Genomic DNA, 288,358 nt, shown 5'->3' with positions numbered 1-288,358 from the left:
ACTCATTTGTCACTAATACTAGATAGCCCTATTTCAATCTAAATAAATCAAAGGTAGTTACAAAGCAACCCTCAAATACAAGACAGTTTAAAAAAAAAGTAAGCATTTGTGTCAATAATTTTATAAAGATTACAGTGATTGTTGGCATAATTTAGCAATGGTCTGGTTAGGCAAGAATAATGAAGAGCACTAAACATTTGCACTTAATCTGAGCAGTGATGCATTTGAATTAGAGAATCAGATTCAAGCATTTTCTTCTCACCACAAAACTTTTCCTCCCAATCCTTCAAAAATAAATTTTCCAAATACAATTCTCATTGAAAATTTGTTAAACTTCTGGTCTTCCTTTTCACCACAGATTAGCAATGAATCTCACTCATATGCCTGCAAAATGGATCCTGCAGCAATCCTTATGGGCTGAAGTGCTAAGGGAAATAGCACAGCATGTTTATTAAGAATGAGCCTGAACGAATTCTTTCAATCCTGGCGTAAGCTAAACAACCCCCAAATAAATATAAATACTAAACAAAAAGGATATCCAAGGTAGTTTAAGGAAACAGTGAATACCAGTCTCTTAAAATGGCATATGCTTCAGCTCCTATATCTAGAAGTTATCCAGTAATAGATTTTAAATTGATTAGCTCAATGTGTGAAAAAAAACAACTACTTTTTTTGGAAGAAGGGCTTTGAACTCGTAATTCATCACCTGATTAAGGCAGCCATGTTTGTTATCTGCTCTTTTAAAAAATGGCAGAAGTTGTTCAGGTCAGAAACACCACAACAGATATCAACTGAAATGCCACCGAATCAGCTACAAGACAGCCATGCAGCCAAGGCTGTGAAAGTGGGAGAAGGGTTCTCCCCAGCCTGTTCCATTTTCAAGTTAACCTGAGAGCCAAACTTCTGTCAACTTATCTACAAGAACCCTCACAACTGAGAATCCTCTGCTTTACAAGACCTCCACTCCAGCCGAAGTATTGATTCATCTAAGAAACTACAGGCCTCTATGAAAGAGACTGAAATATTTACTACTTATAATCATATTGCTTTTTTTCTTCATCTGTATCTAATCTTTGTGTGTGCAGTAGTGTGTGTGAGATGTCGAGTTTAAACCTCCAAGGCAAGTGTGTGATAATAAATAATTGTCTGTATTTTAAAATTCACAAATCTTGCTGCTGTAAATTATTTAAATTGGTACAAACCACTCTGAGGATAAGAAAACACACTGACCTCACACATAAAAATACGTTGATAATAACGCACATAACACTTGTCTGAGACAGCTGAATAATGGCAACTGAATAGGGAAATAAAAAATTCAAAAGCGACAACTTAGGGTGATGAAGCCAAGTGTAGACTAGGAAATTATTAGGTAATAACTACAGTCCCTGCACATTCATAAAGCTGATTGGGTAACTTGACTTGAAAAAACAGAACTTCACTGAAAAACACAACCATCACCATTGTGCTTATAAATCTTTCAGGACTGTTAAAGCTGATTGCTTTCACTGATGTAGTTTGCCAAAACTGGGCACAAGAACAATTTTTCATTCAAATACACCTATTCATCAGAATGGGCAATGTTTCTACAAGAGGCTGGAAGACATGCGTGATATTGCCTGCGTTTCCTGTCTGCAAACAATTACGGACATGTGTCTGTACTGAAAGACAGGGGACTTTGCTCTACTTTGCTCTTCACTTCACTTGGTCTTTATATCCAAAGCCATGAAAAAGTGCCAGAAAGACATGTCACTAAAAAATAAGTTGCCAAAATTTATATCCTTTAAGGCCAGATGATAATGGCCAGTAGTAACATGTGTGCAATGGAAGATTATCTATCTGTATCTCAGCTGAGATAGAGAGAAAAAAAAAACTGTAGAAACTAGAACACCTCTCCAACCACTTGAGGCAATCAAAAACGAGTCTAAGAAACTAATTTGGCCATGATTAACATTACCAGGTACCTAACTCTTGTACAAGGAGAGCTTGACCCCAGCCAGGAAGAAGGTCAGAACTTCTTTGAATGAATGAATTAAGTAATTACACTGTTCATCCCAACGATGTATGAACAAACATATTAGCAAATTGACTCACAGAACCGACATGTGTCTGTACGTGTATAGCCATGTGTTGGTGGTAGCCTTTTGTTCCTGTGCCCTCAGCCTAAAGGAATCTCTCAATAGTAGGTTTTGCAAATCAGCATGTGACAACAATGACATACATCAACAGTAAAATCTACTTCTGCCCATAAAGAATATACAGACAAATCCAGCAAAAATGGAATACAATATGAAATGTAATGAAAGTTACATAACAATATAAAAAGTAAATATTAAAAAGCATTTGAGACATGTGATTGTGTCAAACTGAAATTGAGCTACTTGTGCTTACTTGATACAGTGTTGAGAAATAGTTAATTACACCCTCTGAGTCAAATGGGGCAGAATTTTTCGTTTTTGAAAATAAATGTGGTGGTGGGCAGGTTCTGCGGTACATATTCCTCTGTTCGGAATGGTGGGAATTCGTGCCCAATTCTGTGCTTGGAAGTTCATTAATTATGCACAGGCGAATATCCCTCCAAATCACCTGGGGGGGTTGGGAATTGATTTGTCCATCCCACCATTACCTGCTGGGGTCAAAGGTTGGAAGTTAAACACCAGCCAAGCACACGCATCTCACTCTCTCCAGCCCATCTGTCTCCAGGAGACCATTAGAGACATCCACGAAACAAAAGGAGAGGCAGCACCCAGCTTCAGCCTTAACATCCTCCAGGCCTTGATAAGAGGAGTGTGGGTGCACGAGGATGTGCTTTACCCCAGGGATGAGTTCAGAAAGCACACCAACCTCACCCCTACGGCCTGGGAGGCCATCACTAGGATGTCAGCGCGGCTGGCCACAGCAACCAAAACGCCATCCTGCGTGGGAAGAGGATGAACGATCTGCAGACTGCAAGGTGCTGCATAGGTCCCCACTGGATCCCTGGGACCACCGCAGGCAAAGAAACTGAGTGCAGCAGTCACCTTTAAAGCCACTGGCAGGGGATGGAATCCCATTCCATGGGGCATTAGATCTTCACGAAGAATGTGGCAGATGTGATCTACCAGAGCTTGGTACAGGCGTATACGGCATTGTCTCTCACTCATCTGTAAATAGGAGAGTCTTCTTCAGCAAACCCTAGGGCTGACAAGTCATCTCCATTGTCTGGGACTATCATCCTGATCCTCATGTTCTTTCTGTGGCTCCCCATGACCTTGGGCATCAGGTGGGTCCTCCTCCTGAAGCTGTGCTCAGCATCGTCTCTGCCTCCTTCTCTTCCTCCATTGAATTAGAACCCTTAAAAAGGCAACATTGAGCCCTGGATCCAAAATTGCTTTAGCCTTTGTTCTGAAATGAAATATTAAACAGATTAATGATTAACGGGTGAACATTGTGAAGCTCACAATCTGTAACCATTAACAACCGTAATGGCCTATGGTGGTTTTTGCCCTGCTTGCCATGTTGCTGATGCAGCCTTGTATCTGAGGTGCTAACAGCCACATTGAGGTGACCAAGATGCCACCCCTGAGACTTCACATTTCACTCCCACAGTAATTGGAGAAGGCTTGAATAACATGCGCAGCCTGACCTAGCTCAGTGCTCCAACTTCTGATCTAACATACTAATCAACAATAAGTTGCTCACTGGATGCCCTTTGGCCCATTATGAATGCCAATTCTGGAAAGCACATGACAGTCTTCCACTGATGGGATGCCATACAGGCTACACTTGTGCCTCCTTAACAGTTGCCTGCATACCCAAATTTCACATTCCTCTGTGTTAATGTTGAGATGCAGTGACTGTGATATTAATCCATAGAGTCCTACATATCCCTGTTACTGTGCTGAAAAAAAGCATGGGTTCCAATGGCTCGCTTCTCAAGGAGATCTTCCTCCCTTCTCTCAACTTGGGCTCCAGCTTACTCTTGTGGCACCAACAAGTTAGAGGACACCCCGATAAAGGGCCCCTCAGTCCAACAGTGTGCTCCTCCCACACTGCTTCAGATTCCTCCCATTCAGATTCACTTCCACTTTTGATTTATAATTGCACCATAACTGGCTAAAGCAAGATGGTGGTTCTCTGCTATTACTTCGTGACCAGCTTCAATGCTCCATCTCTCACTGTCCGCATCCCAGGAATCTACCTGGAACCAGGAGGCTCACTCCTGTTATTCTCCAGCCTCCCCCAGTAATACTGGATCCCATTGTTGTTGTCAACAATCTTACCATCCCCTGAGCCCACCACTACTGTTGTGCCGATGCCACATATGGACATCTACCTCCCAACCCCCCCACATCTGGAGGCTGTGTGCAAGGTCACCTACCAAGGAGAACACCCACCACCCCCACCTTCCAGCAAAGCTTCACACCGTCCTCCCCACTTATTATGCTTTCCCCAAATACAGGCTACAGATGCCTCCCATAACCATTACCATCCCATCTGCAGACCAGGACAGAGACAGACAAGCCTATGGACATCAACTGTGAAAATGCCCTGCATACCAAGCTGTGCATTATTCCAATTCAGCACACAGCCCTTGCCCCTCCCTGGAGCTTGGGTACACCGTGCTCGCCATGAATAGCCCTGCAGCATAGCCCGCTGCACCCTATGGCATTTCCACCTTCTCACTCTCGACTGTGAGGCCCACAGAGCACAGAACTGTCTCTGCTCTCTGACTCCTGACTGCAAGCCCCAGACCAAGGACTTTGACTTTCACATTTCTCTCACGGCTGAAGACTACGCTGCTCCCCTTCCCAACCACGCCCTCCCTTATAAGTCTCCATGCGACCCATCCCTCTTGTGCAACATTAACGTACCCCCCTTTTCTATTCTACAGTCTACATGCATCCCCTCCCATTCATACATGTGGTATCCCATTCACCCCCTTGTTCGTCAGTGTTCCAGTTTCCCTTGTTGGGCTCCAGCTTCCCACACCTCGACCTCCCCTCTGCCTGCCATCGTTCCCATTCCTCTTCTACCCCTTTGCAAAGCCTTTCTATCCTTCTGCCTTCCATTGTGACCCTTCCCCCAATCCCTTGCAGAGCCTTCTTGCCCTTTCCCCCCTTGTGCTTGTTATCCATCCTCCCACCCCACCAACCCCAGTTGAAATGCTGCTATCTGAGAGTTCAGCCCTGTCTGAGTACCGCTGCACAGTGGTGTCATAGAGGCAGCCACCGGGACCAGACCAACAATACAGCCCCAGCATTGTGGCATTCCACTGGCATCGCAATGAGACCAGCGCAACACTGTGGCAGGTAAATTATGAATGTTGCGCTCACCTCAAAGTCGCAAGTGATGTGAGGTCCGACCAGTGCATGGCACTCTTTTTCAAATGCGATTCAGACCGAAGTGATTTCTCACTGGCATATGCAAGATTGGAAGGCAGCCTGTGATTCTGGCGAGTTGTTAATTTAATGAACATCCATGAGATGGTAATGAATGTAAATAGCATTCATGCCACTAGTAAGCAAGATGCCTGATTCGCCATTAACACTCCATCAGGAGAATTGCAAACTATCTTGACGCCAGCGGGTTTCCGATTTTTTGGTTTCCGCTGAATTCTCCTCTCCCACCTGCCACGAGATCCGCTGCAAACAGGATGGGAAAATTCCGCTCATGGTCAAAGGATCAAATGGAGTTCAGAACTTCTGAATATGTAAATGTCACGAAAATGCCTCTTCATTTTTGTAAAATGATTTTTAACAGAACTTTCAACTGGCTGGAAATTCGGTACTTTAAAAAATGAGACAGTAAAATGCTTTAAAATGATAGGCCACCTTCCAAGGTGAAAATGAGAAAAGAAAACAAGAACCCCCTCCGAAATGAAGCGTGAAGAGGGAGACATTTCAAAGGAAACTTACAGACATCAAAACGCAAAACTCTAACTAAGGAAGAGATGAAAATGCAAGGCGTTGAATTTCAATCAACAGTAAAGGCAATGGGAACTACTAACCAACCAGATACACCCAACAGACACTCAAACCCCCCTGTGGATGATGAAATAACCCCATCTCCTGTTGGTTTCTACTACCTTGAAATGTGTCAAAAGTTTCTGAGATGAAAGATCAAAATGTGATTACTTGTTCTATAACAATGACTGCAAGACGTGTTAATCAAATTCCTTTTGAAGGGAAGATTTAAGAACTTGTTTTGCCATGCGAGACAACTCCAGGGTAGAATTTTGGCAGGCCCAACCAAATGTAAAATGACGTGCAATGACATCAGAGAGTGTCCTGACATCATTGCACACTCACACGATATTTCGGTCGGCGGGCAGCGCACCCACCGACAATTAAAAAGCCTACTAAGGCTATTAAAAAGACAATTGAAACAAATTTTTCACTGCCCATTCAACCTTATGGCTGGCGGGCAGGCGAAAAGGCCAAGCGGCCTTTGCATTTTTTTAGGAAATCTCATCCACAGGTGGGATGAGGCTGCAAATTAAAATAAAATAAAAACGCTTAAATTTCATTTTGAAAATATCCCTGCGCATGTGACATAGTCACATGAGGGGACATGCATCTCCGTGCCTCAGGGAGAGTTACAAGCATGCACACACATGCATGTGCAAAGTTTGTGCTCGCCCTCCTCCCTTGCCCCAAACAGGCAGCACTGAGCACTGCCACTCACGTTTTACCCTTGGCAGGCCTTAATTGGCCCGCCAGCGTGAAATCATGGTCCGGCCCCGACTGCTGGCGGTGGTTGGCTTCCTGACCATCCTGCCCACCCCCGGCTGAGCCCACCCGATGAGGGAAACATCCTTCCCCAGGTTTTACAGGGAACCAGCTAACTTCGAACAGTCATTTTATCTATTTAATTTTATTTATTTTTATTTTTATATTTATTCATTATTTTATCCCCTTTTTATCTCCCCTTCTTTATCCCTTTTTCTATCTTTTTTTCCCAATCATTGCCTGCCCCCCCACCACCACCCCACCCCACCCCACCCTTAATAGGGCCGTCTGTTACTTGTTCCATGTTGTTCTTTCACACAATGCTGACCCTTATTCTGCTTTCAGCACATTCTGCTTTCTTACCTTTATGCCACTATCAGCACCTTCTTCAGCCCTTACCACTATCATTAACACTCCCCTTGTGTTTTTGCCCATGACATCTCTTTCAATCTCTCCTTAGCCCCGACCTATTGCTGGCCTTCTACCCAGCGTCACCTGCTCCACACCCCTTAAACAGTATAAATTTCATCACATTTCTATTTCTCTTTAGCTCTGAAGAAGGGTCATATGGACTCAAAATGTTAACTCTGTTTCTCTCTCCACAGATGCTGTCAGACCTGCTGAGTTTTTCCAGCATTTTCTGTTTTTATTTCATTGAGAAAAATGTTGATTTCAACCAATAATATTCATCTCATGGTGAAAGAAGTAGTGATCAACATCTGCACAGACCTAGTTCTGTATACTTTAAAAAATGTAATATACAAGATAGTCACTTGTGCTGATTAGTTGTTGATTTAAAGTTATACTTTCTTTCTCTGCCACATCACCAAAAGAAAATGGCATATTGTAAAAGAAAAATCAGTCATAAATAGTAGGATTGTCTTTGACATTTCTCTGCCAGCTTTTACAATGTTTTTCTGTAATAGTTAAATGGTATTTAATGAACACCAATGTTGGTCAAGCATAGCAAAATACAATCACTACACTGAAAAAGCCTGTGAATTAATAGTTCCATAATACCTCCTTCCTTTCAGAGTGTGCCATGGTCACACTTAAGATGAGACTGCAATTAAAACACAAAAAAGGGAAACAGTTTGATTGTATTTTCAACAAAATATAGTGGAGTTGATAGATTAGTTATCCTGACAAGCTATGGTGTTCTTGCTTTGAATTCACCTACAAGATTTACTTGTGAGCCTAAAAGTCCAATTAACATCATTCACCACCAGACCTCCGTTTCTGCAATTTTTGGCCAGGATAAGTTCTTGAGCAAGGAAGTTAGGTGTACTACTTAAATGGAAGAATCTTAAGGTGGTGGTCATTGAGATCTGGCTTAGATAAATTTCAGCTCATCCAGGTGAGTACCAAGTCCTTTCCAAATCTTAGCTAGTGACATGCACCCTCAGCCAATGAAGCAGATGGCTTATGCTATGGACATAACTAAGTCAATAACTACAAAGGGCAGTTAGCAAATAGGTAAACATGCTGGTTGCCCAAACAACCCAATCAGTCATCTAAGAGTTAACCAGGATCCTGATTACAACGGTCCTTTATGGGTCTGATACCACTGTCATATCTGCAATATCTACTGCCAGATTAAAACTTTGATTAAAGTATGTTGAGTTGCAATATCATTCATAAACAAGCAATTACTGAAAGATTTCTGTTCAGCAATCACTACTGTTCCTTATCATCCTTACGGATTCCAGTCAGGGTTCTTTTGCACCCAGTTAAAAAGCTGTCTTGTATTTTTCCATTCCATTAAACAGTAGCAAAAAAAGACACATTTCTGATAATTGATGAATTTGCTTGAACTCTACATTTAGGTTTTCTTTATTTTCATCCAGAATGGAATCTGGTTTCAGAATCATGGGCAATACAGGATTAGGTTATTGCTTTGAGTTCAAATTTTCACTATCTTTCTGTTCAAACTGACAGATAGTAACTTCTCAGGAAAAATGAACTTTCCAGTTACAATATTTATTTTGGTTTTGCAACAACAACTATTAAAAAAAAGTACACTGCTTGTCCCTTCACCATACCTTGGAAAAGAGCGTTTAACAATGTAGCACATCTGAGAGAAACCAAAGGCAGGCAAACCCAACAGTAATTAATGAGAGCTGTCATCATTACTGTTTAAAAATAACAGGAAACATGACAGAACTTTTCAATTTTACATTGACAGCAGACAGTGCTGACTTTTGACCAATTATTTTGCCTCTGTTGATTTTTACCAAAGGATAGATTCAAGTAACCAGAGCTACTTCAGGAACAGAAACTATGGAGGGTAATTTATCTGTTCCAATTCTACCCTGAGTATATCCAGAAATTATATAGAAATTTATCAAACCAAAATTAATGCACTACTATCCACATATATAAAACACTGTTGCTTACAGCTCAGGCCACCAAGCTAAAATTGCACTCATGCCCAATAGTGTCATTGGAACCTGATGTACGTACTTCAAAATGGACCCTGGAGTGGGTGCTCTTGCAGGTGGCTTGGGAGAACAAGTTAAATTCCAAGGTGGGTAAGTAATCCAGGTAATCTAAACTGTCCATCCAGCCTGGTTTCCATCAAATGAATGGGACAAAACCCTTACCCAAAAATGTAGACGTTTACATGGTGTTGATTTCAAAGGCATGGTTAATCATTGCTTGTTAATCTGTTTGGACAGTTAAAGTGAGGGTTGCACTGTGATAGGTTTTTCAATGACCTAGTTCAGTGTCTGAAGGTCAACTGAAAAGGAATGCAAAACCACATTTTATCAATAAACATTGCTTTAAAGAAGAAGCACATCCCTGTTTACTTTGAAAATCATGCATAACAAGTTAGATGGTTTTAATTGACTTCTTTCTAAATTTTTAAAAGTTTATCAGTAGATTCATTCCAGTGTTACATCTCATAATGCAGTTATTTATGGACATCTTTTTGCAAAATGTTGATGATGGAGACAGGATGTGAGCTAAAGGGGCCAGCTTTGAGATAATCCTCCCATTTTATTTTCAGAATTAGTGTGTTCTTTTGACTGCCCTTGGCAGAGTTCTATAGCTGCAGTCTCAAATGGACAGTAAGAAAAACTGGAATAACTCAGTGGTGGAGCATACAAGCTAGGATTGCTGTTTGTTCCATAGCAAGTTATTGCCTATTATTTTTGATTTGGAAAATTTTCACTAAGTTGCTTGACAGGAAACCTACAGAATCAGGTGTAATATTGGATTTAATCTCCAACTGATATTGACTTCAATGGAGGGTAAAATTGTACAGGATGTAAAACCTGCAATGCACCTGATTCCATTGGTTTCTCATTAGATGAGTTAGATTAAAATAGCCCCCAGTGTCTCTGGCACAACCATTGCTTCCAAGGGTTCAAGTAGTTTGTTTTTCTCTGCTAATTGAGAATATGTATTCCTTGATAATTGAATCTGTTTATCCAGTGAACAACTAATTAACCAGGAAGACTCCTGGTTTGGACCCCAATTGTGCTGTATTATCTGGTCTCAGCTGAAGTGCTGCAATTAACCCAAGGATACTGGACATAAAACTGAACCGTGTTTGCATTTCTGATTGTAGTCAAGCACTTTTTAACACTTTCTCAGCTGGAAGTGCCTATGTATGTGAATGTTGATTGAAGGCAGCATTGAGCTTGGCTGTGATGCTCTGCACAGCTTTACCACAAAGGCTTGCAAATGGTTCATGGCTACTTGGGCAAGTTACTGCAAGAGACAGAAACTTGTGAAAGTATACCCCTGCAAAAAATCAGCATTGACAAGCGAGAAGCGGAGGAAGAAATACTGGTGATGGAGAAAAAAGTATATATCACAGATCTTATATTTTATGTTAAACTCCTGATTAGGAACGGTCCCGAAACACATGATTCCAAAGAAGGGACAACTGATTTGAGCTCCAAAGCTACCTATTGGATAACAGCCTCATTTTCTTGGCTTGGTAAGGATTGCTTGTTCCTACCAGGTGTACTTAAACAGATACTTGGAACTCTGGTCTTAGCATTGAAATTCCGGTCACTTTTCAATTTCCAAGAGAGTGAATGAGATAGTCAACTCTTTACTACTATAAGAATTTCCAGCGGCAACTCACAACTTCCATGAAATTTTTTCTAGTCATGTTAAATTTGGAAAACTATCGGTATGCTCGGTGCGGATGAGGTAAAGCCACACTGAGGCAAGAATTTCCTTTTAAGACTTTCATTTAAATAGCATTTTTCGTGACCACCAGATATCTCAAATCACATAACAGCCAATGCTGCACTTTTGAAATGTAGTCACTCCTGTAATGCAGGAAGCACAGCAGCCAATTTTGCACACAGTAAACTCCCCCAAATAACAATGTGATATCAAGGATAGCTCCCTTTCTCTTCTTCGAAATAATGGCATGGGATCTTATACATCCACCTGAGGAGGCAGATGGGGTCCTCAACCTAGCATTTCATCTAAAAGATGGCACCTAGGACAATGCAGGATTCCCTCAGTATTTCACTGAAGCGTCAGCCTTGATTTTTGTGTGCAGGCCCTGGAGTGGGAATTGGACCTGGAACTTTGAGACTCAAGAGGCGAGAGCATTACCAACTGAGCCACTAAAAATCTAGAGAGGTGTAAAACAGGTTGACAACCTGCCTTGCACTATTGCACAACACCAGGATTACCCCAATCAATCATTCTTAGGACATGGTGGGGAGCTGAACATATCTTAGCCCAAGCCAGCTACAGCAGCATAAATAAAACTCTCTGCTGCAAAAGTAGGGAAGATTCCTTCTGTGCACTGTGTATAATACTCTTGGAAACTTATTTAGAAAAGAGCACATTTACAATCTGTTTTGCATACAACACATGGGTGCTTCTCTCATATGTCTGAAACCCAAGTCATTCAAAGCCCACAATCTCTCTCAGATGGGATCTCTAAGCGAGACTCACAATTGGCTTTTTTAATTTTATTCCACACTTGAAGTATGCACAGAATACTTGATGGGAAGTAGCTGAATATTGAATGTGTTATACTCATGAGGGGGAACCTTGATAATTCACTTAATTCTGTTGCACTTACAAATTATGAATTCCTTCCACTTTTAAGATTATTTCTGTTTTAATTGGTTAGTTATTGGATATATAGAATAACGGGCAACTTTGGGTTGAATAACGAGGCTATACTTCATTGGATATAGCTATTGTTAGCAACAGTGAGAGTGATTTGGTGAACAAACATCAGTGAAACAATACATTAGTTTACAACCTAAGTCCCTGGTCTTTTAAGATAATACACGTTTTCAAACTGGGATCCCTGGACTCTATGAATTTCTGGTGATCCCAAGGGTTCCACAAAGTCGTTAAATTCCAGGGGGCCTTTGGCAGAGAAGGTGGGGTTTGGGAGGTGGGTTCGTGAACCCACCTCCATAGGGAAGCAAATGAAACTTCTAGATTTGGTGGAGGCAAGGGTTTAATTGGTGAGGGGTGGAGAGTGGCAGCCAACTAATGGCAGGGAGGGGCAGGAATGGTGATGGGACACCAGGGAAATGGGTCACGTTCTAGGACCAACTTGGCAGCTTTTGCTGTCTGTTCTCTGCTTAAAAAAAAACCAAAGCATTCAAATTGGCCAGGGCAGATGGAGAGCTGAAATCTGAGATAGGCTAGGGGAATGTTAAATGTTATCAAAATTTAATTGCTGTGGAGTAGATTTCTTCAAAACTTTAATTTTCTTTTCTTATGCTGCTAATCCTGTTCCCAACAGGCTGGAGATCTTCAACTTTTCACAGCTGCCAGTGGCAGCACACCCACACGGAAATTTCAAGATCTTAGAAGACAAGCTCTTAAGGGCCTGTCTAATTATATTGATGTGCCCAATTAGCAATGTGGGCAACTTTACTTTCCCTCCCTCTCTGCGCTCTCCTTCTGTCCTCGTGAAAATTGGCACTGTGAGAGCGAAAAGGGTGAAGTTCTCATCTGAACAACTGATCACATTGATTCCTGGGCCTGTCGGAGCGGAGGTGGTTTTGGACTGAGGTGGAGTGGGGTCCACTGTGCAGCCTGTGGGGGAGTATGGAGCAGCGCACAACAGACCAAACTTCACAGATAAAAGCAAAATACTGTGGATGCTGGAAATCTGAAATGAAAACAGAAAATGCTGGTAAAACACAGCAGGTCTGACAGCATCTGTGGAGAGAGAAACAGAGTTAACCGACTAACAGCTAAAGAGGCTTTGAAGAAGAGTCATATGGACTCGAAACGTTAACTCTGTTTCTCCCTCCACAGATGCTGCCAGACCTGCTGAGTTTTACCAGCATTTTCTGATTTTATTTCAAACTTCACAGATTCTGTGTTGGTCTGCACTTGCACTAAATCCCAATGTTGCAAACAAATCGCTACCAAAAGCCTCTCAAATTCCGAGCCAATATGTCTTTTGTGCTGCTAATCAGTGCTGTGATTACACTGTTTTCTTTACCTAGCTGCCACTTTCTTTTAGAAGTTAGAATAGGGTTCCCCAGTAATGTATCAATACTGGGAACAGGAGACCTTTGCTGAAATATTTGAAAGGCACTTCTATACACTGACTGCCAGTTCAACTCGAAGAAAGCATTGAATGTTCTACAAATAATATCAAAGAAAGTTTTACAAATCATAGAAATATATAGCACAGAGGGGAGTCATTTGGCCCATTCCATCTTATATCAACTCTTTTGAAGGGCTGTCCATTACTCGCATTTCTCTGCTCTCTACTGCTACAATTTTTTACTTTTCAAGTATATATCCAATTTCCTTTGAAAATTTAAATCTGCTTCCATCACCTTTTCAAGTAGTTCCAGATCATAACAGCTAGCTGCGTTTAAAAATAATATTCTCCTCAACCTCCCCACCCCCTTGATTTTTCACCAGTTTTTCCCTTTGCCATTGAAGGTGGGTGGAGGTAATGGTTTTTCCCCTCTTTGTTAGTCTGTTTGTCTGTACACAATATATATCAAAAACTAATGGACAGATTTCAGCAAAACCTGGTGCATAAACAGGGTATGGTCCAAGGAAGAACTGATTAGTTTTGGGCGAGGAAGCAGATCCGGATCCTACAATTTATTAAATGATCCGTTAACATTGGGAGATAGGGCAAATTAATTTTTTTTAATGTCGTGCTGTTTCATTTAGAATATATTTTTTAAAATATTGTGGGTTGACTTAGCTGCTGTTGTGTAATTTGTCACAGCTGTCAAAATGTGAGTAGAGTTTTCAGAACAGGTTGTTGGATGTGGATTGGCCTGAAGCCTCCTCAGTGAGATGGAAGGGCTCTTAATAAAAATATTTTGCTTTCCCACTTTGTATCTACAGAGAATCTACAGTGTCTACAGGAGAAAGTATCAATGAAGAATTGCATAATTGTAATAACATCGAGCTAACACAGCATGGGGCAGGTATGCATACAACTGAGTGCCCTCTTCACTTGCATTAAATCTATGTCTTCTGGTACCAAGTCCACCTGTTAACCAAAAAGGTGTCTCCCCATTTATTCTATCCCTCATGGATGGTATCTGAAATTGTGACAGCAAAATCAGGAGAGTGCCCACACTTGGTGCTCTGCTATCCTCGAGTGAGGCTTCAGCAGTTTTGTAATGTCACCTCAACTTGCAGTTTAAGTTAATTACTTTTTTGTTTTCCTTTGCAATTTACTCTTGCTAGCTGGACTACTTTCCACCATCAGCCCAGTGGAATCAAAAATTACTTTTGTGCCATGTGATGTAGATCGCAGTGATTTTCAAAATTAGTTTGCTGAATGTTACAGGGGAATATCACAGTCGATTTACATTAAATTGTGATCAGAATAAAATTAGAAGACTTAAGAACCGTAGTTACTGTGAATAAATGATGTGAATTGGAATAATGCCATGTGCTTCTTGGGGACCGTTTATTAGTTTTATAGCAAGGTTAAAGAAATCATGCTTCAATTCTGGAAGAAAGTTGTTGGGGACATAACAGGGTTGCATTTATAGTGCGGTGAATAGGAATAGCGATTGTAATACATGCAAGTCAGCAAACTCACCATGGGCTTTACATTGTGCTGTCATAAACTGAGTGAATGAGAGTGAAGATCAGATAGTTCATAACTTCAAAAGATGTAAAGCTCAGCAAACTTCCTACATTAATTTGTGATTCACCGGGAGATGAGTTGAATATTGCAACCTACATTATTCATCTCTGGGAAGGTGCGTTCTAAATGTCTTTCTAGTCTCCAGAGTATCAAAATATTGCATGCATTATTCAATTATCTCCTATTAAGTTTTCTTAATCTTCAATTTCATTCTTCATTATAAATTTATTCAGGCCTTTGGGGTTGATCAATATTGTACTTAATACCTTTACTTAAATTCTATTTCTATCTATAAGAACATAACAGAAGAAACAGAAGCAGGAGTAGACCATATGGCCCCTTATGCCTGCTCCACAATTCAATACAATTATGGCTGATCATCATCCTTAACTCCACTTTCCCGCTTGCTCTCCCGAAGACCAAAAATCCGTCTACACCAGCCTTAAATATATTCAACGATGGAGTATCTACAACCCTCTGGGGTAGAGAATTCCAATGATTCCCAACCTCTGAGTGAAGAAATTTCTCCTTGCCTCAGTCCTAAATGAACGGCCTTTTACCCTGAGACTGTGTTCCCCAGCCAGGGGGAGGAACCGCTCAGTGTCTACCCTGTCAAGCCCCTTTTTGTGCTTGTGGATGATATAAAGCTTGGGAGCGTTGTCAAATATGAGGAGGATGGTGTGGAACTTCAAAAAGACATAGATAAGTTGGTGGAGTGGGCAGATAGGTGGCAGATGAAGTTCAATGCGGAGAAGTGTGAGGTGATACATGGACAGACAATACAAAATAAGGGGTGAAATTTTGAAGGGGTTGCAGGAGCAGAAAGACTTGGGTGTATATGTCCATAGATCATTGAAGGTTGGCAGGACAGGTGGAGAGAGCAGTTAATAAATCATATAGTATCCTGGGCTTTATTAATAGGGGCATAGAGTACAAGAGCAGGGAGGTTATGCTGAATTTATATAAGGCATTCTTTAGACCTCAGTTGGAATATTGTGTACAGTTCTGGGCACCATATTTTAGGAAGGATGTGAACACATTGGAGAGAGTGCAGAAAAGGTTTATAAGAATGGTTCCAGGGATGAGAAACTTTAGCTATGAGAATAGATTGGAGAGGTTGGGACTGTTCTCCTTGGAGGGAAGAAAGCTGAGAGGAGATTTGGTAGAGATGTTCAAAATCATGAGGGGGCTGGACAGAGTAGAAAGGGAGAAACTGTTCCCACTCTTAAAAGGATCAAGAACGAGAGGGCACAGATTTAAAGTGACTTGCAAAAGAAGCAAGTGCGATGTGAGAAAAATCTTTTTCACACAACGAATGGTTTGAGTCTGGAATGTACAGCCTGGAAAGTGTGGTGGAGGCAGGTTCAATCGATGCATTCAAGAGGAAATTAGATGATTATTTGAATTGAAACAATGTGCAAGTGTATGGGGAAAAGGCAGGCAATGGCACTTGGTCTTAATGCTCATTTGGAGAGCCGGTGCAGGCATGATGGACCAAATGGCCTCCTTCTGTGCCATTAAGATTCTGTGATTCTGATTCAAAAATTTGCATGTTTTGATGAGATTACCTCTCATTCTTCTAAACCTCAAGAATATAGGTCCAATTTACTCAGCCTCTCATCATGGGACAACCCTCTCATCTCAGATACCAATTTAGTGAAATTTCACTGCTTAGCTAACAATGCAAGCAAATCACGACTGCACACAGTACTCCAGGGCCAGGATTTCCCAGTCGGCGAGCAGAGGGCGGGGCCCGCTCGTTGACACATGAAGTGACACACGGTGACATCAGGCGGAACTCCCGACGTCACCCCGCCCCATTTGAATTTTCAGGAAGGCGAGGGCTCAGCAGAATGAGGTATGCGCCCGCTGACCTGTCAATGACAGAGTCATTGAAGTAATTAGTAGACCTGCCCATTCAACCTTAAGGTTGGCGGGCAGGTCAGGAGTTCTGGTGGGCATTAGAAAAAGCATGAACTTCATCCATGGGCAGGATGAGGTTTCACGTAGGTTTTAAAAAATGTAATTAAACTGAATTTAAAAATGATGGACATGTCCCAACTCATGTGATAGTGTGTGCATGCACGAAAGAGATCCCCCCCCCACCTCACCCGCAAAGGGAGCGCATGGCGCTTCCATGCAGACATCACGCTGGGCGAGCCTTAATTGCCCCTGCTCTTCAACTTCCCCCTAACAGGGGGGGAAATTCTGCCCCAGGTGTTGTGTTACCAATGCCCTGTACAATTGTAGCAAGATTTCCTAGTCATGTACTCCAATCCCCAATGCAGTAAAAGCCAAAATGTCACTTGCTAATTCCTAATTGCATGCTAACTTTCTGTGTTCCTTTTATGAGTACACCAAGTCCCTCTGAATATCAACATTTATAAGTTTAAGGTATTTTTAAAAATATTCTGCTTTCCTATTCCTACAAGCAAAGTGAATAAACTCACACTTCCCACAATGTACTCCATCTGCCAACATTTTGCCCACTCGTTTAACCTGCTATAAATCTTTGCAGCCGCTTTGTGCCCTCCTCACAGCTTACATTCACACCTATTTTGTATTGTCAGCAAACGTGCATACACTGTTCTCAGTCTCGTTATCTATTGGTCTTCAGAAAAATGCATCTTCTTAGCTGAGTCTTGTTAATTTTGTGTTTATATCCCCTTGTCCTATGATCGCTGTTTCATTTCACAGTTACATCTACGTTATCTGTACAATTTAAAAATTGGGATCATGATTCTTCTCAATCATTGTTCTTTCTCCAATTGAAAAAAACTACATTTGTTGAGCTTTTTTTCATAACTTATATTTTTAAACTCTGGAATTACCCTAGTTACTCTTCCCTGATTCACAGCGTGAGACATCAGTATATCATTGCTGAGCGGGGCGGGGGGCGGTGGGGGGTGGGGAGGTGATAATTTGATTCAGCCAGGAACTGGATATGAGGATTGTGTTGTGTGATTGACTCACACCCATTTGGACAGCACGCAAACTTCACGCTGCCAACTAATTTAAATAATACCTGTTATGTCTTCTGGTTCCCAGAAGTTTGAAATAATCACACTTTTAGACTCAAAAGTGTTGGAGCTTCATCAAGTGTATTTCTTGCAGTTATGTGGCTAGTGGACTCATACATTGTTGCTCGGCAGCTGACTGCAGTGCATTAGTAAATGAGGCACCTTGAATGTACATTCTCATGACAATTAGTTCCTATTTCTTTAAGAATAATAATAATGTAGCATCCCTCTTTCTTTAGAAAAAAATGCCTCTTTATCAATATAACTGTTCCAATCGTTAACTTTTTTTATAAGGCTGTAACTTCCGAGCTCTCCAGCATCAAATTGGGAGGGTACCCCAAAGATGCGCTGGGTAATCCCTCTCGGAACTTCACACACAAGCATTTGCACAGCAATTGCCTAGAAGTGCAAACTTCCTCTGGGCAATTGCCCTGCGCTGTGAACCATCCAAAAATGCGTTCTAAAATGCAAACTTCAGATGGTTTCGCCAGGGCTACACCAATAGTTACTCAGAAAAAGTCAGAAGAATAAAATCTTCTTCTAACTTCTGGGTAACTATTGTAAAGATCCAGACCAATCCCTCCACAGGACTCCCCCAATACCCCGATGTCCAACTCCTCCCGATGTCCGACCCCCTCACCCTCCCTAATGTCCAACCCCCCCTCCCCTTCCCGACGTCTAACCTCCCCAGCCCCCAACCCCCCCCAAATGCCTAGCCCAGCCCACCCCCTCTCGATGTCCAAGCCCCCCCAAATGTCCAAGCACCCTCTACACCAACCCACTCCCCCAATGTCCGATTCCCCCACCCCCTGATGTCCGACTTCCCCCACAGCCCCCCGATGTCCAACTCCCCAATGTTTGACACCCTCCCCCCATCGTCCCAAATCCTATCTGCGTACCTTGGGCACTTACATTCTCCCTGGCCTGTCAATTTCAATCGGACCTTTAAGCTTACCTGACTTACGGCAGCTAGTGCTATAAAAAAGGGGCATGTCGTCCCTCAATTCAACTCTGCTGGACTGCGACACTGGGCCTCAAAGCTGCGCTGCCTGGATCTCGCCCGTCCTGAGCCGGAAGATTGGGCGAGACAGGTACAGAATAAATTTGGTGTAGATAAGTGGCCACGGAATGGCTATCCGATGCCAATTGCCACTCCGAGGAAGTTACAGCCCTATATCTAACTAAAGAAGATTAACAATTTGCTTTTATAATTAAACTGAGCACCTTTAGAGTCTGTTATAGGTTGTTTTGTTTTTTCAAAACATTTTTCACAATTTCGCTTAGGTGGCAGGATGTTGTGCCTCCATCTTGTAGATTTGGTATTCATTGCTCTCAGTGGTCAGTTGGCACAATGCAGGGGCAATGTTGTGTATGTTGTTCCTGGAGCCATGCTTGAATTCGCTAATGTTGTGTCAATTGCTGCTGATGTTGTTGGTGCTGCATCACATGTTGGTGATGCTTTGATGTTGTCTTGCTGGTTGGTGATGTTTCTGGTGTTGTTGATGATCTTTTTTGTTTTACCAGCTCAGGTCGAATATTGTCTCAGTTCCTTCTCATTTGCTTACTGGTTTCAGTCCTAATGATGTCTGACCTTGGAGCTTCAGCTTCACCTCAACAACTATTGCTGGGTTCCAGACTTTCATGACTGGATCATATACAGTTTGTCCTCTCAACATCTCAGTCAGGGATTTGGAATGCTTGTTGAAATGGTGATCTCCTTCTACCAGTGGATTAGTGAGTTGTTGTCATGACTCCTCCTGGTCACTTGGAGCAAGTATCTTGCTTGGCAGAGTTACCTTGTGCTTTGTCCAATTCGGCAGCCATGCAGACGATTACCTGTCTGCCTTGAGAGGTGTGATCAGAGTGACGATATGGCAAGGTTTAGGTCTTCCTTTGTCTCTTAATATTTCATGAGGGTTCTTTTGACTGTCTGGATGTCTCTCTCTATAAACCTGTGTCCCCGTGGGTAATGTGGTGATGAGGTGATGATGTTGAACCCATACTGTTCAGCGAATTCTTTAAGTTCTCTGGGGGTGAATTGGGTTCCATTGTCACACTATTCTTTCAGGAATCCCTTGTTCAGCAAACAGACCTTGTACTTTTGGGATAATTGTTGTAGCTCTCAAGTCTTCTATCTTTCAGATGAAATGGAATGTTGAATAATAGTCTGCAACCATGAGATACCATTATTGATTACATGCGAATAAGTTGGCTCCAACAGTATGCTATGGTCTGGGTGGTGCTTCAGTAGCTTTCATCTCCTCTTTCTCCTGTGAATTCCAATATTTCTGACATACATTACAAATAGAGATCATTCTTTCAATGTCTTTGTAGATGCCTAGCCAGTACACAACTGATCTGGCTCTGAGCTGACTCTTCTCCACTCCCATGTGGCCCTCATGAATCCTCTGGAAACGTTCTTTCTGCATCGCTTTGGATATGAACTATTCTGGATCCAGCATGCAGAATACCATCTCCCAGTGAGATGTCATCTCTGATAGACCAGTATTCCATATTTCTGGCTGTATTTACTCTATGTAGCAGGCCATCTCTGGATCACTTGCTGAGAGCATCTGTAACTCTTCATTTCTGCTGGTCTCATTTCTAATTTGACTCTGTTTCTGCGGTGCTACATTCAATACATGATGGATCTTTATACTTGTCTTTAATCTGACATTTCTCCTATAATGACAACTGAGGCAGAGCATCTGTTAGCACCATTTCTCTTCCTAAATTGTATTTCTGAGTGAAATCACTGATGTGTCATGATAACAATATTCACTATGTGGCCCGCTCCCCAACCAGCCCACTCCCTGACTCTCATAACCCTCCAACTTGCTGTGCCTCTCCTTGCCAAACCTCCTGCTCGCCACTTCCATCCCTGAACCTTCCACTCGCAGCTCCTCTCGCTCCTTCCTTCTCACTGCACCTTTCCCGAGCCCTCACTCACACCAGGGGTTTGGGAGAGGGAGGCTCAGAGAGTGGGAGAGGCTGCAAGTGGGAGGGATGGAGAGAGAGAGAAGGTGAGCAGGAGAGAAGGTGAGTGGGAAGATTGAAGAGAGGGATGGTCAGTGAGCGGTATGGGCATCAAGGGGAAGGGTCAGGAGGCGGGATGATTTGAGAGGAGAAAGGTCAGAGAGCAAAAGAAGCGGCAAACAGGAGGGTCAGAGAGTGGGACGGACAGCACGTGGGTGAGCCAGCAAGCATAAGGATTGGAGAGCTGGAGAATCAGCAAGCAGGAGGGTCAGTGAGTAGGAGGATTGGCGAGCGAAAGAGGCAGTGAATAGGAGGGTCGGAGAGTGACCGAGGTGGCAAGCAGGAGGGGAGGCAAACTGGAGGGTTGGAGAGCGGGAGAGGCAGTGAATGGGAGGGTTGGAAGGCAAGAGAGGCAGCCAGCAGGAAGGTTGGGAGATGTAGCAAGCAGGAGGGTCAGGAGAGGCATCAAGCAAGCTAGAAAGACAGCAAGAGGATGGGTCAGCAAGTGGAAGGCTCAGTGAGTGGGAGGGTCAGTGAGTGGGAGGGTTAGCAAGTGGGAGGGTAAGCAAGTGAAAGAGGCAGAAAGGGGATGGGTTAGCAAGCCGGAGGGTTGGCAAGCAGGAGAGGTGGCCAGGGGATGGGTCGGCAATGGGAGGGCCATTGAGTAGGAGGGTTGATGAGCCAGAGGTGAGTGAGCAGAACTAGGCAGGCAGGAGGGTCAATGAGCAGTAGGTCAGTGAGCAGAGCTAGGAAGGCAGGAAGGTCGATGAGCAGGAGGGTCATTGAGCAGGAAGTCATTGAGCAGGAGGTAGACAAGCAGGACATAGGTGAGCAGGAGGGTTATTGAGCAGGAAGTAGGCGAGCTGGAGGGTGGGTGAGCAGGAGGGTGGGTGAGCAGGAGGGTGGGTGAGCAAGAGGGTGGGTTAGCAGGACGGTTGGTAATTAGGAGGTCAACAAGCAGAAGGGTCATTGAGCATGAGGTAGCCAAACGGGAGGGTCAGTGAGCGGGAGGGCCGGTAAGCGGGAGGCCCGGTGAGCGGGAGGGTCGGTGAGTGGGAGGGTTGGTGAGTGGGAGGGTCGGTGAGCTGGGTGATGATCACTCTCCACCATGAACTTTCTCCCACAGAGATATGTATGGAATCTCTCACTTTGATATAGAACTGCTAAAAGCTCTTTCGATATTGGTGTACCTCGTCTCAGATGGGGTTAGAGCTTTAGAATTGATTGCTATCAGTTTTCCCTCTTGTACCAGGGATGCTCCCAATCCTTTTGTAGAAGTATCTACTTGCAGAGTGACAGGTTTCTCTATGTTGTAGTATGACATAGCCTATTGCTTTGACTTTGTTGAAACTCCACTCATGAGACTCGGACCACTGGTTCTTAGCATCCTCTCAAATTAGAAAAATTCAAGGCATGGCCACATTCACAGCCACTGACAATGTTATGCTTGTCCTGCTGAAGCTGCAAGAGGGGCCAGAGTTCTGTAAGCACCTCCTTTATAAAGTGCAGATAACACAGGCACAGCTCCTGCTTAGGTAGGGGTGAAAGAGATGATCCTGGATCTTCAAGACCCATTTCTCTTACCTCTACGGTAAGCAGTCTGTCCTCAGCTTTTCTGCCTCTGCTCTATCTCTCTCTCATACTGCAGTTGAAAGTTCATGGTAACTATTGCACCAATGTCTGGGAGCAAGCAGCCTAACCAGAACCTTTGATGTCATGACCAAGGCCTTCTCTGTTCCATGTGGTGTGTAAAAATGACTTCTGCCCAAAGCCTTTGTTTTACCCATGATGACTTCAGTGGTCACATTACTATGGCAAGCCACAGGACACAAGAGGCAGCTGAGCATAAAGGCATTATCCAAACATCTACCTTTTCATAAAAAGAAAAAAACACATTGCCTGCACTATCATCTTAAGTTGCTTCTTATTGAATCTGGAAGATTTCACACACTGTACTAGCATCATCAGCTTACTTCAAAAGAAGCGTGCAGCTCTTGACAGCATGTTGGCAATGTACCTCTGCTTCCCCTGCTGGTACTTCACTTTCAAATGATTTCCCTTCATATATCCTTTGCAGGTGCTTCAGAGCAGATAGAAGTGGTTTGTGAAAGATATTTTGAAGCAGTTTGTAGTCAGACTCTACAATCACTTTTCCTCTCCCAAACAGGTACTGATGAAAATGCTCACAAGCAAAGACAGTAGCCACACATTCTTTCTCAGTCTGGGCATAGCGTCATTCAGTTTGTGTTAATGCTCTGGATGCAAATGTAACTTGTTGTCCTTGCTGTATGAGAGTTACTCCAAGTCCTGTTTCCCTGGCATCTCAGTGCACAATGACTTCATCATTGACATTATAGTACCTCAGCACTGGCGCTGTCATCACTAGTTGTTTGATGTGAGTGAAAGCTGCTCCTTATTCTGTGCCCCAATATCATTGAACATCCTTTGCAGTGAGCTTGTGTAGAGTTTCATATTCCAAAGACAAATTGGGCAAAAACTTCGCTAGATAGTTCATAAATCCGACAAATTGTTGAACTGTCTTCACATCTATAGGTTACTGCATCTGTGCTACTGCTCTCACCTTATCAGGATTAGGATAAAGTCAGTTCGTTGTCAGGGTATGACCTATGTACTTGGCTTCAGCCACCTTCAGTTACAGCTTTTTCTTGCTCAGCTTCGGGTGCATCTGGCGAGCTCCCTCTAGCAGACTCATTGGCTTTTTTCATTGTATCTCCACCTCCGTAGACTAGCAGAACATCCATGCTCACTTCCACTCCTGGAAGATCATTGACTATCTCATGCTGTCTGCACTGATACTCTTCTGGAGCAGTAGAAACAGCATGCACAGCCATCTGTACCTCCCAAATGGCACCCAGAACGCAGTCAGGAAAATGCTGCTTTCATCCAACTTCTCTTGCCATTATTCATCCTTCACTAAAGACTTGGCAAGTTGCAGCAAATTTTCTTCAATAACTGGCATGAGGTAGTGAGTTCTCTTCAAAGCTTTATTGAGGTCCTCTGGTTCTAAACCCATTCATAGCTTTCCAGGTTATTTCACTGCTATCATGCTGCTAATCCAGTTTGTAGGAGTTATCACTTTCTTGATTACTCCCATCTTTTCAAGCTCCTCTATCTTGTCTTTCAGGCTGGACTTGAGGGCAGCTGGAAGTCTCCTTGAAAGATGCTTAGTTGGCCTCACACTCTCACCTACCTCAAGATGATATTTGCCAGGAAGACAACCAAGACCTATAATCTTTGCATCTTGTCAGGATCTGTGCAGCAGTCAATGGCTTGGTGCCATAGGATGTGGGTGTAGCTGGCTAGGTCAGTTTTTATTGCCCATCCCTAATTGCCCTTGTTCAGAGTTAACCACATTGCTGTGGGTCTGGAGTCACATGTAGGCCAGACCAGATAATGTTAGTGAACCAGGTTTTTACGACAATCGACAACAGTTTCATGGTTAATTCCAGATTTTTATTGAATTCAAATTTCACCATCTGCCATCGTGGGATTCGAACCCTGGTCCCCAGAGCATTACCCTGGGTCTCTGGAATACCAGTCCAGTGACAGTACCACTATGCCACTGCCTCTCCACATGGAGAGCTAGTCTGGTACCAGTCCAAGCTTTTGACTTGTTTCAACTGAGATGAGGAGGTTTTGCTTAGTGTCTTTTATCTAGAACTACAGATCTTCTTTCTTCCAAGTGCATTGGGCTCTCAGCTAAGTTTGCCCTCTTGGGGTGAGCAACACTCCATTATATAATCTCAACTTTACTTTCGCTGGCTTCATTTCTGGGCCACCATCTTGAGCAACTTCACACAGGTCTGTGAAACTCATGATGCTGCATGTAGCCCCAATATCTATCTGACACTTCACATTAACTTGCTGTTCTCCTTCTACAGTCATCATTCCAATAGTCACAAACCATCTTTCACCTTGAGACTCGATGGTGCCAACCTGTTCTAGGGTGTAGAGTGAGTTGTCAGAATCATCATCCAAAATCACTCCAATAACCGTCTTTATAGACTTGCTTTTCTTCTTTCCAGCACACTTGCATATAAAGTAATTCAGCTTCTTGAAGTTAGAGCACTGCTTTCTCCACACTGGACATGCTTCCTTTTCTTTTGTGTGATGGCCTTGATCTTTCTGCTGGCCCTTTTGTAAATAGTTCTCCATTATCTTATGCTTGGAAGGCCTGAACTGCCTCTCAGCACAGTGCAATGCCTCATCAGTTCTCCCGTCAATTCTCTTCAACTGATGATTAAGCACCTCAGAGCTTCTGCATATGTCAATAGCTTTCTTGAGAGTAAGTTTCCCTTCTGTCAGCAGATGCGCTCTCATGGCAGAATTTCATCTTCTTAAGGCAATCTTATTTCTGCTGAGATCATCTTTCCAGTTGCTCAAACTCACAAGATTCAGCTAGATATCTAAGTGCAGTCACATACTGATCTATATTCTCCTCTTCTTCCTGAGCTCTGGTGTTGAACATGCAATGTTCATAAATTACATTAGTAGAGGGTTCAAAGTGGGTCTTTAAGGCCTCCAAAATTTCACAAGTCTGGATCTTCTACTCCTGAGTGAGGTCAGAGTGCAATACAGCTTGTAGCCTTCTTTCCCCAGAGCTGATGACAGAGCTGCTACTCTTATTTGTTCAGGTTTCTTGTTTAACTCTGTGGTAATTTCATAGTTCTGCCATTGAGGCTGGATGGATTTCCAATTCATTTTGAAATTTCCCTCTATAGGGGCAGATACTGAAATATGTAAAGCCATATTGACTCACCCAGCAGTCGATGTCCTATACAAAGTTACAGACTGAACTTTTAATTGTTCTCTGCTGTTTCTTACAACTATTGAAATTCACTCTAATTTAGCTGCACACTCCTGACACCAAATTTGGTGTGTTAAAATGGCTTCTGTCCAAAGTTTTACCCAAGACAACCTCAGAGGTCACATGACTATAGCACGTCCCAGTCCACAAGAGGCAGGAGTGCACAAAGGAATTTCTCCAAATATTCTCTGCGTGTATCATTATGCCCTGTTGATGACATCAGCTTTAATAAGTTCTTCTAACCTCCAAGCACTTCTATAAACTTGGACAGCGCTGGTAAACATTAACCTGAGGGTGGCTGATGTTCCTTCTAAATAGCATTGGTGTGGGGGTTCCTTCCTACAGCTGACCATATTCAGTTTTGTGTGTTTGAGAGGGTCCTAGCTGGAGCGGTGATATCGAAAATGGCAGCGCTGTTGTCAAATTAGTCTTACACACTGTCTGGCGTCATGATCTGCCTACTCTATATATTTCTGACACACACTCCTAACACAGCATTCACTGTGCTAGACTACGGGCACTAAAGAGCTCAATTTTGCAGTCAGGATATGTAAAGCTGTACACTTTATTCTAAGTGGGTCTTTCCAATGAGGCTAGGTGTGGCTGAAATAATTTGTTTTATTTTTCAACCAGTGCTCTTGAGGTCCAGTTTAGCCCTCAATTTGACTTTTTTGCTAGTAACTGCACATTAACTGAGAAGCAACCACATCCAGTTGCATTCTCCTCTCAACCTTTGTCAATGAATGCACTCATTTTGAATGTTTCTAGTTTCTTGGAGCACTGTATGGTCATCATCCACTTAATTTGTGTGATTCCTTTGACTTCTCTCACTTTGCTCTGTACTGGCCACCTGGCTACATAACATAGTGTCATTAGCATTTTTTGTGACATGACAAGGCATACCCTGCATGTAGGAAAACAGCAGGGCTCCTGACAACACACATAATACTTTAGTGCAGCCCCCTCATTCCAAAAAAAGCCTTGTCTGTTTTGAACAACTTATCACAGACTATTGCTGAGGCAGTTTCCAACCCAAGGGCATTTTATGAATGCTATCTGACCCTGAGTATTGGATTACAGTGTTTAACTCAACTTCCGGGTATGTTATTTTCTATCCCACTTTAATGTTATTTACAATGAAAGGAACTGTCAGTTCCTGGCTAACAGTATTATTCAGTGCTGTGACAGCTGTTTGTGAAATCATGTGACTTATAAAAGGTTGTCACAGGGTTGGTGAGAATTTACTGCATTTGCTATACAGTGCTTCTCCTTTTACTGTGGTCTTTGCAATGTTTCTACAGATTTCATATAATATATGTCATAAAAGGTAAAAGCAAAATGGATAACCAAAAAAGCAAATTATTCTTTTACAGTACTGTCCGTCGATGAACCATGAAAATTCATTATGGGGCGCACACTTCCCCACAGCAGTGAACGTAGCAGATTGAAACTATGTGTGCTCTTGCCTATACTTGCTACAGCGAGGTAGGTTGGTGCATACAGGCACTGTGTCATCCACGCCACTGCCAAAGAACATCTTGACACTCACTGTACACCTCTGTCATTGCAAGTTCCATGTACTGGATGATACTGCCCTTACTGTTAAGACTGTGTGATTTGAAGGTTTCCTCTAGTGCAAGGGACAATTTTGATAATTCCTTGTTACTGGTCAGTGTGGAGATGGACGCTAGAAAGATGTACTTTTGTATGATTTCTACTAATATCTGTTTGTTCTTCTGCTACTATTCTCCTCAATCTCTATTTTAGCTTTTGTTCTTGATCTGTTCTGTATGAGGATGCCTGAGAATCAGCAGCAATAACATTAATACCTGGGTTTTTAAGACTGAGAAGCGATATTGACATTTTCCCTTCTCATGCCTGTTTCATATGTTCCCAACTAAAGAACTAACCCTGGGGAAGAATAAAGGAGATTGGGAAATACATTTTAATAAGAAAGGTTTCAACTTACTACCTTTTAAATAATATCAAACAAACTTCTTGTGGAAACACAATTGTTGCTATTGCTATTTATGAGAGATTTTATAATTAGACATAGATAGATGGGATCTTATGGTTATTGGGGGTAAGAGAGGAGATGTTGGCAGAGTGCAGGAAAACTGAAAAATTATTGACAGGGAATATCAAAGAAGAAGTTAGAAGGAAAGCATACATTGCTTTAGAGTTGTTTGGTAGTACATGGAACTTGAGAATTGCTGAGAAAAGAGATATGCTGTCAAAGCTTTTCATCTTGCACTGATCAGGACACTTCACAAGAATACCAATAGTAAAGGGAACAACAATTTATACTGCATGAGAAGAGAGTGCTGATTGGTTGGTAAATGGACTCTGATTTGTAGAGGTGTTACCATGGAGAATGCACCAGAGAACAATTAACTACCAAGGCATGGCAATGCCTTGACGAATCAGATTTGATATGCTTGGTTTGAATTTGAACAAAATCTTAGCAGATAATTGTCCCCTGGTGAATTTTCAATAGCAGTGCCTCTACCAATTACAGTCCACTTGCCAATCAGTCAGCACTCTCTTCTTGTGCAGTATAAGTTGTTGTTCCCTTTACTATTGGTATTCCTGTGAAGTGTCCTGATGAGTTAAAGATGAAAAGCTTTGACACAATTTCTCTTTTTCAGCAATATACATAGCTCAGTCAGGCATTTGTGTTGAAGTGATATTTCATCAATTTGTTGCTATAAAGGATAAATCACTCACAGAATAACTACTTTTGCAGTAAGTGTTTCTGTGGCAGCCTTCTTCCTATCAGGCATGTGTAATTTCAGAGAAACTGGCTGAAATCTTTAAGTGAGAGAGACCACTAAAAGCATTGATTTTTTAAAAAGTGCAACATTGAACACAATAAATCCCAGGTCAAACTGAACAGAATAAACCAGTATCAGAATTTTCTGTACATTTAGTATTGGAGAAGGGCAGAGGAATGGGTTTCATCCTCATGTTATGTAATGATATGTAGACTCTGCTATCCTTGCAATGATAACAGAACAATGCAGGTAAGGGTGCTTTAGACAGTTATTGTATAATACATCTCTCTTTAATCAATCAGATGCTGTAACTGTTTGTGAAATGCCCAGGGTTTCTTTTTTGAATGTTTATTCTGTTGTTTTTGCTTTTTTATAAGAATTCTTCTTGCAGCTGGTCCAACAGCTATTAGTTTTAAGCTGGAATGTCTGACTATGAAGTCCATGGGTTTTATCATGTCAATAAATTATGGCAGCTCAGCCATTCCAATCTGCCTATGCTAAAACAATCACTGGGCTGTGATACCTTAGCAGTGGCATGTTCAGCCCCCATTCTGCAGGCTCAATTCAGCCCATGCTTAAAATCCAGATCTTGATTGTTTTTTTTTAAATTGCTCCAAAAAACTTTGCAGCAGAACTGGCTGATATCCTGCCAGGGAATGAAGCAGACAGAAAACATGGAATCATAGAATTTCACAGCACATCACACCTGTGCTGACCCTTTGAAAGAGCAATCAACTTATTCCAATTCTCCTGCCCTTTTGCCAATACCCTCTTAACTTGATCTTTTTCAAATATGTATCCATTGCCAGGGAGTGAAAGGTTACTGGGAGTAGACTGGAATGTGGAGTTGAGGTTACAACCAGATCAGCCATGATCTTATTGAATGGCGAAACAGGCTCAAAGGGCCGAGTGACTTACTCCTGCTCCTAATTCATATGCATGATGTTCACCCTCTTTATTCATTTCCACTACTTTTTCTAGTGGGGGGATTCCTTGTTTTTACATTAAATTGGTTTTCCCTCCATTTCTCTAGTTACTGACCAATTGAGATTGTTTCCCCCTTTTTTTTTAAACTCTAAAACCTTTGATAATTCTATCACCTTTAACAGACTTCCTCAGTCTCTCAGTGGAGCGCAGAGACTCGCGTTCACCCTCCAATTCCTGTAGGACTGCTTTCCCCCCCTGTAGAGGATTGCCGAAACTAAAGCAGGTCATTACTGCTGAGGGCTCACGTTGTACAAACATTTAAATATACCAAGAACAGACAGACAGAAGAGACCAGTTTGTCTGATTGAGTTTGTCCAATTGAACTGTATTGCAACACAGCCACAAACACTCCCCACCCACTGAGGAATTAATCTCTGTCCTTAAAGCAAATTAGCCTGTCATTGATCTCAGGAATAGGGCAGTTTGACCTGAGCTCTTAATTGAATAGGAAAAGTTACAAACAGCTTCCCTTAGCTGAAAAAATTAATACATTGCACATTATATTTAATGCCCTTATCTCAAAGAAACAGCATATCTGCTGACTTAACAAAAAAGCACTGCTGGAGAACCATTAGCTCATAAATAAATTCCAAGGAATATATTCACTTCACCCATTTTAAAGGCGTAACCCCCTCCAAACGATGAATTTACCAGTGTACAAAAAATAGGACAGAAGTCAGATACCTGACAATGCAGCTGCTCTTCAAGGTCTGTTGTTCAAAGGCAGGGTTGTGTATGGTACCTCTGAAATGTAAAAGAAAATGCTCCCACCAATTCAATATAGAAGCAAAGCTGCTTTGTTTGAGGATGCTGCTGCCGAATTTTTAATTCAGGAGATGCAGCAAAGGAGCTTTGCCTTTTTTCTACAGCAGGATCAACAGAAGGAATATCTGGTTAGAGTTGGTGGAAAGTGTAGACACATTTGCCCACATCCATCAGTTATTGAAGTAAATGAATAAATTTTTTTCTGGAATTAGGAAGATTCCTAAAGTAATCATACCCAAAATTAGCCTACTTTTAGCATCTAACCCTGGGAGGGGTTAACTCTCAGCTTGGTGTCGCATGACTAAGGCAGCATGCGAGGCACTCTGAAAAGGCCCTCCACACTATCGCCTATTGACTTGCATAGAAGAAACTGTCCTCCAAATTCTGATGTTGAAGGCCATAGAGGAAGTGGAGGAGGATAGATCAGAGGCCCTTCCTAAAGTTCAGGGCATGGGCTATAGTGCGTTTATTATTCTTTTTCCTCAGCTCTTTTTCTCATTCATTCATTGGCAAAATAATAAAAAATATTGTGATGACATTTGACATGGAAGCAGTACAGCAAGGAAAATTTGTAATTTCTTTGAAATGTCTGCAGAATCTTTAATTGTCTTTAGAATGTTTGAAAAGGACTTTTAAGAGTTTGCATCAGTTGAGCAGCAGATACAAAGGAGAGCTGGGGGCAGAAGGTGATCTGCACACTGATGCAGACAGAAAGAAGTGCCGCATCAAAACACAGTTATCAAACTCCTGGCATGTTTAGGAGCAAACCGAGCTTTCTACAAAAAGGTCGGTGTTCTGTTCGGCATTAAGAAGAAAAGCAGAATTCCAGAAGCTCTTGGGGAAGTGATGTATGACCAAGCTAAAAGGGACTGAATCCTAAAAATGGTCATATAGCTCATGCATGTAAAAGAGCTGAGAGTTAGTATTAGAGGACCAGATCACGAACCAGGCATTGATTATTGGTCAGTTCTGGAACGCTATAGCATCAGAACTGATGTGACACAAGTGAGAGAGGGTTTGGAGAGATGTACCTTGTTGGTATTGGCTGTATCTGAGGATGTTGGATGGAATACAGCTGCCGGTGAGCATGATTCGAGGGATGAATCAATGAATTGGGGAAGAGAGAGATCCTATGTTTCAGAGGCTGAGTTGGGAGATTGAGATTGCACATGGTGCCACATTTATGTGAGGAGTGATGCAGGTGCTTGTGATTACGTAAGACATATCTTCATTACATCTACTATTTAAAGTGAAGTTTAATATTATTTAAAGTATTATTTGCCTGTTAATTCATGTTGAATTTGCATTGGTTCTGATTCGTAAAAAGTAAAAGCTACAAAATGTAGAATCTTGTTGGTAATTTCTTCATTTGAGAGTCATTCAGTAAATTTGGTTATTTTGGTTTATGGATCGCAACACATTGCGGCAATGTAATCTCTGTTTAAAACCTTGACTCACTATCAACACAGAGACTAAATATTCAATATTGTGTCCCATCTTCGTAATATTGCCAATGTCCACCCCTGCATCAGATAATGAAACCCTCAAACATGCCTTTGTTACCTCCCAGACTTGCCTGTCCCAGCCTTAGTAAGTTCCTGGCATCCTACAACCCCCTGATTTCTGTGCTTCATCAATTCTCTTCTTTTGCACCTTTGCAATTTTTATCCCCCTCCATTGGTGGCCATGCCTTCAACTGCTTGCATTCTAAAATCTGGAATCCTTCCCTAAATATCTTTGGCTTCCGCTCCTCCTTTAAGAAGCTTCTTAAAGCTTATCTCCTTGGTCAAGTTTTTTATCACCTGTCCTAATATTACTTCATGTGATTCGCTGTCAAATCTTTGTTCGATATTGCTCCTGTGAAGTGCTTTGGGATGTTTCATTACAATAAAGGCAATATGTGAATGCGTGTTGTTGTCCATGTGAACTGCACATGATGTATACTAGTCCTGCCAGTGCTATAATAAGACAATATATTTTCATTCTCTATTGTTTCTTTCCCAAAAATATACTATTTTTCATTTCTCCACACTGGATTGTATTTGCCACATACAGTATATGGTTATTGCCCTGACATACCCCTGCCATATCCCTCATTCTTCTTTGCTTTGCAATGGTTTCTAATTTGGTATGGTCAAAAAGTTTTGATGTTGCTCCCCCTCTGACCACTACTACCATATTGGTTCTTTAACATCCTCCATTCCTCCAGATTTTTTGGCTCTCACAGTTTAGATCATGCTTATCAGCGAGTCCCAGCTCCCTGGGTCTCTACAAGTTATAACATCTCAATAAACACTCAGTAATATGCCCAAAATAACCAACAGGGGAAAGAAGTGGAACATCCGAATATGTAACAAAGCAAAGTAGAAATTTTGTTATTTGTGTCCTTGAAAAGGAAAACAATAAAATGAATCTACGTACTAACCTATTTTACTGTAAATATTTTTTTATCAAGCTGTGAAAACTGTCTTTCTGTGAAAGTTTTGTTTTGCCCCATCTCAAAGGAAGTCCTCAGTTCCGAAACAAGAGTCAGACAGACTCTGTTTCTCTCTGCATAGATGCTGCCAGACCTGCTGAGATTTTCCAGCACTTTCTGTTTTCGGTTCTCAGTTTGCTTGTTTTCTACCTTTCAGGTTGGCTAAAAGTTCATGACTGCTGCCTTCCTTCAACATCTTCGCTTTCATTTACATTGCGCCTTTCACACACAGCACATTCCAAAGCACCTTACAGTCAATGAGATACTTTTTGACTGTTTTAATGTAGGAAATGTGAACAGCTGCTTGACACACAGCAAGCTTCCACAAACAGCAATACAGTAATGAGCAAGTAGTCTGTTTTAGTGATGTTGATTGAGACACAGTTATTAGCCAGGACACTGGGGCTAATCCCCTGCTGTTCTTCAAAATAGCACCATGGGATCTTTTACATTCACATGAGAGGACAGATTGGGCCTCAGTTTTAATATCTCATCCAAATGTTGGCATCTCAGACACAGCAGTAGCCCCTTATTAATGCACTGACTTTGCATTGACTTTTTGCTCAAGTCCTGGACTTGAACCCACAAGCTCTAACACAGAGTTGCGAGTGCAACCAACTCAACCATGGCTGACATTACTGCACATTGCTCGCGATATGTTGCCAATCTGTCACATCCATTTATTCTGCCCCTTTGGCCACCTTTTAAATAGATAGGCCTCAATCCTTTCAACTAAGTTGTTATGTGGCTTTTGAACAAGAACTTCTTAAATCCAAATGTGTAGCATCCATTCCTTCATCTCCATGCTCAGTAATTTCCTCGATTTGATCCCTCTTGCCAGTGCACATTGTGTATGTGGAGCAGTTCAGATCACCAGTACAGAACTAAATTAACAACATTATCTACAGAACCAAATTGTTGGCATTGTCTAACTCCACATTACGCAAAACATTCAGTATGAACTTTTAACTTCAGTGCAGAAACATTAGGCAGTTGTCAAAGAGGAAATCAGTCTGATACAATCTTTCTTTTTCCTGTACTTAATAATTTTAAATAATTACTTCCAAAAATTGGCAATTTTTTTTTCTGACTATGCCCTTGTGAAGCACCTTGGGATATTTTACCATGTTATAGTGCTATATGAAAGCGAGCAGTTGTTTTTCCAATAAACATGAATTTCAGACCGTGTTCTTAGTGATCTAATGACATTATCTGAAGTGCCAACTCTGAAGGGAAAAATGAATCATTGGACTGTCAGTGAGACAGTCTTGTAAGAATTCTAATCAATATTGCAGATAAGGTTCACTGTGCTGTTGAAGTTTGCTGCAATGTGTCAGTGAGTTAATGATAAAGATGCGCTTTCCTGTTCTTCCATCTTGTTGCATGAAGAAATATGTCCAACAAACAGTGCCTCCTGCTTCATTTACAGTGAACATAAAGAAAACTCTCTGAAAGCAGGCTTCGACCTCTTCAAGTTACGCTTCAGCAAGCGCTGGCCACTTTCCAGTGCAATTCCTTGTGTGTAACCCTAAATAGTCAAAATTGGCAAGCCATTCAACTATGGGCAGAATTTTGCCCTTCTTGGGCAAGCTCGGCGGAGGCGAGCGGGAGCGGCTATGGAACAGACCGCCGCCTGTGATCAGGCCATGACCGCGATTTTACACTGCCGGGCCAATTAAGGCCCGCCGAGGGTGAATACCGGCTGCAGAATATTCAAGAAGGGGCGGGTGTGGGCGGGAGTCTGTCAGCCGCTGGGTCCAATGGCAACCCTGTGGCCAGTTAAAAAATGCACTTCAAGGACATGGCTGCAAACAGGGATGTAGACACAGGCAGGAGGTAAGGTCGGCTGGGCTCTCGGCTCCCCCCAGTTTTTCGGATGAGCGCCTTGCAGCCCTCCTGGAGGAGGTGGCTGCCAGAAGGGACACCCTTGTCCCCAGAGGTGGGAGGGGGAGGCCACCACACCGCACAAAGAGGGCACGGGAGGAAGTGGCAACCCAGGTGAGCAGCCACGATGTGGTGCAGCACACCTGGGTGCAGTGCCGGAAGAGGTTTAATGACTTGCTGCACTCAGAAATGGTGAGTACCATGTTGGCGTGGGTCAGTGTGTTGAAGTGGTTTGGGCTGGCCGTCCCACCCTGTGGAGCTCAGGGGTGTTAGAGTCTGAGTGCCAACTGTCAAGGACGTCGGAGCTGGCCAAGGGGGATGAGCCCTGGCTACTTTGACTGAGTGCATTGCGGCTCAAGGACCACAACTCGGATTTGCCATGCTAGGTGCTCCTCAGGTTGGGTTGGCCGGGCTGCCACAGTGTTGCAGATAGAGAGTGGACTAATCAATGCTGCTCTGTCCTTTCAGGAGAAGGTATCCTATAATAATATTAAGAGATCATGGACTGGCGGAGGACCCTCACACCTCTCCATCTGCTCCCGGTACAAGCACGATGTCTTGGAGCTTGAGAGACGCCATGAACCTCGGTCAACTGGCTGCTGAGAGGCTGGGGTGTCAGACGAAGGTAGGAGTGCAGCACACTGAGTTGAGAGTGTTGGATGGTGCAAAGATTCTCATGTAGCCTCATCATTGATGGGAGCCTCCAGGCTGGATTCCCCATTGATCATTGAATGATGATGGCACTGTGATGCAGATCTCCATTGCCTGACCAGGGTGCCTGGCATGTACAGTGACAGTGTGATGACCTTAATTAATGATATGTTCTTCTTCACCCTTAGATCTGCCAATCTCAGGACCTCCAGGAGCTACCCCTGACACCAGAGGACCACCAGGCTCCTGAAGCACCTGTGTCACACTCGCTCTCTGAAGCAGGCACCAGCGAAGATACCAGCACCTTGGTTGACATTAGATGTATCTCGGTACACATAAGCACACTCACTTGAGGTACAGGTGGGGGTAGAGAGTGTCTAGGGCGCCAGCAGTTGGAATACTGCTGGAGACCAAGACAATGATCAGTTGAGGGCTGATGATGAGCCTCTGGAGTCATCCATGAGGCAGCAGATGCTGGATGTCCAGCGGGGTGTGTGGGAGGATCTGGTGGAGATCCATGATGGTATGCGTGCCATGGTATCTGTTGTGGAGTGGTCCATGTGGAGCATGAGCACTGCATTGGCCCTCATGGCCAAGTGCACTGTCTCCTCCACTGAGTGAGTGGCAACTCTCATGGAGAGGCAACTCCAGGAACAAAATCAGGGTTTCCTAGGGTTGCACTCGGACCTGCAAACCCTCACACAGGCACTGACCTCAGCTCCTCAGTGTCCATGTGTGAGATGGATGGGGCACCCAGTATCCCAGTTAGGTGCCCATCCATGAATAGTGAGCAATGCTGACGTTGGTGCACGAGCTGCCTGTCATCTTTGCGGGCTCCACTCAGGATGCCCTGGATGACGGCAGCAGCTCCTACACCCTTCTGCCAGTGGCTGTGGCATCAGATGAGGCGACTGGGGAGATGCCAGCCATGGTACTGGCAGCTCCCTCCCAGTCAGGGCCAGCACAGTCTCCACTGGCCAGAGGGTGACCGCCAAGATCATCAAGGCAAACAGGACAGCAGAAGTAGCAGGCTGTCTCCAGTGCCAGTGCCGGCAAGGGCGGAGCACCTAGACATAGCACCGGCAAACATAAGTTTAAAGCACCTTAAGCACAAGAGGGACTGGTCACAGGTGATCTTTTGTTATCCCATTTTTTTTCCTTTTTTTAAAGGTGTGACCATCAACATCTGATATTGTTTTGTTCATAACCTGTGAGCGCCAACATTATATTAAATTTTCTTTTGTTTTATTGGCCTGAGTATGCTTTATTTGTTTTGTAGGTGCAGGGTATGCCAGTATGTAATGCTGGGCATGGGTGGCTTGCAACTTTATTGCATAGGCACTGACTGAATCTTGGGGGCAAAGGAAAGGGTCGTTTCTGAGATCCAAAATGGTGGCGGCAACTCTGGCATGAGGTGGTAGCCCTTATTTGGCAGCCTAGCTCAAGGAGCTTTGGATGAATATGTACCTGGTGTCCCTGCCTCCCTGGAGGTTACAGAGGTCTGCCTCCACGCCTTCAGCGTTCTCCTCACCATGCTCGTCTTCTGATTCACTACTGGGTTCATCATCTGTGGCCTGTGGAGCTGCGTCAAGATCCCCTTCCTCCAGTGCGTCCCCCCTTGTCAGTACCAGATTGTGGAAAGCACGACATGCAACCACTATCAGCGACACCCGCTCTGGGGGAAATTGCAGCACTCCCCCTGAATAGTCCAGACATCAGAATTGCATCTTGAAAAGACCTGTGGTCCTTTCATTCACCGCCCTTGAGGAGGCATGGCTCCTGTTGTACTGCTGTTCTACCTCTGTTCTTGGGTGGTGGAGAGGCTTCATGAGCCACCTTTTCAATGGATAGCCCTTGTCACCCAGCAGCCATCCATCCAGTTGAGCTGGAGCACCAAAGAGCCTCGGCACCAGGGAGTGTCTGAGGATGTACACATCATGGGAGCTGCCAGGATACCTTGCACAGACTTGCGGAATCTGTATCCTGTGGTCACACACTATCTGCATGTTCATGGAGAGGAATTCCTTCCTGTTAACAAAGACACCTGGCTGACCCGCTGGTGCCTTGATGGCCACATGTGTGTAGTTGGTGGCATCCTGGATGCAGGGGAAGCCAGATCTCACTGCAAAGCCTCTGGCTCGCAGTCTGTATTTTTTAGCCTTAACTGGCCCTGTAAATTTGGAGTGTTTTAGGGGTATAAAATGATTCTGTTCCCACTAGCTCAGTTTCTGTGTTGTCAAAAGCTATCAATAGAATCTGAGCTGATGCATTAATGTTTTTTTGACCCAGTGACTTCTACTGTGAAAAGAAGAAACAATTATTTGCAGATTAATCCCTTCATCCATTTTAAGACTGTCAAAATTACCCTGATTGTTACTAATAGTTTGTTGCAGCTAAATTGTCATTTATTATTCATTATTCACACTCCTAATTATGTAGAATTATTAGCCATGCCACCTTGCTGAATAGATTTTCTGTAAATACGTAAACCTAGATTTTATCTGTGCAGTGTTCAAGGGAACAATAATCATGCTTACGTATCATCTCTGACTTCAAGTATCTCTTCTACCATTAAAACATCCTCCTGAAACAAATATGAACTTATTTTTGCCTAGACTATTGTATATTTTATCAGATGTTTTTACAAAAAAATGAGATATTGAATTTATTTTAAATAGATTAATAGCTCCATTTAAATATTTGACAAAGGATTGAAGCATCTGGGGAACACACAAATTTTACTTTCCAGGATTTGCAATGGGCTTCTTCTGTGTTTTTCTCCAGCATAAAATATCAGAGGCCACAGGGAAAATGACACCCTCAGGGCAGAAGGTGCTATGGACTGGGAAATGCTGCACAACACACTGGGCAGAATTTTCTCCTTGGTGGGTGGGCACGCGTCCAACTCGCTCAAGCGTGAAATGACGCATTACGATGTCGGGTGAGCATCCCAATACCAACGTGCAGTCACACAATATTTCGGTCGGCGGGCACGCCCAGGAATCTGCAGCGTGCCTGCTGACAATTAGAAGGCCTGTTAAGGTCATTAATTAACTTAAATTTTATGCTGCCTATCCAAACTCATCCACGGGCGGGATGAGGTTTCCAACAGCAAATAAAAATAAAGTAAAAAATTTTACATCTCGTTCATAACATGTCACATGAGCGGGGACATGGTTTTTAACATTTAAAAATTCCTTATTTCTGTTCTTCATCTCCCTGAGGCAGCTCTGTGCCTCAGGGAGCTTTTCCAACACGTATCCGCGCACATGCATGAAGTTCCTTGCTCAACCTCCTCCCCCCACTACCCCTGCCACCAGCCTCCCTCCCCCAACCCCGGCACTGGCAACACTGAGCACTGCAGCAAGCGTCTCACACTGGCCGTCCTTAATTGGCCCACCAGCATGAAATCGCGGTCCGGCCCCGATCGCGGGCAGTGGTCAGCTTCCTGACTGGCCCCGCCCACTCCTGCCGAGCCTGCCCAACTTGGGCAAAATTCTACCCATTTTTTCCACACATTTGTATTTTTTTTTTAAACGCATCATGCTGTTCAATAAATATTTAGATGCAAACCATCAAAATTGAAGTCTTGGGGGCAAGAAAGAACAAAAACGAAGGTCTGTGACAGGGTCACAGGCAGGAGAGATTAAATGACAAAAAGAATCAAATTGCAAAGCCAGGGAGGATGGAAGTGGAACAAGTAAAGATACAAATGATGGGTCTAGAGAAGATATAAGTGGCAATAGCAGAATCACTACCAACAGCTGCTGTCTGAAAAAATGAGGACAGTGGTTATGATCTGAAATTGTTGAATTCAATGTTGAGTCCAGAAGACACTGTAAAGGGTCTAATCAAAAGATGAAGTACTGTTCCATGAGCCTACATTGAGCTTTATTGAACACAAAAGTCAAAGTGAGAATGGGGCAGAGAATGAAAGTGACAGCCACCTGGAAATTCAGGGTCACACTTACGGATTTATCAGAGGTGTTCCAAGCCGTGATCATCTAATCTGCGTTAGGCCACCCCAATATAAAGGAGGCCATATCATGAACAGCAAAGAGGTATATACCTAAAAATGAAATCCTTGTTCGACCTGGAAGGAGTGTTCAGCCCCAAGGATGGTGGGAAGGGAAGTGTTGAGGGCAGCTGCTGAGTTTCCATTGTTTTCTTTTTTAACCCCAGAATGAATCAATACCTTCTGGAGAGTAGATGGCAAAGGGGGAAAATATAGGGAGAAGAAAGCTTGGTATGTATGCTCAAGTGCAACTCATACACCAGATTTTATGGTATGCGGCATGTTCACTGGAGGCCCTTATGTTCAGCAAGTTTACTCATTAAGCTCAATACAAAACACTTGTGAAAAACTGAAAGGAGATGATGGCAACAACATGCCTGCGTTTAGTATTGTTGTTGTGAGTTAATTTGTTTTGGGGATTGGGTGGTTTTGAGCTTGAGGTCATTGCAAGATTTATTTGATTATCTCAGTGAGGGAAGTTGAGAAGTTGAGTTCTGACGTATGTGAGAGAAAATCATGTTCCCTTCGATATGAACAAAGAAAGGCAGTCGAGCGAAAAGCAGATTACAATTGGTTACATACCATTGGATCCTTGAATTCTGACCAACATTCAATACTTAATACTCTACCAGGCCTGCATCATTAAGGAGAGGATAAAAGCTTTATTTTGAAGTTGATACTGATATATTTCAGCAAAACTCAAAGATCATAGGTTTTGGAAATAAAATATATCACTATTCAGTTATGGAAGAAGAAAAATATCTTAATGTTGAGAATAGAAAATGTGGTTGAATGGGCTCTGTTCTCTGGCAGTTTTAGGGCTTTTTACCTTGTTTAAGAACCAAGTCATGGACAATGATTTCTGGTCCAATGGTAATGTATTGTCTCAAAAAATATATGTGCTACTGAAAAACTAAAGTTTCATTTGTAATATTTTATTCGACTTGGTGAGAGAACGCACATTGCAACATATATTGTGTTTTCTCTGGAGAGAACTCCCTGCTATGATAAACATGGCAGACCTTGGGAGGAGTTGTCAGAACAGTCTGTTCCAGGAAGTTAATTTGTGTGACACTCCTCAACGTGCTGACAAGAATACTGCAAAGTAGTAAACTCCTTATTGTTTCAGCGTTACTCCAACTTAATGATCAACGTTGAGAACATGCTGATTATTTTTAAATCTGTCATTTGGCGACAGACTTGGCAGTTCCAGATATTCTCTTTGGGAAGGTAACAGAATACAAGTGTCAAAATTTTTGCTGTGATTCATGAACACACCTCAAAAAACTGTAAGGCTTATTAGTACAATTATAGAATGGTTACAGCACAGTACGAAGCCATTTTTCTTATCATCCAAAAATGATCTTTAATTTATTTTATCAAACCTGCAGCTACCTGAAAATACTATTTGCAGTCACTTGCTGGATCGAGAATAAGATATGTTTGTGAGCATATTACATAAAGGATAGAGAGGCTCAGAAAATGTGACAGAGCTGAGAGCAGAGACCAATGGTGAAGTGGTTGATGAAGTAATCGAAACTGTATAAGGCACTTAAATTATTCTCAGCACACTTTTAATGGGAGTTCGTTTTTCCAACCATTGATAAATATGGTCACTGTACATCCTGCAAGATTGTTGCATTATACTAAAGTACAACAGAAGAAAAGTCCTTACAGTAAAAGCCTTTACATTCTCCACCCTGGTATGGTCCCCACCCAATTATTTAAATTCAAAGGGCACAGACTTGAACACATTTTGCGCATAATTGGTTTAGCCATGCATTTCCAGATCCTGCCTGACCATATCAAGTACTAGTGGACCCTGCTCTTTTTAAAAATTGCCCACTACTGCAGGATTATCCAGAAACTTCTGGCTTCTGCTCATACTAATCCTTAAATCTGTCTCCCCTGCCACCCCCAACAAGAAGTATGAAAAACTCAGAGGTTTATTTGTCACTAAGATTGAGAACATTCATTCAGCTGCCTCTGCTGCATCCAACCCTTCTCCTTGCTGCTCGAATCCTGAAGTTGCTTCTTTCACTAGTTTATCTCCTATCTCTCTTCAAGCTGTCTCTGAGCGCACCTTGTCCTTGAGACACATTTCCTGCTCTCTCAACTATATTCCAAATAAACTACTGACAACCTAGCTTTTATTCATGACCCCCATTACAGCTGATACTGTAAACAGTTCCCTCTTCTCAGCTATTGTCTCCCTTTTGTTCAAACCTGCTTTCATAACAGTGCCCTACATCAGAGAAAAGACCCTTGACCCTCCTGTCCTTGTTAACTATCACCTTAACTTCAACTTTCCTTTTCTTTCCATAGTCCTTGTACATATTGCTGTCTCTCAAATCCATACCCATCTATCCTATAACTCCAAGTCTGAACCTTCCCCAATCAGATTTCCATCCTGTCACAGCACTGAAGTATGTCTAAGTAAAACCATAAATGACACCCTCTTTGATTACAATCTGCATTATCCATGCTCATTCTTCTCAATCTCTCTGCAGCCTTTGACATGGTTGGACAAACCATCCTCTTACAACACTTCTCCTTCATTGTCCAGCTGAATGGGACTGCCCTTGCCTGGTTCCCTTCTTGCCTATCCAGTATCAGCTGCAAGAAACAATCATCTTTCAAAACAAGGCACAGCCATACAGTACAACATCATACACAGAAAATAATGATCAAATCATGTCACACAGCTTGACACATAGCATTTTCTTATATGGTTGAGTACTTAATTATGATATCACTGAACTGATTATTTTACAATGTAAGTAGACCTTCTAGCCTAATGAAGTATTTTCTGAGCACAAAGACTAAAGAAATGAGATATAACCAAACTGACTGAGGGCTAAGGATTACCATGAATTTGAATTTCATCTGTTTGCAGCAAAATAAACCAGCTAGCTAAATTAGAATGTCTATGTCTATATCACCCTGAAATGTGGAGAATTGATGAAAATGATAGTATCACTCTAGAATGAGTATGAGATTGAAGCCTATGTAAGTAATGAAAAGAGACAAAACATACAACCATTTTGAATTTACAATGGTATAAACATATTTCTGTTGTCAGTTCAGAAAAATAATTTGAACACATTGCATTCTTTAACACTCAATGTTTTGCACATAATTTGATTGTCTATTGTACAAAGAAGTAAAACTCAGTTGTGATACTGGTGCATGCCGGTAAATATTCTAAGTTTCAGCATCATGTTAGTAACATGCTGATCCTGTGCATACAATCAGCAATTATACCATATTAACAATCATCACTTTTAGGGGAGCTCACAGGCAGGAACTCCACTTCCTCCTGTGAAAATTTTCCATATCACACAAACATTAGTTAAGTGCTATACTTCACATTAGTAGTATCACATTCCTGAGGCAAACATGATCGGTTGTTTTCAGCATGTGATCCACTTTCCCTCAGGAAAAGTTGTTCCTTCCAATTCCATTTATTTAAATTTCTTCCACTATCCCTTATGCGTATTCTTATTTCTTCTACTGCTGTAAGGCCAGCCATGGAACAGACATCACAAACACATTTTTCCATCTGAAATCATGCCAGTGGAAAGTTGGAGAAACCATCTTAATTACCGTTTAACCAGCATGAACAATCAAAACAAATGAATAATGCCGGGTTCTGTGCAACAGTTTGCTCACAAGAATTCCAAAAGACAGGGAAAAGTGAATGCATCATACAATAGTGCAATACAGAAATGACTATATTTCAATCCACACTGGCCATGGCCATTTATAAAAAACATGCGCTTCCAACAATCCAAACAATAATTGGTGGACTCCTCTTAAATCTTCCGTGTACAGTTTCCCAATATGGTCTTCTGATGGGCAAGCTTCCCCATTGGGAACACAATTTCATGAACGTGACCAAATGTTTACACGAATTCTAAACAGTTTCATCCTCTTAGGGCGGAATCATCCCAGATTTGCACTAAGTGTGGTAGTGGGTGTGAAAAAAAGACGTTTTGCCTGCCGGCCGCAATGGTGGATTTTGGTGCAGTCTCGTCCCCTTCCCTCCCTATTAATTATGCAGGCACAGGAAACATGCAGTTTCGCTAGTGGGCAGCCTCTGATTTGCCGGCCATGTCGTTACCTCTCCGCTTCCTCACGCCGGGCACCATATTTAAACTGTAGCCGCGCGTACACTTCTCAATGCTTGCAGCCCAGGACTGCTCCAGTAAAGACATGGCCCCAAAAGCCAAGAAGTGTGCAGCACCCCCCCCCCCCCCCCCCCCCCCACCCCCCCGGTTCAGTGGCACATCCCTGGGATGCCTTCTGGATGCTGGGGAGCCTGGCCCCGATGTCCTCTACCTCCTCTCTGACCACAGGAGGCCCATCAGTCTCACCACTCCGGCTTGGGAGGCGGTGGCAGAGGTGGTCAGTGCCAATGCTGCACAGAAGAGGCTGGCCATCCAGTGCAGAAAACAGAAGGTTGATCTCATCTGTGCCACCAGGGTAAGTCAACCATTGCATCATTCTAAACTCACACACTCACAAGCCCATCACACATTCACTGGCATTTCACTCACTTCCAGCCCAAGGGACATCACCATTCACTCTCTCGCACACATACCCTCACATCTCCATCTGGTCTCATCTCCTCTGGAGAATACCCTCCTCAGCCCACACTATCTTGAGGCCACTTGCACAGATCAAAATGTGTCCCTACACAAATCCTGGGATACCCGCCTTCCCCAGTACAGCCCTCGCCCTGCAGCCATTGAAAAGCCGCTCCTGCCTTATGACAGTTCGGCTAGTCAGAGACCTGCCCATGAGTTCCCCTAAAAGTGATGTGGTGATGCCGGTGAAGCCTGGCACTGGTGACCGTGAATGCTACCCGATGCAAGGTAGGCAAACAAACCTCTAAGAGTCAATTGAAGTGCAGCTCTCCAGAAGCACCTCGCTCATGTACAGCAGTTCTGAAACATGTCAGTGTATCCCAGATGATCCAGTATAGGGGGATGATTCTGGCAAGTAGGGCTTATAATGAGATGCTAAAATATTGAAATTAGGTTTCCGACATGCTGCAGTGGGAAGTGCAGCCCGCCATTGATGGGTGGAGCGGATGATCGCAAACGGGTTTCACAATGGTGTAAAACCAATTTTTGGCTTTCTTGCCATATTGTGTCCCCCAGCCCACCCACCATGACACCCGACGCCAACGGGCCTGAATTTTCCCTTGTACCCTCCATTCCAATATTTCTTCAATTTCCTCCATTTTTCAACTACATTTTGCTATGAGGTTACATTGTTGGATTATGGTTCCAGTTATTTCAAAAAATATACATAATTTTTCAGACGCAAAACTTGATGAACTCCCTCAATGTATCTCCCCAACATAGTGAGAGGGAGCAGATCTGCCCCTTTACTGGAAAATGGTTAGAGTGAAAAATTATAGAAAATTCCCAGTAAAACTGGACTATCGCAAGTTCTTGTTTCAGATAGGCAACCTTTAACCTGATTGGAATTTCAGAGCCTTCAAGTTTGTGGGGCAGTTCTTTGGTTTTTGTCAGCACAAAACATTTAAAATGAATGTACAAACTCAGTGAAACTGAGTTGTAAAGATACCCACACTGAAGGATTAATGATTGTGGTTAAATCAATCAGTTATTCATGAATAATTATGGTTTTATGCAATGTGTTGTATACCTTTAAGAAGGATATTATAAAGGAAGATCACATGATCTTGTGTAACCAAAGGGCGCGGGCTACCTCTGTAGTCAGTAGTTAGAAGGAGAAGTATGGAGATAGGGTTTGATGTAGAAGCACATATGTGTAGCTGCTGAGTACCTTTGTAAATAAACAGAATGTGTTCCACCTAAGAAATGTCTGCTGATCAACTCTATCTAACTCCAAATGCCATCCCTCAAAAAGCGTGCAACTGGGATTCACAAGTCCCACGAATTCAGTTAATCAATAGTTAATTATAGGGAAATAATAGCTAGCTTATTCAGAAGTAGTACTTGATTTATTTGATTTTGAATCACCTAAATTTGATTACATTCATTCAATACTTAGTCCTTTAAAATAACATTGCGTGGCTATTGTAACTCTATTAAACAGATGTAATGCTCTGTCTTGATGGTTTAGCAGTAACAGCTGGTTAAATTCTGGTCACAAAATTCAATTGTGTAGCTCCCTTTCTTTTAGCATTACAGGTGCCATTGTTCCAAAATGCCATCTGTGCCTTCTGGTGCACCAGGTGCCATCTCAGGTAGGACATTAGCTTGGGCACAGGGACCGTGTGCCAGGAGTATGCAGTTTAGGCAGATTGCGATGTCAATCAGTGTGTGACTCAAAAATTACATATTTGTTTTGACAGTAACAGTATCAGCTTGGAGCTCAGCACTCCAGCCCTCGCTTACCTCTCACAGTGGAGCATGCATTCAGTAGCAGGAAGGACACACCCCCTCCAGCGCCATTCCAAAGGATCATCTACTACTTGCAGGTCAATTGCTGATTGCTTTCATCTGGCTGTTGCTTTGATTCTGCAAGCTGTGATTAGTGCTTTCTATTGTTTAAAGTTATAAAAATCTACAGGGAGTGATGTGGCATTTGCAGAAGGCCTTGGTCCTGACTTTCAAGGGTTCTGCACAAAACACTTGCTCCCAAACAGTGGCTTGCATCCCCTTTGGGTGACAGCATAATATGGAGAATGAACAAAAGCAACAGAGAGCAGGTCAAGTTCTGGAACAGGAAGTAGAAAGAGCAGGAGAAGGGCTCTCAGCTGGAGGCCATATCCACCTAGAGATCTTCAGGGAGCAATTCTTCAACCTCAGTGAGAAGCAGAGTGTCAGATATGTGAACATCAGTAAGGAATTACCATTGACTCCAAACATGTCACTTTTTCAGGCACTGCAAGTGAACAATGAGATGTACTGCAACCAGAAGAGGTCACTTCCTCAACAATCGGCTGCTGTGTTACCATATGTAGCATATCAAGCAGGTCAGTGTCCACTCTCCTAGCAGCATTCAAGATGCCTTCATTCTGTGACAATCCACTGTACCATTAGCATTTGAACCACCATGACAAACTGAAGGGTGAATACTAGACAACAATGCCTGACCACATGGCTCATGAGTTTTGTGCACCAACCAAGCACATGAGGAGCAGACCATTGGAATGCTGAAACAATGCTTCTGCTGCCTGGATCACTCTGGAGGAGCCCTGTGTCAACCTTCATGGTGGTCTGTTGCAATCTACAAGACTTAACCATATGAGGGCAGTCTTTGCCACCAGGGTTATGGTGACCAGCTGAGGAGGGCAATGATGAGGAAGAGGAGGAAGAAGGGAGGAAACAACCAACACATCTCCTTTCTGGCTAGGTGGTCTGTGATCCATTCATTCAACTGCAGTGAACGCAACCTCAATATGCCATTCACCAGCAGTCCCACACCTTCCCCTCCCTTTGTTACTGACCATCGCATAGACTATAAGGCCATAATGCTGAACTAAAAGCCACCACAAAATGAACATTCCGATCCAAATTTATAAATCCAAACTATCTGATGTTTCATACAAGGGTTGACCAATCACCCTTGTGTATTCCCTAAAGCTCTCCCTTCCATATGTCTTTGCCTGTCCTTGTGCAATTACACAGTGCTACTGCAGTGGCTGCAGCAAGGCTGGTAGAAAATTACTGGCTTTTAGTGTTGTGCCTTGGAGGATGATCTTGGCCAATTCTGACCTAAGAGCATGCTTATTGTTCATCACTGTCTTCCTGCTCTTCCCCGTGTTGCTCTTCCACCACTGCCTAGTTAAATTCTTGGTTATCTGAAAGGGAAATGTATGAGGGTACAGAGTGGTGGTGGTGGGTGGGGAGGAGCAAGAGATGCATACTGACACTGTTTGCAGCCTGTAAATCAGAAGAGACTGTGGGATGAGGGAGAAGTGGAATATGAGAAGGAAAATTAGGTATGAGGATACCATCATGTTTTATAGTTCCAGCCCCGTTGCTGGTCACAGCCTCTGTTTTCTCTGTTGGCCGTTCCTACAATGGTGAGCACTGTCTCCTCCAAAGGGATAAGGATGTGCAGCCATACCTGTACCCTGCTGATAAGGTACTTCTGTTGCTGGTTATGTGCCACCTTGTCCCCCAAGAGAAAGTAACTGTCAGTGAGCATTTGGTAATATGCCTGCAATGCTTGAATAGCTGACAGTGGGCAGAATTTTATGGCCCTGTTTAGGCAGAGATGGGGCTGTAAAATGCAGCAGGGCCATTATGAATGCCATTGACGACAGCGGGAACGTAAAGACCCGCTGTCGTAAAATTCTGTCCAGTGTGTGCAAGCTATGAGATATGGGTGTGAGGCTTTTAGCAATGCTAAGCGTGTGAAGGCAAGGCGAAGCCATGAACACTGGGTATGAGTCCTGATTGATAGAGGTTATTGGTAAAGTCATTGAAGTGGATGTTATGAATTGAGTAGTGTCTGCGGCTAGTAGTTTCAGTTGCAAGGACCTGGCACTTGAAGATGAATTCACTGACCTTGCCCACTCCTGTGAGATTATAAGCCCACAGCCCTGAATCCAGTTGCATGGGGCTACACTGCTTACATTGATAGGAGCAGCTATCTGCTTCCATTGCTTCTCAGAGTCTATCTGGTGGGCCTTTTGACCCCTCAGGGATAGTGGGCATGTTTCCCCATGTCCACCTCCTGCACCAAGGCTTCTTGTGCTGCATCTGAGAAAACGGAAGCACTCTCTCCCTGCCCTGAGTTTTTTTTAAATCCATATTCGTAAAATTTGTAAAAGAATGTTACATAAAATGCAATAAATTTCAATTTCTTTCAATGCACACTGTGGTGCCTCACCACAATCACAATTACAGGTTATATTTACAATATACATTTATATTTCATGTCACACATTCTCTGTGCGTACAGCCTGAGGGGTTTTGTATGGTTTTCAGTGCCTCGGTGTACTGTGGCTAGAGGACCCTTAGGCTGCAGCCTTTCCCCATTGAGCTTTTGCAGCGACTGCCTCAAGCTTTAGTGTTTCTGTCAGCACATAATCCTGGACCTTGGAATGTGCCGGTCTGCAACACTCAGTCATGGACAGATCTTTGCACTGGAAGACCAACAAGTTTCGGTCAAACCAAAGAGCTTCTTTCACCAAGTTGATGGTCCTCTAGCAACAGTTGATGTTTACCTCACGGTACACCTCTGGGAATAGCCCATAGAGCATTGAGCCCTGCATTATGGAGCTGCTCACGATGACCCTCAACAAAAACCAGAGATAAAAACAAAAAAACTGCGGATGCTGGAAATCCAAAACAAAAACAGAATTACCTGGAAAAACTCAGCAGGTCTGGCAGCATCGGCGGAGAAGAAAAGAGTTGACGTTTCGAGTCCTCATGACCCTTCGACAGAACTTGAGTTCGAGTCCAGAACTGGACTCGAACTCAAGTTCTGTCGAAGGGTCATGAGGACTCGAAACGTCAACTCTTTTCTTCTCCGCCGATGCTGCCAGACCTGCTGAGTTTTTCCAGGTAATTCTGTTTTTGTTCAACAAAAACCACTTTGTCTCTTTCTAGACACTTATTTGCAAAGGCATATTCCATAAGGAGGTGAGAGACAGTCTCTTCCCCACTGCAGTCCCCTTGGAAACAGCATAGCGTGGTGGTGAGATTCCAGGGGTGCATGAAGGATCTGACAGGAAGAGCCCTTACCAGCCAAGCCATGTCTTGGTGCTCTCTGCCCCATGTACCATTAGACTGTCTTCTTTCTGCTCAGAATGCCTTCCCCAGTCACTTCCAACCCATGGTTCAGCCAGTATGTAATTGCCTTTAAGAGGTGAAGGCTGGTAAGTAATTCAGGCTAGCTTTAAGTGGTCCTAATTGTGCACAAACCTGAACCGACTCCTGAGGTGTGCAGCCACTCAACAGTATGTTTAGTGCTGGGTTGCCCGCTACTTCATGTAAATCAGCGGGAATCACAAAATTTGTGTACTGCCTGCCTTGGAAGGAATGGGCACAGGTTAATCGCATATCATGATCCCCAAGTTTCTTTTTGGGGCCGATTGAATTTTTCCCCCTCTAAATATTATGATGTGTTTGTGATTATTTGCCATGAAGCATACTGAGTATTACAGGCAGTTACATATTCATCACACCAGTTATGAGCCATGCCCAATCATAGCAGTATATCTCATTCTCATTTATGACATTGGTTATTAAGCCAATAATAATTTCAGGAGGCTCATCATATCAAATTAAACCCATTCATAATCATTTAGAACTGGTAGTGATCATAGTAGTAAATAAAGGATTATTTTTATCATTTGAATTCAATATTAGATGTAATATGCAAAATCAATAATATTGTGTTCAATGAGGTGCATTTGTTTGAGATTGAATGCAGTCATGTGGTGAACCCATTAGCAGATGTAACAAGGACTTGAAATGTTGACGAAAACAAAGTAATTTTATATGCATTTCAGGTTCATTCCTCTTCCTGTTCAGACAGATATCTATACTTACCTAATTTTTCATTGTCACAGTTCCTCCGAGCTATTTTTAGTGACTTGATTAACAAATTCAAGTCAAATTTCTGCCAGTGTTTTTTAAAAATAAATTATTAATTCTTTTAAAATCTCATATGAGCTTTGGGATAATAGCATACACTGTCAATTAACTGGTGACTTCTATCAAAATATTGACTTCATTGGATTGCATTATATATTTTGGTTTTAAACATGAGGGGCTGGATTTTATCTAGGTCATCACAGCAGGAACCATGACAACCCAGGCCCACTTAATTGTGGGAGAGGCCCCCTGTCAGTCCCCCCAGCAATGGAGAAACCTCCTCCGAATAAGGCAGAAGGCACTGTCACGGTATTCCTGGCTGCTGGGAGCGGAATGTCAATTAGGCTTATTAATAAGCCAATGATAGCCAAGATCCCTGAGCCCATCACAATTTAGTGATGCCCCCGGACATCTGCCCAGCAAAACCTGTTGAGTTTTCTAATGGCCTTCCAGTTGGGGTCCCCTCACCATGAGGCACTCTGCACCCAATCAAGGGAGCCAGCATCAGGCAAGGGCCTAGCTGCTTAAATTCACCCCCCTGCCCTTGTTTCCAACCCTCTCCTGCCTGTTCTGCCCACACCCCCCCCTCCACAAGACTCCCATCCCAACTTCAGTCACCTGTGGCCCGGGGTCCCTCCACGATCCTGGGCCTCTGGTGGGTGCTTTGCCTCCAGCTGCCATCCTTCCCGCTCATGCTGGCCTATGATTGGCCAGCAGCTCTCGGCAAGCGGGACTTCTGCCTCTGGGGACCTCAATCGCAGGAAGGCCTGAAAGGCACTTGATTCTGTCGGACATCCCCCATGGAGCTGACAGGAGTTTCCTGCTGGTTCTCTAACTGGTGGGCAATACACCCGTCGGCCTGACGAGCTGCCAGAACACTTATCAGAGGAAATGCTGGCTGTGAGCCAAATAACACTGATTGATTTTTGATCCTTTAATCTTTTCTCTTCTTATTATTGTGAAGCAGAATTCACTGTGCATTTAATTGCTCTCCCAGCTATAGAGAACATAGCTTGGAATTCAGACCATGGTGAAACAGGTTAGTTTTGCTCTTATGTTATTGCAGCATATCTGGGATAAGTAGAAAATGTGCTTTGATTAGGACTTATCTTCAGGGTTGGAGGAGATTGCAAATGAACAGTCTTTGGAAAGTAATAGAGGGGAAGAGGAAACAGAAAAATAAAACGCAACCACAAACAGAAAAAGAAATATAATGGCCTGTAACATCTTAAGTAGGTAGCAGGATATAATTAAGCAGACCTAATATTAGCATGAGACAGTAGAAGGCATGAAGAGAGAAACCAAGAAAATAAACATATATGAATCACCAAGGGTATCATTTTAACTTTCACCCACAAGGTAAAACTGTTGATATTGGATAGATTGTCTAATATACACCCTGCCTGGATGTCCTCTCCAGCTGAGTCACTGAACAAGAAAATGGGTCAAAGTGCATAACAAACAGCCCATCCAATATCACCCAACTGAACCCTGTGGAGGCAAAAGGGGCCTCGACCACCGGCTGTTGAACCGGAGAGACTCCCGCATCACCTCTTTTTGGGAAGGCCCCCTGAATGTTGTATCACTCAGGCGCTTAACAAGTCAGTGGCAGGCCATTCTCCGAGATCAAGGACCCCAATCAGAGGCTGGGAGCTCTTTTGTACTCAGCTGCGCCACTAAGGAGGCAGTGGCTGATTCTGGTACTACACCCATCTGAGGCCTCTAACTGAGGAGGTACCCGGGCAGAGATGAGTGATGGCAGGAAGGAGGCCATGAGAGAGGTCAAAGGGGTTGGCAGCAGCAAGGGCAGGAGTTGGCTCTCAGCAGCAACACCCACCACCCCCACCCCCCACCCTTCACAATGCTGGGTCTCTTGATCAGGCACTGCGTGCCTTTGAACCCCCCAGGAGCCCACAAGCAAACACATTAGGTCTTACTTGTCATGCTCCCTGCATGGCAAGTTGGTTAAGTGGGCATTAATTGCCCACTGAAAGCCCTCAATTGGTGAGGCGGGAAAGCCATCCACACACTTTCCTGCCCCAGGTTAATCAGAGTGGAGGCAGGAAAAGGTGGCAGGGCCACCATATGCCAACCTCCCACCTGATTAATTATGCCCCCCCTACCAAACTCAATATGGGGGAGGGCACAAGATTCCACTCACCATTTTAGTTCTTTTGTGTGACTGGTTGTGTTCTTTTTCCCTGATTCCTCTCCCCCTTACAAACATACAAATTAGGAGCAGGGGTAGGCCACCTGGCCCCTCCAGCCTACTCCGCCATTCAGTAAGATCATGGCAGATCTGAATGTAACCTCAACCCCACATTCCTGCTTACCCCTGATAACCTTTCACCCCCTTGTTAATTAAGAATCTATCTAGCTCTGCCTTAAAAATATTCAAAGACTCTGCTCCCACTGCCTTTTGAGGAAGAGAGTTCCAAAGACTCACAAAGGGTGAGAGGTGGGGGTGGTGGGTGTTGCTGCTGAGAGCCAATCCTGCCCTTGCTGCTGCCAACCCCTCTGTCTTAAATGAGCAACCCCTGATTTTTTAATAGTGACCCCTAGTTCTGGATCATCCCATAAGGGGAAACATCCTTTCCACATCCACCCTGTCAAGACCCCTCAGGATCTAATCTAATTGCATGAATTACTCCCTGTAGTAGCAAGTTCCACATTTGTACTACTCTCTGGTTTCCTATGAATTTCCTTAATTTTTCCTTATATTGATGGCTGCTATTTTTACTCTTCCTCACTAATGGAAGCATCTACTCTGTATCAAAACTGTGCATCATGTGATGATCCTTGTGCTTAGGGGGAAAAAACCTATATTTTCTTTTGGGAATGTCCCTCGGAATAGATCAGAGACTATGTTACTGTGCGTGTTATACAGTTGTAAAGGACAGGGAGCTGAAGGCAGAGAGAGCAGAGACTGAGGATTGGACAAGACCACCACTGCTGTTGTTTCAGCCCTGCCACTACCAACCAAACCATTTAAAGGGATAACAGAAGGCAGCCTCCGGGGATTCTGTGCCATCAAGACTGTTGTAAGCCTAGCTGGGGAGGCTTTGCAGGGGTGTGCTGTTTGGGTGTCAGTCATATGTGGGAACTTCAGATGGAATACAGCTGCCAGTGAAAGTGACTCGAGACAGGTCCAACATACTGGAGCCAAGTTGCAAAGACTGTGAGGCTGCACGTGGTGCCACGTTTGCACAGGAAGTGATATGAGTGCTTGTAACTACTGAGGCATATCTTTGTTGTATCAACTATTTAAAGTGAAATTTACCTTTATATGTGAAATATGATTTGCCGGTTAATTAGTGTTTGAATTTTGTTGATTTTCTTTGGTCTGTTACAGTAAAAGCACCAACACTTTCTTCTATCTTCCTCTCCGTAACACTCCACCCCATCTCCATGAAGCTCCCCACCAGAGTGAAGCTACTGTACAGGACAAGCAGGAAACTACTCAACCTACAACGTCTCCATTCCAAAACCAAGATCACCCCAACCTCTGTTATCGAACTGCAGCACACTCAGAGGCCAAGCTCCAAGTTATCGTTGACGCGTTCACAGAGCTTATGAAAGAATGGGCCTTAGGCTAAACATCTGGAAAACAAAGGTCTTATACCAGCCTGCTTCCACTGCGCAACACTGGCCCCTGACTATCAAGATCCACGGCAAACCACTGGACAACTTTGATCATTTCTCATACCATGGGAGCCTCCTCTCGATTGCAGACATCGACAATGAAACTTTGGCTGTCTGAGGAAAAGACTGTTCGATGACAAAGATCTCAAACCCGGCACCAAGCTCATGGTCTGCAGGGCTGCAGTGCTACCCGCCCTCCTGTATGAGTCAGAGACATGGACAATGTACAACAGACACCTTAAATCGTTGGAGAAATATCACCAGTGATGCCTCCACCAAATCTTGCAAATTCAATGGCAGGATGGGCACTCCAATATCAGTGTCCTCTCTCAGGCCAACATCCCCAGTATCGAGGCACTGGTTATGGTTAATCAGTTATCTTAGGTGGGCCACATGGTCCACATGCTTGACACAAGACTCCAAAAACGAGCCCTCTTCTCCAAGCTCCATCCCAGCAAGTGGTTACCAGGAGAGAATAGGAAATATTTCAAGGACATCCTCAAAGCCTCACTGAAAAATTGCCACATCGTCACCCATTTGTGGGACTCTCTTGCTCGAGACCGCCCAAACTGGAGAAGAAGCATCTACGATGGTGCCAACTATTTCAACCATCTCTGACAAGCTCAGGTGGAGGCTAAGTGCAAACAGCGGAAAGAGTGTTCCAAAATCTGAGCATCCCCCCCGAGCCACCTCATCAAACACTACCTGCCCTGTCTGCAGCAGAATTTTAGTCACTTCAGAATCCACAACCCTGCAGTGGAAGGAAATAACCCTAGTCCCAAGGGAAACAGAATTACCAGGAAAAACTCAGCAGGTCTGGCAGCATCAGTGGAGAAGAAAAGAGTTGACGTTTCGAGTCCTCATGACCCTTCAACAATTTTCTCAATTTCTCTGCTCCTCTCACCCATTCTAATCTGTCTCTCTCTGAACTTACTGCACACCATTCTCTCAGGTCCAACCCCAACACTGTTGCTGTCTCCGACTTACCCCACATGGATTTCAACTGAAATTCCATCCCTCTTGTTTCGAACCCACCCAGGATTACAGGTATCTCCAGGACATAAAATGTTTCTCGGACTGCTGTTCCCGTCACATTCTGAGATCGACACTCAGTGCCATGCGCCGCCATATGAACACACTCGACCTCTCCTTCCAGCAGCACTGCCGCACCCTTTTTCAAAGCTGCGCGTGCCCCCAGTTTCATTTTATTCTTCGTCTCATCCAATGCCTCAACAAGAAACTTTTTCTCTTTCTCTCAAGTGCTAAGGAACGCAAGTTCCAACAACTCATCGACACCAACACCCAACTAGGACCCTCCACCCCTGCCTGTCCCTCCGTCCCCACCCCATCTTCCAATCCCAGCCCCGGCCGTGTATTCACTATACCCCTTGACCTTCCCCTCTCCAATGCTGAATGTTCATTGCTCAGCAAAGGACTTGGTTTCATACCCTTACGCCCTCATCTCAATGAATTTCAGGCTCAGCACGATGCTGAACTCTTCTTCTGCCGTCTTTGTCTCCGGGCTCACTTCTTTAGGCAGGACTCCTCTCCCCGTTCAACGGATCCTTTTACCCATCTCCAATATTCTCCCTCCACCTGTACCCCTCCCTCTGGATTCTTACCTTCTCTTGATCTTTTCATTGAGAACTGTCGGCACGACGTTATTCATCTCAATTTCTCTGCCCCTCTCACCCGTTCTAATTGGTCTCTCTCTGAACTTACTGCACTCCGTTCTCTCAGGTCCAACCACAACATTGTCATCAAACCACTGACAAGGGTGATGCTGTTGTTGTCTGGCGCACTGACCTCTACCTTGCGGAGGCTGAGCATCAACCCACAGACACTTCCTCCTACCTCTCCCTGGACCATGACCCCACCACTGAACATCAAGCCATCATTTCCAGGACTGTCACTGACCTCATCTCCTCTGGAGATCTTCCTCCCACAGCTTCCAACCTGATAGTCGCCCAATTTCGGACGGCCCGCTACTACCTCCTCCCCAAAATCCACAAACAGAACTGTCCCAGTAGACCGATCGTGTCAGTTTGCTCCTGCCCAATGGAACTCAATTCTTGTTATCTTGACTCCCTTCTCTCTCCCCTTGTCCAGTCCCTTCCCACCTACATCCGTGATTCCTCTAACACCTTACGTCACATCAACAATTTCCAGTTCCCTGGCCCCAACCGCTTCCTCTTCACCATGGACGTCCAATCCCTCTACACCTCCATCCCCCACCAGAATGGTCTGAGGGCCCTTAGCTTCTTCCTCGAACAGAGGCCCGAACAATCCCCATCCACCACTACTCTCCTCCGTCTGGCTGAACTTGTTCTCACGCTGAACAATTTCTCCTTCAACTCCTCTCACTTCCTCCAAATAAAAGGTGTGGCTATGGGTACCAGCATGGGCCCCAGTTATGCCTGTCTCTTTATGGGGTATGTGGAACATTCCTTGTTCCAGTCTTACTCCGGCCCCCTTCCACAACTCTTTCTCCGGTACATCGATGATTACTTCGGTGCCACTTCATGCTCTCGTCAGGACTTGGAAAAAATTATTAATGTTGCTTCCAATCTCCATCGCTCCATCATTTTCACATGGTCCATCTCTGACACTTCCCTTCCCTTCCCTGACCTCCCTGTCTCAATCTCTGGTGACAGACTGTCCACCAATATCCATTACGAGCCTACCGACTCCCACAGCTACCTTGACTACAGCTCCTCACACCCCACCTCCTGTAAGGACTCCATCCCATTCTCTCAGTTCCTTCGCCTCCGTTGCATCTGTTCTGATGATGCTACCTTCAAAAACAGTTCCTCTGACATGACCTCCTTCTTCCTTAACCAAGGTTTTCCACCCAGGGTCGTTGACAGGGCCTTCAACCGTGTCCGGCCCATCTCCCATGCATCCACCCTCATGCCTTCTCCTCCCTTCCAGAAACATGATAGGGTCCCCCTTGTCCTCACTTATCACCCCACCAGCCTCCACATTCAAAGGATCATCCTCCGCCATTTCCGCCAACTCCAGCATGATGCCACCACCAAACACATCTTCCCTTCACCCACCCCCCACCCCCCGGCAACATTCCGTAGGGATTGTTCCCTCTGGGACACCCTGATCCATTCCTCCATCACCCCCTGCTCCTCAACCCACACCTATGGCACCTCCCCATGCCCACGCAAAAGATGCAACACCTGCCCCTTCACTTCCTCTCTCTTCACCATCCAAGGGTCCAAACACTCCTTTCAAGTGGAGCAGCATTTCACTTGCATTTCCCCCAACTTAGTCTACTGCATTCGTTGCTCCCAATGCGGTCTCCTCTACATTGGAGAGACCAAATGTAAACTGGGCGACCGCTTTGCAGAACACCTGTGGTCTGTCCGCAAGAATGACCCAAACCTCCCTGTCACTTGCCATTTTAACACTCCACCCTGCTCTCTTGCCCACATGTCTGTCCTTGGCTTGCTGCATTGTTCCAGTGAAGCCCAATGCAAACTGGAGGAACAGCACCTCATCTTCCAACTAGGCACTTTACAGCCTTCTGGACTGAATATTGAATTCAACAACTTTAGATCTTGACCTCCCTCCTCCATCCCCACCCCCTTTCTGTTTCTTCCCCCTTCCTTTTGTTTTTTCCAATAATTTATATAGATTTTTCTTTTCCCACCTATTTCCATTATTTTTAAATCTTTAATGCCCTGCTAGCCTTTCCACCCCACCCCCACTAGAGCTGTACCTTGAGTGCCCTACCATCCATTCTTAATTAGCTCATTCGTTTAGATAATATCCACCACCTTCAACGCCTCTGTGTTCTTTTGTTCTTTTGTCTGTGACATCTTTTGATTATCTGCTCCTATCACTGCTTGCTTGTCCCTACAACCACACCACCAAACCCCACTTCTCTCCCCCCACCCAACTCACCCCCCCCACCCCCCCACCTTAAACCAGCTGATATTTCACCCCTCTCCTTAGATTCACTCAGTTCTATTGAAGGGTCATGAGGACTCGAAATGCCGATGCTGCCAGACTTGCTGAGCTTTTCCAGGTAATTCTGTTTTCGTTCTGGATTTCCAGCATCCGCAGTTTTTTATTTTTATCTCAGTCCCAAGGGACTGCCTAAGAAAAAGAAGATAGTAAAAGTTTTAAAAAGTGAAATCTTGCCCATCGGTTTTCCATCCTTTGGCATCTTGGGGATTCTTTTAAAAGTTTTTGGTTCCTACAGGGATCATAATAATAGTTGTAAAAGAAAATATTTGATCACCCCACAGCCTTTTCTTTTCAAGAGAAAAGAGATACCGCCTGCTCACCCATTCCTGGTAGGCATAACTTCAAATTTCTGATATCATCCTTGTAAATCTTTTCTGAACCCTTTCTAATGCCTCTGTATCTTTTTTTAACATGACCACCGGAAATATACACAGTACTCCAAGTGTGATCTAATGAAGGTTTGATGGAGGTTTAACATACGTTTTCCACCTTCAATTCTATCCGTCTAGAAGTAAACCCTCATTCTTGGTTTACTTTTTAAAAATGGCCTTATTAACCTGTGCCACTATCTTTAGTGATTTCTATATTTGTACTTCTAGATCCTTTTGTTCCCCTACCCCATTTAAATTCCTATTTTTCAAGTAATATGTGACATCCTCATTTTCCTTACCAAAATATAATACTTCATATTTATCTGTGTTGAAATTCATTTGCCAATTATAAAGTCAAGTCATTTAATTTGTTGCAGTCCTCCTCAGTATTGGCTATTCCCACCCCACCCTTGCAAATTGATGTCAACAGCCAAGTGTATATTTTATTCTAAAATCCAAATCATTGTTCAGTTTTGATTAATTTGCATCTCAGCCCTGACCCTGTAGGACCCCTATTTCAACCATCTGCCCCACTGAATAGCTACCCATTACCCTCTACCTGCTTTCGGTCTTGTAACCAGCTAGCTATTCATTCTTTTACTCCTCCATTGACACCCCATCCACTGACCTTATTCATAATTTACATTGTGGTGCTTAATCAAAGGCCTTTCGGAAATCTAGATAAATTACATCTACTGAATTACCCTTGTTTACTCTCTCTCTTACCTCTTCAAAGAACTCAATGAGGTTGGTCAAGCAAGACTTTCCCTTTTGAAATCTTTGCTAACTATTCATTATTATATTTTTGGATTCTAGATGTATTTCTGTTTTTTTCCTTTAGTAGGGATTCCATCATTCTTCATACCACTGATGGTAAGTTGACTAGTTTAATATCAATTTACAGTTCCCTGGTCATGTTCTATGTCACTTCCTAAATATAGGTATATTTGCTATCTGTCAGTCCTCTGGCACCACGCCTTTTCCTAATAAATTATTAAATATGTGTAACAGTGCCTCTGCCACTTTCAAAATATACAGATGCAATTGATCTGAACCAGGGCCAGGGTTTTTAGGATGATGGGGATTCCCTTCCTGTCATCTGAGGAGTCAGTGATGAACACATTGCCGCTGACACTAGCTGCCCCTCATCCAACGAGCATTAATTGACTGGAGATGGGACTTCCACTCCTCAGTCAGGTGTAAGTCCCGCCTCAGAGAGCTACCAGACAATCTGGTTGGCTGGCAGCTCTCTAGTCCCAGCAGCACCGGAAGCTGCAGTGGATAGGACTGGTACTGCAAGCAATCCCCAGGATTCAGGTCTGTTTTGGGGTCTCAGGGTGGAGAAGGGAGGTGAGGCCCAGATGGGTGGGAAGAATGTGTGGAGGTGTTGGTGGAGAGGCTGGGGGAGGGAGAAGCTGCAGGAGCCAGACCTTTTTGATGGGAGCCTGAGATTGAAAGGAGGCTGTTGATGGAGGTGACCCTTCACTTCTCACCTGAGACCTGAGCAGGGTTACTTTTCAGACTTGCTCCAGCCCCTGAACTCCTCCTGCCAGCCTAAAAATTGAGGCTGGGCTGGAAATGGCCCTTAAGTCATCAATAATTGGCCACTTAAGGACCTCAGTTGGGGCAAGGGTGGAGGCCAACCTAGGCCTCCCCTGTACCAGAGTAAAATTGCGGAGAGGTCAGGGCCAGATGAGAAGGCCATCCGAAAAGTTTTATGGCCAAACCCCACCTACAAAACTGCCAATGGGGGGGCAGGAAACATAAAATTTTGTCTCGGGGTTTTATCCTTTAAGTTTGATTCATTTATTTAATATTTCTCCTCTTTTTTATTTTTAATGTGGTTATAACATTTTTTAATCTCATATTCTGATGTCATGTCCACCTGATCCAGCTCCCTGGTAAGTACTGAAGCAAAATAATTATTTAAAATTTCTGCCATTTTGCTACTGCTGCCTGTGATTTATCTTGTTAGTGGTCCTCTTCAATCCTAATTTATATCTATGTGCCTCTGGAATATTTGTTCTTTTTGTTCCTTAATAAATTAATTTGATAGTTCCTCATTATGACCTTAGTTGTTTTTTTTCTCAATTCTCTCATAATCTCATGATATTATCCATTGTCACACTTTCCCCTATGGTCCTGATATGTCTCTTTCCTTAGCCCTAATTTTTGCCTTATGCCTTTATTCATTCATGGTATCTCATTAGTGTTTTTAAGATCATAAGATCATTAGAAATAGGAGTTGGAGTAGGCCATTTGGCTCTTCAAGCCTGCTCCGCCATTCAATAAGATCATAGCTGATCTGATTGTGTCCTCACTCTCCTACCTACTCTTCATAACCCTTGACCCCCTGTAAATCAAAAATCTAACTCAGCCTTGAATATATTCAATGATCAAGCCTCCACTGCTCTCTCTGGAAGACATTTCTACTTATTTCCATCTTAAAGGGGAGACTGCTCATTTTTAACCTGTGCCCCAAGAAGGGGAAACATTCTGTTGGCGTCCTGTCAAATCCACTCAGAATCTTACTTGTTTCAATAAGATCACCTCTCATTCTTCTAAACTCCAATGAATATAGACCCAACCTGTTCAACCTTTCCTCATAAAACCATCCTTTCATCCCAGGAATCCTGGTGAACCGTCTCTGAACTGCTGCCAATTCAAGTATATCATTCCTAAGTAAAGAGACCAAGACTGTACAGAGCACCCTAGGTGAAGTCGCACAATACCTTGTACAGCTGTAGCAAGACTTTCCGACTTTTATACTCCAACCTCCTTGCGATAATGGCCAACGTTCCATTTGCCTTTCTAATTACTTCTGTATCTGCATGGTAACTTTCTGATTCATGTACAGGGACATGCTTATCTCTCTGTACTTGCAGAGTCTCTCCATTTGAATAATATTCTGTTTTCTATTCTTCCTTTCAATGTGGACAACCTCACATTTTCCCACATTATACTTCATCTGCCAAATTTTTACCCACTCACTTAACATATATATATCTCTTTGCGGACTCTTTGTATCCTCTTTAGTTTGTTTTTGTTTTTCAGTGAAATATATTTTTCTTGGACCCTGTGCAACATTGTTTTAATTGCTGTTCTACATCATTGTTTTCCAATTTTGATGTTCATTTTATTTTCCCCAAGTTCTATTGTCAGGTGCTCAAAACAAGACTTCTCTCCAACCTGTTGCCCTGACCTTTGGCATGTTTATGTCCTTAATTATTTTCTTGAAGTGTATATTATAGTCACTATTGCCTAGATGTCCCCCTACTTTTACTTCTCTCATCTACCCTTGTTTATTCCCCATTACTAGATCAAGTAGCAAATCCTCCCTTTTTGGGTTTCTTACATACTGGTTTAGAAAGGTGTCCTGTACACATTGTAGGAACATTCCCTTATCCCCTTTACCTATCTTACTGGCAATTAATTTCAGGGTAGTTGAAATACCCCATGATTATCATTCTACATCTTTTACTTATTTTCCTAATTTGCCTTCATATTTCTTCTCCCACCTTCCTTCCATTGTTAGGCAGTCTGTAGACTATACCAACGATAAATGCTTAAAAAAATTAATTCAGAAGAAAAATCTAAAAACTACCCATCCCATCTTTCAATTGCTCCAACAACTTTTTCCCCCTTAAAATAAAATTGTGAACTGTAATCACATGTGAGTTTTGCCCCCTTCCCATGCATGACCTCACTTATCCTGCAAGTTAATGCCCTCCTCTTATTCTGAGCTAAATAATCACACAGCAACATTGTTAGGGCTGAATGGCCCACCTTCTGACAAAATGCATGCCAAAGGACTCTTCTCTTGAGTCTCACACATTATCTTTTCATAGCCCAAGGCTGCAGGTTTCATGCTTGTTCAACTTGCATGAATCCCAAATTTGCTGCCCCCTGTCTCTCACCTCCCAATTTTTCAATCCTATTCACTCTGCTGCAGGTCCCAAAGGCTTACCACTGCTGCTTTCCCTCCTGAGTGAGCTCTCTGTTTGCTGCTCTCACTCCAGACTCCCTTGTGTTCTCAAACATGATTTTTTTTGTTTTCCTTGCCTTTGTGCCATTCCCCACTCTGGCACTTTCCCTACTTATTTTTTTTTAATGCAATGGATTTAATCATATATCTTATTAAGCACCCAGTACCTTTTTTTGAAAGCTCACATGCATGTTGTTAAATGTAATTTTGCAGTCATGTTTAAGGCAACAGAAAACAATTCTGATGGAAGGTCATCAGCCTGAAATGATAATTCTGTTTTCCTCTCCCCACAGTTGCTGAGTATTTCCAGCATTTTCTGTTTTTATCTCAGATTTCCAGCATCCACTGGATTTTGCTTATGGATTTTCTATATCCTGTTTAATTTGTGATTTTTTTTGTCCATGACAAATACCACATAAAATAAAAAACATAAAATAACAATTGAGTTGGAGTGAATATAGTCAGCAGAGCAAATTCAGGACCAAACATATCTGTAAATCAATGATTCTTCTGTCAGAATTAAGGTGTCAACGAGGTGAATGTGGGGAGCCTGCTCACAGATGCTGCTCTCCTGCAGTCCAAATCAAATGAGCACTAATGTACAGGGACCTTCTGTGTATTTAATGGTCAGCAAAGTCCTAAATGTTCCTTAACAGCTTTGCTGAATTATTTAATTCAGTGATCCTTACATCTTACCTAAAAAAAATTGCATTGATTTTCTCCTAAAGTGTTTATGTGCTGCAGCACATCAAAGGATCAGATCTGCTGCATTAGAAAGTATTCAGTTTGACACCTTCCAGGACAAAGCAGCCCACTTGATTGGCACCCTACCCACAAGCATTCACTCCATCCACCTCCAACACACAGTAGCAATAGTGTGGACCATCTACTAAATGCACTGCAAGATCTCACCAAGGCTTCTTCGACAGCACCTTCCAAACCCAAGACCACTACCATCTAGGATAAGGGCAGCAGACACACCACCACCTGGAAGTTCCCCTCCAAACCAAACACCATCCTGACATGGAAATATATCGCTGTTCCTTCACTGGCACTGGGTCAAAATCCTGGAGTTCCCTCCCTAACAACACTGTGGGTGTACCTACACCACATGGACTGCAGCAGTTCAAGAAGGCAGCTCACCAGCACCTTCTCAAGGGAAATTAGGGATGGGCAAATAAATGCTGGCCTAGTCAGCAACGCCCACTTCTCATGAATGAATAAACAAAAAACTTGACCCCTGGGAAAAGCACATTGTAAAAGCACTGCTGAAACACCACCTTACTGGCTGCTTCATATTGTGACAGGTGCTGAAGCAGTAGCGTAAACCTTTCAGCAAAGGGCCACAATTTCAGATAAAGGATTGGTTTGGAGGAGCTGTGATCACACACTTTGCCCATCTGAGTTCCTCTAGTAAGCAGGTGTCATTAGATCACAGAGGTCTTAGGGAACTAGAGCCTTTAGATGAAAAAAAACTTTAATTTAATGGTGCCTTTCAGATCACAAGACTTCCTAAAGTGCCTTATAGCCAATGAAGTACTTTTGAAGTATAGTCACAGCTGTAACGTGGGAAACAATTGCACCAGTTAATTTTTGGGATAGGCATTTACAATGCGAAAAACTATAGGATGAGTGGAGGAACCAGTACCTTTTCACCACTACCTGTTGCTGTACCTATGCTTAGATGCAGTTTGCATATTTTATCTTACTTTTTAATTAAAATTATAAAAAGAACTTGTCCTTCAGTTTGGAGTTTGGCTGCTGTCAATCTGATCCCAAGGCTATTACTGCACCGCCTATGTATAAACTTCTTATGTAAGGTTTAATTATCCCTGTTTGCAGATGTATCATATTGCCAACCAATTCATGAACTGGTGGGACCCACAAACGGAATTTAAAATCACGACCGTTTAAGTAACTTGACAAGAAAGTCAATCACCTACTTTCTTTGATCCTTTTGTTGATTTCCTGAAGAAAAGCAAGGTATACATTAATAGCGAGGATTTGGCATGACATCGCCGTTTTAAGATCTGCCAAGTGCTGAGTGTATGTGATTGTGTCCGGAAGGGAAGCCTCATCTATGCGCAGGTTGGTAGGGCAGGCGTGTACAGTACTACAGGGTGTGGAGGAGCTGGCGGGAGACTAGGGACTTGCAGTATCACTGTGGAACTGCAACTAACGCTTGCCTCTGCAATCGACATGGCGCCTTTTGCTGCTCGTCAGTTTGAGCCCCGGCTTCACCTTCTCCTATCAGCTGCTGTGGCAATCTGTTCCGCTTTTAACATCGATGTAAAGTATCCAATTATTAAAGAGGGACCATCCGGCAGCTACTTCGGATATTCGGTGGCTTTGCACCGGCAGTTGAAAGATCAGGATCGCTACCTGTAAGTGCTTTGTTGGGGATAGGAAAGGTTTACTTATGGCTGGTGCTAGGGATAATATTTTTTAACAGGAGATGAAATGTTGCAAAAAAGTGATCGGCCTGCAAAACCCGAGAGCTATTCTTTTTTTAAAAAAACTTAAATAAGGAATGTTATTGCCTGCGGGCTGAATCACCTTGGCGTGTTTTAACTTTCATTATAAAAGAATTTTACACATCCAAATACTTCTCTGCAGCAATTTCCACTGAAATGGAGTGTTTTGCTTTAGAAATGTAACTATAAAACCTTTTATTTCAAATATAAATGCTGAAATGTGTGTGGTGGTAAAATGCTTTAAACTAGGAATCGAATAAGCATCTGGTGATGGGAGTCTGAAGCGTAAGCCTGATTTCAACGGGTGGGTCTCGGTGGGTGCTGGGCTGTTCTAAAATTCCTTTTAAAGTTTTTAGTTTAAAACAAAATGGGGAAAAAAAAAACTTTTCAGCCCGATTAAGAAGCCGCCGCGTAGATCTGACACTGGGGGATTGTTTAAAGCGTGAACCCACATCATTTCATTATGGAATGTCTTTCCTTTCGTTAAACTTTTCATCTGAGGCATTTCCCCCAATGATCACACCTTGTATTAGGTCCTCGGACGTCCCACCCAGATCGCTGGGCTGAATAAACCGCTGAACCGACTTCAGTGCGGTCGCTGTTTTGAGGGAGAACGCGGTTTGTGTGGTTTTGTTTGACTTGCATCACGTTTGGGAGACACAACAAGCGAGCTGGATTTTCCCAAACAGTGTGTGTGTGTGGCGAGGAAGGTCCCCGGTGTAGTTTTAGTCATTAAAGAATTGCGGACTGTCTCTGAGCGGTGGCTGAGTCCGCATCACTATCATCGAGATCATTTAAACCCCGGAGCTCCCAGTTTCTGACATTTCGCTGATCTTTTCCCCCTTGTCTCTTTTGTGAAGAGGTGTGTTTGAGTTGCCGCAGGCTTTGAGGTAGTTAACGAGTCCGCCCGAACTCTGGAGGAAAGTGGATGGAGTTGTTTGTGTGATCTGCCGGAGGTTTTGTTAAACTCGCGCCCCCCCCCCCCCTTTCGGGGAGTAGGTGAGTGAGGTGTGGGTAGGACACCTGGTAAGGATTTGTTTTGCGGCTGTGCCGGGCATTGAGTCATACCAGCTCGAAGCCCATTAGTTTTGCTCCCCCATGTGACTGGGAGTGTTTGGCTTCACCAGGAGCTGCTTGTTTGCATAAGCTGTGCTCTGCTTTAATAGAAGGATAAAGAATTTATCAGCAAGGAATTCTTCTGTGGATTTTTCTGAGTGGGGGAAGGGAAGTGTTGCATATTTCTCTTCACAGGCGCTAGTTGTCGAACTTGGGACTCGAGTTTTCCTGCTCCAGTTTCACTGATCTACCTGAGATCACTACCTAAGTAGGCATGAAGACCTTTTAGAAGCGTTTGCTTCCATTTTTGACACAGGTCAATTTCGAAAGTGTAAACTTTTATTCTGTGCAATTCGAATTAAAAGTTGCACATCAGATTTACCTCACCACCCCCTCCCCTTCCCTTGGCATCATCCTACGGAGCTGAAAAATACATTGATCTAGATCAATCATTCACATCTTAGCAGGAGCACCTTGACCTACAACATTTTACATAGCGCCTTCATTCTAGTGAAGTGTCCTAAGGACCTTCACAGGACATTCTTTACCTTCTATGCTTACAAACTGCTGCCTTTCTCCCCTCAACTGTTTTTCCTTCCTTTCCTGAATGTCTGGACTCTGGTAATTTGTGTTACACAGTGTCAAGTGCCATCTGATGCCTCACTCGAGGGGCTGTTGCACAGGAACTTGGAGAACGAAAGATGACGGGGCATTCAACCATGAGGGCATCACAGTTGACTCCGATCCTTCTTTCACTCAATATCCACACTGGTACGTTTCTTTGAGGGCTTGATGGTAAACGAAGGAACCGAAACCAGACCTGTTCTGTCCCCCCTCTAAATTGGAGAGCTTGAGGCCAATTTCCATCCCAGCTGAGAGTGGGTAAACTCTGAAACTATCAGGAATTCATCCTTAGACCTTTCCTGTCTGGCTCAGGTACTCTGAGGAGAATCTTGCTGAGACAATGAGGAAACCCCAAGGTAGATTGTATTTGAAAATTGTGCTATATTTAAAATGACAAAGGTGCCAATGTCAGTGATATAATCGCTGCTACAGAACTACAAATAAACTGTTTTTCTGGCTGATGGTTTTGGTTCTAATGACCTTAGATGTGTATTTGTACTAAGTGTGGCACGTGTGTACATTTTTTTTCAATGAAAACTATTCTCGCCCTCACCTCCAATTTTCATCTTTCCCGTGGGCAGTGATTCATGATGGGCTCTGGTTACTTGCTGCTGGCAGTCTGTCAGTACTTCACCATGCAACTGGCCATCCTTTGTATGTGATTTAAAACAGGGAGTAACAACAGGTTGTTTGATAGTGGAAGATGTCACAGTCAAGTTTAACACTGCCCTCATCTGACATCCTTGCATGCATACTTTCCAACAATTGTCCAAATGCTGAAGGAGATTGTTCCCAGGCATACTAGCGTCCTTTTCGAAGCTATTGAGAGATGCAGATGTGTGTTTATGTTCTTTATTTACACACCTGGAGTCCTAGTTGGCTTCCACATAATGTTTCCACTTGCTGGGATCTGGAGAGCTCAGAGTGTCTGCTGGAACTAATTTGTGACCATCGCTCTGCAGTCTTGGCTTCCTATTTGGACCTAAGCTGAGCTTCCAACCTCCTATCCTCTTCCTCAACAAGGACATTTATTTCCACCTCCATAATTGTCTCTCTCCACCCCTGTCTCAGCTCCTCTTCTGAAATCCCTATAACAACAACTTGCACTAAAGGTGCTATATAAGTAGAATAAAATGTTCCGAAGTGTTTCGTTGGAAAATTATGAAACAAAATTTGACAGTGAGCCACATAAGGAGGGATTAGGTCAGATGACCAAAAGTTTGGTTAAAGAGGTAGGTTTTTAAAAAGCATTTTAAAAGAGGAAAGTAGGCTAGAGAGACAGATGGGTGCATGAATCGCTGAAAGCTAGTATATAGGTACAACAGGTAACAATGAAGGCAAATGGAACTTTAGCATTTATTGCTAAAGGAATAGAGTATAAAAATAGGGAAGTGTTGTTGCAACTGTACAAGGCATTGGTGAGGCCGCACTTGGAGTACTGTGCGCAGTTTTGGTCCCCTTACTTGAGGAAGGATGTAGTTGCTTTGGAGGCAGTTCAGAGGAGGTTCACGAGATTTATTCCAAAGATGCGGGGCTTGTCTTATGAGGCGAGATTGAACAGATTAGGCTGATACTCGCTAGAGTTTAGAAGGATGAGGGGAGATCTAATTGAGGTATATAAGATGCTAAAGGGGATAGACAAAGTAGACGTGGAGTGGATGTTTCCCCTTGTGGGGCATTTTAGAATGAGAGGTCATAGTTTTAGGCTAAGGAGTGGTAGATTTAAATCAAAGATGAGGAGGAATTAATTTTCTCAAAGGGTCGTGAATCTGTGGAATTCACTACCTCAGAGTGTAGTGGATGCCGGGAAGCTGAATAAATTTAAGGGGGAGATTGACAGATTTTTAATTGTAACGGGATGAAAGGTTATGGGGAAAGGGCAAGAAATTGGAGTTGAGGCTGAAATGAGATCAGCCATGATCGTATTGAATGGCGGGGCAGGCTCGAGGAGCTGAATTGCCTACTCCTGCTCCTAGTTCTTATGTAAAGAGGGTATTCCAGAGCTTAGGATCATGCCCTTTCTTCTGTTCCAATGCTCTCCTGACTGGCCTCTTAGTTTATAACCTCTGTAAACTTGAGATCATGCAAAATTCTGCCGCCCAGATCCTAACACGCACCATATCCTATCCTCTGTCATCCATACGCTCACTGACCGACATTGGCTCCCAGTCCAGCAATGCTTCAGTTTTAAAATTCTCACCCTTGTGTTCACATTCCTCTATGCCCTTGCCCTTCTTTTCTCTGTAATCTCCTCTAGCTCTACAGCCCTCCCAAGACTTCTGCGCTCCAGCAATTCAGACCTCTTGAGAATTCCTGATTTATATTTGCTTCACCATTGTTGGCTGTGCCTTCAGCTGCCTCAGCTCTAGCTCTGGAATACCCTCCCCCCACACATCTCCATTTTCCCACCTCTCTCTTCACCTGTTAGATGCTCCTTTAAAATGTACCTCTTTGAGCAAGCTGTTGGTCACCTGTCCTGATCCCTCCTTATATCCGTTGGTGTAACATTTTACCTGATGCATGCTTTGGGATTTAGCACTAAATAAATTAAAGGTGTTCTACCAAATTCTGCAGTCTTCCTTTATCTTAGTATCAGTAATTCACATCAGGTAGAAGTCTGCAACACAACCCCAGTCACTGGTAAGGTTCAAAAACTGCACATTTATATCATCTGGATTCTTAAGCTGGTGCTACAGAGGAGATTCTGAGCCAGCCACAACAAATAACTGATGCACATTCCTGTACCTTTCAGTTAGGTTAGACAGGTCAGTTAATACCCCCGGTGACTGACTAACTAGTGACATCATGGTGTATGGACCTAGGGTGCGGTGGGGGGTGTTGTGTACTAGGGGGGGAGTCACATTAACGTCTGGCCACCAAGACTCAGACTGAATACAGTGATTTCTAAGGTGGTTTGAAATTATAAAAAGGGGTCTTAAAATGTGTGCATTTGCTGACAAAGATGACTGCTTGATGAGTCTTGAACAATTACAGAATTGACTGTGTGCTGCCTGTTTAGCTGAGAAAAGTAAATAAAGTGTAGGAAGTATGTGAAAGTTTGTTTGTGGTCAGTCTGTGAAATGTAATTAAAGAGGCTGCATCACCAGCCCAATGTGCAAAACACAATCAGCAAGGTTTAGATATATCTTCCATTGTTTGTAAATTGCTTTGGGCTGGCTGAGGTAGTGAATGGAAGGTGCTATAGAAAAATGCAAATCTTATTTTTTTATATGGGACCAAATGAGGATTCTACTCTACACTCTGTAATGTAAAACCTCCTTTACTTGTCATAATGGAAAATTCCCATTCACGGATGATGAACATTCAAGAGTTGCCAAATTTTCATCTTGCAAATACCATGGACAAAATTGCAAGAAGTAAAACGGAACAAATATGATTTTGTTTTATTCATCAAGGATATGAACAGGGAACCGGAACTATTACATGGAGTTCTTCAGTTTGGAGTGCTGTTTTTGGGCTGCATGTTACAAAGCATGAGGGTTTGGGCAGATTAGATAGGGAAAAATTGTTCCCATTGGTGGAAGGATTGAGAAGAAGAGGATACAGATTTAATCAATTGGCAAAGAAAGGCAATGAAGTCATGAGGAGAAACTTTCTCAGTCAGCGAGTGGTTGGGCCAGGAATGCATTGCCTGAGAGTTTGTTGGAGGCAGGTTCACTCAAAGCACTTAAGAGGGAATTGGATTGTTATCTGAAATGGAAGTGTGTGTGGGCTATGGGGAGAAGGCGGGGGTATGGCACAGGTAAATTCAATTGCTTCTTTGGAGATCCAATGCAGCCACAGCGAGCTGAATGGCCTCATTCTGTGCTGTAACTATTGTGATTCTGTGAATTCTGACCATTAATAATTAGATGCACATTTTTTCAGGATTTTGCTAGTGTCTGGATCATATGCCACACTGCTGTCCACTTTTGGAAAAAGTGAAAATCATTGACCTTGAAGATGAAATAAAAAATTCTCAAGGCCTTGCGATAAATTCATCTTCTGTGAGGCTTTTTCCATTTGAAAATGTTGGTGTATATCAGGATGGCAGATAATAGGAATGAATATAGTGGAAGTTTCAATCTAATAACATGTAGCTTTCGAACAGATCATATCTTTGAAAGAAAACCTAAACATAAATCGTACAGAATTTGTAGCGACTCCGCAAGTGTTGCCATGTTGAATTCTAATTGTTCCTGTGCAGTTTAGATTTGCAGGGCTTTCCTTCAAAGCAGCATAAAACTTGTATTGCAATGTAAATGATGTTTCTAGCAGTATGCCACAACATCTTTCTACTTCAGAACTTAGAACCTTTTAAAATGATAAACTACCTGTATTTGAGGTATTCTGCTCTTAGGATAGTTCCGAGTTAAGTCCAACTCATCCCATAATGTTTCTGAGCTGTTTGATGATGCACAGACACATCATGATTTAATCGAATGTTGAGTTCCGGGGTTCTTAATTATTTGATAATTACAGGTGTTCTTTATGTATTGAATTTTCCTGCAGACTTTTGGTCTAAAAGGTCTAAGAAGGTCTTTCATCTGGGGCCAAATGGGGGTCCAGAGCCTAGACTTGTTGACAGCAGGACCAGTGCAGGGGTATTCCTGGAGATAGCCTCCTAATTGACTGTGTGCTGCAACTGAGAAATGCTGACAGCCATTGCAGGGCTGGAGACTCAGTAGCCACACTCGGAGAGGTGGTCCTCTGCTAAGGCAAGTCAGGGATGAAGAGGGCAGGTTCAACATGGAGGTGCCCTCGGAAAGGTACGTTTAAAATAAAAAAAATAAAGGGGCTAAGCAGGCAGTGCTTCTGATCAGATGGGAAACGCTTCTAGATGGCTCATTGGAACAGTGGGGAGGAGGGGTGGGGTGGGGGGGGTGGGGGGGGCTTCCCCTTCTGCCATGACCCTTCCTTTGGAGCATGGAATGTCTGGCTCCAATGGCCACTGGCTCCAAAACTCTTGCAGGGAGTCCACCTCCATGGAGCTGGTGACCTCCTCACGTGGTGGAGAGGCTACTCTGCTGCCAGCAAAATGCCTGTGGGTCATCTAAATCGCTCCTAATTAGAGCTTTAAATGTGGTCTGATCTGGGTCCCTGCCCATGTCTGGGAAACTTCCCCAGCAGCAGGAATATGTCCCTGCTATTTTCCTGCTCCCTCCACTACTTCCAAGCCCATTATCCCAGAGCCAGGAAAATTCTGGCTGCCATTTCTGGAACCCGCATAAGCTGATCGCATTTGCGTCAGATGATGACATTCTGATACCGCCACTGACATCATCTTCCTGATGACACTGTTGACAACACAAAGCAGTTAAAGTTGTTCAGATTTAAATAATTTCTGAAGATTTGATAATTCTTCAAAACCATGAAACCAAATGAGTTATTCGGGAAGATGTAGGGAAGCCAGGAGGAATTCCTTTACTCTGTGGCTAGACTGTGAAACTCGATATGACTTGGAGTAGTTGAAGCAAATAGTATTGATGTATTTAAGGGAAAGCTAGACAAACACATGCAGGAGAACTGAACAGAAGGATATAATGATAGGGTGAGATCAGCACTTCTCAAACTATTTTCCAATGTGACCCCATTTTAATACTCAAAGTAATACAATCTCTAGACACCAACAAAAAGAAAATAGCAATAAAGCACATAATTATTAAAGTTTGTGTATTATAAATCAACATGTTTCATAAAAACATGAAAATCTGTCTCTTAAAACACTTTGTAGAAATATTATTATTTTATGTACTCACCAGTCCATTACTTCCATCTGAGCCCCTCTAGCTCATGAACCTTGGTCAGGAAGCAGCAGAAGTGCAGGTTGAGGGTGTTGAGGTAGCTGATGTTGGAGCCAGGTCATTCTGCAGCACCAAGGTTGGACACTGACAGGCCACAGCTCAGCAGTGGCAGCATTGCTAATAGGTTCATGATTTGGGCCAGGCTCTGAGACTCGTGGCTCGGGGAGAAAGACCAAGAGGCAGCAGGGTAAGGGCAGGACTGCATGCAGCATAGGCTCGGTGCCTGTGTGGGGCGCAGTCCTGGAGCAGTGGGAGCCCGCAACCCCATTCGCTGTTTCTGCAACCCCAACTGGGGTCATGACCCACAGTTTGGGAACTGCTGGGTTAGATGGAGAAGGCCCCTGTCAAACGTAAACAGTGAATGGGCCAGTGGAACTGAATCGCTTGCTTGTGTCTGCACATAGTATGTAAAAAGCAAAAGAATTGTAGATGGTGGAAATATGAAACAAAAAAGGGTTCAATATTCAGATGGGCAGCTGAGTTTGTGATTGAGGACTGATGGTTGAAATGAGAGCTATTAATATTTAAACACAAGCTACTCTCTTGTGCTTCTCTCCTGTCTGCCTTTTCCCTTTTCCATTCCTTTCATTCTGTTCATTTTTAAGTGCTGCCTCCGCCCCTCCATATCTTCCAGTTCTGCCTGAAATGTTAACTCATATACCATCTTTCCACAGATACTGGGTGACCTGTTGAGTATTTCCTGCTTTTGTTCTTGTTTGAGGCTCCTGGGAGACATTTACAACTGAGTCATCTTTATGCAGTAAACACATTAAAATATACATTCTTCTCCTTATGTGCTATAATTTTGCCAGTTACATAAAGGCAAGTAATTGTTGAACCTCATCATTCAGACTGATGTACTTTTTCCAGTTGAAAGCAGATAACCATAACATTTTCTGGCACTTGTGTCGGCAATGTATTGCCTGGTAGTTATTTCAAGCTATGATTTGTACAAGTCCGTTGGCACCTTGTACTTTATTATAAAGGTGTCAAGTTTGTAATACATCACAGCTTGAAATAAATATTCATCTGCCTGCCTGTCTGGCCAGGACCCTGTTGGAGGGAGTACAATGTCACAACTGTCTGCTATACTTTTTCAAGCAGTTTTCTCTTCCCTGGGTGGGTAGACATTTCAAGCTATTTAAGGCAAGTGGATCCATTGCTACTGTACACCTTGGGCTAAACTTTTGCTAAGCTCCTCCAATGGCTACAATGGCAATTAACTTATTGAGTACGAAGTTATAGACCTTTGACTGAAGTTTTGATCTTTCTTTGTCTTGGTCTCTAATGTTGTCTGATTACACCTCTGTAGAACATCTTGGGACAATTTTTAGGCTGTTAAGGGTGCAATTTAAACACAAGTTGAACAAGTTCTAGGTCTAGTCAGTGTCATATCTGACCCCAAGCTGAGCTTTCAACCTTACATTCGCACTGCTACTAAAACTGCCTGTTGCCACCTTTGTAACGTCACCAACGCTGGTGTTGCCTCAGCTCCTGCTGTCGCTGCAACCCTTATCCATGCCTTTGCTACATCCAGACTTATAATTATAATACAGTCTTGGCCAGCCGCCCACGTTCTACCTTCTGTAAACTTGAGACCATCCAAAACTCTGCTGCCCTAATTTGTATCAAATTCCTTTCACCCATCACCCCTGTGCTGCCTAACCTACACTGGCTCCCAGTCAAGTAACATATTGATTTTAAAATTCTCATCCTTGTTTTCAAATGTTTCCATGCCCCTCCCTATCTAGAAGCTCCTCCAGCCCTACAACCCTCTGAGATATCTGTGCTCCTCTAATGGCAGCTTCTCTCACATCCCTAATTTTAATTGCACCACCATTGGTGGCTGCGCCTTCAGTTGCCTAGGCCCTAAGCTCTTGAATTCCTTCCCTACGCCTTTTTGCCTCTCTACCTCACTTTCCTCCTTTTAAGACACTCCATGAAACTTACCTTTCTGACCAAACTTTTGGTCATCTGATCTAATATCTCCTTATGTGGCTCAGTGACGTGTTTTAGAATATCTCTGTGAAGAAAGTTGGAATGTTAAAAGCATTATATAAATACAAGCCGTTGTTCTTGTCATCAACTGTGCTGAGTTAGCTAATCTCAGTCAGGGCAACAGCGGGGGTACTAAGATAGTATTCATTGTCCTCGCACATGGGAAGGGGAAAACAAATCGAAAGTTCCCACTTCCAATCACTAATACTCATGCTGGTAACTGAACACGTATGAAGAGAATCTGACTTTGCAATGCCTTCCATGCTAACTACAGCTCATTAAACCCCTACATGAACTGCACTGCAAAATGAGATGCCCCCTTCAGAGGAAGAAGGGAGAAAATGGGGGGTGGGGTGGGGTGCAGGGAAGTTAACTTCACAGCAACTCTGAGATCAAGCAATTGGATTTCTTATCATAAATACCTGTTCAGGGCCCCTGCTGGAAATCATTTTGTGACTAAAGTTCAAGGCTCTAAAATGCCAAAAAAGTATCATTTCTAATTGCTCTAAATCTTGATCTGCCCAGGTTCATGTTGGTCATTTGGAAAATTGATTGACAAACCTTCTGTTTGTTTACAAACATTCGATGCAATTACACAAATTGCATAAGAAAATGCATCGAATGCATGTGATAATGAGATTGTCATGAAAATGTTCTGTAGTTCATTCAGCTCTTCTGAATACTGATGTCAGTTTCCTTTTTAAGGCACTATTTGAAGATATGAGCTTCATTCTTCTTTAACATGCTGTACTTGCCCTGTAAGTGTTTGTTGCTAACTGCCTAAAATGGGCAAGTATTTTCTTCCTCAATGTTTGCACCCCTCAATCTGAACTTAAAAATGTAAAAACTTTAAAGGGGCAGAGTCCTTCCTTAACTTTGCTGACAGTAATGTCGTTCCTTCGTGATACTTCATCAGTCTATTGGTAAGAGAATGTTTTCAAGTGAAGAATAAAATGCAAATGTGTTGCCACCTGGTTGCCAGGGCTCACTCCATTCCTCAGGACTGTAGCTGCTTGGCTCTGTTTATTTTTCATTCTGATTGGTGTGAATGTCATTGGGCTTAAGATGTCTTCAGATGAACAGGATTCGTGGAATGAGTATCCATGAATGATCCATGAGTGATGTTTGGATAAGTTTGCACTGCATTATGCCTTGGGATTGCTGTAGCTCAAATGTTAGTGCAGGTTGTTCGGACTCAGTTTTGTGGACTCTTCTTGTGGGGGGGTCTCAGTTGATATTGTACATATGATCATCAATACAGTGATTTCACCTGTGCCTGGCATCACTTCATTTATTGCTATGTTAAATTGTTTCCATGGAAATCTAAGGAGCAGTCAGTGACCCTTTTCTAAAAGATCCATAATCTTGGAGATACTGTGAAATGAATTAAATTGAACATGGTTTACTTAACAAAAGTAATATTTAGTCTGTTGGAGGTTTAGCTTGATTAATAAAACTGTGGCTTGAAAGGACATAACTGACTATTACACGTTTCAAATTGTTGCTCTGGTTATATTAAGAGTTTATTATTTCAAATAAAGAGACAATGTTGGATCCAAGACTATAAAACCATATGCGGCAGACATTCCAAGAGGAGTTAAAATAGCTTTTGATGTGTGAAGGGGTCTTTTATATGATGTTTGTATTGCAGAGGGAGCTATAAAACTGCAGAGTAACAGCTGTTTTCCAGTGTGTATCTTGAGGTCCTGATGAAGTCATAAATAACGTGAGCTTGCATTTTATTATCCGAAGCTCCTAATTCTGTTCTGGCAATGTGCCACATTCAAAACCAGCTATTGTCCAGATTTTTGCTATGAGCTGAAAATATCACCATTTTAAACGCTTTGCTTAGTTTACATAACCAGTTTTCACTACGCTAGGTTATTTCAGAATGGTTCAGTTAGTTATAGCAACATGTTGACAAGTCAGTAGATGCTTCCCAAACTACTTGTCTATTTGGCAGCTTTCTCCTTTTTGTTCTTTTTTGTATTTTTTTTAAAGTCCATTTTGTATTACATTATTGGCTGGCTTCAAATTAGTAGCTGGCCTTTTCTAATTAAACTGAGATGTGTTTTTATGCTTCAACTTTTCTGAGCTTAAAATCTTCTTTGCCTGTACCTTGGTTTTATGAGTGGATGAAGCAATTGTAAGCTGCCTCATTCAACTCCCCAATTGGTACTTGCCAGAACATGTGTCAAGGTGTTTCTGGTTTGTGGTTAGGTTTGGGTTGATTTTGGGTTAAGTTGTAACATAAACAGTAGGTGGGAAATGGCATTCAGATCAATGGTAGTCATATTAAATTTGATCTGCATCATCTGCCCCTTGCTTTGCAATTTAAAAATGAGTCTGATCTTAGCTTGGAGATTGAAAAGAGAATACATGAGGGAGATTGAAAAGAGAATACATGAGGGAGATTGAAAAGAGAATACATGAGGGAGATTGAAAAGAGAATACATGAGGGAGATTGAAAAGAGAATACATGAAGGAGATTGAAAAGAGAATACATGAAGAACAAACCATTCAACGTGGTTTTGAGAGGAAAGCAACAGGCTTACAGTGTAAGATCAGCATGGGGATAGAGTTCAGGAAGGGAATCGTTTTGTCATTTTATTCACCTTGCGTCATTGCTTTTCCACGTTCATTCCCAACTTAAGCTCAGCTAATTCAAGACCTCCTGCAACCAAGAACACACTATTAACGTTCTTTTCTTTGGAGGGGAGGGGATTTAAAACTGAAACATAACAAAAACACCTACCATTTTGAATAAAATCTACTTTGCAAAAGCCCCAAAGTGCTTCAGAGTCGATCAAAAATGGATTTTGAACCAAAGAGATGTGAGGTGAGTTTCAACAGTCTTAAAGGAGCTGAGGGAGGAGAAGAGACAGTACAGTTCAGAGAGAAAATTTCAGAGTCTGGGGCTCTGATGACTGAAGGCACAACCACCAATGGAAGAGCAATGGGCGGCTAGAGACAGTCAGAAGAAAGGAGAGTTTTTAGAGGGGTAATGGCCTGAAAGAAGTTAGAATAGAGGAGGGGCGAGATAATGAATGGAATTTGCTCAATGATATTAAATGATCTTTTCGCTTGTAAAACAACATATAGAAATATAATTTTATTGGTAAAATTACATAACATTCTCTAATGAAAAGCTTTGAAACTGCAAATTTACTGCTACTGGTAGTTGTCTTTACAAAACATTTTAAAACAGTTCATTATAAAAGGATTTTACTGTTTCCACATGTGTAAAACCCTAAAATGCAGAATGTGTAAAGGGCATTAGTCCATCAAACTCACTGTACTGGGGCAAGTACCACTTGCAATTTTATAGAATTGTTGTAGTTTCCTTCAATTTATCAAAGGTAAATGAGAGGGAAAGTTTGTCAAGTGTTTTGCTGATGCAACATCAATCTTAAATACAATGTTATGGTACATTTAACCTGGTCTGTTTACATTCCACCGTGAGAGTGTGCAAGGTCCATGATAGGCCCAGAACTATTATGTTCTGTAACAGATTTTAGTATTTCTGCCTCTAAATATCGTCATTTTTCTAAAATCTCTTGGATAACAACCATTTCAACAGTTCTTTAAGCAGCCTTCAAAGAGGTGTTTAGGTTGCCTGTACTTTCAAGGATCAGCCAGCCATGGGGAAAAGGCTGTCTTACTTGTTGGCCTGAGGCTAGAAAAGGGCTCAGCCCATGCATGCAGCAGTCATGCTGACTTCTGAACAATGTTGATACCTGTTTTGCACCTGGAGAGATGGGGTGAATCCAGTGTAGTGGAGGAGCAAGTGTAAGAACTACTTAGAGATATCGAGTTGAAGAGAGATTTCAAAGCAGATGGAAAGCTTGATAAAAGGATCTTGAGAGCCCACAAACTATTAACTAGCTGTTAGAAAGCAGATGTCAGACAATATTTTAAACTTTTATGTTTTTCCTCCATAGCTGTCCTTGGCAGCTGTGAAGAGCTGCCAAAAGTTTTGGGCAGGCAAAATAATGGTTAATTGTAAAACTATTAGATCACAAGAACATAATGTCACAGTCAAAATTTGTACATTCTCTTACTGCCCATGATCAGTATCTTTTGTATGGAAAGAGGTGTGTAGTTCCCTACCCTTGGAGTGTGTATTCAATGTAAATAATTCAGCATCAAGCTTTTGTGAGCTTAACAATAAAGAAGCTTATTTATTCTCAAACACTCCAGATTAAACATTTCTCTCACTTGTTCTCACTCACTCATGCACAGACGCATACACACATGCAGATACAGATAAAGGTTATGCACTTTTACAGATTACGGTTATTTCAATCTCTAATTTATGATCACCGGTCTCTGATGTGAAAGACCTGTGGTCTTTTGAATGGATTCAATCATTTAAAGTTGAAGTGAAGGCCTTATTATCCAAGAGGTTTTAGAAAAACAGCAGATTGTGAGTTTCTTGTAGTAGAATATCTAGGAGGTTGGTTTTTCAGGTGAACTTCAAATTGGAACAGGTTGTGTATGCCTGATGTCTCGCAATTTTTCTGAGTCTGGTTCACAGACTAGCTAAACTGATGCTTCTGATGGTTTTAGTAGAACTGCCTGCACACAGCTCTTGGCTGATCTTTTAAGCAAGAGAATTTGGCTGTTTCCAAATGGCTTTTCACAATTTCAAGATGTTTTCCAAATAAGGTGTGGTGTTCTTATTGATTCTCCATCCTGTGTTGTCGTTTAACACCTGAGCTCCACCTGGTCCAGTTTGGATGGGGAAAGCCATCGTGATACAATGGGAGATGGATATTGGGTTTTGACCTTTCCCTTTATCCAACGTGAGGCATGTAGAGAGGTAATCTGATAGCTCCATAGTCTTTTGTGTTGGCCTATCCTTAAACAAAGAGATGTGTGAATTCCCCGGACAGCTATGGATGTCCATGTTTAATTAGCTATTCAACTGAGACTTGCTACTGCCTGTAGCCCAAATGCTAAAAGTCACATTATTTGCAGCAGCCACCTTAACAACTTGTTTCTGTCCAATTTTTAAAAGTATTGTCTGAAAGTTCATAATATGACATGGCGGTACTGGGCATGACAATATGAAAAATCAATGTTAAGAAAATCATGCTAATGTTTTTAGTACACAAACTCTCCCATTGTGGCAATTAACTGTACTGTGAATGTGCCCCAAGCTTTTTTGTCTCTTTAATGTCTGGAATAATTGAACAAATAAGTGAAACTTAGAAGCCCTTTTTAATAGAAAAAAAGGGTGCAAATCACAGCACACACGCAGGTATGAGGCCAGATTTCACAGGACATTCTGGATACTAACCTGTGGTGTTTGCCTTGCTGGAAACCTCAAACCTTTCAAACGCAGTGGAGCAGGCAGTGAGCCAGGTTGCCAGGGTTGGTGGCTTCAAGTCCTTACACCGGCCTTCTTTGTTACATGTAGACACATGCAAAAAGATGAAAGCTGTGTTCTCTGGTGTCAGACCTTGTCTGCATTCTGACTGCCAGAATACTGGTATCAGATATACAAGTCTGAAATGCATGGCTCCAGGGTGAGTTCTTGTACTCCTGTTGTCTGCCTGAAAGTTGAAATAATAGCAAACATTCTAACAAATCTAATGCAAAAATTTCCCATACTTTTCAGTGCCCTTTTCCCCGATTATTGGTCAGCAAATTGTGCATAATACTTGGATTAATAGTGCTGTATTGTTGCTGGCAGAGTTGTCAATAATTCGACCACCCATAATCTACCTAACTTTACATATGTTTAAAAACATATTAAAATCTTTTACATCATTGCAAATTGATGAACACTCCCATTTCGCGTGGTATGTAACCCTGGAGGTTTTATGACATAACCAAATGTCCTGCCTGAAAAGCATCTATTCCCAGTTCTGTGATTTTCTATTGCGAAGTATTCAAAGAAAATAGCTAAAGAAACTTCTTTTATAATATCCCTATGGTTATTCTCCTTCCCGAGTTGCTTGTAGCAGTGTCCAGGAAATTCATCTTGAATTCTTGGAGACTGCCAGGCAATCCTGGAAGTTTGGCAACCTTGCTCCTCTGGCTCATAAAAGGCCTTCATTTTGAGGGTGGACGTTTAAGGAGGTTATGTGTTTCCTTCAGCTTTACTGGAGAACCCCTCCTCGATTGAAATAGGTATGGAATTTAGAATAATTGGCTGTGTTTGTCAAGTATATACTTTTAATTCAAGGTGCCTTACTTTGTCCTGCTAATTTTCAATTGTATTGCATAATCTGAAGCACTGTAGGACTCTTTTGTTCTGTTTTGGTTATCCTATTAGTTATTTTCAATTACACAATGTGCAAGCGAGTCTGGAAATGCAATTTCTGGTGAATCTTTGCCCAGAGTTAGATTGCAGACACAACATAGTGCGACAGAGAAAATGAGAAACAAAAAGATAAAACACAGATCAATGTGCAACAGTCAACGTGTTTAATGTACCAGTAAGCCCAACCAGATGTTCAGCTGCACAGCTGCAAAATGTAAGCCAATTCCTGAACTGTCAGCTGGCACATCAGACCAGGTAATATTTGATCTCGGGGGCCCTAAATTTAAGTTTGAGCTTTTGCACACAATATCTATATAGCTGCAGAGTGGTACAAACTTTATGAAAGATGTTACTTTCACACTGAGTACCCAGCACCAATGTAGGGGCAATTTTTCCACATTTCTTCCGAGCAATATCCCTATCTGAGCACTGGAACAATGGGTTAAAAACACCTTGCCCTAAATTCAGAACCAAACCAGACAACCCTCTTTGCTGGCTATGAGGATCGTGTGTGTGCATGCTGGAGGTCTTGTGGTGCAGCGGGTAGTGTTGGAGTTTAAAAAGCTTTGGTTTAAGCCCCTCTCAGGACCTGCCTCCCTTTCCCCACCCATGAAGGAGGTCATGGTGCTGTGGGTCGGACCTACCTTTGAGCAGAGAACTGAAGAATGAGCAGGTGGTGGGCTTCCTAAGGTGGTGAGGCTAATTCTTGGGGCAGAGTAGCAAGTGGTAAATTGCACATCCATCATGTCTAACACCATGCTGGTGACTGAAGGAATCTTGCATCAATATCCCTCACCATGATGAACAAGGGCAATTAGGGATGGGCAATAAATGCTAGCCTAGCCAGTGTGCCCACATCCTATGAACAAATAGAACAAACATTAGTAAAAGTGCCTACCTTTTATATATAATATTCTTTCCATGATTCTACATCTCTTTGGACAGAGCAGGGAAAGAGAGTATAGTTTGTATTCTAGTGAAAATTATAATTTGTGAATTAAGAAAACTCACAGATTAATGCAGTCTTTTATACTCAAGACTAGTCTTTTGCAGTTCATTTGCACAGTCTGGCTGGGGCTCCAAGGCCTGGTTTGTGCATAACAATGTTGGCAAAACTGCAGCATTCGCCATCCTTACTGAAGCTGACAGCAACTTCTGGGGCATGCATGTGTGCTGTTAAATACAGAAATCCTGAGGATGCTGTTGGCGAATTGCCACTTCTCCATAAGGTGCATTGTTGAAGCCTCCATAGTCTGAAGTTCGTTAGAAATCACTGAACTGATGAGAACCTGCTCTTTTACTCTGATGATGTTGTAAAAACCCTTGGAAAAAGTTGCACCTTGTTGCATAAGCTGCAATTAGATTTTTAACAATGTACTGACTTTATTATTACTCCCGAGAAACTTCCCTGACCCTGAATTTCATATCTGCCCATGTCAAATTTCTCCATTGTGTTAAATTCCATATTCCAGCTTATATCTTCATTCAATATGTATTTCCCCATCATTTAATTCATGCTCTGGGAGGGGGGGAAGAAGAGTGAAGGATACTCAATGTACTTGACTTCCTTGGTTGCTGTCAGTGAGAATGTGACTGCTTACCCTGTCTGACAGCATCAGTATTTCTGGACACCTAGAAATCCCCTTGATGATGTTCGTTTTAAGCCAATTTCAGGAAAGGAAAAATCCAAATCATAGAGAGTACTAGATCTTTGTGGTCAGCTTTCTTCAGGATCTGCAGGAGTGCTGTGACTTTGCCACTGACTGCAGAAGCTGACCCGAGTCTTATGCCATGAGAGAGCATTGCAAGTGCACAGTTATACACTGGGTAACAGTTGCTCTCCAAACTGGTAAAATGTATCTGTTTAACAGAGTCTGCACTGTGAATATTAACTACATGTCCAACCGTGTACAAAGTCCTTGTGGGAACACTTAGTTGTGTAAGGGGCATGCAAGGAGACAGGCGACTACACCAGGGTGAGATGGAGACTGATTGAATGGCAAATTAGGTTCACGTGGTAAGTTCTGGTAAGTCCTTTTCAGGTTTTAACTATAGGTTAGGAACGAAGATCTGACATAACCTGACTTACTTGAAAGTTAGGACTATCTTGTTAGGCAGAGAACTGCCTGGAATGGCAGTTATATGTCAATCACCTGAAAGCAGTTGTTTCAAGTGGTGTTAATTCCTGTGGCAGGAAGCTAAACTATCTAGTGACTCATCAGAAGATCTATCAAAAAAATGGGCTTTTCAAACCACACGACTAGTAAGGGACGTGCAAGGAGACAGGCTACAATGCATGAGAAGGAGTAAATTAGCAAATTAGGTTCACATGGGAATTCAGTGCATGGGGAAAAGAGGTGTGGTACACATAGGAATTATTTTAAGTTAATTAAGTGAATAATTAGATTACGCTAACTAAATAAGTAATAATGGCAGGATAGGTGTTATGTTGTAGATGTAGAATGTGGGATCTCTTGGAGACCAAGACGATCCAGGGCAAACACATCTGCAATAACAGTAAGTAACTAGAGGAATTCTGGATCAGGATTATTGTTCTGGAAGCCATACAGCAGACACTGCACTACATAAGGGAGGGAGCGAAATACCTGGACACTTTGTTCCAGAAAATGGTCACGCCTCTTAGGATAGGGTCGACTGTTTTGATCAGCAGTGAGGGAGAGGAGGAGGTGACCATGAGGGAAGCAGGTGGTGGGACTGAGCAGACAGTAGTGGAGAAGCCTCAGCCCTTGCAATTGTCAAAGGTTTGACACAACCTGTGTGAATGAAAGCAAAGTCTGCAAGCTGGATGAGCAGGTTGGCCATGGCACCAAGGTAGAGAAGCCGTTTAAGCAGGGGGAGCAAACAGGAATGTAGTGGTAGTAGGGGGTAGTATAGTGAGGGGGATTGACACTGTTCCCTGTGGCAAAGAGCAAGAGTTCAGAAGGCAGCATTGCCGGCCCGGTGCTAGGATTTGGGGGCTGGAGATGAACTTGCAGTGGGAGGGAGAGGATCCATGTAGCTAGCAACAAACATAGGCAGGACAAGGAAGGAGGTTGAACATAATCAGCATGAGAAACTAGGTACTAAATTAGGAGGTAGAACCTCAAAGGGAATAATCTGGATTATTACCTGGGCCACATGCAAATTGGCATAGGGCAAATAAGATTAGAGAGATGAATGCGTGGCTCAAAGATTGGTGTGGGAGATGAAATGAGCAAATATTTTGCTTCTGTCTTCCCTATAGAGGATACTAAAAACATTCCAGTAGTAGCTGGAAATCAGGAGGTAGAAGGGAGAGAGGAACTTGATTAAATTACAATCACTAGGGAAGTGGTACTGAGCAAGCTAATGGAGCTGCGGGCTGACAAGTCTCCAGGTCCTGAGGACTTCATCCTAGGGATTTAAAAGAGGTGGCTAATGAGGTAGTAGATGTGTTGGTGTTAATTTTCCAAAATTCTCTAGATTATGGAAAGGTCCCATCAGACTGGAAAGTAGCAAATATAACCTCTGTATTCAAAAAGGCAGGGAGACAGAAAACAGGAAATTGTAGGCCAGTTAGCTTGACATCTGTCGTGGGGTTGGTGTTAAAATCAATCATTAAGGAGGTTATAGTTGGACAGTTAGAGAAGCTCAAGGTAATTGGGAAGAGTCAGCGTGGTTTTGTGAAAGGGAAATCATGTTTAACAAATTTATTAGAGTTCATTCAAGGAGTAACACGTGCTGTGGATAAAGGGAAGCCTGTAGACATGCTGTTCTAGGATTTCCAGAAGGCATTTGATAAGGTGCCAAATCAAAGGTTATTGTGGAAAATAAAAGCTCATGATGTAGGGGTAACGTATTAGCATGGATAGTAGATTGGCTGGCAGAAAACGGAGAGTATGCATAAATGGGTCTTTTTCTGATTGACAGGATGCGACAAGTGAAGTCCCACGGGGGCCTCAACTTAATAACAATTTATATCAATGACTTAGGTGAGGGGAGTGAAGGCATGATGGTTAAATTTGCAGATAACACAAAGATAGGTAGGAAAGTATGTTGTGAAGAGGAAATAAGGAATTTGCAGACAGATTTAGATAGGCTGAGGGAGTGGGCAAAAATCTGGCAGATGGAGTATTATGTGGGAAAATGGGAAGCTGTTCACTTTGGCAGGAAGGATAAAAAAGCAGAATATTACTTAAACGGAGAACGGCTGCAGAATTCTGAGGTGCAGAAGGATCATGGTGTTCTAGTGCATGGGTCACATAAAGTTAGTATGGAGGTACAGCAAGTAATTAAGTAGGCTGATGGAATACTATCCTTTATTACGAGGGGAATTGAGCATAAAAGTAAGGATGTTATGCATTGGCGATACCACATCTTGAATATTGTGTGCAGTTTTAGTCTCCTTTTATTTAAGGAAGGATGTAAATGAATTGGAGGCAATTCTGAGGAGGTTTACCAGATTGATACCTGGAATGTGTGAGTTGTCTTAAGAGGAAAGGGTGGACAGACTGGGCTAGTTTCCACTAGAGTTTAGAACAGTGAGTGATGACTTGATTGAAGTCTATAAGGTCCTGAACAGTATTGACAAGATGGACATGGAAAGGATAGTTCCTCTTGTGGTTGAGTCCAGAACTAGGGGGCACTGTTTGAAAATTAGCGGTTGCCCTTTTAGGATAGAGATGAGGAGAATTTTTTCTGAGGGTTGTGCGACTTTGGAACTCGTTGCTTCAGAAGGTGATGGAGGTGGGGTCATTGAATATTTTTAAGGCGGAGGTAGATAGATTCTTGTTAGGCAAGGGAATTGAAGGTTATCGGGGGTAGATGGGAATGTGGAATTCAAAACGCGAACAGATCAGCCATGATCTTACTGAATGGTGGAGAAGGCTTTCGGGGCCGAATAGCTTACTTCTCCTATTTTATGTATGTTAACACAATATTAAAGTGATGTGAGAGAACTTCTCCTCCGTGAAAAGATTTACGTCATTTCTCTGCCATTGGAGGTCCTCATTCCTAAATTATGCTAATAATCTTAGTCCAAAACAGTAACTGATTTGCAGCAATGTTGAAAGAATAAATATGTGCATAGATAACTAGCTAGAAATTGATAATCAGCGACATAAGACTTTAATTACTAACGGGCTAGTGGGTAATTTAACAATTTGAGTTTAATCCTCCAGATCTGTAACATCGTTGACTGATTTCCATCAACATCTTCTAATCTGTTAATTCTTCCTTTGGCCTATCAGGCAGCTGTGTTGCTTGCATCTTTTGGACAAGGTCATTTCAAACAACAAGATTTGATTTTTAGCAAGTGCTGCTGTTTTATAGAATAGCTTTTTTTCTATGGTGGTATTGTTTAGTTTTTAAATGTATTTTCTGACTATGTGCTATTTCTGTGCGAATTACAGGTTGGTGGAGGAGACCTGGAGGGCACTGTCCCTATCTGCTCTGATCGCTGTTTTGTGCAACACCCAATGAGATTTAGCAGGGTCGCCATCGTGTGTTAATTGCACTTTCCCTTGCCGGCACTTAGAATTGCAATTTGCCGAACCAAGTATTTGATTCCCAGTATGCCCCTTGGCATTCTACATCCTATTGAATTAAATCAAGCTTTGCTTGAGTCTGCGAGCAAGTCGTGGCAAGGAAAACTTATTAACTTGACAGGAAAGTTGCACATTAATGGAACGGTGATGGGAATTGAGAATGCTTCAATTTGCATATTGAGTTCCAAACCATAGGAAGTAAAACTGACCTAGGGATGGAGAGAATGTATTCCAAAGCCTGCAGCCATTGCACAACTATGTGTTAAAGTAAAACTGAAATGCCCCTTTCACTTGCTGTTAGGCATTTCAGTCAAAAAAAACTCAAACGTGATGGTGCAAGTTTTCAGAATGAGGTCTCTGACCATTCACTGCATTTTGTAGAGTCATGTCTTGTTACAGTAGTAAAACAATATATTTTAAATTAAGAAAGACATTCATTTCTTCTTGATTTTCTAATCCTGATAACCTGCCCTATCCTGTAAGTCTATGGCTTTACAAGCAGCTGACATTTTTGAAAAACTATCTTTACAATCAATTATTCATCTCTCTTTGTATGCAGTCGGTTTATTTCAATGCACGGTGTGCCTTTTAATTGTGTGGCTGCACGTGTGCAGCACCTTAAAGCTTGTGAGTGGCCTGTGCAGTCTTCACAGTTGCATAGCTGAACATGCACACAGCTTAGAGGCTGCTTCCCCATACTGTTCCTGAACAATGCCTTTAAATAGACAGGTCTGCTTAAACACAGTCCTGTCTCAGTAACACATCAGAACCAAGCTTCATATCCTGTGCAGGTTGCCTGTGAACAATAACTATTGAAAATCAGATAGTAGCTTTGAAGTAGCTTTTGGTGGTAATTTGGCTGCATTTTTGCACATAGAACAAAATAGTAGACCAAATTAATTTCACAAGTGTTGTCCTACCTTGTTATGAAAAAGTCATATCAAAAATTTTAAGACATATCATTAGCTCATTTTTTTTGCTATCCTCTAACCTACATGCCACACATTGGCCCTGATCTTTACTGGATAGCATTCTTAAGCAGGGAGAGAGGAGTTCATATCAGATCCCTGAACGCTGTTGGAATTTAACTCCACAGTAAACGTGGCATTTTTATTTACCATATAATGTGTTCCCCTCCCAGCATGCAGCCTAATTGACAGGCGTGGCTCTCTGTCCAGCAGGGAATGCAGCAGAAGTGCAAGCCAGGAGCAGGTAGGCTGCTAAGGTAGACATTGCAGAGGAGGCAGGAGGGGTTTGAGAGTGGTTTGAAAGGTTAGGTGGAGTTGACTACAGGGAATTGAAGACAGGAGGGGAACAGAGGAGATCATCAATCATAGGGATGGGCCCAGACAGCTCTGCAGATGGTCTGAAGAAGCCCTTCTGTTAAGTCTAAGGGGGTTGGTTTGGAAAAAGGGTGAAATTCTGCTTAATGGGATTTAAATTTAAAACGGAGCTAAAGTGTGAGGCACTTGACGTCATTAAAATATTTAAATGAGCAATCTGCCCCCAATGTACAGCCTGGTTGTCCACTCTCTGTTCCTGTTAAAACCAAAAGTGGGTGAGTTCAATGCGGTTTCTGTTCTAAATTGGGATTTTTTTTCAAATTTAACATCCCACCCAATCAAAGCTCCCCCTTTTTTTTGGAAGGGGGATTAAAATTACCCTTGTTGAGTGTGTGTGAGAACTCCACTACTAAATGAGATAGAGGATGTGGGATTGCAATGCCCGAGCCAAATATTTTGGCACATGTTTTTTTCACTAGTGGTTCAATGGCACTCAGTTTTGGTCAGTACTCTATAAAGAGATGTGGACTGGAGAGTTGCCACAGGCCACAATTCTTCAAGATGCGTTTAAAAAAAAAAAGGCTTTGAAAGACCGGAGATGAGGAAGGAAAGTCATCCAAAATGAGGAACCATTTTGCTCCAGGCAGTAAGAGTTTTCCAATTTTGATCTAGACATAGGGGCCAGTGGGTATTTCAGAAGCCAAATTCCCCATTCTAAACCAGGAGTGCTAGATATAAAATCTAGATACAAAGTCAGACAGGGATGTGGACTACTTGCAAAAACAATAGCCTATCCATTTAGTGGTTAGCTGTGGCTCAGTTTATAGCACATTTCCCTCGGAATTACAAGGTTTTGGGTTTAAACACCACTCCAGGGCTTGAGCACAAAAATTTAAAGCTGATACTCTTGTGCAGTACTGAGGGAGCACTGCACTGTCAGATGCCATCTTTCAGATTAGATGTTTACCAAGTCCATATCTTCCTGTTTTGGTGGATGTAATAAATTCTATGACACTGTTTTGAAGAGGAGCAGGGGAGTTATTCCCAGTATCTGTACCAATATTTATCCTTCAATCAGCATCAGATGAAACAGATTATCTGGTCACTGCTATTATTGCTGTTTGCGGGAGCTAGCTGCCTCATTTCCTATATTACAACAGTGATCACATTTCAAAAAATACTTCATTGGCTGTAAAGTGCCTTGAAACGCCTGGTGATTGTGAAAAGTACTATACATGTGAAAGTATTTCTAACTGAGGAAATGTTCACTTTATGTCAACATTGCCACAAAAATCTGCTCGTACTGTAAATTGAACATTGAATCAGATTTGCAATCAGAAAGTGAGTTCTGAGTTTCATGTTGATTCCCCCTTGGATTCCCAAACTCTCATTTCTTGGTTCAGTTTAAATCTGAGATCAATTTGGAGACTTAGATTATGCTCTTTGCATTGTATCTACATGCACTCGCCATTCCTCCCTCAGCCCTAAGTGTGATAGGTTTTACCTTGTAATTTCTGTGTCATGTACAAGCTTGCAGAAAGACTGTGTAAAATACTAGAGATAATTTTAACACTTACATCCACACTGCCCTAATGCCTTTGTATGCCAGGAATTAGCATGTGGAAAAAAAAGCAGAAACAAAAGCGTGAAATGCCTTCCTGCGAGCCTGTGGTATAAATGAAAGGGTTTCATCTGAGGTGATTGAGTTTAGATCATGACACTGGGATTCATTTTAAACTTAGAGTTTAGGACTGACTAGTTATTTGGTCTATTGCCTTTTGGATGTTACTTGTATATGATCTGTTGCTGCTTCCCATTAACAATTCTGCCCTAAATCAAGATTTGAAATGCAAAGCAGCTGATTTGAAGAATGCGGACACTTTCTGGGAAAATGTCTGCATATATGTCTGCACATAAGTGAGCAGAATTGGAAGAGCTGACTGATCTGGCACAGCGAGTAGGTACGGCTTGGATTTTATATCTAGCACTCCTGGTATAGAATGGGGAATATAGCTTCTGACACGCCCACTTGCCCCTATGTCTAGATCAAAGTTGGAAAACTCTTACTGCCTGGAGCAAAATGGTTCCTCATTTTGGATGACTTTCCTTCCTCATCTCCGGTCTTTCAAAGCCTTTTTTTTTAACGCATCTTGATGAATTGTGGCCTGTGGCAACTCTCCTCAACCTAACTGACTCATCGATGTTAAAAGTGTGCTAATAAATTCCTTTTTCTTGATTCATTTCCTCTGACCAAAGTACCAAGGGGTAAGCAATTCAGTGAGGTGAGTTCAATTTTTTTTAGTCTTAATCAGCTAGTGGTGCTTAGTAACTTCCAACAAACTGTTGCTGTCACTGAGGAGACATCTCCCCCCTCCCTCTGTTGTTTCACAGATGCTTTCTAGGTTGCATTTGTATTTTAGATTGGTCTGGTCTCTTAGAACGTTTTCAGATGTAAGCTTGATTTAAATCACTGTTTTGTGATCCAACGTCCAGCTATGGCATGACACAGCTTCATACCAAATTTTTTTCAGACTGGAGCAGGTAATTTGTTAAATGCCCCATATGCCAGACCCTGAATTCAGCACTGAAGGTTGAGTCATCCACTGCTGATTTATGGAACTACCTTGATACACTGCCCCAGTTATACCGCAGAGAAGTATCATAGCCCAGGGACTGGAACACCTCAGGAGGACACCAGCAAAACATTGATTGGCTGAGCCAAGAATCAATTCGGTGATCCTGTTTCTGTGTTCTTACAAATTCACCAAGAAGGTTTCAATTTAGTGGTGTATGTAAAACCTGGATGAATTAAAACCCATTTTTGCTTTTGCTGGATTTTATTGATACTAAATATGTGAGAGTTAGAGTTTAGCTGACTTGATCACATGATATGCTGCAGCAAGTCCTCTCAACCACCACCCTTGTCCTAATTACTGACGTTTGTTAGCTCCTCATGCCCCAGTGCCTCTGATTTAAAATTCCATCCTTATGTTTAAATTCCTATCTAGTCTTGTCCTTTCCTGTCTCAATTCCTGCCTTGAAAGTCTCCACCTGAACTTCCTATTGCTCTGACCTCACACACACTTCCTGCCCTGGCCTTTGCCCCTAGATTGATAGCTATGCCTTCAGCTGCCTCGGCCCCATCCTTTGAAATCCCCTTCCCTAAATCCATCTGCCTTTCCAACTCCCCTGCCTCCTTTTAAGAACCTCCTTAAAACACATCTAATCAAGCTTAATCAACACAGCTCATATCTCCCATTTTGGCTCTGTTTTTCTTAGCATTTCTGTGAAGACTATTAGGATGTTTTTCTACGATAAGGCTGTCGTATAAATAAGTTGTTGACAGATTTGCCAGGACTTTGTGCAAGCTGAGTAGATGTGTTATGGATGTATGCCGATCGCAGAATTGGAAGAGTAGCATCCATTTCTCACTGGTCTTCAGTTCTGTAGCCTGTTGCATTCTGAGAATGCCTGCCATTTAACATCATTAAACTCCAAATTGCAGGATTATCACTGCCTCCACTGCTATATTGCTAGGTTTACCCTCAATGGCAGCACAATATCAGCCACTGCTTTGTGCACACTTGTATCATAAAGGCATTTGTACATCATGCAGCTAGGCCAGCATTTGCTTTTCCATGGAATGATATGGCACAGTTGCCTAAAATTATTGCATTCCTGCATTTATCAAATTACAGGCTCTTTGTGTCCACATGGGTGTCAATCACTGACCACTATTGTACTTTGTGATTTGATGAGTGATCTCTTTGGAAGAAGTGTAGATGTTAAGGTGGTAAGGTATGAGTAGGCATGAGCTGCAATGTAAGTGCTGTTAAGTGAAAACGTAGCTTAGGCAAGTAGTAAATGTGAAACAAATAGTCTGGCAACACCTGACCTCCTTCCAGGTAAAGTGCGCTGTTTACATGCACTACATTTAATTGGTCGGTCAATAAAGAGTTCAGATGAAGCAACTCTCCATGGCTTCCAGTTTGTGCCTGTTTGTTGGATTTATACCCTTGTATACTTGCCTATCAATTTTTTCCTTCCTTCACTATTTGTGCAAGTATCAAGCAACTGTTGAAATATTTTTTGAATGAGATTTATGCATTGTATCCAACCGTGCCAGCTGCATTTCCGAACTCCTACAACATTCCCAGCTGCACTTACTCCAGCATAGCAAAATGGGGCTTGGCACAATGAGCTCCTATTTGCTGTATTTATGGTTTGTGCAATATATAGTATGTGTTATATTTTTATTCTACCTCCAGAAAACACGCTATCTTTTTATTTTAGCAAATGAGGCACAAGGCTGAATGCCAAAAATGCAGTGACCATAGCCACTTGAGGGGATGAAAGTTCATAGTTTGCAGTCTGAAAAGAGTTGTCATTCATTTGATTATCTGATTAACTGCTTATCTGTGTTTTCCTACTTAAGGTATAACCTGGTGACTGCATCTTGGTCCTTCACCTTGGCCCTTGGTAATTGAAGCACTCCGAGCACCATCGCATCACCCAGTATGAAATAAAATTGCTGACTCGTGCCTTTCTGTTACACCTACCTAATATACTAACTCTGTGCCCTGCTGGTTTTCCATGTTGGGAACACCTCCAGCAAATGCTAGCATTGTGTTTCGCTTTCTCTGTTGCAACTGTGTACAGACCTTTCCTTGCTGGTGACTTTGTAGGAACTGGCTCGATTAAGCTTTTCAAATTGAAAAGCCATCACTGTAACATTCATACCGGTACCAAGGCAAAACACAGATACTATAACAGAATAATGCATGCTGCATCACTTATCCATAGTAGACTGATGTACAATTATTTATTCTATTTTTATTTCATAATTATTTTAATACTTTTCTGTCTTCTGGTTAATATATATTTTGTAACTTTATGTATGTTATTATTTAAAAGAGAACCTTTTTTTCTCTTTCTGTATTAAGTGAAGTTTACATACAGGGATTTATGATGTACAAGCCACACAGTGATATCCAATATTTTTAAAAAATCATTACATGAGCTGTCATTTATGGAATGACCAGCATACATTCTTACGCATGAGAAGGACTTCATTGAATAAATGACATCAAAAATCTTTCAGAGCAACAAATCCCTTGAGTTGCATATTGAATGGGTTTTAGATAAAGGTCACTGCCTGTATTTATAGATGATGCGTGTCTGACCCATGTAATTAGAGCGTATAGTTTTGCATTTTTCATATTCATTCCAAACGTTACTTCGGGTGCAGCTTTGTCTTCTCTTGAATCTAATTTGCAGTGTAGCAATTACAGTAACTAGAACAACTAAGCTGCACCACTCGGACTCATAACTGATATGTGTGAGGCACTGCCTGCTACTGATATGTGTGAGGCACTGCCTGCTATCTTGTTTGGAGTATGTACAATACTATGTACAAATATGAGACTATTTGCGTCTTTCCCCTCACCCAGATATCTCTGTGGCAAGTAGAGATGAGACCTTGATACAGTGAGTCAATTTGGTTCTGTTCCGGTGCGTGAAAGAAAGATTTGCATTTTTTGGTGCCTTTCACGACATTCCGAGACTATGAAGGTTTATTAAGTTCTTTGCAAAATTTATATTTTATGGTGTTCTTTTGCTGTTTAAATAAGTTGCCTTTTATTGATATACAATCGTAAGGTTGTTTAGATTAGCGCTAATCTTAAATTGCTCCTAGAATCTACCTACAAAAATATGGAAAATTTAACAGGAGTGTATTGGCGACAAAATAGGGCAAATCTACCCAGCCAATGCTATCTAATAAGCTTCTTGCAATCTGAAAGAATCATCAATACCCTGTAATACTTTCAAATATCTTCTACTTCCTCAATGATCTTGCTTCCAGTATAAAATTTGTTGATGATTCACTAATGTTCAACTCCACTTATCATTCCTTGATAATGAAGCAGCCTACGCCAAATATGAGCAGGACTTGGAAACAGCCTTTTTTGGGCTGACAAGTGGAATGTAACCAAATAAGTGCCAAGTACTGACCACTTAGAACAAAAAAAATCTGGCATCTGCCTCTGACTTTCAAAGGCACCACCATTGCCATCAACATCTTGAGGGTTATGACTGATCAGAAGTTTAACTCAGTCAGTAATATCAAACTAAGAGAGCAAGATGGTCACAGTGAAATGAGTGGCTTAATTCTTTCCCTTTCACATTTCCACTATTTGCAGGACTCATCATGTTTAACTAATTTATTGGAGTTTTTTGAGGAAGTGACAAGCAAGGTGGATAAAGGGGAACTTACAGATGTAGTCTACTTCATCAATACCACATTAATGTGGGTTTCTAAAAGGCATTAGATAAGGTGCAACAAGATAAGAGCACATGATGTAGGGGGTAACATATTAACATGGATAAAGGATTGGTTAGCTAATAAGCACAGAGTAGGGATAAATGAAGTTGGGTTCATCAGTTATAACTGCCACAGGGATCAGTGCTGGGGACTCAACTATTTGCAATCTGCGTCAATGATTTGGATGAAGGGACCAAATGTATGGTAGCTAAGTTTGCTGATGATGCCAAGATAGTTAAGAAAGTAAGTTACCAGAGGTGATAGAGAGTCTGCAAAGTGATAGACTCAGGGATTAAGTGAGTGGGCAAACATTTGGCAGGTGGAGTATAACGTTGGAAAATGTGAAGTTGTCCACTTTGGCAGGAAGAATGGTAAACCAGTATACTATTTAAATAGAGAGAGATTGCAGAATTTGGTGGTACAGAGGGATCTGATTGTTCTGGTACATGGATCTCAAAAAGTTAGTATGCAGGCACAGCAAGGGATTAGGAAGATAGATGGATGTTGCTGTTCATTGCGAGGGAAATGGAATATAAAAGTAGGGAAGTTCTACTGCAGCTGCACAGGGCCTTGGTGATACCACATCTGGAATATTGTGTACAGTTTTGGTCTCCTTATTTGAAAAAGGATATCATTGTGTTAGAAGCAGTACAGAGAAAGTTCCTTTGACTCAGTCCTGGGATGAAGGGCTTATTTCATGATGAAAGGTTGAACATGTTGGGCCTATACTCATTGAAGTTTAGAAGAATGAGAGGTGATCTTATTGAAACATATAAATCCTGAAGGGATATGATGGGGTAGATACAATGAGGGTGTTTCCACTGGTCAGGGAGACAGCTGAAGAAAAGGTTTCCATATCAAGACTGAGATGAGGAGAGTTTTTTTTTTCTCTGGGAGGGTCATTAGTGTGTGGAATTCACTTCCCCAGAGAGCTGTGGAGGCTGGGTCATTGAATTTATTCAAGGCAGAGTTAGATATATTTTTGAAAGACGGTGGGGTCAAAGGTTTTGGGGGGGAAACAACAATGTCGAGTTGAGACCATGACCAGATCAGCCATGATCTTCTTGAATGATGGAGGAGGTTCGAAGGGTTAAATGGTTTACTCCTGCTCCTAAGTCCTATGCTCCTAAGTCAAGAGTATGATGGAATACTCACAACTTAACTGGATAATTGCTTCTGAAACAACATGCAAGAAGCTGAATACCAACCTCCTTGGGTTTCAGCAGCTTGATACCCGTGCCATGAATCTCAATAACAACCCCCTCAATCACTGGCTCAGTGTGATTGCAATATGTCAGATGCACTGCAACAACTCAGAGGTTGCTTCTGAAACATCTTGCTTCCTGAGATCTCTTAACAATGAACAGAAGAAGAGCAGCAATGTCATATTATACACATCCACTTTGAAATTCTGCATCATCCCTTTGTGGCTCTGTCAAGACCCTGGAATTTCAAAACACTGTGGGAGTAGCATTAGGACAAGAACTGTATTGGTTCAAGAAGACCCACAATTGCCACTTCGAAGCAACCAGGGAGGATATAAAAAGCTGTCATGCCAGGGTGACACTCATCCTGAGAACAAATAAAACCAAAAAAAGCTGCAAAGAGCTGATGAGTCATGCTTGAAACTTTAACTTTTCTTTCTTTTTGAAGCCGGTCCATTTGCATCTCTCACTTTCTGCTTGTGTCACATATTACTGAAATGATTCAAGTAAATGTTTGTTTGTGATTTACAGCCAGGCCCCTGCAAGATGGTTATTTTGCCCTGCTTGTGGGTGTTTTTTTAATACTTTGCTGGGCATTGCATCCAGATGGGCAGGTTGAGATTAAGAATGCCTTGCACAGAAGTTCACAGTTATGAGGCAACCTCACTATGACACCATTTGTTGGCACAATGACAGCTCAGTGGATTGCACTGTTACCAGCTCTTTGATGGTAGCAAGCAATAAACTATACTGACTGACTATCAGAGGTTAACAGGACAAATCTATTGAATATCACAGAGCACAGCCAACAACCCAGATTCTGTATTTTTTTTAGCTTGTGGGAATAATAACAAAAATGCCATATTGACTTGCAGTTTTCAGGGTGTAATTGATAAGCTAGTGTCCTTTGGCCCACAGAAGTGGCTTAGGGAGTGCAATAAATGACAAAGGACTCATTGTTTTGCACTGTAACCTTCCAGGCTGATCAATATGCATTTATACACTTAGACTGCAGAGGAACTGGCTTGAACATATTGTTTTATCTCAGTTGCATCAGCTACACTGGGATCTGTTACTTCACTGAGGGTAATTTGTCTGAACCGTGAGTTTTAATGTCTGAATGCTACATCTGATCCATAACAATGTCCACCTTGTGGCGGGGTCTGAAAATCTTGCCCTATGTTTTTAATATCTTCCGGGTCAGTTTTTCAGTGTCCCATTAAGAATAAAATTACATGAATTAAGTATATAGTCCTCAAACTTATATTTTAGTGCACGATGTGATGTGTTCATTTACACAGATTTTTTTATAATGAATACTGTGCATGTATGCAAGTTACCTATGCAAATCGCTGACATGCTGAATTGGCAGTGAGTGCCGGTAATTTTTCAGATCATCATTGCAGTAACTGAAAGAGTAGCCTCTTCTGTCTATTAGGGGTTGCGTAATGTTCTAGGAGGCTCCAACCAGTGATCCCGAAGCGTGGGTAATCCACGGTGTGGGGCTTCCTTACAAGAGTCCTGATTGAGCTCTCTCTACTAAAGTTTATCTGTTTCTTGTTGAAACCTGTCCACTCTGTAGAGCCTTTACAATCATCTTGCACTCGCGAGCTTCCACATTTCAAGAATGTAAAGGAGTGTGAGAAATTCAAGTTAACTATGGATGATGATATGGTCTTTTGTTATTCAAGTACAATTTGAGGTGGCAAATGGTCTGCCTCAGTATCTGTTAAGGCATCCTTTTCTCCCAAAACTGGTTCTTATAACATCTGTCCTATGTCTATAAAACAGACAAAACTAGACCTAATTTGCAGATTCCCATATTCTGAATTAACCTATGAAAAGAATAATGTAAATGCTGGTTTCCAAACCGTGGAGTTGGACCTTGCTCTTCCTCCAACAAAATACAGTGTGAAAAGACCTTTTTAAGTGCTGAATGTACAGCTGTGTCATGCCAGTGCATGCTTATGAGATTAGTGTTGTATAGATCTGCTAATACTAAAATTCCATGCAGTCAGCTTCAACCTGACAGGGCAAGTCACATGCTGATCAATCAGGCTACATCAGTCCATGTCTGCTGGTTGACATTCATCTGATCGTTAAGAAACATTTCCTGTTCCTTTTAGCATCAAACCATGTGGCAGTAACTACTGAAGATAATCCCTTGCCAGAGATAATCCCTCAAGTATTATGGGTCATATTCAGCTACTGAAGCTGAAAATCCTGAGGAATTCATGCAAGTTTTTATTTCAGTTAACATTCACAATTGTATCTAAAATTTAAAAGCTCTCCTTAGCAAACAAAGAACTTCCAAGGAGTGGCAATTAGTCAAATTGCTACTCCACTCCCTTTCATTTACCTTAGTCTTGGAGTTCACATTTCTTGCCTGACCTTCCAACTCAGGCCCGGTGAGAAATGTGCGGCACAGCAGGTTCTCAAGGCCTTCAGCGCAGTGCAGCAGCGTTGGGGGAAGTGAAGCCTCGCCTCCTTTTTAAGGCACTAGCTGCCGTCAAGCAGGTAGGTTTAAAGGTCCCAGCCATTTTGAGATGCCAGGAAGAAGGTGAGTGTGTGAGGTAAGTGGGTAGGATGGGGGCAGAGTGGGGGGGGCAGTGGTAGGATGGGGTGGGAGGGAGGCAAGATAGGGGCAGAGGGGTTTAGAATGGAGAGGCAGGATGGGTTGGGTGGTAGTTGGGGGTGGGTAGTCATGGGGTGAGGGGGTGTAGTCCGGGGGTTAGGGTTATTCCGGCGGTGGGGGGTGGGGAGGGAGATTTCGGGGGGTGTAGTTGGAGGGTCCTGTGTGGGGGCCAGTACTACATTTACCCAGGAGTTAGAAGTGGTTTTAGTTCTTCTAAATTTTCCTGGGTAACTTCTGCTAAGAGATGGTTCTCCGTGCAGGGTAATTGCCCGTCAGAAGTTTGAACTTCCTGTGCAGTCCTTGCATGGAGACTGCAGGAGGGTCTGCCAGTGCATCTTCTGCAATACTTCCAGGGTCCTGGGCCAACATGACATCCAAAAAGGCCCTTGAGTTCCTCATGCATGTGCATCTTTCTCCCTCTTCCTCTTCTGAAGACAAAGTGATATCAGGTGGCAGCAGTTCCATTACATCAGGAAGGGACCATTCCTCGTGTGTGAGCTGGGACAAGAGATGGTTGGACTGTACATTTGTTTGAAGGGTTGGGGGAGAAGTTGTTGAACCCCAACTTATCCATGTATGCATTCCATCTACAGAGATCACTGAGGTGGGTGATCTGGATAGACCTGATCTCCTCACTGAGGCCAAATACAGAGCCAAGATCAACTAACTCAGTACAAACCAAGCTTGCAAACTTGAGATTGATCTGTCTGAGTAGCAGCTGGAGCATTTTACCGAGCCACCAGGAGAGCTAATGTGTATGCTGCCAAACAAGCCTCTGTTATACTTTTTGAGTAGTTTTGGTGATTTTATTTCTCTGACATAGCTTCTTTGCCATGTCAGTCTGATAAGCTGGATTCATTTTGTGGTCACGAGCTCCCCTCTGGGGTTAAAATTATGCCAGTTGGTACTCTCGAACCATCTCAGATAAAATATACAGTCCTCCAGACTTGTGGTCAATATGACTCTTTTGAGAATGATGAAACGTTTTCTTATAAATAAGAGGTCATTAATTCATGAAGCAAAAAACAACTCAAGATAAGTGGTTTTCCATAACTAAATTCTAACTTGAATAGAAACAGCAACCATTCTGTTAAGGGGTGGCTGAGTTGTGCTAGTCAATGATAAGAGTTGATCTGCAGACACTTCTTGGGTGGAAACATTAAGTTTATTTACAATATACTCAGCAGCGACTACACGTGTGCTTTCAAATCCAACTCTATCTCCACTGATGCTGAGGTAGCTCATGCTACTCTCCTATTGGTTACTACAGATCATGTGATCTTGCCTAACACGTTTTATTCTTAAAGATACATTACACTAAATAAAACCATAATTACTACAATACCTTTATTTAATTTCCCGGTTGCAACAGCCTCTTGTTGGAACCATGAAATTATACATGAGAAGTTAAATATTTATACAGCATAAACCATGACTTAATTCTACCCTTTAATTGACATGCTGAACAGGTTCAGTGTAGTTCATTAATTCACCTGTCATCTTGATGAAAAAGGAAGAATGGTGGGAGATAGGTGAGGCTTGTGTGACCTAATGGATCAGTCCATTTATCAGTGGTGTGCTGCTGGCTGCTACCATCTTCTATTTAGAGAACTCTATAAACAAGTAGAACATATTTTGGTCCCACTTTCAAGCTCATTATGAAGATGTGTTACTTATTAAAGCAGCAGTCATTTTTAAGGGTGATAGGGCCCCTGATATTGCGCACTACCACAAGCAAATACTGTCAGGCTAATCAACTTTGTAGAGTATCACAGCTGCATCTGATACTTCCCTGCCCCACCCCACCCCCCATCTAATGCCTACAGAGTCACCAAGGTGGTTGATGCATTGAGATCAGTGGCAAGGACTATATTAATTTTTTTTTTTTCACTTCTCCGACTCTGGTGCAGAGCCCAACTGTAATGCCCCTAATGTGTCCTGGGCAATATATATTTCACAGTTAACAACACAGGTTATCTGGTCAGTTATCAAATTGCTGTGTGTGGTAACTAGCTGCTGCATTTCCTACAGCAGAGGCTGCACTTAAAAATGTGCTTCATTGACCATGAAGCGCTCTGGCTAACCTGAGGTCATGAAAGACGATAATTAAATCTTCATCTTTGCCTCGCTCTCTGTTTTTGCTAACCATCCTTGATCCCCGCCTGGCTCTGCTAAATTAGAGACAGACTGTGTTTGGTTTCATAACATTGCCTGCCCTACACAAACGCTGGTGGCACGGGCAGGACTTGGCTGCTTAGTCCATTTCCCTTTGTTTGGCTCAAGTTACATCCGTGCCTTGGAGCCATTTTGCTGGAACGGAAGGAAGCAGCCAAGTGGAGATCATCTTTCTCCACATAGGACCCATCTACTCACATGTGTAGGCTAAATTCTGCTCGTGGCCATCCAAGCTGCATCTCCCTAAATATTTGGAACTCCGTTGTCCCGTATTCAGACACCTCTTCTGATGCCCCAGTAATGGTCTTGACCGAGCACCACTTGGACAATTTGCATCAAATTATTGGTGGCATCCCAGCTGGTAGCAGGAATCCTGTTGGGAGTCTACTGCCGTGCATCCAATGACTCCAGGCTCTTGAGAAATGCATTGAAGTCCCCCCTCTGCATTAAAACCAGGGTGCATTTAGGACAAAGGACATGAAATACTTGAGATCCTCTAGACCCCTATCTTTGAATTTCCTGAATGAAAACCAAGTAAGATCCTAGAATTCAAGGGTCTTCTGAGCTCTATGGTGAAATGACTTGTACAATTATTGTGTCAATTTGCAGGTTGATATATTAAAAAAAAGGAGCACAACATCTTCCAGTAAACAGTTAAAAGTTTCAACTGTTAATTCTCTTCTGCAAACACCTTCATGGATCATTGTTCTGTAAAGATGGACTAAAATTGGAAAAGTCTGTTTTAAAATTTTATGAACAAGTTGTAAATATACAGATACAAGGGTTGTGATAATTGAAAGTAATTCAAGCTTTTCCCTTGCTCTTTCTACTGTCATTGGAATCCCTTGATTATATTACTACATTGTAATCACCCCTGAATATTGATTACCTCTGTGTAAAAATTATTGACAAATGTATTTCAACTGCAAATTATTCATCTATGCCTAGTATGCTTATATAAAATTATTTTGTTGCAGCTTCTCATGCCCATGTTCAGATACATTAATATTTGAAGATGTTGGTGTTGAGTAACAGGTTCTATATACATTCCATTTTTTGGGATGTTTTATTTTAAGTTCAAGGTTGTTGCTCAACTACTTAAGGCAAGAGAAGAATCAGCATAAAAATAATTTCCTGTTCCAGTGATTGAAAAATGAGTGTCTGACACCACAATACAATTAAAGTGATAATGACAATCACAAGGCTTATTTTGGTAATCGCCAACTGTCCAAATAAAGCATCTGCAGAACTTATTTATAATATCAGATCATTCCCTCTTCTCCATGCTCATTGTTAGTTTTTTTTTTGTCCTTCATTTGAAATTAAATTTTTTACAAAGTCAATCCACTTGGGGCAGAATTTTATGGCCCTGTCACGACAGGCCTGGGGCCATAAAATGAGGTGAGCCGTTCAGAAGTGCATTCACTTTGGGACTGTAAAATTCTCCCCATGATGTGTATGGATGGTGTGAGGTATAGATGTTAAATGCACCGATTAGTGTGTATGTTACTTCTGAACCAAATTCTCTTCATGCTTCCCATTTTTTGGGTGGTGGGTGTATCACCTGCTCAGCAGCGATTTGACTGAAGAAGCATCATGTTTGGGAGATCAGGGAGGCAAAGGACCCGGAAAAGGCAGAGCAAAGCAGCACTGCAAAATGTTCAGTGATAACATCCAGGGTATCTCCAACCCACCATCTACTGCCTGGCTTGCCATGGTGTTGAGCGGATCTTGGGCTTGATCTATGAGGAGGCTCGGGGTGGTGGGTGCTGAAGGTTTTCCTGGAGAATCTGATCAGGGATGCAGTCACCTACACGGACCATGCCAAGTGCAAGACAGTGACTGCCATGGATGTGGTTTATGTGCTTTGAAATGCCAGAATGGTCCCAGGATTCAGCTGAGCAAAGTGTCCCTTCAAAACTAAATACATGGTCCGAATGACCGGGTGAATCCTGTTTCTAAAGTAATGTTCACTGCCACCATGAGTAACTGGACTATCATGATTAAACGAATAAGGAGTTAATGACATTATATTTGGAATTAAATACAATTTAGAACACAGAAGCCAGCTCTTCGGCCTAGCTGGTTTATGCTTCACACCAGTCTCCTCCCACCTTACTACTTCACACCCTGTCAACATATCTTCATTTCTTCCTTATGTAGTTAACTAGTTTCCCCTTTAAATGCATCTATTATTTGCATCAACTACTTGTGATAGCGATTTCCACATTCTCACCTCTTGCCCAGGGTAAAGAAATTTCTTCTGAATTCCCTGCTGAATTTACTAGAGCTAGAAATATTATTTCAAAGTCCAGGTCATTGTTATATGGGCAAACATGATAGCCATTTGGTGCAGAGGAAAATGCTACAAATATTAATGAAATTAATAATTAGTTAATCATCTGTTTAATTATTCTAGTGTGAACATTGGATAGTATTAAAAAAAAATACCTGGAAAAACTCAGCAGGTCTGACAGCATCTGCAGAGAGGAATACAGTTAACATTTTGAGTCCGTATAACCCTTCATCAGTCATCATTCTGTCCAGATGAGAATGCTCTGCTAGATGTTTACCCAGCGCTGGGAGACCATGAGCTGGATTTTCACTTTTGAGACAAGTAGCTCGAGTTGGGCAATTTCCCAGCTCAGCACACCTGACTGCTTCAGGAAGAAGTGGCCCGAATGGCGAGATTTTCACTTCAGGAAGGTGGGTGCACCTGCAAGATTGATTCCGGCCTGCTGCCCCCAGATGTAGATTGGAGGCAGCTACAGGGACTGCCAAGTGCCAAGGTGGGCTGGTTAAAAGCCGCAGCTCGAATTTCTGGAACATTGTCCCAGTTGTTAAATATTAGGCCCTCTGGCTCTCAGCTCTCACCCCTCACCACCCGCATCCCACCCATCACCACCCCCCCCGCACCATCTCCTTATCCCCATGGCCCCTCAAACCCTCCATGCCAACTTATGCCCCCCATTCACCGCCATGGTCCCTTATAGCCTCTATGCCAAACTATACCCCACCCAGCACCCTTTGCTCTTGCACCCTCCACGCTAACGCCCAATATCCACCATGGGCAGACCTCAGAAGCCATTGTGAGACGAAATAAAAGAAAGATCTAAATATGCATTATAGCTTTCACTATAATAAGCAAACAGGTCATTCATGAAAGCCCATTCAAAACTTTAAAAGCCCCTCAAATACCTAATCCCTTATCAAGACAGATTTGTATTCATAACCACACATCAAAGACAACTAATCTTTTCATAACCCTGAGCTGTCAATCAAACTGTGAACTTACAACTACCCTGCTGGGATAATTGTAGGCTGTGTAAAGCAGTCAAGCATTAATGATGGTGTAAAATAGCTATATAGTAGCCCTTGAAGTAATATCAACAAATAGCTATTGTGACTGCTGGGCCAGATTTTTTTCAACTCTCACTGACACAGGCAGGCTGTTTTTATCAAATTTTTAAAGGGCTGAGGATTTAAATAACTTCACAGCTTGGTAGTTCTACATTATCTGCCCTGCATGAGTACTTATTACATCTCCTTCACACCGCAGGAAAAGACCATTGCTACAGTGAAAATGGGGTCTATTTGAACTCTGCACTTCAAGTGTCCCTGCTGAGTTTGGCTTTCCCTTGTGTGAGTTTTCAATTTTAAGGTTGGTGGGTGGGATATAGCTTAAGTTGAGCAATTTCCCAGCTTGGCACACTTCTTTCCACTACTGATGAAAATGGGGGCAGAACTTCTGGTTCTGGGTCCTGTCCATTATTTTAAAGGCCCAACCACCACAAAAATCCAGCCCCATTTTCTGGTCTCCACATGCTGGGTCTTCCTTGGAGTGGTGCTCAAATCTTTCATCTTCAAAGCAGGAATGCTACTTACTCAAAAGGTGCAAGGTAGATAGGCATAATATCACAGTAAGCTCTTGATTTATTTTACAGACAGGTAACACCCTTAGGCTATAGACTTCAAATTTATTGAAGTAAAATTAAACAGCATCCAGAGCAACTAGTGGAGTTCACTAATTACTGTAAAATATTTCTGATCCGTACTATAAAACTGTTTCAAAATTATACAGTCCTTATTATTCAGATCACCATTTCAGAAGTGTTCCACTATTGTCGGTCTATTTTATAATGCAGTAGGATCTTCAAACTTCTTTAGAATTTGAACATCACACTGAAGTTTTAAATTAAGGCTTTATTAAAGTTAAAGTGAGCAAAGTATTTCTGTCCATGGTCTTTTATAGCAGAAATGTGCTGGTGGAAATGTGAAATTAAAAGCCTGATAGTTATTGTATTCAGTGCAGAAAATTCATGTTTGTTTGTTCGTTTGTTTCCCATTTTAGCCACTTCAGTAAACCCACTAGAACTGCTCTTTTTACAACTTTTATAGTCAACTTTCTTCTCAGCACAGTGCTTCTATCTCCTGAATATTGGCTACTGCAGTGGAAGCACTTCAGATCTGTCCTGAGCTCTGGCCTGCCTTTGCCACAATTTAAAGACTCTTAATTGCTCAATTCTGGAATGTTGCCAGTGAGATTTCCAGTGGAGCACATTTCAGTCTGAAATGATTTTGGGTCCCACTCAACAATAGCTTAACTTGCTGCTCAAATCTCTAACCACTCCAATCCTTCTGTTCATTATCTCTTCACTGCAAATATATTTTATTTCCCCTTTCACACCTCATCTACAGATTTGGGGCAAAAAATAATTGATTAGATCATCACTCATTTGGAAATTATGTAAATTTCTATCAGACAATGAGCAAATATTACTTGGGCTTTCTTTTCTCATGGCTTTGTATTATAGCCCAGTGAGCCCATTGCTTGAAGAGCTTAAAATCCTGGCAGGGGATGGGAGACATTGAATGGCTGAACTGAAAGGTAATCATGTTTAATAATCTAAACCATGAGAGTGCAGTCTACTGAATACTGAGTGGAAAGCCCTTCCCCAAGATGGATAGTTTTTTAGTCATAAAAGCTGAACTCCTGATGTATGCCACAAACTGGGATGTTCAAAGATTGGGGAAGCACTTTCCCAGTGTGACTCTGACGTCTTAATAGGCTTCATTTGCATAGCACTTTTCATGGCCTCAGTACATCCCAAACTGTTGTACAGCCAATTAAATACTTTTGACGTGAGCTTACTGTTGTAATAAGCTACATGTATTCAAAAAGATTAATGCATCTCTAATAAAACATCCTATGGAAATGTCCTACAATATTATAGTATTCCATCTTTTGAAACAAATATTTTTCTTTTCTAGGCTGTCTGCACACATTTATTCCTGGAAGCAGTGTGTCTGTGTGACAGCATTAGTGATGCCAGTGATTTGATAATGTTGTGATGTATCTGAGAGTTTCAAATAACCCAGGGAGTTGCTTGTACTTGGAATTGGTTTGGAACTGATAAACTGCAAATGCTTTTCAAAGTAGCTTATATTTGAAGGAAGTGTGTAGGGAAAAATTAGGGCAAAATTGCACTTGGAAGAATTAACTTTTTTTGGCATTCAGCATAGTGCTGGGCAGCATGTGCAAGCGAGAAGCGTGAGAAAGAAAGGCTATTTTACATGGTGTCTAATTTTCTTTCACTCTAGCAGTTTCTGCAAAACAGGGAGGATGTTTGCCACGGATTGCAGCCTGTGCAAGGAGCTGCACTGCAGCTATCTCAGTTTTGACTGACGGGAAACCCTCCTACTCTTACCACCTGCCACAGATGTATTGGAAGAATTTAGAGATTGATAGCTAACCATTTAATGAACACACCTTCTGTGGCCATCAAGTCCTGGGGTGGGACTTGAACCCAGAACAGTTGGCTCAGAGACTGGGATGCTACCACTGCGCAATAAGACCTCCTTGGTGCCTGAATATGCCAAATCTGTCAGAAAGATCTCTGTAATTCATGTATGATGAATGTTTTTGAAGCACAGTTACCGATGTTGGGTAGACAAACGAGCCATTTTACAGTCCTCAGGACTTCCCAAATAAAAGTTAGATGATTGACTGTTTAATTTATTTTGATTGTTGCTTGAGGGAAGTATATTTGCCAGGGCAGTAACAAAATTGCCTAATTTTCTTCATTGAGCCATGGGATTCTTGACATCCACTTAAATTATTGAAAGAGGCATAAGGGTCCTTAACTTTATCTCAGCTGAAGGGAGGCATTTCTGAGAATGCAGCAATTCCTCAGCATATATTTTAGTAAACTGTTATTTTGAATTCCTTAGTCAAAGCCAAGTTGACTAATATTTGAATAAGACTGAGACTTTAGCGCTTATTGTGATGATATATTTTTGTTGTTATACTTTTTATTTGAATGACGAGAGAATTTATTTCATAGGTTCTATCTGTCTAGTTTGTTGGGTATTCGTACATTTTTCATAAAGTTGTCTGTGGCAGTTACATGTGTTTCTCCAGTCTGCACAAGGGGGTGAGTTCTGCTTGGAGCCCTGCTGCCACTGGTTATATTTGGTGGTTCTTTTCTAAGAAGTAACTGAGGTCAGGAAATTACTTTGTCAAATGCTTCTACACTGCTATGTATTGGTACCTGTGCTATCATGCCACCAGAATGTGTGAGTTTACTGAAAATGATCACCAATTATGTGGTATTTGCTCTTTTTTTCTTCTTTGCTTGCTCAACCTGATTTATTTTCCTCTCGTAGTGATTAACTTAGGCCACATATTCCCTTAGGCTGCATATTCCCTGACTAATGAACAGGGCCGGTATTAGAGTTGACTGCTATCAAACAGTTTTGCACCTGTATCTGGAAATAATTGCAAGTCCACTATGAGTACAATCTCAAACACTACTTTTCCTTTTTTATTCTGGCCTACCATCACTTATTGAGGAAATTCTTTTATATTTCACTTGGGGATAAGTGTATCATCAAAAACATTGCAAGTTCTGACAAATTGGAAAAACTCGCCTTGCATACAGAAATTGACTGATGAATTAAGTTGTTTTTCCTAGAAAGGAATTTACCTATAGGCCTTTCTGGCCTGTCTTGTGAACCATAAGGGATTGTGGGGCCTAAAGGAGAGCTCATGATTGCAAATTGTTGCTGCTTCAAATGAAAGCTTAACTTTATTGCATGAGACAAGTGGTGAAGTCAGTATTTTAAATTCTTCATTCTTTTAGGGAATCTCTAATTATCATGTACATACCTTAAGGAGAAGAATTCCATAGTTTCGTGTGTGTGTGTTTGAAACACCCTCACGTAGTTGGATGTTGAATGTGTCGAGTTGGAATTTGTGAGATGTTTGTCAGCCACTAAATATTAAAAAGGAAATGTTAGGGTATGAAATTTAATGTGAATCTTTGAAAACTTATTTTCCTCAAGTCTCTACAGGCATTCACACAAATACAGGATTTACAAAACCTGCAGCTCAGATCTTATCACACTACACTTGGGATGTATAACTTAAAATCCTTTTTCAAGGCCTGTCAAGCACTGATTAGCCTGTTACTATTGTTGATGTACTGTATACCTAGACTTGTTGCAGTGAGAACAAAGGAAATCTCATTTCTGGATAGAGTCTTTCTTCAGTTAATTACCTGGCTAAAGGTTTCAGCAATGTTGTGCTGTACACTTATGCCACGTACACAAATAAATATTTGCCAGTAAAGGAATTCTCTCCACCATTTTTCTCTCAGCTGCCAAATTAGGAGGTTCCATTCTTTGTTCTGGAAGTGAGAATAATTGTCCAAACCTGTGGAATAAGCTGTTTTATGTTTTTCAATTTTTTCAGTCTGATTTGACTGTTGAAGAAGCTATTTGGTGCTTAACAGAGACAACCCCTTTGTTGCATGCTGTATTACTTTGTAACCAATGACATCGATGTGTGCTCCTATATTGACATAATGGATTTGGATGTGTGATTTGAAATCTACTGCTTGACCAGCAACCGTTACATCTGATTGAACAGGAACAATGTTAAGATTTATAAATGGTGTGAGCAAGCCTGACTATAGAATTGCACCGAGCCTTCAAACTCCATTTAGCTTTAGGTGACACTTTTACCATGATTAAAGTAAAGCATTCGTACTGCTTTAAGTGAAATCAAGTCAGCAATGTCTTTGATACACTGACTGCATAGCGGTTCAAAAACAATTGGAGATTTTCAGCTTTTTAAAGAGATGGGCAGAAATGAACCAAAACTGTTAAGAGTCATATTTCACGATAAATCACTACAATATTGAGCCTTCACCTGAAAAACACAGCCCTTAATGTATTTGGTGACTAAAATGAATTTTATTTTTTAAAAAAGGCAAAACTGTACACCTTGACCTCCGTTTGGGAACTGTCATCTTTTTATTGTGTTTGGAGCTGACATTTTATTGAACCTTATTGATTCCCAACAGCCACTGCTACCAATTGCTTTTTTGGAAGTTGTGCTGGGAGGGTTTGGAGTGATGAAGATGTTTGAAGTATATGACATGCTTCTGCACTAAGCTTCAGAGATGCCAAGAAAGAGCCAGTCCATTTTGGAAGGCCAGCTACCTTTGCATTTGAGTTTTTAAAAAATCTTTCATGTATACTAATTACACTTTTTAAAGTCATTATTACAAAGTAGCTGGTTTTCTTTTAAGATGGAGGCCCTGTCATAATAGAGCTTTGTCCTGATCAATATTGCATCTGAAGAATTATTGATTGCATGTTACACTGAACTATCATGTTTTGCTTTAATTTTATTTCCTCGCTCCCCCCCCCTCCTCCTCCTCTTCCCCACTGTGCCACTTTATTCATTCCCTGGCCAAATAACTGTGAGTAAGTGAGTTGTTTTCATGCCTTTGCCAAAGCAACTCTGCTTGCTGAAAGGTTCTTGAATTCTTTTCCTGCCCCCTTGCTTCACCAAGGAACCATCTGGTCTCTGTTGACTTGATCATGTGGCCATTGTGTGGGGAACCCTAGGCATGTAGCCATGTACTAGAATATTGTGCAGTGCATTGGAATGTTCAGACACTGTAGCCATTTATTTTCTTCAAAGGAAATAATATTGTTCAGTTAAAGAGGCAGTCTGTTTATAGATGTCTTCCTTCTCTCCCATTGTATTTTTTTTACACGCTGGAGATCATGAGTTCTTCTGTGAGGGCAGCATAGGAAGTGTATGGATGTAGAAAGACCATTTTTGCTGGTCTAATCCATTCCATCATCAGCTAGATCTCTGCATCAGTTACAGGATAGGATATTACCACGATAATGGTACTAATTACATAACTGTAGCAAAGAGAAGTCATAAGCTCGAAGGTCCAAATGGCCTCCTTCTATCCTATATCAGTCCACACTTCTGTTGATAGCACAGTGTATCTGTTGATGCAATACAAACTCTTCAGTTTAATTTGCTGGTTGGTCAACCTTTTCAATTTAGCATAATTAGGGTGTAGTCAGAATTTAATAGGTCGCCAGTTCTAGTTTAATAAGTGATTTATTCTGTACAGTTGCTGCAACACTTTAGGAACTTTGATCCACTGCAAAATCTTTGCAATTTGAATCTAGTCCTGTGAATTAACTGAATAGTCTCTTCCTGGCAACAGGTGAAGCAGTAGCAACACGAGTGGTATTCTCAACTAACAGGATGCTCCCGTCATGCCAAAAAGATGTTCTACTTATCACAAAAATGAGTCACACGGTATATAAATTTCAGAGCCAGTGTGATGCTAGGTATGTAGGCCATACATCCCAAAGACTGGCTGATTGTATCAAACAACATCCCAGCTGCAGGGTATAGACTGTACCCAACCAGCCCATGCTTGCAAAACTCAAAACACAGTGTCCAACATTAGATGTGATTCCATGATTGGACAGCATTTGATAAATAATTCTCAATGTGCTAAGAATTATGCTGACAATCAATTTAAGATGTCAACTGGGCTCATAATGTGGCGCATTTGTGTGTACTGGAAGTCACATATATTTATACACAGGTCCCTGTTCTTTGCAGACAGAAAGAACATGTATACACATTGCCCCTGTTTCAGCTAAACAAAGTAAGTGACAGCCATTCGCTGACTCACTCCTCAGAGCAATGCCTTGACCAATCGGGGTCAAGCTGCCTGTTTTAAATTTTGAACAACGCTTGGCAGTTAACTGTCAGTAACCATCAGTGGTGCATTCTCCATTGCAATGCCACTTGCTCTTCACAGACAGTATAAATTGTTGTTTTCCCCTTGCATTCATATTCTTGCGAGTGTCCTGATGAGCGTAAGATGAAAAGCTTAGACATGTTTCTTTTTTCAGCAATACTCTTATTTCTTTCATCAACATGAAGATGCACAGAGGTGAGACTGTGAAGCTAAATCATCTTTCATTTTTATATATCTTTTTAGACTTTCTCCGTTCTTTAGTGTTTGGCTGCATCCTCATAAGTGAGTGTTATGCTGCAGTGATTTATCGTTGCATGCTCAACATTTCCCCACTTGAATGGAGGCTGCATTAGAACACAGGAAACAATTGAAAAAAACAAACAATATTTAGAAAGCTGTCAACTTTCCATTCCATGCTATCTGTGATATTTTGCCACTACCAAAGTTCTACAATTTTTTAAAAAATGATTTTATTGCTGTCATTCACACATAATGTGACAGTTGAAAGATAAGTTTTTGGAAGCTTCTATTTTCTTTAACAATAGAACACACCTCAATCTTCACAAGCTGGATTAGTATCTGACGTTTCCAGAGATAAATTTAAGCGGAGTCTGGTTTACATATTACATGGTACATCATGTTTGTATGTGATTTGTACCATATGTGTGGGAAATTGAGCTGGCAGGATAACAGATTGCTGTTTTCACCAGCACAGTGGAATACTGCTGATGGGGCAACATCCCAACTGTGAATTTGAGAAGCATTCCACCCTCCTCCCATGAGGAACCTTGCATCACTTTCCTGAAAATATACGGATGTACTTTTGTATTAGAATACTGGCAATTGTTCCCGCGTGAAAATGTGATGACCACAGGGAGCGTGATGAAAGGCTCATGATAAAGATAAAATATGAAACTGGTTACCGCAGGGGCAAAGTTTGATCACCTGTGTGGTTCTTGGTTTTCAGTTTCTAACTTACTTCTTCCACCCCCTCGGCGAATTACTACTCTATTTTAATGGGTTAGTTTTTGTGCAAGAAAATGGAGATTTGCCAAAAATCTCCAATTTTCTGAAATATTGAGTCTTTAGCTCCTGCTAAACAATTATTACCCTTTTGTCTATGGGAACTTTCATTGTTAAACGCAGCCAAACTCTTTTAAATGTTGAATTTTGTGGTCACTTTGAATGGCCCTGGGTCATTTACATTACAGTTTTGTTTGTGATGACACCCTTGCCACCATCAAAGGCAAATATTGAATATAAATAAGATGTCAATATGACCCATGGCCATTCTGAAGGTCTATGGGAGAGAATGTAACACTCATACAGAGCAGGAAACTTTCAGTGATACTCTCTATTCAGAGAGAAGGTAGGTTTACAGGATTTAGCTGGGAGCCCATCAAGCCCAGGTGCTTTTCTGACCACATTTCTTGTTGCCCTACAATCCCTACAAGATCTCTGGGCTCCTGTGCAAAGTTGATTTCAATTGCTGCACCATTGGTGGCCGTGCCTTCAGCTGCCTAGCCTCCTCAAGCCTTTCTACATTTTTTGTGCCTTTAATATGCTCCTTAAATCTTTTTTGACCAAGCTTTTGGTCACCAGTCCCAACATCTCTTGGTCTCTGTCAAATTTTGTGTGTTAATTCTCCAGTAAAGTGGCCTGGGGCACTTTACTAAGTTAGCGGCTTCATATAAATGCAAGTTGTTATTAGAATCTGGATCTCAGTGGACTGAATCCCTAATGCCTTCCCCCAAAGCCAGTTTGATGGCAGAGGACACACTCGGGCAGGAGAGTGGCGCACGGGGACACTGCCGCCTTCCCGTCTCTGCCACAATTATGACCGGCCAGGCTCATAAACAGCCTTCACACCCTGCCACCATTTAAGGCCCTTAAGTGGCAAGTAATGCCCAATTGAGAGCCTCATACTGCTGCTGCTGATATTACCCAGTGGTGGGTGGGGAACTCACCATGCAGGAAGGCTGAAAGCAAACCATCTGGTTTGCTTGTAGGTTTCCAGTGGGACCCCTCATTCAAAGGCACTTGGTGACTGATTGAGGGATTTCCTGCCCTTGTTGCTGACCCCCAGCCTGCCATCCCTTGCCTAGCCCGGGTCCATTGGCAAACCTGGGCCTTGGGTGGGTGTTGTACTGGTAACTGGTGCTGTTGAGCAATGTACAGTGCTGGGGTGGGAGGAAGGGGACTAGGGGCCTGGATTTCCATCACCTGGGCCCTCGATCCCAGGAAAGGCCAGCCTGGTTAAGTGTCTAATTGGCACTTGATTTGGCGGCCCTTCCCCAAAAGAGGCGATGTAAGACACTCGCCATCTCTCCAGCTGGTGGGTGAGACCCCTATTGCCTCCATTAAACACCACCCATGGAGCCTGATGACTAAGTGCATTCTTTCAGAAGTTGTTGAGGGACACGTTTACTGGATGGCATTTGGTTTTCTCATGTTAAAGGTTCTGAGGCACTGTATGTGAAGTTAGGCCAACAGATTTATTGCATCATTAAATGCTTACGTGGCATTTGTAGAAGCAATTGTACAACACTACACCAACGTATGATCTAAGGCAAAATTCTGAAAAACTTGGATATTTAGTCATGTTTCATCGGTAATCAAACTAATTGTGAGCTAGGACCTGCCAGCACTGACATCATGTGACATGTCCTGAAGGTTTTCCCTGCTGGGCTAGAATGTGAGATATTTATGTGCAGTGTGTCCCACTGGCAGCTATATAACAATTGATTGTGACTGTGTGGCTCTGACAATATTCATGGCACAGACTTAAGATGCTAAGGTTAGCAAACAAGATCCAGGCTGAGGTGACATTGATCAGCCAGACACCCACAATTCTGCTTTTCATTATCCTTTATCTTTTCAATCTCCTTGTCAAATAACCACTAATAACTTCTTCTGTACTCATTGATTAAAAGATGCTCTGCCTAAAACATCCATTCGACAACCTTTAAAACCTGAAAGAAATTGTAAGGTTAAACTGTGGAGAAATTTTCCTGGTTTAATCATAGTAGTTAGAAATAATTGTCATTAAATGAAAAATATGATTTCACACATTAAGTGCAAATAGAAACTCATTCACAGGGTGGTGATTACTTGTCAGATAGCCATTCTGTATACTTGTTCAAATTGGCCTCATGGTGAGAATTTTTGGAGGTGATTGAAAGAAAATCCCAAACCTCTCCTCCAGGAACCAAATCTTTCAAGCTCGCTGTCTGCATCTGATAATTGCGAAGGACTAATGCATTTGTTTGTGCTCAAGATTGAGTTCTGACTCATCTGCTTCAACCTACTCCATGCCCTTTCTAACCATCCAAACATGCAAAAATCTCACTTGCAATACATTCTAAATTTTCCCCCAGCTTCATCCCAGAGCCCACCAGTCTCATCTCTTCATGAGATCCACCTCTTGTTCTTTTGACTCCTTCCCACCTCCTTACCACTCTAACCTCTCCTGGGCCGGTGCTTGCTGATAACAACTAGTCTCTAGCATCCCTTTTCAAAATTCTTGTAATCCTTATAAAGCCTACTCTCAAACCTTCTGCTCCCTCCAGCTGCCACTCTACTTCTAACTACCCTTCTACAAGGTTCTGGAATGTTCCAGTGCTTCAAAATGTACATCTATTCTTTCTTTGACATTCTGCAGTCTGGTTTCAGTCCTTGCCACAACAATGAGGTAGTCCCAGTCAAAGTCATTGTATTCTGCATGACTGTGATGTTTTGGTCCCAACTCGATCTCTCCACAGTATTCCATGTAGTTTGTGACGACATCATCTAGCATTGACTTTTCTCCATGCTACCACCCTGGTGGCGTTGCTCTCTGTTCTAATATAGCCTGCACATCTAGAAAAACTGGGGTGGCACACATTTTAGATAAAATTTTGAAAATGATAAAAAGTCTTTATTGAATAGATAAGGAGAAACAGATTCCACTGGCAGGAGGGTCAATAGTTAGAGGGTAGAAATTTAAGATAACCAGCAAAAGAACCAAGTCCAGATGTGCTGTAGGAACTCTCCAAGGCTCCTTAGCACCTTTCAAACCCACGACTGCTACCATCTAGAAGGACAAGGGCAGCAGACGCTTGGGAACACCACCACCTGCAAGTTCCTGTCCAAGCCACTCACCATCCTGACTTGGAAATGTATTGCTGTTCCTTCACTGTTGCTGGGCCAAAATCCTGGAACTCCCTCCCTCACAGAACTGTGGGTGTACCTACACCACAGGGACTGCAGCGGTTCAAGAACGTAGCTCACCACCTCCTTCTCAAGGGCAATTAGGGAATGGCAATAAATGCTGGCCCAGCCAGCAAAGCCCATGTCCCATGAATGAATATTTTTTAAAAAAGGACATGTTTGCCCAGCTCCTGCATTATTTATGTTAGTTTTTTTTGCAGATAACTTTGGGTGTAAATGAGATAAGCTGGAGCATGGAACTCCTATCAAAATTACCAGAATTATCATAATTTAAAGGAGATTGGGCCACTTCATTTCTGTGACAGGCGCAGACATCATCAATCGTCTAAGTGTCTGGGAGATGACAGTGGATTTTCAGATCTGAGGCTGGAAGAATTTCCCGTGTGAACATCCCCTTAAGCATAATTTCTAATATGATCTTTCAATATATCACCTGGTAACTGGATCTCCAGGACATCTTGCCAGTCAGTTCTTTGTGTAATATACACACACTGCCTTCTTTTTGTAGGACACCTCTGTTTAGCTCTATAAGATGACCCGAAGGTTCCTCTGCACAGCCGGGAGATTTATGCTTCATTTATATTGCAGAATAATTTCCTGAAGCAGTTCTGCAATCTGAAGCTCCTGTTGCTGTAGAAACTGGTTCATCTATATTGGTGTCTGGTTTCCACAGCAGCCAGAATCAGCATTAAAGCACCTGCAGAACTGTTATAAAGTAGCACTAACCTGTCAACAACCAGGAGCTTGACCACTTGCATGTAGAAGCAAATGCTCTTTACTGGTCTGTGCAGAGACGGTATTAGCACTTCAGCTGTACAAGCATCTAAAACGAGGCTCTCACTGCCTCCCATGTCCAGCAGTTGTGACTTTTGTTGCCATCAGAGATGGTATTCTTGTCAGGGAACATAGGGCAAAGCTATCTGGTGGCGAAGACCCTAAATGCTGCCAACTGATGAGCATTTATTTCAGTTGGGTGGGACTACACCTGTTTGGTTCCATTCTCATATCCAGAGAATCACCTGCAAAAGTTTCTCTCCATGCCCCTGCACTGTTATCTGTGGTGACCCTCAAGGATCTATCCTTGGCCTTCTCCTATTTCTCATCTACAAAGAGCCACTTGACAGCAACATCCAAAAATATAGTTTCAATTTCTACATGTATGTTGATGACACCGAGCTCCACCTCTCTTGGTCCCTGCCGGAAAGTCTACTCCCTTGCCATCAACTTATAAGGAACATATCATTTTATTTTCTGTTAGACTGTGAATTAAAGTTACAATGGCTGCAGTTTGAAAGACGTCCACTGGAAGAGGATGAGAGGCATATACAATGTTGCAGTCTTAGAACAGAGTGTGTCATGAAAAACAGGATGATGCTGGAAAGGTGTCCTCGACCAAGGGAGCTGCGCGGCAACAACATTTTAATTGGCTCCTGACCAGGTGACCAGGTTTTGTGTGAGGTCAGTGCAGCAGAATAGCTTCTAACCTGAAAGGAAAAATACCTAAAACCTCTTGTTCCTATGTGTGGGAGATTCCAGTAATTCCACAATAATTTTAATTTAATTTTATTTTATTTTGATTTTCTTTAATTTTAATTTTGAATTTCCACAATAATGGCTTTTTCTCCTCATATCTCCATAATCTGCTCTCTCTAAAAACCCCTGTCAAGAGGCAAAATGGAAAATCACTGTTAGAGACATTGAAAGGCAAGTGCTCAACCAGTGAACTAAAAACTGAAAGTGCTGGAAGACCACTTCATGTCATCAACAAGAACTGAAGGGAATTTAGAAGACATTGATCAAAATTAACCTATTGAATCCTGTACTCCGGAATTGGTGCTACTGAAATGTTTTATCCCACCCTTAAAATCCATGTTTTTTGTGTCTTGTATGTGTATTGGGATTTAAGAAGAGATAGAGTTGAGGTTATAGAATTAGAAATTAGCAGTTCACATTTCTTTCTTTTGCCACTGGTTAATGACAATAAGTAAATAACTGTTTATTGAACAAACTAAGTTTGCAAACCTGGTGCTTGTATTCCGTTAACCTAAATTGAACAGTTAGGTAGAATTGGGGTAATCTGGTGGTTTGGTCAAACTTTTCACATTCGTCACGGCTCAGGGAATGGTGGGGCTTGATATTAGAACGCACTATCCCCAGAGAGTCGTGACAAACTCCATCCTTCTCCCTGGCAACTGTCTGAGGCTGAGCCAGACTGTTCACAACTTTGGTGTTATATCTGAACCCGAGATTAGCTTTGTACCACATATCTGCACCATCATTAAGACTGCCTATTTCCACTTATGTGAAGTCACCTGACTTCACCCTCATCTCAGGTTATCTGCTGCTGAAGCCTTCATCCATGCCTCCATTTCCCCTAAATGTAACTATTCCAGTGCACTCCAGGCTAGTCTCCCATGTTCTACCCTCTGCAAACTTTAGGTCATTCAAAACTCTGCTTGTGACCTAACTCGTGCCTAGTCCTACTCTACCATCTCCCCAGTGCTCACTGACCTAGATTGGCTCCCAGTTAAACAACACCTCAAGTTTTAAATTCTCACCCTTGTTTTCAGGTCTCTGTGTGATCTGACCCTTTCTCTTTTCTCCTCCAGCCTCTCAGCTGCCTGACATGTTTGCACTCTGCCAATTCTGGCCCCTTGAGCAATCCTGATTTTAATCACTGCACCATTGGTGGCCATATTTTCAGCTACCAAGGCACTGAGCCTTGGAATTCCTTCCTGATTCTCTCCTCTCTTTCCATCCTCTTACAAGATTCTTTAAAACTTAGCTCTTTGATCAAACTGAATTAATAGTTGATGTGACTCGGTTTCAAATTTTGTTTGGTAACACTTGTAAAGTTTCTTGTGGTGCTATCTCAATGCAAGTTGTTGTTGTTGTTCATCCACCTACCTGAAGTTTTTTAAAGTTAGAGCAACATCTCTCCTCTTCCCCATGCTTGCCCATTCTATATCCCAAAATTGTCTTCAGTATGTCTTTCAGCTCCTTATGTATAGCTGCACCTCTGTTAACTGCCTCCAGCAACACATTGTTTATATTGCTGGCATCCCACCAACTCCAGAGCTGACAATAGCTGCCATCTGCCAACGTTCAGAATAGATTTCATGCTTTTCAGCACCGAATGATGTCTTAAAATATGTTAATCTCATGAAGGGTGTGGGGCAAAATAAATTCATTTTTTTTGGTTTTCATTCTGTAACCATCTGTGGATCTTGGGAGACGGTTGCAATATGGATCCGATAGTAAACTGCGGCAAATCTCATTTAGTCTCATTGTTTTCAGAGTTAAATCTTGGCAGGAATATGGGAGGGTTGTAAATGGAGAAAATGCAACCTGTAGAACTATCAGCATAAGAAATAATGTATAAAACTAAATTATTCTTATGGCCATTATAAGTCATGTTGGGATGATCACATTAGTTGTTACATGCGTACATCTTGTTACCATATTGCAGCTCCATTTATTTCCAATAGCAAATGTTATTGTGGGACAGCAGCAGATCTTTGATGTGCCCTCCAACTCTCAGACAATTGGTACAGCGTAGAAGGAGGCTGTTTGGCCTATTGTGACTGCATCAGCTCTCTGAGCATTCTAACTTAGTGCCAATCTCCTGCTTTTTCCCATTAACCTTGCATTGTTTCTATTTAAGTAATCATCCAATGCCCTCTTGAAAGCTTCAGTTGAACCTGCCTCTAACACACTTCCAGGCAGTGCATTCCAAACCCTAACCACTCGCTGTGTGAAAAAGTCTTTTCTCACCTCTCATTTGCTGTTGTTTAACCTGCTGTTTAATTCCACCACCATTCTTGGCCAATGGCCAACACATCTATTTCGGCTCATATTGAAGAAAATAATCAACTTGAACCTTACCAGCATTTTTGTGTGCCTTTTACTTGCAAGGGTATCCAGTTACACAACAATTAAAACTATAAAATAGAATACATGTTTTGCTGGAGTCTCATCACTCTTGCGGTGTTGCTATTGACATCTGACCGGATCTGCGGATTAAAGGGCACATTGAGGACCTAAAGGAGCACCAGTATCTAATTGCTATTAATTGTGTGCGTTACAAATATAAAATATATATCACAGTTACATTTTAACATTGTGACTTTAACATCTTTTGTTACAAAAATATCTCTGGCATGTTGGACATACAAACCTTAATGGTAGAATCGGGCATATTAGGATGGTGTAGAAAGAGCTTTATTCCATGCTTAAACCCATCTCGTACCTGTCACTGGGTATAAGTCAACATATTCAATTTTTGAAAAGTAGCTCGTTTTATCCAAACATAAAATATGTTGAAAGTCCTTGTTCTTGTTACAGTTCTGGCTATCATTTCGCTCTGTTCCATTTGTCTGATCAGGGGGAAGGGTGTTACATGTCTGCTTTTACTGCTTCATTTACCTACCTTGTTTTGACTCCAAATTTTGTACTGTATAGCAGTAATGCTTTCAATATCACTAGCAGGTGACTTACTTCATCTTGGTGGTTCTGCTATTAATAGATCCTGGGTGAGAGATAGTGGATCATCTATAAATCTGCATTTTATAGAAAAGGTCAGTTCCACTCTGTGCCTTGGAATACAGACTGGAAAGGAAATCTCTGGCATCCTGTTTTTATTACCTCGAGCATGGATCAGGGGAGAAGTGAGAGTTTCATAGCAGCCGCTATTCATTGCTTTCACAGATAGCAGAGCAGCCATGCTTCATTTGTATGTATTAAGTCTGTGACTGAGAGATTACCTCAATTGTTGGTAAGCATCATTCTGAAGACAATGGAAATGCAATTCGATCAATTTAGGCTGTGTCTCAGACTGAGTGACCTACAATGGCCTAGTGGTGTAGCATAAAGATGTCCAATGACTTTGCCTGTTACTGAAAATGCAAATCCATATCTTAGTCCGATGATTATTTATTTTTTTGCAACAGTTATGCCTAAGTACATATGAATATAAGCCCTTCATGTATAGACAGTTCTACTATTTCTGTAATTTCTTGGCATTGAGTTATGCACATACAGGATACATGTTGACATATATCAGTGATGTTTAAAATTTCAACTATGTTGGGGTAGACTTTAACTTATAGATAAAAATAAAAAACTGCGGATGCTGGAAATCAGACTTTAACTTAGTCGGTCAGAATAAATGGAAACGCGGCAGCTTAGAAATGGCTCAATATCCCATTTATACTGGCAATCTGGAGGCTACTGATCCCAAAGGATTGGTTCCTCTAAGCAACCAAAGCACCTATTTTGGTCACTAGGTCCTTTAAGCCTGCAAGGGGAGTTCAGTACCATACCTTCCTGCTGGATATGTTATTCTCCAAGGTGGTCCAATAGTGTGCCAGCCTCAGAACCAGTGAACTTAAGCAGGTCTCCTGTTTGGCAGCCACAGGATGAGGCTGTCAGCACACTGCGCTGGTCAGTAGCCTAATGGTTAAGATCTACTCTCAAGTATTTTGAAGATGTTCATCACTCTTCAAGTATCACAGTTGTGCAGGTTTGTGTATTTGTAAGAGAAAAAGCTGAGCAGCTCCTGTTGGAGAAGACAGGGATTAACAACTAGCTGTCAAACTACAAAAAAGCAATTACACTCTAAATGACCCAATACTGTTCTTAGCTAATGATTAAACTTGAATGTGCCATTTTATGCCATTTAGGCTCTATGGTTTTAAAGGAACGTGCTCACTCATGCAGCAAAATAATGAAGTCTTGCTTAGCACAATGTTCCTATCCTTATAAAGAAGTGTATTCTCCAACTTACGACAGATAGTTCTGTGGAAGCTCTGGTCCTGTTTATAAATTCCTTTCCTTTTTTCAGTTTGCTTCATTTTGTTTTGATTTCCTGTCTGATTTTTCTTATCCCCACCTCTCAATGTATCACTCTCTCCTTTATTTCCCTAATATTGTTATTTTGACAGGTTCATAACATATCATGGGCTCAATTTTTTTCCTGTTGAGCTCAGCTTGAGAGTTTCAAGGCTACACTACACAGCATGTGTCTATGTAACCTAGTGATGGTGCCTTTAATTTAGAGCCAGGGTGAAATTAAAACTAACTTGCAACTATTGGGTCATCATTCCAGTGGCAGGGCAATAGATAACTGTTGCTTGGACACTCTTCTTAGGCAGATCCTGCATTTTTTTTCACAGTGAAGGTGTGCCTTGGCTTCCTGCATTGTGGCAACTTGCACGGAAATACGGGTATTAACATGTGTGAGCACGTGGGTCGGGGGAGGGAGAAAAATCACAGCCGATGTAAGTTTTTTTTTTATTATTTGTTCATGGGATTTGGGTATCGCTGCCTAGGTCAGCATTTATTGCCCATCCCTAACTGCACTTGGTCAGCTAAGAGTATCACATTACTGTGATTCTGGAGTCACATGTAGGTCAAACCAGCCTAGGTAAAGATGGCTGATTTCTTTCCCTAAGGGGCATTAGTGAACCCGATGGGTTTTTAGGACAATTGGCAATGGTTGTGGTCATCATCAGTCTTTAAATTCCAGATTTTTATTGAGTTCAAATTCTACCATCTGTCATGATAGGATTCGAACCCAGGTCCCCAGAACATTATGCTGGGTCTCTGGAATACTTGTCCAGTGATAATACAACCACGCCACCGCCTCCCCAAATCACATTATCAGAAAGCAAGAAGACAGGGTAACAAGCCTTGTGTTTTCAAAGTACGATGGAATGCAGCCAAAAGAAAAGAAACCAGCAAATTATTCTATTGTGAAAATTTTTAGTTAATGTCTCCCAGATGAATTTTATTTAAATTGTGGGAAAAATCTAAATTGGATAAATTCCAGCATAATTTCCTTTACAGATGCCACTAACTTTAGTAAATTCTGGGGATAATGCCCATCAGTACATGGCATTCCCACAAAAGATTTAGAATATACACTAGCTCATTCACAATAGTTACCGGCAAATGTTTATTCTCTCTTTATGTGCAGTGCTGTGATTTTTTAAAAATTGTTCATTGGATATGGATGTTGCTGGTTGGGCCAGCATTTGTTTCCCACCCCGCATTGCACTTGGGAAGGTAGTAATGAGCCACCTTCTTGAACCGCTGCAGTCCATGTGGTGTAGGTACACCTACAGTGCAGTTCAGAAGAAAGTTCCAGGATTTTGACCCAGCGACAGTGAAGGAATGGAGATATAGTTCTAAGTCAGGATGGTCAGTGACTTGCACAGGAACTTGCAGGTGGTGGTGTTCCCATACATCTGCTGCCCTTGTCCTTCTAAGTAGTAGAGGTCGCGGGTTTGGAAGATGCTGTTGGGAGTCTTGGTGAGCTGCTATGCTGCCTCTTGTAGATGAATAAACACTGTAGCCACTGTGCCTTGCTGGTGGAAGGAGTGAATGCTTTAAAGTGCTGAACGGGGTGCCAATCAAACAGGCTGCTTTTGTCCTGGATGGTGTCAAGCTTCTTGAGTATTTTTTTGGAGCTGCACTCATCCAGACAAGTGGAGAGTATTCCATTGCATTCCTAATTTGCACCTTATAGATGGTGGACTGGCTTTGGGGAATCAGGAAGTGAGTTATTCACTGCAGGATTCCTAGCCTCTGACCTACTCTGGTAGCCACAATAATTATATGGCTAGTCCATTTCAGTTTCTGGTCAATGGTAACCCCCAGGATGTTGATTGTGGGGGATTCAGTGATGGCAATGCCATTGAATGTCATGGGGAGATGGTTAGAATCTCTTGTTGGAGATGTGCATTTCCTAGCATTTGTGTGGTGTGAATGTTACTTGCCACTTATCAATCCAAGCTTGAAATGTTGTCCAGGTCTTGCTGCATATGGACATGACCTGCTTCAGTATTTGAGGAATCCTGAATGGCGTTGAACATTGTGCAATCATCATTACAATTATTTAATCTTTCAATGATGCTTTGTCCAGTTATGACAGCATTGATTGTGTGGGTCAGTAATGCAATGTTAAACAGCCCTGATGCTCACAGTGAACGCTGGACCGGATTTTACAGTGAGTAATGAAGCTAAGGTGCTCGCCACTGAACTTGAGAAAAAGCTGCCCACAAAAATCCCTGGATCTCTGATCTCTAGTGATCTCTGCGGTAAGGTTTCCCCCTTTTCTGACAACAGTATAAACATGATAGGCAACAAATGCTGGCCCAGCCAGTGACATCCCATGAACAATTTTTAAAAAATAATTACTGCACTATGCCTAAAGAGAGCAGCAAGCAGGTAAGGAGCCAATCACATTCAAGTATTCACACAGCAAAGCAGGGTGTTAAAAGCTCTTAATATCCTTCACTCCTTATATTTGCAGACAGCAAAATAAATTATTATAATTGGGTTAACATTGAAGCTAAAATAAGCTTTTTTTAAAAAAAATGTGTAGTTTTTATCATTATGGAGAAATTTGACATTCCACAGATATAAACTTAGCTTTTCAAGGTTATTGAGGCTGTTGAGTAATTACGAAGTTAATACATCGTTAAAAACCCAACCTTATTCAACAGGGTGGAATTTTTTCAAGAGTTTTAACAGAGTGACCAACGGCCTAAGAGTGGAAGTTTCATCAATTCATTAGATTTCCCATTGATTACAGTCTGGGGGGCTGCCTCAGCAGCACACCCTGTGGATAAGTGCAGAATCAGTGTCAGCCACTTCTGGATCTCTGTGTTATTCTGTGCATGTGCAGACTTGAGATGTTGCTGTCAGTTTGAGTGGAGCAATGACAGTGAACGCTGCTAGTTTCATTATCACTACCACAGCAAAATCTGGGCCTAAGCGATTCACCCTAAAATTTGGATTACTGTTGTAAACTGCCATGACAGGTTTCACGTGTTAGCGTGCAGCCATCCACTGCATTTTAATCACTTCCAGATTTTCCATGTCTTCGGTGTAAATGATTTTAAAATGTGCACCATTAGTACATTTATGAAATAAAAAATATTTTCCCTAATTAAAGTTTACTCTTTTTAATCATTTTACTAGCTTATAAATAAATATGTTGAACACAGTGCTAAAAATTAATACTCTTAAAGTTTTAAATTTTGATTTTAATAATGAAAGAAAAATATTACATTTAACTTCTTCAATTGGACAACACTGTATTTATTCCCCATCTCTAATTGCCCTCAGGGTATTAAAAGCCACACACATTGTGTAGCCCTGAAATCACACATTGTCCAGTCTTTGCAGGGCTATCCTTCCATGAAAAGCATTAGTGAACCAGTCAATTTTTTTGCAGTAATCCAACAGCTCATGGGAATTTCTAATGCTAACAAATTGTTACTGGCAGGAACAAGCAGTTACAGTATGCCAGGTTTACATATGTAGTTTCTCTTTGTAAATATGAACATAGGAATTTATAATAATGGAAATGGAAAAATAATGACCAAATATAAATTGGCGATCAAGCTATATCTGCAACACCCTATAACCATTTCCCCCGTGACCCTTATTCTTACCTCATTTGAGGGCTGCACTTAGCCTTGCCTCATGGCGTGAACTGCCACAGAATGTGAAGGTTATTGCGGTGATGGGGAAGGAGCTGTCAGTTACAGTGACGCCCACATCCCAAGACCGGATTTCATTAAAAGAAATATCTTACCTAATTTTCAAACAAATAGTTCTATAATCCCCATTTACTAACAGGAATTCATCCAGTCCTCTTCTTAGAACCTACCACAGCTTTCACCCTCTTGGCAATGTGTACATTCCATTCTATCATCCACTTGCTAAAAACAAATGTTGCCTCAATTTGTTGTTTTCTTTCTGATACTCTTAGCTATAACGTGTGTCATGGAATTGTTGAATCTTCTGTCCAATAAAAGAACTTTTCAGCACCCATGAAAATTTGAAAGCCCCCCCTTCAGATCCATTTTGATTCTCCTCTTTCAAGGGAGAAGAACTGGCGAGAAACGGAGGTTGGAACTGGGACGTTGGTAGCTAGGTTCTTCTGTACCTACCTTTTTGATGATATGTGCGTGCATGTGTCCTTGAAAATGTAGAATAAATCCAATTAATACAAGGATAGCTGGGAAAAGCATGCTGGATTGTTTCACATTTCATAGAAACATAGAAAATAGGAGCAGGAGTAGGCCCTTTGGCTCTGCTCCACCATTCATTATGATCATGGCTGATCATCCAACTCAATAGCCTGCTCCCGCTTTCTCCCCATACCCTTTGATCCCTTTTGCCCCAAGAGCTATATCTAACTCCTTCTTGAGCACATATTCTGTTTTGGCCTCAACTACTTTCTGTGGTAACGAATTCCACAGGCTCACCACTCTCTGGGTGAAGAAATTTCTCCTCGTCTCAGTCCTAAATGGTCTACCCCATATCCTCAGACTGTGACCCCTGGTTCTGGACTCCCCCACCATCGGGAACATTCTTCCTGCCTCTACCCTGTCTGGTCCTGATAGAATTTTAAAGGTTTCTATGAGATCCCCCCTCATTCTTCTGAGCTCCAATGAATATAATCCTAACCGACTCCAATCTCTCCTCATATGTCAGTCCTGCCATCCCAGGAATCAGTCTGGTAAACATTCGCTGTACTCCCTCTATAGCAAGAACATCCATCCTCAGATAAGGAGATCAAAACTGCACACAATATTCCAGGTGTGGTCTCACCAAGGCCCTGTATAATTGCAGCAAGACATCCTGCTACTGTACTCGAATCCTCTCACTATGAAGGCCAACATACCATTTGCCTTCTTCACCGCCTCCTGCATTCTTACCTTCAGCGACTGGTGTATGAGGACACCCAGGTCTTGTTGCACATTTCGCACAAAGGTGTACTGTTGTGACATTCCTGGATGATGGTACACGAAGTATAATTGGAAAAATTTAGAAGAGGTGCAATAATGCTACTTTGAACATTGACCTTAACTAGTAATGATGACCGTATATACATAGCTGTGTGCAGGATTTTTGACTTTGTTCAACAGTGAAGGCACAACATGAATAATCAATAGCTGTAAATCCATGGTTTTGGGCACTGTAGAGTTTTATTCTGGAAGGATTAAATCAAAAGGGGCACCTGATATCTTAAGTCACAAGTGGATTAGATATTGAATGTTTCATACCAGCACATATGCCACATATTCCACTGTTGGCTTAAAATATGTCATTTCTAATTTCAAATTTTGTTTAGCTGTCAGTCTTATTCGCAATAATTCCTTATTAAGCTATATGCTTCTTTTAAGATACTGCATCCATTTGGCTAATCATATGTTAGTTTAAGTATCCAAATGGATTTTTTTGTGCACAGTGCAAGGATCTTAAAGTAAGTTATAAATTACTGACCTGAGCAGTTGTTCCACTGCAGGGGGCACTTTTTGTACTCAAGTGATGATTCCTATAGTTGCTGAATTTTAAATAATAAATGTCTAATCAGAAGCTATGTTATGTTCCAGCTTGTGGTAAAATGGGTAATGTTCAGCTTTGAAACTCAAATAGGTGTTAAAACATATTGGTCAACTCTTGTGTGCTCCTGATTGATACATCAATGGTATTGACAAGTTATTGTAAAATTAATACTTAATGGCTAGAAGTGCTGAATTGTGGTCCTTAAAAGTTACTAAGGTGACCCTGTTTGTATCATCCTGACCTCAGTTGTAACCTTGACATGTCGTTGTTAGAACAATCATAACCTGGGGCAATGTTTTATTATTCCATACAGTAGACCTTTTATTATGTATGAAAAATGTATGTTAAAAATGCTGAACAAATTTTATTAGTCCTGTGTTATTTCTGCAACCAGATCGATGAGATTTTTAAGACAGCCTCGCAGGTATAGAGTTGAGATTTATTGCAGACAGCCAGTGCCTGTGGCTACAGGAAAATGAAATGTCTATGTTCCTGAACTTAATATTTAAGGCTGTGAAGCTTTTATATCCAATTCTAATAAATGTTAGTATTTTACGGAAGGACCTTAGGAAGATATGGCTTTATTTATTGCTCTAGTGTTAGCAGGGTCACTCCTGTCTCTTAATCTTTTAAATGGATCAGGTTCCAGTATGCACACAGAGATGTCATTAAAATGGCTTCTAGAAATTTGCTCAGTATAGGATGTAGTACTCAATTGTTCAGTGATTGTGTCCCTGATGACTGTTCGCTGTGTGCTATTAGTCAAGCCTGGGTGTGGTTACAGGGAAATTCAAATTAAAGAAAGTGTAATATTGTTATAATATTCGTAAAGAGCTTAATTGTTATATGAATCTAGTGCATCAGGTGATACTGCTACACTGCAGTCACGTGCTGAGTAACATTTGTATCAGTGTATTCAGTGTGTCTGCGGAGTTGTATTCGGCTCTGTGGGACCGGATCGGCCCAGACCTGCTAGAAGTGTAAGAGAGTATGCCCCTGGCCGGCAGTATGTCAGAATCCATGAGGAAAGGCATTATCACCCTCATCTACAAGCACAAGGGGGAAAGGGAGGAAATTAGAAATTGGCGACCCATTTCACTGTTGAATGTGGACTATAAAATTCTGTCCAAGGTCATCGCCAATCGGGTCAAATCCGCTCTGGAATTGGTGATCCACCCTGACCAGACCTGCACTGTGCCAGGCAGGAAGATCTCTGACAGCCTCGTGCTGCTCAGGGATACGATTGCCTATGTGCAGGACAGGAGTGTGGATACCTGCCTCATCAGCCTGGATCAGGAGAAGGCCTTTGACAGAATATTGCACACCTACATGGTGGATGTGCTCTCCAAAATGGGGTTTGGGGAGGGAATTCGCAATTGGATCCAACTGCTCTACACTAACATCAGTAGTGCAGTCTCAATCAATGGGTGGGAATCAGATAGCTTTCCTATTAAATCTGGAGTCAGGCAGGGCTGCCCTCTCTCACCTGTTCTTTTCGTGTGTTGCATAGAACCCTTTGCTGAGTCCATCAGGAAGGATCCAGGCATAAGAGGAGTGACGGTCCCAGGTAGTGGAGGCACTCAGATCAAAGTCTCCCTGTATATGGACGATGTCACCATCTTCTGCTCGGATCCGCTGTCGGTGCACAGACTGATCCACATCTGCGACCATTTCAAACTGGCCTTGGGAGCCAAGGTAAATCGTGGGAAGAGCGAGGCCATGCTCTTTGGGAAATGGGCTGACCGATCCTTTGTCCCCTTCACTGTCAGGGCTGACAGCCTGAAGGTGCTGGGGATATGGTCCGGAGGGACCAGGGCACGCGTTAGAAACTGGAAGGAGCGAGTATCTATGGTGAAAAGGAAACTGGGCATGTGGGAGCGAAGCTCCCTCTCCATTGCGGGTAAGAACCTGGTCATCAGGTGTGAGGCACTCTCGCTGTTGCTGTACTTGGCACAGGTCTGGCCCATTCCACACTCCTGTGTGGTGGCGATCACCTGAGCCATCTTCCGCTTTATCTGGAGGTCGAAAATGGATCGTGTTCGCAGGGACACGATGTACAAGCCTCTAGATAAAGGGGGAAAAAACGTGCCCAACATTGCCCTCATACTTTGGCCACCTTTGTGTGCGGCTGCATCAAGCGGTGCGTAGACCCTCAGTACACAAACACCAAGTGTCACTACATGCTGAGGTTTTACCTGTCCCCGGTGTTGCGAAGGATGGGTCTGGCCATGATGCCGCGGAACGCTCCAAGTAGTTGGACCGTGCCGTACCACCTGTCCCTCGTGGGAAAATTTATGCAGAGAAACACCTTTGACCACAAGTCCATCAGGCAGGGGTCGGCAAGTAACGTCTTAAAGACCCTGAGGGAAAAGGAGAGGGTGGATCCTGTGGGATGGTTCCCTGAGCAGACTGACAAAGTCATTTGGCAGAATGCCTCATCACCAGAACTTTCCAACAAACACCAAGATGTAGCTTGGCTGGTGGTGAGAAAGGCCCTCCCTGTAAGATCCTTCCTACACGCCAGGAGTCTCACCCCCTCTGCACGTTGCCCTCGAGGTGGCTGTGGTGGGGAAGAGACCGTTGTTCACCTCCTTGTAGATTGTGTCTTTGCGAAGAAGGTCTGGAGAGAGATGCAGTGGTTACTGTCGAGGTTCATCCCGAACAGTTCTGTGACAGAGGACTCTGTGCTCTACGGGCTGTTCCCAGGGACACACACCGAGACAAACATCAACTGCAGCTGGAGGATCATCAACTCGGTGAAAGACGCTCTTTGGTCTGCCCGAAACTTGTTGGTTTTCCAGTGCAAAGAGTTGTCCCCGACCGAGTGTTGCGGACTGGCAAATTCCAAGGTCCAGGACTACGTGCTGAGGGACACAGTTAAGCTTGGGGCAGCCGCCACAAAGGCGCAATGGGGAAGGGTCGCTGCCTAAGACCTTTCTGCCACAGTGCACTGGGGGGCTAGGAACTGTAAAGAGCCCCTCAGGCTGTACAGATTAAAATGAATGTCTGCCAATGATTGAAATATTCATTGTTTGTTCTGATACACCTTGTGATTCATGTTGTAAAAGTTGAACCTGATTGTATTTTTGTAATGGTGATTTGAAATGGTTCGAAATGTTTTTGAAGATTTATGAATAAAGTATATTTTTGCAAAAAAAAGTATTCAGTGTGTCTGCCACATGGACACCAGCAAGAAATGTACCTGATGAAGTTCCAACATGTTGACTCTAAAGTTTTTTTTTATTTGTTCATGGTGTATGAGCGTCGCTGGCTAGGCCAGCATTTATGCCCATCCCTGGGAGGGATGGAGGGAGTGAATGTTTGTGGTTGGGGTGCCAATCAAAGGTGTTGCTTTGTCTTGGATGCTATCAAACTTCTTGAGTGTTGTTGGAGCTGCACTCAACCAGGCAAGTGGAGAGTATTCCATCACACTCCTGACTTGTGCTTTGCAGATTGTTGACCGACTTTGGGGAGCCAGGAGATGAGTTAATTGCCACAGGATTCCTAGCTTCTGACCTGCTTTTGTAGCCAATGTATTTATATAGCTAGTCCAATTCAGTTTCTGATCAATGGTAACCCCCGGGGTGGTGTTAGTGGGGGGATTCAGCAATGGTAATGCCATTGAGTGTCAAGGGGTGATGGTTAGATTCTCTCTTGTTGAAGATGGTCATTGTCTGGCACTTGTGTGGCGTGAATGTTACTTGCCACTTGTCAGTCCATGCCTAGATATTGTCTTGCTGCATTTGGACATGGACTGCTTCAGTATCTGATGACTTGCAAATGGGCTGAACACTGTACAATCATCAATGAACACCACTTCTGACCTTATGATTGAAGGAAGGCCATTGATAAAGCAGATGAAGATGGTTGTGGCTAGGACACTACGCTGAGGATGTCCTGGAGCTGAGATGATTGACCTCCAACAACCAAAACGATCTTCCTTTATGCTAGGTATGACTCCAACCAGTGGAGAGTTTTCACCCTGATTCCTATTGACTCCCATTTTTCTAGAGCTCCTTGATGCTATACTCGGTCAAATGCTGCTTTGATGTCAAGGGCAGTCACTCTGCCCTCATCTTTGAAGTTCAGCTCTTTGTCCATGTTTGAACAAAGACTGTAATGAGCTGAGTGGCCCTGTGGAAACCAAACTGGGCATCAGTGAGCAGGTTATTGCTAAGCAATTGATGCCTGATAGCACTATTGATGACCCCTTCCATCACTTTACTGATGATTGAGAGTAGACTGATGGGGTGGTAATTGACCGGGTTGGGTTTGTACTGCTTTTGATATACAGGACGTACCTGGGCAATTTTCTGCATTGCTGGGTACATGCCAGTGTTGTAACTGTACTGGAACAGCTTGGCTAGGGATACAGCAAATTTTGGAGCACGTCTTCAGTACTATAACCGGAATATTTTCAGGGCCCATAGAGTTTGCAGTTTCCAGTGCCTTCAGCCATTCTTGATATCACATGGAGTGAATTGAATTGGCTGAAGACTGGCATCTGTGATACTGGGAACCTATGGAGGAAGCCAAGATGGATCATCTACTCGGCACTTCTGGCTAAAGATTGTTGCAATGCTTCAGCCTTATCTTTTGCACTAATGTGCTGGGCTCCTCCATCATTGGGGATGGGGTTATTTGTGGGGCTGCCTCCTCCAGTGAGTTGTTTAATTGTCCACCACCATTCACAACTGGATGTGACAGGCTGCAGAGCTTAGATCTGACTGTTCGTTGTGGAATCACTTTGTTCTGTCTATCAATTGCGTGTCGAACAGCATAAGCAAGTATTCCTGTTTCATAGTTTCACCAAGTTGACATGCCATTTTAGGCATACCTGGTGCTGCTCCTGGCATACCCTCCTGCACTCTTCATTGAACCAGAGTTGATCCCCTGGCTTGGTGGGAATGGTAGAGTGGTGGTATGCCAGGCCATGAGGTTACAGATTGTTGTTGAGTGCAATTCTGTTGCTGATGGCCCACAGCACCTCATGGTTGCCCAGTTTTGAGTTGCTAGATCTGTTCAAAATCTACCCCATTTAACATGGTGGTAGTGCCACACAACACGATGGACGGTATTCTCAATGTGAAGATGAGACTTTGTCTCCACGAGGACTGTGCGGTGGTCGCTCCTACCAATACTGCCATGGGCAGATGCAACTATGGCAGGCAAGTTGGTGAGGATGAGGTCAAATATGTTTTTCCCTCTTGTTGGTTCCCTCACCACCTGCCACAGATCCAATCTAGCAGCTATTTCCTTTAGGACTCTGCCAGCTCGGTCAGTAGTGGTACTACTGAGCCACTCTTGGTGTTGGACATTGAAATCCCCCACCCAGAGTACATTCTGCAATCTTGCTGCCATCGGTGCTTTCTCCAAGTGGTGTTCAACATGGAGCACTGATTCATCAACTGATGTGGGGGAGGGGTGTGGCGGTATGTGGTAATCAGCAGGTTTACTTGCCCACGTTTGACCTGATGCCATGAAACTTCATGGGGTCTGGAGTCGATGATTATTTCTAACTTACTGGGAACCAGAAAACATAACAGAAAGCAAGAGACTGGAAGCATGAGTGCAGACATTTTAAAGCATTGAATAAAAATCCCATTGAGATGTAGAATGTGATGTATCATCTCTGCATATTTCTGAGGCATAAAATACAACATAGGGGAGTCCATAAGTCTAAATTATTATCTCGTGTTTTGCCTAATTTTGCAGTGTTTGACAACCCCAGCAGTTGAAAACAAAGGCTGTATTCAATTTCCTGCTTGGGTGACCAAAGAATTTTTATTGCACAGTGATTGCAGGACTGGTCCCTTGTGCACTATAACTTTGGGGTCAATTTTAATGCTCCCCCTCTGGCAGAAACTGGGTGAGGGGCGATTAAAATGGAGTAAGGATCTCACCACTCCTTTCTCCCCTTGATTTGGCAAGAAACAATTTTAAATGTACTTAATTGCACCAGAATTGTTTTCCTTATTTTCCCAATGTGCAAAATTGATATGCAGCACTGTCATTAGAAAAATGTTATTCTAGTTGGAAATTCTTGTTCATCTCTTGTTTGAGAGAGATGTTAAGATTCATGAATATAATTACTTATTTATTTCATTGAAAATATTAATAAATAGATGCTGGAAAACCACACTTTTTCATTGCTGCTTGGTTTCCGCAGTGGTGGTGTTGGTGAGGATTTGGGTTTTCCAGCATATCTTTTGAATTCTAATTTTTCATGCAGTCACTGATTTGGATAGATAAATTACCCAGACTTAAAAGTTGGAAATGTTAGACACCTAGTGACAACATTGTCATCGCCACCATGGATGTCCTCAGCCATTACTATAATACATAATTTTTATGTCATCTCATAGCCTCGTTAAATGCTATTCCTGCAAGTATATCTGCAACTAGTTTTCATTGGGGAGGGAATTGAAAACAATGGGCCCTCCTAGAAGCAAGAACCCACTATTCAAAGTCTTGGATAAATTTGCTTTAACTGGTATTGATTGTACTCACCCTACAAAATTCTGTTTAACATTGGCTATTATCTGTTTAGTTCATTTTTAATGCTGTTTACTTTGATCTGGTTATCTGAGTTTTGCTTGCAAAATTTAACTACTCTATCTTTCCAGTACTGTCCCATTTCTGTTAAATGCTGCAGTTTCCCATCAATACTTAGGTTTTCAGAGAATAAAATAGAAACACATCGCAAATTAATTGCATTAAAAGCAAAATACTTTAGGGACGCATTATGATGCTGCAAATTCAATCTTACTCCCAGCTGTGACCTCCTGACCTGCATGCAATATATTAGCAATGGGTAACTGACAGGAAATTAATTGGACGTTTTAGGAGATTGTTTAAGTTGAACCTGAGGTTGCTTTAGTTCTTTGAGTAGACACAGATAGTGTGTCTGCGTTTACATGCCTTTATTTCCAGGCTTGAAGCAGATCGGACATTGTCTATTTAGAAATTAATAATCTGCATAACCAGAATGTCCAGTCATTGTTCTAACTATAACATGTGGTTTAAGTTGGATTAAATGGTGCAAAAAATTTCACACTGGAGTACTAGTTTGAGAGTCTGTTCCTGAGTAAACTGCCTATATTTGCTCTGATGTGAAGTCAAAAGTTTGCTGCTTCTTGTGGATTGTTGTGCCTGTGTACCACCCAGGCCAGTATGAAGCCACACAGGTCAGGTCAATCTAAGGATCAGCCACTGATCTGTGCTGAGTGAGCTGGTCTCAGCAGGAGTAGTGGTGAGGATGCTGCTTGCACCTTGGTTGGGCTGGTGGTGTGGGGGGAACAGTAGTGGAGGAAACAAGCTATTCATTGAAATAACACAGTGGAAAAATACACATGTGGTTAAGATAAGTTTGTGCTACGCTGCTGCTTGCTATGATTAAATAGGCTGTTAGTATTGCGGCTCCTGACTGATGATTGGTGACACACGTGTGCTGGAGACTTTCTCGTTCCCCTGGAACCATACCAAGCAAGATTCAGTACAAAGATGAGTAAAAGTAATAATAACCCAAAGTCCTGGAGTGACTTAGCATCAGTTGTTGTTGTAATGCTGGCCCCATAGCATTGAAATTGGAGGCACTGCTTTGTCAGCTTTTTAAAAAAAAAAGTATAATGAAGAGCTGTACTGTTTGTCTTGTGTCTATTAAACTTCTACAAAAATGCTGCAATACGGTCACTGGCCATAAGAGCACGGCTGCAAAAATAATCTCCGAATCAAAGCCGTCTTGTTTCTTTAGGGAATATGCTTTCATTTAAACATAATGAATATTTCATGGTGTGTGTTTAATAAAGGCTGGAATGAGGAGTAAACCAGCTGTTGATTTCCCTTGTGTAGAAATATAATGTCTCACCACAGTTAGGAGACCACACGGGTGCCATAAATATACTCTAGTCTACAGTTACTACTCTTCAATTATAAAACCAATGTAAACTATGAAGTGTGGAGATTGAATTAATCAATAGTGTGAGCTACATGTGTGAGAGCATTTCTGTTAAATCTAAAGCTGCATTGAAGAGTTTTATAATGAGTCTGGTATCCACAGGTTTTTGTTAGAAAATTGTTTACTTTGTAAAATGATGCCACGGCAAGTGAATATTACAATTACAGCCTTGATATCAAATATACTTTGAAGAGCCCCTTAACTACTCTCTGTTGCATAATGGGAGCTTTTGCATGGAGTTCTGCTGTCTAGATGTGTAATGCTATTGGGGTGGGGGGCAGTGACACAGTGGTATTGTCTCTGGACTGGTATTCCAGTGACCCAGGGTAAAGCTCTGGGGACCCACCAGGGCAGATGGTAAAATTTGAATTCAATAAAAATCTGGAATTAAAAATCTGGTTTCATGGTTATCATCATTTTCAATTGTTGTAAAAACCCATCTGGTTCACTAATGTCCTTTTAGGGAAGGAAAACTTCTGTCCTTACCTGGTCTGGCCTACATGTGACTCCAGACCCACTGCAATGTGGTTGATCCTTAAAATGCCCTCTGAGCAAGGGCAATTAGGGATGGGAAATAAATGCTGGTCTAGCCAGTGATGCCCACATCTCATGAACAAATAAAAAAAATACAATTGTAGTACTTGTGGCTCAATCCAAATTTGGCCGGTTTTTTAACCTTGTATTGCAGCCTAACACGTTCCTTAAGAAACATCCTAAAATGTTTTTCATACAGTGATTTGATGTTGAGAAGCCAAGTAGAAAGGCCAGGGCAAGAGGACTGTGCAGACGACAGTGGATAGTAGGGACTGGGAAACCAGGGGATATTAGGCCTGCAGACTGCACCGTTTAATCCCCTTGTCCAGGTGTCACTGTAAAGATGCTGGGATTGGCGAGGATGCCCTGAGGTGATTGTTAAAAACCACTATCTGACAGATTAATTGGGGGTTCTGAAGATCAAATGTCTATATATTATTAATATTTGTAAGAGCTTCAGTTTTTTTTAAACAGTGGTTTGTTCTGTTTTAGGAATAATGTTTACTGCTGAGCAAAATGGATAGTTAATTTCTTAAAGGAAATGGGTAAAACAAATAATCTTCTGTGGATGCTACTTTAATACTTTGAAGCTCAAATGTAGTGCGAACCTCCTCTTCCCTTTTCCCCCTGCAAACAAGTGACAATCACAGACACAAAGTTGAGCATCAATTTTACAGATGTGATTGCTACTTTGTGGGCAAATAGAAATTTTGGTGTGTTAACAGTATCCACAAATGAAGCAAAGAGCCCTGTAGGTTTGCATTTTAAAGCTTTATCACCCAGTGCAAATTTATGCGATTAACTTTTATTTAAAACAATATTTCCCCATGTAAGCAAAGGGCTGCAAAAATGTGGAGATTTTCCTTTATGCTATTATTTGTAAACTAAGGCAGGGAAAGGCCTTTAGCTAAAATCTATAATTCACTGCAAATCACTATTTTTTGTCATGTGGAAATGTCTCAGCATCTCCGGTAAATGTTTGTAATATTACATGTGATTTTTTTTTGTTCATTTATGGAATGCAGGCTTGGCTAGCTAGGCCAGAATTTATTGCCCATCCCTAATTGCTCTTGAGAAGCTGGTGAACAGCCTTCTTGAATCGCTGTAGTCCATGTGGTGAAAGTATACCCACAGTGCTGTTCGGGAGGGAGTTCCAGCATTTTGAACTAATGGTGATATATTTTCAAGTCAGGAGGGGAGCGTAGCTTGGAGGGGAGCTTCCAGGTGGTGCTTTCCCATGTATCTGCTGCCCTTGTCTTTCTAGATTGTAGCAGTTAAGTGTTTGGAGGCGCTGCCAGAGGAGCCTTGGTGAGTTTCTGCAGTGCATCTTCTAGATGGTATACACTGCTGCCACTGTTCGTCGGTGGTGGAGAGAGCGAATGTTTGTGGATGGTGTGCCAATCAAATTGGCTGCTTTGTCCTGGATGGTGTCAAGTTTCTTGAATATTGTTGGAGCTACACTCATCCAGGCAAGTGCAGAATATTCCATCACACTCCTGACTTGTGCCTTGTAGATGGTGGACAGGCTTTGGGGAGCCAGGAGGTGAGTTCTCGCATTAGGGTTCCAGGCCGCTGACCTGTTGTTGTAGCCACAGAATTTATATGGCTAGTGCAGTTCAGTTTCTGGTCAATGGTAACCCACAGGATGTTAATAGTGGGGGATTCAGCAATGGTAATGTAGATTCTCTCTTGGTGGAAATGGTCATTGCCCGGCACTTGTGTGGCATGAATGTTATTTGCCACTTGTCAGCATAAGCCTGGATATTGTCAAGGTCTTTCTGCATTTGGACTACTAAAGTATCTGGGGAACCGTGAATGGTGCTGAACATTGTGCAATCATCAGTGGACATTCCCACTTCTGACCTTATGATGGAAGAAAGGTCATTGATGCAGCTGAAAATGTTTGGGGCTAGGACACTATGCTGAGGAACTCCTGCAGTGATGTCGTGGAACTGAGATGATTGAGCTCCAATGACCACAACCATCTTCTTTTCTGCAAGGTATGACTCCAACCAGCAGAGATTTTTCCCTCTGATTCCCTTGGATTATAGGTTTGCTGGGGCTCCTTGGTGCAACACTCAGTCACATTTTGCCTTGATGTGAAGGGCAGTCACTCTCACCATATCTCTGGAGTTCAGCTCTTTTGTCTATGTTTGAATCAAAGCTGTAATGAGGTCAGGAGCTGAGTGACTCTGGCGGAACCCAAATTGAATGTCAGTGAGCAGGTTATTGCTGAACAAGTGCTGCTTGATAGGACTGTTGGTGACTCCTTCCATCACTTTAATGATGATGGAGCGTAGACTGATGGGACACTAATTGGCTGGGTTGGATTTGGCTCCTTTTTGTGTACAGGACATACCTGAGCAATTTTTAACATTGCCAGGTAGATGCCAGTATTGTAGTTGTACTGGAACAGCTTGGCTAGGGGCGCGGCAAGTTCTGGAGCACAAGTGTTCATTACTATTGCTGGAATATTATCAAGGCCTATAGCCCTTGCAGTATTCAGTGCCTTATGCCATTTCTTGCTTTCACGTGGTGTGACTGAAGACTGGCATCTGTAATGCTAGGGAACCCCGAAGGAGGGCAAGATGGATTGTCAACTCAGCACTTCTGGCTGAAGATTTTTGCAAATGCTTTAGTCTTGTCTTTTGCACTGAAGTGCTGGGCTCCTCCACCATTGAGGATGGGGATATTTGTGGAGCTGCCTCCTCCAGTAAGTTCTTTAATTGTCCATCACCATTCACAACTGGACGTGGCAGGACTGCAGAGCTTAGATCTGACCTGTTGGCTGTGGAGTCACTTAGCTCTATCACTTGCTGCTTATGCTATTTGGCACGCATGTGATAGACAGAGCTAAGTGCAGGTTGGCGCCTCATTTTTAGGTATTCCTGGTGCTGCTTCTGGCATGTCCTCCTGCACTCTACCATTATCACCAAGCCAGGGGATCAACGCTGGTTCAATGAAGAGTGGGGGATATGCCGGCCATGAGGTTACAGATTATGGTTCAGTACAATTCTGATGCTGCTGATGGCCCACAGCGCTTCATGGATGCCCAGTCTTGAGTTGCTAGATTTGTTTGAAATCTATCCCATTTAGCACGGTGTGCATAAATCAATGGTGTGTATCCTCAACGTGAAAACTGGGCTTCGTCTCCACAATGACTGTGTGGTGGTCGCTCCTACCGATACTGTCATGGACAGACGCATCTGTGGCAGGCAGGTTGGTGAGGATGAGGTCAAGTATGTTTTTCCCTCTGGTTGGTTCCCTCACCACCTGCCGCAAACCCAGTCTAGCAGCTGTCATTTGGGACTCGGCCTGATAGACTGGGTCTGTGCGTGTGCTATTGAGCCACTCTTGGTGATGGACATTGAAGTCTCCCATTCAGAGTACATTCTGCACCCTTGCCACCCTGAGTGCATCCTCCAAGTTGTGATCGACATAGAGGAGTACTGATTCATCAGCTGAGGTGGGGTAATCAGCAGGAGGTTTCTTTGTCCATGTTTGATCTGATGCCATGAAACTTCATGGGGTCCTGAATTGATGTTGAGGATTTCCAGGGCAACTCCCTCCTAACTGTATACCCGTGTGCCTAGAGCGTTACCCTGGGTCTCTGGATTATCAGTCCAGTGACAATACCACTGTGCTACCACCTCTGATGCTGGTGGTGTCTGGGACATTAAAGTATGATTCCACTTGACTGGTCTGTTAGACAGCTCTCCCAACTTTGGCACTAACCCCCAGATGTTAGTAAGGAGAACTTTGCAGGGTTGACAGGGTTGTGTTTACCATTGTCATTTCTGTGCCTTGGTTGATGCCAGGTGGTCATTCTGGTTTCATTCCTTTTTATTGACATTTTAGTGGTTGGAGACAACTGAGTGACTTGCTGGACCATTTAAGAATCAACCACGTTGCTGTGGCCGGACCAGGTGAGGACACCAGATTTCCTTCTCTAAAGGGCATTAGTGAGTTTTTACAACAATCAACAACTGTTTCATGGTCATCATTAGACTTTTAATTCCAGATTTTTATTGAATTAAAATTCCACCAGCTGCCGTGGGTTTGAACCCAGGTCCCCAGAGCATTACTCTGGGTCTCTGGATTACTACCAGTCCAGTGACAATACCAGTCTGCCACCACCTCCCCCATTCTGATCCACTAAGTAGTTACTTGGAGGTGCATGGTGGTAAAGCGCATTAATTTTCCCTTTTTATTTTACTGGACACACATTTTCACTCTTGTTGCTTTCTCGCACCCACCCCAACCCCATGGGTGCATGGACATAGCTCAACTGGAACAAGAAACTTTTACAGCACAGAAGCTGGAAACATTTGTCCAATCACACAATTTTGGCTATGTGAAGGAACTGAAGGCTCATCCTATGAAGAATCACTGTTGCAAATCTGAATCCTGACATTGTTGGGGCACAGCTTGTTCACACATAGTCATTGCCAATATCATTTGTACATGAAAGCCAAGTCTGTTAAATGCTACATTCTACAAGAGCCTTGCTTACAGTATTTATAGCACTTTTGCAGTCCCAGTGTACATTCTCTAATCTAACATAACTTTTAAAAATTGTTTCTATTTTCATGCATTTCCAGGCAATTTTCAGTGATGGCCTATTTCCTTACTTATTTTTGGGGAGGGAGAGGGTGGGGAATACAGACTGTCTTGGGCAATTTGATAATGCATCAGTTGCTTGTTGCCTTTTAAATTCATCATCTCTCCTGCCCCTCCACACCCACCACTCCTTCATCCATAAATCAGAAAGAAGTGACTCTGTGTCTAAGAAAATTGTTCCCACTTCAGAATTTTCATTAACTATGAGCATAGTGCTTTTTGCCAATGGCTAATCTTGGGTACTTGCCACAATCTCTAGTGTTAATGTTGGCCTAGTGTAGTGTGTTGTAATACTTGTTAACAATTTCCGATGTCAGGCGTGCTCCGTGTTTGTACTGCTTTGGTATTGCACGTATGTTTGGTAGAAGAAATATAATGCATTTTAATTACTCTAATGGGACATTGTCATTGGGAATTTCTGGGCTATAAACTCCAGGTGGTGACTTAGAAACTCAAAAATGGCAAGAATAAACAACATTCAAATTAGTATATACTTGGAAATTATTCTGCTTTTATCTCATGGAACAAGCTCTTTAAAAAGGTGAACGTCTTCCAATAAATATAGTCCTAGAGAAGACACTTAGATGTACTATCAAATATAATTTTTGTTCTTTGGGTTATACCTTCAGGTTGAGTGCAAAATTAATTAACAAAATAGTGTTTGTTCTGTCATATAAATGTAAATACAGGTTGCAGTCATCGCTCCTGATTGCTGTCATTGTTGGAAAGGAACTTGATTTAAAAGGAAACTGTACAGAGGGAGAGTCAATGCTTAATCCCACCATGTACCTTCTAGCAACTGCTTAGAGGATCTAGATCACAGCATGTGTAATACTGTATACAGTATTTGCTTCTCAACTGTCTTAGACTAGCAATAGCTTTTGAAGTTGGGTGTGTTAGTAAAGCTGCTGTCTTGTGCAGATGGAAAGGCAGTGGGCAAGATTTAATAGGATAATACCACAAACTAACTCTCTCAATCTAGTGATAGAGGATTCTGAGCAATGGTGTATAGAGAAGAAAGTGTAAGCTTCTACGACCAGGATGAGCAAAGTGTTTCAATATACGTACACAGGCCAATTTTTGTTTTGGAAAATGTGTCAACTTTGGCTCAATGGTCACACACTCATGCCTGATTCAGAAGGTTATGGATTCAGACCTCACTCCTGAGGTCTGAGCCCATTATCTAGGTTGACACTGGACTGCTGCACTGTCGGAGATGCCGTCTTTTGGATAAAATGTTACACTGAGACTCCATCTATCCTCTCAAGTGGCTGTAAAAAATTTCATAGCCCTATTTAAAGAAGAGCAGGGGAGTTCTCCTGGTGTCTTGCTGAACATTTAGTTCTTAACCAGCACCATTTTTGTATACGTGGGGGAGAAAAAAAGGTTTTTGGTTAATTAACTTCTGTTTGTGGGACCTTGTTGTGCACAATGGCTTTCATATTTTCTACATTATAACTGTGGCTGCACTTCTTCAAAAAATACTTTGTTGCCTGTAAAGCGCTTTGGGACTTTCTTCTTTGTTGATCAACACTTGTGATCCAGTTTCAAATATCAGAATTGTTAGGTGGACAGCTTGTATTGTCCGGTTCAGAACTGGGTAGGTGGTAGGTCTTGTCTTTTGCAGCTGTCCTTGTGGTGTTTTCTTCTGCAGTAGACAATGTTGTAATATGTCTTTAAGGGATATCAGCATGATATCACTAGAAGGGAAATGTGTCATGTGATCCAGTCTTGTTTTCACTTTTGCTTGGAGCAGAGCACACACACAGCACTGATCCCTTCAAGCCACATTTCTATGTATAATTGTTCGCAATGTTACTAATCTTAATAAATGAACCCGCAGTGTGTTTTTCCAATCCCTTATGAGTGATTGATGCCTTGTGTCCTGTGTAGTTGATAAGCCCGAGGTATTATTTAATTATAATAACACGATAGTCAAATGCTTATATCTGCATTTTTCACCTCCCTTATTATCCCCAGGTTGCTGGTTGGTGCTCCTCAGGCAGCAGGTCTCAAGGATCAATTGGCAAACCGCACAGGAGCCTTATTCTACTGCCCTGTATCACTATCACGCCAAGACTGTAAACGTGCCATGTTTGAGAAGCCAAGTAAGCCAATATCACTTTTTCCTACAAGTTTCTAACCAATTTCCTTTGCAAATCACTGACTGTTTCAGCATCCATACCCCCGTGGGCAGTAGTTCTAGGTCATTACCACTCACTGCATTAAAAAGAAGTTCTACTTAGCCATTGAAAAATCAACAGGATCAATTTTATCAACCAGGCACGGGAGACAATGCTGCATTAAGATTCCATTTTAAAAAAGACATTTTTTAAGAATCCTAGCATTTCTGTGGCAGTGAAAAGTGAGTTAAAAGACCCGAGGGAAGTATATATCTAGACTAATCCCTTTCGCAATAATTTGTCATGCATCCAAAACGAACCCAGTTACATCTCGGATTGTAAGAAGAAAGTATTGAACCAGCTTACGTGGGCCAAAATAAAACACTCTTCAATTTCAGGCTATTCTTGATGGGAAATTGTAAATGGATGGGGCAGATGCAAACCAGGATTTGATTTGTGGAATCTTCTAAATGGCAGTGGTGGGTGGAGCGACTGATCTCCAAGGGCCATTTGTAGAACGTGGTTTCTAGTATTGGAATCAGTACTGAATCCTATTTCATGGTTTTCTCAAATTTGTAGTAATTTATTCAAAATAAATGCTCTATATTTATGTTGAATACTTATGGGCTAGTTGAGGCTTGTCATTTGTGCATGCACTTACCTGGGCACCCAAAGTGAATCTTGCAGGGGTAGCTGAATGACCTCCTTTTCCACTTCATGAACTATTATCTCATTTTCATCACCTAATTGTTTCCACAGCTGATCCACAAACTGAAAGTAAGGAAGACCAGTGGCTTGGAGTCACAGTGGCAAGCCAAGGGCCTGGTGGGAAGGTGCTGGTAAGGCCAATTTGAATTGCTTTTTGTAAGCATTAGTCTGCTTGGAGCATAAATGTGCTTGAGGCTGAATGATGAGCTGTTGATTTATGACACAACCTTTCCTTGTGTTGTGTCCCAGATTCTGGTTTTACCATCATGGGGAGTTGCTGAGCTGAGGTTGGACACCACCTGTTAAGAAATAAGGAAGCAGCTCGGTATATTGTGGGCACTACAAGATTTCTGGGGGCAAGTCTTTTATCCAGTCTTGGCCAGCAATGGCAAATGACACAGGGAGATATTACTGAGGACAATATTCAATTTTGGGCAATAGCAGCCAGCATATTTGTAATGAGGGTAGTTTGCATTTTTATGCAGGTTAATGAGCAAAGAATAAAGTTGGCTAGATTAGACTGGTATAAGTTAACAGAATCAATGGGATAGATTGGCAGTGTGTCAAAGGGTAGCCATTTTCTCAACTTCTTAGGAGTTGATTTTAAATCCATCCAAGAATGATGGGATGAAGTCACCTTGCAGTGTTGACTGCAAGAGTCCTTACTTGTTATGGCAACCTTCATGCACTTCTCAGTTCATATGACCATGATATGAAATGAGTCTTAGATTATTATTACTGAAAGTGGTAGGCAATTTGACAGAGGATGTAGGAGAGTTAGTGTTGGAAATGCAACAAATCTCACCGCTGATATACTCTGCTGGGTCAGGTTAGAAGGGCCTTCACCCTGCAGTTTGCTCATCCCTTTCCTGGGCATGCTTGACATTGGTACTGGATGCCCATAAACTGTTCATTTCCCAGCCAGGCGGTTCTTCATCTTGATCGGAACAGAACTTCAAGTCACAAATAATGCTCCCGTGTATTATGTAGATTGTTGGTCCGATGACCTGACTTGAGTTGCCTGTTTGGAAGTTTAGCCTTCAAAAAATGTGGAAGATACAGTCATTCTCTGTTACTCCTGTGGGGGGAGAGGATTGTTCAGTTAATTCGCTATTATTTCCAAAATGGGCCACTGCTAACTTGATATGCACATAGGATGGAAACAGTATTTTCTATTCTGGAAGTGGCCATTAGATGAGGTAAAGCTACAAGAATTTTCTTCAACATGCATTTATATATAGTTTTTCACTACCGCCAGACTCAGTCAGCCAATGAAGTAATTTTGAAGTATAGTCAGAGCTGTAGTGTAAAAAACACAGCAAAACTCCCACAAAGAGCAATGTGAGAATAACAGATCTGCTTTTGTGATAATTTGAGGGATAAATATCAACCAAGACACCAGGGATAACTCCCTTGTTCTTTGCTGAAATAGTGCCATTCTCTATATCCATTAGAGCAGGCAGATAGGGCCTTGGTTTAATGTCTCAGCCAAAAGATGGCACCTCCAACCGTGCAGCACACCCTCAGTACCGCACTGGAATGCCTGCTTTGATTTTGGTACTCAAGTCCTGGAGTAGGACTTGAACCCAGAACTTTGTGACTTACGAAGCGAGGGTGCTACCAACGGCATTTAGAAAAGTTTCTTACTTCAAAAGGAAACAGGAAAATTATATTGCAAGAGGTGGGGGAGACTTTTCCCTGCGAAGACATCTGTTTAAATGTGGCCCATTTATTTCCCCGGCAGGTATGTGCACACCGCTATGAGAAGAGACAACTGACCCAACAGGATGAGAAGAGAATTTTGGTGGGTCGCTGTTTTGTCATAAGTGACAACATCGCCATCAATCCAGATGATGACTGGGACACTTCTCCAGTGCAGTTCTGTGAAAACATAGGGGACGACCACCAGGGACTGCTTATGTGTCAGCAGGGCATGGCTGCAGGATTCACACACCCCAATCACTACGCATATTATGGGGCGCCGGGTGGCTGGAACTGGCAAGGTTCGACATGAGAAAAAAATCTCTGCAGCTTTCATTCATGTTAAGCTTTAAAATGTCATGAGAGTGATGGCTGGTTGAGGTGAATAACTAACCATTTCAGCCTGGGTGGGAATGCAGTGTAAGAGCACTGTTGCTGCCCTTAGCCCTACAAAGAGAGGTTTTATTTATAATGAAGAGGGAAACCATTTACCCTTCTTGGGCTGCTTCTGGCTTTTCTTACTATTTTGTTGGCTTGGGGAGGAACCATATTGGCTATCCCATACAGGCCCCTGGGTGAGATTGTCTTAAATGACATAAATGAAACACACAATCTGGGGCTTTTGGTGATTGCCCCTCTTGACTACCCTGAAGGGCTGATAAAGGTTGGCAAATAACTGGTCCTCAGCGAGTCCTACAGAAATACAGGTTCTAATTTTGATTCTTTTATGGGATGTGGGTGTTGCTGGCAAGGCCACCAGTTAGTGCCCATTCCTAACTGCTCTTCAACTGAGTAGCTTACTAGGCCATTTCAGAGGCAGCTAAGAGTCAGCCACATGGCTGTGGTCTGGTGTCACATATAGGCTGAACCAGGTAAGAACAGCAGATTTCCTTCCTTGAGAACATTAGTGAATTAGATTAGTTTTTCTACAACAATCTCATGGTCACCATAACTGAGACTAGCTTTTAATTCCAGATTTATTAATTGAATTCAAATTCTACCAACTGCCATGGTGAGATTTGAACCTGTCTCCCCAGAGCACTATCCTGACTGAGCCTTACTAGCCCAATGATATTACCAATGCACCAACGTCTCCCCCTACCTCCCTTGGGTATATTCCCTCCGTTTATCCAGCTCCTCTTATTTTGGAAGAGGCTGAGGATGGAATTTTATGCAGTTCCCTCTTTTTGTTTCTATTCCTGTCAACAAACTGTGCAACCTTTAGTTGTTCCAATCTCTACTGGAGTATTTTCCTGTGCAGCTAGACGTAACATGATACCCTTGTTGGATTTGAGTTTTGTTGACCCTCTGGAAGGGTTTCTTATCTGTGCCAGAGACTTTACATCCATTTATTTAAAATACTGCTATTCCTTTGATACCAATCATCCATCTATTTTACGTATTGTTTCACTAAAATCAACAGATTATCCAAATCTGTATACAGTCAGCTTGGCCAGGATTTTTTGGTTCCGCCTGTTGTGGGGGGGCGTTGCAGGTGGGGTGGAAAATTTGGTAGACCAGGAAAAGATCTTTTGACTTTGGGCATGGAGGGACTGGAAAATCCCGCCTCCTGTGTTTGCATGCAAATGTTGGCAAGGCACATCGGCATGCTGGCTAAAACCATAGCAATGGTACTGTGAAATTGTCATGAACACCACAGTTCATCAGTCCCTCCAGTGCTGGTCTAAACAATTCTGCGTGTACTTCATCCAATTCAGCATAGTGCACAAACACTTTTTTCATCTGAAGTCAGTTCCAGCTATATCCTGTGGTTCCATTTTATGTTTTATTTTGTGAGGTCACTACAAACATATTTTTCTAAAATGATGGTCCTTTTAATTCAGAAAACTTTACCCTTTCCATCTCTTATTTTCCGCTGTGCCATGCTGTGCACCTTAGACCAGGTGGGGAAGTAGGTGACCTGCTGCCAGGACGGACGGTGTTGGCTGAGGGATGAATGTTGGCCAGGACGGCTAGAAAATTATCTGTTTTTTCCAAAAAAAGGAGTTCTGGGATCTTTTGCATCACTCTGAACAGGCAGACCGAGTCTATTTTACATCTCCCTTGAAAACAAAGTCTCCAACAAGGCTCCCTCCTAGATTGAAGTGATAGCTTAGGCCATGCACACAAGTCCTAGAATGATGCTCGAACCCACAACCTTTAGACTCAAATGAGCACTACCACTGAGCCAAGTTAACACTTGTCACACTCTTTCATGGGACAACAGGGCAGGATACTAAGCCATAATGCCTCCAAACAAGCAAAGCTTCACTTTTCCTGTTTGACTTTCTAAGTTATCAATGTATCTTTTTTGTGTAGACAGATATGTAGTTAGTATTAAAGCCATCCAAACCAATGAAGACATAAATACAATTCAAGGCGAATATTACCCTGAGGTTCAACAGTTGGAACTAAAATGGTTCATGTTACAGTGTTTACTATAATCACACTGCATACGATTTTAGTTTCCTTGATAGTTGATTCCATATTTTCAGTGCATTGTCACAAGAAAATACCATCTGAATATGGGTCCAGCTTTTGACTGATCCACTTTTGTTTTCTTTTTAGGAACTGTCCAAGTCGCACAAAAGAACATCACATTTGTCGAGCTCAATATATTGGATGATGGCCCTTACCTGCTTCAAGATTTAGAAAAGGCTCACAGCTACATAGGTACAGCATAGTTTCAACAAGTCTTTCTCCATTTTATCCCTCTTCTGCTGGAGACACTGACTTATACTGAGGTATTGTACAACAGGCACCTACAACCTTTCCCATTAAATATGTTGACTTTTCTTCATGCCTTAGCTTGCAATTCAACTGGGGCAGGGTGAATGAAACATGCAGGCCTGTTCTGCCATCAACCAACAGCCACATGCATGCCCTTTCCAGCAAGGTTCACTGGAGTGATCAGGAAAAGGGACCATGGCTACTTTGGCATCTTTTCCCCTGACATAGGCAGATGGATAAAAGAATTCAACTGTCTTGGACATACTCAGGCGAGATTGGGCATCAGTTTGCTGCATCTGGGTCAGTACCTCACCGAGCAGTCCATTTCCCTTGCAAACTTATCAAAGGACTCAGATTTTATTTTTAATTTCTGTGCAAAGCAACCTGCACTTCAGATAGAAAAATGTCCTGCAGGACAGCACAGAAAACCAAACTGTACAGGGATATGACTTCGAATGGAAACGACAGTTCTCAACGTATGATGTTACTTACAGAAAATGGCTATTTCCACTGCTATAGTTCAAGGCAAAGAGCCAGGAGCTGACCTTGTACGTGATGCTTGGATTTCTTTCTCAACAATCAAGAGTGATTGCTTCATCACTTCCTCTGATCACTGATGGAGCCTTCACATCTACGTTGCTAAAATTACCTCCATGAAATTCTTTTGTAGCTAGGGTTTCTTTTTCATTTCCCGACTGTTATTCGACTAAAACTACACACCTAACATGTCACTCACACTTAGGGGTTGATTACAAGAAAAAATTGTGTGTCTGTGTGATAGGTAATATGTTTCTCATTTCTGAACATTGCCAACATCTTCCTATTTTATCACAACTTATTTTAGGATCAATGATTATCCGAACATTCCCCTCCTTCTCTTGCTAACTTCCAAATAGATTGTATAAATGTTCCCCTCTTCCTTATATACCCACTTGGTTGAATTCAAAAGTCATCGCAGTCTCTCACTCTGACCTTTCTCTCCCAAAGTCTCAAAACTGTGGAACTCCTTCCTCGGTCTTTCCTTCCTCCTCTAAAGCAAGTTTTCTCTGGTCATGCATCAGTTAATGACTGATTCCTCATTTACCTCCAATTTCCTTTTATTCTTCTCCACCCTGCCAGTACCCTCGCTGAGCGGTGTGGCCCGTCGTCTCGATTTCTCAATGAAAAGAAATGAACCAGAGTTTATGGCAAGTCATTTTAGTGGTTCATTCTAAGAGTTGAGAAGAGAACATCAATTTTAACCCTTTTTTATTTTTCCCTGTGGTGCTGGAAGAATCGATATTATGGTTTGGGCCTCAAAGTTGCCCAGTGGTTCTCAGCTTGATTACAAGGTGCAGCGTTCCAGCTCCAGTGGGGAAGGGCAAGTGAAAAGAGCAACTATGGTAAAAGAGACAAGTTTTGGCAAGATAAAAATTTCACATCCCAAGTTGGCCTTTTTTTTAAAAAAAGAACTTTTTTTTGTATTTTAACTTTCTCTGTGTCGCCTGCCAACGCAGGATGGCCACAGATACAAGAGCCAATGGCATAATATGCAGGAGACACAGTGCCGGATGGATCTTCGGATCCTGAAGTCATTCACCCAGTTTCTGCGCCCTGTGGCGGGCTGATAGTTGGGGCGCAGCCTTCCCGCGGTTTCCGAGGATCGGGATGGGAAGGGAGGGGAGGCTTCTGATCCACCCGCTGACAGCCGCGATTCCATTTGCAGCTCTGTGACTTGTTCTCAGTGACAGGCCCGGATTGAGGGGAAGAGGCTCCGGAGCAGGAGGTTCCGAAAGTGTGGGAAGGCTGCCGCAATTGCAAATGTTGTAAAGAGACTACTTTCCTTTAGTGAAAGGTGTTAACTTGATGCTGCCAGTGCTGTAATATTTACACTTCCAGGTTGTGATGACTGTGCAGACGCCCTGCTGCACATTGATGTTGGACACACATAGAACTGCTTATGCACAGCACTGCCAGCGACCGCAGCCTTTGACTTTATATAGAACCACCAGATTTGAACTTTTAAAGGATATGTCTCTCTTGTTTTCAGAACTATTGGTGTCCTTCTTCATTTACAAAGGACATTGCCTTTCTAAACTACAATACCTAAACTCTCAAAAAATCATTTGGTGCTAAAGGTACAAGAGATGTGTCTTCTGAAGACTTGTCCTATCTGTTAGGACAGCGCTGCCTTGACAAAAATAATTTTATATGTGCATCCTGTGAATTGAAAGAAATTGAGCCACTTTTGGGTTCCAGGTGTCACGACCGGTGGACATTGTCTATAAGGTTTTTATAACTTTAAAATGAATTTGCAAACTACACAGATGTATAAACCTGACTGAGCAACTTATGTTTTACCCCAGTCAAAATGCCAGAAGGTAAATAACCTTTGGCTGCTTGAATGAGGTTACAGTGGAACTCCTGGCAGTTGTGATTTCAGTCGTCTTCTGTGGCTTATCATTTTTGAATTATTTTCTTCAAAATTTGTTCTAGATAATTTATTCACTTTCTACCCTCTGCTGAAAGTGTTGCCTCCTTAATGAGTGCCCTCTATTTTGGCAAAGCAGCTGTACTTCATGTATGGGCCCTAGTCAATGAACATTGGTAGGCTGTTCAACTACAGGAGTATCACAGGCAAGCTCACCTAATGTCCATACACACATGCGCTTCAGCACAGGTAAGAGAAGAGCAATGGGGGTCAAATGCGCTGGCTGCTGATGTAGCCCTTCTTCACCCAGCTACACTGAGGCTAGTTGTCGAGCTCCAGCTGAATTCAGTTAACCTAGATTGGGCCTTGAACGTGCTATCTTTCTGGTCTGTGTGGTTTAGCTGCTCAGTGCCTTGGCCACGTAAAGCCTTCTCAATGTTCTCAGTGCTAACCTTGAGCTTTTCCTTTCCTCGTAGGATATGCACTCACTTCTGGAAAGAGGATCACACATGAGGACCAATTCAGCTATGTGGCAGGTGGCCCCCGCCACAATCACACAGGGGCAGTGTTTCTTCTTGGAATCAGCAGCACAGATGACCTAAGTATAACGCACACTATAATGGGAAGTCAAACAGGATCATACTTTGGGAGTTCAGTGGTTGTTGCTGATCTTGACAATAATAGGTAGGTAATGTAGAGCTTTCAAACCTGCTGTATGAGGGAATGAACTTCTCTGTCATGGTCATCTGAATGCTGTAGAATGGTTGCTCTTCTTTCTTGGGGAATGTGTGTCACTGAAGTAGGCAGGAAGAGGCCCAAACCAGTTAATCACTGGGACTAACACTAAGTGAATCTCTTGTGGTGCTGGCCTTTCCTGACCCATTTCCTCAAGGATTGTTTGACTTTCCATCAGAGAGTTGAAACTAAATGACACCTCTGAGATTTTCAAATTTGGTGACCTATAAATGGGAGCAGCTGCTCCTTTGTTATAGTTAGATATAAGAAGATATTGTTTAAAAATGGCTTTTATTAGTATTATGACCAAGTCTGGAGGAGTGATAAATTCCTCCCCTTTCCACCCCTGAGGTTGGTTGGAATCATATAATCATTAAACCTTCCAGCTCAGGAGGAGGGCCTTCAGCCCATTGTGTCTTGTGTCTCTTTGAAAGAGCAGGATGCTTGGTCCCACACTCCTGCTTTTTGACTGTAATTCTTTTAAGTTCTTCCTCAGGTAGCTATCTAACTCCTTTTGAAGATTATATATGGAATCAGCTTCCACCATCTTATCATTTAGTGTATTCCAGATCTCAACAACTCTGAGTGAAAACAATTTCTCCTCATCTCCCTTCTCAATCTTTTGTCAATGATTTTAAATCACATTATTGACCCACTCGCCAGAGGGATTAGTTTGTCTCTATCTATTTTATCAAAACCACATACCGTCCATTAGGTCACCCATTAACATTCTCTGTTCCAACAGTAACAACATGTATTTATATAGCACCTTCAACAAAGTAAAACATCCCATGGTGTTACACAGCAGCATTATAAAACAAAATCCAATACCAAGTCACATAAGGAGATGTTAGGGCAGATAACCAAATGTTTGGTCAAACAGTTAAGGTTTAAAAAGTGTCTTAAAGGAGGGGAGAGAGATGGAGAGGTTTAAGGAGGAAATTCTTCCAAAGAGAACAGTCTTAACATTTCAGACTTCTCATAACTGAAGTCCCTCATCCCTGGTAACATCCTGGTTAAAAACCTCCTCTGCACCATTTCTAATGTATTGGTTCAAAAGATTTTATACTTTTAACAAGGTGCAATTTTCCATTCAGTATGTACTTGTCCCTGTGTAAAGGTATGTCAAGAAATAAGCCAGACAGATCTCTTGAGTTAACAAGGAGTTAGCTTTATTATTAAAGTTTACTCAGGCAAAAGAATAAAACACACATGCACACACAAAACAGAATCAGTTACAGGGTGGAGGAGGTGGAACTGATAAGACTTAAAGGCCACAATAAAACGGTAGACGTTCTGACGTTCCTTTGGTGGTCTTGAAATTCTGGGCGTGTTGTAGTCAATGTAAGCTAGTTGTTTTCTTTTTAAACTGTAATTTGTCTTTTTCCAAAGTGGATGCTATGACATTTGAAATTCTTTTTGATTAAAATTCTCATCTCTGTGATGTATTCCAAAATGTACAGAGATAGGGTCAGAATTTGAGAATAGCAGGGAGGGAGAGAGATGATACGTTCTTCAGTCTTCATCTGGATGTTCCTGATGCCTTCTGCAGACTCTTCCCGCTGTAGCAAACAGACGGGCTTATTACCACGGCCAGAATTTTAACCCCCTCTCCCAACCCCGGCCAGGCAGGTCTGAGATGGGTGTGAAATTGCATGGCCAGGATTCTCACCCTGACCTTAAAGCTATTTTACACTGGGGCAGGCAGGGCCTCGGAGGGGAAGTCCACCCATGCCCCAGTTGAGGCCCTTTAGATGCCACTTAAGGGCTATTTCACGCCAAGTCTCAATTTTTAGGTTGACGGCTGGACAATAGTTCAGGTGGGGAAAGACAGAAGTGAAAAGAGTTCAATCTTGGGCAGGTATGGGGTCAGTGCCTCCATCAGAACCCCCTTCTGACTGGGCGTTCCATCCCCTTATGCCCCAGTAGAGTCTGGACCCCATCCAGGTCTTCCTTACACATCCTGCCCTGGGACTCCAACACTCACCTTTTTCTCCGGTCCCTTGGCTCAGTATGACTTCCAGCCCCTGCAGCACTGTTCCTGGAGGGACCGGAGAGCTGCCGGCCAATCTGATTGCCTGGCAGCTCCCCAAGGCAGGACTTCCTCTTAAGTGAGGAGTGGAAGTCCCGCCTTATGCCAATCAACAGTCATTAGAATGTAATATGAAACCGGGACCGTAGGAGTTGGCGAGGAAGTGTTCCCACCAGCCCTAAAAATTCAGGCCCCTAGCTTTTCACTATGTGACAGCTGGCGATTGACACACAATGGAGGACAATCCATGTTAACAAAGGAGCTTTGATTTCCCCCATAGTCATAGCTATCAAGATGCCATTGAAACAGATTGGCGCATGTGACATGAGAAAATAACTTCTAGGAAGGCCCAGCAGAATAATTTTCAGACTGTTGGAGCAGAGGAGTGAGCTATATGGATCTGCTGTGGTGCTGGAGGTGGGGGTAGGCAGCTCAGATGGTTTGGGAATGGGCTGCGTAACCAGAAGGGCAGTTTGCAACATGGGCCAGAGTTTTCCAGTCCCGCTCGTAGCAGGAAATGTCACGGGTGGGACGGAAAATTTGGAGATGCAGCCAAACGTCAATAGACTTTTGATAGGAATTTATGGTCCCATCAGTGGGAACCGGAGAATCTGGACTATGATGTTTTCTCCTCTGTGAAGTTTCAGTCTGGGGAAAAGTGGGATTACGAAGAAACAAAACCACTAAACTGACTCGTGTCCTAACTTGGAAAACAAGGAAGAAAGGGGAAATCTTGTAACCTGCAGAGTCTTCAAAATAGCTACTAAATGATGTGTATGCAACTAATTTCTGATCTAGAGTTTGAAACTGAGAAGCTGGTGCTCTAGTGATTTTTATCATTTCAGTTTCACTATGGTTAATCCTAATTAAATACTAATTTTGAACAGCAAATTTAATGCGAGAACTAGCTTTGTCCCCATTTTAAGCGTGGCAGTGAAGAGAGGGAGCATCTGTTAGTGTCCAAAATGCTGATAAATACACAGCAGCCTAACATGCAGGCATGTTTCTCTGGTTGCACTTGTCTTTAGTTAGATTTATTGCTCAATTCAGCTGAAGACTGCAGGAGTTAGTGTGCAGCAGCTGAGCAATACAACTGTCTTTTTTTTTATAACTTGAAGATGATGTTCGAACATATTTGGAGTGCTGGTACCTCCCGACCTGAGTGTTGCCTCAGTCTTGTGTAGCGGTGAAGTAATGTGGAACAACAAATAGGAGATTCCAAAATTCATAATGATTTGAATGTCCTGTGTACATGTGAGCATTTACAGAAAAATCTGTTGATATTAGAGCTAAATAAGGAAGGCAGTGTTTTTTCCACCATTCCTTTTTATAACATTACATGAGAGATTTTCCTCTTTGCTGTGCCTGAGAAAAGCAGCGTTTCCCCACAAATAGGGGAAATGAAAAATGGGCGGAGGACCATTGTATTATACCTTCACCAAATTATGCTGCCTCAACATTTTCTTCCTCAGTAGCACCGCTATGTCTCTAACTGCAGTAGGCACAATCTCAGCGTTACCATTCAGGTGGGAAGGGACATTCCTGATTTCTTTTATTTTCCTGGATTTTTTGCTCATTGGACATCGAAGCTTGATAATTTCTGGAGCAAAAATCTGTCTCTTGTCCCCTGTGGACCGGAGTGCCTATGGTGGGCTGCGGGAAAAAGGGTGGTGGGGAGGGGGTATGGTCGACTGAAGAACATGTGGCAAGCACAAGTGGTATTTTTATTTAAAGAGGCCTTCCCACGTATTTCAAATTGTTCTGATGGTGTTCTGATTTCTGCTGCTGTGCTCGGTAGCCTGCCATGCAGGTTTGCCAGTGTGTCCCCATTGCCCACTGCCAGTGTACCAAGATGTCGAGTCAATCTAGGGTGGCCTATTATTCTGCCTGGAGTCCACCCAGGGCCGCACAAATAACCCAGCGGGTGAATGGAAAATGCAAGTGGTTGTTTTATTACAAGTGCAGTGTACTCGAGCGTTCGTGGCACCTATCTGACATCCAGTAGATTTCCACTGAGGGAAATTTCTTGTATGACTGTAGGAAGGAGCCAAAACATTGCACCCATCTCAACACCTAATGTAAGAACAGCAATTAATAGGTAACACTTTCATCAGGTCCAGGAAACTGTTCTCCACAACCTCAAAGAGGTGGTTTCTGTTGACATTCAGTGCAATATAGCAGTGCAGACCAAGTCACTGTTAAGGTTCATCAACTCTCCTGTCTTTGTACTTTACTGTCTGTTTATTGTGTCTGCATCAGTCTCATAAACCTGTTCAGTCACATTTGATTTATATTTTGCTTGTTGCACATTTCTCTTTTAAGTGGTTTGCTCTTCTTACAACTTGATAATTTACTTTTACAGGCAGACTCCCAACACAATTAAAAAAAACATTTTATTGAAGAGCTTACGTTGTACAGTTAAACCGCAGAGCATGAGACACTTTTAACTTTGCTTTCTTGCCTGCAATCAAGTAAAGGGTGCATTCTTATAAAATGGAATGTAAAGTGATTTGGATTTCTTCCTATCACAGTATCAGGTGGTGCATAACACTCGATGGTTCTGTTAACAATCTTACCCTTTAGAAAGGCTTGACGATTCTTCACAATGTTATTTATTCGTTTCCATGTCCAGTTTTCTTCTATTCTATTATCATTTGTGGGACCTTGCAAAGTGCTAATACAAAAGCAAAATGCTGTTGGAAATCTGCCGTAAGAACAGAAAATTTTGGAAAGCAGCTTTGGCAGCAATTGAGGAGAGAGAAATTAACGTTTGTGGTCAATGACCTTTCATCTGAACTGTGAAAAGTTGGAGATGTAACAGGTTTTAAGTAAGTGTAGAAGTGGCTGTGGGGGTGGGGGGGAGCGGGGTGGTGGTGGTGGTGTTGGGATGGGGGGTGGTGGTGGGTGGGAACAAAAGGGAAAGGTCTGTGATAGAACAGAAGGCATAGAAATTATGGACTGGATTTTCATGGAGTCAGGGAGACAGTATGGAGGTGTGAAAATGGCGGCTGTGTCCCGATTCTGGGATTCCCGACCCCATTCCAGGGGTTTCGGATTTTCACCAGCTTGGGTTAAGGGTGGGGGTTGGATAGGGTCACAAGCCCACACTCTGAAGACCTGACCTGGCCGGCTCCATTGCAGGGCTAGGCATATCCTAGTCCTTCACAACTTTCATCAAGTCGGGCCAGCTTTTAAAGGACTTGTGGCTCATAGCACCTCAGTGGCGTCGTGAACCATAGTCTGGGTGAGGATACCTTTCGAAAGGTAAGTTCAGAAGGCCTTGCCCATGCCAAGCTATGGCCCGTTATATCCTTGATGGCAAACTATGCCCTCACACCCATCCACCATGGCCCCTCATACTCTTCATGCCAAGCTATGGCACTTCCATGCCCATTCACCCATTATACACCCTGCACAGAACCAATGAATCCTATAGTGACAATAGGATGTGAAAAAACCTTTAAAACTACAGTGATTCCTTAATAAAAAATGGTTTGATTACAGCCCAATAAACTGTCAATCATCAAGACCCTTTAAATTATCAATAACAGAAATTGCAAGTACTTGAAACATCTTTACGTTGTGTAAGTAAACTTTGTGAAATTGATAGGTCAGTGAGCAGGAGCTGTCACCCAAGCAATGTTTTCCCTTGGGTACAGCTTGTTTCAGATTCCTAATGGATTCCTGGCTCTCACCCAAGCTTTATCATTCATGACTGACAGCGCATGCATCCATTAGAGTACTAAAACACCTGAGCCCCAGGAGAAACATTGCTTGAGTGACATTTCTGGCTTTCTGATGTGTTCTGTCAATTTCATAGTGTTCATTTGCACCAGATAGAGGTTTCAAATGCTTGCAGTTTCTTCAATTAAAACTTTAAATGGCCTATATAATTGACACTTTTATTGGGCTGTATTAAATATATATATCTATCTATATGTGTGTGTGTGTATATATGTATATGTATGTATGTGAATGGGCAGGGAAGTGCTATGCCTTGGGATAGAGAGTATGGGGGGTGGATGGAGCAGCATAGCTTGCCATGGAGGGTATGAGGGACTATGGGGGTTGGATGGGGGGGCATGAGGTGACATTGATTGGGGATGGGAAGTTTGTGGGGTTTGAGGGCTGAAGGGCCTTACTGTTTTTATTTGCTTTGGGACTTCATCCCAGTTCTTTGAGGTGGGCCTTTTAACCAGCTCGCCTTGGCACTCGGAAACCCTTGTGGCTGTCTCTGAAATCTTTCTGGGGACAGCGGGCCAGACTCCTGTTAGCACACGTCCCCATGAAGCGAAAATCCCATCTTATGGCACTTACACTTGAGGTGGGTGCACCAAGCCAGGAAATATCCTGATTCCCGTTAACCACCTTGGAGATTAAAGTCCAGTCCTACATGGTGCAAGGGATGCTAGCTCAAGGCAAAAGCAGATGATAATGGGATAGGCGACCTCTGGGGTCCTGCTCACTAACCGGTTTCCCATTTTGGATACTGGTGAGGGTGTTGATTCCTCAGATGAGTGCAGTCAGACCCAACTTTGTGGCATCACGAGTGGCTCAGCGTACAGGAGGGGAGGAATAAGAAAGGAAGAGGAATAGTGATAGGGGATTCATTAGTTAGGGGAACAAACAGGCATTTCTGTGGCTGTAGACGTGACTCCAGGATGGTATGTTGCCTCCCTGATGCCAGGTCAAAGGATATCACCGAGTGGCTACAGGGCATTCTTCTGGGGGAGGGTGAACAGCCAGAGGCTGTGGTCGACCTTGGTAGCAATTATTTGGGTAGGAAGGGAGATGTAGTCCTGCAGACAGAATTTAAGGAGCTAGGTAAAAAAAAATAGCAAGCAGGTCATGAAACTCTGTCACTATAAGGGTTCAAAATTGATGATGAGGACGTATTGGATAAATTGTCAGTGCTTAAGGTTGACAAAGCACTGGGACTGGATGAGATGCATCCAAGGATATTGTAGGAAATGACTGGAAATTGCAGGGGCATTGGCCATTATCTAACAAGTCATCCCTTGACTCAGGTGAGGTGCCAGAGGACTGGGCAATTGCAAACATTACACCCTTGTTCAAAAAAGTTTGTAAGGATAAGCCAGCAATTATAGAACAGTTAGTTTAACTTCAGTGGTGGAGAAGCTTCTAGAAACAATTATTCGGGATAGGATTAATAGTCATGTGAAAAAATGTGGGTTGATTAAGAGGAGCCAGCATGGATTTCTTAAGGGAATGCCATGTTTAACTAACTTGCTGGAATTTTTTGAAGAGGTAAAAAAAGGGTTAATTCGGGTAGTACTGCTGATGTGGTGTACATGGCCTTCCAAAAGGCATTCGATACAGTGCTGCGCAACAGATTTTTGAGAAAAGTTACAGCTCATGGAATAAAAGGGGCAGTAGCAATGTGGATAGAAAATTGGCTGAGTAATTGGAAACAGCGAGTAATGGTTAATGGATATTTTTCAGGCTGGAGGAATCTTTGTAGTGGAGTTCCCCAAAGGTCAGTATTGGGACTCTTGCTTTTCCTATTATTTTTTAAATTTATTTACGGGATGCGGGTGCTGCTGGCTAGGGGACAATTTATTGCCCATGCCTGCTTGCCCTTGAGAAGTTGGTGGTGATCTGCCTTCTTGAGTTGTTGCAGTCACTGTGGTGTAGATATATCCTCAGTGCTGTTAGGATGGAATTTCCTGGATTTTGACCCAGTGACAGTGAAGGAACGGTGATATATTTTCAAGTCAGGATGGTGAGTGGCTTAGAGGGGAACTTCCAGGTAGTAGGGTTCCCATGTATCTGCTGCCCTTGTCCTTCTAGATGGTAGTGGTCTTATGTTTGGAAGGTGCTGCCTAAGAGCCTTGGTGAGTTTTTGCAGCGCATTTTGTAGTTAGTACACACTGCTGCCACTGCTCTTCATTGGTAGAGGGAGTGAATAATTGTGAAAGGGGTGCCAATCAAGTGGGCTGCTTTGTCCTGGATGGTGTCAAGCTCCTTTAATGTTGTTGGAACTGCACTCATCCAGGCAAGCGGAGAATATTCCATCACACTCCTGACTTGTGCCTTGTAGATAGAGTAGACAGGCTTTGGGGAGTCAGGTGGTGAGTTACTTGCTGCAGGATTCCTAGCCTGTGATCTGTTCTTGTAGCCACAGTATTTATACAGCTATTCCAGTTCAGTTTCTGGTCAATGGTAGCTCCCATGATGTTGATAGGTACTAATGATCTAGATCTTGGCGTGCAGCAGACAATTTCAAAGTTTGCAGATGATACAAAACTGAGGAGGAGGACGACAATATAGAACTTCAAAAGGACATAGACAAGCTGGTGAAGTTAGCAGGTAGGTGACAAATGAAGTATAAAGCAGAGAAGTGTGAGGTGATTCATTTTGGTAGGAAGAACATGGAGAGACAATATATAAGATGGGTTACAACTCTAAAGGGTGCACAGAAACAGAGGGGCCTGTGTGTAAATGTGCATAAGTTGTTAAAGGCGGCAAGACAGGTGGAGACAACAGTTAATAAAGCATACAGTATCCTAGGCTTTATTAATAGGGATACGGAGTACAAGAGCAAGGATGGTATGCTGAAATAAAAACTCAATGCTGTCAGACCTTTTTCCACCATTTTCTGTTTTTAGTTCAGATTTCCAGCATCTGCAGTATTTTGCTTTAATCTTAGAGGTTATGCTGAACTTGCACAGGGCACTAGTTAGACATAAGCTGGAGTATTGTGTACAATTCTAGGTGCCACATTAGGAAGGATGTGAACACATTGGAGAGGGTGCAGAAGAGTTTACAAAAATGGTCCCAGGGATGAGAAACTTCAGTTAAGAAGATAGATTGGAGGAGCTGGGACTGTTCTCCTTGGAGAGGAGGAGGCTAAGGAGACTTGATAGGTGTTCAAAATCATGAGGGGGCTGGGTGAGATAGATAGGGAGAAAGTGTTCCTACTCATGAAAAGATTGAGTCTGGAATGCTGTAAGTGTGGTGGAGGCAGGTTCAACCGAGGCATTCAAGGGGGCATTAGATGATTGTTTCTATTTAAATAATGTGCAGGGTTACGGGGAAAAGACAGGAGAATGACACTGAGTCATCATGCTCATTTGGAGAGCTGGGGCAGGCACAATGGGCCAAATAGCCTCTTTTGGCACCATAACAATTCAGTGATTCTGTGAAGTAAAGGAACAAAAGATAGGTCTTGAGGTGTAAACGGAGAAAAGCAGAATTGTCAAATGCTGCTGTAATCAAACCAAAAACAATCACAAGTAAAACTGAAAAACACAAAAAATTAGTTGTGTGTTAATTGACTGTCCCACGGCCCTACACTATAACCATGACTATACTTAAAAAGCATTTCACTGCTTCTGAAGTGATTTAAGATGTCTTTGGGCCATAATGGATGCTATATAAATGTAATTTCTTTACTTCTTGAAGGCCCTGAATCTTACAGATGTATACTTCTGCAGGTTTGACACTGATAATGTGGTCACCAATGATTTCACTGTGTGATTTGGCCCACAGATAAACGTGCTGCTTGCCACTCCCATGCGCACTCAACCCCATGCACTTCCCCCTCCCCCCCCCCGTGCTCAAGCGCATGTACACTCACATATGGACTTGCATGCACGCAGGCACTCACACATGCACACGCACTCCACGCACACATTCCATGTATGCACGCGCGTATATGCGCTCCACGTGCACAGACACAAACGCATATTACAGCAAGAATTACTACGTAACGATTAGTAATGGGAGCCCCAGCTAATTAGTTTTTCTTCCTCTGTCCAGGGACATGAGACCCACTGCCTTCCTCTACTAACTTCTCAGCTGAGATCGGTTAACACAACAAAGGGAAGGGATCTGTCTGATTTATATGGCTCACAATGGACATTCAATTACCAACCAAATTGTTTGGGTGGTGAAATTCTTCATTAAGCACAAGCAATTTGTGTAGTAAAAATAAACATGTAAAATACTCCTCTTGTGAAATTTTGAGGATTTAAATCTCATTTGTAGTTTTCATTTCTTTGTTCATACCAAATAAATAGACCATACTGTACTCTGTTCATGCTAGGCTAGACTATAAGATTTGTAGGTGATAATTTAATTATTCTGTAGACAGCTTTTTAACAAAGTGATTTGTTTTGTTTTTCCAAACAGCTGGCAAGACATAATTGCCGGGGCTCCTCATTACTTTGACCACAAGAAGGAGATCAGCGGGGCTGTGTATATTTACATGAATGTGGCGGGGAAGTTCCCAGACAAACCCAACCTGGTGTTAAATGGCTCACTGGGCTCTATGTTTGGTCACACCGTCAGCAGTATTGGAGACATTAATCAAGATGGATTTCAAGGTTAGATGATTCATGAGCTATTTAAAAATGAAACACATCATACTGTACTCCTTGTACTGCAGTATTTATGTAACTTATTGTCCTTACAAATTGTCCTTACAAATTCTATCATAAATTCATGGGGACTAAAACTGTACAAGCGAGGTTCAGAAATCTCAAACTCTCAGTGGGAAGCCCCTGGTCAAAGGGCCAAAATTCCTGGAGCTGGAAAGGGTGGAAAGCCTGGGCTCAGGGCAAGAATTTGGTGGCACACCCTGGTTCAGCCAAGATTCCATCTCATTTGCTGTGATCCTTTAAATTCCAATAGAGTAGGGAATGTGTGTGGATTATCTGTCTGCTCCTGTGTCAAGTGAGTTGCTGCGCAATGCAGGGGAATAGCCTTCATAATCTTCAGCAGAACTCATAGCTTCAAGTAACTTTGCCAAAAGGGGCCCATTTCTCCATGACAAACAGAAGATTGACAGAATATTTGCTTCGGGGCCCCACCAGGTCTCCTTGCAATCGAAAGATGGAACATCTCTTCAATTCTAGCTGGTTGTTCAGAATGGCCCGGTTGGTGCACTGCCTCTGTCATGCAAATTACTCCATCCCAGAAATTTGGGATGGGGCCCCCAGCTTGAGGCTAAGATGGATGAGGGTCCCACTCCCTTGTTCTGGTGCAAAGATAGTGGGCCTTTAACTTGGCTCTTTTTGCGATAACTGCACCATCTAGAAAAGAACGGTTGACCCTGATTGGATTATGTTGTTGGTGTTACTTCACATCATCGTTAATTGTTAGGTTATTAGTGATCTCGTACCACATCCTTTCTGACTGATAACTGATGTCCTGTTCTTCACTGGAACCCTTTGAAGACAGCTCATGACACTCAAAGATATTCATTTGATTTACCCCTTCAGCCACATGGCCTTGAATTTATCTGTTCAGACTTTGTGTGAAGCAGCTGCCATGTTTGCCCATGTTACAGAAAGGAAACATATCCACTTTCCACCATGAAACCTGTATTTCCACAGTGACATTGAGGTTAAATTTGACTTGAGTGACCAACCAGCAGAGCAGCTCAAATGACAAAGAAGTTGCCATGATTTTGGGGCCCTGGCACTCTCCTGCTCTTTCAAGGCCCACAAAAGTAATTCAGCATTTTGGTATGCCTCTTCAGTATCGCATGTGGAACTAGTCAGAGTGAATATGGCACAGGCTCCAATCTGTTATCCGTCTCCGTAATGGCTATAACATCATACCCATTTACCTCTATTTGTGCCAGTAATTCACTTATTTTGTTCTGAATACTATGTGCATTTAAGAGCCATTAACTTTGTCTTTTTACCATTTCCCCCCCCCCCTCCCCCACCGTCACCCCCCTATAACCCTATTTGCTGCTTTTTAAAAAATATTTGTACACTCTGTGCCTTCCTGCCACACTCTCTGGGTCTCAATACCTAAATAGCTGCCCTTCAATGCTGCTAAATCCTTTTGCTTTGTTAGCCTACATATCCCCTTTCCAGAACCCTCCTATCCCCCAGCCCCCACCGTCTATTTAATTTAAAGCCCTCTCTACAGCCGTAGTTGTTCAATTCGCTAGGACACTGGTCCCAGCACAGTTCAAGTGAAACCTGTCCCACTGGAACAGCTCCCTTCTACCACAGTACTGGTGCCAGTGCCCCATTAGCTGAAACCCATTCCTCAAACAATTTTTGAGCATTTAACTCCTTGACTTTATTTACCCTATGCCAGTTTGCCCGTGGCTCAGGTAGTGATCCTGAAATTTTTACTTTGGAGGCCCTGCTTTTTAATTTAGCTCCTAACTGTTCAAATTCTTTCAGCAGAACCTCCTTTCTAGTCCTATCAATGTCTTTGGTACCAACATGAACAATAACAACTGAATCCTTCCCCTCCCACTCCAAGTTCCTCTCCAGCCCTGAGGAATCGGGCAGGCAACACAGCCTTTTCGACTCGTGTTCATATCTGCAGAGAACAGTATCTATCCCCCTAATTATACTGTCCCCTATCACTACTATGCTCCCATTTCCTCCCCCACTTGAATGACTCCCTGTACCATGGTGCTGTGGTCAGTTCGCTCATCCCTGTAGTCCCCTCTCTCGTCCACACAGCTGACAAGAATCTTGTAACTGTTGGACGATTGCAGGGGCCAAGGTTCCTCGGACACTACCCCGATACCTGCTTCATTTGCAGTCACACCCTCCTGATCACAGACCAAATTTGAATTACCTAATCTGAGGGGTGTGACCACCCCCTGGAGAAAAATGTCCAGGTAACTTTCCCCCTCCCTGATGTGATGCAATATCAGCAGCTCAGACTCCAGCTCCTCAACTTATATCTGAAGTTCCTTGAGCTGCAAACATTTACTACAGATGTCTTCGCTCTGGATCACCTTGGTGTCCAGCAGCAATACATCGCGCCTGCTGCCATCGCTATTGTATTTTTAATTACTTAATTACTCCAGTATCCCTGTTCTTTTCACTCTATTGTAATTTTTTTTACATACCAGTATCTATCTTAAGCTGTTTTTAAGTAAAAGAGAACAAAAAAAACCAGAGACTTAAGCACAAACTAAAGACCTTCCTTTTATTTAAGACTAGAAATACTCACCAATCCTACTCACCAATCAGCCGCGCTCTGCGCTCTTTAATGTCCTCTCATTCTCACTGTTAAAGGCCCCGCTGCTCCTATCGCACTCACTGCTAATGGCCCCACTGCTCCTCTTGCATTCTCACTGTTAATGGCCTTGCTGTTTCTCTCGATCTCTCACTGTTAACGGTCCCGCTGCTCCTCTCGATCTCTCAGTGTTAATGACCCCGCTGCTCTTCTCGCTCTCTCACTGTTCATGGCCCCGCTGTTCCTCTCGCTCTCTCACTGTTCATGGCCCCACTGTTCCTCTCGCTCTCTCACTGTTCATGGCCCCACTGTTCCTCTCGCTCTCTCACTGTTAATGGCCCCGTTGCTCCTCTCGCCCTGTCACTGTTAATGGCCCCGCTGCTCCTCTCGCCCTGTCACTGTTAATGGCCCCGCTGCTCCTCTCGCTCTCTCACTGTTAATGGCCCCGCTGCTCCTCTCGCTCTGTCACTGTTAATGGCCCTGCTGCTCCTCTCGATCTCTCATTATTAAAGGCTTTCTTCCTCATTTTTTTTCTTTATCATGCTTGTTCTCTCTCTCCCCTTTTCTTCCCTATTTTCTCCCTCTTGCACTCTCTCTGCTTCCCTCTCCAATTTTTCACCACATGCTCTCTCTCTTCCCCTTTTTCTGTCTCTTGCAATTTCTCTCTTCTTTCAGTTTTCTCTTTTGCACTCTGTCTGTCTCTCTCTTTCCTTTCGTTCTCATCCACTTTCTGAATCCTCTTTTCCCCCTCACTCTCCTTTTTCTCTCTCTCTCTCCCCTTTTCTCCCTTTTTTCAGAAGAGAGAGAAAGAAAAGCAACTTAAACTTTCTTATAGGCATTTCCCTTTCTTTAGAGATTTTTTGATTCTTTACTCTTGGCCAAAGAACACACACACGGTTAGAATCAGTTTCCCCTGATATAGAGGTCGTTTATTGCACTCTGGCTAAAATTCACATCATGGGTCACAGCAGATAAGTGCAAGGGTCTACAGGTCCTTGGTGTATATATGGTCTGCATGTGGATGTGGGTCTGTCTACCAGGTCATTCAAGCTATTTGGTAAAAATCAGAGGAACAAGCCATCTCATTAAGTTCAAAACATCTCAGATGATTGACATGTTGGGGTAGTGAGTCTCAATTGCTACCTGTATCTGGAATTCAAACCTCGTTCGGGTCTGAGTAGAGAGGGAGCACTGGTTCATTATAGTCCTTTTTCACAGGTGAACCCATGACCAGAAATGTTTAGTTCCAGGTTCCAATGCACATGCATGCAGGTTGTGTGCTAGCATAGTTTTCTGATTATTTGATATGTAATTTCCCACTTATAGCAATTGGACACACTGAAAAATGCAATTAAGAGATGCTACTGACTGAATACTACACTGTGCTGCAGCTGCTGTTCATTTGAGAGTCTCCGCCAGAGCGGGGTGAGAGGTCGATGGTCTCCGCCAGAGCAGGGGTGAGGGAGGGTTGATGGTCTCCGCCATTGTGTTGGGTGGAGGTGGGAAGAGTAGATGGTGACTTAGTTATGCATGACTAAATTGTTAACCTGTTAATTGGAACAGAGCCATCACTTTGTTACAGCCCCCAAAACTGCAAGGTATCTCTCAGAGCCCAGGGTTCATTTAGGGCAAGCGCAGATGTAAGAATTGACTGCAGAGGTCAACCTGCCTGATTCAGGGTACTGTCAATTTTCCAGCTCTTAATTTTAATGGCCAGAAAACGAGGAGTATAACAAACTGGCTGTGCTGACACCATGTCCGACTTCCCCATCTGTGATCCCATCAAGCAAGATTCTGTACTCACAGTAAAATAATCTTCTGCCCTATGTGAGGATGTAGAAGGCTAACAGGCCTCTGAACAGCCTATGGCCTAGTGTCTTCAGCACCACAAAACCTGTGATGGTTTCTGCTGTTCTGAGCAAAGTATTGTGTATGAGTTACATGTCTTACTCAGTTTTTGCCCAGCAATCTCTCTTGAACCATAATATCTCTCAGTCTTTAATTTTCTTTAGAATACATATTTCAACATAAACAGTGTGCATGCTTGTTACTAACTTAAGCAATTTATACTAGAGTTTGGGAGTTTGAAGTAATGAAGTCAGGTATGTGGGTTATAAATGGTGCCACGGGAATCAAGTTAAATCTTGTCTTTGCCGACCTTTGCGCTGGTCCCCACGTAAGCAACAGCATATTGAACTCTAGCCAAGTTGTTCCTAGAGTAGAGAATAGGAGTGACTTTCAACCACTGTATCATAAATAGTGATACATATATCCTCCTGTCTGCAATGCCCATCTCCCGCTCCACTTGGTGTAGTAGTATATTAAATTAAATTTCTCTCACTTGAGGTGTGGCGTCAGAGCAGTTCTCTTTCCCCCACCCCCCCATGCGACTCCACCAGCCCTCTCCCCGCTCTCTGCTCCCCAAGAGTCAGAGAGGTTTTGAATATTTTGCTCTTCGGTGATATAGCTGCTATGCCATCAAAAGGAATTTTAAAAAATCATGGTCAATTGAAGAGGGAATTGTTCATTTGTAAATTTACCCAGGTTTTGGCTAGAAAGCTGGGGTTGATGTTGTATGCAAAATACACAACTCCAAGAATCTAGCCTCTCCGCTTCTTCCTCGAACAGAGGCCCGAACAATCCCCATCCACCACTGCTTTCCTCCGTCTAGCTGAACTTGTTCTCACACTGAACAATTTCTCCTTAAACTGCTCTCACTTCCTCCAAATAAAAGGTGTGGCTATGGGTACCTGCATGGGCCCCAGCTATGCCTGTCTCTTTATGGGGTATGTGGAACATTCCTTGTTCCAGTCCTACTCCGGTCCCCTCCCACAACTCTTTCTCCGGTACATCGATGATTACTTCGGTGCTGCTTCATGCTCTCGTCTGGACCTGGAAAAATTTATTAACTTTGCTTCCAATCTCCATCCCTCCATCATTTTCACATGGTCCATCTTTGACACTTCCCTTCCCTTCCTTGACCTCTCTGTCTCAGTTTCTGGTGATAGCCTGTCCACCAATATCCATTACAAGTCTACCGACTCCCACTGCTACCTCGACTACAGCTCCTCACACCCCGCTTCCTGTAAGGACTCCATCCCATTCTCTCAGTTTCTTTGCCTCCGTTGCATCTGTTCTGATGATGCTACCTTCAAAAACAGTTCCTCTGACATGTCTTCTTTCTTCCTTAACTGAGGTTTTCCACCCACGGTGGTTGACAGAGCCCTCAACCGAGTCCGGCCCATCTCCCGCGCAGAAACATGGTAGTGTCCCCCTTGTCCTCACTAATCACCCCAGCAGCCTCCGCATTCAAAGGATCATCCTCCGCCATTTCCGCCAACTCCAGCATGATGCCACCACCAAACACATTTTCCCTTCATCCCCCCGGCAGCATTCCATAGGGATCGCTCCCTCCGGGACACCCTGGTCCACTCCTCCATCACCCCCTACACCTCAACCCCCTCCCATGGCACCTTCCCATGCAACCGCAGAAGGTGCAACACCTGCCCCTTCACTTCCCCTCTCCTCACCGTCCAAGGGCCCAAACATTCCTTTCAAGTGAAGCAGCATTTCACTTGCACTTCCCTCAATTTAGTCTACTGCATTCATCGCTCCCAATGCGCTTTCCTCAACATTGGAGAGACCCACGCAGACTGGGTGACCGCTTTGCAGAACACCTTCACTCTTTCTGCAAGCATTACCCAAACCTCCCTGTTGCTTGCCATTTCAACACCCTGCTGTCATGCCCATATGTCCGTCCTTCACCTGTTGCATTGTTCCAGTGAAGCTTAACGCAAACTGGAGGAACAGCACCTCATCTTCCGACTAGGCACTTTATAGCCTTCCGGACTGAATAATGAGTTCAACAATTTTAGATCATGAACTCTCTCCTCCATCCCCACCCCCTTTCCGATCCCACTCCCTTTTTTTTCTAATAATTTATATAGATTTTTCTTTTCCCACCTATTTCCATTATTTTTAAATGTATTTACATCCATTGTTTTATCTCTACCTTTTAGCCTTTTTTGATTCCTTCACCCCACCCCACCCCCACTAGGGCTATCTGTACCTTGCTTGTCCTGCTTTCTACCCTTAATTATCACATTCCTTAGATAATATCACCACCTTCAACACCTTTGTCCTTTTGTCTGTGACATCTTTTCGTTATCTCCAACTATCACTGGCCCTCTATCCAGCTCTTCTTGTCTCACCCCCCCCCCCTTAAACCAGCTTATATTTCTATTTTTACTTAGTTCTGTTGAAGGGTCATTCAGACTCGAAACGTTAACTGTCTTCCTCTCCGCAGATGCTGCCAGACCTGCTGAGCTTTTCCAGGTATTTTTGTTTTTTTTTTCCTTTTTTATTTGTAGGACGTGGATTTCACTGGCAAGGGCAGTATTTATTTCCCATCCCTAATTATGCTTGAAGCTGTCATTGTTAGTGAAGATATTACTGAGGTCTGCATGTGCTAAATTTGGCCTTCTGTTGAAGGGTCATGAGGACTCAAAACGTCAACTCTTTTCTTCTCCGCCGATGCTGCCAGACCTGCTGAGTTTTTCCAGGTAATTCTGTTTTTCTTCTGTTGCAATGCTGTGTATTTCTACAGAAATGTAGACACTACCACCTGTTGGTGAGCTGATGTTATTTGCACAGAGGAAGTGATTGGTAGCAATGTGGTAGTTTTTTTAGGTACCAAAGTCAAACTGAATAAATTTATTCCAAGATTATTTGTGTAGTTCAGTGTGATCTTCCACAATGTGCATCTATCTGATGAAGACAGCTCTGTTTATGATTCATGAACTGACAAACCCATGACCACTACTATCTAGAAGGGCAAGGGCAGCAGACACATGGGAATACCACCATCTAGAAGATCCCCTCCAAGCCACTCAGCATCCTGACTTGGAAATGTATTGCCGTTCCTTCACTGTCGGTGGGTCAAAATCCTGGAACTCCCTGCCTAACAGCGCTGTGGGTATACCTACACTAGAGGGACTGCAGCAGTTCAAGAAGGCAGCTCACCACCCACCCTTAAGGGCAATTAGGGATGGACAATAACCAGTGAAGCCAATGTCCCTTGAATGAATAATTTTAAAAATTCTGTAGTATTAGTTCTGCAGCACTCTATGTGAAGGCTCTGTTTGGAATTTGTTGATTTTGCAGAATTCATAGCAGCCTTCCCAGGGAGTTGATTCTGGAATGGGAATGATTTGCTGGGATGGTTTCTCAGGAATCTCACATCTCAATCACCGTAGGTTGAGCACTGCACCAAAGCTATTTTGAATCTTTCTATGTCCCAGGATGTTGCAGTCACAGCTTTCCCACTCGGGCAGCAATGAATGAACTGTCTTTTGATTCAGCTGTGTAAAGGGAGCACGAGAGTGTCTGTCTGTGGTCCTTCACTCATCTACATTGTAAATATTCTGTTGATATCATTTTGACTTCAAATCTGCTTGAGCTTATCCAAAAAGTCAGTATTTTTTGGGCAGTTTTATCTGCACAGATGGTCCCAGGATGGTCATTTTCAATATCTCACCTGAACGCGCCCTTGCTGCCTTTAGCTCCAGAGATAGAACAGTGTCTCTGCTGCAGTGGATGCTGGGGTAAAACTCTGCATTCTACGAAACTCATTCCTTTCAGAAAACTCACTGCTGCCTTGTGGTGACCTTCATACACCCATGTCACCATCTTCACAAAACAGGGAAAGTACGACAATAAAAGCAAAATACTGCGGATTCTGGAGATCTGAAATAAAGAGCATTCTGAAGAAGAGTCATGTTGGACTCAAAGTGTTAACTCTGCTTCTCTCTCCACAGATGCTGCCAAACCTGCTGAGTTTTTCCAGCACTTTCTGTTTTATATCAGGGAAAGTACACTTTTTTTCCCTTTTTTCTTTCATGTTATGTGGGCATCGCTGGCAAGGCCAGCATTTGTTGCTCATCTCTAATTGCCCTTGAACTGAGTGACTTGCTTGGCCATATCCGAGAGTAGTTAAGAGTCAACATATGGATCAGGAGTTGCATATAGGTCAGGTCAAGGCAAGGATAGCAGATTTCCTTCCATAAAGGACATTGGTGAACTAGATGAGCTTTTACAGCAATCGATGATAGTTCTCGTGGTCGCTATTGTTGATACTAGCTTTATAATTTCAGATTTGTTAATTAAATTTAAATTCCACCAGCCGCTGTGGTGGGATGTGAACCCATGTCCCCAGATCATTAGCCTGGGCTGCTGGATTACTGGTCCAGTGACATTACCATTACGCCACTGTTTCCTCAAGTGCGCAGCAAGAAGGGTTGCCTTTTCCTGGGGACAGTTTGAGATTCTCTAGAGCAACAGGAGGACTTAAAATAGTTAAAATAATGTATAGAATTCTGCCCTTCATGAGGGATTAGTACTTTTTAAAATTAGTCACTAAAATCTAATCAGACGAGCTTCTTTGAATAGATTGCAACACAATGTGAGTTTGGCCAAATAAACAGAAACATTTATTTGACTCTTGAATAGCTGTAGTTCAATGTTAGGTGTTACTATCAGTGTAACATTTGTTTACTGATTAAATATCCTTAAAGCCATTGCGTCATTGCTACCAGCAACCAGGAAAGAAATAGAGCTTCATGCATGTGGTTTGAACATGTGCATTTTGCCCTCATAGAGGTGACCTTCAGGCTTTCGCATATCATTTGTTGGCATAGAACTTAAAAGACTCAAATAAACCTAATCGTTATAAGGTAAATGCAATAACCTATGTAAACTTTGGACACACATCAATAACTGAATGTCGTGGTCAGGTCACGTGATCAAACATCTAAGAATTTGTCCAATAAGAGTTGGCAAATGCAGTATATGTCTTTATAATCAGGTTTACCATTTTGCTATAGTGAGTGCCCAGAGAAAAGCTTCCCCCAATATTGTACACAAGTTACCAGCAAGGCTCCGTATTAAAGCTAATGACCTATGAACCCAAAATGACATTTTCAACATTGCTGCGTTGTTAATGGTTAAATAGTTTTGTATTTACTTTAACATTAACTGTTTGGATTGTTTTTTAGGCAATGATCAAAAGATGGCAGTGAATTCACAGTCTGCCATTTGTGTTTACAGGTGCGCTCCATACACAGGCTCTGCTCACTGCAGTTAAAAAGCTTGACAGCCATGGTTGTGATATCTCTTTTTTTAAAAAAAATTCAGTTGCCTGAATGTTCCTTCAAATGCTTATTGTGTTACTGTTTGCTCCAGGAACTGATGATCTTTCACCCAGGGAGCACACATGTTGAATGCATCCATTGTCTATTTAAGGATGGGAGACAGGTAGTTGTTCGGAGCATTGTCACTTCAAATGTTTCAAAGTGTCACAATGCTCTTCAAACTGCTTTTATTTAAGTGTTAAAGACAAAGTTTGATCTCCGTCGTTTCAGCAGCAGCTTTTCCAAAGAAGCCATATCCTCAAAATGTTGTGGTTTATGCTGCACTTTGGAGGTTTAGGTTTGGCTCCACATGTGCTGGGGTGAAATTCCTTTTTTTAATGAAAAGCAGGAGGTCCGAGTTTCTCCATAATTAATGACCTACTAACGATCACATCTTTCAAAACCAGGTGTTCCTGCACTGTGAATTTTGGAGTGAAATGGCCACGCCCAAACTTTTTTTTGCCTAAAAGGAAATTTCACTGTCTGACTTTTGAAATGTCACCTTGATGCAATGTTTTAAATTTTACCTCTTTCGTCTCTGTTCTTGACTCATGTCTGCTACTGCAACTGCACTCGGGATCCCCCTCATATATCAATAGTTTGTCACCACCAGCAAGTGGCATATGTAGTATAAGGGTGTTCGGGTTCGTAAGGGTTAATGTGGGACTGGGCAAACAGTACTGCCCACATTATGATTGTGAGTCACATGATGGTGCGCAGTCACGCACAAGTATTCTTGCAGAAGCCATGGTGGAGGCAGTACCTAGTCAGGGCTATCTCTTGGAGCTGTATATAGTTATGAGTTGTTAATAAACACTTAATGTTCAATCACACAAGCCTCCAGACCTCTTAATGAGACACTGAACAAACCCTTACAACAACACAGGCTGGCGTATGCTAGCTGTGATTCTCCCTTCTGCCTGCTGGCAGGTTGCATTCTGGTCACAGCTCAAGTTGGCAGCTCAGCCCAATCTGAATCAGACTTTCACTGGTCCTCAGTCCATAGCCCTGAGCTGTGGTGCCGAGTGCCAACATGCCAGGTTGATGCCACAATAACTTGGCAGTGAGCTCCTACCTCTCAGACCAATACCTCTACCTTCCCCTGCGCTGCTTCTGCATCCTACCAGCTGCAGTTGCTTGAAGAATGTTGTTGGTGGATTTCTGCAGGGATCTTTCATGTGTGCTGTTGCCCACTGGGCTCTGCTCAATCCAACAGGATTCATACGTTTTGGCTAGTACAAAGCATCAGATCTCAGTAAAACTGCAACAGGAAGGAAGTCATTGACTGAAGTGAGCAGAGGTCAAAGCTGTTCCCCTCTGGATGCGTTTGTTGTAGAACAGTACTGATGGCACTGAAGGTTCAATGGTTGCTTCAAAGCCAAAGGTTGCCGCTCACAGCAGCTGAAATATTCCAGAGATTTCCGTCAGCTGCAGGCCAAGGTGCCTTGTTGCTTATTTATTTACATTTTTCCCTCTGAAGGTTGTCTCATCTGAAGCCTTGCGGAATATTTGGATCTTTAGAGGAGATAGTGGCAATGTGATGATGTCAATGGATGAGTAATCCAGAGGCCCAGGCTAATGTACTGGGGACATGGGTTCGAATCCCACCATGGCAGCTGGTGGAATTTAACTTCAGTTAATAAAATCTGAACTGTAAGCTAGTCCCAGTAATGGTGATGGTGGCTGTGAAACTGTCATCAATTGTTGTAAAAAACCCATCTGGTTCACTAATGTCCTCTAGGGAAAGAAATCTGCCGTCCTTAGCTGGTCTGGCCTACATGTGACCCCAGACACACAGCAATGTGGTTGACTCTTAACTGCCCTCTGAAAATGGCTTAGCAAGCTACTAAGTTCAAGGACAATTAGGGAAGGGCAACAATTTCATAGCCCATCAAAGAATGTTAAAAATCTGACAGAGGATACATACCTTCCATCTCATTGTTGATATTTTGTGTTCTTTTACAACCGTGCTTTGGCTCACAGTTACACTGTACCCTGATCTGAGCCAGTAAGAGAGAAGACCTAATAAATGATTAGTTACTCCTCACTTAATGGGCTTCCTTTCTCCCACTTTGTCTCACTAACTTTTTAAAAATAAAAGTATTATTGATCAGGAGGAGGGATGGGTGAGCTATTCTTGTAGCTACTCCCCCCCCCCCCCCCCACTGCCTTCTCTTCCCTACTCAGCTGAAGGTGTTGAGTCCTTGGAGCATGATTCCCCAGGCAGCCGCCAATCTCTCCCCAAGGTGGCTATTCTGAACGTGGACAGTGAGTACTGTGCTAGTCCAGCAATGGCCACAAAAGATTGTCGAGTTTTTAATGTTGATCAGGTTGAGGTCAGCTTAACAGCACAAGCCCAAGACTGACCCCGCGACCTTTATGAAACGCATGGCTCTGTTGCTGACTAACTTAACTAACTCAACCATTGTATTTAATCAGAAAAAAAAATTAAGATCTATAATTCTATCCCTCAAACACTTACAGCATCCTCTCAAAATCTTCTAATCATCCTTTCTGAGGGCCAGCAATTTGCTTTAACTTAACATTAAAAGTGGAGGAATCGCTGAGTATAATCCCCTTCACAAATGTTAAAATCCTGTAATCCCTCATGATATAAAGTGAACTTGACTTGCTCAGTCACCATAATTAATTGTCCTGCTCCATCCTTCTGGATGAGATGTTAATAAATATAAGCCTGTGATAATAATTAGCGCAATGTGGGGAGGGGGAGAAACCACTCCAAATTCCCGCATTGTTTAAAATGCCAGGCAGTCCTGAGCTGGGTAATGGTCACATGTATTTGTGGGAATTTTTCCCATTTTTAACTGCAGGGTAAAGGATTGTTCAAACACATTTGTTTTCTTTCCACAGATATCGCCATTGGAGCTCCTTACGATGGTTCTGGCAAAGTTTTTATTTACCATGGCAGCAAGGATGGACTAGACCCTAAACCAAGTCAGGTATGGTTTTTTGGAGACTGTGAAATTTACATGAGTTACATAGAGTGTAAGGTAGTAACAGGTTATTCATCCTAACCAGTCCACACTAGCATTTATGCTCCATTCAAGCCTCCTCCTATCCCTCCCTTATCTCACCCTAACAATATAACCTTCTATTCCTTTCTCCCTTGCACAATTATCTAGCTTCCCATTATAATGCATCTATACTCTGTCTCAGCTGCACCCTGTGGTAGCGAGTTCCACATACTCACCGTTCTCTGGAGAAGGAAGATTCTTCTGATTATGCAGTAATGTTTAGGCTTAGAGTACTGGGCAATGTCTGGAAGAAAGGGGGTTTGTAAAAATAACAACGTAGCTACTTGATGTCTTTGTGGGTAGCAGCTCAACATGGTGCTGGCTTTCAACAACACAGAACGTTTAGTTTCCAGGTTTAATCAAGAGTCTCCACTGACAAAGCTGAGTTAGATGGGACATTGTTAGATGCCTTTGGTTTTGGTGTCCTCTGGATTAGGGAGGGGCAGAATTGACCAGAATTCCTGGTTGCTGTCTGGTGGCTCCTGCTCGAGGAAGTGCATGGATAAGCTTGGGTTCAGCAGCAATGTTCCCCACAGTGAAATTGCCTGTTACCACCGTGAGTTACCAGAGACGGCTGCTAGAATATCTAGAAGAATTCTACAATTTCCAAATGTTGATAGTGTTACGAGAGGTCCCCAGATTTGTTAACTTCCCAAATGGAGCCCTGGTTTTGTTATGGTATGCTCCTGGGTGAGGAAGAATGAACTGGCTCCCCCTTTATTATTCAATCACTTCGATTGGTCGCAACAAGGTTAATTTAAAGGAGATCCCTCCCCTGCCCGCCACCCAACCCCCCCCCACCCCATGGATACCTTTTCCCAGTCCAAATGTATTTATGTTTTAGAAGGAGCCAATTTAACCAGGATTTCTTGAGTCTAAGAAAGAGTAGGTTTTATCAGTTACTAAAAATTCAAGGAAAAAAATAAAAACACAACACAAATCAGGAATGAGAAGTTAAGTCCAAATAAAAGTTTTTTTTTTAAAGATATACAAATCAGTCTTTGGCTTATCCATGAGGAGATGGTGAAACATTGCATCTGCTAAGTTGGGTGATCCCAGTAGAGCTAACTTAGGCAGTTTCACAGTTGGTTTGGAGACATTTGGTTCTGCAGGTTGGCTGAACAAGCTGTCCTATTTCCCTTTTTGATTGTTGCTTTATTGACTTGCCTCCAGCTATAGAGAGAGAGAACCTTTTGCCTTGCAAGCTGCAGGGATGTCTAGCTGATCTTCTACTGCTGTCATAGCATACTAGCATTCACAGATAAGGTCGGCAGCTAGCTTTTTAACCCATTTCCTTGTGTATTCCTGGAAGGGAAAATACAAACATGTCTTTTCCCCAAGAGTCCATTTTCTTTCATCACAGGTCATTTCTACATTCTTGAGATATAACTCAACAGGAGATGGTTTTGGATGACTGCAGTTTTCATTATCTCTTCAAACACAGGAGGTTAAAGTTCAGTCTGTTGCATTTCATCTCTTCCTTTCAAGTGTCTCTGCCTGAAATAGGCATTGACACCTTTTTAAGTGCAACATTCCATGTTCTGTCAGGACTAGTAAGTCATGTATAATCTACATAGGAATTTTCCAGAAAGTGTTTACATTCTCAGCCATCTTTTACTCGGTGTCTTTGCTTGTATGTCTTTTAAAAAGTCACGTGTTCCTTAAAAAGTTCAATATGCCCGTAAGTAATTTGGGGTTGTGATGCACTGTTGTGACAATATTGTTCTTTCCATTGAACGGCTTCTGTTAACTTGGCTTAGCTGATTACCTTCTGAATTGAAGGTTATAGCGTTGTGGATTCCGACTGCTCTCCACAACTTGAGCAGATAATCTAAGCTGACTCACGGGTGCATAGTTGAAGGCATGCTATATTACCAGAGGGGAGAATTTTTGGCTCAGCGAGCAGGGGTGGGGCCCACTCGCCGAGGCATAAAATGACATGAGGTGACATTGGGCATGCGTCCCTGCATCACCGTGCATCATTTAGATTTTCAGTTCGGCAGGCGCGCAGCCTGTGGAGGCCATTAATTAACTAATTAAGCCTAATGAGCGAGCTGCCAGTCCAACCTTAAGGTTGGTGGGGGGTGGGGGGGGGCACGTGAAGAGCCCAGGTGGCCTTCGCATTTTTCATCCACAGGTGGGATAAGGTTTCATGAAGTGTTTGTAAATGAAATAGACACTGTCACATGAGGGGACATATCTTAAATATATTTTGTTCTTTATTAAAATTTTTCAAACTTAAAAGAACGTACTCCCGGCTCAGGGAACCTGCCCTTCCACCCACACAGGGAGCACAGCATCATGCTGGGTGGGCCTTAATTGGCCGCCCATGTGAAATGGCAGCACTGACCCAATTGGGGGCTCTGATCAGGTCCGCACCCACCTCCGCACAACTCCCCCAACGGGGGGACAATTCTCCCCAGAGATGCTAAAGTGAAGCCCTGACTCCCTGATCTGATGACTCAGACATTAAAGATCTCCTAGGGGCATTTTTCTAAGAAGAATAGGGAGTCCTGGTGTCCTAGTCAACATTCTTCCCTTACGTAAACCATTAACTAGTTTTGTTTGATTAACAGGTTACTAATTCCATTGCTGTTGGTCAGAAATTGTAGTGTACAAAATGGCTTCTGCATTTTCCTAGATGACAACAATGATGTACCCAGCAGAAGCAAATCATTGTATGTCAAATGCTTTGTGATGTTTCTGAGATGTAATAGTGAATTTTTTGCCACATTGTGGGCTGAGTGCTACAGCAAATGTTCACAGATTTGGAACAGGCAAATGCGGAAGTGAGCTAGCAGGATATCAGATAGCCAGTGATAAGGTAGATATTTTGACCCATCCCAGTTTATCCTTTCAGTGACCAATAAGAAGCTAAGACTGGTAGCGAATGATGACCAAGGCCGTGGAGTGGAGAAAGACAGGTTTAATTTCTATCTCCGTAACCGTGATATAGGCACTTCACACAATGAGGTCACGGAATTAGGGAAAATGAAAATGGGATGGGAGCCATCATTAGGGAACTCCTTTCTGCCTCCTGGCAGCTGGTCTAGAGACATTCGAAGAGACTTGAGAACAAAGCACCACAGGTTTGCAACCAGGAAATCACTTCAAGAAGAGAAGTAATGTTGAAAAAACTTGGGAGAGATTGCAAATTCAGATACCAATATAAAATATCAGATCAATGAAGCTTTTTCATCCATTTATGTTGTCACAAAGTTGCGTCCCAGGGCTGTTGTCGCTGCTCCTCAAATTACATGAGAATTCTTATAAATATCTAGCACAAATACATTGTCAATCACATTCCTGTGTATTAAAATTTTTAAAAAGAATAAAGAAAAGTACACCAACCACCCTTGTCCTCATCTTCTGAAGATGTGGTGTTGTGGTGTAGCACTGTCCCTTTGGCACTCTTCAGTACCTTGCTGAAGTGCCCATTCGTCATGTGTGAGGCTGCACAATGAGTGTCTTGCTGCCTATCCAAATACTAAAATCAGGTGCCTCTGCCCAGCCCTGGCACGACTGAAGAGACCTGAGGGATCTGTTTTCAGTATGCTGCTGAACTGTTTGGAGTGCTGCCGCTGACTCAGGAACAGGAAAACTGCCGTGCCTGAACTTGAGATGCGTGGAATCCATTCCATTTCAGCTGTGCTCTTTCTGGATATTTAAGCTGCCCACACAGAACAGTGAGCCATTCCCAATGATTTGAAAAGATCAACTGCACCATCTGCTGGTTACAATCAGTATTAGAGAAACAATATTTCCTGGCTCCTCTTATGCAGATACCAGAGAATTAATGGTTAGGGAGTGAAAATTTAGGCCTATGTGTATATATTCAACTATGTTATTTATATATTATATAATTTTCCTTTCTCCAAGTCTCTGCTGCTTTCTTTTCCTCCCTCAACAGAGGAGATTACAATCCAGGAAAATGCTTCCTAATTTCTTGTTAAGAGACATGACCTTGGAGTCAGCTATGGCTTTAGTGGAATATACTCACCTTTGAATCAGAAAGTCATAGGTTCAAGCCCCACTCTAAAGACTGAAGCACTTCATTTAGACTGATGCTTCAGTGCAATATTGAGGGAGTTCTGCCCTGTTGGAGGTGCCGTCTTTCAGATGAGATGTTAACTGAAGCCCCATCTACCTTCTCAGGTGGACATAAAATATGCTGCTATCCAAAAAAGAACCGATGAATTCTTCTGGTGTCTTGAACCGTGTTTGTCACAAACATCATTGGAAACCTTTTAATTGATTATTAATGTCATTGGTATTTTTGGGACCTTGTTAATACGCTGATTATTGTATTACCTTACATTACGACAGTGGCTAAAGTACTTTATTAACTATGAAGTGCTTTGGGGTGTCGCTAGAAGATGCTGTATAAATACAAGCTCTTTCTATGACTTATGTCAGACCCACAACAATTTCTAAATAGCTTCATCAGTTTTTTTTTCTATTTAAGCACTTCTCTCTCTAGTCCACAGACCTCCACTTCAGCAACAACTCCGAAGTGTTGGCTATAAATTGAGGCCTACATATATGGACCAGGATTTCTGCTAAGGGCCACAAATGAGAGGGAAGTGCCCTCTTACATTACAACTATCTGCAATTTACCAAAGGAAGATAGATTCCGACTAAGTAGAACTGGTTGGAGCAGCTTTTCCTACCCCCCCCCTCCCCTCCCCTCCACTCCACCTAAACCTCAGCCTCATGTGTTGCTTTGATGTGGTGTACACTTGATCCCAGCATGCTTCACTGCTAGCGCCCTCCTTTTGAAAGGGAAGAATTGGACAGGAATTCAGGCTGTTTCTGTATTTGAGCCAAACACTCTACAGAACAGCAATTCGATTTGTGCTCATCTCTTGACAAGTCACCATTCCGATTCCTAATAACCAGACTCTGGCAGAGGTAGACAGGAATGTGAATCCAGACATAAGTTCTGCACAGCCAAGAAACTCTGGGCAAATTGTGATATTCACTAAATAGATCTGAATTCCCAGACAATGGAAAATAGCCATTGCTACAATCAAGATGTTTGATCACTGCAGTATTGAGAAGCTTTCGTTAAAAGTTTGGCTGAAGTCTAGCCTGCCAGATCGATCTTGCTGTGCGTGTGTATTTTTTTTTTGTCAGGATGCTAGTTGTGTGGAGTTCTCTTTGAAGGAAATTATTAAGAACATGAGGATGTCACAGAGTCTGAAGGATTTTCCCCTCGGCGATTTGGGGGCGGGGCCCGCTTGCCCACTGAGGGCAAACTTCTGCCCAGTGTCTTTGCCTAGCGCATGTACTTGGTTCCCATGTGTTTTGTTTAATCTCTCTTTCTTTTTCTCTCTCTCTCTCTCTCTTTCTCTCGCCCATTCTCACAAACACACACAAAGATGATAAACCACAGAGCTTTTGAACAGTTGGCCTTCAGGAAGCCTTTTGGGATTTCTTTTCCTTTCATTTAAAAAAAAAAGTTACTTCTCTTTCTCTCTCAAAGATGGCAACCTGCACCTGGAGACAATTCCATGACCACTAGCTGGTCTTTAGTACCTCACCCATGTCTTCCTATGGTTCCTCTAGCCAGAGATTTCTTTGGCTTTGAACCTAATTTCTTGTTAAGAGACATAACTTTGGAGTGGTAATGCACTCACCTTTGAATCAGAAGTTCATGGGTTCAAGCCCCCCTCTAAAGACTGAAGAACTTCATTTAGACTGATGCTTCAGTGCAATACTGAGGGAGTGCTGCTCTGTTGTAGGTGCTGTCTTTCAGATTTAAACCAGGAATACATTCTGAAGCAAAATATGAATATACAACCCAAAGGGAGTTAAATTTAGTGAGAAATGTCATTAATATTTATTGACTGACGGTGTCATCTGTGTACAATAGGATCTTGCACTTCCATTTTTTTTGGTAATGGCCTGTTGACAACTGGCCTGGGGTTTTGAGCTCTGGTGACCATATGAAAGTGAAAAGCAGGAGAAGCTTTATTTGGACAATTGATTTTTGCCTTTTTAGCCAGTGAAGTCAGTGAGAAGGAAATTCGGGAAATTCAGCCTGTTCTTGCCCATTCACAGCCTGCACTGTCAGCTAAGATTGGCCCCTATATAGGGCAGAATTTTCCTGTTGGCGTGCGGGGGCGGACCCTGCACGTCCGCACTTAAAATGATGCGCGGTGAGGTCGGGCGAGCGTCCCAACGGCACCGCGCGCCATCGCGATATTCCGCTGGGCGGGCGCACCATGATATCCGCTGTGTGCCCACCATTAATTAAAGGGCCACTTAAGGCCCTTGACTCACCAATCAATGCTGATTTTCTCGGCACCCGCGCAATCTTCAGGTCGGCCGACGGGTTCAACGGGCAGGCGGGTAGGACACATTTGTATAAACCTCATCCACAAGCGGGATAAGAGGGGTCACTGGGGTCGAGAGTGTGCTCTGTCTAGTATTTATTTTTAAAAGTTGTTGAAATTTGCCTGTGTGATCTGCAACACTTCAAAACACATACCAGCTGCTTTGTCTGGACTCTTAACCTTCAGGTCAGCACTCTGCAGTGAGAAATCTTTTCAGGGCCTGCAGGTTTCAGGAAGCCTTCCCTTAGCCTGGGAACGGGAGCTGAACTGTCCACTAGAGGCACCTCCTCTGAGAAGGAAGGGAGGGCTCGAAGGGGGAAGGGGGCCAGGAGTGCACAGTCAGCCTCCAGGAGAGCCACCTTTGCGAGAACAGGCGCAGGCACAATGGGCGCAGGGCCAAGGGATAGTTCAAGGTGGAAGGGGCTGCAGAAGATGCCACTATCCTGCTGCCAGGGTATACAGGCGGCGAAGCAGCTACCTCAATTTGTCTGAGGTGCAGTGCCGAAGGAGGCTCCATCTCACAAGGGAGACAGTCACCTATATCTGTCAGATGATAGGGCCTGAGATCACAGTTATATACGTTTTTAAAAACTTTAATAAAGTTTGTGTTTCTTATTAACATGTCCCATCTCGTGTGACATTGTCGCATGAGGGGGACATGTTAATAATTATTATATTTTTCTATTTTTAAAGTTTTTTAGAATGTTAGTAATCTCCCTGAGACAGCACTTAGTCTCAAGGCGCAGCACGCAAAAGAGTGCACTTTTGATAAATCATAAGGACCTCATCTCGGGCCAACACAAAAGCACCAGTGAAAAACCCATGCTGTGCCTAAGGTCGTTCCTGGGTGCTACGTCTTGGTTCTGCCCCATCGCTGTGAGTGGTATCTGAGCCAGCCTGCTGACTCTGCTGTCCTGTTGGCCTCGATGACCTCTGGCCTGTGGTCAGTTGGTCCAGATCCCTCTGCAAGCTTTGAAAGCCTTCCTCGCTGTCCACAACGCCTCCAATCTTAGTGTCATCAGCAAACTTGCTGATCCAATTTACCACATTATCATCCAAATCATTGATATGGACAACAAACAACAATGGTCCCAGCACAGATCCCTGAGGCACACCACTAGTCACAGTCTGAGAAGCAATCATCCACTACTACTCTCTGTCTTCTCCCACACAGCCAATTTCGAATCCAGTTTACAACCTCTCCATGGATACCAAGTGTCTGAACCTTCTGAATTAACCTCCCATGTGGTACCTTGTCAAAGGCCTTACTAAAGTCCATGTAGACAACATCCACAGCCTTTCCTTCATCTACGTTCTTGGTAACCTCCTCGAAAAACTCTACGAGTTTCATTAAACATGACCTACCATGCACAAAGCCATGCTGACAATCCTTAATCAGCCCTTGGCTGTCCAAATAATCGTATATCCAATCTCTCAGAACACCTTCCAATAATTTACCTACTACTGTCGTCAGGCTCACTGGCCTGTAATTACCTGGTTTATTTTTGGAGCCTTTTTTTAAACAACAGAACAACATGAGCTACCCCCCAGTCCTCCAGCACCTCACCCGTGGCTAAGGACATTTTAAATATTTATGCATCACCCATTCAGTCTCCAGAGAGCAACAATCTTTCTCTATTCACCTGATCAAAATCCATCATAACCTCTTTTAAACCTTTTCTTGGCATAGCTGTCAAAGAGAGCATACCCTACTTAAGGGGTCAGTGCCTTCAGAAGGGAATGGTGTGGATGTGAATCCTGTTGACTAAAGAAAGAGAGCACTTATACAACATTGATGATCATAGGTTACAGCCAATGAAGTACTTTTGAGATGTAGTCACTGTTGTAATGTAGGAAAGTGGCTGTTGTCATGTTCCAGTATATTATGAAATTTCAGACAATACTTTAAAATTTTGAACAAAAACAGACTGTTAAAATGGCCACTGCAAACCATTTGACTTTTGTCCGTATCAGCTCCAGTCCTGAGACACAAGCAAATTCCTAATTAAATATAGACATTCACAGCCATTCGGGAAATTCACACATCCCTTTGTTTAAGGATGGCACGTCAACAAAAGGACCATAGCATTCCAGCTGACTCATCTCCCTGGTTCAGTACGTACAAAAGACATCAAAACTCAATGTGTGTTAGATGAATGTGATTGGGTCCCCATTGACCTCCCATAATGGTACGTCATCCAAACTCATATTGGGTAAATTTCAAAGGGTCAGCTGACGACATGGGGGGGAGAATTTTCTCCCCCCTCGGAGGGAGCTGAGGAGGAGCGGGCACGGGCAGGAGCACAGCCAATCACTGTCTGCAATTGGCTGCACGCAGCCATTTTATATGGGCAAGCACCCGGCAGTGCTGAGCTCTCCCTGTGCAGGAGAGGGAGGAGGGAGAGTCACTGTCTGCGCTCTTTCACACACGTGCTGAAAGAGCGCAAAAAATCTCCGAGGCACAGAGCTGCCTCAGGGAGATTAATCTGATTATTATTATTATTTGAAATAAAGAAAAAAAAATATCCAGACATGACCCCTTATGTGACAGTGTCACACGAGCTGGGACATGTCACTGATTTTTAATAAAAATTTATTTGATTTATAAAGCCTTCATGAAACCTCATCCCGCCCGTGAATGAGGTTCCATGATAAATGCAAAGGCCGCCTGGGCTCTTCGCCTGCCCCCCCGCCAGCCTTAAAGTTGGGCAGGCAGCTACGTTAATTCTTTTAATTGCTATTTAAAGAACTTAATAGGCCTTTGACAGTCCGGCGGGCGCGCAGCTGACTCCAGTGTGCATCAGCCGAACTGAAGACCTGAATGACACACGGTGACATCAGGATGCACACCCGACATCACTGCACGTCATTTTATGTGTCGACAAGCGAGGCCCGCCCCAGCATGCCGACCAGAAGATTCCAGCCAGGATGTTTATTGACCTGATCACCATATTTGGAAACGGACTTTGGACTTGTAACAGGTCACATGGGTGAGGCAGCCATGTTTCTTGCCTGCTTTTAAAACAACAAGAAATCAACTCTGCAGAGACAGAGACTAGCTTCAGTCAGCTAACCAGCCAAGGTAATAAACAGCAATACCTTGAAGCTGGGGAAAGGGCCCTCTCTAGCCTGTTCCAAGTTCAAGTTCGCCTGAGAACAAACCTCCTAGAAATCCAACAATAAGAAGCCTTGCAGCTTACTGAGAAACCTCTGCTTACAAGACCTTCACTTCAACCAGAAACACCAACTCATCTAAGAAACTACAGGCCTGCCACGAAATTGACACTGAGCCAGTTGTACTTCCTAACCGTATTGTTTTTCTCTTCATCTGTATCTAATTTTTGTGAGAGTGATGGTATGGGTGAGTCAAGTGAGTAAAACCTCTGCGGCAAATGTGTGATAATAAATAACCTTATATTTTTAAACTCTCAAAAATGCTTGCTGCTGGAATTATTTAAATTGGAACAGTACTCTGAGAGTAAGAAATACACATCACATACAAAAACACATTGATCATGGACAGTAAGAAAACACTCAAATTCTGTCAATGACATATTCAATTGCACATTGCGGGCTCCCACAAACAGCAATGTGATAATATCCAGATAATAGCTTTTCAGTAATGTTGATTGAGAAATAAATGTTGGTCGGGACATGGGTTAACTGCCCTCCTCTTCTTTGAATTAGTAGCTTGGGATCTTTTATGTTCACGTGCGAGGGCAGACGGGGTCTTATATGAAATACAGCACCTCCAACAATGCAGTACCTCATCATTGGAGTTGTCAGCCTCAAATTCTGTGCACAAGTCTCTGGAGTGGGACTTGGACCCATGAGCCACTGATTCACAAGTAGGAGTTAGCTAACACGTTGATGCGTCAATGGTGTCTTTAGAACTTAGGGTAAAACTTCTAACAAAAACTGGCAGAGTGCCTGTTTTTCTCTGTGATTAGCAACCTACCAACATAACTACATTTTCAGGAATCATTGTTTTAAAGCTAAGCCTATGATCAATTTTGGCTGCATGTTTCTGAGAAAGAAACGGTCACTCTCAGGAAACATTCAGCAAAGGATTTCAATCCAGAATAGATAAGAGAACACACTCAGAAAACGCAATCTCACAACTGTTGTGTTGATCAACTGTGAATTTTCAGTCTGTGGCAGATTCTGTGCCCGCTGCAACACAAAGTGTGGTGATGTTTCCACGGAAACTCTTCCATCTTTTAGTATGCATTTTATTAAGTGTTTTCCTTTTTGTAAGTTTGACATGATGGCTCGGACAGTTGCCAAACTCAGCACTACACAAAGCTATGTCATCAGGAAAGAAAATATTAAGAAATATTTTAGTTCACCATCTCACAACATGATGGTGATGAAATTTAAACCTACCTCATGTAGCTCCTCAAGTTTACTAAACACTTTGTCGTGAAAACATTCCTCTTTAAATAAAGCCACTTATTTTAGATGAATTAGATGGTACATTTTGTTATTACTCCCCTTTTCACTTCTGACACATATTCAAATCCAATTTAGGTTTAAAAACCAACCCAGTCTCCTTTTTCTATTGCTCATAAAGATTTTACTATGCCAAATGAATATAAAAATATTAAAATATCTGGGATGATTAAAAGCTATTTGCCTCACCAAAATCACCATTATATGCAAATTGCATATTGTGGAATTTTTAGACAGCATATTCAAAATTAAGTCATGTGATGGGTGAAAGAATTTTCATGTGCGATGCGATTTTTTTGTAATTAACCTTTCAAATTAACAATTTTCCATTGGAGCAATAAATTCTGAGTTCACTTTCATTTTCTAGATCATCGATGGAGCAGACCTAGGAAAATCTGATCATATCAAGACATTTGGCTATTCAATCAATGGAGGGATTGATGTCGATAAGAACGATTACCCTGACATTTTAATCGGAACATTATCCGACCGAGTCATTTTACTGAGGTATGACCTTCAATAGAGTAAGATGTGATAGCAGGAATGCTATATGAATTGAACTCAGTGGGGTTAGAATACCATGGATAATTGAACCAGGGCATGCAGACATGCTTCAGTCCCCATTTTAAAGTCATACATTCTAACCTTACTTCTCTGTGTCACTTTGATTTTATGTTATTAATAGTTAATAGCAAAATGTGAAAAATGAGAAGCAGAAAAATAGAATTGGTTGTAGCATAATAGTTTCCTTACAATACAGGCTGAGAAACTGGGAGATATACAGTCTAGGCACTATAGCACTACCAGTGACAGAAGGGTGTAATTACTGCATGACAAGTTTACATAGGTAGTTCCATTATAAATGTGGACTCGGGAATTTATCATGGAAAAAGTTTGACAGGAAAATTTGACAAAAATGTGAAAAAAGAAGTAGGTTTTGTAGGAGGTTCTCCCACACATGATATATTTTAAAGAAATTAAACTCATGTTACTTTTCCAATATTTTGAGTCTACAAAGTGTCAAAAAAAATAGCACTCAGGACAATCATTCCAGCAAGATAAAAGAATCTGGAGCACATTGATATAAGCGGGGAAATTGCAGAAACTGATGGCATGTATCTATTTCCAGATCTCGACCAGTTATTAATATTAGTAACAATTTCACTGTGCGCCCAAAAATCATCGATCCCAGCGTCTGCAGCATAAAATCCTGGTAAGCATTTGAAATCTTGGTTAATTTTTTCTGAAATTCTTTATTACTTTTGCTAACTGACAATGTGTTCATTCACAGCCATCAATAACATTTTAGCAAAGGGTACTGGCGCTGTAACATGTTATAGCTGTAATATGCCTGAGCTTCACATAATAGCCTATATTTTCCAAAAAGACATTCCTCTATTATAAATGGGTGATTGCTGGCATTAAAGTAACACCAGTTGGAGAATCTCATGCATTTCGGATTCCAATCATGTTGTGTGGAAACACTTCAACAAAAGCCAAGGAGGGCCACTCTGTAGTGTTATTCTATATATCTTAACAACTCATTACAGTTCTACCTTGGCAAAGGCCTCAGTAGGAATACAGTTGAAAAGATAGAGAAAATATCTCACTAAAATATTTAAGTTCTGCAGCAACTAAATAACCTGTACAGAAGGGATGATCATTTCCTCTCTATTTGCCAGTGCTGTGACTCCCAAGGGCGACGATTTTGGTCGAGCTCAGTCCTAGTTCCCTGTCTACACCACCAAACTCAATAATCAGTGATATTACATGAGAAAATTCATTCTCAGTTGCATAGAGCCAGCTAATCTTATACTCCATTGAGGAGTGACAAGCTTTTTTATTACTTTATATTTTTTTCTCTGTTGCCACAGAGGTAATATGTGGATTATGTAGTTAATTGTATATAAATTGTGTTTAATTATGAGCAGGTGGAGGGCATTGATTTGGGTTTTTACTTGAGCACACAAAAGGAGACACTTGCTGACACTGATTGTGATGTTTCAATCTGTGAATAAATCTCAGACTGAGTGAAGATTGACTCCAGTATCATCCTTCACCAACTGGATTTCTAAAGTATAATAGATACCAGTTATCAATTGAGAATGGAGTTGGGGGCGTGTGAAAAGACTAAAAATTAATAGAGAATAACAAACAAAGAGATCCAGAGCAAGACTAGAAGAAGGCTGTGTATTTAATTAATCACACTGCTTGGGGTACAAGTGTTGCTCCAACCCTGTGTTGCATTGTGTAGCTGCAGTATTACTGAATTCCTGCAGAAGGCATTACTAAACATATAAGCAGCACTGTTTCCATCACTGCCATAGTTGCATTAGAGTCCCATCCTCCTCTCTTAAGGTTTTAATTGTACGAAACTTGAGTTTCTGCCCACTTGAGTGATGTAAATAGGCAATGGATAGCATGGAATTAGTAAATATGATATTGTGTTGGTCATGGGTGTATTTTTCTCAATGTTTCCTGCTACATATTATCTGTCATCTTGCTCCTTGGCCTAGTGCTCAAGTCTGTCCTCAAATTTCTCCGAGCTTGGCCTCCTCTTGCAATGACTCCAGACTTTAACTTGCTCTCCCTCTTCATCAGTGGGCTCTTGGGTCTTCTCAAAGCTCCCCTTGTCCAGAGAGCCCCTCCACCAGTTCTCTGGCTCAACTGCTGGCTCAGGCAAGCCACACTACTTTCCTGTCTTCATTATCGCTTCAAACTTCACTGTTCTGGCTACCCTCCGGGACAACTTCCTTCTCCTATTTTTGTTTTCTTCCTCCCTGACCCTGAGCCCTGTCAGGTGCAAAGGGAGACCTTGTTCTTGGAAAAGATTTACAAGAATGATACCAGAAATACATGGGTACACATATCAGGGAAAGATTGACAGGCTGGGTCTTTTTCTCTTGAACAAAGAAGGCCAGGGGTGACCTGTCAATGATGACAGGTTTTGATAGAGTGGATACAGAGAGATGTTTCCTCTTGTGAGGAAGAGCATAACGAGAGGCCATCAATATTAGATAGTCTTCAAGAAATCCGATTGGGAATTTAGAAAAAAAGTCTTTACCCAAAGAATGTTAGGAATGTGGAACTCGCTATCACAGTGAGTGGATGAAGTGAATAGTATATTCATAGATTAATTTAAGGGAAAGCTGACAAACACTAGAGAGAAAGGAATAGGTGGTACAATGGGAGATTTAGATGAGGAAAGATGGGAGGAATCTCGAGTGGAGCATAAACACCAGCAAGGACTGCTGTATATTGTTTGTAAGAGAGGATGTAGAGAGCGAGAGAGAGGGAGGGGAACCCTGTTACAGGATTATTGAGGTAAGGGAGATCTGCTGGAGTCAGAGTGAGCTCAACAGACAGGAAAAGGAGACACTTTACCCGGGGAATATAGTTGCAAGGATTTTGGACCATAACATCAGTGGACCACCAGCTTCCAATAAAATATTATGCTGTCCAAGTGAATACAAATGGTTTTGAGAAGGGATGGAAGACATCTGTCTCTCCCTCATCCTGGCATTCATGTAAAATCCTGCTCTACAGTTTAAGAGTACCTGATCACACCACTAATCAGACTGTGTGTTGTCCAAGGAGACGTATCTCTGTGAGCAACTTTACAGAAAATGAACTACTATACTGTAATAACACATCCGTTATATTCCCAATACCGTTTATTTTTCATGCTAATGTTTAATGATAACTTAAATGTAGGAGCATAGAGAATCATGATGAAGAAGTCAATAATGGTCCATGCTATTCGGAAAGCCATTAGATTGTGTGCCATCCATAACTTCCTTACGGAGTTCTTCTTTCCCTTTGTTCAGAAGTCCTAGGACAAGGCTGTATTTCCATCTCGAGACAACAAAGGTTAGGACCCAAAAAATGGAACTAAAGTATATGTTAACCTGGGAGGGAGAGAGGAGAGGCTGGGCATGTTTTTAATGCCAAGTGTTTAAGATTTATGCAATCCAAAGATTGATCTGTTTTGGAGTCAACAAATATATTAACTTCTTGCAACAATGTAAGCGGTTATATTAGGAATGAAATGAGTGCCTTCTGGGCAAAAGCTTTTCCTTTTTGACCAGATATCTTCAAAATGCAGGCTAAATAGCTACAATCATGTAAAGCTTTGAATTACAGTTCCATTTTAAAGTGAGTGAAATATTTCTGTAAAAATATTGCCTGTGTTCTTTCATTTAGTATCACAGTGAAGGTTTGCTTCTCGTACATCGTGAGTACTGGGAATAAAAAGTACAATCGCAACATTAGTAAGTATCACCAGTTCCTGAGCTGCTGTTTACAAGGCAGTACATATAAACTTGTAGGATGATGGCTTTGCTAGAGAAATGCATTTTGGTCTTCAATCTAGATCATTTTTATGGTCTTAAGCATCTGAAAGTTGAAACTGTTTTGTCTTATGTTTGTGGTCCAGATGGGGTTCCTTAGCGTTTGACTGTTTCTTTAAGAAAGTTGTAGTTTGTAAGATCATTATTTATTTACAGTTCTATGCACATCTCAGTAACTCTACACAAGGTTGTACTTTTCCTTCCCTCCAGATCTCTATTACATGGTTATGTAAGCTTGCATCATAGTTACATCAGTAGTTTACATGAGTATCAGGTGCTTCTGATGTTAACCCTTTACTCTACATCTTTCCCTGCCCCCACAAACCCCCAAGTCTTTTTATCCCAACGCTATATATCTTCCAGTGAAATATAAGCTGGTTGAGGGAGGTGGGACAGGTAGAGCTGGATGGAGGACCAGTGAGAGGTGGAGGCAAAGAAGAGATTGCCAAAGATGTCATCCACCTAGCTTATATTTCACCTCATTTCTATTTTTCCATAGTTCTGATGAAGAATCATATGGACTCAACGTTAACTATATTCCTCTCCACAGATGCTGTCAGACCTGCTGAGTTTTTCCAGCTATTTTTGTTTTTGTTTCAGATTCCTAGCATCCGCAGTATTTTGCTTTTAACTATACATCTTCCTACATCTTCCCCACTTCCCCCTCACCCATCCCCAACTCCAAAGTCTCAGGCTTCACGGGATTAGTCTCTGAGGTGCCTTGACCAATCTACCTGATCTCATTCTGAGATCGAGGACTATCTGCACACTCTCTTCATTCGATACGAATGTCCTTCTCCTGGATGGCTGTAGAGCATTGTCTTGTTCCTGGTTCCTTGTCTCCATCGAGATCTGAATAAAAAGCCCAAGTTTCTATTGGCTTCCTTTCCAAGGATATCAAGGCTTTTCAGTTCCTCCTTATATTTCCATGGTCATTTTTGATTCTATAAGGTCTTGGCTGTGGAGCTCTTTGTATTATTTTACCTTCTTTCTGTCGGTCTCATATCCATACTCTCTCCCTCGGCTGTAACAATTTTAACTCTCCTGCTCTGTGTCTGAAGTTGAAGTTTCGAGTTTGATTGTGTCTTTGTTGCTCCTCCAACTTTTTAACTGTCTCATGATCATCTGAGGTAACATTAGGTTGTAGTTTTTGTTGTAGAACTGGAAGTTACATTCACAACCACCTTCCCATCAGCAATTCTGATGGTGAGAACCCGTTATGTAGCAATGAGGTTCTGCATTTGAGAAGGGCTAAGTTAATATTTTCATTCTTCTTCATCAATTCCTTGGCTGTTCAAATTCCTCGTTTTGTTTCTCCATTCAGTTGAGGATATCTAGGTGAGCTAGTCACATGCATGAAATCGTATTCCTGCACCAGGTTGTGGAATAATTTGTTAGCAAACTGAGGATCATTCACTGACACTACAATGTCTGGGAGGCTATGTGTCACGAAAAATTTCTTCAGTGATTGAATGACTGCACAGCATCACAATAGGGGCAATCTGTTTACTTCAATCTATCTGGAATATTAATCAATGACAATGATAAATACTTTGGATTTATTTGAGTTTAAAGGCATTCTTCGGTGTTCCCATGCCCTCGATGGAAAAGTGGACGGTGCCTGTGGTTCGTGCTGCTGTTGGCTATTCACTGAATGTGTTAGACAATTCAAGATTAGTTTTTCTATAGAATGACTACTGCCTGGCCACCAGACTGTCTGCTGGGCTCGTGCTCAGAGTTTTGCTATCCCCAAGTGACCTTGATGTATTTTTTTGCAGAATTTCGAATCAACGTATTTTAGGGATAACTAGACTGTCATTTAAAAACTAAGCAATCATCAGTGATTGTGAGGTGCATTCTCTGTCTAAAGCACTGGCTTAGTGCTGGGTTGTTTTGGAGTATAATCTGGCCATCCTCTCTGGCATTACTCTTATTTGGATGCATTCATCATCTTGCTGCTGTGCATGTTTAATCTCTTGTTGTCTCTTCTCAGTAGCTGGTTTGGTAATGAGTGAAATATGTGCTTCCATTTCCTCAATGAAATGCAAATCTTTTAGTTTGACTCCTTCCACTGGTATTCTTGACAGTGCATTTGCTGTTGTCTGGTATTTCCCTTGAACATACTTGGTCACTGTATCATACCTCATACGGCTTGTGGTTGGTTTCAATTTCAACCCTTAACCCCATCACATTATCAGAGAACTTCTCACGTGCCCATATGGCTGCCATGCTTCTTTCTCAAGTTTCATACCTTTTATCAGTGCCTGTGAGCGATCTTGAGGCATAATAAACATGTATTCTTTTTCTGCCCCTTGAACTTGAAACAAAACTGCACCCAAACCTGTAAACAATACATCTGCTGCCACTATTCTTGGCAATTATGGATTTTAGTGCACTAGAATTTCTGGTGAAATTAGAAGGTTATTAATCTTCTCAAAAACATTTTGCTGATCCACATTCCAGCACCACTGTTGACCTTGTCTCAACTGTTAATTAACTTCTGCCAGATTTGGTAGGAACATGCCTACTTGGTTGACCATCCCATAGAATCTTTGCAACTCTGTGATGTTCCTCTGCTGTGAGAACTCTAACCACCTTGGTATTCTGTAAGTCGCCCGTTATTCTTGAAGCTTGCACCATGTGTCCTAGGAATTTAATCATTGGTTTTGCAAATTCACATTTCTCATTCAATGTCAGACCTTCCTGTAGAATTTTGAGGACTGCTGTCACTCGGTCATATTTTTTCCTTGAGGGACCATGTGTGAGTATATGGCATATTTCTCCTTCTGTTTCATTAGCACCCCTAAGGAGGTTATTTCTTTCTTCTGTGGCTCTTCTACTTGTGCTTGGTCTGGCCTTGTTATTTTCTCTTTTTGCTTGTGGGCTGCTTGTTTTTTAGATTGGCAGACAACTTCACAGAATCACAGAATTGTTATGGTGTAGCAGGAGGCCATTCAGCCCATTGTGTCTGCACCGGATCTCCAAATGAGCATCATGAATTAGTGCCATTCTCCTGGTTTTTTTCCCCATACCCCTGCACATTGTTTCTATTTAAATAATCATCTAATGCCCTCTTGAATATCTTGATTGAACTTGCCTCCACCACACTTCCAGGCAGTACATTCCAGACCCGAATCACTTGCTGTGTGAAAAAGTTTTTTCTCGCATCACGTTTGATCCTTGTGCAAATCACATTAAATCTGTGTCCTCTCATTTCCAATCCTTTTACGAGCAGGAACAGTTTCTCCCTATCTAGCCCCCTTCATGATTTTGAACACTTCTACCAAATCTCCTCTTGGTCTTCTCTTTCCAAGGAGAACAGTCCCAACCTTCCCAATCTATCTTCATAACTGAAGTTTCTTATCCCTGGAACCATTCTTGTAAACCTCATCTACACACTCTCCTGTGCGTTCACATCCTTCCTATAGCGTGGCACCCTGAAGTGTACACAATAATCCAGCTGAGGTCTAATCAGTGTCTTATATAAGCTCAGCATAATCTCCCTGCTCTTGTACTCTATGCCTGTATTAATAAAGCCTAGGAAACTGTTTACTTTATTAACTGCTCTCTCTCCACCTGTCCTGCCACCTTCAATGATCTATACACATGTGCACCCAGGTTCCTCTGCTCCTGCACACCCTTAAGAATTGTACACCTTACTTTATATTGTCTCTCCATGTTGTTCCTACCAAAATGAATCAGCTCACACTTCTCTATACTGAACTTCATCTGTCACCTATCTGCCCACTCCACCAACTTGTCTATTCCCTTTTGAAGTTCTATGCTGTCCTCCTCACAGTTTACAATGCTTCCAAGTTTCGTATCATCCACAAACTTTGAAATTGTACCCTGCACACCAAGATCTAGATCATTAATATGTATCAGGAAAAGCAAGGGTCCCAATGCCGACCTGGGGAACTCCACTACAAACTTTCTTCCACCCTGAAAAATATCCATTGACCATTACACTCCATTTCCCATTACTCAACTAATTTTGTATCCATATTGCTACTGTCCCTTTTATTCCATGAGCCATAACTTTTCTCTCAAGTCTGTTGTATGGCACTGTATCGAATGCATTTTGAAAGTCCATGTACACCACATCAACAGCATTAACCTCATCAACCCTCTCTGTTACCTCTTCAAAAAGTTCCAGCAAGTTAGATAAACACAATTTCCCTTTTAGAAATCCATGCTGGCTCCTCTTAATCAACTCCACATTTTTCCATGTGACTACTAATTGTCTCTAGAAGTTTCCCCACCACAGAAGTTAAACTGATCGATCTGTAATTGCTGGGCTTATCTTTACAACCTTATTGGAACAAGGGCGTAATGTTTGAAATTCTCCAGTCCCCTGGCACCTCCCTTGAGTCTCGGGAAGACTGAAAGATTATGGCCAGTGCCCCTGCAATTTCCACATTTATTTCCTTCAATATCCTTGGATGCATCCCATCCGGTCCTGGTGCCCTGTCAACCTTAAGCAATGACAGTTTATCCTTCTAGTGAAAGAATTTCCTCCTCTATTATCATGGCATCAGTAGCATCTCCTTCCTTGGTAAAGACAGATGTAAAATATTCACTTGAAGCCTCAGCCATGCCTCCTGTCTCCATTGGCAAGTCCCCTTTTTGGTCTCTAATCAGCCCTACTCTTCCTTTCATCACCCTCTTACTATTTACGTGCCAATAGAAGACTTTGGGATTTCCCTTTATGTTAGCTGCCAGTCTTTTCTCATAAATCCCTCTTTGCTTCTCTTATTTGCTTCTTCACCTCCCCTCTGAACCTTCTGTATTCCACTTGGTTCTCAGTTGTATTTTCTACCTGACACCTTTTATAAGCACATTTTTTCTTTTTTATCTTAATTTCTATTTCTTCTTTCATTCCCTATTCCTACTGTTTCGTACTTAAATCAGACTAGCTACTTCTTTAAAGATAATACACTTTTCTAATTTACAGATATTTAAAGGCACTCCCTAATAGCAGTTTCTCACCAACCAACCAATGTCACTCCTCATTCTGTTTCAAACCCAACATTCTAGATCTAGAGCTAAAGCAGCTGTCTCTCCTGTGCGTTCATCAAACAGGCTCACTTTCTGCCTCTCTTCTGGATAAATGTAGGCCCTGAGCCCTGCGCTCTCTTCATAACCTCACTGTCTCCTGTGCGTTCTTCAACCAGGTTCGCTCTCTGCCTCTCTTCTGGGTAAAGCGACTTTAAAATGTCCTAATTTTCCACAATCATGGCGCTCGGCTCCCCCTGCTGGCATTCCTTCCACTTGTACAGGGTTTTCCTGCGACACTACAAGTGTTTCAAGATGGCAGTTGGCATGCTTTTCCCTGATTTTACAGGCTTCTGCTTTAATATGCTTTCTCTTTTCTGTCCAGTGTTTTGAATGGCCTCGCTCATTTGTTTCCAAGGGACTTTCTCCATGAAAAATTGCTCTATTTTGCTTTCTGAACTCTGCCTATCACGCACTTTGTACTGCCTTAGTGAGAGTTAGATCTTCTCTCAAGAGGTCTGAAAGAGTTTCATACAGGACCCAAACTACTATGTGGCCATCTCTCAGGATCTAGTAGTAGCAGCTTTCTGTTAGCCTATGCTATCACCTGGTTTTTGTTTCTGCTATTTAAATTTTGCTCGTTTGATGAGTATTTTTTCGAACACTGAAATTCGCAGCCTGGAGTACTTCATCATAAGAGCTTGAAGCCTCATCAACCCCCGTCTTACCATTACTTCATTGGGCAATAGCTCCAACTGCATAAAATACTGGCCTGATCCTTTTGTTCCTTTTTGTGAAAACCTGAAGCTGTTCAATATCTGGAAATCTCTTTCTTCAGTTGTCCGAATACTGAGACTGTTGTGAGCCTTCACTGCTTCTGAATGGTTCTGAGAGTAGCAATGTAGGCTCCATGCTAGCCCTAAGCTCTGGGTCTGCTGCTGCTTCAGTAGTTTGACTTGTAGATTCTGGTCTGTGCTCACTGCTGTCCGGATCCCACGTCTGGCCTCAGCTTGCACCTGCTACACCCTCAAAGCTCCAAGTTTACAGATAAGTCTTCAATCAAATTTCTTATTATTGTTCCAAGGATCTATAGGTCTGTCAGATCTGCAGTCTTTTCTTGGCTTTTCTCTGGGTCTTTTATTCACTGTACGCTGCCGCCATGTTTTGTCTTGTTTTTGAGGTTGAGCTGGGGTTTTTTAGGGTTTGACTGTTTCCCTAAGACTAGTTCATAAAATCATTTTTTTTAACAGCTCAATTTAAATCTAACTCTACTTGAGGCTGGACTTTTCCTTCCCTCCAGGTCTCTGTTACTTGGCTATGTAACCTTGCAGCATAGTTACATCAGTATCAGGCGCATCTGAATAACATTTACTCTACAGAAGCTATGATCAAGATCTAGAACTGTTCAAAATTAATAACAATCAAAATATTGACTTAATCTTTCTAGTTACCTGTTATGTCTTGTGGTCCCCAGAAGTTTGAAGTAACTGCACCTTTAGATAAAGATACAGGAGCTTCTGATTGAGTGTATTTTATAGATCTCACCATGTACTGTGGAGAGATACACTGGCCCAAATCTTCCAACATGGGGAGAGGTCTCCAACTCAACTTACATCGCTGAAGCGCATTCCTGACCCTGAGGAAATCCCAATGTGCGCCCATTAGCGGTACTCACGTAGGAAGTTTAGAGATCCGACTGTTGGTTTTACCCTGCCCAGGTTCCTCCTTGGTTCCAATGACAGTGAGATCAGATTGCCAGAACCAGAGAGACTTGGGCTGTTTGCACTATACTTACCCTGGTTTTTACATGGATTTACTTGGTATAAAACCAGTAAAATGCCAAGTAAATCAGCTGGAGTGTCAAAGCACTCCACCTGCAACAGTGTTCACACACCCATCCTGGACAATGTTCACTCCCCCACTATCCCCTCCAGCCTACTCGACAGTGTTCACCCACCCACCCCCAACCAAAATGGACAGTGTTCATCCCCTCTCACACCCCCTCTCTGGACTCATCTTCTGGGATCCCTGGCTTCTGTTCGGCTGATTTTGGAAGAGTCAGCATTGACAGGGAGTGACGGAGGTGGAGCGAGGAGTGGGTGCATGAGCTTTTTCATGGGTGGGATGGGGATGAGGGAGAGAGGAGAACAAGGGCGAAGGGGTGAAGTAAGGGGGAGAACAGTGTCGGTGGGGGAGGATAGAGGGAGGAGAACATTGTCAAGGGCGAGGGAAGGGGAGAACATTGTCAGAGAGGTGAGGGAAGGGTGAGAACACTGTTGGGGGAGGTGAGGGAGGGGGAGAAGGCTGTTAGGGGTGAGGGAGGGAGGAGAAGGCTGTCGGGGATGAGGGAGGGGGGGAGAAGGCTGTCGGGGGTGAGGGAGGGGGGGAGAAGGCTGTCGGGGGTGAGGGAGGGGGGGAGAAGGCTGTCGGGGGTGAGGGAGGGGGGGAGAAGGCTGTCGGGGGTGAGGGAGGGGGGAGAAGGCTGTCGGGCGTGAGGGAGGGGGGGAGAAGGCTGTCGGGGGTGAGGGAGGGGGGGAGAAGGCTGTCGGGGATGAGGGAGGGGGGGAGAAGGCTGTCGGGGGTGAGGGAGGGGGGGAGAAGGCTGTCGGGGGTGAGGGAGGGGGGAGAAGGCTGTCGGGGGTGAGGGAGGGGGGGAGAAGGCTGTCGGGGGTGAGGGAGGGGGGGAGAAGGCTGTCGGGGGTGAGGGAGGGGGGGAGAAGGCTGTCGGGGATGAGGGAGGGGGGGAGAAGGCTGTCGGGGGTGAGGGAGGGGGGGAGAAGGCTGTCGGGGGTGAGGGAGGGGGGAGAAGGCTGTCGGGGGTGAGGGAGGGGGGGAGAAGGCTGTCGGGGGTGAGGGAGGGGGGGAGAAGGCTGTCGGGGGTGAGGGAGGGGGGGAGAAGGCTGTCGGGGGTGAGGGAGGGGGGGAGAAGGCTGTCGGGGGTGAGGGGGGGGGAGAAGGCTGTCGGGGGTGAGGGAGGGGGGAGAAGGCTGTTGGGGGGTTGAAAGGAGAGTTTCCACTCTCAGTGGATTGAGGCTGTGCGGTTTGAAGTTGTTAGTTCCATTTAAACAATGTAATTCAATGAATTGAAGACAAATCTTAATGGGTGTGTCTTCAGTTCATGTCAAGAAAGAGGAATGTGACTGTGCTGGAATTATGCCTAAAAATTGACCATTGACTCTGTGCGTCCCTCTATATCTGCTGGAGCCAGTAAGGGAAGGTGCAGACTCAAGCGTAAAATGCTAAATGGGCAGACTAAATTACAGCCAGAGTCGGACACTCCCTCTCCCACACTGACCAGAAGATCTGGGCCATTGTTGCTCGTCCCCTGACTGTAGTGCAGTAATGAGTGATGTGGGGCGTTCTAGAAATATATGTGCAGCCAACAACATAACATCACCATTAATCTGAACTAGCCAAGTATTCATTCTGCATATTGTTTCACAAATTCAAGATAAATCCCTTAAATAATTCAGTTCCCTTTAAGCAGGAGTAAAAATGCACCGAAAAATATCTGGTTGCCAGTTAAGGTTTGTATTGAAGTAGTTTGCCAAAATATGTTTGTGTCCCAAGTCACAGGGTCTGATGCGAATAAGCAGTGTCTGCTTCAGTAACTTCTCCACAAGGTACACTGCAGTCTGTTCTAGCAGATGTTCACCATGTGGCAATTAGAATGGTCATTTACTATCATTGTGAGTACCTCCATTTGCCATTAGAGTTTCAGTTTGTTGACGATGGCCAGGATTTTCTGGCCCCGTTGTGGCGGGACCCACCACAGGAAATTCGACAGCCCAGCCAAAAGACTGTTCTCTTTCTGCGGGACTGAACGATCCTGATGGTGGGTGGGGACGGAAATCCCACCCCATGTATAAGCAGCTTGCTATTTAGTACCTTGGTGATGTGTTTGTTCAAAGCCTTTCTCTGTGACTTTGTCTTGTCTTAGCACTCTCCCTTTTCATTTTTTTCTTCCTCATTGACATCTGCTAATTATTTTTTTGACTCAGCCTTAAGTTGTTTGAAACGCTTTGCTGCATGAGAGGCGTTGTACAGAGATGCCAGTTGTTATTTTAGGTCATTAAATTGATCTCTTTTTCTTCCTGCACAGCTCTTGAGTACACATTGGAGGTCGAAAAAGAGAGGCGCACTTCTCCACGTGTTAAATTTGTTAAGACAAACAGTGACACTTATTCTGGGTTTTATTCAATGCCGAGAGGAAAATGCCAGACTGTCCACCTGGGATTGATGGTAAGGTGAACCTCCCTTGAAGTCATTTTAATAACTTCTTCATATACTCTTTTCACTGAATATCAAGTGTCTAGCTCTGATAGGCTCAGAATGGCATTTGTTACAATACAGACTCCAAGTTAACCTTTCCTAAGAAAACCAACTCCCAATTGAAATTCATTCAATTCAAAATTCATCCAAACTGAAAATCAGAGAGGGGTTTTGATTCAAAAAAATTGTATGTTGCTTTGATTTTTACTTCTCTTTATAAAACAGTCATTTCCATTCTTGTCACAGTCCTTAGTGTGTTTTATAGCATAAAAGGTATTGTGTGTGTGTGTGAAAATGCTCCTGCTTTTCCCTGGGACTGCATTTGCTGCTCTTTTAGTAAATACAATTGCATTAAGTGCTGTAAACTACATAGGCACAATTCCCAACTCTGCTTAGAAATGGCTACTTCTAAATGTCTGGCTTAATTGATAAATTGCTTAACCTTTTCCTCTAAAATAATACCAGGATCCTGACAACAACAAGAATTTGCATTTACATAGCACCTTCCACAAAGTCAGCATGTCCCAAAATGTTTACAGCCAACTAAGCACTTTTAAAGTATAGTTGCTGCTGTAGTGAAATATTCCAAGGCACTTAACAGAAATCAGAAAAGGTGACCAAAATCTTAGTCAAGCTATAAAGAAGAAGAGAAACATGGAGAGGCAAAGAGGTTTGAGGAGGAAACTCCAGAGCATTGGTTGTCGGCCAGTAGTAGAAGTGGGAATTGCTCAGGAGATCCTGTCCTAACCCTGCCCAGATCCTAGGCACTGCCAAAAGTCCAGATTCTCCTCCCGCCCTGTCAATGTATCAGCAACTACGTTGTCAAGGTCCAGTAACAATTATCTTGTTGACTGGCAATTACATTAAGACAATTACGTTGTTAAAACAGGTGATTGGCATTGGCTCACCCACAAATGGGCACAGCTTTAACACTCCGGGGGGAAAGACACTGGGAGTCTGTCACTCTGTTCACCTGGCTGAAGAATAAACCTACATGAGCTAAAAGGCAGCTTCAGACTCATTCTTCCCTTGTATACAATTATTGGAGTTAACAGCGATCCACTCCACCCCCCTCACTTTTTGGATATTGGTTTCTCTTGGTAATCTAATACCCTGGATGAATTGCATTAATTATCCACTTAAGGGCCTTAATGGCAGCAGGACAGGAAGGCCGTCCGCGGACTTTCCTTCCATGAACTTAATTGGGGGTGGAGAGGGGAAGGAGGTGGGGTCCCCACCATCCTGTTTGATTGAATGTTGCCCTGCCACCAAATTCGCCATGGGGGAAGGCACAAGATTCTGCCCCTTGTCTGCTGTTTCCCTATCTTGCAATCCACCTCTCATTGTTCTCTGACTGTGGGACCCCTTTCCCTATGTTTTCTTGCTGGGATCCCTTTCCCAGTTCTCAGGCCATTTCAGTTCAGCCAAAATCTGATCCTCCCTGTGTCTTGGTGAGTTAGTAAGCATTTTTTTTTTTACAAAGAAATGTCATTTACATTGTACCCTTGTCTTCTGCACTGCCTTTATTGTTCATCCTTAACTTTTCCTCTAGCCTATCCATCAGAGTCTAATTAGTTGCAATTTTTTTTCTTCCCTTTGTCCTACTGTCTTGTCTCTATTCTATTTGTTACTATATCCTCATCCTATTTCATCTGTTGTCTTATTGCATTTTACTGAAAAATTTCTACACGTGGATAAAGTAATTTTGATTGTAGATGTCTTTATCCTCTAGCCATTAATGTATTTGTACATGATTATGTACTTAAAAAATCTTAGCATCTGCAAGAACTTCCTGCCAACAAAATTCCGGCTAATTTTTCTCCTCAGTTTGCTGAGACCAATTCCAATGTTCTTTATTTCAATTCTTCTAAGCCTGGACAACTCAGCACAGACCATATTAAAATGCTTAACTGAGCAACAGGAGTCTTAATGTAATATCAGTCTCCTTAACAATGATGAAGCCTGATATTACTTTGCAATATCTTCTGTGTTTTTTACAGGACAATGTGGAGGATAAACTTCAACCCATTTCTATCCATCTGAGTTACGTTATTATTAATAAAAGTGAGTCTGGTCAAAGAATGGTCGATATGAATGATTATCCCATTTTGAATGTACTCCAACAGCATGCTGACACACAAGAGGTAAGATGGGGACATATGGTCACTGGTTCAGTGATTTCTAAAGGGCAATAAGCAGAAAGGAGGAGGAGAAGGAATGTGCAGGACAATACATTGTAAGCTTGAGAGAACAAAGGGGAAGTTGGGGCCTGGAAGTGTTCAAAGAATCAATTATCAAATGACTGGCATTTTTCATGTATTTTGATTGGGAGTGCAAGAGAAGCACGAAGTAATATTTTTCAATTGTAAAAGAAACTGACAACGATTGTGGTCATATTATATAGCCAATGTTAGTAGTGCCACATTGATTAAAAGGATATTGTCAAAAATCTACATTTATCCAGGAATTACTAAGCCACACAGATCAGAAATCTCCTGTTTAATCATTGCTGTGTCCATAGTTACATAATCTCACAGCAGTGGTGATGCCAGAGTTAAAAAGGAAAAAAAAATCAGCATAAGAACTTAAGAAATAGGAACAGGAGTAGACCATTCAGCCCCTTGAATCTCCTCTGCCATTCAATAAAATCATGGCTGATCATCTTGTGTTTTGAATTCCACAGTCTCATTTACCTCTGATAACCTTAGATTCTTGTTAGTCAAGGGAATCAATTTACCTCTGCCTTAAAAATATTCAATGACCCCAACTCCACTGGCTTGAGTTAGAGAGTTCTGCAGTCACACAACCCTCAGAGAAAAAATTTCTCCTCACCTCTGTCCTAAAAGGGTGACCCCTAATTTTAAAACCAAATCCCCTACTTCTGGGCTCACTCACAAGAGGAAATATCCTTCCATGTCCACCTTGTCAAGGCCGTTCAGTATACTTCATTCAAATCACCCCTCACTCTTCTAAACTCCAGTGGAAACAAGCCCAGTCTGGTTCTCTTATGAGGAAATGCTGATTTTGGATAGCCCCAAGTCACCAGAGAGCTTCTTCCAAATACAATGGGAGAATCTATAAACATATATATTGGCTTGAATACCTAAATGAAGTGTTTCAAACAGAATCCATTTTGTACTTCTTGATTAATTTTCTATCTTTGTATATAAAAATATTTTTTGCAGGTACACATTCAGAAGGAATGTGGCAATGATCGGATCTGCAAAAGCAATCTCCAAATGAAATATGGGTTTGCCAGATTAGGGATCAATGACATGCTTCACCCCATCAGAAGGTAAGGGGAAGAAAAGGAAATGGGCGGTTTGTATTAGTTTCTTTTCAAAAGTTTGATCACTTTGGCATGAAAGGGTCCAGTCAAAACTTTGTCTTTTACATTTCTCAATCTCAAATACTTATTTTTGTCTTTAAAGCCCTCCATGCCTGACCTCACTGCCCCAGCTCCATATCCCAAAAAGATCTCTGCACTGCTTCAATTCTGGCCTATTGTGCATCCCCAATTTTAATTGTGCCACCATTGGCAGCCATGACTTCAGCTGCCTGGGCCCCAATCTCTGGAATTCCTTCTTGGAAAACTCTTTGCCTCACAAATTCTTTGTCCTTTTTAAGACACTCCATATAACCTGGCTCTTTGACTAAGTTTTTGGTCACCTGTCCAGATATCTCCTTGAGTGGTTTGGATGTTAAAATTAGTTTGATAATGTTCCTAGGAAGTGCCTTTGGGCATTTTCTATGTTAAATGAGCTATATAAATGCAAATTGTTTTTTAACAGAATAAGTGATAAAGTGTTAGAAAACATAGATGGAGATATACTTGCTGTAAGCTTTTATGGGCATGTATTATTAGCTGGTCCCTACTGTGGTCCAGTGCACCTCAATACCAAGTAGGATATTCAGTCCCTGTGTCTGCTTTGCCATTTTATTAGATCATGCTGATCTGGACCTCAACTCCATCTTCCCAGCTTTGCCTTATGTCCCAGATAGCAAGATTCACCCATCTTTCCCCTTACCTCACCAGTCCACCACAACTACATGTCACACGAGAGTCCAGGCAGCCAGTTGATCTTGACTGGATAGTTAGGAAAGAGAAAGGAAAGATAACTTAAATTATGGGAGCATGGGTTGCTGTGTTGGCTCAAGTGATTACATGCTGCATTAATTGGTAGTTTTGAAATCCTGGGAAAAGAACAAGTTATAATAAGAGTTTGATGACTGAGTTATGCTTTCAACAGCATGAGGTTGCCGGAAGTGGAAAGAACTTGGAGAATGATGTATTTGGTGCTTAGGATAAATAGGGAGCAAAGTTCAAAGAGCCCCTAACCTTAGTGAGGTATCAGCATTATGGGCTTTATAAGAAAGGCCCCAATGAAAAGAGTGTAGGGTTGGAGCATGGGAGCCAGCAAGGGATTGTCTGCAGAACAATCCTGAATACAAGTGAGGTCGGGGAAGTATAGAAGTATAAAAAGCAGTTACAATACTACAACTTCCCAGATCCTGGGAAAGGTAAAGTTAGAAATTCCAGCCTCCAGTTTTCAAACTTCCTCAAGCAAAATACTGTAGAAAAAGCAGGAAATACTCAACAGGCCAGGCAATATCCATAGAAAATCAGAAGTTGACATTTTGAATCTAAGACACTTCCACAGTCCTTTTTCTGGGTTACCTTATTTGAACATTAGTTTCCTCTCAATGAATTGTTTTCCCCACAATATGGCAGTGGATTTGTTGCTTTTCAGGACAGGAATGGGGAGAGGAGGACCAGGAGGCAAGGAACACATCTTAGTAGCAGCTCAAGGCATGGCACTTTCTTCAGCTCAACTGCTTTAACATCTCACGTGAAAGATACATAATATGAAGTAGCAGCTAAAAAAAAATCTGAGAGAGAAAGAATAGAAATTACGCCGCTTAACAAAATGCTAATGTTATTGGGAGAGAACTTGAGAAGGAGGCAGTTCTCTCTCAAGTTCTGTCGAAGGGTCATGAGGACTCGAAACGTCAACTCTTTTCTTCTCCGCCGATGCTGCCAGACCTGCTGAGTTTTTCCAGGTAATTCTGTTTTTGTTTTGTTCTTTCCATGTGGCTGTTGCTTGCTTTAAGCTGATCCTTTTTCTTGTTGCTTTAATACCAGAATAAATGACAAGCAAATCTTGGAGTACAACCCACAATTCAACTCATACGCCCCTAAGCTTGTATTGCAAGTGAATGTAACAAATTTCCCAACAACATCCACTAATGGCGAGGATGCACACCAGGCCAGGCTGAACATTACTCTGCCTGAAACGTTGACATATGCCGGTCTTCGTGCAGTAAGTAGACAAATACTTGATGTTTTATAATTATTGGAGATCGGAGATGATTATGTAAGTTTCAGTGCTACTTTGCTTCAGAAGCATATTTGACATGAGTGGTTTTGAGTTAAAAGATAAAGCATAAAAACATAAAATATTTCCCACACTGGCATCTAAATTTATTGTCGCTGGTAAGTTAGACCAGACATCACTGTGTGATGGTAGATTTAAATAGTGAGTAATTTGTAAATGCACTACTAGTGTGCTGCCGACCACAGGAAGGTACCATGTTTGATTTTCTGATCTACGCTGAGTTAGCTGACCTCAGCCATACTACCCGGGGGCACTGTAAATAACTTCAATGTGATACAGATTAGAGCAGTGAAATGTTGGACAGGTCCTCTCTCCTGATCACTGTCTAAAATTTGCAACTTTTCAGTTGCAGTCACTGGATAATGTGCAACAATAGCACTGGGCTTAATGCTGGCATTGATGTTCTCCACTGTCGAGTGCTCATTAATGAAGACCATTTCAACAGAGATGCCCATTTATACGGAAGTATACTTCTGCATAAGGGGCTCTCATTTCTGGGAGTAGGGGGAAGAAAATGTGAACTTACTTTTGTATCTTTTATTTAGGAATTAGTAAAGTGCAATCCTGTGGACCGTTACGTCGTGATCTGTGAATTGGGAAATCCTTTCAAAAAGAATCAGATGGTAGGTGATTCACCATGTCCCTTTAATGATGGTCTAGCAGTTCTAAAGGAGCACAGTTATACTCAGTAATTAAACAAATACATATCGAGTGTAGTAATCATATTGTATTCCTCTATATTGACTGTATTATCTGCACTATACTCCTGTATATTGGAATATATTAACTCAGTGGTAAACAATCTCTTCCATCAAATGAGCCCTACTGAGTTGCATTGACAAAGCTCACTGTTCAATGTTTTCTCTCTCCAGTAAATAATTTGAATCTATGAAAGGTATAACTGGTAATGAGTCCGAATTTTACCCTCTGACACCTTGAGTCCTGAAGAGGAAATTATTTTCTGAAAAATCGTTGTACCTTTTCTAATTTTCTCACTTATTTCATGTCCCTTTTCATTCCTCCTTTTCTGCTTCTTTCTTCATTTGCTTAGCAACAGGCTGAGGCTTTACTACAGTCCATACAAAAATAATTGATTAGCCTGTGCTTTTAACTTGATGAACCTGGTTGGCAGATACCAACATTCCTGGACACACATTCTGTGGATCTTATTCCTTCCGCTTGGCAAGGGTTGGATGCAATGTTCTACCAGCCGCTTCTAATGTAAGCGACAGCAATTGTTGCGACTAGTTTTCATTGCTAACTATGCAATTGTACTGAATCTTTTCTGAGTGACTGGCTACACATCTGCTTCAGGATGTGCCCTGTGTCACACATCTTGCTTGTATCCACTTTCAGTGCCGTTGTCCCCTTGCTAGGATCATTGTCCTCTTCCCTCGTTCCAGACTTCATGCACTTAGAGGAATGACGCCCTATATGGTTGATGATGCCCTCACTTAGTTTAGCTCATCAGCTGAGGTGAGGTACCAGGGTTTGCCTGCTGGTGTGCATTATTAACTGCTTAGAGGCAGAAGTGAGAGCTGAGGACATAGTGGAAAACCAATGAGCCTTCCCCACATTCAGATCCAAAATGTGCAGCTGGCAATGACTCCGGCACTAGAATTACTATGATAGAAGTCCTCCATAAACCCCAATCTATGAATTTACTGAATATTTTAATACTGCATTATATCATAAGGGAGCAATTAACTAATTAATTTCCTTTAAAACTTCCACTAGAATTACACATCCTTCTGTAAAACTTTGCTAGAATATTACACACACACACACACACACACTATTGATCAATAATGTGCTCAAATAGATAATAATATGAGACAATAGGAGTCTAATGAGAAAAATTGAAGACATTTATGAGACATCGAGAATGTGCGGATAGCTGAAGTGTTGGATGGGTAAGGCAGGTCAAAATAGAAACAAGAATGACTGATTAATCAAGCACACTACAAAGACCCAAGAACCTGGAGAAGAAGTAGGGTGTGACACCAAGGGTACAGACCACCCCTGCCACCTAGTGTTTTGACAGAGGGTTCCCACCCCAATTGCACAACGCAATCTGGGCTGACTTGTTTCATATACATGTGCAGTGATCATTCCTTACCACTAGATGGTGAAAGTACAATTTATAAGTACAATCACCTTAACCCATGGCAGCATGATTTACAATATTAAGTGGATCATGATATTTAAATTCCATGGTACAAAATAGTTTTTGTTAAGTTACTGTTAATATTGCAAAAGTGAACCCGGTATTTTAATCTGCTGTGCCTCACAATCAAACTGGTTAACATCTGCACTAAAGTAATGCAAACATGAATTTGCCAATCTGCTCACAGGCAGTATAAATACAATGTACAGAGGAAATTGAACCCTTTGGAAATACTAAAGGGAGCCTGGTACCATATGGGTGCTTGAGTTCGTTTTCCTCTTGCCTGTGGTGAAGACCACCATGTTATTCTGTTGCCCCTCTACAATACGCCCTTCATCACCCTTCCCCCAGCCAATGGCACAACTCCAATAGTTGACAATCTGTAAGAATAGAGGTCAAAACTATCTGCCTCACTGAATTGCTTTTACTGAATTATTTTTTTCCCAAGTCAGGAAAGTCTCATTAACTAAAATTGCATTTCGATTCTCTTCATTTGTTTGCATTTTTAAATTCATTGGATTGAAAATTGAAATCCATGCGCTGGGTCTCATTAGAATGTGAATGTCTGCTCTTTAGTGAATCAAAGCTGGAGGATGAAGAGCAGAGATTGCCCCTGTAAATTCACAAGCCTCCCAGTTGTAATGTGATCTCAAAATTGTATTTGAAGCAAAAAGATAAAATGTGTCAAATGACTTGGTAACAAACAGAAATATCAGAAAAGGCTAATGGATGGCACATCTTTCTTTTGTAGGCTATGTTCAATATAATTCTTGAAATAAGTGGAATAACTCTTAATACGAGAGAGATTGATGTGGCGCTCCAACTTTTAACGTAAGCACAAAACTTTTTCCTTCCTTTGTAAAACTGTCCATTCACAGTTTGAGTTTGTGAATGAAACATAAGGTCCTTCAGAATTAATCCTTTTCTGCTTCCTTATTTTCTTAATAAAATATTTCTTAATAAAATAAGCATTGGGAGGACCAAACCGCCATGCAACAGACACCAGGATTTACTGCAGCCCCTCGCAGCAGGCACCATGGGAGGTGGGGCCCAATTATTCATGAGAGAGGCCCCGTGTCAGTCTCCCAGAGACTGGGGAACCTGAAAAAGTCGGGGGGGGCGGAAAGGGCTGGCGCAGAATTCCCGGATGTCAGTGAGGTTCATTAATGAGCCAATTGACCTCCATTATCGCTGAGGCCACCGCAATTTAGTGGGAATTTAATGAGAGCCACACGGCTTTCTCTGCCGGTTCTGCCTGCAGCCTCCCTGTAGGGTGGGGGGAGAAGGGAGTGGTGGTGTTGATGCAAACAGAAGCAGACTATTTACATTGGTTGGGTCATGGGTAGTCATTAAAGTAAACTTTCAAAATCATCACCAAAAGAGCGAAATGAGAAACCAGGAGAATCACCTGAAGCAGGAAGGTGTTGAGATATGAGATTTTGCCGGAAAAATAACCCATGATATTGGAACATGTGGGGAGAGGACATAGATTTTAAAAGGCAAAAACAAAATGTCGTCTCGCTGTACGTTTCACGATGCCGCACACTTGGTAGTAAATTGGTGACTGTAGCACTGATATATCCTGACTGCTCTGATGTTGTATGAAAATAATCTGCTGGGTTTCCCCCACAGTTCACTGTGTTTAATTGGTGTCACCATATGTATAATCACTGGCAAAAATACATGTCTTACTGCACTGTGGCAAAAGATGTTTGTTGCATCAAATTAAGAATGGTACTTTTGTAAAATGTTACCTAAACATTACTCTATTACCTACCGACAGGGAAAGTGTGCAAAGTGATTTGAAATCCGTTTTGGCATCAGTATCTGTGGAAATTCAACTGCAAGTTAACCTTATTGGGTAAGTATATAATCGGTATATTGAATAATCAGTATAGTGTGGGTGTACCTACACCACAGGACTGCAGCAGTTCAAGAAGACAGCTCACCACAATCTTCTTGAGTACAATTAAGGATGGGCAATAAATGCTGGCCTAGCCAGCGAGGCCCACATCCCGTGAGTGAATAAAACAAGTCTAAGGTTACTTGAATGCTGTGAATGTGACTTAAGTAATACCTTTTAACAAGATGCTGCTTTTATTTCAAAATTTGCAGTAAACACATCCTTTTACCAGTATCAGGAATTTAGTAAATAATGTAACAAACTAGAGGTTATTGCTGTGCTATACTGCATGTGGATGAGATGGCCTAGCTGTTGGGAATTCTGTTTCCCAACACTGGGAGTAATTCATTTCCATAAAAGCAGATTCTCGTAACAGCATTAAGGTAAGTATGTGCATCCACTGGCTGAAGTTAAGATAGTTATTGCTTATCATGCTTATCATGTGGCAGAACACCTTTTAGTGCAAAACATTTCCATTTTTCATTATTTTGTATTCCTGCCACAGCCCGCGATTCATGTATATGAATGTTTTACTGCCTTGCTCATTGCAAACCAGCGGTCATGGTCCAGAACAAGCCCTCCCCTGTGCTTACACATACATTATAACCCATTCTGACACAATAGCCCTAGCTTTAACCTTGCCTGCACAATGGGAATAGGACATGCGGGTCATTCAAATAGTGGTAGAGTACTTGCCTGGAGGTCTTGTGGTGTAGTAGGTAGCATCCCTCCATGGGCTAGAAACCATGAGTTGAGTCCCCACTCTGGGATTTGAAGGTGCAAAATTTTGCAACCTTCAAAATCCTTCCAGTACCCCTATGGCAGACAGTAAGAGTGGGAGGGTCTCCCATTTAGCCAGAACCTTGAGGTAGCTGCAGCACCATAACCTCCTCACGTTAAAAGACTCTATGCACAGATTCTTGCCACGGGATGTACTCCATGGAAAGCGTCATCCTTGTTTTGAGGGACTACCTAAGTGAGTACTTACAGATCCATCCCAGATGCATTTCACCCTCTTCCATTTAACCTTACGGAAGGCAGGTGGGGGCATTCTAAATATATTAAAATTGTGATCAATTAGCACAACTCTTTCTGAGAGTTAAAATCCGGGCTAATGAATTGTTTATAACTCATTCAACTAATAATCCAAACGTTGTTCTAGAAGCCAAAGAGAGCACACGTTGTTAACTTAAATTGAGTATGTCTGTTTAAGCTCCAATTGGCCAGTTATTTCATCAAGTAAAAAATTATGTGTAAAGCCACTCTTTTCACTAACAAGCTGCTGTTCATGACGAATATTCTGCAATTGCCTTTGCGCCACAAATATTTTGAGATGTGCAATGTTTGTTATTTGTCAGTGTGTTCAAGGCTTATTCATGCACTGAACCCCTTCTCCTGCCTGTTTATTGAAGATGCGCAACACTTTGTGTGTTCAACAGTGTAATCCCCTCTACTGGAGATGAGAAGTACTGCATTTGCGATCTGTTTGTACATCGTGGCTGAGTCTAAGACCACGGGTTTGTAAAGGACTGATTGCAGTTGTTGACTGCTACAACATAGCTTTAATAATTTTGTTCCTTCATTCATCACGGCATTTTATTGGCAGTTATTTGTAGTTTAATCACTTCTGCTTTAGTTCACAAAGCACTGCTCTTGGTTGTACCCAGTGTAACTTCATGCACCAATGCGACACTATGGTGTCCCAATAAAACTCCCATTTTTTTCATAATTCTTATTAGGGAAAAGAAAATACAGCAAACATACTTCAGTGGTACTGTCATGGGTGAAAGTGGAATGCAGAGTGTTGAAGATGTAGGAAGCCCTGTGGACTTCACCTTTGAGGTGAGTGTAGTATAAGGGTTTGGCACATTGAGGGTAAGTGTGGAACTGAGTACAGTACTTCCGACACAGTGATGTAAGAAGACACATAGTTACAAGTAGTTAATAAAGACTGACAGAAGACCATGAGGACTTCTTTTACAGACACTTTCTGTAAACAACACCATCCCAACATGGTGCCCTCAACCTCACAAAAATGCTGAAAGATTAAGAGAAAGAAAACTGTTATGATATGGCAGATGGTATTTGCCAAGCTGACCAAATCCACAAGGGAAAATTGGCCACACTATCATAACGGTTTTGCAATTTATATTTATTACGAGAATGTGCACTGAAATCAGAAGTCATGAGTCCACACACACTTTTAGAGTGTAAAAAAATTAAATTAAAACATTTATTAACCAAAAAAAAGAATAAAACACATACACAAGATTACAGATACAATTACTTAATAATATAACAATTCTTAATTAACCAGACTCCCAACTACAATCCCCCTTTTAAGGCAACAGTCCAAAATAGATTTTAAATTTACAGAGACAATCCAGCAAGTTACCACAAGCACCCACTCGACAGAGGAATTCCAAAGGCTTTGAATACAACTTTGGTTACTGGAACAACAAACTCCTGCAAAGTGGCTAGAGGCTTTTTCCCTCAAGTCTGTTTCTCACAGTGTACCTTTCAGATCTCACATGGCCACGCCCTATACAGCCTTCCATCCTTCTTTAAATATATTTCGCCTTTTTTTATTTGTAATTCCCATTGTTCCCCCATGTCTTTGGAATTTACTTTTCCCATAATATGCAAATCTGTTATGTTGTTGTCATGGCCAGCACTTTTGGGAAAAATCAACCTAACTTTGCCCTATTTATCCTGCCAGTCGTAAAAACCTTATCATGTCTCTTTGAAAATCCAACAACTTATCCCCTTATCTAAAAATGCAAATTCCCTTTTCTTTAGCTCATCCATTGGCATTTCATTGCCTTTTTACACCTAACTCTTTTTGATAATTTAAACCTTGCGGCCTACCCATCTCTAATTTAATTAAATCAGCCACACCCACAACCCCACACACATAAGCCTGCTTTACAATATCCCACAATAATATTATGAAAAACTTGATAGCTTGTGACAAGACAATTGTGAAATTCCGATCTGAAAGAAGCTCCCAACTGAAGCTTAAGATGCTGAGAAAATTCACCAGAAGCTCCAAAGAAAAGAGCCTTGAAGCTGAAGGCAGAGATTTTACTGCAGAAGAAGACTCCATAGAATCTCCCTTGGAAGTCCAGTTTCAGCACACAGAGTCCAGGGCCTGCAAGGCTGAGCTGCACCTAGAGCTGAGAACCCCTTTTACTAATCCAGACTCAGAAGCACCATTTGAATGAAACTCGTTGCTAACTCTGATCCCCCCCCCCCCCCCCACCCACCCCACTCTGAGCCTCAACACGTGTCTTCCCAGTTTGAAAAAGAAAAGAAAAATTAATTAAATTACGCAGCCTCTCAGAAACTTCACAACTGTGCAATTTGTAAAACAGCAAACCTACATTTAATTTGAACACCTCAGTACAAGCGACAGTAAATTGCTAAACCAAGTCAGTTGGCAGACAGCCGACACACGCAGCCAATGTTAAAAAATTTTTCTTCCAGAAGTGCATCGCTGCCATTTTGTACAGCCTGCCAAAACCAGTAAGAAGGGGAAATCCTTTGTTCTGCAGTGAACGGTGATGCCATCTTGAAAGCCTGTAAGCTCTTAAAGCTGTACTCACAGTTTAAACATCTTTCACACAGATCACAGTTCCACACTTCCAACTCTGCTCGCACTTGCCCAAGACTCAAACCAGCCACAAAATTGGAGTTGTTGAAGGAAAAGAATTTTAAGATACAGCATCGCTCCTGGCTTAAATAAAAAGTTAGGAGCAGAGCAAGTAAACATGCTTCTTTACGCAATAGGGCCAATTGCAGATGACATCATTGCACAACAGGATATTAATGAGTCCTCCATCAAATTTTCTATGGTCCCAAAATGCTTTTGCATTTATTTCAACTTGCAATCCAACCACAAGGGATGCTGGAACCTGGCAACAGTCTCTCACAATTGACAACAAAAAGCAGAGGTGAGCATACCACTAATCCTTCTTGCCACAAGAATGCTCTTCCTCAGCACCAGAGGACTTCGAGATGGCCCCCTTGAAAAAAGAAGAAAAAGTTGCTCCACGAAGATGAATACCATGTTCGTCCACCCCCCCAAGAAACAATGGAGATTAACGGTAACCATGGTTCAATGTAAAAGCCACACTGGCCTGGCATGGGTCAACGTAAAGCAATGGAAGAAAAGAATGAAACCAGTGAAATGTCAGCCCAACCTCCAAGCCAATAGAAACAACCAGAAGCAACCGCTCCTCCAACAGAATGACGAATGAGATGTGGAACAGTTATAAGCCCTCCTGACTGCCTGAAACTCTAACTTCAAGGACCTGAAGCGGGAGAAGGGGTAGTGAGAATTTTGTAATAATGCTAATACAGTAATAACAGTAACAGCAAGGTAAATGCAAAAGACCAATAACAATGTAAGTAAGACATGAAGTAAGCTACTGTAACTCCATAACCATGGGATAAAGACTTGCGGGGAGGTGTGGTATAAGGGTCTGGCACATAGACTTAACGCAGGACTGAGTATAGTACTGCCTACACGGCATTGTAAGAAGACACATGGCCTAGAGCTAGGGTCAGTGTGGTAATGAGCAGAGACATGTTAAGACCTGGACATAGAGATCGTTCCTTCCCTGTGTACTTTACATGTACATATTTACAATTAGTTAACAAAGACTTGCTGTTAACATGCAGAAGACCATGAAGACTTCTTTAACAGATGCATTCTGTAACCAGCACCATCCCAACAGTGAGGACAGAAATGATATCATGGTAATTGCTCGAAGGCCTAAAAGCTTGTCTGAAATTAAATTAAGAACATCATCTATATGGCACTGTGCAAGTCATTTGTGGGGAAGTGTTCCATTGGTTGTTTTTCATTATAAAATCATTAAAGCATCATTAAACCATGGTCCTCAGCAATAAGGAAGCATCTGGCTGTTCTTGCAGGGCACTGTCAACATGCCATCAGTATATTCTCTGGACAGAAGCAAAGAAAATAAATACAATTAAAATTGTATAATATTTATAGTTCTGTCCATCACTTAAGATAAAATCATTAAAGCATTGTTAAACCATGCGCCAAGAAACAATATAAATATTTTTCCATCATGCTAGGACAGGCTTAAAATGCAGGAGGTGTGACCCACCTTTTAAGGTTCAAAGGGTTGTTACTTTTATTGGACAGTATTTTCCAAACTTTTTCTAATTTCTTCACAAATGCACTAAACAATAAGCTGAAAAGCCTCAATACTCACTGGAGAATAACTCTAGGAACGGTGTCTTAAGGAGTTGCAAATAAAATAATCCTGTTTTAATAGATCTAACATAGTGACTGTTCGTATTTGTAGCTCACAAGTTAGATATATGCATTAAATGCAAACACAAGCGTACTCATTTTCCTGTATTAAACTCCTTTTACAGGTGACAAATCTTGGAGAGTCTTTGGGTGACTTAGGAACACTTTACCTCAGCTTTCTGTGGCCATATGAAATCAGTAATGGGAAGTGGTTGCTATATCTCACTGAAATTGAAATGAATGGGACAGCAAACCAGTACTGCGTGCCAGCAGAAAACATTGTAAATCCACTGCATTTAACGGTAATTGAATATATTCTCTCAATATTCTTCATTGTAATTAAACATCTCAATAACAATAGCATCAGCAACAACTTATATAGCACCTTCGAAGTGCCAAAGTGCTTCACAGGAGCATTATAAAACAAAGTATGACATTGAGAAGATATTGGGTCAGATGACCAAAAGCTTGGTCAAAGACGTGGGGTTTTGAGGAATGTCTTAAAGAAAGAAAGAGGAAAGAGGGATGGAGAGGTGCAGGCAGGGTATTCCATAGCTGGGGCTTAGGCAACTGAAGGCATGCCACCAATAATGGAGCAATTAAAATTGGGGATGCACAAGAGGCCAAAATTATAGGAGCCCAGATATCTTGGAAGGTTGTGGTCTTTCAATTGAGACGTTAAACCGAGGTTCCATGTACCCGCTTGATCGGATGTAAAAGATCCGATGGCTCTATTTCGAAGAAGAGTAGGAGAGTTATCCCCAGTGTCCTGGTCAATATTTATTTCTCAGTCAACATCATAAAAAATAGATCAGGTTGTTATTATGTTGCTGTTTATGGGAATTTACTGTGCACATATTGACTGCCATGTAAGATCACATACAGAGTGCAGCATTAAATGTGACTTAAAACTGAAAGTAGTGCAATAATTATGTATTGTCCCACTGTTGAAGAATGAATCTACAACCACAATTCCCACACGTAGTTAAGTTCCTGATTTCAGCTGGGCTAAGAGCCAAAGGTATCCAGAGGGAGGAGGAGGAGGTAAGATGTTCCTCAGTAGGAAGGAAGCAATATTCACTTACAAGTATCTGGCTGTTCTTTCTGGGCCCTGTCAACAGGCCATCGGCCTATTCCCTGGACAGAAGACAAGAAAATAAATACTATTAAAATTGTATAATATTTATGGATCTGTCATCACTTAAGCCAATTTTCCAAATAAGTGGTTGTTTTCACTGAGAAGCTTTAAATTATGTATAATTAATTATCCTAACTGTGCAGACCAGCAAAGAGATTACATTCTTTTTAGCAACTCAGTTATGTATTGTACTCAAAAATGACAAGCTTAGCATACTGAGGATAGGAAACTGTTTGGGCCAGTGAGAGAGAGGCGCCAACTGACTTGTGGGCAAAAACGTAAAGCTGTATAGTTTGGTGGCTGCGATTGGCTTATAATCAATTTATACACTATTTAGTTGGTCATCAGGCATTGGAGACCAATATATAGGGCAGGATTTTATGGTCCCCCACTGGCAGGTTTGCAGGTGGGGTCTTGAACAATTACCTGGTTGCCATCTCACCGCCCCCGTGCCTGGCCCTGACCTATCCTTAATTTTATGGGGGGGTGTGGGCGAGGCCTAGAGCGGCCCACCACCCTTGCCCCAGTTAAGGCCCCTAAGTGGTCAATTATTGGCCATTTCCCATCCCAGCCTGAATTTTGAAGCTCGTAGGATAGTCCAGGGGTGGAGGAGGATGTCCGGTAGGTCGCCCTGCTCAGTTCTCGGGCAGGAAGGAGTGGAGAGGGGGGCGGGGTGGGTGCTGTCTCCCTCAAAGGTCCCTTTCCACATCTGGTAACCCCTTCCCGAGGTCTACTCCATACTGGTGCTACCTCTCTCTTCCCCCAGAACCTCCCCCACCTCACTCCACCAGTCTCTCCAACATCCATTAACTCCTCTCCCCACACTTCCCCTCCACATCATGAGACCCCCCCCCCCCCCCCCAACTTATCTGGTTTTGCACTCTAGGACTTGGAATCTGAGGATTGTTTGTAGTCCCAATCCTGGTCACTGCTGGGACTGCAGAGCTCTTTGAGGCAGGGCTGAATGAGGGATGGAAGTTCCATCTCCATCCAATAAATGCTCTTCAGAGTGTTAAATGGCTGTCAGGCTGCTCTGATCAGCGGGGATGCATTCCCCCTGACTCTTTGGGATGTGGGGTGGGGAAGCCTGCCATCTGAAAAATCCTGCCCATGTCTCCAGAAAGCAGCATTTATGTTGTTAAGATGAATATGGACTTTGAAATTTCTTCTTCAGATGAATAAAGGAGCAAGCCGCCCAGAAAGAAAAAAACGTGAACTGAGATCTGCAGCTGCCAAGAATTTAAAAGTACCGGCTACACTTAAAAAAGGAAAAGGCGACTTGAGCTTAGTAAGTGTATTAACCAGGAAAATTTGAAGGAATCCTCCAAGTTATGGATACTCTAAAGCAGTGATTGTGGATTTTCTCATGATTTTCAGAAAAAAACATTAGCAGTCCCAAACTCTTCAGTGTCACCCACCATAAGTTTGTTACACTGGCCAGGATTTTCCCCTCGGCGATTTGAGGGCAGGGCCCGCTCACCGGGGGCGGGGGGGGGAATGACGCGGGATGACATCAGGAGGATCCCCCGATGTCATCCCGGACCCTTTAAATATTCACGAAGGTGAAATCAGCTGTCCACCCGCCAACCTGTCAATGGCTAGTTAAGGCTAATTAACATTATTAAACACCCTGCCCGGCCAACATTAAGGCTGGCGGGCAGGCCAGGAGCCCCAGCGGGCTGCAGATTATTAATGAAACTTCATGCACTGGCGGGATGAAGTTTCATGTGTGTTTTTTAAAAATTTAATAAATTTTGTGTTTATTATTATCATGTGAGGGGGACATGTTAATAATTTTAATATTTATCTATTTTTAGAGTTTACTTACCTCTCATGAATCTCCCTGAGACAGGACTTTGCCTCAGGGAGCAGTGCGCATTACATTTCCTGTCAGGTAGGCTGCTGTGTGGGCCTTAATTGGCCCGCCCACTCGATATGGCGGCAGGCCCCGTTTCGGCGGCGGGGTTCAGCTGCCCGCCTGCTGCCAAGCCGGTGGGGCCCGCATGCAAGCCAAGGGCTAAATTCTGCCCACAGTTCCCAATGGTTAAAATTTGGACGTTCACTCAGAGTTCACCTTAACACAATAACATACAAGCAATGATGGATGGAGAAAGACCCTCTGGTTCATCCAGCTTGTGTCAAAATTGTGATAATACCACCACACCACTGCCTCAAAAACTGTCGCTAGTATTCCAGGTGTGATGTCACCAAAGCCATTTTTAACTGCAGTAAGATTTCCTTACACAATTCCAGTTATGGCCTAACATGCGTTTTATACAGTTCCATCATTACATTCATACTTTTGTATTCAATACGTCATCCAATAAAGGAAAGCATTCCATATGCTTTTTTGACCACCTTATCCAACTGTTCTGCCACCTTCAGGGACCTGTGGACATGCACTCCCAAGGTCCCTCACTTCCTCTGCCCCTCTCAATATCCTCCCATTTATTGAGTATTCCCTTGCTTTGTTTGCCCTCCCCAAATGCTTTACCCCTCACTTTTCTGGATTGAATTCCTTTTGCCACTTTTCTGCCCATTCAACCAAACAATTTGATGTATTTCTGGAGGCAACAGTTATCCTCTTCACTGTAGACTACATGGCCAATTTTTGTCATCTGCAAATTTCCCAATCATGCCTCCCGCATTTAAGTCCAAATCATTAATATATACAACAAACAGCAAAGGCCTCAACACCAAGCCCTGTGAAATGCCACTAGACACCACTTTCCATTCGCAAAAAAATCCATCAACAATAACCCTTTGTTTCCCATTGCTCAGCCAATTTTGGATCCAATTTGCCACCTTCCCCTGTATCCCATGGAATCTCACTTTTCTGACTAGTCTGCCATTTGGGACCTTGTCAAATACCTTACTAAAATCCAGACAGACAACATCCACTGCACTACCTTCATCAACCCTCCTTATTCGTTCTTATAAAATTCTATTAAGTTAGTAAGACATTATCTTCTCCTAACAAAACCATGCTGACTATCCCTGATAAATCCATGCCTTTCTAAGTGACAGTTTATTCTGTGTCTCAGAATTGATTGCAATAATTTGCCCATCACTGAAGTCAGACTGACTGGCCTATAATTCTCTGTCCTACTCCTTGCACCCTGTATAAATATTGGTACAACGTTCACAGACCTCCAATTGTCTGATACCTTGCCTTTATCTAGTAAGGATTAGAAAATGATCCATGGAGCATTAGCTATTTCCTCCCTGGCTTCCTGTAACAACCTGGGATACAATCCATCCAGCCCTGGTGATTTATCCACCTTCGCTAGTTCACCTCTCAGCTTTGTAAACATTTGTCTTCCCCCAATTTAGAACTTTTTCTCCTGTTCTATCTTTGTCCTTTTCCAAAATGATGCTAAATCTAAATGTATTATGGTCACTATCTTCAAAATGGTTCCCCACTGCTAATTCATCCACTAGCCCAGCTTCATTTCCTAAGACTAAATCTAGAATTGTGCCCCCTCTCATTGGGCTTGTTACTTGCTGGCTGAAAAAGTTCTCTTGAATGCAGTTCAAGAGTTTTGTGCCCTCCTGTGCCCCTCACATTGTTTGTATCCCAATTGATATTAGAATAATTGAAGTCTTCAACTATTACTGATCTATTGGTTTTGCACTCAGAAATTTGCCTACTTATTCGCTCTTCTAATTCCATTCAACTATTTGAGGGTCTAAAGGACACTCCTAGCAATGTGACTGCCCCCCTTTTATTTCTGAGCTCAATCCATTTGACTTCATTTACTACATCATCGCTTCTCACAGCTGTAATTGTTACTTTAATCAATAATGCTACACCCCACCTTTTTTTTTAATCCCCTTCTCTATCCTTTCTGAAATCTCTCTATCTAGGGATATTGAGCTGCCATTTTTGCCCCTCTTTAAGCCAAGTTTCCATTATAGCGATGATATCATGATGCTATGCTAGGGTAGATGCTGAGAGGTTGTTTCCTCTGGCTGGAGAATGTATAGCTGGGGGTCATTGCCTCTAGAAAAGAGGTTGGCCAATTAGGACTGAGAGGGGGAGACATTTGTTCATAAAGAGGGTTGTGACTCTTTGGAATTCTCAACTTCAGAGAGAAGTAACTATGTATATGCACGACTTAGACTGATAGAAATTTTGGGGCACTGGAAATTGAAGGATATGGGGAGAAGGTGGGAAAATAGAATTGTGCATACAAACATACGAATTCATAACAGGAGAAGGCCACTTGGCCCCTCAAGCCTGCTCTGCCATTCAATATGATCATGGCTGATCTGAATGTAACCTCAAACCCACATTCCTGCCTACCCTGATTAACCTTTCACCCCCTTAATGATCAAGAATCTATCTAGCTCTGCCTTAAAAATATTCAAATACTCTACTTCCACTGCCTTTTGGGGACCCTCTGAGAGAATAAAAATTCTCCTCATCTCTGTCTTAAATGAGCAATCCCTTATTTTTAACAGTGACCCCTAGTTCTAGATTCTCCCACAAGAAGAAACATCCACACCTCAGGATCTTAAAGGTTTCAATTAAGTTGCCTCCTATTCTTCTAAATTCCAGCAGATACAAACCTAACCTGTCCAGCCTTTCCTCATAAGCAGCCTGCCCATTCCTGGTATTAGTCTAGTGAACCTTCTCTGAAATGCTTCCAACACATTTCCATCTTCCTTTAAATAAGGAGACCAGTACTATACACAATACTCCAGTTGTGGTCTCACCAATGCCCTGTACAACTGAAGCATAACCTCCCTATTTTTGTAATCAATTCCCTTCACAATAAATGATAATATTCTTTTGGCTTTCCTAATTACCTGCTGTACCTGTATACTAACCTTTTGTGATTTATGCACTAGAATACCAAGATCCCTCTGAATCTCAGAGCTCCTCAATCTCTCTCCGTTTAGATGATAAGTTTTTTATTCTTCCTGCCAAAATGAATGATTTCACATTTGCCCATATTATACTCCATTTGCTAGATCTTTGCCCACTTACTTAAACTATCTATATCACTTTGTAGACTCCTTACATCATCTTCACAATTTACTTTCCTACCTACCTTTGTGTCATCAACAAATTTAACAGCCCTTCCTTTGGTCCCTTCATCCAAGTCATTTATATAAATTGTAAAAAGTTGAGGCCCCAGCACTGACCCCTGAGACACACCACTCGTCACATCCTGTCAGACAGAAAAAGATCCATTTATGCCAACACTCTGCCTCCTGTTAGCTAGCCAATCTTCTATCCATGCCAACGTTACCCCTACACCATGAGCTTTTATTTTCTGCAATAACTTTTGATGTGGCACTTTATCAAGTGCCTTTTGGAGATAAAAGATCAGCCATGATCTTATTGAATGGCGCAACAGGCTCAAGGGGTCGTATGGCCCACTTCTCTCACTTCTGATGTTCTTATGAAAATGTTGTTAGTTTGCTGATATATGTACCTGTAATGCAAAAAGCACTGCCCAAATCATTATATTGTAGCACTTCTGAGAATAGTTTTCCACCCTGTGGTTTAAGATAGTGTCTACACTGAGTAAATCTAGGTTCACACATTGCAGAAGGTGTTAATTGTAGTAGATGACCAAGCAGAGTCCTGCTTGATTAGTTTTTCTTCCAGTAGCTAAATATTCTGAGATTCTCTCAAGTTTAATAACCGGTAATAGGATAACACAAACTACAATCTTCAGCCCGTCAGAAAGGATGTGGAGGGTTCACTGAAACCTGGACCACATCCCCCACTCCAATTAGGCTTAAGTTTTAAAACTTTACCAACTTTGGAATACCATTGTTAATTGTATTGCTAGTCATGTACAATTGTGACAAAAGCACATGCAAAATATTTTACCTTGTGAATTAATATGATGAAAGGACCTATGCTTTGATAAAATCTAATTATCAATTTTTAATGTAGTGCACCAACTCGAACCAATAAATTGGTTCTGTGAATCTCTACCAATTACTATGCAGATGGAAATTTTATTATAATTTTTACATATATAAAAATATAGTAAACAAAACATACATTGAGAATGTTTGACTTGCAAATTATATACAATAAAATTTATTTTGTGACTATTGTGGTGCCATTTGATTTGCAACTATCTAAAAGCTTCAAACTATGATGGCTACATCCCTTTAAATAACATGTTTAAGAAACTTCCAAAGCACATCTACATCATCATCACCAATTGTTTTTGAATTGGTTGCATGATTTTTGAGACTGAATCCTTGCATGGCTCAACTTTCAACACTACATTTGTCTATGTATAACATTCAATAAATACTGCTGAATATTACATTTTTAACAGGATTGTAAACAGGAACACTCAGCTCGGTGTCAGCAATTTAATTGTCTGCTGCACAACATGACTCACAAGGCTACAGTAACGATCCGAGCACGGCTGTGGAACAGCACCTTCCTGGAGGTATGGATTAAATCCTATCAGTCTGAAGAGGATTATTTTGATTTTTTTTATTATTATGTTTACCTCCCAGGTTGACTGTGAACTTCTTGATAGGATCTTCCAATTCTGATCTATGGACAACGAGCAGGGACTGTTTAAATACAACCACCAGTCAAAAGCTTCAACCATTCCTTCTTTCTCCTTCCCTCTATTTGTTCTTCCTTCTATTACATCATGACCAAGCAGATAAAGGTGCCTTAGTACCTGATTAAACTAAATCCGATGATTTCTGAGTCCATGGAGCAGTGTGATAATTTCATTATCAATTTAAAAATTAAAACTGGCACACAGACAATTGGGTAGTCAAGATTACATCATAAGAATGGCTAACAAAAAGTGTTAAACCGAGAATGTAAGTTTGAAGTACCTGTAATGGGTTGAGAATGTAGTTTAACTCTTGTACACATCATTCCTGATCAGTCAGTAAAGAGCAGCTTCCTTTGGGTAGTACACTGACTTCTAAAGCTCCAATATGGTGTGTAGGAAGTGTGTACGTTTCCAGCCTGAAGTCTGCTGCCTACCGTATTGGGTAAAGATGAAAAAAACACATCCACTAACCCCACCTATAAGATCTGTTTGAGGTTACCTCTCTGAGACTGGTTTGCCCTGATACATAAATCTGGGATTACCTGCTACTCCCCAGCAAGAACGTAAAGAGTGCTCCTCTCCACACCCAATTTAAGGAATAATCGCCACTTGATTTTTGCTTGCCACCATTGCCGCAGTCACACCCATGGATCTACTTCTGGATCCCATTACTTTAGGGCCACTGCAATGCTAGGCACAGCCCGATTTTGCACTTCTCTTTTCCAGCTCACTTCACTGGCTCCATTATAATGAGACCTGAAGCCAAAGATCAGCGGAGTCTCAGGATTCACCATTCAGACATGGAATTTATTCTTAGCCTTCTGTATGCTGAAAAATGGGCTCACCCAAATATTTTGCTCAATATCTGTTCTTTCACAATGAATACTGGTGACCTTCAATTTTTTTAGAAGTCTGATTACTCCCTGGTGCATAATGATGAAAATTTCTGTGTGAAGGTTTACTTAATAATTTAAAAATTCTTCACATGTATTTTTTTGGTATTTTAGGAATACAGGGACTACAGTCGGATTATTGTACTCATAGAGGCATCCTTGCACTTGATGACAAATATTTCCACAATCAAAATGACACAACCAGATGTGACAGTGAGTTCTTTCAGATTTTCTTCTTGTCAGTAGAAATTTGGAACGATTGGGGATCACCCTTCATGTTTGTTAATCCTTTAGTGTAGTAAAACATCCCAAGATGCTTAATAGCAGCATTAATAAACAAAATTTGACACTGAGCCACATAAGGAGATATTGGGACATGTAACTAAAGGATTTTATTTTAAAGGAGGAAAGAGAGGCGAAGAGGTTTCGGGAGAAAATTCCGGAGATTAGGACCTAGGCACATGAAGGCACAGCTTCCAATGGTGGAACAATTAAAATCCAGGTGGGGGTGCAGGGGCTGCACAAGAGGTCAGAATTCAAGGAGATTGTGGAGGGTTAGAGAGGTGTCAGGTCATGGAGTGATTTGAAAATGAGGCTGCTTCCCACATGGTGTGAAGTAACGAGTGGAGCACACTGGTGCATTTCCTGTGTGTGCCTAAAGGGGTTGAAAGAGGGAGATCATGACATCTGATGTCAGCAGGCTGATGCAATGCACAAAGAATAAAGTTGGCCAACTATTGTACAGGAAGCGTTGCCCTTCTTTACGCCTGAAACAACAAGCATTGGGAAGCAGGATGGGCCCTTTTCTGGAGCTATTTAATGGGCCACCCAACATGTTATAGCTGAGGTGCTTTTGACTTACTTGTGCTCAGGCAAACTTAGTGAAAGCATTGTGCTGAATTGCTTGTGGCGTTTGAAGCTTTTCAGTGACCACAAAAGGCTGAGAATCACACTGCCTTGCATAGGTAGGGGGCCAATAGTTGCATTGCCCTTTGAACAGAACATTGCAGAGGATGAGGCAGAGAAGGGAGCCTTTGGCGGGAGGGAGGACAGCCTTTACCCACCTTGTTCCCAATGGATGTGGCCATGCTAAATATCTGTGTCCCCACATGCAAAAATCAGAGTGAATGACTTTCATACTCCTTTTCTTCAATAAGTTCCAATAAGTTTTATTGCTGACAATATAGTTGTACCATAGTCCTCAATGTTTACATGCACTGAGGTTTTACTTTAAATAAGCTTTGTATTCAAGGCTCTGAAGTCAGACTACTTCTCTCAGTTTGCAGTTGAAAATGTCTCAGACAGAGCAGATTGGACATATATTAGTGAATCAACCCAGAAAGAATGATACCTGTCTGGGATAGATTGCTAAATTGTATATGATTCTGAGCTAATTTGTTCAGAATCAGTATGTGGGATGCCTGCACATGGAACCAAAAAAACCATAGAAAGGTTATGGCACAGAAAAAGGCCATTCAGCCCATTGTCTGCACCAGCTGAAAAAAAAAATTAAAAAAAACTAGCCATCTATTTTAATCCCACCTTCCAACACTACAGGGGAGGCGGTGGCATTAGTGGTATTGTCACTAGACTAGTCTTACACAGACCCAGCATGATGCTTTGGGGACCCAGGTTGGAATCCCACCAGATGGTGAAATTTGAATGCAATAAAAATCTGTAATTAAAAAGTCTGGTGATCACCATGAAACCATGACAATTGTTGTAAAACCCCATCTGGTTCACTAATGTCCTTTAGGGAAGAAAATCTGCTTACCCAGTCTGGCCTACATGTGACTCCAAACCCACAGCAATGTGGTTGACTCTTAAATGCCCTATGAATAAGGGCATTTTGGAATAGGCAGTAAATTCTGGCCTAGCCAGTGACACCTGCATCCCATGAACAAGCACAAAAAAGAACTTGGTCTGTAGCCTTATAGATTACAGCACTTCAGGTGCAGATCTAGCTACCTGTTAAATGAGTTGAGGGTTTCTGCTGCCACCACCTAACCAGGCAGCAAATTCCAGACACCAATCACCCCAGGGGTGAAGAAGTTTTTCCTCATGTCCCCTCAAATCCTTCTACCAATCACAATAAATCTGTGCCCCCTGGCAACTGACCATTCCACTAGGGGAAACAGGTCTGTCCTATCTACTCTATCTAAGCCCCTCATAATCTGTATATCTCAATTAAATCACCCCACATCTACAGAATCAAATATTTTCATGTTTGTATGAATATGTTTATATGCATCTCATGGAAAATTAAACCAGAGTGCCATCATCAGGCCCTCACTACTGGTGAATGCTGCAGAAATTACTTTGCATAGTATGTTGTGGCAATTGTAGACTTCTCCTGAGTGATGAGCACAAGTAGGAGAATCATAAGGTTTAAGGGACAGTAGACTCCAACAAGTGTAAAAGAGGTGTTTTATTAAACTTTGCCATAAAAAAAATTGGGTGTAGGTGAGGGTGAATCTGTCACTAAAACTTTCTGATAAATTAAGCTTGACTTCTGTTTTTATTTAATCCAGACATTTCTCTATATTGAGTCCCAAGTTAATGATGAACCGCCTTATGAGATATCAGAATGGATCATTGCAGTAGCAGTGCTGGCAGGAATCATACTGTTGAGTCTGATAATACTTTTACTATGGAAGGTATGTTGCATTTCATTTTCATAGATCATTTTAAGGACCAAACTCAATGCTCAAATTTAGGCTGCTGAACCCACTTAAGCTCAGAAAGGCCACAGACACAAGTGAGAATAATTGGCATAACTGCAATCTGGAGACATACCAAGAGATTCTTGGAGGCAACTATTTACACAATGAAAATCAAGGAATCTAATTCTGTACTTGGACTAATCTGATGAGTAATCATCCTCCCATGACCACAGCTCTGTTTCTGGTCTCTGCCTGCAATGTTAATTTGAACCCTATAAACTAGTGTTTCTATTGCTTGAAATATTAATTATGGGCTGATTTATACAATCACTACAATGTAAGGGGAAATTTGAAGAGGCATATAACATGAATGCGGCCAGGTTACACTGTTGCTAACAGTTAGAATTACCTTCTTATCATTTTGTTTGCCTTGTTAATCATCTTGTGCCACAAGGTTGTTTTCAGGACTGGTCTCTGTCATTATTCCCAAATCCATTTGGCATTAGACTAAAGTTCAAAATGAAACAAGCTACAATATCATTATCATTGCTTTGTAGGTAAAGAGCAAGATGATTACTCTTATTATCTACATCTGGAAAACAAAATTATGGCCTGAATCTTGCGTTTGTCGGGCGTGCACGATTGGCGGGCCCAGAAACGAATGTGAAATTCATTTCCATCTGCAACAGACCCCCCGAATGCAATTTCAAGCTGGCTGGTCAATTAACCTCCAGCCAGTGTGAAATGTGCGATGAGAAAGGCTCAGCGCTGCCGAGGGGCATGCAGGAAGAGGATGGTCGCCGAGAGAATGAAAGGTGTGGGTTTGTGCTCCCTTGTGGCTGCTGCCTTAGGGAGCTGCAGTAATTTGAAAATGAAATGAGCTCAAGACACTGCTGCAAACTGTGACAATACTGCAAAAGCAATCACCTGGCAGCAGACTACATAAATCATCCCTCAGATGTCTTTTATTTTATTTAACCCAGGACATTTTATCCCACCCTGGATTCAGTTTGTAGTGAAAAAGTGAAGGCTGCCTGGCCATTTGGCCCTTCCACCAACCGTAAAAGTGGACAGGCCGCGTAAAATTGCTGACACGTGGCCCCTTAATGGGCTTAATTGCGCGCTTAATTGTCAGCGGGCACGTTTCTGATTCTTGTGCACGCCTGCCTACTGTAATGTTGTGCATGAACACTATGACATCGGGACACGCACCTGATGTCTTCTCATACGATTCCAGGTCAGGCACACGCCCGCACAAACAGTGTAAAATTCTGGCCTATATTTCCAGTTAGAAACTTTGTTGAAGTTTCTGGCTGCCAAATGATTACTTTGCACATGCTGCATAAACAGCCACTCAAATCAATTTAATCTGCTGATACACGAATGGATTGCATTGACGCCGAAGACCAAACAACATTTTGCCTATTTAGTTTACTTGAAATATGGCTCCTAAAGAGAGTAAAGTTTGTTTTTATTAAACCATTGAGCTATTAAATACTTAAGCTATATAATGTGTTACCTTAAACAGATATTTTGTTTTAGGTGATTGTCCTATAAAATTTTTAGTTGTATTATATATCTCATTGCACTCGATTGTTCAGTCATTAAGTGTAAACATTCTTGGTCAAATGAAATGCTGTATGTGCGACAAGGTAAAGGTCAGTGTACGATGGAAGATCTGGCCATTCTGTTAATCAGGTGTTTCATTACAACATCTGGATAGTAGATTAGAACCAACTAGAAGCTTGTAAATCAAGAGGAAGGGAATGCACCCAGCTATTGTGAGGCCATTATTGTCATTGCTAATCATTTGTGGCCAATCCACAATCATATTTTGATTGTGTATATGTTTCAAATGACTGAGCAGATTATGTTTTTAATTTATAGCATGAAATTGAGAGCAAAGTTTGGTGCAATTTAAAAATTTAATTTACCTTCCTCCCCATAATATCGTTAGAAATTCTGCTCTGTTGATGTTTGTGGTGATTTCCGTTTATAAGTAGGATTTGTATTAATATATTTTCATAACAGAGACAGTTCGAATGGCATAAACCTGTACTAGAGAAATTCTCCATCTTTTAAAAACTCTACATTTCAGATGGTCATCTACGAAGAGTTGTCACATCGCCTGATATCTTTTCATCTTCCAGTTGCTGGTTACCCAATTCCAATATAGCTTCTGCCTTTTTTTTAAAATTAAGGTTTGACCATTAAGTGAGTGTGTAAAGGGGCATATTCTAATTCATTTGATGCTGGTATGTGGGGAAGATACACTGTTATGCAGTATCTGCTTCAATCTGAGTATGGAATAACTCATTCATTTCCAGATTAGCTCCAATATAGTAAACTGGGAGAGATTGAGATTTAGTAATTGAGGTTGCATTTTTTTTCATGGAATGTGGGTGTCGCTGGCAAGGCCAGCATTTGTTGTCCATCCCTAATTGCCCTTGAACTGAGTAGTTTGCCTCAGAGGGCAATTAAGAGTCAACCGCATTGCTGTGAGTCTGAAGTCACATATAGGCCAGATCGAGTAAGGACAGCAGATTTCCTTCCCTAAAGGACATTAGTGAACCAGATGGGTTTTTATAACAATCGATGATTGTTTCATGGTCACTATTACTGAGACTTGGTGTTTTAATTCATATTTTTTTATTGATTGAATTTAAATTCCACCAGCTGCCATGGTGGGGAATTGAATCCATGTCCCCAAAGCATTAGCCTGAGCCTCTGGATTGCTAGCCCAGAGATATGACCACTACGTCACCATCATCCCCTAAACTGTTTGCAGCTTTTTTGATTCAACAAATAATGTAAGCAAAATGTTAGTGCAGCATGAAGGAAGGAGTATCAAAGACAAATATGAATGGGATGGAAATAGTTAAGGGTGATATGGGGAGAGAGTTGTACTAAACTCAACATTTACCATGTCCAACCTATGCAGAGCAGCAGCCCACAATTGGATATTGAACAATACAAACAAAACAATAAAACACAAGTCAAACAAGATAGCGCTTGAACTTTTGATAGTGTTACAGCTTGAAAAATGTATCTAGTTCTGGTCACGAGAAACAAGACAATCATTCAAGCACTGGAGGCAGTGTAAAAGAAGATCTCTAGTTTTGACTGAATTATGAAGAAAGATTGTTGAAGTATTGATTTTTCATGCTAGAGAGGAAGCATTGAAAGGTGATCTTAATAGGTATATAAAAATGTTGACTGGATAGAGAAACTAAACCAGGAATGCTACTTCAAATTAAGTTATGGGAGAACTACAGAAGGACACAAGTTCAAACTAGTAATGATAACTTGAGGGCTAATGTTATGAAATTCTGGTTCACATAAAGAATAGCCAATATGTGGAACAGACTTCCAGATAGATTCATGGAAGCAAATACCCTGGAATCATTGCAGCATCCAGTTGTTTCTTCAGTGGAACACTAGGATCTTACTGGCTGAACACATTAAGATTGCCCAAATGGCTTCTTCACCCGCAGTTATCTTGTGAACAAAAAGTGTTGGTTCCTGTAATGTTTTCTTTTGTAAAACAATCTTTGATTTGTTGATCACTTTAATTTAATAACTTCCTTCTTTATAGTGTGGTTTCTTCAAGAGAGCGAACACACGAGCCATGTATGAAGCCAAAGAGCAAAAGGCTGAAATCAAGATTCAGCCTTCAGAAACTAAGCGGCTTACTGATGGTGACTAATGCTGGCCAACCTCGCTTCCTGCACTTTTTGGTAATACACAGTGCAGTGACTGAATAGGGTGCGGTAGGGAAGTGTTTGGGGATTTATTCTTGCAAAAAAAAATGAAATAAGCTAAATGTCTGTTTCCCTTAAAATATTATCTACACCAAGAATAACCTTTAATATAAGTTTTTTCTCAAACCTGAAGTTGTTGCAGTATGATTTAACTTCTATTTTATTTCTTCCACTGAAAAAGTGGTGTAGGATTTCCAGTCCCCACCACCCCACTCCTAAAAGAACAGATTTAACTCGAGGAATGAATTGCCCTCATTCCCCTTTGTGATTTGCCCAAGAAGTTGAACTTGCAAAATCGACGGGCAGGAAGAGACCAGTCAGTCCATCAAGAGTGTTCTACACATCATGATGGCACTTCCCATGGTAGCCTTCATGGTCAATTTTGCTCCTTTTACTGCTGCTCCCTTGCCCAATTTCAGACAGGATAATGGAGAAAAATTCATCCCTAAATGTCAGCAGGCTATTGAATAGCAAACGGCATCAATGAGCCTGATTCTGATTCACCTAATTTCCATACACTAAACTCTTCAAGAGTGGTTATCGGATAGTAACTGGAAGTGGGAGCTCTGAGACCAATTGTAGTGTCTTTCCTGACACTGGGACTGTGATTGGCTAGCTGAACATCACCAGACAAACATTTGTCTTTTATATCACTAATAGTAATTTCTAACTTTTTTATTGGTTATATAATTTTCTTCATGAGAAAAGTGGGTAATGTTCATGGAAATTCTGTAACCATTTGAATATGAATTATGATAGGAATGCTCACTTTTAAGAAAGTGATTACTTCGATCATTTCCTTAAAACCTTTTCTATTTCTGCATTTTTGTGAAGCTGAGATTTGATAACCACCACAATGCTAACCAACTACTTATTAAATGTCACAATTTTTTTCTGTGCCCAAAAAAGCTGTTGGTGAAAAGACTACTTTATTCTGTTTAACATGCAACTCTCATTTTCCTTCCCTTTTCTCTGTGTGGAGTGGGTTAATGCTGTGCTCTTTTCTTTCTAACAGCTTCCTGGTTAATCTAGTTTCTTCTCTAATTTACTAATTGTTTTTATCCTCCTACTCGTATATCATACTTTATGGACTAAACATATTATCTGATTTCTCCTCTTAATTGCAGTGATTTTTATTGGAAACCTTTTCATTGTGGATATTAGTAGTCACTAACCTTTGATTTTCCCTTTGCCTTCCTGTATACAACTAGAGGAGTGAATGACCAACATCAGCTGTTCTGGCCTGTTGCATACAATGAGCACTTTTAAATTTAAAACTTTCCAACTAACATGGGACAATTCTAACATCAACATGCTGCTATATTGCTCCATAATATTTATTCCATCTTAATTACACATTGTAAATGCTTACTATCATTTGACATGATCAACACAGCTTTGCTAAATCCATTGTCACATCCACTGCGGTACATACATCAACGGGTGAAAAGTTTTCTATTGGTCGCTTTTTCCCCAGTGATTTTTCTTTTTGTGCATCTGAATCATTTGGACGGAATGATTACAGAAAAATCGGGCAGGAAAAAGCACATGCCCTCGAGCCAGTTCAATTTTCTGTACGTTCAATTAAATGGATGAAAAATTGGGTAGATCAATTATGACCACATGCACTTCTTGTCTTCAAATTGGAAGTTATGTGGTCAGTTACGTTAGCCTCCCGTCTTCTCATCCCCAAATCCACCTAATCCCCAGCCTGATCCCTGTAATATTCTATAATTTCTGCTTCTATTCTCCCTGGCCCTATCAGAATTGGGAACTGCTCCCTTAAACCTTCCTGACCTAGCTTCTGTTGACTTAACTAGCCGTCCATTACCTTTGCAAACAGACATTCTTATCTGATGAAATGGGGGCAAGTTTAACTTCCAAAAGTGGATTGATTTCAGTCAGATATGGAGTTAAAATATTACAGATTTCAAATCTGAATCTATCAACCTTGAACCCACTCACTTCCAGTTTTAAGGAAGACAGGATGAGGGGCAAATGACCCAATACATTCTCAGGAGGCAGATCAGTCATTGAAACCTTTTTAAGGAGGCATGTTCCTCTATTTTAATGAGGGGTGGAATGTCAGATTCCCAGCGGTGGGAGGAGTGGACCAATGTGGGAAACATGCCTGTTCATGATCTTGGGGTTACAAACCCAGTACCATAACCACTTGGCTATTTAGGCCAAGCCTGTTAAGGAGATGTAACTCTTTCGAGTACAAACCTGTTTCCATCTGTTTCAGATGAAGTTACATTGTTTCATAGTTTGCCATTGTGAGATTTGAACTCGGGGTTACAAACCCAGTACCATAACCACTTGGCTATTTAGGCCAAGCCCTAACATGCCTGTTCATGTTAGGGTGTCAATTAGGCTGATTATTAAGCCAATTGACACCAATTATCCCTGAGCCCACCGAATTCAGTGGTAGCTCAGGGATTTAATGTGAGTGGCTTGGCTTTCCTGTGCTTTCTGAAGGTCACCAGGCAAACCCAGCCTGACAGGCATTTCACTTGGTCAGGGCTCCCACACAGAAGCGATGTGGGTTTTCCACTGTTCTCTAACTGGTGTCTGGGACCCGTGTCTCGAACATTAAATTCTACCCTAGGTTTCTATTTTTAACTCATGACAGTTGGATTTCCCTGGCCTCAGGAAATATGGCAGGTAGGGCTGGATCTATAAGCTGCTTTTACAGCATTTCTCATGGGCCAGAGGAAGCAAAAAGATTTACTTCAGGTCCAACAAACTCACCCTTTACAACCATCCCCGGCTCCTGATTTCCACAATCTACCTACTTCTCCCCACCCATGTGTTCACTGAGCAGTCCTCCAGCCTGGTTATCACCAACATTCATCCCACGATTTCTCCACCCCTCATCAAACCTAACTGGTCCTGGCCACAGCCTCGACTGGCTGTTATATAGCAAACTAGGGAAAAAAATTAAAACATTCAGTCGTTAAAAATGCAGGGTCATCAAGGAAACCCGTATTTCCAGGTTTTCTGTCTATAACTGCTCTCATACCCATTCTGAAAGCATATCACAGTAAATATTGGGGCCTTGGTATTTCCCTGCTGTCATCACCCACCTTAAAAAAGCCTCTTCTAAGCAACCATTTAGCTAGGCTTTCTTAACAAGGTCCTTAAGTCCCTTATTCACATTCATCTGCAATCATTCTCATCTCCCCCACCACTTATTTAGATACCTACAGTCTATTTTCCATTCTATCCACAAAGTTTAGATATTCAAAAAGGTAAGACAGTCATCAATTTGACTCTGACCAAGATGCATTAAATCTTGTTATCCTCTTCAACCTCTTCATATGCTTTCATGTAGGTAACTATCCAATCCTCCTCCCCTGCCTTTCCTCCAAGGTACCAATGTTCCATGGTTCTACTCCTCTACCTGGTCAAGACACCCAGCATATTATCCTTACCCCAAGATTGCATGCTTCTCCCTTTCTACTTTCTCTGTTGACAAGCATCAACCCTATTTTATGATAACATTTAACTTCACTTCTCCAGTATCACTATCAATCTCATAACCATTGCTGTACTAAACATAAAATCCCACATCCTATCTACCACGAAGATTGCAGAATTCCACCTGCATAACCTTGCCTACCTCCATCCCTGCCTCACCCACAAAAAGAAGTTGTCATGCCTTTGCCACCTCAAGACTCAATTAACTCCTCACTAGTTTCTCAAGCACCACCCTACAAAAACTTTCAACTCATCTAGAGCCTGCATTCTGTTCCATATTGGTTCCACTTTCTGATCATCACCTGGCCTCTCCATTTCCACTGCCTCTCCATTTTCTAGAACAATGATTTGAAAATTGCCCTCCTTTTTAAATTCCTCTATGGCATTGCCCTATCTGTAGCCTTTGGTACCCCTGTATCCCAGGGCACAATCATACACTGCTCTGAATCTGTATGTACCCCCTCACTCACTATCTCCAGCTAAATCTTTAGTGATCATGCCCCTGCACTCTGGAAATCTCTTCCTAATGCCCTCAAGCTTGCTATATTTCCTTCCACCTTCAAAGCCATGGGAAACTTGTGTCTTTCATGCCTCTCCTAATTCTTGACTGATAGCCTATCATCCCAGCCTACCTGTCTGTCGGTGAAGTGCCGTGGCACATTTTGCTGCACCAAAGATGCTGTATAAACACAAGTTGCCTCTCCTAACAGTCCACTTGAGATCAGTTAATGTGCAAGGACTGGTAACCAAATCTAGTCTGCGTGACTGTGCTACACTTTTTTTTAACCAACTGATTGTTAAGGAGGTCCATCCTCTCATTATCTGATCTTCTGAAAATGTTGGTTATCCATTGTTGACACATGCTCCCAAAACAGTAGTTGTATTGGTCAATCACTTCTTTGCAAACATTGTAGCTTTAAATGCATAAAATAATCTCTTTTGTGACCTTTCCTTGAGCAGTGTGGCTTCTTCAAGAGAACACGATACTACAGGAGTATGCCAAAGTATCATGCTGTGAAGATCCGCAAAGAAGAGCGCTACTTTATCACAGAAGGCTTTACAAAGAAGAAAACCCAGAAGAAGCAATGGGTAACAAACTGGAAAGACAAAGACAGTTACTAGTAATTGCTTCTCCCTGAATTGAAGGGGCCACACTGCTGTGTTCAAATATTTTTCTGGCTAATATTACAGGGAACTGGACCAGTGTATCAACATTTCTGTTCACATTAGTTTAGTTCTATTTATAATAACTTATGTTTCAGTCAAATGCAAGATTTTTTTTTAATGAGACAAAGTTTATAAAGCACAGTGGAAACATGTCTTGATGCCTCTTGAAGTTGATCTTTGAGCTACTGATAGGTGCAGGAACTTAGTTTTCCCAGTGAGCTGAGATTGTTAAGATTTCAATGCACTGAAATATGGGGAGGAGAGTGGAAAGAAGTGCTTCATGTTAGATATATTGTTATGTAATAATTCTTATTCTAAAGTAACATGGGTTAAAGTTTAATTTATTGTGTTATAAAGGGAAGAGAGGTCCGTTTGAAATATAGTTTGGAGGGTGGGAGGTACTTTAATTGAAAATCAGTTGAAGAGCCCTTGCAAGAGTTACTGCCAGCCACAATTCTGTATAAGAAAACCTGAATTCAAATTATAAGACCAACTTGGCCAATGCTAATTCGATATCTGGTAATCTTACATTTGTGCTGTTAGTGTTGCATATCCCTTTTCCTGGCCACACTGTACTTGCAATACAACTATTTCCATGATTATAACTTAAGTGTGATAGTCTAGTGTATGACCTTTCCCTCTGTGCCCTACCTATTGAATAGCCATTGCAGATTGCAATATTTAAATAAGTTTCAATTCTGTGACATCAATATGCAATTATTAAAAGAGAATGAGAAGTACAAAGATTTTTTTTATCAATTCATTTCTATAAATGAAATGTCAAACTTTTGATATCCAATGAAATATGGTACTGTTTTCTTTAAAATACAATTTATATTGTAGTGATAAGGGTGCCACATATTGAATGTGCATTCATTGACGAGATAACAGTGGGAAATATTTGATATTTTCTTCCATCACTTCAGTGTTGAGGTATTAATTGGGATTTTAGATCTGTCATTCAATGCCTATCAAAGCAGCAGTCAGAACAAACTAACATGATGGAAAGAAAGTGTCAATCATATACCCACTCATTTCAGTTCAGTTTTTTTAAACACATATAACTGCTTATCAAATAAAGAGCCTTTATTATTTAAAGATATAGCTATTGTGACAAGCTGAGAGTTTGTGCATGCAGTGATTGAACCAAAAGCGTTTCTTTCTCATTTGGGCAATCACAATGGCAATCCTCATCTCCAGTAGATATCAGCAGGAAAGGAAGCTTCCAATACTAGGACTATGTACTTTTTTCCTATATTAGATGGCCAGAGTCAGTTGATGAATATAACTTGTATGATATTGCTCCTAATATTTTAAGAGATTCCAAACCATTTAATTCAAACAGGATAGCATTTCTGTTAAAATACAGGGCAAAATAGGTGTTCTCACCGACAGTAATTACAATTTGTAAATTGTGCATGCGGGACAAACATATTTGCTGATCTGGCCCTTGGGATTGCTAAAAACTCCAATAAATGCAAACATTTTGGTTCTATCATAAATATCTTGCTTTAGTTTACTTATGTATTTTATAATGTTATTGGTAATCTGTAACCAAATCAGAATCTATCTAGGCGCACACCTGTGGTGTGATACTGTTATAAATAAAGTTATTTAAGACTTAAATATAGGAAACTGGTTAAGCCTCAGATGGAGTACTGTGGACAATGCAGGCCAGCACACTTTAGGCAAGATTCCAAGACCTTGGAGATGGGGCAGAGGAGATTTACTAGAATGGTACTAGGGATGAGGAATTCAGTTACCTGGAGAAACTAGAATCTGGGGTTCTTCTCCTTAGAGCAGGGAAGGTTAAGGGGAGATTTGATAGACGTGTTCAAAATTATGAAGGGTTTTGATAGAGTAAGTGAGGAGAAACTGTTTCCACATGTAGATGGGCCAATAATCAGAAGATACCAATTTAAGATAACTGGCAAAATAACTAGAGGCAACATGAGAGAAAAAATATATACTGTGAGTTGTTATGATCTGGAATGCACTGCCTGAAAGGGTGGTGGAAGCAGATTCAAAAGCACCTTTCAAAAAGAAATTGCATAAATACTTGAATTGGAAAGTTTTGTAGCTCTATGGGTACGAGCAAGGCAGTAGGACTAATTAGCTAACACTTTCAAAAAGCCAGCACAGGTACAGAGGGCTGAGTGTTCTCCTCTGTGCTGTATCATTTTTTTGTCAAAGAAAAAATTCAAATGCTGGAAATCTAGATGGAGAGTGTATTTAAGTTTACACTGTTTTCAATTTAATTGCAATTCTAATTGCACAAAACAATTTTTATGTCTGGATTGAGTAATCATTATATTATTCAAGAACATTATTATTATTTTGAATACTGGATAAAAGTACACATCAAAAAAAATTGAAACCACAAAGTGCCATTCAGAACATCCAGAGTATTTCACCTTGGTATTTTAAGTCTGTAAAAGCTTCTAATGAAGATTATCAGAGAAAAGTGAAAAAATGCAGAATATTCATTATTTCTGGAAAAAAAATTGATTTTATGTATTTAAACATTTTTTTCCTACTTCCCTCTTTCCTCTTCAAATAACCTGGAGGACAGACATGCAACAAACATATCATCGGACATGTGCGTATACCATTTTTAAAATGGCCACTAGGAGAGGTGCAACAATAGCCTGGAGTATATTGTTTACTTTTTCACTTGTTTGAGGTAGAGGGCAAGATGCAAAGAAGCATCTGGCCTGCAACCTGAGCTCACCATATGATGAAGTGCAGACATATATTGAAAGTCTCCATCCAGGCTGCCATTCTGCTTTTATGCTTGTTAATTTACAGTTGAACCGTTCTTTAACATTTAACGGTTAATTGGAAATTATTATTAATTGAAAGGGAGTCAAATTTGTGTTGACCATCAAGTGTGTGAGCAAGTAACCTAACTTTCACTACATGTTTGGGTTCAAAATTTGAATCAGGCCCTGGTGAGAACTAAGGTACACCCACAAGGATTGGCAAATGGAGCAGAACTCGACACCACCAGGAATTCCTCCCATGTGTTTTCAGTTTCATCATTTTTCAGTGGGCAACGTCTGGCATTTTGCACTTTGTGTCCTTTATGGAACTTGATGGAATTAAAATGTCAAATCTTTAGGGAAGGTAATCTCCTAGGGGATTTTCCCCAAGAGCTTAATGGCTCTACACTGAAGAGAGCACATTCCTTTGGGCCTCATTTTAATTCCTCTCCACCAGCAAAACAACATTATGCCACTCTGAAAGTGTATTTGATTTGAAGGGGGTGCTGCCGATGTGCCTGTCCGAATGTGTGTGGCCAACCCTGGTCATGCATGGCCACCAAACCTCCATGATTTGGGTCAGGATGTCAGGAAAAGGCAATGATTCTGTTCCATTGAACTAGTGTTGGTCAAGTGGACTCCCTGAAATTTTGGGTCCCTCATGCTGTTTCATTTCCGTAGGAGTCTAGACCTCCCTCCTCTAAAAGGCTAAGAATGCTGGGTCGATTGAAATTTTCAAGGTGGAGATTGATAGGTTTTTCTTAGGTAAGGGTGTTTAGTGATGTGAAGAAGAGGCAGGTAAATGGAGTTGAGGGACAGATTAGCCATGCTGTAGTACCATGGCAGAGCAGGCTTATGGTTCTTAATGTCCTACTACTATTCCTATGTTTAGCATTAGAATCAACTTCAAGTCTTTCAGTGTTATACCACATTTGAGGATATATCCACATTTTCTTAAATTGTTTTTAATAGACAATGTAATATTTAAGAAATTAATCAAGCTAACTTTAGTACAATGCCAATCAGAACTGACTAATGTTAGCTCAACTGTGTAAAATTTAGATAAATTTGCTATATTAATAATATGTGCAATATATATTGCAAAGTTCTCATCTTTGCCCCTTTTTCTTTGGAGAAATGAACTTGGGTGTAGCATTTATGTTGATTTCTCTTGCATTGGAGGTGTGAAATGATAAACCTGTTCTTCAGGTTGGGTTTGTAATATCAGGCTTGGCACAGTTGTAGCACTCTTGGGGTTCAAGCAAGAGGCTGAGCATATAATCTAAACTGACATTTAAATGCAGTACTGAGTGCTGCCCTATTGGAGATGCTCTTTCCATGAAGCATTAATCCAAGACCCCCCATCTGCCCTTTCAGTTGAATGTAAAAGATCCCATGGCACTATTTAAATTAAAACAGGGAATTCCTGTGTCCTGGCCAACACTCAACTCTCAACCAACATTACTAAAACAGATTATCTAGGCAAGTATTTCATTGCTGTTTATAAGACCTTGCTGTGTGCAAAGTTGCTATGAAGATTCTGCATATTGTAACAAACAAACTGCTTAATTGTCTCCGAAGAGTGTTGGGACATCCTACGGTTGTGAAATGAGCTGTAAAAATGCAAATTCTTACTTTCTAATCAGGTTATGATTTTTGTTACACCTCATGCTTAGAGAAAAATCTTCTCTCCACCATCAGTCAAAGGCTTCTTAATCAGAGTAATAAAATTATTAGGGCTGATCATTTTTTAAAATCATTATTTTTTGTAAATAATCTAAATAGTGGAGGTCTTTTTCCAGCTCAAATATTGACTACCCTTTTCAAATTGCTAAATGTACTCTATTCTGAAATTCCTGCAATATGTTTCCAAAAACATTGCTGAATACTAACAGTTACAATAGGCACTTAAAATACTGAAAATATTCCTAAACTCCAGTTTATCATAAATAATGTAAACAAATGGTGGGATTACTTTTAGACTAGGACAAAAAATTCAAATGGAGTAAGAAGCAGCAATACATTCAAATTCATTCCATTGTTTAATGGAGATGAGTGGCAAATTCTGCATTAGCTGAAGGCCTTGAAACTTAGTCTTGTTTCCATAAGGAAGAATGGTTCAATATCAGAGAAAATGGATTGATTAGCAAATTTGACACTTAACTTGACTTCATCTTGCATAACTAAACAGTCAGGGTAATTAAAGAGTGCTCTCTAATGTTCATTTTGCATGATACATTTTACAGCTACAGTGTATGCAGAGAAACATTCGCTACACCTTGTTCTGTTCAGTTATTGCTTTCTGGTCTGGATGTAATTGTCTATTTCTTCCTTCAGCATGAACTGGGTATGGTTATGAAATTTTGAAGAACCAGAAGCTGTAACAAATTAAGCTTTGACCATCCAATCCTGTTTGTTAATCTTATAAAGTAATTGTGAAAAGATTTACAAATTCACTAAGAGGAGCCAAATCTCCTGATCAGAAACATAGGCTTTTCTGTTTTGAAGGCCGGACCCAGAAATGTGATATTTTCTTGTTTATCTTTTCTATGAAACCATAAAATATCCCCAATGTTCACTTAAAGCAACAAGCAGAAGTGCGTTGCTGCAAGTGAATAAGTAAGCAATGGAATGGCATTTTTTCCATATCCTAGCCTCAAATATCTAGAGGAACAGCAGCCCCATTTGGAAAAGCAAATTACCTTGTGAGTCTATTTTGTTTTTTCCCAAACCTGCTTAGACTTTATTGCTTATAATTTTGGTTGGCTGCACTGTAGGATTGTGTCTTTATTCCTTATGCTCTCAACAAAGTTTTACAAAAAGGACCTTACAGCTCTACTTATAACACGGCTCGCTTCAAGCAAGATTCCTACCCAAAACGCAGGTTTTTGTGAATTTACTATAAGCATTTTAGTCTTGGGGGATTGTTGTTGCAAATTAAGCAGTGATGACTGTTTCCCAGTTTGTTTTTGTTTAATTTTGCCCAATTAATGGTTATAATGCAAAGCAAACTTGATATATAAAATCTATTGCAATTTAGATGATTATTTTACAATTTTTAATGACCTTAGCTGTGATCCCTTAAAAATGAAGAATATTCAGTAATCTTTTTCCTAATTCAAGCATTCAGGTAACTTTTTTTTACATTTTTTATTGTCTATTCTCCTGCACCCCCTGCCACAGCCTTCCCCATTTTAAAATACTACTTTCCTTCCCAAAATTAGCTTTGTATTCAGCTACTAGGGATCTTAAGTGCTTCGGGATACTTTACTAAGTTACTATACAAATGCAGGTTGTTGTAGTAGGAAGAATGCATTATGCATTCTTGCTCTTTTTAACAGCCCAGCCCAGAGAAAAGATAGGAAAACTCTCCTTTCCTAACAAGAATGAATGCATGTTATTACTATTAACAGAGTGTCTTGATGAATATACTATGCCACAGACACTCATTCCTTTTTTTAAAAATAACTTGAGGCTAGAATTTCAGCACATTAAAGTATTCATTAAACCATGGACATGACAGGTGAAAACTTTTACTATCAAATACAAAATTCAATGTGGAAACTAAAATACAGCTGTATCCAAAAATCTCTTCTATTATAGAAACAATTTTCAACTTTGCCCCATAGGCAGTAACCTGGATGAAAATTGGTTAGATTCTGTAACAAGTGGCAAATCACTTTGAGAGGTCACCACCCACGCTATAAAGCTGAAAATTGCCCTTGCTGTCATGTGGGATTGCTAGTTTTACATGTAATAATGGTCACAAGTTAGATAACTGGTAACAAGTATCTCAGGGGCAGGATTTTTCAGTCAGCGTGCGGGGGCAGGCCTGACACGCCGACACGTAAAATGATGTCTGATGACGTTGGGCGTGCTTCCTGACGTCATGCGATGTTTCCTTTGGCGGGTGCGCGCCTGATGATATGCAAACAGCCTATTAAGGCCTTTAAGGAAGTGATTAATGTTATTATTAATGCTGCCCATCCAATCTTAAGGTTGGCGGGCAGGCGAAAAGGGGGATTTTTTTTAGGAAACCTCATCCACAAGCGGGATGAGGTTTCCTAAAGCTTTTATTAATTAAATAAAAAGAACTTTCCTAAATACAAAAACATGTCCCATCTCATGTGACAGAGTCACATGAGGGAACATGTTTAAATAAATTTTTAAGCCATTTATTAATTAATTAGAATAGTGATTCAATCTCCCTGAGGCAGCTCCATGCCTCGGAGATTGAAGCGCTGGCCTCGACTCTCTTTCCCACCCCACCCCCCTCCACCGCCCGCACAAGTAGTGCTGAGCGCTATGGCTCATGTCTTACGCTGGGCAGGCCTTAATTGGCTCATCTATGTAAAATGGTGGCACGGAGCCGATCGCGGGTGGTGACCGGCTCTGCAACTGCCCCCACCCGCTGCCTGAAGAATTCAGGCCCAGGTTTCTATTTCAAGAATAAAACTTTCCCAATTGAATAATTGCAAGTGATTTGGTTGCTACTCTTGTGGCTGCTTCACCAATGCAAAAGTCACATTACAGGGCAGCAAAATGGTTCAAAAAATGTATGGAATATTTATCATGTCAATTTGCACCAAAACATTAAAAAGATTTGATATAAGTCCCCAATGCCTCAGCATTCTAGCGTTTGGCTGAGCTGCACAGATGACCCAAATCTCAGCAGGGTCACAGCACACCTGGCATCAGGAGAGGAATGGGGGCAGGTTCCTGCTCTCAATCATTCTGCAGCAACTGCTGTTAAAAGTGGTGTAAGGACAGGATTGGGATTTGTTGTGACCCTTTCTTCCCATTGGCAGTCAAATAATCTGCCATCATTTACTGCTGAGATTTGCACATGAATAATAGCATTTGGAAGAAATAGGTGCCTACTGGAATTGTACCCTGATAAGGAATTGAGTATTTTCAGGAAAGATGAGCAAGATGTAATTATTCTGTTTAATATCAGTAAGACTGTGGCAATGATAGGGGGGGAAGGTGGGAGAATGGTACTGAGTAAATTGCTCTTTCGGACAGCTGGTGCAGACATGATGAGCTGAATGGCCTCGTGCTGTAACTACTCTGTGATTCTATGTTACATAACCTACTTTGCAGATTATTTTGTTATTTAGAGTATGTTCACTGTCTGTTTTCCCACATTGGGTTACATCTTAGGATTTGCATTTCTACTCTGGGCAACCTGTGCTGGCAATACACATCAGGAATTTGGCAGTCATCCATTTTCAGTTCATTCTTTGTATCTCATTTCCTGATCATTTCATTACCCTGTGAGTGCCACAAGTACAAATTTGTGAAATCCACCCTAGTATTCCCATCAATATTATTTGTGAATTAGAAGTAGATGTGACAGTGCCTCCATTTTGTACTGTGAGCTAAATCTACGAACTGATAAGAATTGCCATCTCTCATTAACTTTTAAATGTAAACAGAAAATGGTGGAAATACTCAGTAAGTCAGGACATCTGTGGTGAAACGGGGGTTGTCTCTCCACAGCTGCTGCTTTATCTCTACTAATACTGCAGATGCTGAAAATTTGAAATATTTTGCCCTTTTTAAAAGCAATTATGCAAAAAAACACCTCCATTATTTGCATCTTAAATGTTTAATATAAAAAATAAAGTTCCATGTTAGTTACAGGAAGAGAAATTATTAATTTGGACCAGTATTCCCACAGTACTTAGAACCCCATTTTCTCAAACCCTAGGCCAGAATTTTTAGCTTGGCGAGTAGGCACGCACCTGACCCGACCGAGCATGAAATGACGCCAATCACAGTCGCACGATAGTTTGGTCCACGGGTGTGTGCCCGCCAGCAATTAAAAGGTCTATTAAGGCCATTAAGCTATCAATTGAAGTTAATTTTTCACAGTCCATTCAACCTAATGGTTGACGGGCAGGCGAAAAGGCCAAGCGGCCTTTGCGTTTTTTTGGAAACCTCATCCATGGATGGGATGAGGTTTCCAAAAGCAAATACAAGTAAAATAAAAACTTCATTTTTTAATTGAAAACATGTCCCTGCTCATGTGACAGAGTCACATGAAGGGGCATGTTTTATTATGTTTTTCTGCTCTGTATTAATTTTTAAAATATCTCTTCATCTCCCTGAGGCAGTTCCGTGCTCTCTCACTCAAATGCGCAAAGTTCATGCTAGGCCTGCTTACCCCCCTCTTACCCCCCCCCCCCCACCCCTGCCCCTGTGCACACAGGCAGCGTTCAGCACTGCCACTCGTGTATCACGCTGGGCAGGCTTTAATTGGCCCACCAGCATGAAATCGTCCGACCGCCCCTGCCAAACCAGCAAGCCAAGGGCAAAATTCTGCCCCTAACCTTGCTAACTAAAATTGATTCTAAAATGCAATCCATTAGCCTTGAAAGTGGTGAATTGTTAATTATTTTGATGGATGTGTTGTAAACAGCAACTTGCATTTGTATAGCAATTTTAACATAAAACATCCCAACGTGTTTTACAAGAGTGCAATTAGGGATGGGCAATAAATGCTGGCCTAACCAGTGATGCCCACATCCTGTAAATGAATTTAAAAAAAGACAACATTTGACACCAAACCATGTAAGGCAATATTAAAAAGCTTGGTCAAAGAGGTAGGTTTTAAGGAGCATCTTAAAGTAAGACAGATACAGAGCGAGGAAGATTTAGGGAGGGAATTCCAGAGCTTAGGGCCTTGGCATTTGAAGGCACAGCTGCCAGTGGTAGAGTGATTAAAATCAGGAATGCTCAAGAGGATAGGATTGACATCGTGGAGAGATCTCTGGGAGTTGTAGGGCTGGAGGAGATTACAGAAATAGGGAGGCCTATTTAGAGCCTCATTTTCTCAATACCTAGACCAGAATTTTTAGCTGAGAATTTTAAAGTATAGACCAGGAGCTAACAAAGGTCAGAAAGCACAGGAGAGATGAGGGAAATGAGTGAGTGGGAATTTGATACAAGTTACAACATGGCCAGCAGATTTTGGATGACCTCTGGTTAGCAGAGATAGGACTAGGGAGGCTGCTCTAGAGTGTGCTGGAATAGTCAAGACAACAGGTAACAGAGGCATGAATGATTGTTTTAGCAGCAAAAATACTGAGGCAAGGGTGGAGTTGGGCAAAGTTAGAGGTGAAAATAGGTGGTATTAGTGTTGGTACAAATATGTAGCAGGAAGCTCATGTTGGCTAATAGTTGCAGATAACTCAATAGTCTATAATGGAAAAGGTTTTTGATCGAACACACTTTTTATTTTACATCTTCGAACAGATCAGTCATGCTTTTATTTTGGAACCTGTGAAAACTGTGCTGTCTCATAGAAAATTGCCTGCTCCACTTCACAGTTTGTTCCTCATCAGTATTCTAGGCTTTTGCTTCTGCTGCCTGCTTTAGATGGAAATTCCCAATTGTTTTGATAATTTGGAGATCCACCATTTGCACACTCAACGTGCAGCATAGTTTCATTCTCCTGCAGCAATAATGTCAAATAGGAGCCAGGATTGAAGATGGCAGGAAAACTGGTTCCATGAGCCTGAGGGAGAGGGGAGGTAGCAGAAAACGGTGGCTATACAAATTGGGAGGAGGGAAAAAAAATGCCAGCATGAACCAGAGTAAGTAGGAGCGAGCAAAAGTGGCAACAAAAGTTGGGAGGGGTGGGGGAGATTAATTTTTGACAGAATTTTACCATCTAGTTTAGCAACTGAGTACTAATGTTTACCAGCCACCTGCAATTTATGGAAATTGAGAATTCTTAATTTTTCAGTTGCCATAAGAGAATTGCATTTGTGAGTGTTACCGGGGTGGTGGAGGGGGGGGTCTATAAATTTGCTGTTGTTTCAGCTTGCATTTAGTAATTTAAGTGGAACAAGTATGAAGCACTTAAGTTCTTTCCTGGGGATAAACTATACATTTAGAATTTGGCATTAACTAAGCAATCTCAAAGAATGGGTCATCTGAGGATATAAATTTCACATTGTTGCAAAAATGGGTGCTTTTCTAAGGCTGACGATAAGGGAGAATATTTCCTGTTGGCAATATACATGCACCACTGTTTTAAAATGGTTAGCACACATCTGGTTTTGAACTTTTATGAGTCCTGTGTTTGCATTGGTAGGTTACTACTGTATTTAATATTCTTTACTACTGGTCAAAGGTATAAATATCATGTCAAAGGATTAAGATTCTTGTACTGTACTTTGATCTGTAAATATTTGTCACTATTGTATGGATGTGGGGATTCTAATTTACTACTGTAGTCTTTGTATTAAATTGTATGAAAATGGTGTACACTATTGTTTGAAAACGGTCATCACTGTTTCTGAAGTTACTGAAATGGGTAAGAATGTTTTTTTAATAGTTGTGCTACTGGAATATCTAAATAAAATATTTTTTTCAAAACTTATGAAACACTAGACATTGATATTAATCATTGCTTAAACTACTTGAAAATGATTGTGCTGCTACTAGCATCGGGAAACAAGTCTTGACTATTGGTGTATTCTTAGGTTTTATCTCTCTGTCCCTTCCTGCTATTCTATGACCCTCATTTCCCATATTACTATTATGGTCCCCTGCCTTGAATTCTATCCCTTGATGTGCCACATGTGCCCAAGCTCTTGATCCCTCCCCATGCCACCACCCACCACCGCTGCCGCAACCCCCCCCCCCCCCCCCCCCGCAGCCCCCGGCCCTTGTTTAGTTTAAAATCCTGCAATTTGCAAGAACATACATCCTAGCATGGTTCAGGTGTAAACCGTCCCAAAGGTACAGCCCCCACTTTCTCCAGTACTGGTATGAGTACCCCAGGAATCAGAATCCACTTCTCCCACACCACTCGTTGAGCCACACATTCATCTCTAATCTTATTTGTCCTATGCCAACTTGCATGTGGCCCAGTGAGGTTCTGCTTCTTAATTTGATGCCTAGCTCATAACAGTGACTATGCAGAGCCTCCTTCCTTGTCCTGCTTATGTGGTTGGTACCTGGCAACTGGATCCTCCCCCTCCCACTGCAAATTCCTCTCCAGCCCTGAGCAGATGTCCTGAACCCTGGCACTGGGCAGGGAATGCCTCCCTCTTTGCTGCAGAGAACAGTGTCAATCCCCTCACCATACTGTCCCCTACTACCACTACATTCCTGTTTGCTCCCCCAGCTTGAATGGCTTTCTGTACCATGGTGCCACGGTCAGCCTGCTCATCCACCTTGCAGACCTCGCTTTTGTCTACACAGGTTGTAAGCACGTCAAACCTGTTTGACAATTGCAAAGTCTGAGGCTTCTCCACTGCTGTCTGCTCGGTCCCATTACCTGCCTCATTCATTGTCATATCATCCTGTCCCTCACTGCTGAAGAAAACATGACCCTATTCTAAAAGGTGTGACCATCTTCTGGAACAAAGTGCCCAGGTATTTCTCGCTCTTCTTTATGTTGCTCAGTGTCTGCAGTTCGGCTTCCAGACCAATAATCCTGATCTGGAATTCCTCTAGTTGCTTAAAATTTCTGTAGATGTGTTTGTCATGGATCGCCTTGGTGTCCAAAAGCGCCTACATTCCACAGCTGCAACATAAAACCTGTCCTGCCATTGTTACTTATCTTATTTAGTTAATTTAATTACTCAATTAATTTAGACTAATTCCTATGTATACCACACCTCTTTTCCCCACATGCACCAAATTCCCACGTGAACCTAAGTTGGTACTCGCTCAGTCTGTATCTCACTGTGACATAGTCACCTGTCTCCTTGCATGCCCCTCACTGATTGTGCAGTTTGAAAAGCCTGCCTCTCTTATAGGCTCTCTGATGAGTTATTAGCTAGTTTAGCTTCCTACTAAACACCACTTTAATTAACACCACTTTAACCAACTGCTTTCAGGTCATTGACAGACAACTGCCGCTCCAGGCAGTTCTTTGTTTAACAAGCTAACCTAACTTACTTGAAGGTTAGTACTAATTGGATCTTGATTCTTAATCTATATTTAAAACCTGAAAAGGACTTACCATGTGAACCTAATTCGCTGCTCTCTCAGTCTCCTCCCAAGCCCATTACTCATATGGTTGAATATTTCTAAATGTTGCGGAAAAACAAATTTTAATTTATATCTTTTGTTCTGAACAAAAATAGAACCAAATGTATTAATATCCCCAAAGTAGGTTGGCTACTCACTGGTATTAATTGAACAAAATTAGCCCTTGAGTTCATGCAGCAGTTTGTAGCTGAAATTAAGCAAATACAATTTTAAGATCTTTCCTTTTATTTGCCCCTGATCAAATATATTTGTATGTGGATGTGGGTATTTTCTTACCCTTGGAGTGATTGAGTCAATTTAAATAAACCAGCAGCAAGCTTTTGTATTTTTAAAATAAAGATGGCTAGTTTGTTCACCACACACTTGCCCCAGAAGTTAACGAGTATGTGACTTCTCACCCACATTCATACAAAAATTAGATACAGTTGAAAATAAAACAGCAATTGTAAAAATAGAACTCAAGTCAGTCTCTATTTCGGTGCAAGCCTGATATTTTGTAGTCAAGTTGCTATTTTAGCTGAAGTGAAGTTCTTGAAAATGCAGAGATTTCTCAGTAATTGTTATGGCTCCTTGAATTGATCTGCCTGGAGGTTGAAGTCTCAGGTAGGCTTTAAGATGGAATAGGTTAGAGGAGAGAGAGGCTATTTAACTGGCTGCAGCAATCAATAGCTTTGCCTGTTGGACTCCTTTCTCTTTCTCTCTCTCTCTCTCTCTCTCATGGAATTCTCAGTCTTTGAAGATATCTCTGAAAAACAGTTTGAATTTTCTTCTATATTTTTAACATGGAGACAAGATGGCCACTGTATCATGTAACCTCACATCAGTGGCAAATCATGGTGCTAAATAAGGGATTATGGTAATTTAATTAACCGTCTGAAGGCTTCCTGCCACCTGTGGGGCAGAATTTTACATCCCGCAGGTGGGTGCATGCTCAATCCAATCGGGAGTAAAATAGTGCACGGTGATGTCGGGCGAGCATCCCAACGTCATCGCGCACTCGTGCGATATTTCAGTTGGTGGGTGCGCGCAAGTGTCGGCTGAGCACCCGCCAACAATTGAGGGGCCTGTTAAGGCCATTAATCAATTAATTTAGTTCTATATTTTTTGCGGCCCATCCAACACTGACGGTTGGCAGGCAAGTGAACAGGCCAGGCAGCCTTTATATTTTTGAGGAAACCTCATCTATGTGCGGGATGAGATTCCCAACAGTAATTTTAAAAAAATAAAAATTTTGAAACATCATTTTTAATATGTCCCTGTTCCTGTGACTGATTCATATGGAGGCATGTTTCCCTTATTTTTAAAATCTTTATTTCTCATTTTTAAAAATTTTTCAGTTCCCTGAGGCAGCTCCGCACCTTTAGGGAACTTTCGGTGCGCGGTCCCCTGCGCATGAGCAGACTTCAATGCTGGCGCTCCTCCCACTCGCACACTGCCAGCGCTGAGGCTGTCAACACGTGTTTCATGTTGGCCGGCCGTTAATTAGCCGTGGTCGGAGTCCAATCGCAGGCAGCAGTCCGTTTCGCGGCCGTTCCCGGGCCCGCCCACTGCACCCACCCAACAAAGGGAAAATCCTGCCTGTGGTTTTTGAAGTGGCCGAAACTTTTAGATTTGATGAGGGAAATTTGATTTTTTGTTTTACAATGAAGGAGTTTTGTTTATCTCTTGGCCAAAACCACAGTGAGTCAATATCAGAAAAGTTATCTTTGCCCCCTTGAGAGACAAGATGGTTAAATCCACATAACTGTGGGGTAACAGTGAAGAGCCATCTTAAGCTCCAGTTTTATTTATATTTAAAAATGTAATCTTTAAAAATACTTCTTTGAAGGTTTATAATGTTGTCATACAGGTACTTGTCATGACAGAAGTGATAATTACTCTGCTGGGTACTTGAAGCATTAAACAATGAGCAAAAATGTTCTTGCTTATATTAAGAGAAGATTGAGTGCCTGCCTGAAGCAGGAATTCCATGAAGTGCCATTGATTTTGTAAATTCTTCATTTTTAAGACTGTGGGATTCAGGATTAAAGAAAAAACACCAAGCAGCCTTGATACTTGGTAAACCTCTGCACCAACATATTTTGAAGGGTCTTCTAACCTGCATTTCACACGCATCACACAGAAGAGGCTGGTGTACAATCCTGTGCTTGAATTATTAGTTGTATATTTTCTGTAATGAGCTGTGAATAAGTTTGTTTTTTGTAATATCTATACAGAATATCTTTCCAGATAACTTCAAATTAATATTTATCTATGAAAAAAATCCATCAACTTGTGTGTCTTTGTTCTTATTTTTGCCTATTGATTTTCCAAAGACTGGGGTGTAATTGGTAGAGGAAGACACCTTGTTGGATAATGATTCCATACACCAAGCATCCATGGCCAAGTGGCTGTTTTTCATATGTGGGCGCAAATAGTAAATTGCTAAAATATTTTACCATAGGTTATATTACAGCTAAGCCTGATGCTGTCCCTGCCCAATATACACTCGTACATATTTCTAATGGGGTGAATAAACAGCAATCTAGAATTTTGTCCTTCTCAAAATGGAAAGCTTTTTATAGGATCCATACCCCTTCTTTGGCCGAGATCAGGCTGAGTTCACTCCATAAAACCTGGGACCATCCTGGTCTTTAAGGCTCAGCAACTGCGTAAACCCACTGACCACTCAGAGGAACCTTACTTTGCTTTGGAAGCTTTTTAAAAAAAACAAAAATCTGATTGCAGGACTATTTTATGAAGCATTCACGGTATCAGATTTGACACGTTGATATCCTGATACTTCTCAATAGCAGTTGCGTCATTTGTGTCAATGCTGTAAGGTAAATGAAATGCTGGTACTGCCTCCATAGGTAACTACCGAGCCGGACAGATGATTTTCAGTGATAAAAACAAAAAAACTGCGGATGCTGGAAATCCAAAACAAAAACAGAATTACCTGGAAAAACTCAGCAGGTTTGGCAGCATCGGCGGAGAAGAAAAGAGTTGACTTTTCGAGTCCCCATGACCCTTTGACAGAACTTGCGTTCGAGTCCAAGAAAGAGTTGAAATATAAGCTGGTTTAAGGTGTGTGTGTGGGGGGCGGAGAGATAGAGAGACAAAGAGGTGGAGGGGGTGGGGGGTGTGGTTGTAGGGACAAACAAGCAGTGATAGAAGCAGATCATCAAAAGATGTCAAAGACAATAGTACAATAGAACACATAGGTGTTAAAATTAAAGTTGGTGATATTATCTAAACGAATGTGCTAATTAAGAATGGATGGTAGGGCACTCAAGGTATAGCTCTAGTGGGGGGGTTTTTTTTATATAATGGAAATAGGTGGGAAAAGAAAAATCTTTATAATTTATTGGAAAAAAAAGGGAAGGGGGAAACAGAAAGGGGGTGGGGATGGGGGAGGGAGCTTACGACCTAAAGTTGTTGAATTCAATATTCAGTCCGGAAGGCTGTAGAGTCCCTAGTCGGAAGATGAGGTGTTGTTCCTCCAGTTTGCGCTGGGCTTCACTGGAACAATGCAGCAAGCCAAGGACAGACATGTGGGCAAGAGAGCAGGGTGGAGTGTTGAAATGGCAAGCGACAGGGAGGTTTGGGTCATTCTTGCGGACAGACCGCAGGTGTTCTGCAAAGCGGTCGCCCAGTTTACGTTTGGTCTCTCCAATGAATTGAATTCAACAACTTTAGGTCGTAAGCTCCCTCCCCCATCCCCACCCCCTTTCTGTTTCCCCCTTCCCTTTTTTTTCCAATAAATTATAAAGATTTTTCTTTTCCCACCTATTTCCATTATATAAAAAAAAACCCCACTAGAGCTATACCTTGAGTGCCCTACCATCCATTCTTAATTAGCACATTCGTTTAGATAATATCACCAACTTTAATTTTAACACCTATGTGTTCTATTGTACTATTGTCGTTAACATCTTTTGATGATCTGCTTCTATCACTGCTTGTTTGTCCCTACAACCACACCCCCCACCCCCTCCACCTCTTTGTCTCTCTATCTCTCCGCCCCCCACACACACACCTTAAACCAGCTTATATTTCAACTCTTTCTTGGACTCGAACGCAAGTTCTGTCGAAGGGTCATGGGGACTCGAAACGTCAACTCTTTTCTTCTCCGCCGATGCTGCCAGACCTGCTGAGTTTTTCCAGGTAATTCTGTTTTTGTTTTAGATGATTTTCAGTAGCATTTCTGGAGGCAGGAAATGACATTTTTTGCCAACACAGGCAATAGGTATAGTTTCTGAAAATGGATCTGATCCAGTCATCAGGATTTAGGCAATTTTTGTTTTCATTATGTTAGGAATCTGTTGGCCCCTTGATATTTAATTGGGAAGAGGAGCAATGTCAGTCAGAAGATCTGGAATATTGGAAGGATAGATCTTTTGGTCTAGTTGTGCTGAGAGAGGAGTTTCCATTCTCATGCACAGTCAGAAAGCACTAGGAAAGTGCCCTTTTAACTGGAAGTACTGGAGTATCTGAGGTTCTGAGAAAATTGTGGAAGGTAGTTGCACAGTCTATGGACATTGGAAAACCGTTCATTCAGGATTGCAAAATATGCTCCCAGGGTCTGAAAGCAATGAGATGGGTATCTTGGGTAATTAGCAGGAGATGTCAGGGTGTGGTACCACTGCATACAATTCCAGAGTCGCTGGTGGAATCCCTTGAGTCTAAAGGGATAATCTTGGCCGGTGGGGGAGTGGAGTTTCCTAGGTTAAAAAATTACTATAAAATTATTAGAATATTAAACAGCACAGAAACAGCCTACTTGTCCAATTAAACCTGTGCTATTGTTTCTCCCCATTGGAGCCAGTTAGATGAACCTCACTCCCCTAACCATTTAGCAATCAACAAATGTAAGCAACTATCCCTTTAAAAATATAATTTACAGAATCTCCTTCGACATTGGTTTGTGGCACAAAATTTCACATTTAAGTTAATAAACTGGTGAAAGATTTTCTAACCTCAAGTTTTTTTGTGTTTAAATTTGTGCCCTCTCATGGAATCTCACTGACAAGTAGAAACAGTCTATCACCATTTGCCTCATCAAAAAGTTTGGTAATTTTTAAAATTCATTTACAAAATGTGGGCTTCGCTGGCTAGGCCAGCATTTATAGCCCATCCGTAATTGCCCTTGAGAGGGAGGTGATTAGCTGCCTTCTTGAGCCACTGCAGTCGTTGTAGTGTAGGTACACCCACAGTGCTGTTGGGAAGGGAGTTCCAGGATTTTGACCCAGTGACAGTGAAGGAGCGGTAATATATTTCCAAATCGGGATGGTGTGTGGCTTGGAGGGGAATTTCCAGGCGGTGGTGTTCTCATGTATCTGCTGCCCTTGTCCTTCTAGAAGGGAGCAGTTGTGGGTTTGGAAGGTGCTGTCTAAGGAGCCTTGGTGAATTTCTGCAGTGCATCTTGTAGATGGTACATGCTGCTGCCACCGTTCGTGGTGATAGAGGGAATAAATGTTTGTGGATAGGGTGCGAATCAAGCAGGCTGCTTTGCCCTGGATGGTGTCAAGCTTCTTGAGTGTTCTTGGAACTGCACTCATCCACACAAGTGGAGAGAATTCCATCACACTCCTGAGTTGTGCCTTGTAGGTAGTGGAAAGGCTTTGGGGAGTCAGGAGGTGAGTTACTCACCATAGGATTCCTAGCGTCTGACCTGCTCTTGTAGCCACAGTATTTATGTGGCTAGTCCAGTTCCGTTTCTGGTCAATGCGAACCCCAGGATATAGATACTGGGGGATTCAGTGCTGGTAATGCCATTGAATGTCTAGGGGCGATGGTTAGATTCTCTCTTGTTGGAGATGGTCATTGCTTGGCACTTCTGTGGCGTGAATGTTACTCGCCACTTGTCAGCCCAAGTCTGGATATTGTCCAGGACTTTCTGCATTTGGACATGGACTACTTCAGTATCTGAGGAGTCGTGAATGGTGCTGAACATTGTGCAATCATCAGCGAACATCCCCACTTCTGATCTTATGGAAGGATGGTCAATGATGAAGCAGCTGCATATAGTTGGATCTAGGACACTACCTTGAGGAAGTCCTGAATTGATGTATTGGAACTGAGATGATTGGCCTCTAATAACCACAACCATCTTCCTTTGAGGTTCAACAGGGGGGAGAGGGTGATGTGCGGGAGCGGACGCGGGCGGTTGGGTTCCCGATTGGGGGGCACACAGCCATTTTATGTGGGCAGGCCAATTAAGACCCGCCCAGTGTGACATCTGCCAGGAAGCGCTGTGCGGGCACTGAGGGGGGTAGATTCCCTGAAAGAAAGCACAGATCTCTCCGAGGCAAAGCGCTACCTCAGAGAGATCAGCTCAGGTTTGAAACATTGAATAACGATTAGAAAAAAAATTACTGACATATCCCCTCATGTGCCACTGTCACATGAGCTGAGACATGTCAATTTCTTTTATTTACACATTTAATACAAATTTTAATATCCTCATGAAACCTCATCCCATTCGTGCATGAGGTTTCATGTTTTTTTCGGAAGCTCGCCTGGGCTCCCGGCCTGCCCACCAACCTTAAGGTTGGATGGGTTGGTCCATTGATTGATTCAATTACTTTGCTAATGGCCTTAAGTGGGCGTTGACAGGTCGGCGGGCGCTCAGCCAACCCGGCTGCATGCCCGCCGACCTGAAAATGTCAATGACGTGGGGTGACACCTGCCCGATGTCACCCTGCGTCGTTTTACGTGTCAGCGAGTGGGACCCACCCCTGCTCGCCGACCGGATGATGCAGCCCAATGTGTCACAGGTAAGCCTTCAGTATTAAGAATGATTCTTTCCAAGGAGAAGTTGACAAGAAGCTGTCGGGTATCATAAACAGTTCCACACTACTCAGTAATACTCTGGGGCATGCTTTCAGTGACTTACCCCCTTCAGCTATTTGCTTATTCTTATTTTACTTAAATTGTTTCATAGGGCAGAATTTTGCCCTCATTGGGCGGGATCAGTGGGGGTGGGCAGGAAGCCAACCACTGCCTGCAATCGGGGCCCGACTGTGATTTCACGCAGGTGGGCCAATTAAGACCCACCTAGCGTTAAATGCACGCTGCAGTGCTCAGCGCTACCTGTGCTGGGGTGGGGGGGGGGAGCGCACAAGTTCATGCATGCACACAAGTGCACACAGGAAAAGGTCCCTGAAGCACAAAGCTGTCTCAGGGAGATGAAGATATATAAGATAAAAGAATTTTAAGGTGTTAAAAAACATGTCCCCTCATGTGACTGTCACATGAGCTAGAAATTGGTATGAAAATTTTTTATTTTTCTTTTAATGATGGATCGAAGGCTCATCCCGCCCATGGAAAAAATGTAATGGTCGCTAGACCTTTTTGCCCGCCCGCCAACTGTCACTTAATTACATTGTTAATGGGCTTAACAGTTCATTTAATTGTCGGTGGGCATGCTGCTAACGAAATATTGCTTGAGTGTGATGTCGGGATGCTTGCCCAACGTCAGCGCGTGTCATTTTACACTTGGCGGAGAAGAAAAGAGTTGACGTTTCGAATCCTCATGACCCTTCGACAGAACTAGGTGAATCCCAGGGTGGGTTGAAATATAAGCTGGTTTAAGGTGGTGGTGGTGGGGGGTTGGGGGGTTGGGTGAGGGGAGAGAAGTGGAGGGGGATGGTGTGGTTGTAGGCAAAAGCAGTGATAGAAGCAGATCATCAAAAGATGTCACAGACAGCAGGACAAAAGAACACATAGGTGTCGAAGTTGGTGATATTGTCTAAGCGAATGTGCTAATTAAGAATGGATGGTAGGGCACTCAAGGTATAGCTCTAGTGGGGGTGGGGGGAGCATAAAAGATTTAAAAATATTTTAAAATAATGGAAATAGGTGGGAAAAAGAAAAATCTATATAATTTATTGGAAAAAACAAAAGGAAGGGGAAGAAACAGAAAGGGGGGGGGGGTGGGGATGGAGGGGGGAGGTCAAGACCTAAAGTTGTTGAATTCAATATTCAGTCCGGAAGGCTGTAAAGTGCCTAGTCGGAAGATGAGGTGTTGTTCCTCCAGTTTGCGTTGGGCTTCACTGGAACAATACAGCAAGCCAAGGACAGACATGTGGCTAAGAGACCAGGGTGGAGTGTTGAAATGGCAAGCAACAGGGAGAAAACACAACCTACAACCACACCACCCGCCTCCACTTCTCTCCCCCCACCCAACCCCCCCACCACCACCTTAAACCAGCTTATATTTCAACCCTCCCTGGGATTCACCTAGTTCTGTCGAAGGGTCATGGGGACTCGAAACGTCAACTCTTTTCTTCTCCGCCGATACTGCCAGATCTGCTGAGTTTTTCCAGGTAATTCTGTTTTTGTTTTGTATTTCCAGCATCCGCAGTTTTTTGTTTTTTTCTCATTTTACACTTGTTCGGGTCGGGCGCACACCCAACCAACAGGCTTAAAATTCTATCGATAATGTAGCTTTGTCCATTAGATAGTGCTTATTTTGCACTTGGAAACTCATTCCATTAACACTGTGCATCTTAGGCTCTATCTTAACTCCTGTGTACTTTTTCTAGTCTCCTTCTCATATTTGGAAACTACCTATGAACTTCCAGCAACTCTATTGAGGTAACAAGAAAATTGAGCTTAACTTTCAATAATTTAGGCTCCACAATATGAATTCAATTTTAAATGACTTTAAATTTAGTTACAGTAAGCTTTTGTTCAAGTATGCAAATCACAAAGAGCTTGTGTTTATATGGTATCTTTCATGCACTTAGGGCGTTTTAAAATGATTTGTAGTCAATTAATTTGTTTTGAATTTGAGTCATGTATACCAATTTTGTGTACATGAAAGTTTGACAAACAATAAAATCAATAGCTCTTATGCAATATTTTCAGTCAAGGCTACTCAAAGAAGAGACATTCTTCTTTGGCTATGTTACTGGGCTGGCAAACCAGAGGATTAGAAGAAGGATCAGGGGGACATCAATATGAGTCCCACCAGTTGTCCATCTGAGCTGACCTGCATCTCCGCACACCCACTGATTGCACTCCCATGCAGCACCTGTGTGCATCCAACACTAGGCTCCGCTCACTTGCAATTTGAAAAACATGATTGTAGTTAAGTTTCGGGTAAGCTCCCCCACCTTTCCCCTACCCCACACACCCATGTCCTTTCCCCCATCAATGTTGACCCCCCAGCATCACCTTCCACCTCCCCATTACCCTACAGCCTGAACCCTTTTCCTTCACGGATGTCCAGGTGAACATGCACGTTCCCTACCTTCCTGAAAATCCCACCCCCATCCACACTGACCTCCCTGACCACCTCCTTCCCACCCCCTGGGTCCATGTTTGCCTTTGTGTCCCCACCAGCCACCCTTGTCACCCCTTCTACCGGTACCGATGCACCCTCACCCTCCCACCATACTGCCTCCCTCTCACACTCCACATTCCGTCCTACCAGGCCCACCCTGGGTTCGCTCCCCAGGAGGCAATCATTGGCTCTACAAACCCCTCCTTTGCACATTCACCTGTAAATTCCACCCCCCCACGCCTCCTTCCCCCCTTACTCCTTTCTTCCTCCCTCCCCCCGAACTCCCTCTTCTCCCAGACACCTTGCCCCCCATCTGAACTCCTTCCTCCCCCCAGACACCTTCTCCTCTCCAAACTACCTCCTCTCCCCAGACACTTTTCAGACTCTGAACTCCCTCCCTTACACCTACCTTCCCACTTGCAGCATTCTCACCACCCCCCCACCGTATTCCCTCCTCCCCCAGGACTCCCTCCTTCCCCCTTCCAACCTCACCCACCCCACTGACACCTCTGTGTCTCCACCACACCCCTCAACCCACCCACCCCCAACCCCCCCCAACCCCACACAGCCTCACAAACCACCATGGTGAACATCATCAGATGATCCCGCTATGATTTCACGCCGGCGTAAAACCAATTTCTGCCCCCCCCACTGAATTCTTCATCCTCACCCACCAAGACGCCCGCCACCAACAAGAGCAGAAAATTCCGGCCCAAGAGTTTATCCTCTCCAAGGCACTTTGGGCCAATGGCCTCCTTCTGTCATAATTCCTTCCAAGTTTCTTTTCACCACATCCTTTGCCTTCTGTCTCTAAGCCTCTTTCTATCTGTATGTTAAATTTCCTCTTAATTCTATGTGTATTATTCTTCCCATATGTCCCTCAGGTGGTATCTTTATTAGATATTTTGAAAATCCAAACATCACACATCACTTGTATTGAATTTATTTTTCAATCTAAAATAAAAGCAAAATACCGCGGATGCTGGACAACTGAAATAAAAACAGAAAATGTTGGAAAAACTCAGCAGGTCTGGTTAGAAAAATTAAGGAACTTTGACATCACTTCTGGGTTACAGGTTTTCAATCACCTTTGTAAATACATTTGCTGTTCATGAGAATGGTCTTACCATTTGAAACCATTGTGCATATGCATCTATGTGCCCTCTTATTGCGAGAGTAAGCCATCCTCCCACTCAGTGCTCACCTTCTTTTGTGAGCTTCACATTCATATGATGTTTAGCTGAGTCATGATAGTTACTTGACTCTCGCTTTATATCAAGGAGATGTGCCAAACTTTTTATTGGAAGTGTCTACAAAATACGTTGGTTACCTCTACTCCTTACAAAACAACATTGAGTAAGGTGTGCTCCATAGCCTGGGGGGGTTAGCTGTAATTGTTTCTCAAAATGACAGTCTCTCTAGCCATGTTCGCACCTCAGTGTCCGTTAAAAGTTTCTCATTAAGGTGGTGACTGCATCAAGTATTTTGACATAATGCTTGCTCTGTTGTGCTGACTTTCACTTTCCAGAATGCGTGGATACTGGGTTCGCCGCTGACCTTTTCAAAGATTAGAGCCCAGTGAATCATGAGGGTTGAAGGTGAAAATGCTGAACATGCTCTTGATGTTACTGGTTGTAAAGGCCTTTCAGTGCACTGGCATGGCACTAAACAACAGAAGAAATATGCCAAATCCCGATGACTGCACCTTACTCCTCCGGGAATCTTGAGGCTATCGGTGTGGCACAGGCATATCTTCCACATTGTACTTCTTCGATGATACCTTTATCCCCCTCTTCAGGTTCCTGTCCTTCATTGTCTGAGGAGCTCTCAACCTCCTCCATGTCTCCTTCTGGCAAGAGATTCCCCTTTTTGAAGCACCAGGTTGTAAAGGGTGCATCATGATTATGCAGGACACCCTCTGTGGAGAGTACTGAAGAGCCCCACCTGAACTCTCCAAACATTGGTAGGCATCTTCAGGGTGCCAATGGTCTGCTTGGTGATGGATCGTGTCGACCTATGCACCGCATTGTATCTCTCCTCAGAGGTACTCTGAGGGTTTCGCCTGGGTATCATGAGCCATCGTCTGAGCGGGTACCCCTTATCCCCAAACAGCCAGCCGTGTAATTGCTGAGGCCCTTCGAATATTTGAGGCGCCTGGGAGTGACTCAGGATGTATGAGTCATGGGAACTCCCAGCATACCTAACACAAACATACGTCGCACACCAGTTGAACATTCAGGGGCTGGATCCCTTTCCTGTTAATGAACATTAGGGGTAGCTGCCATGGAGTTCTCAAAGCCACATGTGTGCAATCGATTGCACCCTTTGCTCTAGGGAAGCCTGAGATAGCTGCAAATCCCAGAAATCTAGCAGCCTGGCTAGCTTCATCAAGTGTGAACTTCACATAATGATCTGTCACCTCCTTGATAGATTTGTTTGTTGAGGACTGAGATTTAGCTTAGGTCCCCAATGGATTGCTGGAACAGTCCACAGGCAAAAAAATTGAGCACAGCAGTGACCTTCAGGGGCATTGGCACGGGATGTCTTCCCAGTTCACGAGGCATTAAATCCTCCCACAGAATATGGCAGATATGGTCCACCACATCTCTTGATGGTTGCAGATGTGTGTGGCATTGTCTTTTGATCATCTCCAGATAGGAAAGTTTTCTTTGGTAGACTCTTACTCGTGTAAGTTGTCTCTGTGGGATTCGTCTAACCTCCGCATCCTTTGGGTCTTGCTGGGGCTCCACTGGACCATGAACCTCAGGCCAGGCCTCCTCTCGAAGCTGCACTAGGCGGCTCCGGGCCCTTCTCCTCCTCAATCACATCACTGCCATCAAGACGGCAGCAATGAAGGCAAGCTCCATTATTCAATTCTCCTCCTCCCTGTGGACTGATTGATGCAACAGATTAACGAACACTGGGCAAATATAGTAGACCTCCTACTCGCATACAGAAAGCCATTTTCATGCCCTAGAGCTGCATCTGGGTTACCAGCTTTTTGCTGATACAGCCTTGTAGGTGAGATGCAATCTTACAGATGTAGGTGATCAAGATGCCAACCCTGATTCCCGACATCTGTATCCCACAGAGGTTTGGACACATTCATGAAATGTGCCACCTTACCATAGGCACTCCTACGTTCTCTGATCTGACAAGCTGATCAACCTCAACTTGCATTTCAGCAATGACTTGAAGCCCTTTGGCCTGTTATCCATGCCAACTGGAGAAAGCTCGTTGGAGGCTTCCATTGATGATCTGGCAGGTATGCAGCAGCTGTGCTTGCTTAATGAATGCCTACATTTTCCATTCTCACATATCTTCCTGTTAAAGCTCAAATGGAGCAACTGTGGTATGAAGCCAATGACTCCTGCAGTTTCTTGTTAAAGCGCTCAGAAGGTATTGGCTCCAATTGCGCCTTCTCAAGGAAGTCTTCCTCTTTCCTCTCAGCTCTGACTCTGTTTCAATGTTGTGACTCTAAGCAATTTGAGGGTGCCCCCTGAAAGGACCCATTAGTCCAGCTGTAGGCTCCTGCCACATTGCCTCGCACCCTTCCCCTGTAGATTCTTTTCCAGTTTCCATTTTAAACTGCGCAATAACTTCCGGGTTTCAAAATGGTAGTGCTGCATTTTTATTTTGAGATCAGCTTCAACCCTCCCCGTCAGTGTTCAGGTCCCTCCAATCTTCCTGGAACCTCACGATGTGCAGGTAGACCCCCTGTGATTATTCTCCAGCCTCCCCCAGTAACCTTGGATCCCATTGTCATTGTGGTGGACATTCCAGCCCTCCCCTCCGAACCCATCACTGTTGATACCCCCATGCCCCATGTGGACCTCAACCCTCACCATCTCGAGGCTGTGGACACAGTCACATACAGAGGAAATTACCCACCAGGAGAGCTTTGAATACACCCCCGCAGCACTCCCCCCACCCTTATTATGTTCTTCCCATTTATAGGCTGCAGATGCCTCCCCTAACCATGACCAACCCATTTCCAGTCCAGTGTTGAGCCAGCCAACCCCATCGCCACTGACTGTAAGACAATGAACATGCCCTGCACCCCAAGCTGTGCCTTATCCCAATTAAGCACACAGGCCTGGCCCCTCCCTGAAGCGGGACCATGAGTGTGGGCCATGCATAGCCCTGTAGCATGGCCCACAAAGCCCCAGAACTGCCTTTAATCTCTCGCTTTGACCTCTTGGCCCCAGACCAGGGACTATGGCTGTCTTTCAAAGAGCTCTCCCATTTGTCTCCCTGCCACCACTACCCCTCCACGAGTCTCTGTGCAACTGAACCTCATGTGCAAGCCTTCCCCCTCCCCCATCTTCATAAGTCTCCTATGCAACCTATCCTTCGTGTGCCACACTAACACGTCATTTCCCTTGTATTCTTGAGTCTGCGAGCATCCCCTTCCATTCATACAGTTCAATTCCTATCCACCCCTATTTGTCTACATTCTAGTCTTCCACGTTGGGCTCCAACTTCCCTACCTTCGGTCTCCTGCCTGCCGTTGTTCCCACCCCCTCCAACCCCACTATACCCCATTGTCCCACATGTGTCTGTCATCCTTTCCCCCAAACCCCACAACCCCACCATGCCCAATGTTTCTGTCATCCTTCCCCTCCTCCACTGACCCTTGTCGCAATGCTGGTCTCTGTTTCAAAGTGCAGCCTTGCCTGAGACCCACAGCATACATTACATGCTGTCCTCCTAGAGTATGGAAGCACCCACCATGAAGAGACCAACTCTACACCCCTACCAGTGTGGCATAACACTGGCATTGGTGAGAAACCGGAAAAATGCTGTTGTAGGTAAGCTTTGCATGTTGCACTCAGCTCGAAGTCACAAGCAAAGTGAGGGCAGACAGCTGCCCACCACTCACATCTGATCGTGATTTAGACTGGTCTAATTTCCCCACTGGCGTAGTACGTAATTGGAAGGGGGACTGTGATTTCGGTGAGTAGTGTTTTTAATGAGCATTCACATGATAATGAAGACAAATAGCATTCCCGACATCGACCTCCGTCAGCCCGCCATGAAAGTGATGAGGAAAAAATTCCAAATCGATTTCCCACTGGCATGATTCCGATTTTTGGCCTCTCTCTGAATTTTCTGCTCCTGCCCACCGCAAAACCCTCTGGAAGAACCGGAAAATTCTGCCCGTAGGTTTTAAGGTTTCAGTAGCATTGTTTAGGGAAGTGAAAGCCTGTGATTGGATCAAGGCAGGAGGGATTAAATGACAAGAGGGTTGGCGTTGCAAGGCCAAAGGGAATGGTGATGGGATAAGTAAAAAAACAAAAGATATGTCTAGAGGAGCTATGAATAACAGAATAATGAACAACTGCCATCCAAAAGCAAAGAAAAAGAGAACAAGAGAGTAAAACCAAAACCAGCAAAGAAGGAAACAAAATGGGTGAAGAGGTTACAGTTTAAAATTTTGAACTCAATGTTGATAACGAAAGGCAGTAAAAGATGAGGTGTTGTTCCTTGTATTGAGCTTTGTTAGAACACTGCAGGAGGCCAAGAACAGAGAAGTCAGAATGGGAGCAGGTGGGGAATGTAAATAACAGGTGACTGGAAGCGTGGGTCACGCTTATAAACTGAATGGAGCTGTTCTGCAAAGCAGCCATCTCTACTGCGTTTAGTCTCCCTGTATCGAGCACAGAACATTGTGAACGGCAAATACATTATACCAAATTGAACCATGTCATTGTCATTGTTTCAACAGAAAGGGTGAATAGTCCAAGGCCCCAAGAAATTTGGGGCCTTGGCAATGAGAAGAAAGGAGGTAAAAGAGCAATGTTGCATTTCCTGCAATTATATGGAAAGGTGCTGTTGGAAGGAGAGGGGATATTGGGGGTTTTGATTAAGGAGTGGAGCCGAGTGTTAACTAATGGTCCCTTCAGATTGCTGAAAGGCGAGTGGAGGGAAGATGTGTTCGCTGGTGGTGTCACATTGGCAGTGGTGGAAATAGCAAAATCTGTTGAACATAGCAGCCAGTTGGCTGGAAGGTGAGACCAAGGGGAATCCTATAATGATTCTGGGAGGTAGGTGAGCTGTGAGAAAAGAAGTATGGGAGATAGGATGGACTGGATCAAGAGCACTGTCAACCAAGGCGGAGGAGAATTCTTGGTTGGGGAAAAATGAAGATATATCGGAAGGTGCATCAGAACAGATGCACCAGAGATTGAAAAACGAGAATGGAATAGCCTAATATGTTCTCGCTGTTTCTTTTTTGAAGAGAGAAGTTAGACTTGATAATGAACTGACACCATTTTGCTTTCCATGGGGTCCATGAGCACATATATGTGTATTTCAAGGTGGTGGGAGCATTGTGAATATTTTGAGAAAGGCTCATAGGCAGCGAGCACTCTGTTCAGGGTATCAATTAATCTGGGAACAAGGATGGCAGTCCCAAGATATGGGAGTATTGGGGAAATGCATCCTAAACGCTGAAGGGTTCCCAGGAGAAAAGGACATGACCTTGAACTGTTTTGAATCTGTCAACCTCCTTCCCAAGTTATCAATAGCCCCTTTTGGATCACCACTCAGCCATGATCCTGCCTTTAAATATGTTTGAAGTACTTTGTGCACATTAATTTCACTACCACTTTCATTTTATTAAAAAGCAACAATTTCTGGTGATGCACAACAGTTCCACTGGCATTTGGAAAGAGAACCAGGTGCCCATCCTTTGTCAAATATAATTCTGCCCAGATGAAGGAGTGCGTATCTGGGAGTATAGCCTCTTTTCAGATGCTGATGGCCTGTTCTATGCCCTTAGGATTACCATGAGATTTCCCATATGTCTCAGCTATTTTCAAACAATTTAATGTCTCTGCACTGCCTCACTCAGACAAACTTCCTACTACTACCAGTTTACCTCATTCCAACTTTTCAGTAAGGATCAGTCCAGTGACTTCAGTGTCAATAGTGGCTTCTGTGGACACTGTGCAGCATTTACAGTTCCTATATCTCCAAAATTTTAAACCAAAGCCTACCTCATACCATAACCACTAAACCCTAATCATAGCATCCTAACCATTAACTATGATATCCTAATATACAACTCTAATTCTAACACCTTAACACATACCCTAATGGCAATTTATATTTATATAGTGCTTTTAATATAATAAAACATCCCAAGGTGCTCCACGGGAGCTTTATTAGACAAAAGATGACTGAGCCACAGGAGGAGATATTAGGCCTGATGACCAGAAGCTTCAAAGTGGTAAGTTTTAAGGACTGTCTTAAAGGAAGAATGTGAGGTAGAGAGGCAGAGCAGTTTTGGGAGGGTATTCCAGAGCATAGAGCCCAGGCAACTACTGAAGGTGCACCCATCAATGGTGGAGGCCAGGATTTCAACGGGTTGTGGGGCTGGAGGAAATAACAGTGATAGGGACGGGTGAGGCCACGGGTGGGTGGGGGGGGGGTGGGATTTGGAAACAAGGATGAGAATTTTAAAATCAAGATGTTGCTTGAATGGAGCCAATGTAAGTTCGAACAAGACTTGGTGTGAGTTAAGTCACAGACAGCAGAGTTTTGGATGACCTCAAGTTTATGGAGGATAGAATATGGCAGACTAACTAGAGAGCTAACCACTAACCCCATATCCTGACATCCTAACTCAAACACAGAACTGTAGCTCCCACAAATTGCTAATACCATTCCTCACCATTAGGACTCTATTCTACCATCCTAAAAATCCCTGGCAGGTTGAGAAAGCTGTTAATAAAATATGAGATCCCGAGCTTCATAAATAGAGTCTTGGGTATGATATAACTATATAAAACAGTGTTTGAGCTTCAACTGATGTATTGTGTCCAACCCTGGGCACCACATGTTAGGATGTGAGGGTATTAGAGAGGGTGCAGAAAAGATTCATGAGAATGGTTCCAGAGATGAGGAACTTCACTTACATGGTTAGATTGGAGAAGCTGGGCTGTTCTCCTGGGAGAAGACTAAGGGGGGATTTAACCGAGGTGTTCAAAATCTTGAAGGATCTGGACGGAGGAGATAGGGAGAAACAGTTCCCATTGGTGGAAGGATTGAGAACCAGAGGACACTGATATAAGGTGATTGACAAAAGAAGCAATGGCAACATGAAGAAAAACCTCTCTATGTAGCAAGTGGCTAGGACCAGGAATGCATTGCTTGAGAGTGTGGTGGAGGCAGATTCAATTGTGGCTTTCAAAAGAAACTTGGATCATTTTCCGAAGAGGAAAAACATTGAAGGGCTATAGGGAAAAGGCAGGGGGATGACACTTGTCAAGAGCCAGCACAGCTACAATAGTGCAAATGGCCTCTTTCTGTGCTGTTACCATTCAATGATTCTAACCATTAGTTCTCATCTTAGACCACATGGCCTCTGATGGCACTAGCGATTCTGACACTGTCAGGAGATCCTTTATTTCCTGGAATCCCAGAATGGTTACAGCACAGAAGGAGGCCATTCGGCCCATTGTGCCTGTGCCGGCTCGCTGCAACAGCAACTCACCTATCGCTGAATTCACCAATCATTAAACTCCTTTCAACTCAGCCTTGTTCTGAAGGTTGAACACTCGACCTGACTTCTTTTTAAATGTCACATTTTCATCTTTAGTTCAGATTTCTGGCTTTTACAAAATGTAAGCTTTCATCTGACTGGCCTAAGTTTTCTCTTAAAATTCCAAACCAGGCACAAATTCTCGGGATCAACGTGCAGATGGAAAACAGCAGGGAGGGGGCGGAGCTCCGTGTCCAAGGAGGACAACTTGTCCTCGGGACAATAACAAGAGCAAATTCTCCCAGCCCCAGCCAGCACGCGCGGAGGAGACGTTGACGTCTGGATGCGATGACGCTCCTGGCCAGTGAATGAGTTCAGGGGGCGGGGCGAGGGCCGCTGATTGGCTGGGCGGTCGGTTGTTATGCAGATTGCGGCTCGAGCGCTGCGGACTCGGCCAGAGAGGGGCGGGGAGGGGGGGCGGTGGGGAGTGTTGGCGGTGGCTGTCAGAGGGAAGGTCGACAACAACTGTAGCAGCAGCAGGAGCAGCAACGACAATGAAATTCGTTCGCTTTTTAATGAAGAACACGGCCTTGGCCAACGTGCCGAAACACATTGACCATTTTTCTAAATTCTCACCCTCCCCGCTCTCCATTAAGCAGTTTTTGGATTTTGGTGAGTTCGGTTTTTTTTTTCGCGGGGAGGAAGGGAGGGGGCGGGCTCGGGCTGCCTGTCCACATCATCCCCTCTCAAGGAGAGGCCTGGGGGGTTGGGGGGGACGGGCTCCTTCGCTTTTCTGGGCAGGGGGAATAATAAACGTTGTCTGGTAATAATGTACGCCAACCCAGCTCGCCCTCTTAGAGAGAGAGAGAGAGAGAGGGGGAGACAAATGGTGAGTTTGATTCGTGTTGAAGGGCGACAGTGAAATGCTGCCCCTCCCTCATTTCCCTTCATCTGAAGGCATTTAGTCAAACTGATTGTTAGAGTTGATTTTTTTTTCTCTGACCACCGAACGGCGCATGTTTACGGAAATGTGCACGCAGCTCTGCGCCCGGTGATCAATTGCCTTGACTGCACCAAGTTTTAGTGTTTAGAAATTTGGCCCCTGCGCCCCAGAATAAATGCAAAATCGATGCCTTGTACTGCGCTGCAGCGCTAATGTGGGATTTTCCTAATGTTTTGGCCATCCAATTAGTTCCCGCTTAGCAGGTAAGATCTCGGCAACCCCCTTGGCTTTGAGAGGTTTGTTACTTTGGGCCATAAGGTCGTAGATTCGAAAACTACGCAAAAATCAAAGAGGTGGCTATAAGCAATACTGCAAATTAAAGTTCAAATTGTAAGTATCAGTGAAACAGATGAATGGCATCAATACTGAGTCACCCGTTTCGGATAACGAGTCAACTTGCAAGAAATGCAGTTGTTACATCAGCCTACAGGACCTGAACTGCATTATAAACAAAAATCTGCATCGGAGGAGGAGTAGGGTTCCTACTATTGCAGTTAACCTGGAGTTTCCTAAAAGACTTGCGCCAAATCAGTGGCATATCAAACATTCGTGACTTGATGGCCCTGATCGTTCATGCTGGATAATGCTTGCTTTATGCTGGTATTTATGTTCCAGTTCATGCTCAAAAGATTAGAAGAATATTTCGGCATAGTTTGCTGACGTGAAGGTTGCAGCACGTTTCAGTGTTACTTGTGGACAAAATTATTTGAGTGTCATTAGAGCGAAAGACTAATTTTGCTGGTAACTTTACCTGCCTACTTACACTGCAGAATATGGCAATTGAAATCAAAAGTATGAGATCAGCAATAATACTTGACACAAGCTGGAAGGAAGTGGTGAAAATCCTGAAGTCTTTTAAGAAATAATTTGATGCTGAAATGGGAGAAACTTTAGGATATCTCAGCATTAATGAACCAAGATGGGTTAGAATTATAGAATGGTACAGCATGGAAGGAGGTCATTGAGCCATTGTCTATTCTGGCTCTGGTAGAGCAATCCAATTTGTCCCACTTGCCTGTCCTTTCCCTTCAGCATTTATCCAATTTCCTTTAAAATGCTGAATGGCCTTCCTCTTCCCTAGCTATCTTGTGATGATATGAATCTTCAGTGAAGCTTTGTTTATACAATGAAGGATTCTGATAGAGTTGCATTTCATGTTAATTTGGCTATCTCTGACTTGCTATGCATTATCAAAGTTCAACATCAAATTCTCTGCCCAACTCCTGTTGTGCCCTTTGTCATTCCATAAGAGCATGGCTGATCTTCTACCTCAACTGCACTGTTTTGCATTTTTCCCATTGATAACCTCAGTATCTAAAAATCTGTTGATTTCTTCTTTGAGCATACTTATTTACTGAGCATCCACAACACTTTGAGATACAGAATCCCAAAGATTGACAATCCACTGAGTAAAGAAATTTCTCCTCTCAGTGCTAAATGACCAAACTCCTATTCTGAGACTATGAACCCTAGTTCTTGACTCACCAGAGGGGGAAACATTTTCCCAGCATCTACCCTGTTGAACCTGATTTGACTCCAGAGTTCACTAAAACCAAATGATGTGATGAACCCTTTTGTCAGATAGAGCATGAGTTGCAGCTGGGGCATCACATGATATAACATGCTAGCTGCACTTCGCATTTTATAACTACCAGTCTCGCAGTTGTGTATTGTTAACGGGAGATGGAAGTAGAATCAATATTTCCTGTGGGAACACTAATTATTAATGACGTCGGGAAAAGAGATTTGATTTGGAGAACTAGTAAGGTGGTAATATTAACAAACTTATTTAATGAAGTTGCAGTGATAATTATGATATTTATCTATTGTCATCTGGGCTCAGTAGTTACTAGTTCATCAACATAGCATCACATAGATGTTTATCATTTCTCCACAGGATCAAGAGTTGCTCAGCAACAATGAGTCACCAGTTCTTTTTTGGTTTAGATTTTCCCCCAACTGCTCTTCAAGGCATTGTCTCTTCCTGGGGCACATTATTTATGTGCCATGGGATGTTTTTAACTGTTAAATGGGCCACGTAAGTGAAAGTTATTGTTTTTGCAAGCTTCTGTCAGTGGATTATCTGATTGTAGAGGATATCATATAGCCATTTCCTGGCAGAAGATCATTGGATAATAATTAGGAACATGAAACATAGTCAAGTTTCTTTTTAGCTCAAGGTCGCTGAACCCGAACTGCTGCCTGGCTGGTATCCAGTGACTGTGTGGGCTAAGAACTTTGTCTGAGTATTTTAACACTAATCCGCTCAATTAAGGCAGCAGGAGCTTCTAGACCTATGCCTTGAGTGCAAGAGCTACTGAAGCTATACATCAATTATCTGTATCCATGCAAAAGGTCTATATTGAATGCCAGTAGCATAGATTTACATCATGCCTCTCTGGCTTGCAGAAACTCCTTGATGTGACTGCATAGATCTTTCCATGCAATACAGAAGGTGAAATGTAGAGGTAACCATCATTTGGTTAATCAGACTTGTCAAAACACATTAGATTATAGGAAATATAACTTGTTCTTTGAGACTGCAGTCCAACTTAGTTTTTCAGTAGTTCTAGCAGCCAAATTTCATCTTTCCCAAGAAGCAATGCACTGTACTATATATACTTTCACTATGAAGTATGTACACTTCATCACATGCACACGTAGAAATATTCATTAGGGAAAGTAAGCTACATTCCTAGGAGATATTTTTAGCTATTACCAGCTTCTCCTTTACTTGGAGCCTTGTCAGTTCACTTTCTGAAAGTATCAACTTCAGGAACTAAGATGCATTATCTGGAATCGCACACGTTTCTGACTCAACACTAAATGCTGATAGTTTGAGCAGGAAAACTTGGTACAAGCTGAATACATAGCAGTACCCAGTTGATATTTAAGTTTTCCTGGTGCATGTGTCTCCCTCTTGGAAATCAAGGCTGGAATTTAATTTGCAGTATTCCCAAATTAATCCACATGCTGATGAGTCTGCGTGTGGTGCCATCAAATCAGCTCCACAGAGGGACAAGAATCAGAATGAAAGGTCTCTACATGGAGAGAAGACAGTAGAACTAAACCTGTGGCTTAATAATACATCATGACCTCAATTGTGTATTTGGGCATCAAGTGAGGATGATATTGAGTTGCATGCATCAGGCATGTTAATACCAAGTTGCCAGCACAGTGGAGCTATATTGCAGCATAATTCTTACTATTTTTAGAAGGGAAAAAAGTTGGGTAGAAATTGTTGACACTTAGCATTTAAGTACAGTGTTGCATTCTTATCCACTTAGGCTCAACAAATGCCTGTGAGAAGACCTCCTTTATGTTTCTGAGGCAAGAGCTGCCTGTGAGACTCTCTAATATTATGAAGGAAATCAATCTTCTCCCAGACCGGCTACTTGGCACACCTTCTGTTCAGTTAGTCCAAAGCTGGTGAGTAGCCACACAGGAGATGTTCATACAGACGAGCGAATGTCCTCTTCAGAAAATAATGTGTCTCTTATGTGTGGCTTCTTCAAAATACTACATTTTGAATGAGGAATTAATAATATTGTGCAATACTGATAAGTTTGCCATCCATAAGTTTCTGGTTGTGACAATATTAGAAAGGTCTTGCTGAAGCTAGGCGTCTGGCTATATATGTTCACTAGTGATATGAGTTGACTTGTACAGTGGACAGATGTAAGCTGGCTTGTCCTGCTTAAATTATCTGACGGTTATCCAGCTGGGGCTGTGTAACGTATGCTGTGAACTTTCACCCACTTCACTTCTGAGGCTGTGTAGAGTCCTCCCATCCTCTCTTGGAGTGCATCTTTCTTGATTGTAAAAGCCAGTTCAAAGCAGTATTTTTATTGAAGTTCAACATGTGATACTGAGCCTATTTAATTTTGTTTATTATCAATAAATTACTGCCAAATTTGATTTGAATTGTTTCATTACATTGTTGCTGAACGTAATTCCACAATTACAATCTCTTTGTTTTGGTGCAGAAATGCTACTAAGCAGCATTACATATTAACAGGTTAAAGTCACTATTGTGCCTTATAGTGTGGTTATACTGTGAATTCAGCATCGAAAGAACTCAAAGCATAGTATTAGTTTTCCAGTCATTAATCTCTGAAATCAAATTTTTTACAAGCTTTGTGAGGCTATCTTGAGGAGGTAGTCTTGCATTGAGACCTGAGCTTCTCTTAGACTGCGGTATTGGGCTGACAACTATACCGTTTGGGAGGCCGGAAGGCTTAATTCCTAATGTCCATTTGAAAATTAAGTTTAAAATAAATGTGCGTTACACAAAAAGAAGTCCTATTGTGTTTGCTTTGAAAATCTGGCTTTGCTCTTCGTGTGCAGATTAGCTAAAAAAATCATAATGTTATGTATTGGAGCACTTTTGCACTTGTGCATTTAGTATGTGTATCAGCCATTCCCATGGCGATCCCTTAAATTCTGCACAAACAATGAATTTTAACTTACAAATGTGAGCACCCATTACTGCACCTGTATGCGGTTTGCATATTCTAGTCAGGACAGCTTCATGAATCGGCTGCCAAATAATGTCAAGGTATAATCAGTAAATTTACATAGAAACTAGGAGCAGGAGTAGGCCATTTGGCCCTCCGAGCCTGCTCCGCTGTTCATTACAATCATGGCTGATCATCCAACTCAAGAGCCTGCTCCTGCTTTCTCCCCATACCCTTTGATCCCTTTCACCCCAAGAGCTATATCTAACTCCTTGAAAACATACAATGTTTTGGTCTCAACTACTTTCAGTGGTAACAAATTCCACAGGCTCACCACTCCTCTGGGTGAAGAAATTTCTCCTCATCTCAGTCCTAAGTGGTCTACCCCATATCCTCAGACTGTGACCCCTGGTTCTGGACTCACCCACCATCGGAAACATCTTTCCTGCATCTACCCTGTCTAGTCCTGTTAGAATTTTATAGGTTTCTATGAGATCCCCCCTCATTCTTCTGAACTCCAGCGAATATAATCCTAATCGACTCAATCTCTCCTCATATGTCAATCCTGCCATCCCAGGAATCAGTCGGGTAAACCTTTGCTGCACTCCCTCTATAGCAAGAACATCCTTCCTCAGATAAGGAGACCAAAACTGCACACAATATTCCAGGTGTGGTCTCACCAAGGCCCTGTACAATTGTAGCAAGACATCCCTGTTCCTGTACTCAAATCTTTTCGCTATGAAGGCCAACATATCATTTGCCTTTTTACCGCCTGCTGCACCTGCATGCTTACCTTCAGCGACTGGTGTACAAGGACACCCATGTCTTGTTGCACATTCCTCTCTCTCAATTTATAGCCATTCAGATAATAATTTGCCTTCCTGCTTTTGTTACCAAAATGGATAACCTCACATTTATCCACATTATACTGCATCGGCCATGCATTTGCCCACTCTCTCAGCTTGTCCAAATCACACTGAAGCATCTCTGCATCTTCCCCACAGCTTACACCAGGGATTCTACTTGCTGGTTAACTATGTTCAGCCTGACCAAGCCTATTTTATTTAAGATCTTTAAGATTATTGTGAAGAATAAATTTATCCTATGGGGCAGGGTTGAATTGAAACAGAGTTTCTTGAGGAACAGCATGTATACAAAGACTGTATTGGAAATAATGTCACGTGTTACCAGTATACAATCTTAGGGCTTGTTCTTAAAGTTGAACACAAGTAAATAACACTGTTAGGCACCGCTCAACCAAGTATAATTATGTATAGACGCCATTGAATCTGACCTGTATTGGGCCTTGTAGCATGGTGCATGTTGTAGCTGCATAAACTGAAAAAATATCCAGCTAATGTGCAGCTGAATCAACAGACCTGGAAGGTTCCAGTTCCAGTCACTAGTTTATGCTGAGCTAACTGATTTTTGCTGCAATGATGTTGAAGTGCTATAATAGGTCACTCTGCCTCTGAGCCAGCAAGAGCAAAGATTAGATTATTGTTTATGCTTGATCACTGAATTGTGCAAATGTGTGGACATTGACCCAGAATGTGATTGGGTTCAGTGTGAAGTCAGCAGTACAATTGCAATTTGACTAGACTTCCAAATGTTGCTCGGCTTTGGAGGGTTCTTGTACCCCAATAAAAGTGAAGGAGAAAATTTAAAACTAAAATTGAAAATAATATTTGAAATCAAGAACAAATAATGTAGTCACTCCCTTTTCATTTAAAGAATTTGTTTTTTTGATGTTATTAACCATTGAAGGATGGTTGTGTTTTCAATTTACAAGGCACTTGAACGCATGGAGAGGAAAGTAAATTATTAATTCTGGCAAAGGGAATTTCTATGACCAGTGATCTTTTCTCAGATGGTGAACATGTCCGGAAGGCAGATTTTGCAAATGGGAACAGCTATAGGGATGTTGATGATCATCAGTGGTAATTTTAAGAAAATTTGACAATTTTGTTTAGTGAAGCAAATGGAAAATAGTATCCTGGACAGTATATTCTTTCCATCCTGTTCAGTGCCCTCTACTCCAGCCACAGCTTTCAAAAGTGGTTGTGGTTGTAATCAAGGAATTTGTCTTAGCTAAGCAGTCAAAATTTAGGCTGTATCCTGATCTTCTGGTCTTGAACTTTTTCATACTGAACCCTCTGAACTCCATGAAGCTACCCTGAATGCTTATTTACAGGAGAGCACCTTTACAAGTATATTTTTATCTATTAGTTTTATGTGTGACCAATGTACAGTTCCAAATAAATAGGAACATGTATTTTAGTATTAAGAAGAGATCTTATTTCCTTTTTGGTGAAGGTTACCTGAAAAGAACTTTGGAAACACTCAACTTTTTCAACACTTCGCTGCAGTGCCCCATCTTTGAACAACATAGCACAACAGCTGAATTCTACACCCATTCAACAGTTAAGGGCCTATAAGGTTCAGAGAGCTTGTTCTGACAGTGTTTAAGTAGATAGAACCTTATTGTGCCAAATTAGAGGTCAACCTCTGGTAAAAATTAAATACAGTAGCGCAAGATTAAATCAATTTTTATGCTTCAAGAATGGGTTTATGTTGGTAGGCGTGTTTGGTTTGTTACTCAAACACCAGGATAGCCAATGACCATTTGTAACCCCTCATTGCTACAGTTTAGAAATGCAGAAAAGAAAAATCCCTCCTTCCCCCAAAAGGTTATTAAATTAGGAGATTTGAACTTGGTTATGTGCTATTGGCTGTTCCCAGTTGAGGTGACTGTTGGAATTACAGCTGACTCCCCTTCAAGAAGCAGGTTTTCAGAAACGGTCTGTGCTACTTTCATTAAGTATTGTACCCTGTAAATTCATTATTTGTATCCCATAAATGCATGTGTGTTTTTAAAGCCTTAAATTTATTAACAGATTTGATTGCACAAAACACCCTGACCATTTATAAAACTATTTGTTATTGCATAATGCATAACATTCTATGATAAACAGAACTTGATGCATACTATCCTCTTAATCATCTAGGTATGTCCAAAGTCTCTTGGATATTCTTGAGTTTTATCATCGGAATCCTGATGATCAGAGTGTTTTATCAGGGTATGTATTTTTTCTGTTTTAGGTAATATTTCAAGACTGACTATGGTATTTATAGATATCATTTGCTTACTGATTTTTGACTGAATATTCAGCCCTTATCAAAAAATCAATTTATTGGTGTCTTGTATTGTAGGCCTTTTTTGAAAGTCTGTTCACTTTGATTGTGAAATTAAAGCCTTGTTACCAACTACAGGTTCTGTCTTTAATATTTAGGCTTGGAAATAGCATTTTGAAATATGTAAAATGCATTTATCTGTAATAACCTAATAGTGAAATTGCAGAAGCCCAAAGTGATGAAATTTTCAGTGTCAGCTGAATTAACAGGGGGGAAAAAAGCAAACTTTTCCCTGCTTTTAGTTGGAAGGAATTTCATCTTGTAAGGGTGATTTATTGTATCATATTGGTAGCTTTTTAATGCTTACAGATTTTCAGGATGCTGACTAAGTGTAGTTTGAGAAACAAAATATCAGAGAATTGTTTGGACAACTTTTTAGACACTTTAATTGGTCTTTTAAATTGGATTCTGGAAGCCTGACATGGTCCAACTACTTGCATTATTCTGTTAAATCTGGCTCCTGTACAATGACTAGATCTAAAATGGATCTAATTTGACTTAATATGAGGCTTTTATTTGTAACACAATTGAAAGGCTTTGATTTTTTGTTGTTGTTGCATATTCTTAGTTTTACAGATGCCTTAATCACAATCCGGAACAGGCATAATGATGTTGTTCCAACAATGGCGCAGGGTGTGATCGAGTACAAGGAATCATTTTTAGAAGATAGCATCACCAGTCAAAATGTGCAGTACTTTCTGGATCGATTTTACATGAGCCGTATTTCCATCAGAATGCTTATCAATCAGCATAGTAAGTGCAAAATTTGAGAGAAACCTCATGCTGTATTTCAAAAGTGAGTTCCATTATAGAAGCAACTTCATCAGTACCTTTTTTAAAAAAAAGTGAGATAATGTAATAAACCTTCTTTGCATATTTAGTGAACAATGGAACATGTTGGATATTTGTGAACTTAGTGTTATAAATAACAGGGTTGTTGTGATCAAGTTCTCAATAGGTTTGTTTATGTAACCAAAAAAAGCCAATGTTTAACATTTCTTTCTTTCCTAAGCACTCATTTTTGATGGCACAACAAATCCAGCTCATCCAAAGCACATAGGCAGTATTGATCCAGACTGTGAAGTTGTAGATGTTGTCAGGGGTAAGTCATTAATTCTGTTCACTTGAGGGAATGCTTCTATGCATTGATTTAGGAATTACAAATGGCCACGATCAGTGAAAATCCACAAACAGAATCTATTTTATCTGTATGTTTACTTTTTCATAGATGTTAGTGGAACTTTCAGAAAATCCTCAATTAAGCCAGCATTGAAGCTTTGGAATGATAATGTTTACATTAGTTAGCTATGTTGCCCCCAGATTTGGTCACTGATACTAAACTATGAACTTTGAGAAACTAACAAACTAGCCATTTCTATTGTATAATGATGATGCACTCTGGCTGTTTCTGTCATCAGGTGGTGCTGCTCTGCTTACTGTACAAAATATGACATTGTTCACAAATGTTGCTTGTAAGGATCGGGGATACATCAACTGATAACATGTCTTGAGCAAAATATGTGATTTATCAGTCTTTATTAAAACCAATGTCCGATTTTTCATTTGCGGAAGTGGCAGTGTCTTGATATTCACTAAATATAAGCAATATTCTTGCGTATTTTGTTTTTGGGTTTTTTTTAGTACCCAAATACATTTTTAAAAATTCAAATTGCTTTTTTAATGCAAGAAAAATAATCATGACAACAATTTGAAATATTTGATGGTTAAAAAATGTTACCTTTCTCTTTCTGCTCCTTGGTAGAAAAGCAGCTAGTGATTTCCATACCTTTTCCAGAGTTGCTGGTGCAGCAGCCAGCAAAAGCTGTGTACACGTGGATTTTGTTGATTTACCTGCCTTTGTTTCCGCATCTTTCTACACTGGAAAGCACTTTTGCTTAATGCTTCTTGCCTTTTGTCTTTGCCTTCACCAAACTCTGGTCAAAATCAGGATTCTACCATGTTAGTAATCTCTGGTGAAAGTTCATGTTCTGCGAAGTATCAAAAAGCACATGCAGTGAGTAATTTGATGTAGAAGCTTTGCGTAAAGCAGTTGTATATTGATACATGCATTTTTGCCTGGAAAATGATTGCTGTTGCTTTATAGATGGTCACTATCAGCTCATTGTTCACAGATGCATATGAAACTGCCAAGCTCCTTTGTGACCAATATTATATGGACTCCCCTGCACTAGAAGTGGACCAATATAATGGTAGGATTGCATGAGTTAATTTATATAACTGTTGCCGATGCAATATTAATCAGATCAAAATATCCTTTAGCATGTCTCTTCGGTGCTATTTCTTTTTTTTCAAAGTAACTGTTCCTTTAAAATAAGTACTCGACCCTTCTGAAATTGTTGTTTGTGTTGCTCAGTTAATACATAGCTTATGCTGAGGCCTGACAATTTTAATTTATACATATCCTTGCAGAGCGGTCCCATTTACACTTAACTGACCTGTTTTTTAAATATATTTTTTCCCTCATGGCAACAGATGCATCAAAGGAGACGAGAGAGTTTATAGAAACAGGAATAAGCCACTAAGCCCTTCCAGCCAGTTCCATCATTCAGTTAGATCATGGCTGATCTGCAACCTAACTCCAAGGTCTTGGCCTTATATCCCTTTAATACCTTTGATTAACAAAAATTTGGGGGCTGGTTTAAGTTGGCTAGATACTAGCTTGTCATTGAAATGATGCCAATACTGCAGATTTGATTCCTGCTCCCACAGAGGTAGACTTGGGATCTGTCTCTTCGCCCTGCCCTTGAGAGTGGAAGGCAATAGCAAAGCACCACTGACAAAAACTGCCCTGAAAAATGGCTCGGGATGAAGCATCAGCAGACAGTCAGCCAAGGACCTGCCTTTGGGCACAGCACACATGGGAATAGGAGGAAATTAACAATTGATCTAGCATCATTTGCTGTTTTCGGCAGAGCATTCCAATCTTCTGCCACCACTCCTACTATTTTGCATGATGTGGCTCTGACTTTTAGACAGTGCCCCTAGTACTAGACACCCCAGCCCGAAGAAATAGTTATCTTTTCCACTTAGTATTTTGAAAATTTCTATAAAATCGTCCCTTAACCTTCTAAATTACTGGACTTACAACCTAGTTTGTGTAATCTCTGCTTGTAATTTAGCCATTGCACCTAGGTATCATACTGGTAAATCTACCCTGTACTCCCTCCACAGCCTTTTATTATTTCTAAGGTATAGTGCCCAGCCAGAACTGCTCATAGTACTACAGGTGTGGTCTAAACAGTTTTTGATGTATTACTAATGAAATCTTGAAAGAGAATTTCGTCCAAAATATGACTGTCTCTTATTCCAGCAGTGAATACTTCAGGACCTGTCCATATCGTTTATGTGCCATCTCATCTCTATCACATGCTGTTTGAACTTTTCAAAGTAAGAAACCAGCTATTGACCTTTTTATTTATTGAAATATGACAATTATTAGAATATTATCAACCTTAAGTAGAAATGTTTCTGTTTTTTTAATGTGAAATTTAAATAAATATTTTAACTTTTTTTTGTCAATGACAATGCAAACTGTAGAGGAACTGGTGAAAGTAAAGATCATTTATTGAGTGCAAAATGCCTTTTTATCCAAAATACTAAGTTAAGGGTTGCTCTTATTCATTATTCCCTATTTTATCCCATTTTTCAGATCCTCCTTGATTTCTAAACAATCAACAATGATAATTTTACATCAAAATCTGTGTAGCTTTGTGCAGAGGCCCGGTGAAGACACCGGTGAGAGCTGTGCACTTTTCTCTAACCCTTAGTCTCATGTCTCTCGCCACGCAACTCCCTTCTTAATAATAAGTAATATTAAAATACAAATACAAGGAGGTTTGTGCTACGAAAGTATGAAATCTTTTGAATTGTATTAAATTCCTTTCACCAGCTAACCAATTTGTAAGGGAAAGTGAACAACAGCAGTGGGGAGCATTAGCAAATAGGCGATATAACTTATCAGTGGGAGACAAGTGAGCAGCACCTTTGGGAGGGAGTAAAAGCCAACATTGAATCCTTGCACATAAAGAATATTATGAATTTCTGTAGCCATTTATATCTTATGATTGTTCATTGGTTAATAGAATACGGCACTGGATTCTGTGAAGTCCAATGTACATATTGATAACCTACATAATTGAATAGAGTTGCAATGTTGTATTTACTGCTGCAGTGGAAGTTATGGTACCTCATTTATTAACCACTACTGCACATGCAGTATTAATAGATCAATCCTGTTGGGAAATATTACTTACTAAAAATGTTCCTTTATCTATATGAACACATATCTATATTTTCATATAGATGCATGTTACAATTGGTAACATTTATTAAGCAGTTTTTAAAAATATATATTATGAGGGTGAGATCATTTTATGTTTAGTCAGTATATTTTTAGTAGTATCTGTTTGGTGATGCATTAACATTTGTGCTGTGTCAGCAAAGTAAAAACATTCAGTGCCATGTCTTTTTATTCAAGAATGCCATGAGAGCTACTGTGGAAAGTCATGAATCCAGTCCTTGTCTTCCATCTATCAAAGTAAAAGTTGCACTGGGTGGTGAAGATGTCACAATTAAGGTGAAAATATTTGATGTTTTATTTTTTAAGATTATTTTATGTACATACTTTGCAAGACAGCAAACAGAACATCTAAATTGATAATTCAACTTCTGGTAAATAGTGTGCCAGATGTAAAAAAAAAACAGAATTTCCCGGAAGTGTACTCTCGCAATTCTAGTACCTTTTATTCTAGTTATCCAGTGGAAATAACGTTTTGATCATGCATTGCATTATAAAATGCTAATAATGAGAGGCATTTTTCTTTTATTTCATCATCTGTCTTTCTCCCAGATGAGTGACAAAGGTGGTGGTGTTCCTCTAAGTAAGATTGACCGGCTGTTCAGTTACATGTATAGCACAGCTCCCACACCACACTTGGGAAGTTCTAGAGGTACACCACTGGTATGTATTTATTCACACAATTGCTACATATATGTACTGTACTTTGGCATATTTCATCAATATTGATGAATTTTGTAGCCTTTTCATGCAGTGTTATTACATTTTCAGGCTGGTTTTGGCTATGGGCTGCCTATTTCAAGACTTTATGCCAAGTACTTTCAGGGGGACCTTCAGCTCTATTCTATGGAGGGTTATGGAACCGATGCAGTCATTTACCTAAAGGTGAACATTTTCTCTGCTTAGGATATATAAAATAATGTTTACCAGTTTACTCTGTTTTTGGTACGTCAGATTGAAATGCAAACAGTAACTAGTCATTGCGTACTAAGACACAGTGCAGTTTAGCAGTAGATTACAATAGTAAAACTCAGAATATGAAGCAACGTTCATTTATAACCTGCCTTTCACCACCTCAGGATATCTAAAGTATTTTGCAGCTAATGGAATAGTTTAGAATTGTAGTCATTGTTTTTTATTAATTCATTCATGGGATATGAGCTTCGCTGGCTGGGCCAGCAATTATTGCCCATCCCTAGTTGCCCTTGAGAAGGTGGTGATGAGTTGCCTACTACCGCTGCAGTAGGTACACACCCACAGTGCTGTTAGGAAGGGAGTTCCAGGATTTTGACCCAGCGACAGCGAAGAAACAGTGATATATTTCCAAGTTAGGAAGTTAAGTGACTTGGAGGGGAACTTCAGGTGGTGGTGTTCCCAGGTATCTGCTGCCCTTGTCTTTCTAGATGGTAGTGGTCGTGGTTTTGGAAGGTACTGTCAAAGGAGCCTTGGTGAATGCCTGTAGTGCATCTTGTTGTAATGTAAGTAAATTTTCTGACCATTGTATGCGCAGTATTGTCCAAATAGTGCCATGGGATCTCTTGCATCAACCTAAGGGGACAAATATGGCCTTGGTTTAAGTTCTCATCAGCAAGACAACAGTTCCAACAGTGCAGCATTCCCTCAGTGCTACACTGAGGTGTCAGTCTAGGTTACGTATTCAAGTTTCTAGAATGAAGCTTGAACCTACAAACTTCTGACTCCAAGGCAAGAGTGCTACTTCTGAGATGTGACTGAATTACATTGAAAGGTATATAATCAAATGAAGACAGCATACTTTTTAATATAAGACATTGCAGAAATACAATGTAACTCTTACATACATGCATATATATGCTTAAACCGACAAAAATCTGTTCTGAAATAAAGGTGCAATTCAACTGTGGCACATTTTTAACAATGGTGGAGTTGACAGAAGTGTAGTCACCGGCAACAGACTGCATTTCTTTTTACTGCCCTTGATATAATGAAACAGGAAAAAAGACAGCAGTTATAGGAGAATTTAAAGGGGTGACTGAAATTACATGATCAAAAAGATTTTAAGGACACTTCAAAAAAGTGAAGCAGCTGAGTAGTAAGGCAAACAAGTTCAGGAGAGATATTACAAAGGTTGGGGTCTAAACAAGTGGAAACTGCTGGTAGCCAGGGAATGAGACTTCACTTGAGTAGAAGGGTGAAAGGAACAGGAGAGGATTTGGGAACTTGCACAAGGAGATGAGGTAGAGTTCCAATGACTTGGATTATTGCTGAAACTTCTGAGGTTACAGGCTTTTGTGTGTTGGCATATCTGTATGGGTGGTTGTGGGTAGCCCTCAATATTTCTGGATCTATATCAGTACTCTCAACTTTGCCTATGAAAAGGCCTTGGCCCTTTTCTTCCCAAACCTGATACTTTTGGCACCTAATGAACTAAAAGGTTGGAGTTGGAACTGATCTGCAGTAGTTATGAAAATTCCAAGTGCCTTGGCATGCATTGCTACATGAGCAATTTGAGCCTTCATTCACAGCCAGGGCTGTTGTGGGAAGGTGTTCTCTTTCTGGCAAGTAATACGATTAGGATGTGGGCTATCCTAGGCCATGCAGCAAGTTAATGGGCCCTATAATAACCAGTCTAACAGAAGTTTTTTCTTTTTCATGTGTGTTTGGCTTGTATTTGACAACTATCTATAATGGGTTTCTGCTTTCAGTCACAGCAGAGTGCAGACCACCATTCTTTAACTCTGCGGCTTTCCATAATGTGTCCAACAAGGAAGACGTTTGGGATTTATGATCGTGTTTCATTTAATTAAAAAGTAGACTCTGTTTATTGGTCAAAAGATCAAATTAGCTTCTATTTCATTGCTGAACAAATGCATTGTTTAAATTTCAGCAGAAAAATGTGTAATTTTGTATGATATTCTTTGAATTCTGTCCAGTTCCATGTTTTCATTAATTATTTCATTGTTACATGTTTGCAGTAAAATATAATCAGAGTTTTAATGACCTTTTTGTGCAGGCAGTATGGTTCCGAAAGTAACCTCCGAGCAGTTTCCTATTCTAACCTGAAATTTGCATGAGATTATTTGAATGATACCTCAAGTTATTTTCCAGGTATCACAGAAGAGAGAGTTTTAACACTGAATAATCTGGAACTTTTAATGGGTCTGGAATTATTTCCAAAATTCTAACTAGTTGATCAGAGGAAAGGCTGTGTTTTCACTTGTGGGCTGTATATTCTTTTTGGTGTTGTTCCAACAAATTTTTACAAGAAGGTGAATTTGCAACAAGATGAATTTGAAGGAGGCAGTAGTGGCGTTGTGGTATTCACTGGACTAGTATTCCAGAGACCCAGGGTTCAAACCCAAGTTCAAACACCACCACAGCAGATGGTGAAATTTGAGAAAAATCTGGAACTAAAAGTCACATGACCATGAAACCATTGCAGATTGTTGTAAAAATTCATCTGTTTCATGATTGTCCTTTAGGGAAGGAAATCTGCTGTCCTTACCTATTCTGGCCAACCTGTGACTGCAGCAATGTGATTGATTTTTAAATGCCCTCTGAACAATTGGGGATGGGCAATAAATGCTTTTAAAAAAGCAATCATTCATTGTCCTCAATCTGTATACAATTATAGCAAGTAAAGAACTACCGAATTAGGAAAAATTTGAACTATGTATTTATGTATCAGGCAGTCTATGAACACTGAGCTGTCATGCTCGTGTTAAGACAGAAATCCCTGCTTCAACAACCCTTTATTTTATTCCCAAATGTTTAGTTTTGTCTCCTTGCAGCATAACAAATAAGATCTAAATGATAATTGGGATCAGTTTCTTGAATGCTTCAAGTGCAAAACTTTAGCTGCCAGAGCCAATATTGGGAAACCACAGCCATTGTGACACCCCTCAGCGTGAGAGCTGTAAATTTTTTATGACCGTACTCCCGTAACTTGGCTATGGTCATACTTAATTTACTCAAGTGTAATTAGAAGCCTCAGAGAATAGAAACAACAGTCTTCACATAGCCAAGAGGACATGGGACTCCTAGTCCAAATAAAATGTGTATTCCACGGTAAAAACACTTTACATTGATCATAGTGCATGGCAGCCACAAACCCACATAAAGAATTATTAAAAGATAGTCTCTTATGATTCAAAATGAGACTTATTGCCAGACATTGCAGCTATGTTAAATATAGTCAGCAGGTCACTGCAAGGAAAGAAGTTGTTAATTCACAATTATGCACAATTCTAAATAATAGAAGAAGATGCAGCTTGCAAATCATAGGAAACCAGCTCAGTACACAGATCTTCGAGCATGGCATAAAACTGCCCCATTAAAAATCTCAAATCATGACAGGTTATTTATTGCAAAGAGCTATCTCTCCTCCTATTCTCTTTCCTCAGCCTCCTTACTCCCAAACCTTTCTCTAAATGCAGAGACACCTGATTGGGACATGGCTGGGTGAGCACTCATACCAATTCCAAATTACTATTCTTCAAATGTGAGCCCAGATAATATTTGGAAGGTTATTCAATCATAGTGAGCTTCACATTTAAGCCCTTAAATTTGTCAATACAAATTTGCATTTTCTAGATAAGTAGCTCTTGTGGAATGTGTTATGCTTCCAATTTGAGGAGCTGCGCTATGACCCGTTCTTCTGCATCACTTTCCTGCTCAAGTACTAATTGAGACCGTCAATGATATGTTGCCCAGAAGAGAGAGATGATTTTTCATTGCACTAGACTTGCTTTACTCAAATCTAAAAACACTGCTTGCTTATTTTGTGCTGCTCATTCATTCATCCAATATTGAGCAAAGTAGACAAAAACCTTTTTTTAAAAATAAGTTCATGATTCCTTGCCAGAAGAAACCCATTTAGGCCAGTACGTTTTGATTTACATGGTTTATCAAAATTAGCTTAAGTAGACTATATTGTTAACTAATTCAAATGTTAGAATTGTATTTTCACTCTTCAGTATTTGTAATTTCTCTTTTAGGCTCTATCGAAAGACTCTGTAGAAAGACTACCAGTTTATAACAAATCTGCCTGGCGACATTACCAACATAGTCATGAGGCTGACGATTGGTGTGTACCTAGTAGTGACCCAAAGAACTTGGCTGTACATAAGATCCAGCAATGATGCACAAACCCATCAGTTCAATGTTGTGGAAAAGAGTGAAAGTGACTGTTGCGCTTTGACATAACAAGTCATATGATTTTTAGACTACCACATGGTTTTTTAGAGCGTACAATAGTATAGAAGCAATAATAGAGATAAGGAATTAACCTCAAGTTGATTCTAAGCAAGAGTATTTGTCCCATTTTTTTTTTGCAGAATATTACTGTTGAAAGACAAGAGATCTTTATTGATTAACTTCAGTAGAGAAAATAGTGGCAGTATAAATATTTAAAGCTGTTTCAAGTTTAGTGTCAGATTGTGGAGCAAACACATTGGATGGCATTAAAAGTCTTGTGGGTAAATGTAGCAGTATTGTTAGAGAAGACTGGATACTCTCACCAGTAAAAACAGCTATAGAAATTCAGATTTTGGGTCATATATTACAAAGAAGAAATGTCCCAAACATGAAGCTTAAAATTCGACCATGTACGATATACATATTGATCCAAAAGATGGCATTTCACAAACCAATAATCTAAATATTCAAAAATTTAAAATATTGTATGGAAAATATGATTTCATTTGATAAAGTTGCATTTTTTTCAGGGGTGTGTGTTTATCTTACATAGGCGGTTCTAAAATCATGTGACCTACAACTATCAGTGATTTTTGAGACGTGTTAGGCCTAAATCCTGAAATGTAGAAACAGGCATAGAAATTCAGTTTATGAAACCGGCTTGCTGTTCTTGTTAGATGTGGCAGCTTTTTAAAATTCTAATTCCTTTCCTTATTCATGTCCTTTAATTTCAAATATTGATTTTTACATCTGTGGCATTTTGGCCAAAGCTCCCTGTGTCCTCAATCCTTTTATGGGAAGAAGGATATCCCAGGTTAACTTGGCTTTAATTCTAAGATTATTTTGCATTTTGTTCTGCATTCTTCTGATAGAGGGACATTCCTTCTCTGTGTTCCTTGTTAATTTCTTGTTTTACTTTTAAACACCTCACTTGAATTATCCCATAACTTGCTTTTCTAGAAATATTTCCCAAGTTCATTCAGCCCCTTTTTAAGCTTGATATTTTCCTCGTCATTCAATGCTGGAATTTTTCCAAAGCCAGATAAATATTTTTTAAATGGTAAACACAAAACTGAACTCAGTATTTTGACCAATGCTATGTATGATTGAAGCAGTTCTTCCTCATCACATTCTAAATGACTGTGATGAAGCTCAGCATCACAAACTTTATAATTTTGTTTTTGCTCATGCAAGATGATTTTTTTTTTTGATCACATGTATCCCTAGACCTCTTAAATCCCTTTGTTCATTTTCCTTTACCTTCACCCTGCCTCCCACCACCCCCACAGCCAGGGCTTCACTGTTATACGCCTACCTGTAATTATTCTGTCCAAATTCTTTGTATTAAACTTTTATCAGTTTTGAAATTTTCTGCTCTCATCAAAATGTACTACACCTCTTGATATCCCCTCTGGACATACAATTATTATGAATGACAAATTTAGTTTATCAGTGAAATGCTACATGTTTATTTTTATCTGTATATACATTGTGTGTAAATCTGTATGTGTTTTATGCAAAAAGTGCCAAAGATGTGCTCATTAAGAGAGAATGTGAATCATTGGCCTTTTAAATTGTGCAGCTATTGCAATATATCAGTGCTTTTGTTAAAATTAGAGTACATAGTACTGTAGAGCTTAAAAGCTTGTTTAATTTTTAGTCACTTTTGGGAAGGTTAAAAAATGACTTGGATTTTAACGTGAATTTTAAATAACACGACCATTATCTTTGGTTGTGTGTGATTATCAGCACTTGATTTTATTCTTTCACTGTACTGTATCTCATCATTGTATATTTGTTTACATCAGCATTATATATGCATTTGAGTATAGGATCATGTTCGATATGACACCTTGTCATAAGGACCTAATTGTTCCTTTTTCTCCAGTCAAACTTTGACTTTCCAAATTTAGTTCAAAATTGAACTTACTAATCATTTTGAAAATAAAATTGATGATTTTAACTGTATTTTGTTGTCTATATTTCCAACAAATGTAATTTTCAGTCACCAGAAATATAGTTGTAAGTGGTGTATAATAATCTTGAAAACTAGATTGAAAGAGCAGCATTATCCTAGTCGTCATACAAATCAGTTTACAGCAATCCTTCCTTCCATTCACTAGGACTATATATGAATAACTCCGTTGAAAGGCTTGAGTATACAGTTCATTGTATATTCACCTGGGTTTCTTTTTGAATAATTATCAAAAATAATAGTACCAGTTGATTCAGATTAGGCTTTCACTAATAGAAATTTTAATGTTTTCCATGTGAAGAGCATATGTGTGAATAGTGGGATGATGGCCTAGATCTTCCATTTCCCGAGGCATCATACCATGGAAGATGCGCTTGGGTGCCCTGGGACGTCCTCAGGCAAGGACAGCTTGGGAATTGCCCAAAAGGCTTCAACTTTCATAAAGCAATGACCCTGCACCTGAAACCCTCAAACTCCGATTTCAATCAGAGACTTCAGACGGTTCTAACTCATGTAGCAGAATAGTAACCCAAGAAAACTTAGAAGGATTAAAACCCACTTCTAACTCTTGGGTAACTATGGTACTGGCCACCCCCCTCCCTGCCACTCCCCAACCTGCAGCCCCCCAGCCTCTTCCCCCAATCAAGTGCTACAAAGAAATCTTCCAAATGATGTACTTCTAACAACTCAATTTTTGGTCTTGTTGACATGACAGTTATACCTTTAGCATTCTAGGTCTTACTTTCCTTTGACTGTTAATAAGAGCAAAAAGTGGAGAGGTGTGGATCCTGTGGAAGTGTGTATAGGTTCATTAATAATTTCAGTATCGTTTTGTCAAGGGAAAAAGTCATTCTTCATATCTGCAGATTAACCAGTTAGACACAAATGAAAGTGACTGAGGACATCTCAGACTTTTGATCAGTACAATAAAATTAAGATTTCTCACTATCATAAGCAAGATATGATAAGGATGGTGTTTGGATCCATTTATTACTGAATTTTATTTTGGCAAGCGTGCTTTAAATTGTCTTCCTTGCTGGTGATTCTAGTCATTACTGTTCACGTATCATAAATGAGGTGCAACTGCTATTATTTTCTTGTAAAATATGCTATTTGCTTTCCATTCCTATTTCTCCTAACAATGAGCAAGCTGACCAAAGCATGATTCAAATCATCTTAGGCAAGTTCTGAGTAAACAACTATTTAGTGTAGGCAAACAATATATTTGTTCCAGGTCATGCATGCCTATTATCTTTCATTTGTGAAATATGGATGTTCCATATACAATCTATAATTCAACATAGCTTAATTTAAATTAATTTTTAGCACCGAGTTACTGCATCCTTGTTATTCACACTGCCTAATTCAAGTCACTAACTCATTCACAACTTTGAATAGACTAAATGTAAGATAACTGAACTAATTTTCTATAAGCTATTTAAATCTTAAAAATAATTTCAAATGGCTGAGCTGGTCACAGTAAGTAGCTGGGCATACAGACCAGAAGAATCTCCACTTCGAACTCTGGCCTGTCTTAAGTTTTATGTATTCGGCAGTTTGCTGTGGAGCCTATTTTATCTCAGAGCAATGCAAAGATGACTCTAGTTCTAGATCCAAATAGTTTATTTACAGAACTTTAAAACATTGCAGAAATTACAAGATTTCCAACACATATGGTCTTTGTAAGGATCGCCGGAGCTCTCATTCTTGGTGACCATTCATTGAATGTGCTTTTTGGAAGCCATATATAGAAACTTGTTGAGCTCAGTATCATACTTGGCTGTGATGCTATTTATGGTTGAAAAAGCTGCTGCAAGCGTCTAGGTTCAAACTGGAAGAATGGACATTTGGAAGAGGTTTTATTTAAATGGTTCACAGGATGTGAATATTGTCCTTGAGAAGGTGGTGGCAAGCCGCCGCCTTCAACCACTTCATGTGCTGTAGATACACCCACAATGCTGTTAGGAAGGGACTTCCAGGGTTCTGACCCAATGATGATAAAGGAATGGTGATATAGTTCCAGGTCGGGAGGAGAGAATGGTGTTCCAATGCATCTGCTGCCCTTGTCTTTCTAGATGGTAGGGGTCGTGGGCTTGGAATGTGCTATCAAAGGAATCTTGGTAAGTTGCTGCAGTGCATCTTGCAGATGGTGCACACTGCTGCCACTGTGCCTTGCTGGGGGAGGGAGTGAATGTAAGTGCTGGATGGGGTGCCAATCAAGCAGACTGCTTTGTCTGGGATGGTGTCAAGCTTCTTGAATGAGCGCAGCTCCAAAAATCAAGCAAGTGGAGAGTATTCCATTGCATTCCTTATTTGTGCTTTGTAGATGGTGGGCTGTCAAGCAGGGAGTTACTCATTGCAGAATTCCAAGCATCTGACCTGCTCATGACCACAGTATTAATGTGGCTGACACAGTTCAGTTTCCAGTCAATGGTAACCCGCAGGCTGTTGGTAGTGGGGGATTCAGTGGTGGTAATGACATTGAATGTCATGCAGAGATGATTGGATTCTCTTGCTGAGATGGTCCTTGCCTGATACTTGTGTGGCACGAATGTTACTTGTCACTTAGCCCAAGCCCAAATGTTGTCCAGGTCTTGCTGCATATGGGTATGGGCTGCTTCAGTATCTGAGGAGGCCTTATGGTGCTAAACATTGTGCAATCATCATTGAACATCCGCACTTCTGACCTTATGATGGAGAGAGGGTCATTGATGTAGCAGCTGAAGATGGTTGGGCCGAGGACATTATCCTGAGGAACTCTTGCACCAATGTCCTGAGACTGAGATGATTGACTTCCAACAATAACAACCATCTTTCTTTGTGTTAATTATGACTCCAACCAGTGGAGAGTTTTCCCTCTGATTCCCATTGACTCCAGTTTTGCTAGGGCTCCTTGATGCCATACACGGCCAAATGCTACCTTGGTGTCAAGGGTAGTCACTTTTGCCTCACCTCTTGATCTCAGTTCTTTTGTCCAAGGCTGTAATGAGGTCATGGGCTGTGGCCCTGGCAGAACCCAAACTGAGCATCAGTGAGCAGGTTATTGTTGAGTGAGTATCGTTCAAAAGCACTGTCGACGACATCTTTCATCACTTTGCTGATGATTGAGTTTACACTGATGGAGCAGTAATTGGCTGGGCTGGATTTGTCCTGCTTTTTGTGGACAAGGCATAGCTGGACAATTTTCTTCATTGTCAGGTAGGTGCCAGTGTTTTCAGCTGTACTGGAACAGCTTGGCTAAGAGTGTGGCTTGTTCTGGAGCACAAGTCCTTAGTACTATTGCCAGAATGTTGTCAAGGCTCATAACCTTTGCAGTATGTGCAAGGACTGCAGAGCTTGAATCTGATCCATTGGTTGTGGGATCACTTAACCCTGTCTATTGCATGTTGCTTCTGCTGTTTGGCATGCAAGTTGTCCTGTGTTGTAACCAGGTTGACAACTCATTTTTAGGTATGCCTGGTGCTACTCTTGGCATATCCTCCTGCACTCTTCATGGAACAGAGTTGATCCCCAGCTTGATGGTAATGGTGGAGTGCGGGATATGCTGGGTAATGAGGTTACAGACTGTTGTTGTATACAATTCTGCTGCTGATGGCCCAGAGCGCCTCCATGGAAGCCCAGTTTTGAGTTGCTATATCTGTTCGAAATCTATCCTGTTTTAGCAAAGTGGTAACCGTTACACAACACGATAGAGGGTATTCTCAGTGTGAAAACAGGACTTCATCTCCACAAGGTCTGTGCGGTGGTCACTCCTACTGATACAGTCATGGACAGATGCATTTGTGACAGGTAGACACTAAAGTAGGGAAGGCAGCAGCAATAGAAGGTGCAGTGTAAGATTTAGGAAAAGATTTAGTCTGGTGACGTAAATTAAATTTAACAATGTACAATAAAGTATTGCATTTTAGTTGAAAAGAATTGCATAACTGTAATGAATCAGGCTGAATTAGTGGAGGGAGGTTGATGGTAATGGCAAACTCATGACTTTAAATGACTAATGTAATAAAGTAATTAAGGAGAGAATAGAATACGGTAGCTGGAACAATAGAGTATGTTTCCAGAGGATCTGATAGGGCTCTGCAATATAGAGCTTAATCTATTTTTGGAGTATGGTGTTCAATTTTAACCACATCACAAAATATAAATTGGGGAGAGTAAAGAGAATTTTTTAAAATATTGATCCCACCTATAAAAAGAACAAATGCTACAAAAGAGGAAACTACAAAGGCCCAAGTTCTGGCACCTAGAGAAGAACAAGTTAAAAGGGATCTCTTTGAATTAAATAAAATATTAAATGGAAACAAAAGCAAAATGCTGCAGATGCTGGAAATCTGAAATAAAAACAGAAAATGCTGGAAGGATTAGAGTCATCAACCTGAAATGCCAACTTTTTTTCCATATATGCTGCCTGGCCTGAGTATTTCCAGCATTTTCTGATTTTATTTCAAATATTAAACAGTATGGATAAGGATTAAGACATGGTGCCTGGAGGAGGATAAATAAGATAAATCAAGAATATTACTTCAAATTGAGCTAGAAAGCCTAACAAGAGAGCATAAATTTAAGAACACAGGAACAGCTGAAGGTCATTTAGGCCCCTGGGCATGTTTCATTATTCAAATAGATTGTGGATTAATTGAGCCCCCAAATCCCCCACTTTTCTCCATATCCCTTTCCTAATAATCTTATCAATTCTAAATTCCAAGTTACTCAATATCTACAGTCTTTTGTGAGAGTTCCAGATTTCCATCACCCATCAGGTGAAAAAATGTGTTGTTTTACTCCAGCTGGTTTGGTTGAATTGGTTTTAAAATTTTGCCTCATTGTTCTAGAATAGTTTCTTTTTCTATACTATTGAATTCATTTATCATTTCAAATTCCTTGATAGGGTCACATTTCACCTTTTAAACTCAAGGAAATACAAATTAAGTTTATGCAAACTATCCTCAACCTAATCCTTTTAAGTCCAAGTGTCATTCTGGCGAAGTGGTAAATCATTGAAAAGTAAATTTAAAGCCAATGTTAAGAGCACCTTCACTCAAATAGTGTCAAATGTTTGAAATAGTCTAGATGCAAAATACTGTGGATGCTGGAAATCTGGAAAAAAAAACAAAATGCTGACAATACTCAGTAGGTAAGGGAGAGAAACAGTTAACATTTCAAATATGTATTAGCTTTATTTGGGGAAAATTGTTGAGTGTACCAAAAGTTCAAACTAATTTTTTCAATTTGAATTAAAAATGTGAAGATTTTTGGAAAGTATTTGTAGAACAGGGTTTCTGTATTGATTCGGAAGGTGAGTCAATAAATGCTGCATTAACAATGATAGGAAGCCAGTCGAGTTATTTTTCCTCAATGGAGTAGTCCTTTGTTGATAACGATGAATGAAGAAAAGACACAAAATTTAGTTCAAAGTCAGAATAATATTCTAAGAAAACTAAAACAGGGGAGGAGAAACAAAATTGAGAAAGATAAAGCAAAAATAAAATGCTGGTAAATGGAAAAAAAGATCTGTACTATTAGCCATAAACTAGATTTCTGGAGGGATGACAAGGCAGTAACTAATTCAGGTCTAAAATGATGCTGTAAACAGAGTTCATAGCTCATATAGTTTCAAACTCATTCAAACACATTGGAGTCCAATGGTAATTTCAGCCCCTGGTGTGTTGTTTATTGGTTTCAAATTTTTGCCATCTTCTTCCTTGTTACTCCTCCGGCAAACAGTTAAGTACTCAGACTGACCATGGATGGAGCTTCAGGTGGACTCATCAATGCGATAAACAGTGCGATAATTAATGGTGGGAGGGCATCATTAGGTGCTCACTGACCTCATTTTGAAACAGACCATTTGCTTCTAGGACTATCACTTGCTTGTTTTGTAAAATTCGACAAGTCAGGTTTATAATTGCCATTTTAAAAAAATATATGCGGTGTGATATGATTTAACGTATTTCCTGTTTTATGCTCCTACACAATTTTAATGTTCTGCCCTGTCCAAATCCACCTCTTGCCTAACAAAATATTTGTGTTTTACCTTTAAACTTGCTCCACAACTTAACATGGGAATAATCGAGCAAAAGGAAAAACAGAAAATGCTGGAAATACTCAGCAGGTGAGACAGTATCTGTGGAAGGAGAAACTGAGTTAACAGTTCAGGTCGATGATCTGTACAGATAAAAGGTCATGCACCTGGAACATTTACTCTGTTCTCCCCACAGATGCTTCCTGGTCAGCTGAGTGTTTCCAGCATCAGCAGCATTTTGCTTTTGCTACAAAAATAGAACTTGTTTTATTCCTTTTCCCCTGTTTTCTCCCTGTTCCTGCTAATAATGCTGACTTCGGCTTCAGTGCAGTTCTAGCAACGACAGACTATCTCATCTGTTTCCCTTCACATCCAAGTCTAGAACTGAGTGCAGTCAAGTTATTTTTCTGCGCAGACATTGCAGGTGAGCTTGATTGCATCCTTAACTCAACATCCACACATGCACTTTCTAGCACAAGTCACTGTATACTAATCGAAATTGGAAAACCTTTTGTGATTTTTTTTTCCCCCTCTAGCTGGAGGCACCTGCTCCACTACACCAGCTAAATGCAGACCCAGCATGTATTGCTCAGTACTACATGAGGTAGTATAGTTTTCCAAAGAACCATCAGGGTTCAGTTCTGTCAAATCTATTTCAGGCTAGTTTTTCACTTTCTTTTCAACCAGCACATTGGCATTTATTTAGCACCTGAGCCATAGGTAACCAACTAAGTGTTCAGGTATCTATGGTAGGAAATCCACATCAAACCTACATAATAAGATTTGAGCTGCTGTTATTGATCAAGTCAAACACTCCTCTTTCCCTTTTACATAGAAATTATTTACTCATGCAACTGTACGTTAATCATTTCTAAATAATGATCTTACAATCCATGTGGTCCTACCATTAATCTCTTTGTTAAACCAATAAGCACAAAGAAAGGTAGTTGGGTGTTTTAGGTAAAATATTTACTCATGCTCTCTCTTGCTTTTTAAAATGACTATTCGGTGAAGTAAAATTCACTATGGCAACCTGTTATTTTTTTGTAGATACTGCAAGGCTCATAGCACAGAACTCTGTGTTTATAATTACATAGAGCTGTCTCAATCCTAGTGGAACATTAGTGTGTACTAATGTTTTATGCTGCTGTTTGGTTGTGAAAAATACTTCTGAAGTATTCCTTAAGAAGCTGTTGGAATTTCAAGCTGTGAGATTTTTTGAAGTTTCTCAATTTCACTTTGTTTAACTTACTGCTTCCCTTCACCTCTTTTTATCTCTTTGCTATTCGAGATAGGCAAATAGACCGAACTGTAACGTCTGTCTGCGCTGCTCTCAAACTCACCCTTAGTAAGTTACCAAGCTCTTCTAGTGACTCGATTCCCCGTTTTTTAATT

At 41.9% G+C, this 288,358-nt stretch overlaps 2 protein-coding genes across 5 annotated transcripts; both read left to right on the top strand.

The window, feature by feature from the left end:
- Window positions 1-63,798: 63,798 nt before the first annotated feature.
- Window positions 63,799-231,023, top strand: itga3b (integrin, alpha 3b). The gene is made up of 26 exons (XM_041173596.1): window positions 63,799-64,085; window positions 139,826-139,953; window positions 140,728-140,807; window positions 142,421-142,679; window positions 144,946-145,050; window positions 147,994-148,201; window positions 158,439-158,632; window positions 171,305-171,393; window positions 182,626-182,765; window positions 183,388-183,471; window positions 186,462-186,529; window positions 195,705-195,844; window positions 197,875-198,018; window positions 199,060-199,169; window positions 201,018-201,195; window positions 201,816-201,893; window positions 204,189-204,268; window positions 205,221-205,298; window positions 207,080-207,182; window positions 210,753-210,929; window positions 212,940-213,053; window positions 218,077-218,193; window positions 219,327-219,425; window positions 221,744-221,869; window positions 225,471-225,612; window positions 230,077-231,023. Exons 1-25 carry the CDS (start codon window positions 63,901-63,903, stop codon window positions 225,579-225,581), a joined length of 3,195 nt encoding a protein of 1,064 aa, XP_041029530.1. The 5' UTR covers window positions 63,799-63,900; the 3' UTR covers window positions 225,582-225,612; window positions 230,077-231,023.
- Window positions 231,024-261,294: 30,271 nt separating this feature from the next.
- Window positions 261,295-280,929, top strand: LOC121269035 (pyruvate dehydrogenase (acetyl-transferring) kinase isozyme 2, mitochondrial-like). Of its 4 annotated transcripts, none has more exons than XM_041173426.1 (11): window positions 261,295-261,490; window positions 265,109-265,250; window positions 269,287-269,358; window positions 270,042-270,226; window positions 270,486-270,575; window positions 271,606-271,683; window positions 272,808-272,881; window positions 273,972-274,070; window positions 274,344-274,454; window positions 274,563-274,676; window positions 278,768-280,929. In XM_041173426.1, the coding sequence occupies exons 1-11, from the start codon at window positions 261,373-261,375 to the stop codon at window positions 278,909-278,911; spliced, it is 1,227 nt and encodes a 408-aa protein (XP_041029360.1). In that variant the 5' UTR covers window positions 261,295-261,372; the 3' UTR covers window positions 278,912-280,929. The 4 variants fall into 4 exon arrangements, with proteins under 4 accessions (XP_041029360.1, XP_041029359.1, XP_041029361.1 ...); XM_041173425.1 differs by having other exon boundaries at window positions 272,805-272,881; XM_041173427.1 differs by lacking the exon at window positions 261,295-261,490 and adding an exon at window positions 261,629-261,707 and having other exon boundaries at window positions 272,805-272,881.
- Window positions 280,930-288,358: the final 7,429 nt, after the last annotated feature.

This window comes from Carcharodon carcharias, chromosome 23 (genome assembly GCF_017639515.1).
Source record: "Carcharodon carcharias isolate sCarCar2 chromosome 23, sCarCar2.pri, whole genome shotgun sequence".
In the NCBI taxonomy this organism is placed as follows: domain Eukaryota; kingdom Metazoa; phylum Chordata; class Chondrichthyes; order Lamniformes; family Lamnidae; genus Carcharodon; species Carcharodon carcharias.
Note: the sequence above shows the minus strand (reverse complement) of the source record. Positions and strands in the feature narration are given on the sequence as shown.

Excerpts from the sequence above, each read along its gene's own strand:
- itga3b (XM_041173596.1), top strand. The coding sequence starts at position 63,901 with ATGGCGCCTTTTGCTGCTCGTCAGTTTGAGCCCCGGCTTCACCTTCTC. Across the intron at positions 64,086-139,825 it reads AAAGATCAGGATCGCTACCT|GTTGCTGGTTGGTGCTCCTC; the intron begins GTAAGTGCTTTG and ends TATTATCCCCAG. Across the intron at positions 221,870-225,470 it reads TAATACTTTTACTATGGAAG|TGTGGTTTCTTCAAGAGAGC; the intron begins GTATGTTGCATT and ends CCTTCTTTATAG.
- LOC121269035 (XM_041173425.1), top strand. The coding sequence starts at position 261,373 with ATGAAATTCGTTCGCTTTTTAATGAAGAACACGGCCTTGGCCAACGTG. Across the intron at positions 269,359-270,041 it reads GATCAGAGTGTTTTATCAGG|TTTTACAGATGCCTTAATCA; the intron begins GTATGTATTTTT and ends GCATATTCTTAG. Across the intron at positions 274,677-278,767 it reads ATGCAGTCATTTACCTAAAG|GCTCTATCGAAAGACTCTGT; the intron begins GTGAACATTTTC and ends TTTCTCTTTTAG.